The sequence below is a fragment of the Tachypleus tridentatus genome, chromosome 9, assembly GCF_004210375.1.
Source record: "Tachypleus tridentatus isolate NWPU-2018 chromosome 9, ASM421037v1, whole genome shotgun sequence".
Lineage (NCBI taxonomy): Eukaryota > Metazoa > Arthropoda > Merostomata > Xiphosura > Limulidae > Tachypleus > Tachypleus tridentatus.
The window spans coordinates 141,653,081-141,940,042 of NC_134833.1; the positions used below are offsets into that span (position 1 = coordinate 141,653,081).

A 286,962-nucleotide genomic window follows, 5' to 3' on the forward strand; every position below is an offset into this window, starting at 1 on the left:
TGTTTTATTTTCGTAACTTGAATTGCCCCTAAGTGATAAGTTTGAAGGCTTATAATGCTTAAGACTTTGGTACCATAGATGGTGCAGTTTAGGCCAGGCTTTCATATATATACATTTTTCAACTGTAAAAGTTTTAACAAAATATTCTATAAATATGATTTATACAGTTCTTGAAAATACAACTGCTGAAAACCTTGTGCCAACAACATAGCACTCAGACTACATTCTGTTCGATTTTTCCACCCTGATGAAGATGATTACTGTTTTCACATGTTCTACTTTACAAAATTGTATTATACCTTGAATAAACAAGCAGACAAATTGTAAGGTTTTCCTTTCTGCTGTTGTGTTGTTGTTGATAATATTTCAGTTGCTGACTTTGTCTACTGTCCATTCTAATAATACAAATAGGAAACCCATAACTGAAATGCATACCACCTTTGTATAATAGCAAAGACAGGTGTAGAAATTAAGTGAGCTATTTTACATTTCTTCAGTAAATTTAGCTATGGCAGATTATAAGTGGTAGCCTTTTTTATAATGTGACATTATACTAAGAAATGCAAAGCATATACAAGGAGTTGAATTAAAATGGTGATCTCCTTTACTCATTTTATCAACTTCTTTAAATGCATCTCACCATATCCTCAATTGTCTGTTCTTATACATAAATCTCCAATTTTTGCTCTCAGATTTAGCTTTGTAATTTATCAGTCATTTAAACCTAACCCCACTACTACTCTCACCATTTGAATGTTAGTTATACAGTTAAAGAAATACACACCTGTAGTGTAATACCTCTTTCAAGGACTTTTCTTCCAGGAAAATGATTTGACTTGTTACTTACACATTTCAAATCTGTCCTACTCTAATTATCTGCATATAATGGAAACTAAGTTTGGTGGGAAAAGCATTATGTATTCCACATATATATTTCCCTCTGAAATGAAGGAGAACACATATAGGAGTTCATGCAATTTCATGATAAGTGGTTTTTATTGAAGAATGCAATTTTCTCTTACCCTTTCAGTTATCAATAAAAACAAATGTCTTGGCTGTTGTGTATAATGATATAACTTGAGTATCTTCACGTACGCTTAAAGTATAGCACATGCTTATAAAAATAAAACAATTATAACAAGCTCCAAATAGACATACCAAAATATATCTCTCAATATAATCTGTGTTTAGATTGTGATCAAATCAAATTACATTCTTCCCAGATTGATTTTAAGACTCTAATCTTTCTATTTATTCAGGAATTTGTGATTGTCTTGAAAATAAACCATAAAGAAAAACACATTACGAGAATATGTTATTTTGGATATTTTTATATGTAAAACATTAATGTGACACTCGGCTAATAAATCTTCGAAACATAAATGTTTACTAATGAACAACGGTGATTTGAGTCGCACAGTTTTTGTGTTTGTGTCATTGTTCTGAAATGAAGTTTTTCTGCTGGAAACATAAAATAAACCATAAAGAAAAACACTTTACGAGAATCTGTTATTTTGGATATTTTTATATGTAAAACATTAATGTGACAATCAGCTAATAACTTTTCGAAACATTGTTTCGATTATTTACCATTGTTCTGAAATGGAAACATCCTATTTTAACACTTCATCACTTTTTATTTCCTTGGTTAGCTGGAAAAACATAACACAAACTCAACATGTTTGGAAAGCTCTGTCTATCATCTATCATTTAGAAATTATTATATGTTTGTGTAAGGTACATGCTCTGAGATCTTTGCCCCAGAACACTGGTAACACTAAATTGGACAATTAACTAGGCCTGGCCAATCTATAGCCCATTGTGTAGCTTCATACTTACTGCAAAACACACAATTTTAGTTTCTCAACTCTGCTATGAATTTTATTTTATAAAATTTAAATATATTTTATTCTAGTCACTTTATTTACCTTTCAATAACTTTTTATTTTCTTAGCTTTTGATTGAACTGGTTTATTCTATGTTGTCACAATTTTCAGATATTTTTCAATTTTGTACCTTTGAATGATATAATTTTCTATATTAAATATCCAGTAAAAATAAATCAGTATCAACATACATCACCATTACTTTAGCATTATATAAAATTTACAAAAGTCACTATAAAAACAAGCTTTTACAACACCAGTGCTACTGAACATCTGTATGGACAATCAGCTTAAATAAAATTACATCAAATCATACAACCATGCAGTAAAGTGTATTATATGAAAGTATAAACTTTTAAAAGCAGATTCTTTTACTCTGAAAAAGTTAAATTATCTGAATATACATCTTTAAGAAAGTACCACAATATTAGTATTAGTCACAGATATATCCATAAATTAAAATCATTATTATTTTAATACATGGAAAAAACCTCTAAAACCAGTTCATAATTGCTGAATAATAGATTATGAAATATTGTGTCTGGAAATCAAGTCCTATTTAATTATTTTGTTTGTTTTTTAGAAAGAAAGTAACACGTATTGAATCACTTTTATTTACTTCATATTACATAAATTAACTTGCATAAAAACACACTGAAATGTTTTACTGACCTCAGTATTTTAAAAGTATATTAACATACATGTAAAAATCCGTCATGATAATTAACTATTTAAAATTAAAGACATATTAAAGTATATAGCTATATTATTTAAACTTTGAAAGTTGTACATTTTTTTCATTAAAAGGGCTAGTAATATTTTTTAAATACCACAACACGACTCACTTTCTCCAAAGTACTTCCTGAAATAATTAATTCAAAAATACAATAAAACCAGCATTTAAGTATTTTTAACATACTGACCCATAGTATCTATTCATTATTAGCTAAAGTGTTACATTCCAAAACATAACTTACACAATTATTCAGTAGCACAGTTCAAAATGTTTCAATTATTAAAATCAAAACTTGCCTACTGTAAAAGTTGATGTTATTGTATTTTTATATTAATTATTTAGTCCAGTAGGTTCCTTAATTAACATTATTTTATTAAAGGTTATAACTTGAATGATATGTGTTATTAATTTAAAATTATGATTGTATTAGACATGAAATGTTATTTTTATTGGCTGAAATATTTCATTCATGTTTTGTTGGTTTTTAGAAAAAGCAACTAATAATGAGCTAACATTAAGCTCGTATGATGGATATTAAACTGAAGTTCAAAAATCAGAACAATAAACTTGGAATATAGTGATAAATTTCATATATTACTATGCGTGTGTGGAAAGCATTACGTTAACTACTATTGGACACTTTAATACACATGATAATAGTCAAATGAACTTTTACAGAAGGTTGTGATAAAAAATTATTTGTCAAGAAAAATTTATTCTTTTTAAACTTAACAATTATTGTTTCAATAAGTATTCACAAAGTACACTCAATGTGTATCTTGAATTGTACTGACCACAGCATTGTACAAAAAAAAATATTACAGGCTTAAGATAATTAAAATGTTATAGGAAAAAAAAATCACTTTTCTGAAACTTCTTCAATTGTTTAAAGAATATAACAGTGCTATTGCACATTACATGTGAACACCTTTACTAACGTAAATGGTATTCAGTACTTGATATCACAAAGAGTGTGGTATTTCACTATGTTCTGATTACAATAATCAGTTTCAAAAATATTTAGACACCTTTTACACTCTGTATTTGTTAGAATTAAATTAAACAACCATGTAGAACTTGTATATTTTCACCAAGGAATACACCATGTGTTGCTAATAAGTTTCAAAGTAGCACTTTTCTTCTTTCAAATATCTATCACTTAGTAGTTTTAGGAAATCCATGATGATACATAACTAACCTCAAGAACTGGATTTCTTTTTATGGTTTGAATAATAATAATACCCTAGATGTGCTTTTTTACTTATCACAAAAGGAGATAACCATAGAACAGAAAAAAATGTTATTTATGAATAAGGTCTATAAATTGTACTAATAACTAAATTTGTAATCTTGGTACCAACTGTCAATTAGCTTAATTTAAAACACTTCTATTGTCACTTTTTTTCATTAATATAATAATAAAAAAGCAGTTTTAGAGAGATAAAATGACTACAGCAGCTTCTGTAAATTAGAAGCTACATCTAACATTCTTTAAAAACTTATTTAGGATATTAACACCACTGGTTGGCAAAATGTGTAACAGGTGTCTTCTTCGAGAATTTATTTGTGTGTTGAAGTTCTCAAATAGTAATTATTAGTGTAATATATTTAAATCTGTATTAAACTGAAAGCAGTCACAACAAACAACAAGTGAATTTGATTACCATATACTATGTTTGCAGTGAGAAATATACTCCATAAGCAGATATAGCATTTCCAGTAAAAGAAATGTGTATCAACTATAAGTTACACAATAATCACAAGATAAAATATAGATTTATTCTACTTTAAAGTATTTTCATTTGGAGTTATTAAGGTAAAGAACTGAAACTGCAAACATATCATAGTAGATATGAAAAAGGTACAAAATAGAATAATTATCCCCAAACAAATATACAGCTTTCATCAACACTGCTGTGAAAATAATATGGAAAGATCAACATTATGTAGGTAAAAATGTTAAGTATCACATGAAGCGTGTTCAGAAAGAAATTCACAAAGTTATGTGACACATTAAAACATTTCATCATTGTGCAGTTAGTATTATGATGAGTCAAGACGTAAAAGGGAGACACACATTACAAACTGAATTTGTTCAACATATTAACAATAAATAACAGTTAATGTAAGCCAATAGCAATTTCTGAGAAATTCATTCTGAATTCTGACTAAAATATCAGGTTTGATTTACATTTAAAGATTACTTTCATTTCTATTAAACTAACATCAAGTTAAAGATTATTAAACTTTAAATGTAAATCAGGTAATAAAAAAACCAACAAATTATGTCTTTCTTTAGATAGTCTTAGTTAACTGGCAATAAAAAAAGCTGAAACAACATAAAATACTTAAGTTAATAAATTCCAAGTACAATCTTTAACCTTTTTTCTTCTGGTCTCAAAATAACATTAATTAATACATTGAAATAAAAACAGTGAAACAATATAAAACTACTGTGTACAAATACTATACTTAGAATAAAATATACATTTTTTTACAAGAAAAAATTTAGAAAATACTGCATATGATAATAATGCCACATAATTCTCATGAGAGACACAAGATTTGAAAAAAATCACATTAATAAATTTGCAATAGGAACTATTAACCAGTAACAGTCTACAGGTGCTTAGCTTGTACAACATTCCACTTCAAAGAATATTCCAAACCAACATATTTGTAACAAAATAAAAGGTCCTTACTGTGAAATGTTATTTTCACAACATTTTGAATGCCAGTTAAACTACTAAGCTGTTAACCAAAACATTAGTAACAATCTGGTAATCTTACTATAACTGTGTGTGATATTAAGTTTTATTACTTACAAAAATAAATCAAACACATGAAATTAAAAGTAATTATAGTTTTCTTCCAGCAACAAAAATAAGCAGTAACTACAAAACTTAACTTAGGTGGTGCAGTTTGTATTGGTGTTTAAAATCTTATGTACAGAGAAATATACACCACACTAGTTACAACCGGATGTGTTTTACTGAGGACAAGACTACAAGAACTACCATTAGAAATATGTATTACACTAGGTACAACTAGGCTGATTGTTTAAGATAAAGCTATAAAAACTAAGACTAGAACAGCAATATACACCACACTAAATAAAACTTGGTGAACTTTACTGAGGAAAAGACTGCTAGTACTGGCTAGAAATATGGATCACACTAGCTAAAACTGGATTTTACTGAGGACAAATCTACAAGAACTATGACTAGAATTTGTATTGGACTTGCTAAAAACCTGACAGATTTTATTGAGGAGAAAACTACAAGAACGATAACTAGAAATATGCAACATGCTAAGTTACATTTGAGGAAGAAACCACAAAATTTATTACTGGGATTCGTACCTCGCTATCTAAAACTAGATATATTTTATTGAGTAAATGTCCAAAAGAATTACAACTACAATTTGTATTACACTAGATAAAACTGGACGAATTTTATTAAATACAAGCACTATAAACAGAAATATGTATCACACTAGCTAAAAGGGGATGGATTTCATTGAGGACAACTCTACAAGAACGTTGGCTAGAATTCGTAACAAACTAGCTGAAACTCGACAGATTTTGTTGAGAAGAAAACTACAAGAACTACAATTAGAAACATGTATCATACTAAATAAAACTGGATGGAATTTTTCAAGGAAAGGATATCAAGAACTATGACTGGAATTTGTATCATACAAGCTAAAACTGGATGGATTTTATTCAGGAAAGACCACAAGAACTATAGCTAGAAATATGCACAATACTGACTAATACTAAGCCAAAAACACAAATATGCACTACAATAACTAAAACTGGATGAACTATACTAGGTAAAGTTCACAAGAATCGTGACTAGAAAAGGGATATGTACCAAACTAGCTACATATATGTAATTGGACGAAGTCTCTTAAAAGATAAAACAGCAAGAACTATGACAAGAACATAAATATGTATGATGTTAGCTAAAACTAGATGAATTTGTAGAAAATAAAACTACAAGAATTTTCACTAGAATTACAAAGTTTTGGTATCATCATTTGAAGAAATTAAAGTCACATGTTTTAACTACTTAATTCTGAATTTTGCAAACATTTATTTAAAGCATGTGGTTTTATATGAAGAAGAACTGATGTCCAACAAATGGCACTGTCCATAATGTCATCAATGACAACATATATAGTTAAGTATGACCAGCTTGTAATGCTTCCTCTGTAATATAAGAAAATAATGGTTTAATTCATTATTTCCAATATTACTTGGATAAGAATTTTCATAACAAATTATTAGAGATTCTTTGTCATGTAATTAATGATTATCCCATCAATTCACTTGAACCACTATAAAATAATGTATCCTTTGCAATCACAAAATACATATGAAATAAAAAGAAATGCAAATTTCAGGACAGTGACCTCGGAGATTACATTAAAACTGTAGAAGTTTATTCTAGAAATGCCCCAAATTTCTTGCATCTTTTAATAAAGTTCAACCCAAAATAGCATACAATATTGTGCAGTAATTATTTCTATAGAAATGTTGACAATTACTTCAACACTATATATTCGAATCTATAATTTCTATGTCTTGCCTGACAGCTTTGCCAGAACAACAGTTTAGGTCGTAAATTACTTCTTTTGGTATAACATATATTTTTTATTTACAATTATTATGAAGAGCATGAAACATTATTACTATAAAATAATAACAAATGAATTCCTTTGTTAACTCACCCCTCAAACATTTGTTTCTTTGCCTAAGCTAGAATATATTCTTTAATGAGCCATCAGAGATTTGAAGTATGCAAATGATTCATTTTGTGTTAATTCATAATAAATTAATGATAATATCATCAATTTCTCACACACATATATTGTTTTTAATTAATGTGTTTTAAAAAAGACACAAAGTTATTTTGTTATCAACAAACTCAGACCCTAAAGTATACATGCAGTCAACTTTCACTGTTGTTTTTTATTACTTTATCAACTAACAAACGCTAGTCATTTCTTTACAAACATGCTTATAGTTAACTTACCAGAACTGTGCCATCAAGCTGTAACTAAACAAAAAGTGGAACTTCAGGCATCTGGAAAAAAAGACCACACTCAAACCTTGCCTGAAGCTATACTTACAACCCACAATTAGGAACATGCTGTCTTACTTTCACATGTATGTATGATAAATTATTTATCAAAACTTTTTGTCCGATAACTAATGTTTTTTACTATACCAAGGACACGTGTACATTCTTATGAATTCATCTATATAATTGTACCAAAGATATAAGAGAAAAATAATAATTTTACCACTTATAATTAATACACCAACTTTAATATTTGGAAAACTTTTATTTTTGCAGATTATTCAAACCTTTTCTTTTAAAATGTTCATTTATAACTATGTTACCATACAGCCTCAGATATGCATAAAAACATTAAATGAACCCTTAATCATGCAAGTGAAGAATTTCCTAGATTCAATTAAACTAACATATATTTACATATTCCAAAATAAATAAAAATGTACCTGTTTATCATTACATGCATATTAAAAATATCAAAGAAATTCCAGTGTTCCTTTCTTAACAAGACAAAAGCTACCTTACAAAACTAAAAAATGTATAATTCTAATATCATGATCTTAACCTATAAGCATTAATAACTTCAGTATTTATTATTAATTTCACATAAATATTTAATCCAAATCAACTTAGTGTTTCACCTTCTAAAGCTTAAAAGGTACAGTATATGTATTTTTACAACTAATTAATTAAATAGGCTGAATAACATATTCTACTGACAGAATCTTAATGGGTTTATTGTTTTTAAATTTGGTGCAAAATTACATGAGGGCTATCTGTGCTAGCCATCCCTAATTTAACAGTGTAAGACTAGAAAGAAAGCAGCTAGTCATCACCACCCACTGTCAACTCTTGGGCTACTCTTTTACCAACAAATAGTGGGATTGACCATCACATTATAATGCTCCCATTGGTGAAATGTCAAGCATGTTTGGTGTGACAGGGATTCAACTCTTAATGACACTTACAAAAAAGACAATTTTGTACTGAATAGCAGATAAAGTAATTATCACCAAGCATCTTTTAATAATTTTCAAATATTTTGTACAATTTACAGCTACTGTAATGTTATTCTCAATGAATTATGACAGTTGTATGCACTTTAGAGAAAAGCAACTAATAAAAAAAATCATGAAATTCCAGTGAACTTCTCTTTAAAAGAAAACATACATACAATTAGGTCTACAGATGTTTGAAGTTTACACTCTCTTTTCTAACTTGCAATTGTTTTGACTCAATAACCAGAAACTTAAAAGTTTGCAATATACTATGATGTAATAAATAGTCATAAGTTAAAATGAAAAGCCCACAGCAAAAAAATATTCACTGAAGTTGATTTCTTCTGAAAAGGCTGAGAATTGGAGGCAAACTTTTATACTTTTCTCAAACCATTCAACATAGTTTATAAAACTAGATTAGTTTTATATTTGCTAAATTTCATGTTCTGTTGTTTTATGCATTACCAATAAATGTACTGAACCTAATATGTTTAGCTATATGCAAAGACAATTCAGGTTAAGGAGCATCTAATAGGATATCATAAGTTAATTGAATAATTAAAAATGTTGCAATGTATAATCAGTAAATATATGTAACTTGGATACATTCTTGCTAATGGCAACTAAATCCAGAATTTCAACTAAAAACAAATTCATATTTCCATATCTGTTACATTATAAAAAAGAAAATTGACTATATATATATTATTAGGGCTTGAATTGAGTAAAGTTATTGGGTGGAGCTCAGTTTTACAGTCCCTATGAGGTGGGGTGTCTGGGAAGTGCCAGACTATTTTATTTTGATTACTTGATGATGTTATGATACATGTTCACACAAAAAAGTAAAAGAATGATATGTCACAAAGTAGGTCTGCATGAAAGCTATAAACTGGGAAAATTGTGAAAACTTATCTTTAAAATTACGTGTGTTCTTGGTTATTCCACAACAGGAATATTTTCATAAAATTTCTAACTAACAGAAGCGTTTTCACAATAATTTCTTACAACAAAAAACAGTGTCCCAGTTTCCTCTCCCTCAACTCAAGCCCTGATGGTAATGGAAATTATAACTAAATAATTCACATATTCTAATAGAAAAAAATAACGTTTTGTCAACAATTCTTTTTTTTTAAATTCTGTATGAGTTAAGATAAAATGTTTTCTCTTCAGAAAGTGTGATGACATTATGAAATTTGAATCTAAAAACGAATTATTTGGAAAACTATAAACCTATGTTTCTCAAACTAGACCAACTTCTTCATAAATAAACCTGTGTAGAAAATTATGCATAGTGGTTGTTGAAAGAGAGAGATAAAAGAAAAATATTGTAGGTTAAACCACCAAGAAATTAACTACAGGGTATATAGTATATACAACAGTATATATATATATATATATAGTACATACGATAGTGTGTGTGTGTGTAGTTAACTTCTTGGTGGTTTGACCAATAACATTCTTCTTTTATATCTTCTACATAATTCCAGTTGGGCTAATCTTAAACCCAATTATAATGAAAACATTTACTCACCAATAACCTCAGCTTTCAGTCGGGCAGCCAAGGATTTACGAAATGCCAGTGTTTGAGGATCGACATTTATTTTTGCATTATCATGACTGACCACGCTACGTGCTGCTCGAGATGATTTGGGTCGTTTCTGAGTGGTTGTTTTTTCATAATTTAAGAGGCGCTTCTCCCGTTCTTGACGTTTTAATGCCAAAAGTTTATCACGCTGCTGACGCAGGTATTCCTGTCTTGCTTCAAAATCTTCAGATTTGACCTAGAATAAGTTAATAGTAGAATATTATTTGATAGAGACAGACAAAAATATTTAACAAACTCAACTGATTACTGAACATTATCACTTAGAGACAGACAAAAATATAAAATAAATCATTTTATTCATGCCTGATTACATTTATAGTTTTCAAGCCAAGATCTGTATCAAACATACACAACATATTTTTATTAAGAAAAACATTATTGTATCATTGAATAATTTTCATAAATTATTTTCATAAATTTATGAATAATTATTCATAAAATAAGCATTTAGCTTTTAAAAAAATATATATCTTTTTGATTAGAAGTTATCACAAAAAAACACTTTTCAGTTGAGGTATTTATTCAGTAATATGAAAAACTCAACTGGTGTTGAAGATGCAAAGTAAAATCAAATTAAATTTTCAAGTAGTTTATTACTAAAGTTTTCCTTCTCTTGTCCAATCAGTTTTATAAAAGATATTTCTATAAATAAGATAACAACATAATCTAGTCGCAATAAAATTATTTACAGCCCTCCTATATACAACAGAAGACTGTGCAATGTTCTTTGATATCTTGCAAAGTTGTGCACCTTGAAACTCTTGGCAATTGAATTGTTTGGAGTTTGCTTAAACATATTTAAACTAGTCAAACGAGTATGACTTTCAGAATTAATATACACACACAGAATTAACTTTTATTTTTCACTCAAATAATCTTGAAATTAGTGCACATGTTTAGATACTTTTAAACAGAACTTGGACTAAATTGAGTGTCATGCTTACAATGTATCTAAAACTTACAGTTCATGGAATATTTTATCACAAATATCTGAGTCAGGCTTACCAGTTCCAAGATTCATAGTTGTACCAGAGGCACATACATCATCCCTACTATATTATTTACATTGATTTTGAAAGATTGACATTAACTTTGCATACATTTACTTCATTTATTGAAAATTTTTCTTTACTTATTTGATATTTTAAAGCAGTGTTTAAATAGACATAGGAAGGTTGTATCTATAACAAGTTCTAATTACAACGAGGTTCCATCTGTAATATTTATTGTTTATCTGTTATTGGCTGGTAATTCCTGTTTCACCCTTATTTAATCTTTTTAAAGGAACATCAAGTTTCTGTAAGAAAGCGGACTTCAAGGGGTAACAATAACATTGCTTACACTAGAATTATAATTTGTTTAAATTACTACTAGGTATTAATAATACATATAAAAGCAGATACTTCATTTAAAACTATGTAACCTCAGTGAAAATGGCCAGTATCATTATTTTGATTTTTGAGTTATCATGTAATAAGAAAGAATAATAAGAAATTAAAACTTTCTGCTACGATATTCACAGACATTCACAGAACTTGAGACTCAGTCATTACATAAATATCATTGTAAAAGGAAACACTGTATTGTAAGATTTTGATAACCCATTGATGAGATATTTAAAATACCATTTCAACAAGCAATCTAAGCCATCCCAACATAGGCAGGCAACTGCTTGCCTGATACAGCCTATGAATGTATATATATCCATTGTTGTAAGCTTTATATTTTTGAATTTTGTAATTTGTTTGAGAGCTAGAGAAAGGTATTGTTTCTAGCTAGAGGAGATTGGGTTTTTTGATGATGTAATGATAAAATTAAGTTTAAAGAGAAAGAACTTCTAGGCCAAGAACTTCTAGAAAACTAAAGATGTTATAACATTTTCTAGCATATTCCAAAATAGAATATACAGTTACGACAGAAAGGGTTCGTACCCCTGTGTCCCGAGTGGCTTTTTGCTCATAACTTAAAAAGTATCATGATTAGGCTAATAGAAGTATAATATTTATAAATTATAAATACCTTAAAAGGTATCAAGATTAGGATAATGAAAGTGTGGTATATTATAAATATTACACTAACACACATCTACGTAAATTTTTATATAAATTGAATGACAAATAAACTGTTTATAAACAAATACCCAAACATAGGAGGGACAGAAAGTGTTTGTGCATCTACTTTAATGGTGTCAGTCATGTAGCTTTTCAGTTGAATTACTTGGCGCAATCTCTCCTCATAGCCTTCCATGATTGTTTGACAGTACTCGACTGGTATTTTCTTCCATTATTCTTCACAGAAGACCTCCAACTCTTGCAAGTTTTTTGGATGATGGCTGATGAATCCTGGTCTTCAACTCATGCCAAACGTTTTAAATTGGGTTGAGATCGGGTGACTGCGATGGCCACTTCAGAACGCTTATATGGTTCCTCTGCAACCAGGATTGCACATATTTTGATGTGTACTTAGGGTCATTGTCATGCTGGAAGATCTAACGACGCCAAAGCCGCAAGTTCTGAGCATCATTCTTGATATAAGTGCCTAATATATCAACGTACTCATCTTTTTTATGATTCCGTTGATGCAGTGAAGGCTGCCTACACCAGAAGAGCTGAAGGAATGAATCCCATAGCATGATCGAGCCACCTCCGTGTTTAACTGTAGGGACGGTGTTCTTTCGTTTCCTCTTCTTACGGAAAATATAGTAAACATCATTGTAGCCGAAAAGCTCGATTTTAGTCTCGCGTGACCAAAAATACTCTTCCAATAGGTAAAGGGTTTATCTACATGCTTTCTTGCATACTTCAATCGTGCTTCTAAATGAACAGGTTTTAAATATGGAGTTCTACAAGGACGGCATGCTTTGAACCCAGAAGAACGTAACACGTTCATAACTGTAGAAGTGCTCACTTCAACCCCAGTTTTCCTTACTAGTTTCTCTATGTCATTATGTGTTAAATATGGTTCCTACTAACTTCTCTGAGAATCTTCCTCTTGGTTCGTTCTGGAATTTTGGTGCTTCTAAATGAACACGCTTTAAATATGGAGTTCTACAAGGACGGCATGCTTTGAACCCAGAAGAGCATAACATGTTCATAACTGTAGAGGTGCTTACTTCAACCCCAGTTTCCATATGTCATTTAACACGTAATGAATGAGGGAGGTTAGCAGTTGATCTTGTAAGCTTAAACTTAGCAATTATGCTCTGAACAGTAGATTTTGGCACATTAAGTTGTGTAGCAATATTGGAAAGAGACACCTGAGACTTTTATTTTACAATAATTTGGTTTTTTAAATCACTGAACAGTTGTTTCCTGTTCACCATGACGACCAAGCAGATAATGACGGAGAAATGCTAAATTGCTGGAAGTACGTCTTTGCTGGCTAAATTCCAATAATTATAAACCCAGTGTCTAGTTCTGGAATAGTATAATGTAGTTTATTCACCAAACTAAACAAAATTCTTACGGGAATATCAGTTTTGAAATGTACGAACACTTTCTGGCCCTCCTATTTTCGGTTATTTGATTATAAACAGTTTATTTGTCATTTAATTTACATAAAAAAATATGTAGATGTGTGTTAGTGTAATATTTATAATATACCACACTTTCATTATCCTAATCTTGATACCTTTTAAGTTATGAGGAAAAAACTACTCATGTCACAGAGGTTCGAACACTTTCTGTTGTAACTGTGCATATATGATGATTAGGACAGTGAAGCAGTCAGAATGTTAGCTATCATGGTTACTTTGTACGAGTAAACTGACTTGTGTTACATTAAATAACAACACTTGTAATGTATGCTTACAACAATTTGTACGTATTCAAGATCTTAAAACATTAAAAGAAGAAATAAATTAACCTCTTTTTATGTCAGTGAACTACTGTGTTTCTCCGAAAATAAGACAGGGCTTATATTAATTTTCACTCCAAAATATGACACTAGTGCTTATTTTCGGGGGATGTCTTATTTTGATATATTAAAAAAATGAAGTTACAAAGTAAAACTATTAAATTAACCATTTAAAATAAACTATTAAACTAACTGATTAATACTTAAACAAACTAATTAACTAACTATTAAACTAATTAATAATTTTTTTATTATTATTTCTTTCCTCTTCCTGCCACTCTTAACTAGGGCTTATTTTAAGGGTGGGGCTTATATTAAAACTATCCCCAAAAATCACACTAGGTCTTATTTTATGGGTAGATCTTATTATCGGAGAAACACAGTAAATGTTGAGCTATTTTCACCTAAAATATCCCAAAAATAATAGAACAACATTAAAACAATATAATTATTAATATGATATTATGCAATGTTATGAATTAGGCATAGAAGTACTTTATTTTTATCAATTATATGACTTACCAATAACAAAATTATTATGTAAACTGCAATAAGATATTTTTTCAGCACTCAACTAATCTCAAACTCGTTTTTATATTGTATAGATAGTGGTGTATGTTTATAAAACACAGTGCCTGGAATTATCAACTATTAACTGTCACTGACTGAACAGTTCCAAAATGAACTGGCTGTATCGGTCAGAAATATGATGATACCTTATTTATCTGCACCCTAATGGCATAAGCATAAGTGTTCTTGCTTTAAAAAAACAACATAGAAAAGATATGTAAAAATAACTTCTGGGTTGAGCTTTCTCTTTAAATTTCAAGTGTTTAAGTATTTTATTTTTGTCACTTGGCAAATGGAACCAATAAAAGCCTAACCTTGTACTGACTACACTATTAGATACAAACATCTAATTGAAATTCATGCAAAAAATGACTTTAAAATTTAAAAAAATCCAAGTACTGCTAAACACTTTAAGGTAGGGAGTGAATAGAAACAACCCTAATGTTTGAGATGAGCTACAAACCTCATGTTACACACAAATAACAAAACCTATAAACCATACTTATAAAATAGTAGCACAGAGAACATTTAAATCTGTCATATTACACAAGTGTTTATTTAAACAACACATGTTTGGGAGAGAAAAAAATGTTATATTATTTAATGACATTTTGAGTAAATGTCCTTCTGTTATGTAACAACAATATTCCTACTTACAGGCGGAGTATTATCATCCTGAGTCTTACTTTCTGGAATTACTTGTTTACTTCCTTCATGAATTGACAACATCATAGCCTTCAAAAAATTATAGTAAACACTTATTATTACTGGTGGAAATTAACAATTTAAGCAACGGCTTGAAGAATGTAAGAAAAATGAAAAACATTAAGATAAGTCAACCAAAAATTATATTTAATAACTTTGTTCAGTAGGTTGTAAGAGATTTTATGTTACTTGCATAAAAATTACCTCTTCTTGTAAATAATCACATATTCCTAAATACTAAAGAAGGCTAATGTGGATATAATAGAGCAGAAATTAATTCCACCTTGAGTGTGAAGGGATATTTATATGAATACTAACAATTATAAAAAGGACCAAGTTTAAGACACAGTATTAGCCTTCAGTATATATTAATTAGTGAGATCAGATGATGAGGTTACAATACTTGTATGATTTTGAAATATAGTCTTCTACATTCATTAATCACTGAAATTCATGTCTTGGTGAGGAAAACAATTCAATGACAAAGATTATGGTACGTTAAAGAGTATGATTACACTGGGAAAACAAATCTAATAGCACATGTGCACCAAAACAAACAAGTATGTGTCACATCAAAATAACAGTAGCAGATCACATTACGTCAATGTAAAGAACTTGGAGTATTTTCTTTAATAATCCAATGAATGAAGGGTGAAAATATTTTTTAAGTATGTTAAAACTGGACTGACACAATAACTCAGTTCAGATAAAAGACAAGGAAACTAAAATAATAATAAAGCTTAATAAGTTATCCTTATATAAACCAGGATATATAAACCAGTAAACATTAATTTTAGGTATGCATTATTATCACAATGAGAAGCAGACAAGATATGAACAATCAGTATATGAATAGTGAATAACTGAAGAGATATTTTTTATCTTGTCCACAACAACATGATACAAGCCTTCAGTAGAAGAGTACAGAGTGATTAACTCCATCTTATCTCTCATGTCAGATGTTTATTTGAGTACAAATCACCAAGATCAGAAAAACAAAACAATATCCCATGCAGTAACCTTAAATATGCTTCAAATAAAAACACTATTTTTTAGTTTTATGAAAGAAACAATGTAAAGCTAATACAAAAACATTTTTCAATGTTGAAAATCTACACCTTCGTAGCAAAAGGAATATTCATTATCAAGTATACTATACTGGTTAAATTTTAGTATGATAGATCTTTGAAAAACTGACACTTATTGTCTGACTAAGTTTCAAGAGTAGAGTTAATGGTAACATGCTATCTGTATTTAAAGAAACATAAGTAATTATGTGTATTTTTTGTGTTCATAATTTAAACCAATCAAAACCTCTGATGCATGTAGCTTAGGTAAGGAACTATGATATTGCTCTCTAGTCACAAAATTGAGTTTCATATCAGAATTGAAAAGTTAACAATTTCATACATTAAAAATATATTTCTGATAACAGCTTTTCTCAACTTATACTGCCCTCTAAAAGCTCCACTCACAACTAGCTTGGATACCCAACCTACCTTCATGTGTATTCACATGACCACCTACTATTGTGCAAGTGATTATGCTGCAACTATCATTAGCGCAGTCCATAATTACTTTGTGATTGGGCAGTACATACAAAATCTGCATAAGAAGTGGAGAGGTCAGGTGGGAAATGTGATTGGAGGTATGCATATATCAGAAATAGATTTTAAGAGTAAGAAAATAGAAACTTCCAACACAATATCTTACCTCTTTTCACATATAGCTAGAATCCCACAACGAGTTATATGGAAGGTCTGGTGAGATGGTTTCCTTTTAGAAAATGCCTGAAGGAAGACCATGGGGTATGTCAATAAACTAAGCACAAAACATCCATGGGAGACCAAATCACTTCTGATCTAGGTAGGAGTTCACCCACATGAAAATGGGTCACAATAAGGGCAGAATCACAGAATGAATCTCCTCGCATCATCATGTGTGCACATCCAAAGTAACCATCACCATTTCTACTGAGAAACAACATCTATGGAATGGTAAGAAAGTGAACAGCAAATTGGGGGTGTTTCTCCAGTCCAACACTACATGGTTTTGGAAATGTATCATCCATTGCTTGGTAGGAGGAGTATATGTGGCCACACATGTGTGTGAGGTTAAGGAACACCAGATATAGAGCAGCTATCTTACATCTGACCATAAATGGAAGATAAATCCAAACTAACAGCAGTCAAACTATGATTGGGACATCTGGCTTATAGTAGAAAGAGAGTCCTCTACTTTTCACCTCAGATCTAGGAGCTAGTAGTGAAGATAAGCCTCTGTACCATGGATACCAATCATCATGTATGCACAATTAAAATAGTCATCACCATATACTCTAGGAAGTGATATCCAGAGGATGGTAGAAAGGTGGAGACAAAGCGAAGGTGCATCTCCAGTCCATCACCAGAAAGAACTGGGAATGTGTCTTGCAATATGCAGTAGAAAGAGAGTACCAGGCTGCACACTGAGGTTCCAATCAGGTATGAGGCAGGGTAAGAAGAATGGGTGAGGTGAAGTAAATGAAATAAAAGAAAAAGAAAGGAAGCCATGGGCATATCATGTAAAATGAAACATGGTTGAAAAGAAAATGACACAGGGAGGTCTAGATAATGGAATGGATATTGGGTAGCAGATGGATGTCAATCAATACCTTGCTGAGAGCATCTATCACTTCAACCAATACATATGGAACAGGAGACCAAAATCAAGAAAGGTTGGAATTAACATAAATGGCAAAGGCATCCACATATAGAACATTCCACAGGGGACAGAGCCACTGAATCACCAGTGAGTACAGTGGTCACTCTGTACAAATAATCCTATTGGGATGAAATAAGCAATCAGTAACTAGATTCAGGGTACTCCAAATATGACAAGCCAGTTAAAATAAAGAGTACTGCAGTAGGCCCAGTACAGGAGGTTTAATGTCTAAAACCAGAGGTTTCTTGACTGAGTGCCCCTTGCCAGGAGATGGAAGAGACATAAGTAAAACTGATGAAATGCACCATCACCAACTAACCCCAAAAGGCCAGAAAGAAGTGAACCAAAGCCCAATGAAGGGTAAAGTGTTCCAAGAGATTGATAAGGAGAGAGGAATTTTATATAATTCACCAGCCCAATACCCCCTAAGTGTCTAAGTAGACATCCCAACCAGAAAGAGGTTATGTTAGGGATAAGGAGGGGGAAGAGGAACAATTATGGTGGTGTTGTTCCACCAGGATAAGTTGGTCTGTCTATAAGAAAAGAGAAGAGGGAGATCCAAGAGATCCAAAATGAGGCTTTACTAGTCCATAAAAATCCACTGGAGGTTATACATGTGGGCACAACCAAGAGGGATGAAGGTTTCTGGAGAAGTCCAAGTCTTCAAAACAGAGAGAGAGGTTCTCATACAGTGGGATAGTGATAGGAGGCTAGTTTGAGGACTTCAAGCTTCAGATCCTGCAAATGAAGAGAAGAAGACTGGGTCCAACAGAGTAAAAACAATACCTCAAGATGAATGAGGTACTATGGGAGGGTGAGAAAATACTTTTCCACTTACACTAACCAAGCAGATTCTCATCATAGAAACTAAGTACAAAGGGCCCAGACAACCTATGACAAAGCTAAAAATAGTCTGTCGACAACTAATGATGGAAATGGAGACAATAAAAAAAGAGGGAAGAAAACCCCAAAGGAAAGGATTCCCTCTGTATGATGACCTTCCTGCAAAACAAGTACCAAACCACTTTTGAGAGCTGTAGACTGGAAACATAATCCAAAGGAGAAGGAAAGGAAACTGGATGCTGGAAGAACAGAGAAGGAAAATAGAAAAGTAGGATCAGACTCTCTGAGACAACCTTCAGAACCCAAGGGTTTGTGATGAAGGAGCTCCATATGTGAGGAAAAGCAGAGGAATCTGACCTCTCCCACAAGGCCTAAATCCCACAACACACTCACCAAGATCACATATTACTTCTAGGACATTACTCTAAGAACTTATGGCAAGCCTTAGAGGCCAGAACCAGTAAGAGAGAGGAAAGAGGAGATTGAGACACAGGAACAGGTTCAGCAGGGGTGGAATAAACAGGAGGCCAAGAAGGAAAGGGGTTATGTAACAGCACTGACTCAATTTCAGTTTCCAAAAAGTAAAGAATGCTTCAAAATACCTTCTGTTGCATAAAATAAACCATGAAAAAAAACGCAGTGAGGAGGGATGTAAACACACCCAATACAAAGGTCATCCCAACCCAAAAGGTCCCTGTAACAGAGAAGCCACGTTTGCAAGGAAAAAGACAGAAGAGGGGGGGGCATGCCAGAGTGAAAAATCAGAAATTCCAAGCTAAATTCGGTAACACTGGGACTGGGAAATGAAAAACCAAAATACTGGCATCCAGACTTCATAAAGGGACAAGTGACTGGCATCACTGCAATTTGAAGTAGGAAAACACAGAATGAAAAGATGGCAAAGCATGTTCATTCAGAGTATGTGGGAGTCACACTGCATACCAACTCCCAAACATAATTGGCCCTAAAAATCAATTCACATGAATCCTAATATCTGCTGAGGGAGGAAACACTAAATAATGTTTCTTCTAAGACAGACAGGTGAAGAATCAAAGAAAATGGGAAACAAAGAAAAATAATAATATATCTGATTGATAAAGTTGACAAAAAAAGAAGACCTTGACACCTTCCCCAAAATGAAACATGACTGTAATGCATAGGCAGGAGGAGGAAACAACTAGCCCAAATCCTCATCCTTATGTTTAGGCATATCAGCAAATGATATGAAAGGACAATCATCAGTAAGCACAAAACTCTGCATAAAGGTAGCCAACTCCCTTTGATACAGACCATTACATACTGAACTGACAAAGCTTGCCCTCACACTGTAGTTGCAATGTGAAATTACAAAATTATGACAAATATGTTTAACTAAAAAAAAGCTCCAAAAGCAATTCCAAAACAGTAAACACTCAAAAGAAATATGGTTTGAAAAACCCGGAAAAAAACAAAACAAAATCGTGAATAATATTCAAAACGTCAGCAAGAAAATTGATGGAACTATTCAATAAAAACAATAAGTAAAAAAACACTTCCTATCAGTATGGCTGCCAACTGAGAAGTAATTACATGCTGCATGGAAGAGAGGGTGCTAGTGACTGTACAAATTGTGTTGCACTCCTATTGGCAGAGGATTTTGGTTTGGTTTGGTTTGAATTTCATGCACCAGGGCTATCTGCACTAGCCGTCCCTAATTTAGCAATGTAAGAATAGAAGGAAGGTAGCTAGTCATCATCACCCACTGTCAACTCTTGGGCTACTCTTTTACCAATAAATAGTGGAGCTGACCATTACATTATAATGCCCCCACGGCTGAACGGGTGAGCATGTTTGGTGTGACAAAGATCCAAACCCTTGGTGGAAAGTTTCTGCAAGAATACACATGGAGGGTAGGTTGAAGTATCAAGATTAGTAGTGACCAAACATTTGCACATGTAAAGGGTAGTACAAGTCAAGAAAATAGAATTTAAAAACTATATGCTTCAAGAAGAAAGGTCAAGATATACGATTTACTTTTTCTAGCATTTCTTTTTCTCTTTGTCGCTCCTTCTCCAGCCGAGCTTTATCTATTAAAGTAGTCTGAAGAGCTGCTTTCAAGTCTTCATCTTCCTTTTCATCAGTTCCATATCAGCTTTATAATCTTCCAAAGATTTCCTAAGACAAGAAATACATTTCACAAACTCTTACTTGACATTGTATGTGAGCTGAAAATTATTTCTTCTCAATATTTTTCTACAGTGAGTAAACTTTCATTTTCACTGTTACCTTAAATGCTTTATAATATTGCAAAAATTTCCAAAACTAATAATGGGGAAATACCTAGCTGCACAAGTCTGAAAACAAAACAAAAAGAAACATGCAAAATTGATGAAGAGATATTTTACTGTTATTATATTAAACTAAAACACTAAATCTTCTGATACTTTTATATTTACAACAGTATATTACAACCAACACTGAAAAAAATATTCCAACACTTTTGAGATTTTTCATTTACAGACCTTTTATAATACTAAAACACACAAGTAGTTTAAAAAACTATACTTTAATAACAATTCTCAGTATAATGAAATTGTTCAACAGAAAGTAAACAATTTAAATGTATTTCAAAATAGACAAAGAAAACATCTCTCATATTAATTGTACAGTGAGAAAGATAATATTATATTTACTTCATAACAGCTGCCAAAATTTCTTCTTCTTCCTTGTTTTCAGTGAAATTGTTATCAGACACAAGACCATCAGGGGCAACACCATGGTACTGGCTAAAGACTTCCAAGGCTTGCAGTTGAAGTTCAATATTTTTTTGTGTCATCATTCTTTTGAAAATTTCATAATCATCTGCAGCCCAAACTTGCTCAAAAAGACTCTGAAATGTAAGACTGTTGTTAAAAATAGTGAAAAAGCTAACAGATCTATACAAAGCCAGCATTATGTTATATTACTTTCGTAATCATTGAACAAGAAAGACTTAAATTGTTTGGTTAACTGTTGGGTCCTACAGATTTTATAAGGTTTCCACTAGTCTAGAGGTAATGAAGCTGTCATTCTCAAGTCATGAACTACAAGGTTTTTAATAACTGATAAAGTATATTTGATAAACTTTGGGATTTGAACAAAGTTTTAAAGGAAAATTATGTGTGTAAATATTCAGTGTGTACTATGAAAAAAAATTCAAATCCCAGATTAGGCATTTTCACATTCACAGTAAAAATTCTTCATCTGATGCTACCACGTAAGTGTTTTGACATCACAAATAACATTAATTCCTATAAACTTAAAGTGTCAGCATTACTAATTCTAACCTTGTCTATATATCAAACATCTTCACTTGATTCAAAACTCAAATGTTAATTTTAACCACAAGAACATTGAAAATAACACTAATTTACATGCATCAGAAATATTGACATTATCAATTTTAACCATAACTACATAGCATGCATCCATAACCCACACAAACTTCAATGTTTAAACTATCATTGGAAGCTAATAATGGCAAACAACTATGGTTGTCACTCAAAGTGTGAACAGATTACACTTTGTGTAAAAGTTAAACAAAGTTCATAATATCCAAAATGGTTTTAGTAATAGCTAGGAATGATAATGATAGTAACCTAGGTTCATTGTAACTTAAGGTGCATACTAAATTATGTTGATCAATTTACCTAAGCATTAAAATATAGCATCTAGATCTCTGTAGCATGTTTGAAGCCAATAATCATGAATATTTTAAGTTTTTAACTCTTAAATTTGTTAATTTAATAAATCAAGGCTAAAGGTATTGCTCTTTTTCTTAAAACAAATTAAATCAAAGTTCATCAAAGCTTGAATATTGAAATAAATCAAAATATTTGATTTCTTTTTGTTTGTAAGATGTATTAAATATGTCATTTATGATATGTGAATATCTGATAATAATTGGTTAAAAAGGCGGAAACATGGTTGAGGGAAATATTATTTATTTAAAGTATTATAGGAAGTATCTTTAGAGTTTCCTTGCAGTTTTATGTGTGATATGTAGACATACCCTGCATTTCTACATTCTTATTTTAATGTGTAATTTTTCAAAATTTTGATTTATTCTGTATATGTACAGTTTTCACATAATACATGGTAAAGAAAGTCATTATGTTGTTTTCCCTCTGCCTGTCTTTTGTTCTCTGTCATTCCTTTGAGATAATGTCTGATCTATCCAAGGAAGGTATAACTGTAAAGTTGAAACCAGTGTATGGAAGTTAACAGCAGTTTGATCCAATGGTAGATCAGGCAATACATAAAAGTTATACTTTTCCTAAACTGAAAATATATTTTGATAGGTACTTCCCTCCACCCACGAGATTAGCTTTTCACATTTTGTGCAATCTTCTATATGCAAGTTTTTTAATAATGCATGCCACAAACATTCTGCATCTCCCACACTGGAATTAAATATTCCAACATGTCTCTCATGCAAATCAACATGCATCATCTCTCCACTAATAGGAAACCACCACCACCACATGATGCACAACTCCTTCTATTCATTACCAGCATTTCAAAGTTAGGCAGCAGATGTAAGCATCAGAAATTTGGAGAAAAAGGAGGGTGGGAAATGTGAGAAAGGGAAGTACCTTTTGGAAATATTTTCAATTTCAGAACATTATAGCTTTTAATATGGTACTTCTCTCTGCTCTCAACTAGAATCCCCCACTGAAATGAAGGAGAGACCAATGCAATGGAAGAACAGACATACCCCCAAAAAGCATCTAAAGGATATCTATTTATATGAGAAGAAACATTAATCTGAGGAGGGGTACTGCACCACTTCTGACCCATGTATCTTCTCACCATGAACCATTATGAACATGGCAAAAAAGGAAGAGAGCGCATCTGAGTGGAAGAGGATAAATAAGGGAAGTGATCCCAATCAGATAATGCAATCCCACAGAAGGAAAGCAGGTTAAGAAGAATGCATGCCATGGTGTAGAATGGCTGTGGTGTGACAGGCCATACTTGGTTAGTCAACTACATCCAGAAACTCCTTGCAGGGTACCAACATCTGTTCAAGACCAGGATGAGGATCACAGCATCTTTACCTCAATCTCTAAAATCGTGGATATGAGGAAGTGACCAACTACAGGGCAATGACACAGAAGAGGTACTATGGCAGGGATCCATGAAAGTGGCAGCTGGTATCTGAGGAAAATGCATCACAGGCAATCAACTACCATGACCATGAGCTTGATCTGAAATGTCCAAAGGTCAATAACATCACATCACAATAAAACCAAGGGAATACCCAGGAGAGAAATAACTCGCATATACCCATAATGACCCATGACATAGAGGAAAGAATAAAAAAAGGAATACAGACAACCCCAATCCTGTCTGAGGACTTATGTCGATTGGTTCATTTGATATCCAAAATCAGCCCAGGGGGATACAAACATCTGTACAAGGGTAGACTAAGGGCACCCAATTGAAAAGGTAAACTACATTGAAATGTCTCACACTGTTGTATGAGTCACTAACCCCAGATGATGGTATGCTTTCTTCAGCAGAACACCACCACCAACCTACTCTGAACTGAATGGTTATAGCCATCTATGTGGAACCCATTCAGCAGGGTGCCTCCATGGCCAACCATTCCAGTTGCTTAAAACTTGTGAGTGGTAAGGACTCCCAATATTCAAATGCATGAAAAGGGGAAAAGAAGAGCATCAGAGTGTCTGGAGAGACTACTACACCCAAGACAGTGCAATAGGTGATTACAAAACCCTATTTTGAAAAGCAGACCATACTGATTTATTCAATTAAGGCAAGGTAGGGATCGGCAGTTATCCCCTTTTGTTTTACCCATGCCAACCATAAGTGGTATGATCCTCCAATGATCTCATGAAACTTCTCATTTCAAATAAGAGCATATGTAGCCATAAAAAGAGCACAGAATGAACAGATGTAAATCTGGCTGCAGAGAAGGAAGTAGGATGCCCGCTAAAGTAGGAGCCTTGGTCAATCACCACTAGAAATCATCCATAAAGTAGGAAGAAAGGGTGATGGTAGAATCCAAAGGATTCTGAGCAAGGTTCCATTGGTTATGGAGAACCCACTGAAAGTACCATATATGAGTCCAAATGAGGGCTATAAGAGGAGTCATTGAAGGACACATCTCTAAAAGCAATAGAACCTCACAAACAGAGAGTGAAGAAGCATACAGGGTGTTCTGAACAATCTGTTCCATAGAACAAAGCCAGAAAGGAGAATGTTGGGCCCTACTGACATGATTTTTGATAAAAACATCCATATGAATAAGGTACTGAGTTAGATGAAAGTAGGACATTTCCAATTTGATCAACCAACTCACTTGAGTAGCTTCAAAAAGGAGCTGATGAGTATGACAGGTTGACTCCTGTTCAGAATGAGCAAGAAGAAGCCAGTCATTCATGTAGAAATGAAAGTGCAATCCCAGGGCATGTATATGTAGAGCGAAGATTTGCACCACCTGAATAAACATATACAGTAGAGTAGGAAACAAAATTGGTAAACAGCCTCATGATAGACAAACTGAAGATAAGGGCGAGAATGCTCCAAGATGAGCTCCCACTGGACCTGAATTCATCAGGTAATCACCAGAACCATTGTTGGCATACAATGCATCATCATGAAAAACAAATAGTGGCACCATGGGAACAAGGAATAGGCAATGTTTGGGATGGTGTGGGTCGGGAGATAGGAGTTGGTGTTACATTTAGCTTTCACTGGGATAAATGGGCCACCAGAGGAAGAAGGGTGGATTGTTGTTGGACCAAAGTGAACCTTGACTCCAAGGACTCCAAAATCATGTCAAACATGTAATGTTCCAAAAATGGGACCAAACAAAATGAGTAGCCAGGAGACAGGTTCATGACAATATCAGTAAGCCAACGAAAAAAAACAAGGCCAGCATGTTCAACACTTTTAGTAATACACCATTGAATTGTTATCATTCTTCACTGAAAACAAAACTACTTGATTAGTAAATGTAACAATAGAAAATAACACTGGATATAAGTGACTTTGTGCTATATATACACCACTGAAGAACAGCACTAAACAAGACAGCTTTAAACTGCACATGAAACACTAGTTTTGTAATACATCCATAAAAGTAAACATAAACAAGTAGATATGTAATATAAATAGACCAATAAAAAATAATTACACTAAAGAAGCGAGTTCTGTATTACAGAAATGAAAAGTAAAACTGAACGAATGAGTTGTGTATTGCATAAATAAAACTGGAGAAGTGAATTCTGTGTTACAGCAGTGAAAAATAAAACTGGAGAAGTGAGTTCTCTACTACAGCAGTGGAAAATAAAACTGGATTAGTGAGTTCTGCATTACATAAGTGAAAAGTAAAACTGGACAAGTGAATTCTGCATTACACAAGTGAAAAGTAAAATTAGACAAGTTATGTATCACAGCAGTAAAAAACAAACAAAAAACAAGTGAATTCTGTACTACAACAGTGAAAAGTAAAACTCTACAAGTTAGTTCTGTATTGCAGAAGTGAAAAGTAAAACTCTACAAGTGAGTTTTTGTAATATGACAGTAGCAGAGGGCACTGGACAAGTGAATTTTGTAATACAAAAATACAAAGCTAGTAACACTGAAATAAGTACAATTTATATACAATGAGATAAGCTTGTTTTGTATTACAGTACTGAAAAATAACAATGGGCAAGATACATCAGCAAAATGTAACATAAAACCTATAAGTTTTGAAACAATCTGAATATTATGAGAGATTTTACATGGTACTTCACTACAGCATTCTGTTATTGATCTGATAAAACCACATACCACTCTGTAATCAGATATTTATCACGGTTTTGTACCTGCTGAAACTGTGAGTGAATGTTGCCTTCAGCTTTCCCACAGGCTTGTTCAAACTTCTCTGGACTAATTCCTAAGTCTTCCATATGGCTACCCAACATAAAGTCCACCTATGAGAACATTTTATTAATTAAAAGTATACATGGATTTTCTAGAAGCTTAACTTCAAGTATACAAAATAATATATTTTTTTTCTTAACAGACATAACTGAATGTTAAAAGTTACGTATACAATTAAACAGTTAATTTAGTGTAAACACTTTAAACATTCCAAAACCCATTAATGTAACAGTCAGTTCTCTAACAAGGCTTAGTGTAGTCTATGGTTAGGGGACTTGACTGACAGGTTGCAGGTTTGAATTATATCACCAAACATGCTTGCCTTTCAGTCTTGGAGGCATTATAATATGTTGGTCAATTCCATTTTCTGTTGGCAAAATTAGTAGCCTTAAAGTGAGGAACGAATGACATCGACCAGCTGTCTTCTCTATAGTCTATCACTTCCAAATTAGAGGCCGCTAACACACACAGATCACTAGTAGGTTTAGACAATATCAAAAAAACATACAGTTTTCTTGAGTAACCTAAGCCATTTTTTTACCATTGGGAATTTTGATTCAGATTTCATTTAAACATAACCTTTAATGTATATAATTTATTGAATACTTGGTAAACCATGGGATACATGTAAGAAGTAACTGACACAACTGCATGTTTAAATTTAAGTAATTAATTTACTACATCACACATTTTGAATACCTATGAGAACATTTTATTAATTGAATAAAGATGTTCATGCTTATGGATTTTCTATAAATTTAACATTTTGTTTTAACCACTTTAGGTATACAAAATAATGTATTTTTTTAAGCAAACAGAACTGCATGTTAAAAAATAAGTAAACTGAGTGATATAGCTAGAAAAAGGAAGATATAATATACCATTCACTCGTAACATTTGTAAATGAATCTCCACATGAAGGGACATGAGCTTAAATTCAGAGTAGTTGGATGGCAAAATTTGTTTGTTTAAAGTTGAGCACAAAGCTATATAACATGCTATCCGTGCTCTTAATACCATGGTATCAAAACCCAGTTTCTAACATTGTAAGTTAGGGACGGGTGGAAGCAAAGCAACTGCCTGGTAAGACCTTCTTTTGGATGTGTGTCTAGGTCACACAGTGGTAAAGCTAAACAATGATGCTGTCAGATTTTGAAGAGAAGTCCCTATATTAAATCTGTTGCAACTTTGATGGTAGGATATTAATCTCCTCTGGTTATACTTGGTTTTTATATCAATACCAGTTCTTGAATATTTCACACCACAACATAATGTTTCTAATTCCTATAACAATATATTGTTTTAATGTTTACATGCTGACAGGGGCTATTGTAAGAATGTTAGAAATATTATTTTGTGCCAGAACTGACTTAAGTCAAACATGTTTATATCATTTACACTTAAATATATGTTTTTCTTTTAACTTACCAAGTTTTTATATTCTTCATGAATCTTTTTATATTCTTCTTCATTTTCAGTTCCTGGTTCAAAAACTGTAATAATAAAAACAAACCAAAAGATGGAAAAAAAAATTTTTTGCTAATAAAAATATTTATATATTAATTAAACTGAAGGTAACCAATTATTTATTTACTAATGGTTGTAATAAAATTAAACAATGGAATTTTAACAGTTCATTACTGGAGTATTCAAGCTTCCCATAAGTAGCAGTAAAATGCAACTATAAGTAGAAGCCATAAAACAAGTTCCTCTTTCGATCTATGAAAGCACCAACCCACAGACACCGCCATCAACAATGTAAAATTCAAATCAGTTGATCCCTAGGTGCATGGCAAAAACAAACCAACTACACAGTACGACAATCTCTTGGATGTATGTCCAAACAGGCAATATTAAAGCTAAACAGCGATACTGTCATACGAGTACTTTGAACAAAGTCCTTTTATCAAATCTGGTGCAACTCTGTAAACGAATTTTTCAACGAAAAAAAGTAAAACTGAAAATTGTGTTCAAAAGCAAAGAATACAGACACAAGAAATAACAAATCCTCTAATGAATAATGATGCAAATAACTTAGAATATAATTATAGTTGGTCTTTATATTAATATCAATTCTTAAATATTTCACACGGAACCTAAATTTGCCTGACTACCTTAATAAAATATCGCTTCAACCTTTAATGTTTACACGATGGTAGAAGCTACTGCTGAAAAAAAAAAGAAGTATATATATATATATTACTTACCTTTCCGTGTTTCAGGCGTCATTGTCATTGTGAAATATTAAAACTCTACGTCTTCTATTTAATTTGTCATTATAAGTTCCCTGTAACAGCAACTTCCTTAGAGAAAGTTCGTAGTACGGAGCACAAAATAATCTCTAATTGTCGACCCGGCATGACCAAGCGTGTTAAGGCGTGCGACTCGTAATCCGAGGGTCCCGGGTTCACATCCCAGTCGCGCCAAATATGCTCGCCCATTCAGCCGTGGGGGCGTTATAAGTTACGGTCAATCCCACTATTTCGTTGGTAAAAGAGCAGCCCAAGAGTTGGCGGTGAGTGGTGATGACTAGCTGCTTTCCCTCTAGTCTTACACTGCTAAATTAGGAACAGCTAGCACAGATAGCCCTCGAGTAGCTTTGTACGAAATTCCAAAACAAACAGATGAACACTCATATGTTCATATCCTGTGAAATATTTACATGGACATACAACAGAGAGTACTATTATATTTATATAGATAGTGCAAGTACATTAGATCTGCAAGAGACGTATTTATAACGTTATATTTGCGCCCTTAGAATGGAGAAAAATAAAGTTCTTCGCGATAGGAAACGGAGGCGAAACGGGAGAATCGTGACCCATATCGCAAATCTGTATGTATACAGGATAAAGATTTCGGGTTGTTAGGGTTGCAAATCGAGTAATAAAAAAGGTTTTTCCAGTATCATGTAAGCAAGTATGATAAATAAATTATTATGATTACAATAACGGGCATGTGATATAATAACCCGTTGAAAAAGCACGACCAAGTCAATAATAAAAAGAAACAAAATCCTGAATTATGCATTCAGAATAGTCAAAGCTAATTTTCTTTCGAATACGAGCCATGTAAAAGGTAATAAATTAGAAAAAAAAACTCACTTTGAATGTCATAATAAGAATCTGGCCACAATAATTATGAACTAGCATTGTGCATTCGTGTTTGGCCTAGCGCGTTAAGGCGTGCGCTTCGCAATCCGAGGGTCGCGGGTTCGCGCCCGAGTCGCGCCAAACATGCTCGCCCTCCCAGCCGTGGGGGCGTTATAATTTGACGGTCCATCCCACTATTCGTTGGTAAAAGAGTAGCCCAAGAGTTGGCGGTGGGTGGTGATGATTAGCTGCCTTCCCTCTAGTCTTACACTGCTAAATTAGGGACGGCTAGCACAGATAGCCCTCGAGTAGCTTTGTGCGAATTTCCAAAACAAAGCATTCATGTTTTTAAAAATATCCGTAGTCGTCTTCACTGATAGTTGACATATCAACATCCTGATTTTTTATCAATGACGTAACATAACAGAGAATTAAATCAATCAATAACGAATTACCCCCACAATTGTTTACATTGGTAGTACAACATCATGAAATATAAATAACCAAAAATCCATCATTTAAAAAACAAACTTTAAAAACTTAAAACAAAGAAACTCTTACAGAATGATGTACAATTGAGAGTATTACCAAATAAAGCAGTTGTAAAATGTGTAGAATTGTCGCAGTTTAATGCAACATGTCCACTGGTTCATTTCCTCGCAGTGGACACAATAGTTAGCCCATTGTAGTTTTACTTTAAAACAAATAAATAAATCCACATATAATTACTGACTTGTCTATTAAAATGCAATAAAGTGTAGATCATAGACCTAACTTTTAATATAAATGATACTTGAAACCATTAGTACTTGTTCAAACTCCATATTTATATATATACCTGATGATGTCTTTACAAACGAAACCATGGTTATAAATAAATGATGTATTCGTGAAATATACAATTGTCTTGTTTTCCTCATTTCCTAACAGTTTAGTTACAAACACTCAATAGAAAGCCAATCTCGTCAAGCAATGTTAAGCAGTGAATATTATATTGTCCTAGAGTACACAGTAACTGCATTAATTATTTACCTCAAACATAAGAGCTAAGAATTTAAAGCAGATTAATTTAAATTACACTGACAACTTAATTAGAAACAGCTTGTACCTGTTGATTTCTGTTCAAGGAAAGTCAAAATGGGAATATTCCATACAGGACCTTTTAAAAAGCCTACTAGTGAATCAAAAATCCAGTTTAACTCTTCGTCTGCCATTTGTACTGCTACTTGTAACTACAAACTCTTAAAGAATCTTTCAGAAACAAACGTTACTAGGAATGCGTTTTCGCGACGTCTGGTAAATATATGTATCAGCTAAATCGTAGAACTTATGGTTGCTATAGTGATACCACACAATAACAAGAGCATGCGCAGTAGGTGTAAAAACAAAAACTTGTTATTAAATTATGAATTTTATGTAAATGGTATATATTTATTCTCAGTTATATTAGAATTATGATATAGTGTAGGAGGTAATAAATGAAAAACAAAACATAAAAACATTAATGAAAACAATGTATTCAGACACTTCGGATAGTGGCATGTTTTCTCAGAAATATGGCCTGCATATTTCAATTACGGTTACGTAATCATGAAAAGAAAGAATGTTTTGGTTATAAACATATGTACACATTACATTTACAAATTTGAAAGAGATTTCATCTACTAGTTTATATACTGCAACTTCTTAAAAAATTCAGATAAGATTTCTATAATAAAAATTACATTTTATTTTTTATTGCAGTTGCGGTATTGACTATAGCTCGTACAGATGATTATTTGTTGTTTAGAGCAAGGTTACACAATAGACTATCAGTGCTTCGCCCATTAAATTTCACAACCAAATTTGTAATATTATTATAAGCCCCCAGAGTTGCCACTGGAGGTATAGAGAGCAACAAATGGCATTATATATATAGCACCACTGTATTTTATCAAAGAAAAGTGTTAGAAATCCAATGATCCAATTTATATTTTATAAAATGAATAAAAAGCACTAACAAGAAGAAACTTTTAATGTGTAGACGCTTATAATATTTGTATACAGGTATGCATTCTAGTTTATTTTATTAAATCTTTTCAACACTGTAAAAATACTAATAACATCACCAACTACATAAGTTTTGTATTATAGGTTAGACTAACTCGTATGTTGTGTTATAGTTTTTCTATAAATTATGACAAAAGTAATCAGGTTCATGTAACATCGTCAAAAAATACTAATAACATCACCAACTACATAAGTTTTGTATTATAGGTTAGACTAACTCGTATGTTGCGTTATAGTTTTTCTATAAATTATGACAAAAGTAATCAGGTTCATGTAACATCGTCAGAAATGACTGATTACAGGAAGTGTGCCTCGCTCTTCATGTAGCTATCTAACAGATTTTAAAGCTTTGAATCAGCACTTTTACATATTTAAGTTTTATAGCAGCTGTAAATTATATTAATTTTCTGAGAGCAGGACCGCACCCCCACCCGTATATTGAGATACCTTTTTTCCCATTCTTAAATCTACATGTCTAGCCAAGGACCACTACTTTGCAACTCCTTCCTACACTGCTGTTTAACAACACTAAATCTGTGCAACAGCCACAGAAGTTATTTTGATAAAACATGGCAAAAAATCATTGTAATAAGAACTATACAAGTAATTTGTTTCTAATTCATAATAGCATTGCAAAATGCTTTTCATTTTGTATTTAGTAAAGTTCGATCAGTAACAGGATTTTTCTAGTGTGCAGTTAATCACAAATTGTGCACCCGTAAAAATATTTGTACAGTTGAAAATTCACCTGTATAAGTAAGTTAAAGTGGATTAATATATATATAAAAAACATATTTAAGTTTATAAAAGTCCACTCCAGATTTGATAAATAAATTTATTTACTGGGATATTCTTCATTTTTTGAATCACTTGTTATTAAGCCTATATGTCTTCGGTGCAATAAGGTATCATGTATTTAAAAAAAATGATTAAGTTAAAATGTAATTGGGCAATTGAAAAATATTCTTAGGAAAAGCTCTGACAAACAACAGTCAAAAATATGCACTTACCTTTCATGAAACCTAATGAATGAAGAATAAGAATCTATTTAATTGACTGTAATATTTTATATCATCATAAAAAACTGATGCATTTCAGTGAGCGAGCCGTAGGGGGTGGAAGAATTCGAAGGGATTCGGCCGAACCACCTATTCTGGTGATGCACAAAAGTTATACTTATATAATTATAGCGCAACTGCTTATGGTATTTAACGGATTTTTTGTTTTCTTTAGATAGTTTACATTCTTCTAATGGCTTCCGTTAACACTTTATAATTGGAAGTCTGATGCTGTACTGATAATGTCAGGTTTATGAGGCCAGATTCCTTATAGTAGGTGTTAGTGACTTGTTAACAATAAACAAACAGAAACACAAATAAATATATTAAAACGAGCCAAACGTATATACAAGTGTTCGTCAGGTCGTTGGTTATCACAAATATATCTAGAGTTTTAAATAATTATCTCTTTTTTTTCGTCAAAGTCTACACAGGCTGGTTTAATTACTTTAGAACACAACTTACGAAACGAATTAATCTTCTTTGCTTTGTTATTACATTACAGTCTTTATAAATTTAGCTTAAAAATCTGCTATATTCTCTTTGTCACTAATCTAACAATCATGCAGGTTAGATTTAAGTATTGAATTTTCGTTGCGTATTTATACTTCAAAAGAAGTTTAGAACATTCCACGCAATACTAGACACTGATGTAATAACACTCAAGTAAAACAACGAGAAAATTCAGAATGTTCGAGTAACAAGATGCAAAAGTATAATAATCACTAAATTCATGAAGAACTTTATTGTAGAAGACAAGATGATTTTTTACAAACCTATCCAGGACAGTCTAGAAGTGTGCTTTGATATCCTAAATATGTTTATATTACTGAAACTCTTTGCTACATTACCAATAAGTTTATATTCACTGAACGTTTGGCATTTGTTATTTACTAGTTGAGTAATTTCCTGGAGTTTACAAAAACCAAAGAAAGACTGGATAAATTCCAAACTGGGATAACCGACCTTATTCGATATAACATTGAGGAAATTCCTAGTCAATAGGACGATGAATAATTAATATGATTTCTAATGTATCCGAAAGCTTAAATAACTATGTGATCCGTGTTTTTCGAGTGTTAAGTGAAATTTTGTAAGCATCACGGTATGTCAACTAAAAACCAAACCTGTAAGCGTTTGCCTGCATATGGGTGAAAAATGCAAGTAACATTTATACACAAGTATGCAAGACCCTACTTGACTTTTACGTATACAGTGAGGAAGTCGTGCTTTATACGAGATCTTATTTAACTTTGACATATACAGTGCGGGTGTTTCTCATGAATATACCTTATATCACTTCGAAGCATACAACATGGAGATGCGCTTTTAACTGGCACAGAATACGAATCGGGATGTGACGAACCTTTATGAAAGACTTCTTCCTTTACTCGTCTGTCTGAATTTATTTTTGTGATGCCAACTCTGACGGCCAGATTGGCCCACATACAGTTTGTTTGTTTGTTGTTAAGCACAAAGCTGCACGATGGGCTGTCTGCGCTGTACCTACCAGGGGTATAAAACCTGTTTTTAGTATTCTAAACCTGAAGACTTAGCGTTAAGCCATTTGAAAGAATATTTGTGATAGTATGGTTGGTAACTGATGTGTGGTTATTTGGGTAAAATGTCGTTACTGTTAAATATTGTATGTAGCACGTGTTAGTCTGAATATGTATTGATGTATGTTGTGGCGGATGGCGCGATTATAAATCTTGGCTGAAAAAACTTCCAATACAAATTATTAGACGAGCTGAATTTTGATAGAGATTACTTATTTTGTTATGATAAAAGAACAGCAGAATTTATTGGTTCACAGATGACAATATCATATCAAAAGTATGGCTGTCGAAGTATAATAACCGAAAGTAACTTATGTTACTATATTTAAGCTGTAAGAGCCCTTAGGCAGATTACTACAACTTTTATATAAAAATTTAATGTCGATATACACATGGATTGAATTAAGCAATATTGTGAGAATCCCAGGTGTCGTTCCAATAGGAAATAACCTCTAATACAGAGACCGTCTGCCTTATTTCAGGTGGATGAAAATTATTTTATACTACTCATCTTTTTGTTTTCACAGTTACATTATGTATTTACTTTGTTTCTAGCAGTCCCATTCTCTTTGAATGTTAACGAAGACATCCATGCTTGTCCATCTTACATCGCCAGTGTAGAGGAGGTCATAGTGGAGTTATGTTCGATTCGGTGAAGAGATTTATGGACTTGTCAGCTTCCATGTTTAGCTTTATTCTTCCATAGCCTGGCATTTACATCCAGATGATCACTTTATCATGCAGTTGATTTGCTTTCTGCCATCAATTTAGGTACCAACCACTTGAATTTAATTTATTATTGCCATATGGCTATCCGGGACAGCGAATTCATTTACCATTGTATTTAGTCTGTGCCAATTGATATAGATATATATGATGATACACGTGTACAGTTTTTCACAAATATATGGACATTACAAACATGAATCATTTAAAACAGAAAGAATACAACTGTCAAATAATAAGTAAACATAATAAAAATTTAATAGCGCAATATATAAAGTGCAGCTTTTGTTATTGGCATGTGAGAAATGATTGAGAATACGTTGTACCTGACATTTTCGTCGTTGTTGAAATATTCAACAGGTAGTTGAGTTTATCGGCCTGGCATGGCCAAGCGCGTAAGGCGTGCGACTCGTAATCCGAGGGTCGCGGGTTCGCGCTAAACATGCTCGCCCTCCCAGCCGTGGGGGTGTATAATGTGACGGTCAATCCCACTATTCGTTGGTAAAAGAGTAGCTCAAGAGTTGACGGTGGGTGGTGATGACTAGCTGCCTTCCCTCTAGTCTTACACTGCTAAATTAGGGACGGCTAGCACAGATAGCCCTCGAGTAGCTTTGTGCGAAATTCAAAAAAAAAAAAAAGGTAACAGCTGAGCACATCTGAAAGAAAAGCATGTTGATCTTACTGAATAATATTTTTCGTTGGTTCAAAGTGAATTAATCATTAGCAGATTGAATTATGTACAAGTAATGGAATCCATTAAAAGTAACTTGTGTATAAAAACGAACACTGCTTTGTTTGGATTTAATGTGATACATTCAACTGCGTAGAATGCAAATTTCATTAGTTTACCGTTTTTACTGTGTTTCCTGACGTTATTTTTTGATAGAAGTTACAGTTAAACCACATTACTGTGGACTGTGAGTGTACGACACGAGACAGAATGTAACATCAGTGAAAAATTACTTTGCAGTTATCTCAAGTTGTACATCACTCCGCTCAAGAGAGAATAACAGTTAGAAGCTACAAGACAGGCCTGTATGGTGCTGATACGCGTTTTTCAGTTGTTTGTACAGTAACCCGTGTTTATTGATTCGTTCGTTTTCTTCCTTCCACATAGGAACTGGGCTGTTTCTCCATAATAATCAGACGTTAATGAAGTTTCATATGCACGTGATAGTTGTTAGCTCCAGGCGTTTCATAATGATGTGTGCAACAATCTTTCGCATAAAAACATACTTTCTGTATGCTTTCTATACTCTATCTAGGGTACAAGGGTGACTGTTTCATGGTGCCTATTTCATCAGTCAGATTGCACAAAAACCCACAGATATGACAATTATCATCTTCACTGTTACATCTTTGGATTTTTAACAGTATGGATATTCATTTTACTCTCTAGCTGCTTGAAATATGCAATGGTTGAACAGATGTTTCCTGCAACACATTAACAGATTTAGCTACTGACTTTTGTGTTCACGATTTCTCACTTGTTACTAGACCCCGTACTTTTCTTTCCACAAGTGAAAAACATGTTGCAAGGCTCCTTATAGATCAACTTGGTTCTCCAAGTTAATTCATATTCCTTTATTCTCCAATACCATAAACAGAAGAGATATTACCTATTACATTTTGGAAATTCTAAATCCCTAATACGAACAAATCTTTACACTTTGAATGTATGAATATTTTGTGTTAGAAAAGGTTAATATATATCAATCTCAAATTTGATGTACTTTACATCTATAATACATCAATGTCAAAGTGTAGTTTTGATTCATTGTATTCCACCAAGCCTTTATACTAGCATATTCAAAATAATTTTAATACGATGTAATTAACTCTTTGTATAATTATATATTATACACATAAGTACAATTGTGAAAATAACTATTTTGTTTTGAAGGTGAAATTGAAAATATTTGTGGTTTTGCACTGTATACAAAATGTAACATTGGATTAGTCATTCTCAGATTCTCAAATCACTTGTTCAAAAAACAATACATTTTGTTGTTATATTGCACATGTATTATCCTGTTATGTTTGTTATATAGAGACACAGGAAGAGTTGAGTAATAATGAAAGAATTATTCCTTATTATATATATGCAACTATGGGAGAAAGTTTTTATGGATAGGTCCACAAGAAACCTTTCAGACACTTACCACACAACTGAATTTGTAATTGCATATAATCCTGAATAGAACTTGCTTCTTCTCAATTTTTATTGTATTTAAATTGCGAGTTCCACCAAGTGTCTCTATGAAGAACAGTAGCTAGCATTACACTTGTATGGCCTGATAACCACATGAAACATGATTAAGAGATTACAAGCCATATTCACATACAACTGTTGTGTGCAATTTGAAACCATTGTATCTAGACACCTGTATTAAAGTTCTGAAAACCAGCAGCTCCAGTTATTACTCTTTGATAACTCATCTGTTAAAATTCTACACGAGAATACTAAACACTTTCATTCTTTCAACAATGTCAAAATATAAATAAATATTTCCCACATCAAAGTAGCTATAACACTATCTTATTCCAGTTTTTATTTAAAATAATTTGTTTATGATGAACCTTTATTGCAAGATGACAATAGGTGTTGGCATTTTTAAAATATGTAATTATTACTGATAGATTTAATGATATTGAATTTACATTATATTATTTTCATAATTATGGGCATTAATAACAACCTGTAACAGTTTTATATTATCAGAGATTAAACTATGGAAGAATGGGATTCTGGTCTTTGAGAATGTATGCCATTAACATTCCTGGTTTTCTGATTTGAAGTAAAAAGTACTAAACCATAATCAACCATAAATACAACAAAGGAAATCATAAACTGAAGTTCCATTTCTTTCAAAATAATTAGCTATTGTATACAATTCTAGGCGAGGAGCTGGTTTGGTATTAATTTTGTCAAGTAGCTAAAATGAAACACTCTTAATTACTTTTTGAGCGTAGAACTAATTAAAAAAAACAGAAAGATGAACTATACATTTTAGCGACTATTTCTCTAACCTTATTATGTTCGTAGCACATTTCAAAAAAGTGCAAGATAACTTTTTCTTTTGTCATTTAACCTTTTATAAATTTACACTCAAGTATAGAATTAAACTAAACAAAAAGACCACAGTACTGCAAGTTATGGTATAATAATAATAATAAAAAAAATAAAAAGCAAAAATATTTTTCATGTAAATAAATTCCACATCTTCAATTAAAGACTGAATAATTTATTGTTCTCATTATGTGGTCACTACTAATCTAGTTTTAATCTTGAATGAGAGGTTAATATTATAAAAAACCTTCATACCATTTTTTTACTTTTTAAAAGGAAAAAACATCATTTGCAATTCATGCAAGGCTATAAAAGCACTATATGTTTCCAAGTTTAAACTGAGAGACCAGGGAGAAGGTAACTAGCCAGCAGCACCTCCCTCCAAATCTTGGGCTATTCTGTTTGTTTGTTGTTAAGCACAAAGCTATATAATAAACTATCTGTGCACTGCCCATTGCAAGTACTGAAACCAAATTTTTAGCAGTGGAAGTTCTCACATTCACTGTAGAGCCATAAACTGGTTCCACAAGTGAAAATAATTTTGACTGCACCCAGAAGTCCTAAAATGCAGTTTTTTTCAGAAAAAAAAAAAATCATGGATCTTCAGATTCAACTATGACATGATAAGCAGAAGCAACTAAAAATAATTAATTTGATATAATTATTGCTAAGTACATATGAAATGTTGAACCACAAAGTTTTGATTAAATCACTTACAGTACAAGAAAAATTAGTTTTTGGAGATCCACACAAATTTCAATCTTTGCAGAGAAATGCGTGTTTCATGAAACCACCCTAAAGTCTATAAAAGGAGGGTGAAGGGGGTGTTCTCATCAGAACCTTCACAAAATTTGTGAAGAGAGATTGGTTGGTTAATTGATTTAGCATTTTATGGCACAAAGCAGCTAGGCTATCTGCACCAAACATCCAGTTAAAAGTTAAAATTAGAGTAAATCTAGTGAAATTGATAAAAGAAAATTAAGGTAAAACAAAACAAAATTAAAAAAAAAACAAATAGCATTAAAACCAATGTTTACATCTAGTCTATAACATTAAGAGAAAAACTAAAGTAATACAAGGTGTAAAGGACTTTCTGTAGCAAAATCGTAATTATCATAACTCACCAGGAAGACTAGCAGGAAAGTACAAAAACCACTGCCAGTCATCTGAAGTTGGCCTTTTCAGTCCTGATTCAGAGTTATTTTACGTTATGGCCATTTTCAAAAATTAAAGTAATAAAAGTTTTAAAACACGTGTAGCAAAACCTTAATAATAACTCATCAGGATGACTAATGGGTAGCTCAAACAGCAGTGTTAGTCACCTGAAGTTACCCTTTCTAGTCCTGGCTTCAAGTTATTTAATGTTACGGCCATTTTATAATTTCAAATAGAACTAGATTGACTGATCTTAAAAGGCAACCACATTAACAAAGGTCTAATGTATAAATCAAAAAACTTAAATAGCATTAAAAAGATTAATGGCCTTTAAAAACTAAAAACATTTCCAAGGTGGACAGTATCACCATAACCAATAACACTAACATTATTGACAAACCTTGGGAGAGAACATGTTTAAAATGGTGCCGTCATTGAGAGTCGTAACAATGGCACGAAAGTAAAATGTAACTTATTGTCACACTTTTCTGAAATGTACCTTGGTATTTACATCATTATAAATACCATCTATACCTCATATTAATGGCATTTTGGGAAGCCCCTCCACAGTTTACCTCATTTCTGTACAAAGTAAACTGCCAAAAGGTGACTGTATTGGCAGGTTTGAGAAATGTTTCCTGTAAAAAAAGACATTAGGCTGGTAGGAAGCAATCAATGTTTGATGTCATCCAGATTAGAACGTAAACCTTGACAGTTCCATTGTATCAAGGTGGCCATTTTTATTTAGGTGTAGGTGAATTAGGTGGAGAACCCTTCTGTTTATGGCCTTGTCTTTTTTCTTTATTCAAGGGAGGTCTATCAACCTTCATGGATCTTTCCCTGTATTGATTGGGCAGGTCTTTGCTGTTGGAAGGGAATTCCAGTGACTGAAGACATGAACGAATGATTGTTTTGCATCTTTGGGTGGGAGAAGATGTGGATCTTGGAGTTTGTTGGAATGTATGTAAGGGACAGAGATGGGTGTCAAAATTGATTCAACTTTTTTTACCATGGAGGTCAAAAGACTTTTCATTTGTTTTGAGAACAATTATTTTAGAGGCACAGAGAGATTTGTCTGCACTCTACTGTAGTTGTGGAATGAAGTGCAGCAGAATACGTCCGAGATGAAGTGGTGGGCAGCAACTTTTGAGTCTCAGGATAAGTAATGTTACGAATCATTTTCAAATGCTGCACCTCCTTTTCTTACAACCATATAAGGCAAGAACAAAAGTAGGATGGGTGAGAGCCATTGCAATTGATGCAATGAGGGTCCATTTCACACTCACAGGCATCATGGTCCTTGCCACCACAACGAGCACACGTCATGAAACCACGACATGATGTCTTTGAGTGACCTAACCTTTGACACTGGAAACATTGAAGAGGGTTTGGAATGTACGGCCATACCCTGCAATTAAGATAACCTGCCTTGATGGTGGCAGGTGGACATGGTGATGTAAATGTCAGAACAAGGATATTTGTTTGCACTGTAATTCCACCTTTGCGAGTGGAGATGCCTCACTGCAGAAACTCTTCGAGTGAAGAAACTAGCAAAAATCTCCAACTCTGGGATGTTCTTCAAATCCCTCTCAACAATAACTCCTCATGATGAATTCAAAGCAGCATGAGGTAACCTCAATAGGTATATTCCCAATGGCTTTTGAATGGAAGAGGAGTTCACTGTGTTGAGATGTGGACGTTTCCACCAGTATGTCACCAGATCGAAACATTTTACCGACTATGGAGAGCCAGCAAGTCCTTTTGAATAAAATAAGGGAGACATTTGCCCTAAAGGTTTGTCTGAAAGGGAATGTAGGATAAAAAAATGAGGTACAACAGGTGGTACAGATGTTGAAGATTGCTGCTGAAAATCATCAAGACATCGTTTACCTATGGACTTTTTTGTTCACTATTTTAAGTTTTTATTTGTGGTATCCATAATTAAAAAAATGGAAATTTCAGTGCCCCCTGACCCCACCCACCAAGGAGCCCTATGAGGGGATGCACTACAATGTCAAACAAGAACACTGCAGCAACGCCAGGGTTTCGTGAGCACTACACCCAAACACCAGTATCAGACACAATGTCCACAACACCTGTTGAGAACATCCAACACTGGTACTTAGTTGACCCTAAACCAAGTGAACCAGCCAACTGACCCTACGGAGCCACCCCAAGGTCACCCATTTACAGGAATTCAAGGCCAAAGTGGTGTGTTAGGGTTGAACCCCTCAAACACCAGGATCCTCTCCTCCCCTTCACAGGTCGCCATGCACAGCAAAGTCTAATTGCTTCTGTCCTGTTTTTGAAATACAAAATAAAATTGGATATTTCATGTAAAGAATTATGTGAAGAGCAGATGAAGTTTAACTACAGATGAAATATCCAGTTATAAAAATGTGAAACATATGCCACCATGTTTCTTCTTTTAACTACATGAAGACATGCTCAGTGAACAATAACCTTAGATTTATTCACTTTAGAAGTGGTAGTGTATCAAACAGAGTAGAAGTGCATGAGGTTCTGCAGGGTGAATTCATATCAATATACTGTATTAGTACAGGGTGTTTGGAAAGTTACTGTGCACTTGTATATTTATTAACAGACATGTCCCAATATTGAATACAGGAGGTAAATATGAATGACAATTATAAACAATGTTGAAAGTGACCCCCATTGGCATCAATACAGGCCTGGATCCTTCTTATTTTGTTTCTAAACACTGCTATCAGTTGCTTACTTGAAATAGACTGAATAAAATATGATTACAAAACTGCACAGTAAATTTCCGAACATCCTGTATTATAGGTAATTGCATGCAAGACTTACTTGAACCCCTTGTTTTTATATTTCCAAGCTAAAATTCTGTCTGTTTTTGTGAGAAACAAGGGATATGCTCAAACTTTAGAACAAACATGGGCTACCAATTTTCATTCGGCACTAACACAACTGGGTGACCACATACAAGGCAGTGTGTAAATTCACTGTTGCCTGTACGATTATCATAACTGATGATTATTTAAACAACTTCATTAACTTGTCCATTGAACAAAACCATAGTTTGTAAAACACAATCAAGGATCTTGGCAATAAAATCATGTCAAATATCTCAAAATTAACTAGTTGCACAGCTTTTTGCAATAATCAGTACCAAGTGCAACCATGTTTGAGGTTCTAATGCTGAGCAGTAAAAGAGAATAACCTTTCTTTTACAAGCTTTAATCAGTAAGTTAATAACTATCATGCTATATGGTGGAGGAAGAGGCAGAAAAAATAACTTGGGAGGGGGGTTGGTTAGACAGCACAAATCTCCAAGAGGAAGGATTTTCTCCATCACTCCAGTGGACACGCTCCTGCTTGTGGGAAGAGGGTCCAAGTACAGACTTGGTCTGAAATTATTTTGGGAGGGGGCCCAAATAAAACACCTCTTCCCTAGCTCAAAGAATTCTATTGGCACCATTGCTTGTGCAACAAGTGGTATGTGGCCATGTTTGAGACCCTTAAGTTTCAGTTAAAGCCACATCTAATTTAAACCTGGTGATTAAAATGGCAGTGCCTACACAGCCAATCTTAATTACATAGCCAAACACTCTTACACAATTAAATTTGTGGATGCCTTCCATAGCATATTATGGCTTGAACCTTGGACCTTATTACAATCAATTCAGCATGTTAACTACTAGATGATTGTTGTTAATAGTTACCTTTACAACAGAAAACAATAACTAAAAAAAAAAAAATCCCTGAAACATGCAATAAAAACATTACAACAGTAAGTTACATTATGCTTCTTCTTTGCAAATTTCAGTTTCTCATATTTGCACAAAAGCTATACAAGGACTATCTGTAATACACAGCCATAATCTGGAATTATTTGTTTATTGAATATCATGCAAAGCCATTCATGAGTTATCTGCACAAACTGTCCCTAATTTTTAAGTGATACACTAGAGGGAAGGCAGCTAGTCAATATGATCCACCACTCTTTCACTAAGAAATAGGGTGATTGGCCATAACATTATAATGCTCCCACAACTGAAAAGGTGAACCTTGAACTAACAGATGAAAGACAATGCAGCTATCAATAGTACTTTCTTCCAACTCTTGGGCTACCCTAATCAAATAGTGACTCTACTGTCACTCTTATAATGCACAATGGACCAAAAATGTGGAATGAGATTTTATAGTAACACAATTCAAACCATGGACACTTGGATCTAGAGTTAAATATGCTAATCACTAGGTTATGTGTAGGTTCTCTTTCGACATAACCTCATATGGATAGTTGTAAGAAAAACTGAGTATATATGACATCTGTACAAAAATATCATTGAATTAAACATTGTTAATTAGAGATGCAAGACAATATGCTGCTCAAACTGCATTTAAAGTGATAACAGCTTGGCAATACATTTCAATAAAATCTGCCCAAGATGATTAACCATTTTATAATGGATCAAAGACCATGTCATTGTGTTTGTTAATTTGCATTCAAAATTTTAATGAATTACTATTTTATGTCAATAAGTCCAGAATCAAATTGTAGATTATAATTGAAACTTTAATATTAAATACAAGTTGTGGTATGTTGAATGCAGCACTGTTTAAAATTAGATGTTTTTTGATGTCAAATTACCAAGTCTGTAGTTTCGTACAAAATAGGAACTCATGTTAATAATATTGTCAAGCCAAAACATAAAATAACTTTTCTTTTTTGCTTGCTTGCTGAGATATGGCTTACATACTTAATAAAACAGTGGTCCCATTCACCTCTATTTTTGAAAACACTCACTTATATACAGATCAATATATGAGATGCAAATAACCAATCAACAGCTTAACACTCCTACGAAAAGTGGGGCCTGATAGGCCCCAGAGCAACTTGAAAGGTTATTAATATTAGGCTAATAAATTTGTATTTAAATGAAATTGCTATTTCATTTGATTTCATTTCATTAAAGTGAAATCACCAAAATGTGCATGACATTTGATTTCATTTCATTTAAATACAAAATTATTAGCCTAATATTAATAACCTTTCAAGTTGCTCTGGGGCCTATTAGGCCCCACTTTTTGTAGGAGTGTTAAAATGTACTGAGAGTGGTTTCCTCAGCCATTTTAATATGTAAAAAGATTACTGCATTCTTGGAAGATTTCAAGGATGTAGGTTGTGCCTTTAGTGTCCTCAATACATACATCATAGTTACTAAGTTTAATAAATTATAGCGAAATTCTATCGTATCACTACAGTCAATGATTTGTTGGTTAAACTGTATATATAAAACCTAAAACAAATTCTTTGATATCCTCTATATGCAAAATTTTAAAAGGCTTAGGAGCCCATATCTAGCACCAACCACATTCAAAGATCAAAGTTAGAAGATAATTATTTGCTTTACTTTTTGTTCTATATTTTAAGAAAAAAAATAAGTTTATAATTTATTTCTAAATAGTAATAATCTATATACACAATGTATAATAACTGAAATATGATTGTATATTACACAATAATTCAGTAAAATACAGTCAAGAATAAAGTTTCATTTTTTTTGTTACTGGGTTAATGACATGTGTATGCAATTTTAGCTAGGCATGACTGGAAAGGTTGAAATGTCTGGCTGTGTCTGTACGCATACAAATATATAGCATTTTAAGACTTTAGCTACTTAGACTAAACATTTGTATGTGTTATTTCTAGTGATTCTAATACAAAAAAGTATAATTTATATTTATTTCCTAATTTTTTAATTAACACTTAACCAGTTTCCTAATTGGTTAAGTGACAGACCCTACATAGTAGAGCAGAGAACATAACAAAATGTAAAGTCTTACTGAAAACAAACATTTGGAATGTACTTACAAATTTCAAATATTATTTATGTAATGTCTAAAACTTCCTAAGTTCTAAGCAATTTATATAAATAAATTTGCACTCAAACAGTACTTGATGAAGTACCTCCCCCTTTTTTTTTTTAAATAGGATTTTACTTCCATATTCCAAAGCTGGCAATTTGGTGGAAGCACCCTGTTAAAAGAAACATCTAATTCAAAATAGCAAGAAAAAGCAAATATCAACATTTCAGTTGAAACCAAAATGCTTCATGAAATTTTATTAATTACCTTTTAGAAATAAGCACTTATCTTCTTGCACATGTTACAAGTTCACAGATAAGATGAATAAATGAACACTTTTTGGGAAATATTTACAAGAAACTGCCTGAAAAATAATCTAACCGTAACAATCTGTCCCCAAAGTATTATTTATTCATACCTATTATCAACAACTTACTTGCACATTCTACCCAATACATGTTACAAGAAAATAACATTTCTGAATTACAACTGCATTTACTTTATTTGTAGAGCTGTTCTCATTAGTTAACTGAAAATGAAAAAAACAAACAAAAAACTTTGAGTTATGTAGGTAACACCAACCAAAAAAATATAAAACATGACATAAAGCCATGTATATAGATTTTATTTTAACACAGAGTGCAACCACACAATAAACAAAATACTTTATCCCACTCTGGGACTCTACCAATACATTACCATGCTTTTTATAAGAACTTCTGTCTGCATGGAAACAATTAATACTCTAAAACTATCATTTAATTTGTATCACCTTCAATAACATTTCTAATTTTGTAACATGAAAAGTTTTTTCTCTTGAGATGGTTTGTTCTAGCTAATTATTTCCTGCTTGATACAACTAAATCATATACAAAATTTGTTTTAGACCAAGAAAGTCACTTTACTGAACACTGTTTGAAGTATCCATGAAAAGCTCTTATAATTGCTGACACCTCTGCAATTAAAGAATCATTCCCCCTCTTCCTAAAACATGTTTTAAATCACTATATTCATACACTACCTTGAAATGAGGCTTCATCTACCTATATACATATAGTTCAATATAGGCTCTGCATAGAACCTAGGATTTAAAGAAATATAGAAAACTGCATCACTGTAAGAGATGTTTATTGCAATTTCTTTGCAAAACTTGTACATCAAGATAGCAATAAAAACAGTTTAATTTTGAAATTACAAACTAAACATCAAAATTCCTTTTTTTTTTGTTTTGTTAACAGAACCTGTCAAAAACAGCCTTCCTGTAAAAGATTCAATTTCAGTTTGTTTTTTCAGTATGGAAAGCATGTAATAACGTAATATCAGTGCTCATGAGCACTGCATATTTGCTAATGTACACAATTTCAATGAAAGCCCTTTATAAATTACTTACATTTAGTCTCAGATGCATGTATCATCCTCATGCCTGATACTGGCAATAAAGTAATAAAACCAAATGTGACCCATTTCTAAGAAAATGAAAATGTATGATTTAATGTCAGAAGTAACTGAATTATGGAAAAAAAAACAACCTGAAAAACGGAGCATTTACTTACAAATGAATAAGAGTTCAACTGAAAATATACACTGATTTGGAAATAATACATAAACTATAATACAATAATAAATTTTCTTGTTGCCAACTTGGTCACATTTGTTCCAGATACTTGATGACAATATATTAAAAACAAAATTTTGGTATTAAAACAATTTACTTGTTAAACTGTGGACTTGTCATTTTAAATGAACTAATAGCTGATTTGTTTGTTTTATGAACACTAAAATTTGTTACTGTGCAATACACTAAAATAATATGCCCAATGCTATCTAAGTTTGTGACAATTGCATGTAAAAATCCAATGGCTGAAACCTCAAATGACTATAAATTGTGAACTTTTCATAATGTATGTTGAAAATTACTTAAGACAAAAATGCTATTGTGAGCATCATATAATTACACTAATTAGAATAATCACTTTGTCAAAAGTACATTTGCTTAGTTTGGACCAATTAAATGGCACAAAGAACATCATCCTTTCAATCCACACATGACATCATCTGAAAAACAAGTGTGAACTCTCAGGATAACAAAAGTACACACTCATTCACACACACAGTTCTTTAATGTAAATGGAATTATTATTAAACTTCATGAAAAATAACACTCATCAAAACTAAAGGTGATTAGTTCAAATTGACCATGATGTTAATTTAAATTCATCCTTGTACATTTAAGTTTGACAGAACGTAGAATATGGTTTCCATAACACTACAACACAGGAAAAAATAGCCATAAAATGCAAAAGAAAAAACAAGTGACTAAATTTAATAAACTGTAAATTGAAGACTCTTTAAAGAACTGCATATCAGCTTTAAATAAAGCTAACTTATGAACAAAGTTTTGTATAAAACTTCAGATAATCATATAGTCTTAATTACATACATAGATATACATGCATGGTTTCATGGTTTACGGTAAATACAGAACAATCTAACATACCATAATAACAGGTACAGCTGAGAAATGTTGTGGAAAGTACTTTTAATGGAAACATTTTCCTAAGTCTTTGATATCACCATCAGGGTAATAAATTCTCCCTGAAATTCAAATTTCTAAATTGGTTACATGACTAATTTGCAAATTACTAAAGGTTGATTGGATGATCTATTTTGTATAACATACTCAATGAAATAGCATGAAAAATCTTGAATGCAGACGTTTGCGTGTGTATATGTATAATCTTTATCTAGATATAGTACATTACGAACTCAAGGGTCCAATTAGTAAATCTGTTAAATTCTTCAAGTAATAATAATGTTTATAAGTTTAAAGCACACAATGAAGAAGAGAAGACGAGACCAATTTCACAACAACCCTGCAAAACTAAGTCACTGATGTGAGGGTAAACTGAATGAATTTCACGATAAAGTGAATACCGATGCCACTACATCACGATGATGTCATTAACGTATGGTTACAAAACTGTTTTGACGAGCTCTCTTTGCTTCCTCTCCACTGATTTGTTGTTCAATGAGATAATGGGCAGTGCTGACAGTAGATGGAGGGCCAGTTATTGTTACAATACGATTACGTGTTCCAGGTGCAAATATACCTTTTTTGGATATTTGAATGTTAGCTCCACTTAGTCGCTGGATTTCCAAAAGGGACTTCCCACCAGGGCCTAAAATGGCACCAACAATATTTTCACAAACTTCAACTTCTATTTTGGCTGTTTCTCCCTGCTGATCATCTGTTGATGGGCTTTTGTGTATTGCAGAAGGACCAGAATTCAAACATGTTCCAAGACCAAAAGAGTTGTTGTTAATTGGCAGATTAGAAGTATTTGGAGATCCTAGCACAGGAGAGTTGCGTTGGAATGGGTCAAAAGCTGTGGAACCATCACCTTGAAAGTGAAATCTTTCATTGGATCTACTAACAGATGGTGAAGAAAAACCAGGAAACATACCAACACTTGACATACCTGTACTCATGTTTCCTCCCAATGGTCCAAATATGTTTGATCCTCCAGTTAAGGGACCTGAAGTGGTTACTGCACTACAAGCAATATCCATTTCTGGCAAGCCTGTACATGATGTAAACATATTTTGGTTAGGTATATTTCCAGGAGGAATGGGGCAGGTAGCAGGAGCAGAGGAACCTATCCCACCCATCACTGTAGCACCATTCATGCTATTAAACATCGCACCTAAGCCTAACCCTAGTACTCCATAATTTGCAAGAGTGTTCATTGCAGTCGTAATCTCAGCTGTCGCCTGTTCAGAGTATCCATTTCCTCGTAAGATAAGTTTGATATTATCTATACCCTGAGTAATATTACTATTAGGAACTCCACGTGATCCCATACCTGCTGAAAATGGCATAATACTAGCTGTACTTCCCGTTCCCTGGGAACTTCCAAAGTTATTGTTCATTGTTGGACTAATACTACTGAGACTTCCACTTGAACTGTAGCTTGTGTTATTGTTACTTAATCCACCATTTCCTTGACCACAACTTGAAGAAGCATATGGTGACCCTGTAGGATTAAAATTGGCTACTGGACCAGAAATATCTGCATAACTAACATTAAGACAACTGCCACTTTGAGGATCTTCAGCAATTTTGGCCAATATCAAATTAAAAGCTGTCTTATTGTTCTCCGTTTCTCCTATTACTGTTATACATCTCTCAGCCAGGGCATGATCATGTGATTTCTGTGATATCTGAACGTACGCACCACTTTCTTCCTTTATTTGTTTGATGTAGCTTCCGCCTTTCCCAATAATCATCCCCGCAGTACTATTAGGAACTAATATTTTGATCTGAGAGAAAAACAGGCAGAATTATGAACTAGAAACATTTAAAGCATTCTAATAGAAATTGCTGTTCTTTTTTGTTTTAACCCTTAAACTGCAACCATCATCAATTGATGTTGTTGCTTAAGGGTTAACAGATTAATGTTCAAATACTTTTGGTAGTTATATTACAGATATTTAAAACACTCAATTTCATTTACCAATATTTACCCAAATAATTTCTACCCATCACAACAAACTGGAAATGTTCTTAAGATGTATAATTAATATCTAAACAATGTTTGTTTTTCAATCACTATTACAAAAACTTATAATAAGAGTCAACCAATAAGACTTCTTAGATAATTATTTGTTGAACATTTCTTATATCTTACCTGTTTCTCTCGTTCAGCTGGCTGTTTGTGGTCAAAATCTATTGCCATTTTTGCATTAGGATCTGGTTTTTCTTTGATTTTCTCTGTGATAAATTCATGTATCATAGTGATGCCTTCTAAACTGCCCGTAATAAGACAGACTCGTTCTGTTGTACCTAGTTTTGTAGAATACCGAGTTACTTTCAGAAGCATAAAACAATGGATTACTACCTGGAATAGGTATTTATATTTTTAAGTAATGACTAAACAATAGATTTTTTATACACATAAGCACAGGAACATATTGGCTTAATTGGGCTGGGGTCCAACGAGAAGTTTTACTTTATTTAATTTAAGCAATATCTATATTTGAATTTTTTTTTTTTTTTTTTTTTTATTACTATCACCAAACATCCTGCTACACTATCTCTCTCACACACACACACACACACACACACACACACTTGTGACTGTAGCCCTACTAATATTTTCTCTTCCGATGCTGTGCTTATATATTTCTAATGTCTTCTGTTTTTATGAATAATATTAGTTCAGTATGATTTATTTTGTTTTCCAACACTTAAAATACACTGATTTGTAAAACAAAAGTCCACAGAAGAGTAATAGTTTGTGATAAATATTTAAAATGGTACACGGGATGTGTGCACACTGATATTGTAACAGTTATATTCAAATATTTTATGCATCGTTTAATTATACCCTCATATATTTTCTTCTCTAAGAAATATACATCAAGTTCACTACAATCTCTTGTAACAACATTAGAAGGTTGAAAAATTCTATGTACTCTCTCACTTTCAAAACATACATACAAAAAACATCATCAGCCTACAACAGACTTCATATTTTTGATGTAATATTGGCCTGTAAAAATGTTCTAAAAATATATAATTAATATTTAAAGACCACACACCAGCTAATACTCAAAAGCAGTTAATTCTAGCTTAAACCAACAGGCATATATTTTAAAAGGAGTTTAGTGTAATATTGTAGTACCAAAACTTACTCTATTTTAACAATGTCACATACTATTTATGCAATAAGACACATGTACCCAACATTTCTACATGAAAAAAAACACCAACAGCAGATAATACAAAAAAACAGTTTTACAAGTATTCAAGTTACAATAATTTATTAATGAGATATAAGCCAGGATTAAGGGTGGGTTTATTATGACCAAAGCCAAAAAACTTTTGATCTGGGTGATATCCCAGCTAAATAATTAAAAAAAAAAAAAAAATTGGGTAAGGCTAAAATCTCAACTGTAAATATACATTGGAATATGAAATAAAAGGAAATTTAGTAACATCCAACCCTCCTCTGTGAACTACAAGCTGGTAATTCAGAATTATTTTTAGTTAATTCACATTTCTTCAAATAAACAGTATTTAGAAGTTTCATCACTTACACAAGCTCAAAGAACTGACTGCTCCAACAACCTCTCAGATTCTATGGTTAACCAAAAAAAATATGCTGCTGATTTTTAATTTCTACACTTATACTTTTCTAAGAAAGTTCTGTAAAATTATACAAACCTGGATAAAAATCATTTGCTTTGGACATCTTAATTCGAGCACCTGATTCATTCTGAAGTTGAGCAATGGTTTCTCCACCTTTCCCAATGATAGCTCCAGCAGCCACTGAGGGTACAAGGATTTTGAAATGGTATGTTCCATTGGCTGTAAGACGAATATACAAGCCATCTTTATAAAACTCAGTTTTGAAAACTTATCATACTACAAAAGATGAGTTTCACTTTAGCATGCCAGTCCAAGATAAGCAAAATAATTTTGGACAGGAAAAAATTGGTATGTTACTTGTTCAACAAGGGAAGTAAGTTTACAAACATGTTTTCCCATAAAGAAATTTATCTCGGTTTCTCAAGTTATTTTTTCACAGATGCAGCTATTTCTATTTGTCACAATTCCACCAAAACATTTGATATTTATGTTCTTTTCATATTTCATGGCATCATTTATCGGACAATAATTTTTCAGTCATGTTAAGTAACCTACTGTTGTCTATTCCAAAAATAAAAAAATAGTAACATGTAAAGATAAGGTACAACTAGTATCAGAGAATAAACATCAACTTAGGACCAATACAGTAAACATAAACTTAGTACCAATACAGCCTAGAGAGATTAATTTTAATTTCCACTTCATTTTTGAGTAGTTTATTATTACTTGTTTCATTAACCTTTTATTGCAATTACATTCCTTAAATATTCATAAACCAAAAGACCATATGAATAAAACCATCTTATCAATCCCACTTTACACCTAGTGTACAAAGGTTTATTAATAATATATTTTAATAACCTGAACACCGTGCAAACAAGAATGCAATAACATTTTTTTTGCATTTGATCCTTTTATTTTCAGCCATCAATTTCATTTTATATTATTCTTTCCACTGCTCTTTCTTTCATTTCAGGATATTACTCATTTATGAAAAAGACATGGGACACTACTGATTGGCTGTGTATAATTGTGCAAACCCCATTTATTCTGCAAAAGTGGGTATTTTCATTAAAAAACCTACTTGCTTAAAAAGTGGGTGATAAGAAAAAAAAGATATGCTTACACCTATAATTTAGTTTTAATCGAGAAACAAATTGTAATTTTTGGGGAAAAAAGGGGATATTATTTTAACATATTTGTTGCTATTAATAGGGTAGGGAGAGCAGAAATAAAGCTCTATATGACAGAACCGATACAGAAACATATTAGCAATAATTGTGCCCACCCTTATATCCCAAATAAACTAATAGACTCTGGAAACTTAGATTTTTAACTAAGATTTTTTTATGCACCCTATGTTTCTTGACCCAGGGAAAACGTAACTGAAAATAAACCTTCTGCCAGATATTTTTTTTTTACTGGTACAAATTGGACATCCTCCCCAGATTCACAGTAATGCAATGCACTGCAAGCAACATCACCACTCACATTATATTAAGCAGTTTTCTTTCCAGTTTTCTCATAATATGATTTCCTAAAAAGCACACACAAGATTTACTTTTTCTGAGAATAATGTAAGTTAAGCAATTTTTGTTTCTTTTACATATATATGGAAATATATAAAGATTGTATGTTGTATATAGCTGTACAATCTATTGTTTCTTTTCACAGTACCAATGCAAACAAACCTTTTTAAGTTTGGCATTTCTAGCAGAGTTGTCCAAGAAACACGTTGACTTACATACAGACTACGAGTCAAGTTAAACTTGAGGTTTTGTTCCTTAATGAATATGTGTATTCTATATTCAAACACTCAATCAGTGCCAAGTTTTAGTGTTAATCACAACACTCACTATCATAAAAGCAAGATTCTGAAGTAAAATGCAAGTCTGCATGACATGACCCTACTGCAAGTCACTGGACTTCAAAATAATGTCTTTGCTATGAAACAGCCCTAAATGTGGAGAATAAAAAAACAAAACAAAGGAAGCCAAGTTACAAGTTTAGGGACATTATCATCCAAAGACTGAATGAAAATAGTAAAGAATTCTGAAGCATTTAATACTGCATACTTTACACTTAACCATAAGGTATCTTCCATTCATAGCTTAATAAAATTACAAGTAAAAATTGATACCCACTTGCAAAACTTTTAAGTTTTGCAAAATTAACAAGTATGCAAAACCTTTTGCAGATACCATATATAAGAATTCATTATAAATAAAATAAACAAGGCCCAAACCTCACAAGCAGTACAAGTTTGGAAAAAATTCAAACTCATGCAGATAATTTTTTTTTCAGACAGGTAAAAAAAATTGGCCCTTACTTCTATATGACAGGTGATTTACAAATTTAGTATCAAATCAAATTTTTTTCAGACAGGTAAAAAATTGGCCCTTACTTCTATATGACAGGTGATTTACAAATTTAGTATCAGATAATTTTTTTTTCAGACAGGTAAAAAATTGGCCCTTACTTCTATATGACAGGTGAATTACAAATTTAGTATCAAATTTGTAGTATGTAACTAAATTTGACTGAAAAACAAGTAACCTAGGAGAAAAAGTTCAAGAATAAATTAGGTTTTGATTCAGACAATCTATAAACCTATTACAGTAATATGCAGGATTGCTGTTTCTATATTGTAGTAACTTATGAATGCTTTCTTTTAAATGCATCCACACAGATTTACACACACACACTTTTTTTTTTGTTGTAAAGTGTACTTTTGTAATTACTTGTAAATACTCAAATTACATGAACAGCCTCCCATTAACAACATTACACAAAATGTGTCAGACTTTATGAAGTACCTAAACACTGTTCCTATCATTACAAAGTATGTAGAGTTTTTGTTGTTACAAAGTAATTTGTAAAACTAACCAGCCATTCCACATTGGAATACATGGTTTTAGCTATATATATGTAAATGATTGATGATAAACATCACCAAAGTATAAGTTAATACATCATTAACTTTCAAATTACTCAAACTTTTGAGATGATGCTTTTTATATATGATATTAACTAGTGAATGCATCTATTTAAGAAAGTCCCAAGTTATTAAACATTGCTTTATAACACAGATATGCTGAAGAAAATCTTATATTTTTAATATACATAAAATTACTAAAATAAAAACATTAGCAAGAATATCTGCTTCACCCATTTTATTTACAACAACAGCTGTAACAGAAAAAAGTTGGATACAGTTAATGATGGGTAAAATTACTTTGCTATAATGAACAATTTTTTTTTACTGAAGAAGTATTTCCGATAGATAGATACCTCTTTTCACAGAAAGCTTGATGTAAGTTGCCCTCTACTGTTGAAACGTTTTGCTCACCACTCACCTTGATACTCCTACTTACTTCTGCACATTAACATGCAAATGACTAGGCAGCAATTCTTCACCAACAGAAGTGCAACACTACCAATATTGTAAATGGTGACTTCTATAACCTTGCAGCTGTTAAACACTTCAAGACTGGTCAGATGACACCAAACAAAATCACAAGTGGAGAGGCCAGGTAGGAAAATACGAGAGAATACAAGTATTTATTGGAAACATTTTCAGTTTAAAAAAATATTAACTTACTATATGACATCTTACCTCTTGTTACAATAAACTAAAATCATACACTGAACAGGTAGAGAGCTGGTAAGAAGCTGACCCCCCCTCCCCTGGAAGAAGTGCCTGGAGGAAAATGATGGCGTTTGAGAAGGAACTAAAAACACACTCATGGAAAACTACACCACTATTGAGTCAGGTATACTCTTTAGTAATGTGTTACAAAAAAAAAGAAGAAGCCCAGACATCAGCCCCTGGTGTAGAGTGGCTAGGGCACAACAGACCATAAAGGGGATTTTGATCTCAACCAACAACTGGCAGCAATGAGAACTAATCCAGTCCACAGGAGGATTGTAACAATTCAAACATATTTGAGGACTTATTGCTGCACTGGACTCCAATCAACACTCAATCTCCAGGAACTGACATCTGGCATATGGTAGGAAGGAGGGGGCCCCAGCCAGTAGGCAAATTGCAATATATGGCAGAATGCCAACACCTGATGCTATTTGGAATTGATTCCAAGGTTCACAGTAGGAAGGGCATCTACATTGCTAGAATGCCATCACTGTACTCTTGACTGATTGGCATTGTGTACATTCAAGATGATAGGTCTTCATGGTCCACTCCAGTGACTAGAACAACGAAAAAGTGCATTGGAGAGTCCAGAGAATGACAGCAGTGGAGACAGTGCAATGAGTGATCACATCACCATATTTTAAGAAGAAGAGCAACCTTGTTAAAAGGGTCAATCAGTCAGCACTTCGAGGCATCTGAAATTGTATATCAGGTCCAGAGGAATGATCAGGAAAATGAAAAATATAAGAACTGAGAAAAAAAGTAGTGAACACATTAGAATGAAATTGTTCAAACTTCAAGAACAATGGGAATATGGATTTCAAGGAAAGACTATATAACAAAACAAAGACAGATTCAAATGGAAAACTGCATTCAGGTGCCAAAAAACCAAAAAAAAAAAGATGGTACATGAGGAACTCTAGGATAGGAAGGACAAACTCTTTAGACAGACAAACAGCAATATGTATACCACTTATGCCAGTAATCCACCATGGAGGAAGGATGAACCACAAAATAAATTACATGCTGAGAAAGTCCAACTAATCAAGTATGAAACTAGATAAAAGATACATATAAAGGAGGAGTCAGGTATGGATGAATGAGTGACACTGGAAAGCAAATGATGGAGGAGTGTTGGAGATAAAGTAAAAGAAAGGGGAGGCAACAATAAAAACTGGCCTTGTAGTGGAAATAATTGGAAGCTAGCCAACACAAAGTAACCATTAGAATGCTACAATGAGTTTCTTTAACATGTAGGCTCCCAAGCTGATTTTGCCAATACTTTCCAGGGTCCCACTACTCATTTTACAATTACCTTTTTTTTTTTTTTAGGAAGAGTGTATATGTAGATGTTGTGTCCCAGCCAATAAGTGGCCCTTTAAAAAGAAATAGAGCATGACTCACTGGTGGATCATGTGATAGCCAAACTAGCTATGGCAAAGATACGTGGGAGAAAAAAAGAAAAGAAAAGGATGTGCATATAGGTACCAATCCATCTAATACTAACCGAGAGCAGACTGTTCCAAGAGGATGAGGTACATGACACCAAAACTGGGGAAGTATTGTGCTGAGAAGAATGGTAAAACCATCTATATCTGGAACACCCTACAAAGCACAAAAGAGTAATTGAGGATCATTTTGCAGGGATTATTTTGTCAGGATGGGATAACCAAACCATGACGAGATTCAGGGCATCCAGATGATAACATGCCAAGAGATGAAGGTAGTAAGTCCAATATTTGAAAACAGAGGTCTGTCAATCGAGTGCCCTTTGCCCAGCAATGTATGATACTACTGTAGAATTGTTGGAACAGACCATCAACCAACCACTCCCGAAAATCCCACAGGAAAGGAGGGCCTACAGAACAGAAAGAAGTTCCAAGAAATCAACATGCAGAAAGCAACTGGAAATAGACCGTCACCCCTAAACCTCGCAAATAACAAGATACACCCTCAAATGAGAAGAATCTGTAAAAGGTGACATTCTAGATAAGGAGAAGGAACATCCACAGTAATACTGTTCTGATCTAACCACCAGTATAAGTCACTTTGTAAGGGGAGAAGAAAGGATAAGAGGGTCAATCTAAGGGATCTTGTACAAGGCTCCAAGAGGAATGTGGGCTTCAATAGAAAGCCATGCCTCCAAAACAGAGAGAACCTCTCATGCAGTAAGAGAAGGAAAGGATGAAATAATACATACGAGACACTTCACAGCTTGCAACTGAAATGTAGCAGTTAAGAGCCCAAGGGAATTGAAAAACATCTTGACATCAACCAAAACTTTTGTGAGTGTGAAGAAAATATTTCTATACATTGACAAGTCAACTTAACAAGACAGCATCTTGGAAAAGAAATTGAGGGAGTAGGACTGAGTAATCTTGTGAGGAAGCCAGAAGCAACCACATGTCCATATAATAATAAAAGAAACAAAGGCCCCTGGAGTGAATCAGCCAGAAAAAAAAAAAAAAAAAAAAAAGGATTTCAAGGAGAAGAAAAGGAAATGGGACTGAGACAGCAGAAGAGATGAATGGAAGTAGAGGAACAGACTTACAGAAGTGACCTTCAGAATCCATGGAATGATTGCCAAGTATTGTCAAACATTGGTAAATTAAAGCAGTCCAGTCCCCAGTCACAACCCAATAAGAGTGGTCAGAGTAAGATGAATAAGGCAAAAAAGTAATCAAATGATCATCCTCAGTATATAGGGGTCGAGGCACATTGGCCCTCAAATGCAAATATTCTCCAAAACGACTCTCATAAGCCCCAATATTCAGGAAAGGAGGGAACAAAATAATAATCCAATGGCTCATCCTTGAGAAAGGCAGGTGTGAAGCCAGAGGAAAAAATAAGAACAGAAGATAACATAGCTGAATAATCATTTCTATCAAAGGATAAAGGATGTTAACAAGTCCTTCAAAAATGATATGACTGACAGACATATTCATGAGGAGAAAAAAAGACTAGTCAAATCTAAAACTTCCCAATCACTGATTGATTGTTTGGAATTAAGCATAAAGCTACACAATGGGATATCTGTGCTCTATCCACCATGGGTTTCAAAACCTGGTTTCTAATGGTGTGAGCCTGCAGACATATCTGTGCCAATGAAACCTTTCCGATTGTTGCATGATATTAGTTAACTCCCAATAGACCAGAGTCATCACATTATGGGCTAAGAATCAAGGTCCTGACTCACTGGATGTGTTCAGTAATTATGTTGCAGTAATTCTAGTTGTGACCCATAGCAATGAGTGCATAACTCATGAAATTAAATGAAGAAAGAAAAAAAGTTTGTAACTCTCCACAAAAGAGAATGAAATAATAAAAACAATGTATCTAAAGTAGAAAAATTAAACATTTGTGGATAAGCAAATGAAAGTACTTATGATAATACATCTATTCTAGAAGACTTATCTAAGTAGTAGTTAACATGTGCAAGATTAAAGAGGGTACAAATTTACAATAAGGGATAGTATCTCACTCCTTTTGGTGAAGGTTGCTGCATAATCATTTGGATGTTAATATGCAGAGATAAATGAGAGTATCAAAGATAGTATTAAGCAAAAATTCTGCAAACAGAGAGCAGCATAAGTCAAGAAAGCTTTCAGTGAGAGAAGGTTAGATATTCAGGATGACAAGAAACACTCTTGGAGTGAAACTATATCCTCAAGACAGATGGTATGGGTATTAAAACTTCAATTTAAATAAATTACATAACAATGTTTTGACCTTCTTAGCTCATCTTCAGGTTAACCTTACATCTCAAGGTAAGATATTATATAAGGTATTTTCCAACGTAAGAGGTCAAAACTAATCAGAGAAAACAATTTAAAATGACCAGCGACAAAGATTATGATATACACACATTACTATGAAAGGTCACATGACTTTTTTTCAGGTCAATAAGTCAACCAACAGACAAACTGCCATCGACCATAACAAAGTAACTATAAAGAGATTTCTTCAACAGAAGTGCAAAGTTTACTTTCTTATAGTTTTTCTATCATGTGAAAGTACACCATCATACTCTCAATAAATAGTTCTGTCATACTCACAGTGGTTGCCTTGTGCACAAACAAGTAAAATTTTATCATCACTAAAGCATAAAAGAAATATGAGTTGATAGAACGGATATTTCAGTGTTGAGAAGTGCATAGCAATTCTTAGAAAATGAAGTTCTCATAACGTATTTTCATGAATTTATAGCACATGCAAGTTCCCTTAAGCCTGATGTACAAAATGCTCCAATATTTTACAAAGTATACCATCTAGTTGAAAAGTAAGAAAGAAATTGATCTCTTAAAAATTCAACAGTCAATGCATCTTTGAACAATATCCAGCAATTTTATCAATTACAGAATAACAGCATCAGGTTCACCAATAAGTTCCATTTCAGAAAGAAAAAAGTAATTAATCACTGAAAAAAAGAAAAAATAATAGCTGCCGAGTCTTTGTTCTGTCTTCAGGATACTGCATATTGTGTAGCATTTTGAAAATGTTTTTTGTATAAATTTACACAATAGATTATCTGTGTGTGCTCTGTCCACCTTCAAAAGCCAGTCCAGGGATTTTAGCACTGAAAGTTACTGGTGACACTCTGGAACATCCATGAAAAAGAAGAATACTTAAACTTTCCCTTATTATTTCATGAGGCTTTGCTTAATGCCAGGTTTTGAATGATACCTCTGGAAACAAACGTGTCAACAATGATTTATACTTTTTTTTAAGTAGACATCAACTAATGGTATCAAATGCAGGTTTAAGTAACTGAAAAGGGTATAATTTAAGACTGATAAGATGACAATTTGGTGATGTTTTCTGAAACATAGTTGGGAAAAATCAGGCTAAATTTTTAATTCAACATGGTCACCAACACTCGTATAATAATATCATTATAAAAAGTATTTTCAAATAAAGTGTTTGTTACTTATAAGCAATTTTGTTAAATACACCTACACATTCAAAAGATTTTAAAATTTTCTAATCTGATAAAAACAATTAGTTACTAGGTTGTGTAGATGTAGATGCTCATGGTGATTTACTAACCTTATGTTTGGTGGTTTACTGAAATTTATTGTAAATAATCAATCTTACTTGTATAATTTACTGATCAACTAAGATCCATCAATACCATGCCAATATCTAGAGATGACAGGAAAATATATGTTTTTAACAGTAAGAATTTTTACATGGATGGATAAAGGAGTACTTGCAATATTTTGGCAAATTTTTAATACCTTCCCAAAAATTAATTTTTCAATAATTTAAAAAGGTTAAATTTTATAATTTGTGTTAAATATAAGACAAGGTTAAGTTCCATGGCACTTTGTGTTAAATATAAGACAAGGGTATTAGTTCCAATGGCAACAGTATTTTTTGTTAAAATGGAAATTTGATTTAAATATAAAAAAATTATTAACCTAATACTAATAACCTTTCAAACTCTGTATTAATTTCAAGATTTTTTGTAACTCAACTCACTAAGATCCTGTAATCCAAATATTCACAGATCTTCAAGAAATTTGGTACACAGATAATAATAATAATAATAAAAGCCAATATTTTATACATATATTCATGGATCTCCTACCTACCTAATTCTTTTATAATTTTCAAATTATGACTTTGCATTTCAAAATGAAATACTAACATTACAATTAACATAAATATGTTCATACAATTAACTGAATCATATTCTGCAGTAATTAAATTGTTCAGTAAGCATACAGTTGCTTTTAAGGTTAAACAAACACTTAAAAAATAAACATTCAAGCCAATGTTCAATCTGCAAAATATGTAAACCATAAAATATTGCAAGCACCATTTCTATGATTAACAAAAACTCATGGTTAACCAATGTTAGGTTCTAGCTTGTAAGGTGTGACAGGGGCACGGAGTGGGTTCCATCTGAGAACTCAAAACTGACATGCACATTTAAGGAAGGTAGAAGTTGTAAGAATTTGTTAGTAGAGTTCATAGGTTGGAGAAGAAATTGAAGGCTACCCTAAATAGGGTAGAGGCAAATGATAGAGTGAACTGTGGGAAATGATAACTGGATTTAAAGTTTCTACATGTGAAAAAAACAGCAGCTAATGAAGACTTTCAGGAAGATAAAAAACAGCAGTAATACAGCTAGTAGTAGTGGATTTAATTAATTACCGGGATCTAATAAGCAACAGATTCAGCCTTTGGCTCATGCAGATAAACTAATGGAGGGAAGAATAACAAATAGGAGAGACAGAAGTGAGAATAAAAACATGAAGTTATAGTTTAAAATAATACTTTAGTATAGCATATGGATAGGATAACCTGTAAGGTAAAGAGAGAAAAAATAATTAGATTATGCTACCCAGGATCACAGGTAGAGTGGTTATTACTAACAAAGCAAGTACTGATACTGATGCAGTCTTTGTATTGCACTTAGGACTAATGATGTTTGAAAGGGTGGGTAAAAAACTACTTAAATACCAAGCATTAATAATAGCATTCAAAGAAAAGGAACATAACTAAATTCTCTCATGGATGCTGCAAAGACTTAACTGTGGGAATGAAATTACAAGCAAGTTACTATAGTTGAATGCTAGGCTTAGGTTAATGTGTTGGCTGATGGATTTGCAAGATCAATTCAAAGGTAAATGTAGCTTTTTTTTGGTTGGTGTCCTACATTTAAATGGGGTAGAGGCTGGTTTGTTTGTAAGGTCTATTAACTCAGCTATAAAAGGGTGGCTTTAAACTAGGTATAAGACAGTGGTGAAATTATATAAATTTAATAAAATAAATTAAATAAAAAAAAATTTAGAAACATTATGTATGAAAATGTACAAAAATAGTTTTAACAGCAAGCTCAACTATTATTATTATTATAATGTTTGAAGGATAACATTAGAATACTGGCTGGAACAGATAATTTTGACATAATGAGAACAAACGAATATTGATTAGTTGTTGACAATTTTGATGACAAATTTCATTGATATACAGGGTTATAAGTTAATTAATAAAGTTCTGAAGTTGTAAAATTTGAATAGACTCAACCTCATTGCCATTAGCTTTGTTATTCTCAGAACAATACTACTGTTAATAGTTACAGAAGGAGAAAATGTTTGTAGTTGGAATTTGTTATAGAGTGCATAATGACAGTGAATAAAAACTACCATGAGATAAATAATTCAACTGTTAATAAAAACATAGATTTTAACTTCATACATGGAGACTGGGAACATCTTGATGCAAGAGATCAGTGCTCAATTGAATTTAATATTTTGCTCAAGTGGAAATAAAGAATAAGATTGTGTCCAAATTAAAAAACAACAACCAGATTTTGAAGTTACAACAGAGTTTCTTGCTGTGAATTCAGCAACTGAATTATTTGTAGATAATCATCACACAAGTTTCTTTCAAAAATTAAACCTCAAATATTCCAAATAAGCATTTTCCTTATAGAAAAATTGGTTGTAAGTAGAAATCAAATGAGCTTCCAAAGGGTATAAAGGATAAAATTGAAGAAAAAGTATTAAATATATACTAAGTTTAAATTCATTGCAATAATGAGAGGTTTGGACAATTACAAAATCAAGAGTTGTTCAAGCAGTAAATAAAGTATGATAAAGGCTGGCTGAAAATTTAAAGATTGATAGTAAGGATTTCTTTAAACAGAATATGGGTAAACAATGTAAGGAACAGAGTACAACCTTTAAAAGGATGATAAAGGAATGCTAGTATCTAACAGATACAGGATTGGTGGATTAATAAATGACTTTTTCTTCAGTTTCTACTGTTGAAGATTTACGCAGTTTTAAGTTTAAAGATCGATAAAGCTCCAGTGTAGATACAATTTAAACAAGGTTAAGGGTTGGATATGAGAGTTACTCACTACTTATAAGTTTGTGAAACAGGAAGTTAGGGCACCAAAAAGGATGTACGAGAAAATGTTTTGAAAAAGTCTAATAAAAGATGCTTCACAATGCCACTTAAACTTTAGAATTTTATTGGATACTCAACATGGTTTCACTAACCTTACCTTACAAAAATCTTTTGACATTCTTTGAAGAAGTTACTGTTTATGTAAATAAGGATGCAGATTTGGTGTATCTGGACTTTTTGAAAGAATTTAACAAGGTGCCACATAAAATAATTACCTTTGTTAGCATGATAAAAGTTAGTACCATCATAAAAACTTAAGACTTTTTACAAGGCAGTCAATTTTTGAAACTGCATGATTACTTAGTATCAAACTTTATTACACATTATAGTTTCATTTCCAAGTTTTTGTAGAACGCTAAATATAGATACAATATAAATCAGTAATGATTTTTACGCACAACTAAACCTTGATAACACGGCATAGAAAATATTACAATTATGAAGTGTTTTTGGGGTTGTTTTTCAAATGCTAAGTTACAAGAAATGTGTGCAGAGAAGTAGGTTTGAGAAAATAACAACATAGTAATCACATTCAACATATCAAGGGCAGTAACCATACTTCAGTAGTGACATCAAACTGTTACTTAGATCCAGCAGATGTATGTATTCATGTTTTCCGATGACTATCTCCACCTGACCTTGAGGTAACAAGGATTCCTGACATTATATCAAGAAATGTGAGACTTGCATCTTATGACATGTGAATAGATTAATTAAAATGTCATTTCAATCCTGAATTTAACTTTTAAAATGCTTATCCGAGTACAAGTAAAAGCTAACCAATTACAGATTATATCAGGGGACAAAAATTGCAAAGTTGAAGATTTAGATTTCCTTTGAAACTAAACACAAAGGTTGACCTCATACAGATGATAGTGAATGATGATAAATAATTAGATGCTACCTGAATATATTCAAGTACTTTGGAAGAAGATAAAATTACTTGGCACTGCCAAGAATCTTGTTTAACTAGTTGCAAAAAATTGGCATCTCAAAAGTAAATTATAAAATCTTTTCTTTGGAAAATATTCCTTGTTTTACTTAGTGTGTGAGAAAGGCTACAGTATGAAGATTTCTAAGATCATAATGAAAATCTTACTCCTTAGAATTTGTTTCCTCATTTGTTCATAACTGAGTGAAACTTTATGATGAAACAATGTCTTAGAAACAACAATAAAAATTTTCAGACAAATGAAGATTGTATTACTGTATAAAACAAGGCTTAAGCACTTGATTGAAGAAAATCCTGAAATATATATGGTTCTACTAAAATGGGAACAATGACTAGGTGGTATATATCTAAATAACATATTGCCATAATTAATTTTAAGATCAAATGTAAAACATTTTGAATCACCGAGTACGAAGTGAAAGGATAAAGTGAACTTTTCAATATTCAGTTTTTCGTGTTACTGTTTCCTTCTCTGCAATATAGACCTCTCATGTGTACCATTTGTCTGTTTTCTCCCTCAGTAGCGGTAAAAACACTGTTCTGTCCAAGAGAGTTACAAAAACATTAAAATGGCCTAAAGGATCAGTTTTTTTTGGGAGCAGAAATTCCACTTAATACCATGACCATATATAAAATTGATGTGTATACTGATACACAACATTAGCATTAAATGAAATAAAAATAAGAAAAAAATAATTGAGGTCTTCCAAAGATTTTTTGTATCATCAGAAAACTTTTGAAATATTACAGTTCAAGAGGCTATATGAATTGTTGACACAAGTAGGAAGAATAATTACCCAACATCCCCCTTCTCCACAATCCTCTGACCAATCATCAGTCACATTTTCCTTACTAGAAAATGGTGTTTATTACAACACCATTTTCACCACCATCCAGTTTATAGTATCCAACTTAATAATTAATGTATTTTAAGAGCAATTTACCAAACAAGATATGCAATATTAAATATGGTATTCTCGTCCCATAAAAGTAGAAGTCCTATTGGGAAACAAGTTGCTGACAAGACAAACAAAACAGTTTAAAACCATGCCAAGAATTATTTAGCAAATTCTAACTATACAAATCTTTTCTAAGTAAGTTTGACAACATTCTTAATTTTTATATAGCAGGTATGTGTAGTTAATATTTCCCAACAATTTTGTTTTAAAGGACAACATAATTTTCTAAGAATATTCCTATAAGATTGAGCACTTTCATCAAACATGTAAAGCAGGCTAATAAGCAACTCCCAGTTTTCACAAACATATGGAACTTTAAGCATAATTACTCTTTACCCTATTGTCTATATATTCAAATGCCTACAATTACAATGTCACAGTTTCAACTAAAATGCTTAAAGTTTTGTTTATTAAGCACCTGTCTTTAATTTTTCAATTTTTAACATGCTACAACTGCATTTATTAATTTTTCATATTATCTGTCTATTATTAAAAAATGTATTTTTAAAAGCTCTTAAAGCATTCTAATTTTATGTACTAACTCTTAATACCAATGACACCTAACATGTTCAATACCACTAAATATTTTAACTCTGCCAACTTTATACAAAGTTTTTGGTAGTGGTAGAGATGCAACCTGGAAAACAAATTAAAAATTGTATACCAGAACATTTTATTCTTCAATGATTTAAGAAATAGCTCTTGATACCTTAGCTCATTAAGTTAAGTAGTGGTGAAAGCAGACTGAATTGTAAGCCTAAATGCTATACAAACAAGTTTCTCTAAATTCTTAAATGTGAAAATTTATTGTGGGATGTTGGTTAGTGTTTTTTTGTATGTGGGTTTGTATTATATCATACTTTTGCTGTTCTGTTATTACTTGTCAATAATTTTAAAATAAAAGCCCTAATTTACAAAAAGTGTAGGAAGATTTTTTTCTCTCTTCATTAAGCCTAATTTTTTTGGTCTTACATTGTAGCCTTGAGAATTTTCTACAGGCCAAGTACTAGACAAACATTGTGATAAATATGGTGAAATTCTTACAGATTATTCATTTTTATATTCGTATTGTGAATCCAGCATTCATGGTGAGAAGAAAAAAAAACAAATACAATGAAAATTTGTCCTCTAAACAAATGTTTTGTCTCTAAGAATGACATTTTGAGATTCAGAGGTGGTATCAGAGTATTTATATTCTTTACTCACAAATTTGTTTGCTGAGCTGCTCCAATTGCCTCACTGCATTGCTCTCCACTTTTGGCATATACTCATAACATTGTTATTTCAAATATTTAAAAAATGGTAACACTTTATATAAAGTTATATTTTAGCTAATATGCATCTTCTAACTATGCACAAATCTGGAAAAATACAACAAAATACATTTTCTTCATGGACAACATTTCTTCCTTAACTCTCATTAGTTAATAGTTTTTCAAATCAGAGACCAATTTCCATTTTAACTATTTCTCCTGTACTTATGGACATGCAGATTCAAAACCAGTTCGGAATATGAGGGTAAATTTAGATGGACTGCTTAATAACCTACATCAACATTACTTCTCCACAACTGGTTTAAAAATTGTGAACATTAAAATATTTTCTGTAAATGATGCAATACACATCAAGGGATCAATAGATGATCAAGGGTTTGTGTGTTTTATTTATGGATTATGAAGGTAATTGGAAAACTATACAAGTACCTAATTAAATGAGATATATCCTAACCTTGTCTTTTTTGGTTGTTTAGCTAATGCCTTATTTAAAGAAACAATCAAGTGTTTATTATAAGAAATGCATTTGCAAGTGTTCAAACACATTTGAGTAAGGAGGATCAAATAATAAAAAAAGATAGATGGCTCTTCTTCACATTGTGGATGCCTATTAAGGATTAGTTACTGAATTCCAAGAAAACACAGGACTAAGAAGTATTTGCAAGCAGCCACAATAAGTTGACCCACATCTACAGAAAACACATTTGATGGTGTCTTGTAGAAATGAGTGCTAGACTATTTGCAACCAATCTCAAGTGCTATCTATCACTAAGCTGTAACATTACTAATCAATGCAGACTGAGATAGTTCTCTTCAAGAAGTTAAGATAATCTTATGAAGATTCACCCTTGTCAGCTTCTGTAGAACAATGTTGAAGATGAAATTTTTCAGTCACCAAAACTTTTGTTTTTCTCCTATCAGTTAAAAGCTAGGAGTTGGAGTCCAGAGGTCAAAACTCAAAGAAATATGACAAACCAAGGTCACAAACATAATCACCAAGGTAGCTAGCCATATATCAAACAAGGTCCATAGGTTGTTTCTCTGTGTGTGCAGGCCAGCAATCACCTAAAGGTATTAGTCTGAAGCTTTTCATCCACAACAATGGTTGCTACTATTTGATTATTCAGTATTACAGATTGTATAACACTACCCAGACTGTACTCTAACAAACATGCTGCAACAGGACTGCACAACATCAGAGATGAAAGCCCAAGTTTGGGATCAAGCTAAACTTCTCTAGCATGTAAATAAGCAATGACATTATTCATCAATGGCAATATTGTTGTGTACCAACCTATTTCGTGATCCTTAAAAAATGCAAGCTTGAAGAAATTTTTCATGAAGTTTGTCTATCTGCTGAGCCCACTGCTAGGCATTAAATCCCAGATTTTAGTGTTGCAAGTCTGTATACTTACCACTGACAGACTAGACAAAGTAATTTTCTTAAAAATGAAAACCTCTAAGCTAATTTTCAACTTCCTTATCAGTATTACTAACTAGTCTACTCACCCCAATTTCCTTCATATTTTATGGTACAGCACCTCAAACTCAAGTAGTTTGTCATTATTTTCTATCTTAGTTTAAACAGTCCCTAATAAAATTCTCCAGATCTTCTCCAAACACTTACTTCCCATTCTGATTAGGCAGTTTAAAAGATGCAAGCATCTCTCCCTTACACACTTAAAGATATAACTATAATAATTGTTCAATTTTTTTACACCTTGCTTAAATATTTTTGAAAAAAATTTACATATGAAAAAAAACTCCTAATAGTGTTCACTATTTCTATTCTTAAAGCTCTTTGTACCTATTTATCAAATTCTCAGATCTCCCACAACCAACACCTTACATGTTCATGATTTAACTTCTTAAATTACTTATAATTACACTTTTCTCTCATTCATAAGTATGTTTGCTACAAAAGATTTTAAAAGCTTCTAATATAACATCTTCAATATTTTCATTAATACAAGACTGAGCTATATTGATAATACCAAATATAATTCCCTAAGTTTCAGATTTTATTAAATTTATCACACAGTTCTATAGCAAATATCAAAGGTAGGTAGGTTTATTTCAACTTTCTGACCAGTTTAAAGAACTAAAACTGATATGAACAATAACCCAAGGTCAAAGAGTTTCTCATCTTCATTTAAAAAGTTTCTAATAATTAAATAATATAAAAGTGTATTGATATGTTACAATAGTTGAAATTATGGACTGCTTCTACTCGTTTGGAAATGACGTTGAGCTCTAGGTTAAGTCCTACAATAAATGTGACACAATCTTAAGAGGTAATAAAAGTTTGGAGGAAACTAATTGTTCTAACTAGGGTTACCATCTGACCTGCATTTTATGGAACCATTATTTATTGAGTAGTAAACTGTTACATTTGATCCAAGTAAAAATAAAATACAAGTTTTTCCTTTGTTTGCCAAAGACGTATCAACATTTTTTAAACCTTAATTTCTTTCAGTGTTACAACTCAAAATTCTTAGAATTTTGAAACATTCTCAAAAGTGTTCCTTTTTTAGTGCATAATTATTTTAAACTTTGGTTTCCCTTCAATGTTATTTCACAAAAATTTAGAAAATTATGAAACAGCAAAAACCAAAAACATTGCTTACTTTTTTGCTGTACAAGTGGTAACTACAGTCCCAAATAATATTTGTAGAATATTAAACTTATCCTAATAACAGAAACAACCATTCCTTCACAACTTGTGTATCAGCAGCAATCAAAGAATTTCAAAAAATAACAGTTACACACACATAATGATCACATAGAAACCTCATCATGAAATCAGCTTCATTAATTAACGGTGTTTAAGGGTGATAAAGAGTTGGTATCACTATCAACAACATGCACATTGTCATAATTTATGCATAATAGCAACTAAAAATAAATATTCAAGTTAATGCACTGAAAACATTTAATAGAATAAAATACTTCACAAGCACTTCTCAAATGGCTCCCATACTGATGGGCCCAAACCTGTGTAGTCTTGTGTGGTATGAATCTGGTTGTACCATTTCCACATCACTTACATATCTATATAACATACAATTCATTTCATACTCTTTTTTTTTTTTTTATACAACTTAAAAGCAGTAATATTCACTTTTATAGCTACAAGATTCACATATATATGTCACCTCTACCCACACTTATGTATGTAAATAGTAAAAAAAAAAAAAAAGAATATATTACTACATAATAAAATCTTCAATACATTATTTTAACCAACACTGTACAAGTTATTTGACTAGTTTTAATAAGTAATAAAATGTAAATATATTTTCCATAGTTTCTACCTTACGCAGTCGTTAGGTTCATTGTTGTGAACCTGACGACAACCACAGAAGGTCAAAACATTGTATGCTCCTCTACATAGAATTTTCTCAATCCATACCAGTTGTTTTTACTTGCATGTTTTTCTCTACAAGTGGGTTTTCTCATCATCATGCATTATATTTTCCATATATTCTAGTGGTAGTATCTGGGACAAACTCCCACCTTTACTATTAGCAATCACAATACACATTGTGTTAAGTACATACTTACTCTATGCTCTTCCCAAATTCAACAATATTAAAGAAATGTGTAATATTAATAAGTTTCCACGACTTAGATTTTGTGCAATTGTAATCAAGAACTGTACTTAGTGTTATAAGACAAAAACATTTTCTTACTTTTTACGTTTTATCACTCTAGAACCAAACAATGGAATATAAAAAACTAATTTATTATCACAAATCACCATTGCAGAAGTATGAAAATTAAAAATAAAAAAACTTTAAAAATTGTTAGTGGTCTCCACAACGTTGTAAAATACAAATTCCGTTTTCCATAAAACTTTTTTCATGAAATTGACACATTAAATTTTTTATATATTTTTAAAAAATAAGTGTAGTATAAGCCTTTTTTTTTTTTTTTAAACTCGAGTACCCAGTCCCATCCACTTTTGTCAATCAGAGTGAAAAATTACACCACAATTTACAGGGGCTGCCATTTAATTCTTTCTAAACTTTAAAAACTAAAGATTATAACTTCAACGTATTTGTTGCATAAATATTATTAAATAATTTTATTATATTAATAACTAAACTACAACCCAACAGTCTTGTTTCAATCATACCAACAACTGCAGAAAAGTCACAATGAAACATTTTTTCCGCATAACAAAAAGCTGTGCTAAACCTTTCCCAAGATATTCAGTCAGACCCATACAGTTCCACCAAAACCAAAAAGTAACACCGGTCCAAGGCTTTATTACAGACGGCGCTTTCGTCCGTATACTTCCAGATATCGTGCAAAACATGTTTTTCACCCATTGCCCATACGTCATACAAAACAAAATGATTTCTTTATATAACTATTGCACTTTACGTTATAACAATTTGAATTTGCTAATCTGATACCTCCTGTTTGGTTGGATCTCTTTATAACGCATATGTCTAATTCACTATCCAAAGGCCTTTTCCTTGTATCACTTATATCTGAATCCCGACACCCATTCACTCCTATACTCGTCGCCATCTTCTGCTCGAAACGTCGATCTTCTGACGTCAAAGATGACGTCACCATTGTAGAAAGACCATTCTCATAAAATAATGTTTAATATAGTATGAATTAAAAAGAGTTTAATTGATGTTATAAGTGAATTTTGATTGCAAGATGCCCGCTTTTGAGCTAACAAGTTTACAGTTGTTGTAAGTTACCTGATTGCCAAGCGATCCTTCTCCCTGGGAGCATTGGAAGACCATATACTGACGAAACCTTCTCTTATTTAGTCATTTCCTGCTGAACGGCGACACGTGGGCTCCTGGGATCTTTAACTGATTGGCTAGAACCACGTGAAACAGAAACTAAAAAAATTGTACTAATCAGTTATTTTTGCTCCATTTAAGTTTATATTGAAATGTAAAATGATCTAAATGCTAATAAGTTTCATTTGAATTATACTATCATCGTGAAAACGCGACAGAAACAACATTTCAAATGATTTCCTAATATAACAACAACAGGAAAATGACACGTGCTCCAGATTACGACTCATGCTCGCTCAAATGCAAACGTCATACTGCTGATGTTCTCTATGGAATTTTGAAATTAGGCAGTTTATTTATATATTGAATTTAAGCTTATCTACAGAGTTTCAGTAAAATATAATCAGAAGTTTAAAAAACAAAAAAGGCTGTGAATAATCAGTATGTATAAAGTACTTGTATAACTAATGTTGCATACATATATACATTCTTTTTAAAATTTATAAACTAAAATATCGAATGAAATTATGTACATATTAGAATCTTATTCAAAACAATTACAGATGACAGCGTCTATTGAGCAACAAAAACATTAATTATTTTAATAAACCTAAAAATCTTATAAGATTTTCCATATCAATTACAGCTTAATATACACATATATATAACCGGTAAGTGTAAGAAAAAGTGTTGGTACAGATTATTAGTGAATAAATGCATGTTTTATTATATGTGTAGCTGTAGCATGAATGTATAAAAAGTTCCCTAATGATGGTGCAGTGTGTTAATTTAAAATGTGTTCAACAACCAGTTTGCAAGAAAATGCAACCATGTTTGTGTGATTTTAAGAAGTGTAATTAATTGCAATTTACCTTTTTTTTTCTCCCAAAATTACCAGTTACATGTTTCTTTTTTTTTTATATAGAAGATCCACATGGGGCTATCTGCTGTGTCCACCGAGGGGTATTCAACCGCTGAATTTAGCGTTGTAAATCCAAAGTCTTACCGCTGTTCCATGGGGCAAACCAGTTAAGAATAAGTATATAACAATATACATTTCTTGAGGGTAAATCAACTTTGAGATTAAAAATCAAATACGTGTTGCCAAGTTAAGGCACTATTAATCTTGTTTGCAGAAGCACAAAAAATAAAGAAATAAAGAAAAATAATTAATTACCGTGTTTTTGTTTTCTCTCTCTCTATTTTTCTCAAACGCGTATAATGAGTTTGAGGAAATAATACAGGGCATGTGAAAAACAAATGCGAGTAATACGGGAATTCCATAGCTATTAACGTTTAAATACATGATTGGTGTCATAACAACTAGAAAGATTGATTTGACTGACTAGCATATAAAAACCGAAATTTTGAACTTTTAAGATACAGTTGAGTGTGTACTTGGATGGGCTATAGGTATCCAAAACTTTATGACAAATATACTGGTCTTTATGAAGAGTAGATCAAGTGTTTTGTGATCGTGGTGTTGCTGATAAATCCAACCAACGTTCAGTTGAACGGACGCTTATGCGATTAGAAGCAAACCAAACCTCTTACATGAGTACGAACATCCACCAGTTTTTGAGATAAAAACCTATGTTACTCAACCGTTTGTAAACAGAAAAAATATCTTTAACTGGTAGTCAATTCTCAGAAGTGACATAGCACATAATAAGAATAGTGGTATGCATCCAAACTTGGGGGCTCGCATTGATAGAAACATATCGCAAAATGATGCTTATGCTGTTAATAACACAATTTATCAATAACACTGGTTAAACATTGAATATACAAGGATGTTCTATTTGAATGTTTCACAGAGCCGTCGGAAAACTGCCATTTCAGAGGATATTAATTTGGTTGAAAGCACATCAGTTTAATATTCAAAAACCGTCACCAGTAAATTAGAAAATTCAGTTAAGTGTCTCATTGCCTTGAAACAATTTAAGACGACTGGCAAATTCTATACTGTGGAAGTTTAACGCATATTCAGCTCATTTATTTTCTCTGAACAGTTTTTTATTATGGAACCCCAGTATCTAACAAAGGCTCCATAAATTTTAGTATCAAAGATATAGTATATTTTTTTGGTTACACTAACATACATATGCATATTTTGAATTCAAAACAACGTATATTGCCATGTTATATTCAAATATACGAAAACCTGCTTTTGTTTCCCTATTTAGTACTTTCTGGTCATGGATAAAGATCTGCGAAAGGAAAGGCCACCTTGGCAAAAGGTCCTATATCATATAAAGATCTGCAATCTATACAGGTATCATAGACTCAAATATAATAGTAAAATTAATCAATTTTCAATAGTCGATTAAAACATTTAAAAAAAGTTCTCCCTTTTCGTCAAAGGCCTGGCATGACCAGATGGTTAAGGCACTTGCCTCGTAATTCGAAATATGCTCGCCCTTTCAGCAGTGGGGGTGTTATAACGTGACGGTCAATCCCACTATTCGTTGGTAAAAGATTAGCCCAAGAGTTTGCGGTGAGTGGTGATAACAAGCTGCCTTCCCTCTAGTCTTACATTGCTAAATTAGGGACTGCTAGCGCAGATAGCCCTCGTGCAGCTATGTGCGAAAGTTCAAAACAAACAAACGAAGACAAAAAGGGTTTGGTTTGTCATCACCACCCACCGCCAACCCCTTTTTGTCAATTGGCTATTAAAATACAGATCTTTCTAAGTTTGATTCTGTTAGTTATTTACTTATTATTATTTGTGTAGATTAACATAGTTTAAGTGATGTAACAATGAAAGACGACAAGTGACTAAAACGTATTTATATAACATAGTGTAATATAAAACTAATATATGCCTCTCGGTGGTATAGCAGCATGTCTGCAGACTCACACCGCTAGAATACCGGGTTTTGATACACTTGGTGGTCAAAGCACAAATAACCTTTGTGTAGCTTCGTGGCTAATAACAAGCAAACAACAACAAAACTTATAAACCAATACATGTACAGTTGCAAACTGCTACCCAAGCAGTATACCTTACTTTATTTCGTTTAAAACCTTAATTATAAAATAATTAATTAGTAAGTACGCATCATATGGCTGGTAAATTTTACTTTTAAATCATCTTTGCGTTATTCACTAAACACTTCCAATATTTCAGATTAATAGTCCACATCAGTTGTTAATCACCAAGTGAGGGTCCCCGACCAGTCTTTCGGTTTGTTAACTTCTATTGTTTCTCACTTGTTCATCATATGAGATATATCATCTAAACCACTATAATTTTCACACATGGATATCTACAATATTACAAAAATTACATATACGAGTCAGTGAAATTCGAATGTCTACAAAAAATAAGTACTCGATGTACGGTTATGTTAGTACTTTATTGTATGCCTCATGCAAGTTGGTTATCTATTTTTTCATTTAATATAAAATATTATCAGTAAACACACAGAAATTCGAACTAACAACATTCAAAAACGAGAATTTTAAATTGCATATACACTTCTCTGTATTAAAATTTAGGATTTACAAAAGATCTGCTTTTATAGATACGTTTTCAGTGTGTATGTGTACATTTTCTAGCTCTGCTAATATTTGAGTTTCTATATGAGAATTAAAAAAAGAAAACGCTTTACTGAACAATCGATAAATTAGACTAATTTACAGACAAATTATTGGTTAAAAGAGGTTAATTCATGATGATTCTTAAAACCTTATAACAGAAAAATAAAAAAAACATGTTTTGTTTTGTTTGTTTTTTTTATTTTCGCACAAAGCTACTCGAGGGCTATCTGTGCTAGCCGTCCCTAATTTAGTAGTGTAAGACTGGAGGGAAGGCAGTTAGTCATCACCACCCACCGCCCACTCTTGGGCTACTCTTTTACCAACGAATAGTGGGATTGACGGTAACATTATAACGCCCCCACGGCTGAAAGGGCGAGCATGTTTGGCGCAACCGGGATGAAAAATAAATAAATAAAAAACAACAAATTTTTGTATTCTGAAATCTTCCACTATAAATTTATTCAATTTTGAAGTGTTGGTTTATAGAAGGGTGGAAGAAAATAACTTTTGTTTGTTGTTAATTACAAAACTACACGATGGGGTATCTGTGCTCTGTCTAGCAAGGATATTAAAACCTGATTTTTAGTGTTAGAAGCCCCCCAGATTTACTACTAAGTCACCCAAGGCATACAAAAACAAAACGAAACGGAAAACAACAAGACAAAAAACAATTGAAGTGAGTCTCACAAAAAAGGAACTTTTTTTTTTCTATATGTAACGGTAATGATTTATTTTAACTGGGGGGATGGAGTTGAAAAACCAGAAACTGCAAGTAACAAAATGATTGAGAACTACTAGTTTTTGTTTTAAATTTTAACAAAATTCATAATTTGCCAGGTTGGGTACTTAAAGATTAGGGGATCGAGCTCATAGGCGCAGAAAGTTTTGTTGTTTCGGTGTGGTATTGATGATGTATTTTTTAAATTCTGATTCTCCACAAGACTAATTCGGATTCGAGACACTCACTGTTAAATGAAATTTGTCCACGGCTCTCGTGTATCAATGCATTACAACACTCCTGTCAATTATGTCATTAAACTTGTTGCTTTCAAAATTTGTAGCGGTATGTCTCCGGATTTACAACGCTAAAATCAGGGGTTCGATTCCCCTCGGTGGGCTGAGCAGATAGCCATTTGTGGCTTTGCTACACGAAAAACACACACAAACACACTCAAAATTTGTAGCGCATACTGGAAGGATTTACATATTTTGATAAAAGTTAGGAGAAAACGACCTTTACGCTCCAGATGAATATAAAATAGTATATTTTTATTTAAACCAACGTTTCGACTTTGGGGCTTCTTCAGGGGTAATATACATAACTGTTTGATATTAGAATATTCGTCGACTTACAAAACTGCTTATTATGTTCTATTTCTCGAGTTTGCCGTAACGTGCGTCTAACAATGTATCAAATATTATTATTGTTTTTAATATTATAGTGCAGTTATAACACTAACTATGTAGCCATACAAATATATAAAATATATTACTTAAATAAAATGTATACAAATAATACATTTTACGATTAACTGAAAACACACAAACATAAAACAGGAGATGATAAGGAACGATAAGTAGAAAGGATGCAAAGCTTACTGGCAGAGTTAAAAACTAGTTGTAAAACTTTTTGTTTGTTTTTGAATTTCACGCAAAGCTACACGAGGGCTGTTTGCGCTCGCCGTCCCTAATTTTGCAATGTAAGACTAGAGGGAAGGCAGCGAGTCATCACAAACCACAGCCAACTCTTGGGCTACTCTTTTACCAACAAATAGTGGGATTGACCGTTACTTATAACGCCCTCACGGCTAAAAGGGTAAGCATGTTTGGTGTAAGACTGTGTGATACTCCTGTGTATGCAAGTTTTAAACTTAAAATAATAGTGTTAAGTGTATTAGTAAAAACTTTAAATGGGTTTGAGTTTTCTTGGTTTTAGGTTCCACGTTTGCATAGGAAGTGTTGCGCTGGAGCGGTTTTGTGCTGGTCATTCATATATAACTCACTTATGTGTTCTGAGAAGCAAGTGTGGCACATTTTGTCCTGCTCCGTTTTCTCAGGCGTAGCATTGTTTCTAAATACATTTTGTTTGTGAGAATAAAGAGTAAACTAATAGTTCTTTCAGTGTTTTACCTGGCTTTTACGTTATGTTGTTTGTCATTTGGACTTTACAAATCTTGTTTGTGATTGTGTTGTTTATGAAAAGAATGTTCAATATGGGCGTTTTCGCGCATTCTTTCTTGTTTTACGGTCTGTTGCTGTTGCAATGTTTTTTTTTTGTGATTTGAAAACATTATCGATGTTATATTCAGGTGTCCGTTTTGTAATAATAGTGTTTTAAAGCTACTTTGTGTTGTTTGTAGGGCATTTTGCATAGAATAGTTTCGATTTATTCTCTTGAGTTTTCCCATTATAGTTCGTTCTGGGTGATGTGATTTGTAATGAAGAAATATCTGTTGCGTTCTTTCTTTTACGTAGAGCTCTGTATTTGTTTATCTTGGATATTCAAGGCTACATCTAAGAACGCTAAGTATCCTTCCGCATTGGTTAGTTTTAGTGTGAATTTGACTGATGGTTGGAAGCTGTTTATGAAATAATAAAACTGCTGTAGTGTTTCTTTTCCGTGATTTCAAATACCAAATATGTCTTTGATGTATTCGCACCAAATTCTAGTATTAAGGCTGTTTTTTTTTTTTTATTATATGTGTTAAGGGCTTTGGTTTCTAGCGTACACATAAATATTACAACAATGTGACTGTTGCTCTGCTACCCATTGCTACTCCTTTCTTTTGTTTGTATAAAATAAATAGAATAAAATTATTTAAATAAAACTATATTATACTATATTTATTTGGAGTCTAAAGGTATTTTTTAAACTTTGAATCAAGTGTTTATTAGACTTGATTTGGTTGCTATTTGTACATAAGTTCCTTTATTCTGATTTATCATTTGGTTGGTTTAGTTGTTGTTAAGCCCAAAGCTGTACAGTGAAATACATGCGTTCTGCCCACCATGGATATTGAAACATGATTTTTAGCATTGTAAGCCTGCAGACTCATCTCTAAGTCACTATAGAGCTTATCGTTTCATGAAGACAGTACTTCTCAATCTAGAATAATAAAAAAAGACTCTACAGATAATAAAATATATAAGAGTTTGTTTGTTTGTTTTGGAATTTCGCACAAAGCTACTCGAGGGCTATCTGTGCTAGCCGTCTCTAATTTAGCAGTGTAAGACTAGAGGGAAGGCAGCTAGTCATCACCACCCACCGCCATCTCTTGGGCTACTCTTTTACTAACGAATAGTGGGATTGACCGTCACATTATAACAACACCACGGCTGGGAGGGCGAGCATGTTTGGCGCGACGCGGGCCCGAATCCGCGACCCTCGGATTGCGAGTCGCACGCCTTACGCGCTTGGCCATGCCGGGCCTATATATAAGAGAAAAAAATTGTCTTAGTCATTGTAGTTACTTAGTTATTTAAATCATCTCCATGTCTGTTATTTGCCCCTCCCCGAACAGACCACCGCTGGTACGATGGTGTATGGATTTACAACGCTAAAATCAGGGGTTCGATTCCTTTCATTGGACTCAGCATATAAAGAGAAAATAATTGTCTTAGTTATTGCAATCACTCAGAGTTATTTAAATAATCTTATAGTATATTATTTTTTCCCTCGCCCGAAAATACCCCTGCTGGTACAGCAGTAAGTGTACGGATGTACAACGCTAAATTCATGGGTTCGATTTTCCTCGGTGGACTCATCAGATAAAAAAAACACACATCTTCGCTCGAAAGAGTTAACAATACATTGTTTATCATATTTCTTTTTTAAAATGTTGGTGGATTTTGTTGTAGAAAATAAATTGTCGGGCAATATCCGATCGACTAATCTGGGATAAAAATCTTAGCTAGAAATTAATTTTTATAATAAATGTGACTTTTTTGTGTTCTTGAACAAGCTCAGATTTAAGAATAGAGTATGAACGGCAACTTCACGAAACGTTAGAATTCTGTTCTTTATGTATATCAAAGCTACAATTACATTTTAAAACTGATATATATCCGAAAAAAAATTAATGTGAAAAAAATTCTTACTGGGTATGGCATAGCCTGATGAATAAGGCACTCGACTCACAACCTGTGGGTTGCGGAATTGAATTTCTAACCAAATACACTCGCCTTTTCAGCCTTAGGAAAAAATAATTTTACAGTTTATCCCACTATTCGTAAGAAAAGAGTATCCCAAGAGCTAGTCCTGTTGACTGGCTGTCTTCCTTTTGGTCTATCAGTTTAAAATTGAAGATGCTATTGCAGATAGTCATCGAGCAGCTTTGCGGAAAATTTAACAAACAAACAAACAATACTTATTTTAAAAGATATTTCAAACCACAGATTGTATTCAGCTGCTGATTGTCAACCTTTCCTATGTTGAATCTGTGTACGATCATTTTACTTTTGTTTAAATTAATTTTCAACATATATGGTATTATTAGATTGGTTTGGTTTGAATTTCGTGCAAAAATACTCGAGGGCAATCTGCGCTAGCCGTCCCTAATTTAGCAATGTAAGACTAGAGGGAAAGCAGTTTGTCATCACCATCCATCGCCATCTCTTGGGCTACTCTTTTACCAACGAATAGTGGGATTGTCCGTAACTTTATAACACCCTCACGGCTGAAAGGGCAAGCGTGTTTGGTGTGACGAGTATACAGCAATAAAAATATACATAAAAAAGGTATGAATATTATTTATTATAAGATTGTATTTTATTTATAAATTACTGTTTAAAGGTTATGTTGGAATACAAATTTCTAAGAATGAATAACTTTTCATTATTTTTGCAGCCATATGCATTTATTTTACCAATAAGTATTATATGAACAACAGAGGACAGGACCGATGCTGTTATAAACGTCTTGTAAGCCTAATAATGTAATATATTTAACATATACGAGTGCTCCTTAGTATATGTGGTAAGTACATATTTTAAACTTTTTGTTTTTATTTTGATTCATAGCAACGTAAAGCATAAGATGAAATAAATATTGTGAGAAAAGGTAACTTGTTTGTGCTTATTTGTGAATAAAGTTATAACTTTACAATTTAAACTTGTATTTTGTTACAACTACAAGTTACTGGACTAAATGTTAAAACTATAAAAGTTAACTTGTCTGACACAGTGACAAGACTAACATGTTAAGTTTAAACTTGGTAACTTAAATTTTAAAGTTTAGTATAAAGTAAAGAAACTTGAAAAAGTATATTAAGTTCGTAAATTATTTTGTAATATATAAAAATGATAATACTAACATTGCTCAACTACTTGATCTAGGCCTAACCAATGAAATGTAACAAATCTCACAAGTACTTGTGTTTACCACTAGTACTAATAATTTTGACCATAATTAATAGTAAACGACCAGTACTTAAGAATTGAAAAGGAAACTAAAGCTATCAACACGCATACTTTATCAGAAACGTATTTACTTGAGATTATTCCTAATAATAATAGTAGTACCAAGAACATGAATAAGTTTCAAATAATATTAACCCCTAATCCTGTGGCACCAGGACATGTATGGGCTTTTCGGCTCTGAAGAGATTCATGGGCCACAGAAGCCATAGTGTATTGGAAACATATGTGTTTGTTGCCACAGTACTTAGATCCTTTCACATGTATCCTAATGCAATGTGTGAACTAATATAAAAAAGGCAAAAGTAATATTTTTAAACAATGTTTATATTTTTGTAGTTCTAATGTGTGTTTTAGTATCAAGAGTAACCAATTTGATTTTCATTTCATTTTCAACTTTTCAAGGGTTAACAAGGGGCCATTAGGTTATGATCCAGTTTCTTATTCTTTATTAACAGTGTACCACAAAATACACACAGAAACTTCAAATGCAATGGCATTGTTACAGTCCCTGCTTATATGTACAGACAAACTGTTCCATAGGTTGATAAATCTATTTGAAAGTCACTACTTTAAGTAGAGTGGTATAAGTATATTATAAAAATTAGATTTGGAACAAATACTTGTTTGTGCTATTACTACTTATACTAGTGGTCATATATATAAGTCATAACACTACCACTATATGACACTGGTACTATTTAGAGATTAATTTGAAATTGTTGTCCAACAAGGTAACAGTGAAAAAAAATTGTAAATTGTTTAATTAACAGAACCAACAGAATTTTGAACTGAAATAATGTTTACTCACTTTATGAAAAAAATATACAGACTGTTTCTCTCACCCATAAATTATCATTAATATTACAGTTTGATAATTTAGATAAAAATAAGAAAGGTATTATAATTTTGAATTTTTTTTAATACAAGTTTCATATAATTATATATATGTACATGAAAGCATACACATTGAAAATTATTTTTAAAAATGATGGAAAAGATGAAGAGATCTTTGATAATATTAAATATATTAAAATGTTTTGTCTGGTTTCAAGGAAGGTGTATAATGGAAGCACAAATATCACAATGTCTAAAAATAACAATAATATGACATTTAAATACAATTATCTTTGTTTTGTAAAATTTTCTAAGATGTGTAGTATTCTTATACACAGAAAAGAAGATATTTCTTTGTCGTTTCAGAAACGCACTAAAAATGGAAGAGAAAAATGGGAAAAGGAAATAAACTTTTAATACACTTTCATACAATAATTTAATTATTATTCTAATATATATAACTAACAAACAGCTAAAAATATGTTTTAAAAATCTTTTTGCATGTAATATTAATTATATGAATGTAAGAACAAACACGTCCAAAGAACAACAGAAATCTAGCATAAAGTCCAGTATGTTGTACATTTGCATTGGTAAACTACAAAGATAAAGAACTCAATGGTAAAGCACAATTTTGACAGAGGTTTTAGAAGTGTACAACATTTATGGTTACGGAGGAAAGAAAATCTTACACTTTTCCCCTTTAGTTTAATACAAACTAAAACTTCTAATTAAAAATCTTCAAATTGTGTTCTTCACATTGTAAAATACAGCTGTGCAGTTATCTCTATATAACAAATAACCTTTTAGAATAGGCTATCTTGATTAGTATAACAAAGTAATTTGTTAATAAAAGCTGAAATTAAATTATTTAATGTCATGAAAATAATCAATCATGCAATCAGTTTGTACAATTAGTGTAATTTGCCAAACTATAATGGTATTAGCTTTCAGTGCTTCTTCAAGAAAATTTGTTTTGAAAATGCAATTTAAATTAATTTTTCATCAAACACAGCTGATATAATTACAGCATTGTTTCATTAGGATAACTCATCAAATATACACTTTTATGTCTATTTTCATTGTTTATGTAAATGTGAGACACTGGATATGATTTATATGCTAAATGCAGTGTTTTACTTCCAAAATTATCTAATAAAATTGTTAAAGAAAAAAAGAATTAAAATTGTTAACACAATCCATATCATCAGTTAAACTAATTCTAAAAATAAATAATTTTAGAAAGGAAATAATTCTGCATATCAAAAACAACTCAGAATCATAGTTTTAAAAACTTATCCTAATTATATCTAATGTTGAAATCTTTCTTATTAGCCTCATAAGTTCAGAAATGAAGATATTCATTCAGGTAGTCCAACTCAACACTTGTAAACTTTGAACATCTGAATCAAATAATTTCCAGTTATTTTATATTCCAATGAAATCAAGTGTTCCAGGTTCACTTTCAGTCTCATGCCATTACCCAAATTATTTAAACCTGGTATTAATCCAGCAGTCATACCATTGCTGACATGAGATACAAATTGAAAACAATATTCCACAGCTTTATAAGCTTTTAAGCTAAGAAATTAGATCTGTCAAAGTCTGCATATACTGTATTCCATCTTTCATAACTGATTTTCAATGTATCAGTAACATTCTTCTTATTGAACAAGGATTTTTTTTTATAAGTTTCTTTATTTTAAGTGCTTGATATATTTTTTCATCATTGAAATATGTATGTTTCCTACTTTAATGACTACCTTATAGTTTTCTTATGAACATTCTCAGCAACTTACAATCACTAAACATAGGTTTTTGTGTGATATTTGGACATAGACCAATCTTACCCTCAAACAAACTTTATTTGTCAGACATGCTTTCTAATAGTTTCAACAAGTGATGTCTATTATAGCAATAGAAAATAAATACATGTGTTATATCTATTATTAGAGGATGTTTGTTTCAACTTATCTTTCTTTATAAAGATATTACATTCCATTTGTATTTTTTCTCCACTGGAATTATTAGAAGTTGTACTGTGAATTTTATACAGACATCTTGTATGTAATAGATTTAGCTACTTGAATAGAGATTTTCTTTAAACATTTAATGATAAAAACTATTAAGATAATGTTTGGTTCAATGAAGTAGTAGCAGTTAATTTATGTAAGGCTAATAATCCTTTCAAACAGCAGGTTGGTATGAACAGTTTTAAATAGTAACTGTTAGCATGTGTTTGTGTGTGTGCACATACTTTAAGGATCTATAGTGGAGAACAAAGTGAGAACAAGCAAGGTGACAAATAATCATTTCATTTATTAAGGTTTGTTTTGTCATTCTTTACATATAATCACAAAGTAGTTGAATGTGAAATTTATTTATGAGTTTCATATGCATGTGTTATGACTGAAATATAACTAACTTGTAAAATTGCCTCATTTTTTTAATTAAGCCCAAGCTTTACTGAAGTTGGTTATATGTGCTATATTTTGTGCTTTAATACACATTTGTGTCAAGGTATAAAGTACAAACTTGTAATAGTGACTGTCTTGTAAATTTGAAATTAAAGTAAGGTTTTCAAACTCATTAATCTACAAATTTGGAAATGATTAAGCACTAGTTACCTAAGTTGATGTTGAAAGCTACCATGAAAATCAGTTACTTAAGTACATGTTCTTGATATCAAAAGTTACATGATGTGTCTACTAATAATATTTATAAAATTCTAATAAATGATAAAAAAATATTAAGTATGTGTTACATAGTGTCTCCAGTAGCCATTTTAATTCTAGTATTTATTCTTTTTTCAGGTAATTTATTGTTTTATAATAATGGCAGTTGTGGTTCATCTATACGTATTTATCAAACAGTACCTGATAGAAATTTCTGATGAATCACTCTAGGTAAGCAAACTTGTGAATATTTTCTGTTCAGTTAGTTTTCTTGAAGTACCAGTTACATATGGAATTAATTTGTCTGTCTTAAATTCATGCATGGAAGTTGTGTTTATAAAAAAATAAATAAAATTGTTTTTTCATGGTGAAATGCTTTTCAGTTTGCTTTATGCAGTTTTATGTCCATGGTTTTCTCTTGATCAACTTGCTGTTGCTTATTATGCATATTTCCTACCTCTGCCAGATTTCTGGGTTTTGAATTGTAACTTATTGCTACTGGTATGATCCTCTTTCATACTCCCACATGGATGTCAGTTCCTGGTGGATTGGATTTTGGATTGTAATTTTGGTTTGAAGGTTTTCTGTCTCCTTGGTCTTAGATTTTCAGGTGGTCCTTTTCCACAACTTTTATTTTTTGAATCACACAGGTGTTTACCTCTCCTGCACATTATCTGTGGATGTGTTCCTTCCAGATTTGTCATCTTCTGCATTGAACTGCTTTTCCAGAAGGGGATATTGATATGGTCCTGTACTACTTCACATTGACTATGTTGAAACTACTCTGCCAGTTCTCCATGTTTCACATTCCCTTTTTTCTTACTTCTGGCACCTGTGGATGTTTGTGTTCTGTTTATTTGCCATTGTTGTTTAACATGCACTTCATTCTTTTCTATATCTTCTTTCTCTGGATCATCTGGCTACACACTGCAAGATGCTATGGTCTCCTTTCCTACCTCTGTATGATCCTCTTTCATACTCCCACATGGATGTCAGTTCCTGGTGGATTGGATTTTGGATTGTAATTTTCTTACTGATGGTATGGTTCTCATCCTACCTCCATGTGGATGTTGGATCCCAGCAGCATGGATTTTGTTTGGATTTGGTTAACTTGACATGTACAGTCTGTTACACCATAACCACTCTTTATCTAGGGACACATCCTTTTCATTTTACCCACTTTAATAATTTCTGGGATTGAGTTTTGTAAATATTGCATGGTTCATAAGTGGTGTGGTTTCTATATCAGATTTTAGAATCTGACTGTTTCATCTTAGGGACGTCCTTTAGATGCATCTTTCTTTTCCATGCACCCATTTCTCCACCTGTTCAATGTCAGATTTTGTTACTGATATGAAAGGAGGTTATGTACAGTATTGGAAGTTGTAATTTTTCTGCATTGAAAATGTATTTCTGATGGGTACTTACCTCTTCTCACATTTCCTTCTGAGAACTGGTGCAAAGTGAAAGTTCAGTAGATTTGAATAGAGGGAGTCACATGTGTCATGAGAGTATGTTACTTTATTGGTGGAGGGTTTTATGCATGATGATTGGCATGAGAGATGCAACAGAATCAGTCAATTTCAGTGGATGGGAGGTAGAAGGCTTGTGGTATGCATAAATTTTGTTTTGCACACAGATAGCAGCACTGAATGAGAATAGCTATTTCTGTGAGAGGAGGTAAATACCTATGGAAATATATTTTCAGTGTAGGAAAATTATAACTTCTGCTTTCTACTGTCCAACCAGCTATTGATCTGTTTTAACTTGTTTATCTCTTGTCCTAAGAGATGAAATGATCAAAATAAGTTTTAGCACCTTATTAACAACTTTCTTAAAATACCAAAATCATTGCATTACCCATGTCCAGAACAAACATACATTTTCAAAGTAAGTGAAGTCATAAGACATAACATACCCTTTCTAAATTAATGTTGTCTATGATAATGTGCAATAATTGTATATGCTTTTATGGTATTTTTTAAATCATAGACTGTTAGTGATTTTGAAACCATTCAAGTAAGACTAACTGTATGGTACTTACTTGGACATTGTATTTTTTTTTATTTATTTTTTTTACATTAAAAGTCAGTATAATGTTGGATAACCTCCAATATTTTCAGCACCTCACCACTTTTAAAACTTAAAATTAACATCCCATAAATATGCTCTTTTGTTTATTTTATTATCCTAGGATAAATATTATCTTCCTGTGGTTTTCAGTGTTGAATCGTACTAGTTCTGGCATAATTTTGTCATAATTTAAGACACAATCTTTCAGAGAAGATCAAAGTATAGAATCAATTCTATATCTTTCCATAGTAAGAATGGATGAGAAAACACAATCATCTTATGATTATCAACAAAAATCCATCCATCTTCGTTGTTTAGAGATCCAACTTGTGTTCTAATATTTTGTTTCTTTGATATACTCATAAAAGCATTTATTATTAATGTTCATGGGACAAAATATCTGGGTTTGCATTGCTGTTTGTAATTTAAAACAACCTCAGTTGTGAAATCACTTTCCTTGTTGCTTAGCACAATGTGCAAATCATTCTTTTCTCTTGTATGTAGTCTCCCAGACCTTCCATAACACAGTGAAAGTGCTGTAACATTTCAGTTTAATATACCAAAGTCAAAGCTGATTGTTCATTTCTTGGAAATTCTTGCCAAATGTTATGTATAATATTTTTGCACTTTGTCATTGCACATATTATATATATATGCATTTTGTAGTAGTCTGTTCTTGACATTTGTAATGTGCCTGTTTGGCACTTGCAACCTAGGAAACTAGACTAGACTTTATATGTACAGTATATTAACTACACATTTTGCTGGTTATGAACTCTCTCAATATGGGCTGAGGCTCAAGGACTGGCCATGTAGCCATCTTTATTTGTATATAATTTTAATATTATAATTTTTAATACAGTGCATGTGTGTGTGTATTTTCACAAAATTTGATAGACTTTTAGTTAACATTACATATCATTTGTAGATAAAAAAATCAGTTTTTTAATTAAAAAATTTATTAAAGATTTGCCTAGGAACATATTGAGTTTTTTGTCCACCAGTCCAAGTGCAAAATAATTTTTATGTTAAGATTAAAAATACTTTTCTTCACATGAAAAATATTGAATGCCATTTACGTAATCTTTAAATCTCCTGAATACATTTTTAACTGTAGTTTCAGCAAAACTGTATACTTTGTTATTTTCTCTGCTAACTCTTCACAAGGTTGGTCAGTTTGATTGACCTTTTAACCACCAAAAAAAATATAAATAAATGTGAATTATGTTCTCTTTTAATTTTTCAAGAATGACTTCAGCTTGCAACAACTGACATGGAACTATGTTAGTTTATTCTAAGTAGTTTTAAACTCACAACTGTATACATCTATTTATAATTAAGTTTTATTGTTTTAATCCATTTTAATTCATGGCTACCAACTAGTACTATTTTAACTATTATAATATAAGTTGTAAATCATTTGGAGTAGATGAGACTTGTATTACATTATGAAACTATGTTACCCACCAGCTACTTCGAGCTGTTTGCTTGCATGCATTGTGAACATTTTTTACTGAGTTATTCTTTATTTTGCCTAATTTGACCTTAAGTAATCTAAAGAGAGTTTTCTATTTTTACATTTTAGTTACTTTTATAATAATAAAGAATACACATGGAAAACAAGAAGTAAAGTACTTATCTGGACTTTTTTTTTCTGTTGACTCAATAACACTTAATCCTACTTTTTTAGTAGTAGTGCACAAGATAATTCTTATTTAATTCTATAATGCACCAAACAACATAGAATAATAACATGCAAAAAGCAGACAATTTCCTCCAACTGTCACAATTTTTTTCTGGCTCTCTAACTGTGACAAGAGCCATTACAAATTCATCCAAGCTCATTGATGCATTTCTTTGAGAATGAAACTTGTACTTAAAGAAAGAGTAACATTTTCCTGTATAGAAAACAGTTTGATATAATATGTCATTTGATAGCAGAAAACTTTGCTTTCTTTTGGTTATAAATAATGTTGAATTAAATGTAAGACAGAGGATATGACAGGTGGTCGTGGCAAGAAGGATCTGATTTTCTATTTGATAACTCTTTAACCAAACAAAAGTGAAGGCTATGAAAATTATTACTTATTTGAGTGATGATAATATTATCATATGTAATTTATGTTAAGTTTCATACATTTTGGAGGAGTGGTAAATAAATTAGAGAAGGGGATGCTTAGAGGAGAAATGTCACATTTCTAAGTAGGATAAATTGCCTTTTTTAATATTGTCTTATGAAATTAAGAACTTCAAATATGTGTGCACTAGTAAAATATAGGTTATTGGCTACAATGTTATGCAATACAAATTGGTATAACAAGAACAAACAAAAAGTAATTAAATTTTGAAAGTAATCCTCTAAAACCCTCATGCACAGTAAAGGATATCCATGGTGAGAGGGGTTATTACTGCTGAAAAATCACAAGACATTTTGTTCAAAAGCCAAAGAGACCATGTTATGAAGACAGTGATTAGGTTTCAAAAACAAAACAATTGTGTTTTGTGGCAACCTTGTTGAGTTGCAATATTTTCAAGTCACTTCTTTCTCTGGTTAGTAATTTTTTGTATTATTTTGAGGGTTTGGAGCTTAATAAAAGTGTTATAAGAATACAAACTTACAATTTACTTCTTTTTTGTCAGTGAATACATTTACAAAGAGTTGAGACTTTTCATGCTGGATTTAGTTGCCATAATGTATAAAAATGATAAATGTTATAAAGATGCTAAGTTTTGTTTCCCAGTGTTAATATTTTTTGCCAGTTATTTCTCTAGTATTTTTATAGATCTCTAAATGTTTCATTCTAACAGTCTGTTGAATTTTATACATTTTTAATACTTTTCATTAACTTTCTATTTGATTGCCATTGCAGTTTGGCATTTGTTTGTTTTTTGGTGTTTTTTTTTACATGTAGTAATTTGTCTCTAAGGTTTCCCTCATCTGAAAAGCATCCCAAATGTCTGTTCCAGTTTATCTGAGATATAGTTCCTTTGTTTCGGCATCAAACACAAGTGTTCTGAAGTTTTAGGACTGTGATATTGTTAATCTTATTCTTAACATATACTGGAAATCAAACCTAATTATACAGTGATCGTTGACTCTCAAGTGCTCTTCCCCAACTCAGCCACTTGAACAATATATTTGTTAGTGATTAATAACAGATTTAAAATAGAATCATCCCTAGTTCGTTCACTAACCAATCAGTGAAAAAAACTGTCCTGTAATAACTGTAAAGAAACTTCACTACTCCAGTTAATATTGCAATATTAAAGTCTACAATCAGAACCACTTCGTTATAAGCATTTCCATATAAGGCATCTTGTCTTTAGCGAACACCAATATATTTTTCTTATATTTTCAGATGCACACTCATCTAATTCTGCACATTTTACAGCCTATCAAATATTCTTTAGCTTAACATACAACATTTAATGTCGACAAAGACTTGTTGGTACATTGAAGTTTTCCCTTCCACTACATTAAACTTGTTTGACTGTACCTCTTCTTTTAAGTAAATAGGCACCTACAAAGTCAGAAATATTTTGAGATTTAGGAGAAATTGTCTACTTTTTACATATTAGTAATTTATTGAATTTTTTGTTAGATGTATAAATGGTTGCTTTTATTTTTGTGTATAAGCGAATTTGTGTTAGATGAACCCATGTATGAGGGTTTACAGTATTTGAATAATTTTAGTTAAGCCTATGCTCATATTACAAGGATTTTTTTAAAATGAATTCTTTAAACTGCCCTCTTTAAACCTTATCAGGTAATCTGTCCTGATCCTAGTTCCCTCTGTCAATCCTAATCTGTAATACATTCTGATCCTGAGTCTCTTTTTGCCACTCTTACCATGTAATCTATCTTGATCTTATGTTTTCACTTTCAATTTTACTGGGTAATCCACCCATACCCTTGATCTCCTTTTCAGTCCTTTCATGGATATTTGAGTAAAGGACCACACATTTGTGTAGTGATTAAAATGTAATCCTCTTGTAGAATCATGTAGTAAAGAATGTAAATCACTAAAGTTGCATTTTATTTCTCTTGTGCTTATACCAGCATGAAAACCATGATTCAGAAATGTTAATCACTTTTCTGTATGTTGAATAATTTTTACACAGGCCTGTGAATTTAAATTCAATAAAGTTGTTTTGGTTTTAATAATGGATTATCCTTAATTCAGCTATCCAGATTCAGAAAATACTATTCATTTTTTCTATCTAGTAAGGGTTTTTTACAAATTGGAAAGAAAAATATTCATACATAGATCAAATTATTAATTTTTTTACCACAATGAACATTTTCTGTTATTATGTTTAACAAAAATACAAACTGAAGAAGAAAGAACATTGATGTTAAACAAATATGCACCCTCATATATTTTTATTTTTTTGTAGATTCTACTTCTCTTAGTTTCAAAACTATGTGTAGTGATGCTTCTTTTATGTATTGCATCTGGAGCATCTCATTTCAATGACTAGCAATAATCAGCCATCATGATGATGTTCCATCTTCTCTTATACCTTTTCTACATTTCCCTGATATCTTGAAACCTTTTTCCTTGTTCTTCCCTAATGACACTGAGATTTCCAGGGAAATAGTCAATACATGAGTTTAAAAAATGGACTGTTAAGCTCATATTACATCTCAGATTTTTCAGTTTATTGAGTATATTATTTACTTTAGTTTCATAATTTGGGTCCTTGTTGCTTCCTAAGAATTTGTCAATAACATCTTTAAAGGCAATCAGTGCTTCTTTCTCAACTCTTCTCATTGTTCTTTTGAACTGTTTATCCAAAATCAATTTCTTCATCTGAGGCCCAGCAAAAAGCCCTTCTTTAAGTTTCATACATCTATGTCTGAAGTTTCTAGCTCTTTCAAAAGTGAAACTTAAAGAAGGAATTTTTGTTGGGCCTCAGATTAGGAAATTGATTTTAGATAAACAGTTCAAAAGACCTTTTCAAACTGTTTCATCAAGCCTAGTTTTATTCAAAATGGAGGAAATAGGGCTTTTTTTATCAACAAAACTTTCATGTTCAATGCTTTCAATCTTGGTATCAGGCTGTTCAGTGCTGATTTCATGCTCTGCTGTCCCATTCCAACATGCCCACCGATAGTACAGCGGTAAGTCTCCGGATTTACAATGCTAAAATCAGGGGTTTGATTCCTCTCAGTGGGCTCAGCAGATAGTCTGATTTGGCTTTGCTATAAGAAAACACACACCCATTCCAACAACAACAAAAAAAACATGGAAACTTTATATAACTGGATTGTTGACCCCATAACATACAAAGGACCTTTGAGTCATCGTAAAGTAGTCAACCATGTTCATTGTATTTGACATACAAAGGATATTTGGTGTCCATAAAGTATCCAACCATGTTCTTTGTATTTGATATTATTAAGAGGAAGTTTGAGATTTTTTATGTGTTTCCTTCAAGTGAACTGAATTAGCAATAGGAATAGATGCATATATGTTTCCATTGTGAAGGAGAACACCACCTTATGGACTTCTTTTGGAGGAATCAATGAATGATTGCTGCTTACATGGTTCATAGAATTCAACTCCTAGCTTTGGAATTAATTCAATATTATTGTTGAAATAAACCAGTGAACCTTTGTGGAAAAAGTAGGGTATAAACTCTTTCTCTTAATTTCTTTCCTTGCAGAAAGTGAGCTTTTAGCCAAAAGTCTGGACCCCAGAATCTCTTAAGAATCCTTTGGAAGGCTCATATTTCTCATTAAATAATCAAGTTCATCTTGTGTGATAAGTTTTGGTTCATCAGATATCTCAAATTGAAAACAATCCCTATCATCATTTCTATTGACATCAGATTTAGAATCAGATAAAACTGTATCAAGAGTCTCTGGTGGTGTAGATACAGGTAGATTGGGTCTATGGTGGTGTAGGTACAGGTACATCAGGACTATGAACAACTGGTCTTAAAGTAAATTGAAGATTCAGTTAAGAAATCCCCTTTTTATTTTGAGTGTTGTAGCCTTGTACATTACATGAGCAAAAATGGCAGTAATCTCTGTAGTTTTTGGGCTAATGCCAGACCATTGGAACTCCAAAAGGCAAAGACATTTTCTTACTTTAGTCCATTATCTCAACTCTTTGACACAAATGGTGCAGACTTTGTCTGCAGCCCATGATCTGTTTTGGTCTCTAAGTTTTATTCCAAAATATGCATGATATACTTTTTTGACAAATTCACTAATGCTTTGCCTTTGTTTCTTTACAGTAAATTAACTACAAGTATAAAGAATATGTGGATGACTTAAACAATGTCTTGTTGTCATAACAATGAATAAAATGAATATTGAAAAGTAAAAGATAATGTCAAAAGGCATTCAGAAACAAATACTATCCAGAAATAACACATCATGTGGACTGTTAACCATTTATATACTAGCAGTGTTTTTCTTGTACATTCTTGTCACAGTTGATCTAGAGAAATTTTACCCAGTGGTTCTCAACATTTTGAGCATAAGAAAATGTGGTCTGATTTCATTTGAAGTAATTCAGTTATATAAAAGTATGTATTTTGTGAAAAATGTATGGGTGATGGAGAAAAATTCATATTTTTGGATTCATTGTTCAGGAATTACTGCAGAATATGTACAGTCTTTCTAACTAAGATCATTATCATTGTTCAGTATGATCTGTTTGCTGTTATCCCACTTTCATGTCACTTATGTTTTTTTTTACTGTGGGATATCTTTCTATACTTACCTATCCCCTTGCATGTTTGTCAGTTTAGTTATACTCCCAAACTGACTAGTTTATCCTTCTGCAAGTGGTGGATTTTTCATGTCACCTTTCATCACATTTATCTTTTCTCTCTTTTTGTTTTTGTTTTTTACTGGTCTCACAACTACTGTATTCAATGTGGGTATGTTGTATGGAGATTACGGAACCCACCTAGTGGCAGATATTGTATTACCTGAAATACTTCTTTCCTGAAATCTTCATTGAGTAGGAGCATACAGAAAATGTTAAACTCATCTGACTCTGCTCTGTATCTGCTGTTGTGATGCATTTTTTTGTGTGTGTGAAACTGTTTCAGCAGGACTTGTATATTTTTTTTGTAGGCCATTCTGCACTTGAAAGGAAAATAAATGACAGCACCAGAAGTATATGTTTGCTACATGTACACCTGTTTAGTGCTTGCTGTCTTTAGTTGTGGTACCCCATTGCACAGCCTTTGAGTGTGAGTCTTTATGCAGGTGCAATGTTTTCTTTTTAGTCTCTAGCATTCTTCCCTAAGGGAATTCTTTCCTCCTGCTTTTGTTTTGTAGAGTGGAGGGAGAATCATGGCTTCTCTAGCTACAACTCAGTGGGAAGGCCAACATAGAGATTTCTAGCAGGACATTGAAATCCCATTAGTATGAAACAGATTGGATGCACTTCTCACTAGAAAGTAGGGTTGAAGTGTAGTACAGGTCATCTCACTAATTATGAACCAAGTCATTCCTGGTGGTTAATTTGGCTAGATGGGTCTTATGAGCTCCTCAGTATGCAAGTTCAGGAAGTCATGTAAGTCATCTCCAATATAACTTATTGCTGTAGTTACTCTACACACTAGTGCTCAGCCAACTACCTGTATGATAATGGCCTTTTAAGCATTCTTACATTCTCTGTTACTCAAGAACCAAATAAATGTTTCTGTTAATATTTTTTGCTCTTTCATCTTTATTGAGTGGAGAGTGGCCCTTGTTGAAGTGGATAAGACATCTTATTGAGTAATATGCTTCATACATAGTCTTTCCTTTCATGATGATATATTTTTAGGAAAGAATTTGTTCTTGTAATTTTTTTTCATCTATACCAGCCTTTCCATTATCTTCAGTATGGAATTTTAGCAACTTGGTGTGAAGAGGTGAGTAGCATTTCTGAAGTTAATTTTCTCTTTATCTGAAAATGTATTTCAAACAGATAAACATCCCTCTGCACAACCTCATATTCTTCCTTCCCACCTCTGATGTGTTTGTTTTTCATATGAAGAATGAGCTTTTGTTCAAATTCTTGTGTTTAAGAGAATTACTTCATCTGGAAAATATGTTACCTTCTGCTGATGGGCACTATAATCTAATGGTGATTACATCATAAACTGTTACAATGCACATTAATGTGTAAGGGTAGGAGCTTTGTTCAAACTTCTAGTGTATGAAAAAAATCTTCAAGGCAGCATGCAAGGTAATAGTTATTAATTGTGCAGAGAAGTAAGGATCTATCTGATATACATTTTTAAATAATGAAAAATGTGACTACTTCAAAACTGAAAAGTTAGCATAATTTTGCTTCAGTTCAAAAGTAGAGAGAAGTGTGTAACAAATACAGTGAACTTACCTTTATTAGGTGACACATGTAAACCAATTATCTTATTTATGACAAACATATTTCAAATGAAGTATTCAAACACTTGCATTAATTGCTTCTGTAAAATATTGTTAATGTCATTAACAAGATGTATTTTGGAACATTGGTTGCAAAGAGTAAGGTCAACCCCTTGGAATAACAATTTTGTGCCTAAATGTAATGAATTTTGCAAGAACAGTCATTTGAGAGCTGAATTTCAAATTCAGTAGTCCAAACTAATTCTATATCATTCTGAGTATAAATTAAAAACTGATTTTTAATCAAGTTTCTGATTTTCTTATCAGTTTAAGTTAGATCCAAGACCAAAACATTATTGTCAAAGTTAATTCTGAGTGTAATTTACTAGTTTAAAAGATTGAAATGTATAATTTACTAGTCAAGATTAGTTTGATTTAAAAATTTACAATATCAGACCTGAGCATTGTCTATACCTCTATATTCTGATATATGCCATTTTTATTTTATTAAATATAATTTAATGGATTATTAAATATTTATTTGATTCAAGTTGTCATTTGAAAGTAATACTACTATTTACTTTTGTATTTGTACATTAGGCTGTAATTTTTAATTTTTCCACTTTTGTAAATAATTTTCATCAGGCTATTTTTCTAAATTATACAATTTGATATTTTTAAATTTTATTTTTAACTTTAATATTACATTAGGCTTTTAAAGAATTGTTATGATTAATAATTTAAAGATTTTTTTATAAAATCTAGTGCAGTTTGAATAGTTTAAAAATAAATCATAACTTTATATTTAAGATCAGGTACTCATGTTTTCTGTTTACTCTTTAAGGGTTTTTAAACACTGTTAATGAGGATGGTATCTGTTGAAACAAAATCCATCCTGAAGATCTGGCAACAAAGAACAGCTTGTACTCGGTCTGTAACTTGTTGAGTATAATAACCATGACTGAAGAAGGAAAGGAAGATGATTTCCCTTCAGAACATCTGAGATATCTTCTTGCTCCTTTGGCTTCTTTAGAAGATTTGGCATCAGATGAACTTGAAAGTCCTTCAAGCATTAAGGAAAAAGTGGATGGTTCTGACTCAGATAATGATAATTTAAATGAATCGCTAGATAATATAGATGTTTGTGAAACTGTTTCAGCGGGTTCAGTCTTTACGGCTGTTCCACATACTGGATATTCATCTGGATTTGTCACTCCTGAGTTTGATAAACAATTTGAAAGTGATGTTGACTCTCAGGGTACATTAACTCCTTGTGAGGGAGTAAAAAGTCAAACCCCAAGTAGTATCAGGACAGGATCATTTTCTTCATTATTGAAAACTCAGAGATCTGAGCAAGTGGAAGACAGAAGGAAAAACTTGTCAGCTGATTCCATACTTTCAGCTTATGATGATCAAACCTCCTCAGAAAAATCTCACAAAAGGAAAAGTTCTTGGACTGATATTTTTCGAAGTCGTAGTCGAAGTCAGAGTAGGTCGCCTCAGGGTTCTCCAAAATCTTATCGGAACAACACTGCCTGTAGTACAGATGAAAAGAGCTCAAAAAAGAAAGAGAAAGGAGGGCTTTTCTCGTTATTTAGGTTTGGAGGTAGAAAATCACCAAGAAGCAAAACACCTTCACCAACTCTACCATATTCACCACCGCCTATGGTGAATAAAGAAACAATGGATACCCACATTTTTGTTCCCGAATCAGATTTTAAGAAAAGTGAACCAGAGAAAATTCTCATTATAGAAACCTTAAATGATGACAAAGAAATTAGAAAACTTAAAAATGAGAATATAAAATATAACCATGAAGAAATTGAAATCATAGAAAATTCTAAAGATGGGAGTGATGGTCTTGAATATCAAGTGAATGAGAAAGAAATTGAATCAAAAGAAGAAACGGAAAAATCTGAGAAAGAACTTTCTTTAGAATCTAAGTTTATTTATAGTCTGCAACATGAAATTTCTGAGAGACAGAGAAATGGTATTTCAGAACAGGAAAACCAAGACATACTGACACAAGTAGAATGTATTTCTGTAATTGAAGACCATGCCTCGTCTGAGTCAGAATTGGACTTTGAAGATATACGAAAGAATCATGTGAAAAGAAGAGAGAGTGAAGAAGATTATGAAGCTGAAACACTTCTTGCACAAGAGTCTTTGGATGATGATGATCTTCCTCCATCTAATTTTCAGATACCTGTATCATCTGTAAAAAGTAGTCTTCCAAAACTACCTACTCGACAGCAACGTCTTGAAGTGAGCACAATTCCAGTTGAAAGACCCAGAAGTACAACCCCAATAAGTATTGCTCCACTAGAAGCATTTATTAGATCAGCATCATCTTCACCTGATCCACATGTGGAAAAAATACATCTTTCTCTTCCTGGTGAAGAGTTTAGTTTTAAATTAAAAAGTCCTAAAAAAGTGAACCTTAAAAATTGGGTTGATTTTTGTGAAAAAGGTTTACAGAGCCCTAGAATTCCAAAAAAGTCACAGGTTGGTGAGGATTTAGATGATAAAGACAAAAATACACATAACCATTTTCCTGATCCTGCTTTACCAAAAAATGATAGTTGGAGCAATCAAAAACCTGAAAATGAACTGATGATGGAAACAGTACTGCAAGAAGCACAGAAAATTACAGCTGCTTTTGAAAGTGCTTGGATGACTTCTGAAACCCAAATAGGTAACATTTTGCAGAGGAAATTTAGTGATGCAGCATTTTCTGAAATCAAAATATTGAAAGCTTTGAGAGAGCATCATCAGACTCAAGTACAAACAGTACTGACAAACATTCTTCAATTCCACTTCATTTGGGTGGAAACAATATAGTCTCAGGTGTTAAGACAGATGTAGGAACAAAATCTAGCATTCTTTGTCCATGTGAATGCCACTCTTGTGGTTGTGGCTGCCATTACATCACTGTTGACCTGTCTGAACGTTTAAGACAGACTTCACCATGGACCTTAGAAAACCAAAGTGCTCCAATAACTGATGGATCTGATATTGATTTTTCAGTAGAAACATGCTCTTGTGAGTGTCATTTTGAAAGTGATGTGTCTACAACATTGTCAGAGAGAAGTTTGGGAAGAGATTCTGAGGAAAAAGAGCTTTCTGGTGATAGTGGCCATGTTCAAGAGCAGCACCTTGCTATCAAAGAAGGAAGTGAGTTTCAATTTTGAGACTCCTCAGACATTATTTGTTTAGGTGAGTTTTCACATTTTTATATGAGAGAATTCAGAAAACAAGTTGTTTGATGTTTATGAGAGTGTTGTTTTGCACTGGATGCACAAAACATTTATACAAAAAATATTAAATGTGAAATTTATGCACTACAAGCAGTTTAATAAGCTTACAAGATACTTTCATGAATCACACAGTTTTCAGATGTAAACTTAGCTTGAGAATGTGCACTTTTGTTCATGCTTATGTATGGAGAAATTTCAATGGTTGTTAGTAACAGTTTTCAACAATATGGTCTCAGATGTTCCAAGTAAACTATCAAAGGTTCTTAATTATCTAATTTCTTTGATTATCCATGGAGGATTTTTTCTGGCTCTTGACAAAAGTTTTCCTCGCGCATGGCACTAAAGATTATTGTTACAAAGTAATATATCAATTTTCAAAACATGTAAGAGCTTTTAGAAGGGTTTTTTTTTATGGGGTTAGTAGTGTATTTTTTCAATTGTGTATTACATTTTGTCATGTAGCTTGTGTCCAATAAATTTTTGGAAAAGAGAAACTTTAACAACTTCTGGCTGCTGAAATTTTCCTTATCTGGAAAGGTATTTCAGATATATATTTATCTTTCCACAGAAACTGATAGTTTTTTCCTCATACCACTGCTGAATATGTTTTGCACATGCATCAAGCATTAAGCAAATTTTCCAGTTTGACACACATTAATGTGTATTGTATTTGTCTATAATGCAATCAACATTAGATTTTATTACTTCAACAGTAGAAAAGTGGCACATTCTCTATGTATAGTAAATCACATGAACACTTGCAGCTTAATAGAAACCCATTATTTCCCTGGTACTACTTGGCTTCAGATATTGTTTTTTGAAAACTACTGAATTTTTGTTCTTGTATCAGCTTTTAGTTATCATTCATGGTTTAATGTTATTTACTTTTTTTCTCTTCCAAGAATGAAAGATACAAAATTTTAAACACTTTAGTTTGGAATTTCTGTTCAGATTTTTATTTTTTCTTGCATGCATTTCACTTTTTTTAAAAATCAAAATATGAAATTTTGGGACATTTTATAGAGTCTGTATTATGGTTTACTTGACAGTATTTGTGTATCAAAAATTAATCTATAATTTTGTCATTGTGAAAATAATCAAGGTCTATGTATGGATATCCCATACCAACTTAAACTTTTTAAATGGCTTTCTGGATTAGCTTAACTGTGAATTCATGTGTCCTCATTCCTGATGCCTCTTAAGGTTCTTAAACTACAAGATGAATCATCTGTTACTATTTTCAGTGGCAGCTGGAGGCACTCTAATAATAAGCATTATTATTGCCATTCTGCACTAGATGGTTGGTTCCATTCTGATAAGCCTGGCATGGTCAGGTGGTTAAGGCACTCAACTCGTAATCCGAGGGTCGCGGGTTTGAATCCCCATCACACCAAACATGCTTACCATTTCAACCATGGGAATGTTATAATGTGATGATAAATCTCACTATCTGTTGGTAAAGAGTAGCTCAAGAGTTGGCAGTGGGTGGTGATGACTAGCTGCCTTCCCTCTAGTCTTGCACTACTAAATTAGGGATGGCTAGCGCATATAGTCCTTGTGTAGCTTTGCACAAAATTCAAGAACAAACAGCCCATCCTGATTTCAGATCCAGGATTTTTGACTTTCTGCTTCCCTTGTTTTAGCTGAGCCTGTCTTATTATTTGATGGTTTTAACTTGATATTTCTATCACTTGGTTTTGCTTCTGGTTCTTTCCTTTCCAACAAGGAATACAATATTTCATATTCATCCTTTGTTGAGTTGTAACATTTTTTCTCTTTCAGCATTTGTATTTTGTTGATTTTTGTGATAAGTTCTGCACAATTTTTCTTCTTCTGTTTGTCTACTCTTTCTTTCCATCCCCATTATATTCTTATCCACTTTTAATCTACTATTTCAGCTTAGAGAAACTCAAGCTGAAGTAGAATGCTAGTAGTAATATTTGCTTACTTTTATTTTTCCACTTTGCTGGTCCAGGTTTTTTACATTTGGAAGCCTTGTAGAGATGCTCTTCTCTTTTGGAATCCTTGTAGAGATGCTCTTCCCTTTTGGAATCCTTGTAGAGATGCTCTTCTCTTTTGTAATCCTTGTAGAGGTGCTCTTCCCTTTTGGAAAACCTTGTAGAGAAGCTCTTCTCTTTTGGAAAACCTTGTAGAGAAGCTCTTCTCTTTTGGAAAACCTTGTAGAGAAGCTCTTCTCTTTTGGAAAACCTTTGTAGAGAAGCTCTTCTCTTTTGGAAAACCTTGTAGAGAAGCTCTTCTCTTTGGTAAAACCTTGTAGAGAAGCTCTTCTCTTTTGTAAAACCTTGTAGAGAAGCTCTTCTCTTTTGGAAAACCTTGTAGAGAAGCTCTTCTCTTTGGAAAACCTTGTAGAGAAGCTCTTTTTTGGAAAACCTTGTAGAGATGCTCTTCTTTTTCTCCTCATATTCTAGATACATTATAACATTCACCCTTGGATTATGGAGGTGACTGTTTCTAGAGCTATCACACAGCTTCAGTCTGGTTGGAGTTATGCTTGCTTTGCTCACCTGTGAACTCTCTTTGCAGAAAACTACTGAGTCACATGAGTAATTTCTTGTGGGCTTTCCATACTCAACATAATCCCCCCACGAGATACCTTGCATCTTTGGCACCTATAAGAGTTTGTACTGTTTCTTTGGGTTATGAATTTTGTGGACAAGGTCTTCAGCCTCAGTCTGAAGTTTTTGTTCAAACAAAGGTAGGTGATTGGTAGCATACCATTGTTCTGTTGTCCCCAAGTCAAATTCTTGAGATATTTCAGTTCAAGATGGACAGTTTTCTCACTCATAGGTAGTTATTTATTTTACCTATGGATGACCAGGTTTGATGTTTATAATGCATTTCTTTACGTTTTAATTTGTCCATGATTGTAGGATTTTTCAGTTTATGCTATTTCTTTTGGGTTTGCATTGATTCTGTGCATTTTCAATTGGGTCTTGAAAATAATTGTAGCCAGCTTATGGATTTGCAAAGCTAAAGTCTGGGGTTTGCTTTAATGCAGCAAACTGAACACAGATGATATATTGTGTAGCTTTATTACACCATAGGCTATTCTACTATTAAAGGAGTCTTTTCCATGTATCTGCAAGTTGGGCTTGACCTTCGCTGTCATTGAGACATGGAGCTTCTGGTTACCGAACACTCTGACCTTTTCCTGCACACAATTTTTTATAAGTGAATGAAAGGGCAAATGTTTTTAAAGTAATGTGGTGTAGATTTTTCTTTTTTTGTGTCCGTATAAAAGGATATATATATTTTAATTTTAAGAGTATTTTTTATTAATGTAATCGGAATGTAGGTAATACAATAGATACAAGTTGTTTTTTATTCACTTCATCTTTATTTATTTTATGTATTGATAGGTGGCGCTTCTCTTTCTGGTACTTCTGTATATATTATAAACCAACGTAAGATTGTTTACGTTAGTCGTGTATGACGTAGTGGTTACAAAACCAGTAAGCTGTATTTGCTTCATCTAGGTTATTTTTTTTATTGGATGAAAACTTCGTCTTATGGTTGAATTTTCTGTGAATGTAAATGAACTATAGCAACCAAAACAGGAAGATTACAGACGAAACCCCTATACCTTCCACTTATACGTAGAAAACCCGAAACATGAAAAGAAATATGCCACCATTCTATTCTGAAGCATGAAAATCGCGAGGTAAAATTATATTGAAAAACAAATAACAGACGTTCAGTTAGTGTAATACACACACACACACATTTATATATCTTTCTTTCATCAAACCGAAGCGCGAATCCAGGCGATTTCGCAGAAAAATTTGAAATTGTATGGGAGAAAGGAACTGAAGCTAATATCCGGGAGATATATTTCAAGACTGGGATCTCCGCTTACAGATATTTGTATTCGATAAATAAGGCGCAGATAGCCCAGTTTGATAGTTTATAAAACACCAAATCGATAAATAAAATGAAGATATTTAATCGCGTGTTTGAGTAATATGGACAAACATGCAGGTATTTAACAAACTATATATAAGTACAGTGTTTATGGTAAGACGGGTGTTTAAAGTTTGGAGAGAGCAAACAAAATATAGATACACATTTTTTCACCTCACCTTCATTGTGTATATTTTTCTCCCCATCGACTTCTCTATTTTCGTTTTTGGTAGTATGATATAACTTGATTCATTTGTTTATTTTTACAAGTATGTATAAAACACCTACATTGTACAGGTGGTACAAACAACTACAGGTTTGTATTGTGTTTGTTCTGCATTGATGTGTATCCGTTTTGATAAAGAACGCTAGATAGGGAAATCAGACGTCTTAATGTCAAACTGTCTGGCAAGAAGCAGTTAAACTCAGCTTGTTTGAAACGTTTAGTAAATTTGTTAAGACCGATATATTTGTGACGAGTATTGAAGTTCAAGTTTCGATTTCCCAAAGCATTAAAAGGTAGGACTTGTTCTTAACACGTTGAAGAAAATAGATTAATTACAGTATGGATTTGGCATTGTTTAGTATTTGTTGTTTTCACGGGAAAATACATTTTATAGTATTAATAATGATGCTTACCAATGACAAGTTTTATATTAGTGGTTTAAAACGTTTATAAATCTCTCGCGATTTAAATAGATTGTTTATAAATAGTAATTCCTTTTCTTAGTTTTTTGCAGAAAATGATTATGAATAAACTAATTAAATCTGTTGAAAATAAGAACTAGTGATTATAGTTGTACTTAATGTAATGTAAACGTCGTTGGACGAATCTGTGAACAGTTGTTTTGTGTTGGAGCTTCATAAAAATCTCCTTACACAAGAAAGTACCTTATGTTATTTAATGTAAAAATAGTTCCTGTTGAAAATTACTAATCGAAGTTTCTGGTTATTATCGTTCATAGATGACCTGCATTAGTTTCGAATTTTGTCCCGGCGTTGAACTTTCTTACAAAGTTTAATTGTTGACGTGGACTATTGATTGTATTGTATGCGCGAAGCCTTGCTTTATCTTCTGCCCTGTGACTGTTAACGAATGTCCAGTGGCCGTTCCGAATATTCGCGAGGAGTTGTGGGAAAAAGTCGCATCCCATGCGGGGGTGCATCAAAGTGTTGTAACGGTAGTTTTGTAGACGTGCCGGCGTCGGCCGCCAGACTTTACGTTAGAACTTTCGAAACACAGGTACGTAAAGTCACTTTTAGTATTGACATGAAAACTAAAAATAAATTGATTGGTAAAAACTTAACTGACAGAGTAGTTTCTCAAATGTGTATGTTAGTAAGAGTAAACTTTTAATTTTCCAATAGAACGTACTTATATTGGCTTAAGGATGCGTCCACGTTATGAAAAACATTTTGGGATTCTGTACATGTATTAGCAGTAAATCTGCTGATACAGAGGTTAGATATTTTTGTTTGACATGATATGAAGTAATTTAGTATATTTTGATAACACTATCGTTATTAAACCTTCCATTTTATTTCTATATGTTAGGGTCATTTTGTTTTTCACTATAAGAAAACAGTGTGATAGTTTAAATTGTAGTTTAGAGTGACAAAATACTTAAAGCTGAGCCCTTTGTATTTTTGAAGTGAAAAGGTTCAGAAAGATGGAACTTATAAAGTACATGTTTTTTAGCTGATGTACAAGTTTTATATTTTTCTCTTGAACTGAATGTTTGACTGATTATTTACCTGTCTGTAGACAATAAAAGTGAGATCAAGTTGGATGTACAATGTTTTCTTTAGTTGGGAATAGTTAGACTCCAAGCTAATTATATCAGTGTATGTTATTGTTTCATTGCTGTGTTTTTGTAAATTTAAATTTTTATGTGCTTGAAACCTTCAAATGAAATATGTTCTGTGTATTTGTTTATATGAAAAGGTAAAAGAGTTTATAACAGAAACAGAAGAGTAAAGAAAAAAAATGTGAATGCAACAGGTGGTAAGGAGACGTTTATCTCTGCAGTTGGTGTTTCAGTATGAAATTATTTCAAAGACTGTTGGAGTCTGTAGTTATCAGAAGTTGAAAATTGTTTGAACTCATGGATGTGAGTCAATAGAAGAACAGGGACAACTGGGATATTTAAAAAGTGTGAACATGACAGAACTAAAATAAGGTTTTATGTATTGATACTTAAGGTATATTTCTTCCAAAAAATAAGCTTTTGTCTTAGAACAACCACAGGTGGGTTCAATTGAAGTTTTGGCTGTTACTTTTTAAGTATGGGAAATTTCTGTACGGTTTATAGTTTTTTGCTAAACATGCTTTTTAGCAAAGTAGTTGTAATTTTAAAGAATTGAATTTTATTGAATTCATGTTTGTTTGATTTTTCATTGTGTGCACATGTATGATAGAGGCACATTAAAATATTAACTTTTGGGCTGTTTTAATTAAAAACCATCTCAAAGATGTGTTATTATTATTTCATTCTAGTGTGCAAAAATTATATAACTTGTGGAGAAGAGGTCCCACTAATATTTAAGTTTTTAGCTCATTATTTTTGTTATTAGAATTAAATTCTTTCTTTTGTCTCAATTTCTAGGGTTAGTGTAGATAATGGATTATTTAAAGAAAAAAATGAAAAGCCACAAGAAGGAAAGTGGTAGTGATGAAGAGTTGGACACTGGTGAGTATTTCAGTCAGCTTGAATCAAATGGCAGACAGACTCAGCAGCACAGGTTGGAGGACTGGCAGTTCTTCCAGCAGCTCACACATAAAGTTCAAGGTACACTTCAGAAAACACATGCTAACCTGAGTAAGCTGAAGGAAGAAAGTGCCATTTCTGTCCTTCATAAATCACAACCTTCTTCCAATGAAATAGAAACAAAACATTTTTCCAGTGAAAACAGGATTAACAGTGACAGCTCGTTTTTTGTACCAGACCAAAATGAACTTGACAGTTTATCTGTAATTTCCCAGACAAAAATTTCCAGGGGCTCGAAGCCTCCTCCTAGACCCCCACCACCCAAGAGAAATAAAGATAGAAAAAAATGGGGAGAAAAAGATTTGCATTTTCTCAACACAACTCCAGAAACTACAAAAGAAATACAAATACCTTTACTAATTTTCACTGCAGAAGACGGTGAAGAACAGATCGAACAAGATGAAAATAAAGAGATTGAAGAGAAACCTTTGACCGATTTTTCCCTGGAAGGCAGTTCTGAGGTAACCAAAGAAAATTCTGCAGTTTCCTACCAGTACCTTGATAAGCTGAACATGTTGGAGGATTATTCTTTGAATTTTGATGACCCCTTTGATACATCCTTTGTAGACCTGTCATGTCTGTACTTATCAGAAGTTGGTGTTGATGATGATAAAAGGAAAGCACCTGTAGTAATTTGTGAGAATAATGAAAGACCTGTTTCTTATTCACATGTAGAACCATTTTTTTATGATTCTCCAAACCTTTCACCTCCTGAGAATCTTGTTAGTGACTTATCATCAATGGTGTTTGAAGGATGTGGGGATACCTCTAAAACATCATTATTACATTGTCATCTTAAACCAGTTGTGAAAGATAGCAATGATTTGCTGACGAAAGGACCAGAAAATACTGTGAAGGTATCATGGTTTCCATCGAAGAACCCATTTATTTCAAAACAAGTGAAACCATTTAATCAGTTGTTTTGTACTACGAATGTAGATGTTTCTCATGTGTCAGTTGTATCAGACTCTAGCACTAATCCATTCAAATGTGAAGGTAATCTCATGTCTGAATCTCACAGTAGTAGTCAGTGTGTTGTAAATAATAGTGCTGTTTCTTTTTATTCTTATAACCAGTGTGAATTTCAAAAGTCAAAAGAACAACAACTGATAGACTTTGCTGAAGACAGTGCCATTACCAAACCTGATTTGGAAAAAGAAACATTACAAGATTTAATAGCACTTTTAAATTCTGATAAACATGTAAAAGGAAGAAGTTCAGGGAAGTATACAGAAGAAATCCCTAGAAAAGAGTGTTCAAATGAAAATAAAATGGCAATACAAACTGCTGATGTTTTCTCTGAAACAAAATTTGTAGAAAAGGAAAAACAAGAAAACTTTGACTCCTTTGGATTACACAAATGTTTTGTAACTAAGGGTAACAGTATGTTGGACAAGTGCAATGTCTCTGAAGTATCAAGTACTATAGAAAGTGAGAAGCGTGTTCAAAAACAGAACTGTCAATCTTCAGTTTTAATACCTTCAGAGAAGTTGAAGTTGGAAGGTAAAACTGTAACGTTTGAAGATTTTTCTTGGTTTACATTGCAAGAGGATAATTGTATTTATTGTAGTGATAATGATAATGTTGCCACAAATAAGAAAGATGATTTTAGTGTTGTTAAATCTGGTAATTCTAATACTTATCTTTTGGGAAAGTCTAAAGTTGCTAATTCTGATTTTCAACATACTTTTGGTGTTGAAAATCAAATTGTCTCTTTTAATATAGGTAATGAATTTGTTCAGGAAGGAACCAACATTCAGTATAGTAAGAAACAAATTCAAAGTGGAGCAGACCTTTTCTCAACTACAGCTGAAAATAAATCTACATGTAGCATGAAAAGTGTAAGAACATACAGGCAAAACGATTATGAAGTTGATGCTTTAACTCCAAACAAAATCTTGAGTTTGGATTCATCTGCAAAAGATCCTAATTGGTTTAGTGATTTTGAGGAGGTTTATTTGGAGAAGGAAAATAATAAAGATAACTTGGTAAACTTTGATTTAGATGAAAATAGTAATTTGTTGAATGAACAAGCACTTAAAAAAACTGGGGTTTTAACAACTATAGAATTTTTAGCTGGTAGAACATCTTCAATGGAGCTACAAGAATTTGATCTTCAAGCTACTGAAACAGGAAAACATTTCACCTCGTCAGGTTTTGATCCATTTGATACCAGTGTGGTACAGCTAACTTCTGGTTCTGACCTACAGGTATCCACTGACACTACTGCCTTTGAAGCTTTTGCAGCCAAGTTTGAAGAAGCTATTAAAAAACAAGAGAGAACTGTTGCTGACAGTGTTGATGAATTTGATTCATTTGTATCTCTGAAATTAGATAAGTTGCTGAGTAGTGATGAAGATGATTTTAATTTGGAAGAAAGAGCCGTTGAGCTTTTGTCCCCTAGAAATGAACCAGATGCAATTCCTTTAGAAAAGCTGCCCAAGAAACCATCTGAAGACTCGTTTAGTGATGAATATGAAGGAAATTCTGTTGACTTTTCCTTTCTTATTAAACCAAAGATAAGAAGCAGACCAATAAAAGACAAAAGTTCTTTGCAATCTATGTCCTTGCTTCCACCACCTCCAAGGAGTCCAGATTATTCTTCTACTTTCAGCACCATGGAATTTGATTATGGTCCAAGGTTGTCGGAAGGAAAGCAAACATTAGAAACAACACACAAGTTACCAGAGCAGGAAGTAGAGCCTCCTGAATCATTTGGAAAGCCAAGTGTGCCAATCAGTCACATGGATTCTTTTGAAACTGCTTCTCCATTGTTTGATGATGACATTTCTGAACCATTAGAGGATTTTATATCAAAACATAGTGAAGATGATTGGGAATTACTTTTGCGACAGCCAGTGAAGAAAAAAATAACAGGAAGTAGGTTTTGGAAAAAAGTTTACGTGAAGTTTTCAGAAAACAGTGTTGTGCAACTCTTCAGTCTAAAGGAAGACAGTAGTCCATTTCAAGAAGTTCCACTTCAGGTAAGCATAGTGTTTCTCATTATAATTCTAAAATTATTTTAGTTTGGTCTATTTTTTGCTTTTTTGGCATTTTTACAAGATATTACATATTGTATTTAAGTATGTAAAGATGTTTCAGAACTGTCATCTTGTATAAAATAGCCTTTCAAATTTTTTTGTAAAGATATTTTGTTGTCAAAGAAGATGAAGGCTGTTTGCAGAACAACTGTGGTTTGAAATATTCTTGCATACTGATGAATTTATAATTCATAATACAAAAATTAGAACTCTGGATTTCTTGAGTATTTTACATTTATGAATATTGTATTCTTGCATTCATTCGATTACCAAATAATAAATGTTGTATGTTGCATCTAGTCTTTATTCATCACTTGTTTTCAAAGCTGTAGAGATACCAATAGTTTACCTATAAATACATAGGTTTTTTTCATGGTCAAATGTTTTAATCTAAGGTATGAAAACAATAGAACATTAATTAAATGATTGAAAAATGAATTTGAGGGTTTTTGAAAGGTATCAGATCCTTTGTATCAAAAGTATTGTTTTTAATTCATGCTTTAAAGAATGGTTCTTGGTTCCTGGAAAGCCATTGACAAATTTACAGACTTACAATACAAAACATCTGGCATTTGATTCCCTTAGGTCGACACAGTGCAGATAATCTGTGGTTTAGATTTGCAATCAGAAAACAACGGTTTTGTGCCTTCGTTTAATATACTGGTATTTTCCTTAATTTCTAGTTTTTGGTTTGAAAAAACAGACACGTGAAAGAAAACTATAGAAGTAGTGAATCCTGTGATCAAACATGCTTTATGAGGATGTGTTTTAAAATTTTATTTTTAAGGTAAACCACAATAAAAAACACATATCAGTTTTATAGCATATGACTGTATGTCTGTTGAGAAGTTGAATACAATTCATTACTTTTATAGCATATGACTGTATGTCTGTTGAGAAGTTGAATACAATTCACTACCATTAAGAGTTCAGTTCTTTAGATTAGATGAGTCATGCTTTTGACATGCATATTGGTCAGTAGTGCAGGTTTCTGGTTTTAAAATCATTTAGTTGAAAACAGGAACCATTGAAAAATTTCCCTTTTTAATATCCTTTACAGATTTTTAGACTGAATGCTAAAATTTATTTCTTTGGTATTGTAATAATGTTTTTAATATATTCAGGAACTTAATATTGCAATTAGATTTTTAATTGTGTGTGGTAGGCTATGCTTTATTTTTAATATAGAAATTTGTACTAATTTTAGTTGAAGGTACTTTTATTTTGAGGTTGCATTGAGTATGTAGATGAATAGCTATAATTTTCTTTCAAGTTTAGGAAATTATTTCACTAGTACAAACATGCGAGTTCCAATAAATTGATCGAGTACTGTTTATTATTTATTCAGGCAGATAGTTGCTTAAGTGTTGTAGATTTGGCTTGTTGTTTCCAATGAAGTAATAATAGCTATAATTTTCAAGTTTAGGAAATTATGATATCGATTACCATAAGTAATACAAATATGATAATTACCATAAGTACAAAAGAAGTTATCAGGGTAGTTACTTTTTAATGTTATTTTTGATGTTAGACCTATTATTAATTATGTAGAACTTGTACAACTTTGCAAGTTATTGATCTTTTAGTGAAGGAAATAAAATGTTTTTGTTATTGTTGGGTGAGATGAATTAGTTTTTATCAAGTTTTTTAAAGGAAAGTGCCCAGCAGTAGAAACCATTAACATCAGTAATGTTATTTAAAATCATGTTTTAATTCATGCACTTTATGTTAAATGAAGTGACAGGATGTTCACACTGAAGTGGCGTACTTAAGAAATTATTTATTGGATAAAACAGGAAATGTAATTAGTGTTTTTGTTTTTAATGAATCATATGTAAATGCCCCAATTTAGTTGCGAAATTTATAAAAGTCAAACATTATGTTAAAATATACCTCTTGGAGGGTTAGTGAAAACTGTCATGATAGGATGTATGTATAACCTGAATGTTTATAAACTGTGAATATGCTAGGTTTTATCTTTAATTGCTGTGTTTATGAAAATGTTAGGATATGATTTAATTAATGGGAAAACCAGTATGGCAGCTTATCTTAGAAGGAGAGCAATTTTGGGGTGTTTAGTAGACAGCTACAAATTGAAAGCTGGAGTGTACATTAGGCCCGTGTTTGGCATAGTAGTTCAGCATCTATAGACTGGAACTTAACAAGACTAATATGCTACAGAGCTAATCTATGTGAGTTACACTTTCAACCTTTTCATATATTTTCAGAGTGAATGCAGACTGTTGTTTAAGTGTATACAATTTGATTGTTTAAAAAATTTGAAATAGAGTACAGTAACCAAACATGTAACTAAAGAGATGAGGGTTACTGAAGTTGGATCTATAGATTTGATCAGACTTAAAGGTTTGTGGAAAGTTACCAGACAAGCTTCTGATATAGACATTGTATTTATATGAATAATTGCAAAGTTATCGTGTTGGATGTTAAATTATATATGTTTAATATTTAAAAGTGAACATTTCTTGTGTGTTAACTATACAGAAAAGAAATGAGTTTTTATCCAGCATATGCTTTGTCAGAATTCTTTGTGCTGTTCACTAAGTAGTTTTCAAAAAAAGCACTTCTTATAATTGGTAGATAAGTATAATCAGTCATCAACCTGTAAACTACAGGTGGTTGGCCACAACTTACTGCCCCAGATTAGTTGATAAAATTTTAACATGACAATCTATTCTATGTCAGTAATTTGATGCACAACTATATAAATTTTAGGCATGAATTTCTCTCAACTATTTCTAAATGTAGCATATAGTCTTATTATGATTAATTGGCACCATTGACATTCATTGGAGTAACCTGTTGTAATGTACATAAAACATGTCATTAGTTTGAATGTGTGAATTTCAGTTCATTCTGTGACTATTTTAGGAATATTGTTTAGGACACTTGTATTTTAGTTGTGAATCCATTGTCATAATATCTTTGGCATTTTACTAATGTTTTCTAAAAAGCTTCTTAGGTTCGTTTTGGGTCACAACAGAAAAAATGAAAACTTATTTAAGATGAATGTACAGATTCTTTTCATACAACAAAGAGACTTAGATTATTTACAAAGATGTGACCTTTCAAGATAAATTTTATGAGTTTTTACATAACATTAATAATTGTATTTTAATCCTAATAACCTATATACTTTTATTTGTTTGTGGGTATTAGTTTATTAAGCATTTATTGCAAGTCTGTGTTGATCATATACTGATTTATTCTGTATTAAGTATATAATTATACTGGATCAAGTATTCAGAGCAGATGTAATAACAAAAGTAGAATTTCAGACATTTATAATTGCTGTTTTTAGTTTTGTGTTTTGCTTACTTTTTTGGTGTTTCATTTTCATGTACATAAAACATTATTTTAAGTTACCTATAATTATAAATAAGGTACATCTGTATGAATCTAATGAACTGAATAGTAATGATTTTGATATAGTGTGTAAAAGAAGTAAGAGCTACAGTTTAAAATGTCTATTGTTAGTTGTGATGCTGCATAACATGCAAACCAAGAAAACAGCACAGTGGTGTATGAGGTATTGGTATCTCTAAAACTAATAGAATAAAATCACTGTAAAAACACAACACTTAAACAAATTTACTTAATCCAGTGATATTTTGATCAAATGCATTTTGTTGGGCTTAACGTGTTCAGTGCCGTAGACGAGATAACTCGTCCAAGCCAGTCAGTAACACAATGCTACGGATGAGTTAAATTGTTCTCAGTAATACCTAACTTCAACGCTAGATGTCAGCACCATACACACATTTGACCTACTTACAAATTGTTTCATGTTCGATCTAAAATTCACAAAAAAGTTACAAAATGAAGAAGCATTAAAAGGAGCTGCTGTAGCAGCTGAAATACTTAGCAGTCAACAGGTTAATATGATAGCATAATTACTCTTTGGAATGGGTGACCCAGTCTTGTGTTTTTACAGTGACTTAATTATGTAGCGTTATTTCTAAACATTGTGTGGATTCCAATTGTTTTGAAATCTCTTTTCTGCTAAGATGCCAAACTTAAGTTTTTCATCATTTATAGAGCTGTACATTTAGTTTGAGCCTTGTTGAACATTTAAAAAGAAAAAAAATATCCTGTTTCTGTAGTTCAAACATTTATGATAAAACTCACATTAACTCCAGATATTATTCCAGACTACTTAGTATTGTTGTAAGTGTTCATAAGGATGTTTCTGACAATGTCAGGATCTCTATGTTGTGCTTGTAAACTATGGAGTTATTCAAAATCTTTAGAACCATCTGAGGGAGTATTATTTGTGTAATTTAAAAATCTTTTATACTAAACCAGAATTTCTCAAACTTCTCAGGCTCATATACCACATTTTGTTTAACCTTTTTTTTGGAAATACAAACTAAGACCTAATTAAAAACAAACAAACTAAAATAACTACAGTGTAACCCTTCTGAAGCAGCCACCTTGGGACTGAGACAAACTGGCCTGATTAGAGGGGTTTCACTGTACATAATTAGGAATTATGTAAACAAAAAAGGGACTGATTGAATGACCGCTTTCAAGGGGTGACTGAATCTGACTGAGGGGTGACCACTTAGAGGGGTTCCACTGTAATAGCAGAAATTAATATTTGTAGCACTTGCCCACTAATAAAAATGATGTAATTATTTTTCCTGATACAATAAAAGAATGTACTTGCAGTTTTTGTCAGTTTAAAGGGAAGAAAACACTAGTGAGTGTATGTACTTGGCATTAGAGTTCAAGAAAATGGAAATTAATACGTATATTTATGTGGGAATCTCAAATTGGGTTATTACAAATGTTATAATATTTTAGGGAGAAGAGGTAAAAAATTTACCTGTCCCACTCCCAAAGGTTGTGTCTGAAACACTGATGAAAACTTTGAATAGTAGTTCTTTATGTTATGTTTTTTTCAGGTACCACTCACATTAGTTCCATGTATTATTACGTTACATGTACTAAAGTTTGAGAATCCATGTACCAACATAGTTCCTCCTCTATTCAAGTGTCTCAACCCAACCTTCAGCCCCTTGGTCCATTGGTACCCAGTATAAATTCCTTTCATACCCACAGAGTTTCCCTACTCAGAATGCCATCAGTGGCAATGGTAACTAACATGTGCCTTTGGGTTCTGTGGGGGCTTGGCTTTGAGAACTTCTGGATGTGTGGAATAATTTTACCATGGATAATTTTTGTTTTCTGTTTTTTTAATTTTGCACAAAGCTACATAAGGATTGTCTGCACTAGCCATCTCTAAATTAGCAGTGTAATACTAGGGGGAAGGCAGCTAGTCGTCATCATTCACTGCCAACTCTTGGGCTACTCTTTTACCAACGAATAGTGGCAATGACTGTCATATTATAATGCCCCCAGAGCTGAAAGGGTGAGCATGTTTGGTGCGACTGGGATTTGAACCCATGACTCTTAGATGACGAGTCGAATCTCTTAACCCACATGGCCATGCTGGGCCATTACCATGGATAAAGGGGTACCACAAGTCTTTGCATCAGGATTAGTCATACAGTTTACATCTTCATCTCCATCATCTACCCATTCTGTAGTGTTTCCATCTTCCACAGATCCTTAGATTTGAGAACTTCATTCCAGGACTATTGGAGATTCATTGGTCAAAGGGGAAATGGAGAGGACCATCTTAGTTCTTCCATTGTTTTTATTCCTGTTTGTATGTTGTACCCAAGAAGACAGGATATTGGAATCTAGTCATCAATATTCCTCTTCCAAATCAATTGATAGATCCTCCAAGGTTCAAGATGGAGTCATTCCTCACTCTGCACTGGCATTTTTTTACCAGATATGTGAATTATCAAATTTGATTTCTCCTGTCTGCACATACTCATAGTGGAGCATTCCCACTACTCTTTGTATTTTGTGCACAAGGGGCAGATACTGCAGTTCAGGGCTTTGCCCTTCCAACTAGCATTGACATCATATGTATTCTGCCAGATTGTAAGAGCTTTTTCTTGTCTTACAAATTCCATGGACCTGTGTACATACCATTACATGGATGACTGGTTACTGCTGGTACCTTCTTATCAGTTAGCGAAATGTCATGCCCATATTCTACTTTCAGAAGTAACCAAGACAAGCTTTATTATCATAGTCAAGAAACCTATTCTCATTTTTACAAATATATTATCCATTTGGGTGTTTTTTTCTCAGTTGGGCCCAGCCAACTTCCATCTGGTTCCATGTTGTAGAACAAGCACTTTGGCTCTTACTTACCTCTCCTGTTCTCACTGCATGGATAGTGTCTCTTTTTTTTTTAGGGATGTGGACATCACTGAAATTTATTTTTAAAATAAGTCATTTTGTAATGAGTACTATCTTACAAAGTTGGAAAACCCATAGAAAAGGAATAAAAATAAAACAAGCAAAGCAAGGCTAAGACTACTCATTCCTCCTCTAAGTGTTTACCAACAAACAGTGGGATTGACTGCCATTTATTATAATGCTCTTATGGCTAAAAAAATATGTTTTAGTAATGGGTTTGGTCATATGGCTTTTGGATATGTGCATGTCAGGAATGTTTTGAAGCACAGTGCTTTTGTATTTTATGTTTTGTAAAGATTTTCTCTTATATAATGCAGAATGCTATGTAAATGTGACCTCTACAGTAATGTTATTTCCATAATTGATAAATGTAACACATTTGTTGCTAATGGCATGCTAATGCTTCAGTCATTTCTTTTAATCAGGTGTTACTGATGCATTAATGCATCTATTACCAAAGGGGTTACAACAACATGAGAGCATACAAATAAAAAGCTCCTTAGTGTCATACAATGACATTGTGTGTCCTGTTCTTTTGTGAATGACAGAAAACATTTTTAAACTAAAGTTTCCAGGCATTAGGTCTAAAGATTCTGCATTTCTTGTTGTTATTTTTATATCTACAAGATGAAGGGGTTGTACAAACATTTTAATCTGAGTGAAACTGTATTTCACAAAAATCTGATTCAGGGTAATTTGAAAAGGATTTTGTAGATAGGGATAGTAATTATGGGTTTAGTGATTCTGAGTCTGATGAAAGAGGCTTGGATTATACAGAGAAGGTAAACATTCTAGCTGATTTGTCTATAACTAACACTGCTGATCCAGTCACCAACACTGACATTGGAATACTAGCATTGTTTGATGTATGGCAGACTGGCCAGGATAAATATCTTAGTCTTGATTTTACTGCATAACTACATAAAAGCACAATGTAATAAAACAATTTATTAAGAACAGCAAAACGTGAATCAATAAATAATGGACAGTAGAATCTATGTAAAAGATAATTTTACTGACTGAAATTTATCAAAAACAACCTGCGAATAGGCCTAATCAGTTTATAAAGAATAACAAAAAATTCAATTAACAGATAATGCTATGCATAAAATCGAAACATTTAATTATTTTAAAATGGTACTTGAATAATAAAGGCCACACAATCAGTTCTGAAATTACCTTTGTATGTGTTTACTTGATTAACACACAGACAAATCTAAATTTCATAAGTGTCTTGAAAATCAATTAAAATGTGTATCGTCATGGTGGGCCTTAGCCAATAACTTGTAAATTTATGCAAAATCAATGATTATTTTAATGCAGAATAAGCCTAATTCAAATACTGAATAAAACACTAACAGCTATTTTGGGAACAGCAATTTTCCATTTGCTTTGTGTAGCTGCATGCATTGTACATACAAAAGCAGGCTCATAGAAGCAATGTTTGGATTTGCCTTTGAAGCAAAGTTGCTATTATAGAATAGTGATTATAAAATAATAGTAGTTGATAATAAAGGTTGTATATTTAGTGGTCAACAATGAAGATGTACTGTAGTAAGTTTGAGTACAGAACAAGATAAGTACATACTACTGGTGTGTTTGTGAATTCAAGTGGTGAGTGGCAGTGTACTACGTAATGAATTTATTGCCATTTACAAACTTGTCCACCTTTTTACTTTTTTATTGATATTTTTGATGGGTTTAGCAGAAAAGTAGAATGAATTTTGTTTACATTGTCTCATCTTGAGATGTTCTTTGAAGAAGGAAATCCAATTTGTCCATCAACATTCAATTCACCAAATGTTGATAACAAAACAGTTTTGCTGGCTAAACCAAGACATGCTTACAAGACACGTGAAATCAGAACTAAACTGTGATAATCTGTAATCAGTATGACGGCCCCTCATGCCATGCAGAATTTGTCAAATACGATTTAAGCCATGATCAGTTTTATTAAAGCTCTTTTCTGTTCTGAATTCGTTAGAATCTGTTTTGTAAATTAAACTTTAATATGTTGATTTAATTTTTCAGTTACAAATATTGGAACTGTATATAATATGACAGTATGTAAATATTGTAAAATTAAAGTACTAAAGTCATTGCAGTAACAGGGCCACACAAATTTATCAGTGAGCTTGTCCTGTGTAAGTAAACAGCAACTGATTGCATGAACAGTGAGAATCATGACAGATTTGATGGCAGTTCTAATAAGCCATCACAAAACCTGTTTTGTGGTACCTTATGAGCATCAGTGTAATGATGCATATCACATGTGAAAGCCTGATTTTTGTGAAATGTATTTGTCATCCCTTAAAGCCATATTACAGACAGCAGTGTTCTGTTACTAGATGTACTAGATGAGTGAATCAGTGTTTCATTTTTGATCAGACTATTTGTTTCAGTGTTCTCTGTACTAGAGATGTTTGGTGGGTAACTCGTGTTGTCGTTAGGTTTAATCTGCTTAGACTTCACAGTCATCGAGACACTTCAACAGCTATCATATTCTTTCAGAATCTCTCTATATTTAACCTTGTGTGTGTAGTCTTAGGCAGGCCATTAAACTGTTATTACTTTGAACACACAGCATTGCCTTTGCATTTTATAATTTTGGTGCAAATACAGAATATGATAACAAAACATTTTGTACACAAAGCATGAGTTTCCTCTGTAGTACATCATAAAAAAATGAATTTTGTATCTGCACACTAACAGTAAAATATAGACCTGCATCATAAGATGTTTATGTTGTCTTTAAAAATGTCACATTAGTAAGAACATTTTAAATATGTTTAAAAACTACACCATTCTTTGTAGTGCCCATGGACAGCATGGGTGTTGTGTGATTCAGCTTTGGTTGACCTAAAATCATTGTTTTGTGCTTTCTGGGAATAAATTAGTATTTTTCAAGTATAGTGTGCTTTATGTTCAGAGACTGTGTTAAGCATGTGACTTTCACCTACTTAAGCATTCAAATCTTGAATCATTTTTTGTATTTATTTTAGTACACAGTCTTTCGATATACATTTCTACCACTTTTCTGGTGTAACAGTAGGAAAGTGAATTTTTCTAACAGAAAATGAACTTTGTACCTTATTCTTTTTCATGTAGTTTATATTATTGAAGGATAATATCAAATGTGTAAATGATTTTTCCCACACAACCTTTAGAAAAGGACACATAACATTAGGTTACAGGAAAGACTTACCAACTGCATTTACTAAGACTTTTGGAATCAGATGAAACTTCTAAAAATATTTGTTTCCTGTAAAAAAAAAATTGTTTAAAATCTTAAGTTTTCTGTAACAAACAGTAAGATTTCCTACATTCCTTTTTCTAATGAAGGTTTTACTGTTTTTAGTTTGATAAAATATTGTTTCAGAAAACCTGTTTAATGACAGAATAGCAGTAGAAACGCAACAAGTGGTATGAAAAGTGGGAAAAATGTGTATGCATATGGTTTGTAAAATTTGTTGTGTTGTTTTGACACAAGAATCTTTTATGGTGATGCTGTTTATGGAACTTGTTTGCAACATAACCTGGTAGTAATTTTGACATGTACTATCAATTTCCAAGGCCTCTTTCTGTTTTATCGAAATTTCTGTCACTTGAAGTTACTTGGAATAATGAATAACTCATTTTTATAAGTTCAGTAACTTTATGTATATAATAAAATGCCACTTGCCTCAAATATGACTGTTTAATTTCTACAAAATCTGCCTTTGTTTAGAAAAAATTTCTCAGGCAATTAAAATGTGATTCTGTTTTTGTTATTTATGTTTTTGTGATTCTGGTGCATGTACAATGGAGGAAGGAGTACAGGTTGTGCTGTGTTTTTTGTTTCATTTTACTTAAGTTACAAGTCTAAAGATAGAAAGTAGTTTTAAAATATCCATGCCCTGACAGCAAATATGGTTATTATTCTGGAAAACGTTTAAATAGTTTAACATTAAATGTCTTTCTTTTCATTGTAGATGATGAATACTCATCTTTTTTAATTTTTTTGACAATATAAATAGAGAAACTACTAATATTTGTAAATGTTATTTTTAATGTGCTCTCAAGAGGTAATGTTTGGTTATGTATTCTGAGCGTGCTTATGATTATTTTTTCATCAATGTAAAGGTTACATGTATGATATTTTTGAACTTAAAATTTTATCATAAAAAGTAATAAGGTATACTGTGCATAAAAATAATTTTTGGCTCTTTTGTATTCATTTGTAGGCTTGTTACTCTATATCAGAAATCAGTTCTCAACAGTATGATGTGTATGGGAAAATATTTACAGTTAAATTACATTTTGTGTTCTATCGAGAACGAGTGGGTGTTCGACCAGGTCAGATATCCAAGGTGATGCAAGGACAAGTAACAAACATAAGTCAGATTGGAAAATTAGGCCTACCACTGCAGCATGTGCCACAAGCATCACCATTGCTGAAGCTAGGATCTCAGAGCTACAAAGATATCAAAACCTTTGCTCAGGTAAGGGTCTTTAGTAATGTGAATACTAATAAGTAATACAGTTATTAATAATTTCTAAAAATGAGTAAACTGATAATTTAAACTAAAATTTTGTACAATAAATCATGCATTAATTGAAATAAATCAGTCATTTAGTGTAATACAATTTTGTTAACTTTCAGACAAAGCATTATAAAAATTATACTGAGAACCCAAGTTGGTGTGGAAAGTAACTTAATGGTTATAATGAAGACTTAATCTGGGGATGAAAGTAGCTTAGGGGCTATAATGACAATCCACTTTTGGATTGAGACTACTCCAAGCGTTTTTATTGAAAGGCTAAGTATTTGTTGGGTAACTGAGAATCAGTTTATCTGATTCACCAATTTATTTCAATGGAAAAATGAGTTCTCACATGAATTTGAGAAAAAGGATTGAGATGAAATCTTCACATTATCAGTGGTTTCAGTTTCATTGTCATGTTTCTCAGCAATAGACACATTACCTTTCTTGATATCTGTAACCTGTCTCAAGTGCTGACCAGTAACATATGAAGACACGGTTGGATTGTAAAAAAGATGGCATTGTGTGATTCAGGAAGATTGTAATTAAATTCATTACAGATACAGTTTTTATGTTTTGTGCAGTTGTGATATCACTGAGGATAAATTTTTTTTTTACATGAGACCCTCTCATTACAGTATTTTTAATATCTGTATACATACTTTGTAAATAGTTTGGAAATGGATATTACGGAGTCTGTTTTTTTTAATTTGAGAAATATAATATCCAGTAATGGTTGGTGAAAAGTATGTGATAAGTTATTTTTAATGTTGTATACCATAACTTCAGTTGTACAAGATGCAACTTCTTGTGTCTCAGCTTTTAACATTGAGAAGGTATTGCAAACTCTTTCATAATCTGTTTTGAATGAAGAATTTGTAAACTTACTAACTATATTTTTTGTGAGATAATTTATAATTTCCAAATTTTCATAATAGAGAACTGAAGTATAATTTATGATAATTTGAAAAAATGATTAATTTAGAGGAAAGACTAGCTATAAATAAAGAAGTTATCAAGGTTTAGCTTTGTTTAATCAACAAAACCTTCTTTTCAGAGGACTACATTGTTATGACAATGGAATGTTTGTTCATATTATGAGCGTTATTGTCATTAATATCTTTGTACAAGAAGATGTTAACAGGGGTGGCCAAACCATGGCTCACGAGCCATGTGTGGCTCTTTGACGTAAAATGTGGAGCACACGGAAATATGTTGGCTAAGCTTCTTTTTGCATTACAATTAATATAAAAGGTAAATAAAAAATTTTCAAGCTTTATATTTATTTACCAGGTATAAACTGAGAGTCCATTGGATTAAAACATAAGTTTAATGTTCATGGTGAGTAAATATATTTAATAATTTTAATCCTAATTTAAATGTGAGATTTAAGTCATGGATTAAAGAAATTCACTAATTGTAGTGAAGAATTAGTAATCATACAAGCAAGGATTACAGAGGAATTGTGCTGGAGAATCAGTAATCATACAAGCAATGATTACAGAGGAATTGTGCTGGAGAATCAGTAATCATACAAGCAAGGATTACAGAGGAATTGTGCTGGAGAATCAGTAATCGTACAAGCAAGGATTACAGAGGAATCGTGCTGGAGAATCAGTAATCGTACAAGCAAGGATTACAGAGGAATCGAGCTGGAGAATCGGTAATCGTACAAGCAAGGATTACAGAGGAATCGTGCTGGAGAATCGGTAATCGTACAAGCAAGGATTACAGAGGAATCGTGCTGGAGAATCGGTAATCGTACAAGCAAGGATTACAGAGGAATCGTGCTGGAGAATCGGTAATCGTACAAGCAAGGATTACAGAGGAATCGTGCTGGAGAATCGGTAATCGTACAAGCAAGGATTACAGAGGAATCGTGCTGGAGAATCAGTAATCGTACAAGCAAGGATTACAGAGGAATCGTGCTGGAGAATCGGTCGTAATCGGATTACAGAGGAATCGTGCTGGAGAATCAGTAATCGCAAGCAAGGATTACAGAGGAATCGTGCTGGAGAATCAGTAATCGCACAAGCAAGGATTACAGAGGAATCGCGTGCTGGAGAATCAGTAATCGCAAGCAAGGATTACAGAGGAATCGTGCTGGAGAATCAGTAATCGTACAAGCAAGGATTACAGAGGAATCGTGCTGGAGAATCAGTAATCGTACAAGCAAGGATTACAGAGGAATCGTGCTGGAGAATCAGTAATCATACAAGCAAGGATTACAGAGGAATCGTGCTGGAGAATCAGTAATCATACAAGCAAGGATTACAGAGGAATTGTTCTGGAGAATCAGTAATCGTACAAGCAAGGATTACAGAGGAATTGTGTTGGACAATCAGTAATCATACAAGCTGGTGCTGACAATGTTAGTTTTAGTGGGTGTGGCTTGCAATTGTGTGATTGTGACATGTGTGGCTGTGTTGCAGGCAGCAAAATTAGCAGAGTGTCAGTGTGATACTGGGCCCTCTAGTATTTGGTTGATTTGCATCTTGAAGAAAAGATTCTATTCTGAACTAGGAAATGATTAATGGATGCAAGATCTAATGTTCCTTATTGATATAATGAATCATCTACATACTCTCAACTTGGCACTCCCGGGGAAGAATAAGATTGTTTCTGGTCTTACTTAGACAATTTTCAGCTTTCAGAATGAAACAAGACTTTTTCAAAGAGATGTATTGTCAAGAAGCATCAGTTACTTTTCCAGTCTCAAAAGGAGAGTAAATACATTCCCTGATATTGAAATAAAAGATCACAAACTGGAAGAATACAAAGATAAATTACAAGGACTACTTGATAATTTCCTAGACAGGTTTGAGTACTTGCAAAAGCTGAAGCCATGCTTTGCCTTTCTTGTAACTCTATTCATGGTTGATGAGGTCAATGATGGCTGTTTAGTTATCAAACCTCTGGTTACAGAATGACCTGCTGTGGAAATGGAACTAATAGAACTAAAGATGATCCATAAATCCCATTCTATATTTGAGTTTTGGAAGAAAGTTCCAGAAAAAAATATTCCAAACTGAAGAAAACCAGTGTGTGACTCATTTCAGTTTTCAGCATAACATGCTGCTGTGAATCACTGTACTCTGTAATGAAGTTTGTGAAGTTGAAGCACCATGCAATCCTTACAAATCAACACCTGAAGGAGCTAATTTATACAGCCTTGACAACATGTCAGCCAGAATTTCAACAACTCACAACCAAGATGAAAACTCACAAGACTTCTACTAGCAGTAAATAGCCTGATAATTGTATCAATGTCTGTGTCAGAAAAATATTATGATAAGACAAGAATTTTATAAGGTATTTGGTTGTTAGTCCATCATGTTCTTGGAAGCCTTCTGCACTCTTTCTGACAGAAATCAATTAAATTTAAATTGTGATAACTTTCTCTTAAACACTAAGTCTGCACAGGAGGGAGATTGGGTATTTTCTTCAATCAGTTTCTCATTTTTCCTTGTATGATCATTAATACCATGATCATCCCCTTTGCTCTCTATAGGAAAATAATTACTTCACTTGTACTGCCATCATTTGAAGTCTGTGTGCAGTGGGATTCATTTTTCTTCTCATTCTTTTATGAGAGGAATGACACTTCATGTTTCTTCATGCTTCCAGCATTCACCCACATGTAAATTTATCTACCTGTTTTTCTGTGTTGAATAAAGGATGGACCTTTGTTTACTTATTCCCAAGCTGTTGGAGATTTTGGTGTGAAGAATTCCCCTTCAAGTCAGTGTGGTCCCACTTATATGAGACTGAGTACATGTACCTCATGAAGTAAGGTTGGGGTACCACTTAGAGGTGTAGTACAGGCCACACTCTATACTATGAACCAAAGTTATTCCCACTTGTTAGTCCAGCAGTTGAATGTTGAGTTCACCTTGGGAGGCAGGACTGAAATGTGTTATCTTCATCTGCTTATTCTTGCAAGTATTTCACATAAATATTTCTTAAACACTGGACAAAGCCACCTTCCTGCCATAACCATACTTAACAATCTTGCTCAGTTGACTGTCTGAGATATACTGGCTGGTTGAGCAATCTTTAGCACCATGAGGAAGGTTCTTTGACACTGCCTTTTACTCTGACATCTTTATTGGGTGAAGAGTTTTTCTTTCATGAGAAATGATACAATTTTCAGTATAGTGGGACCCCACTAGGTTCCTTTACCCTTGTAATTGGTGACACACTATATAAGATTACCTTTTATGGTCCTATAATTTCACAAAGGAGCTTATCTTTGGTATCTCTTTTTATTTACACTTTCCATCTGTCATCAGTTTAGTGTTCCAGCTTTCAGTTTTGTGTAGAGATGAGTTTCTGAAGTTAACATTTTTGTGGTTCAAAATATATTTCTAGATATTCACTTCTTCATAGAGGTTATCACCCTTCCTCCTCACTTTTGATGTGTTTTTGGCTTGTCAGTAATGAACCTATATTAACCCAACTATCCACCAGTAGGAGGTACATCATCTAATTATGATTGTATCATAAACTGGCACAGTGTATTTTAGTACATGTAAGGATGGGAAATTCATTAAAGGCCTGGTGTATGGGAAAAATCTTTTTGGCAGTGGTGAAAGGTAATAACTATCAGTTGTATAGAGAGATTAATGTCTATGTGAAATATATTTTCAGGTAATGGACATTTTAACATTAATTCTTTCTACATGGGCTTGGTCAAATTGACCAACTGTGTGACCAGTTTGTACTCATTTAAAATCATTATATTTTTTATACTACTAACTTTTAATACAGTATTTTTATCTTCACAGTATTTACCAGATATTCAGTATACATTAAAAGTCTTTCACCTACAAATAAAATCAGAATTTTTAGTGAATTATTCTTAATAAACTAAAAAACAAAATTTTTATGAGAATATATAGATTTTTTTATGATAGTCTTGAACTCAAATATTTCATATTTCTTTGTCATCTATAAAACTTCATAAGTACATTTCAGATGTTTGTTTTGAGTGAAACTATGTTTTATCTGTTATTTTCTCTATTTTAACTTTATACAAGGTTGGTCAATTTGATCAATCTTATAACTGCCAAAAAAGAAATCTAAATTACCTTTATTTTTCTTCCTCAAATGACTTCAAATTGTAACATAAAACCACATTTGTTTGTTCTAAATAGCTTTAAACTTATACCAGTATACATCTATTTATACCTAAACTGTATTGTTTTATTTCCCTTTGAACTCTGTCTAATAACTGTTTGTGCTATTATAAGTTGTAAATCACGTGGAGAACATAGGGCTCATGTTACACTGTTGAATTACTTTACCAATGAGCTACTACAAGCTGCTTGCTTGCATGTCTTGTGAAATTAGTTATTATATTATTATTCATTTTACCTAATCTAACTTTAACTAATGTAAAGCTATTCCTACTTTTATTTTTTAGTCACTTTTATAGTAATAAATAAAAAGTACACATTAAGAACAACAAATAAAGACACTTACCTTGACTTGTTGTTTTTCATTGCTGTAAACTGTCAATAACATGTAACTCTATTTTCTTAATACTTATGGTAGTAGTGCACTAAATAATATTTATTTAATACAATAATGCATAAGGAAAGTATAGAAAAATAACATGTAATAAGCAGACAATTTCCTATAAGTATCACAATGTTTCTGGCTTTTTGTGTGACAAGAGCTGTTACAAATGCATCCAAGCTGGTTTATATGTTTCCCATGAAACAAAGCTCATACTAAAAGAGAACAGTTTTGTGTTCAGAAAATGATGTAATATGTCATTTGATAGATGAAAACCTTGGCTTTTTATTGGTTATAAATAATAATAAAAGTAAGTGAGAAGTATTAACAAATCCTGTATGAGGCAATATGACAGGTAGATGATGCAGGATGGGTCTGACTTTCTACTTAATGGCTCTGAAATCAAACAAGGTTGAAGACTATAAAATTATGGTTTGTGTTAGTGTTGATGCTGATGATTTTATACTGAGTAATTTGTTATATTTTGTACTTATTTGAGGGGTGATGAATAAATTAGAGAATAGGGGATGTCTGGAGACAAATTATCACATTTCTCACACTAGGGGAAATTCAGTATTTTCTTTAAGAGAATATTTTCTTATAGAATTAAGAACTTAAGACTAACATACTACTGCTATTAAACATAGATTATTAGCTACATTTTTATGCAATACTGATTGGTATGATACAAATGAAAAGTAATTAAATGTTTAATGTAAGTCACTGTGAAGGGTGCTTTTCCAGAGAGGGTTAATACTATTGTCATTTTAGAGATGATAATAGAATGTTCATATTTGATTTTATAGTGTGATTAATACCTTTGTAAAGGTGTGCTAATGAGATTGAAAATGTCATTCAGGGTAAGAGGCTACAGTGATTATGGGACAGTGAATTTGAAGAGTGGTATGATACATGTTAAATACCTATTTCATATTTATTGAAGTCTGTGTTGAAGGTAAGAACTGCAGCAATGTTGTGATATTTCATAGGGTTGAGAGATCTGCTGTTATCTATTGGTATTTTTGTTGCAGCAGAGATGTTTAAATGATTGTAAAATCCTTGTGCTCAGGGATAGATTAGTATTTGTAGCAGTACAAGAACCTAATTCCATATAAATAATAAATAACTGCTGTGATATTGAAATTTTTAAGATGATGGAGCTAGTGATACAGAATGTAAATGGATTGGAATATAATTTATTTCATTGATTCTTCTTAAGAAACGTGAAATATTAGTAATTAATAAGCCATATCATATCAGTTAGCAATTAGCAGAATAAACCACTTCATATTAATTATCAGATGAGAAATTATGTATGTCAAACTTCTCCATTTAGTCCATCTCTGTAGGATTTTTGTTTCTACATTGTGTGTTGTGGTTGCTAAATGAAATTTTATTTATTGTTTTTTTTTTAAACAATGGTTATAGTTTAGTCACCAGAAGTGAATATGTTTGGTAGTTTGTGGTTGGCATACATCCATACTGAATTTTATTTGTAAAGTTTTTTCCCATAGCATTTTTCTATTGAAAAAAGTTTTGAATGTATATAGAAAGTTACCGATATTTTAGAATAAACTGTAAATTTTTTAGGCAGTAGAAGATATTCTGTTTCATCTGCCTGCACATCGAGATCGAGTTATGAATCACAAGGTTGAAGAAGTTCAGGTCACTGTTTACGATGAAGTAATTGTCCACCAAGACAAAAATGGACAGGTTCTTAAACAGAAGGCTCGTGTCCGAATTTTCTTCCTTTCTTTCCTTTCTGGTAAGGCATATCTTATGTTGAAGATTTTATAGTAATTTTTAAAAGGAACTTAAATGTAAATGTATTCTCAAGACGGCTGGTATGGGTATTAGCACACTAATTAAAATAAGACCTGAAAGTGATCTAAGAAGGTTGAAATGTTGTTCTGTATATTGTTTTAATTAGAGTGCTAATACCATACCAGCCATCTTAAGAATACATTTTAACTTCGAGTGGGTTTCTAGTCATCTCACATAATTGAAATATAAGTTTGTTGTCACATGTACTAAATGAAATAAGTGAGATAACTTTGTATTATTACACTGTAAGTGTGGATTATTTTGTTTGAATTTTCTGTTTAATTTATTATGTTTCTATAATATATTCAAAAATTATTGCTGGTTAGTAATTATCTTTTTATGCTATATAAGATGATTATCTTTTACTATTTTTTCTTATAGTATACAACAGTGAGCAGTTTAATGCTTTCAAATAGTTCTCACTATCACAGGTGGTGATTAGGCAACATTACGAATTAAACTAACCTCAAAGCTGTTGCTTAAATAAGACACTAGTTTTGATTTTTTCCACTGTGTTGTCAGCTGTAATTGTGAGCTTCATACAAAACCTTTTTCAGACAGCTAAATTAAAACACACTGTAGTTTGTCTATTAACTTTATACAGTAAATTTGTATTTACAAAATTTAATATACAATAACACTTCATTATAGTAATTAAAGTTTGGAAAAGAACAGATTGGAAGATCAAAGTAAACTTGAATTCATAGAAATATTATGTAATTACTGTATATTTGTTTCCTTTAAATAGTTTTTTAAATATCATTGATCCTCTCCAGGAATGCCTTTTGTGGAGTTAGGACTGAATGACATTAACCGTCAGGGGGTGGAAATAGTTGGCCGTCACGACATTATTCCGGTTACTACAGAAGAATGGATTCGACTAGAAAACTGTGAATTTCATTCCTGCATTTCTTCAGAAGATTTTGCCAATAGTCGAATAATTAGGTTAGTTTGAGGATTTTTTTTTTTACTTTGAGAACCAAGAAGTATTCAGCAGTATAGCTTGAATATTTCTTTTAAAAATATATAATGTTATTGATAAAAGAAATTTTACTTTTTTGTTTATGCTGAAGTCATAATATTTGTAGACGTATTTTGTATGTTGAGTAGAAACTGAAATATTTTTGAGTATAGTTGTTTTTTAACCTGTAAAAAGATCTCGCATGTGGGTTTAATTCCTGTTGCCACCAAACATGCTCACTTTTTAGCCAAAGGGGAATTGTACTTTAACCCTTTTGGGATGGGTCATGGGTCAAAGGTCCTCATTGCATTTGTTGACTTGCATTTAAAATTTCATTGAACTACTATTTTATGAATTTATGTCAGTAAGTTTGGAATTGAATTGTAGATTATAATTAAAACATTAATGTTATATATATGAGTTAATTTTTAATTTAAAAGTAAATACTAAAAGAACACACCTAAATATAGGTTTTAGTGAGTCGTGGTATGTTCAATGCAGCACTGTTTAAAACTAGATGTTTCTGATGTCAAAATACTAAGTCTATAGTTTTGTAGAAATCAGAAACTCAAATTACTAAAATTTACAAACTAGAATAAAAGATGAGGATTTTGTAGCTTTTTCATTTGCTGAGATATGACATAACTGAATTCATTATAGTGCTCCTTTTCATCTCTTTGCATTTTATGAAATGGTCCCTTATATACTCTTACTACAATTTATGATATGAATAACCAATTAACAGTATAGAATGTCCCTTTAGTGATATTTTCAGCCATTTTTATCTATGAAAGGTTATGATGTTCTTTTGAACCAAGATTTCATGAAGGTAGGTGATGTCTTTAGTCTGCTCAAAGTTTCATATTTTTCAAAATCTCAATACATCTTGGCTACTAAGCTTAAAAAATCAGTGAAATTCTATGGTATCACTATAGGTATGATATTTTGGTTATTCAACTGTATATATAAAACCAAAAAATTTTGTTTGATATCCTCCACATGTGAAATTTTAAAAGGCTTAAGCAATATATGTCCAGCAGCAACTGAGTTTAAAGGTCGTGTCGAGAAGAGGTGATTGTTTGGTTTACTTCTAGATTTATTGTTCTTTATTTTAAGAGAAATAAGTTTAGTAATCTCTCTCTCTACATATATATATATATATATATATATATATAATTGAAATGTGTCCGTATATTACAAAATACTAATCCACTAAAATACAGCCAAGACAGGAGAAACTAAAGGTCAGTCAGTTTTATATTATTGGACATATAACACAAGTGTATGTGCACTGTGTCAGTGTAAGTTATGTTATGTCAGCCAGATGCAAGTAGAAGGTAGTTATAATAAAAACTAATGTGTATAATGAAATTAAATAACTACATTTAAATAGAGTTAAGTGAGTAATTAAAATCATGAGGAAGGATTATGTTAGAAACAGTAAATCCCAACCTCTGATTAATATTACTATAACCATAATGTTTTTAAAAAGCCAAAACATAACACACTAAAATTAAAGAAATTAAACAAAATATTCAACATTTTAATAAAGATCCTAGGGTATAAGCTACAATGTATGATTATAAAGTGTATCCTAGGTTTTAGAGATGACTGAAGAAGTTGGACCCACATTTCGGTGGGGATACACCATCTATCAGTCTTGACCTCCAGTTTTGCTAGTCTTACATAAGAAATAGACACAGTCAGACTAGAAATTAGGAGAGCAAGATGTGGATGCTTAAGCCCACAATGTCCCACATCTGTATCACCCTTCACTATCTGCAGACAGTAGTGGGAAGGTGACTGCTTAAGTTAAAATAAGAAAACAAAATATTAAGGTAAAAAGATAAAAATAAAAAATTAGGAAATAAAGTACTACCATTTGGGGGGTAAGTAAGATGAAAATTACCTCTTGATGCTAGCATTCCTTACCACAGTTTGATAGAGGCACTAATTAACATGAAATTGAACCATATCAAAACACTAAGTTTACTGTGACTGTCATGCTTTTGTATGCAGCTTAAGGTATACATGCAAGGTGTGCCAAGTTCTTAAGTGACCTTTTTTTAAACTAAAAATAATTTTGTAATTTTTAATAAAATCTATCTGATTTTTATTTATCTATATTTAGTACATTTTTGTATTTATTACAGAATAGTTTAATAATTTTATATAAACACTGTTTATTAAATTCATTAACTTAATTTTTATATCAATATTTCAATGTTACTAAAAGTATTATAATTTACTGTAAATTTTACAGTATCTGAATAACTGTGAAATTATAATGTTTATAACAAATGGGCATGGCACATTACTATTTAAGGAGGGTAAACCATAAGTTTGAAAGTCAAAATATTATCTTTTGTCAAAGATATTTATATTGATATCCTTATCAATTACTTTAATTTCTAAATCTAAATAATATGTATCTATATTAGATATTGAAATATTTTTAGTTTCTGATTCTTCTGGATAAATGGTGCTAATAACATTATTTATTTCAGAATTATTTATGCTAATTAAATCATCTAAATATCTGTAAGTTAAAGTGAAAATATATAGTTACAAAACTTAAGCTATTTCGACCAAACATTTGTATTTTCATGTTATAATATACATCGTCATTCTGAAATGAAAAATGCATAATTTATATTTGTTTCATATTTTTTTTATGATGGTTACGAGGTCGGTCAAGTGACAAACCAGACATGTTAGAGTGTACAAACCAACATATAATTTAAACTTTTACTGAAAATAAATAATTGAAATTTGTTTAGGAGGTTTTAGAAATTATGCAAATAATGTTTGAATTTTTGGGACAAAGAGTAGTCTTCTTAATTGTAATAAGAAATTGCTTTGCACTCACACTAGTAACAAAACAGACTGTACTTTAACAAACGAATTTTGAGTAAAAATAATTAAAAAAAAATCTGATCTTTGTGTACAAAGAATTTGTAATATTACTAAAGGTCTACCAGATTTTGTGAAGATACACAAACTGTATCAAAACTTGTAGTGAAAATACTTAATGTGTAGATATGTAGATGAACTTGTGTATGTTATACCAAGCCTGTAGTATAAAGGTTAATCAAGAGTTATGCTGTGCTTGCTACAAACTCTTCTCTTCATCAGTGAATGGGAATAACCATCATATTGTAATTCCTACAGGTCAGCATGGCCTGATAGTTAAGGTTGTTATTTCACAGATTCTACACACTTTGTCATTACGCATGTTAGGGCCATTATAAAATCAAGGTCAATATCATTTGAATCAAGAGGAAATCACCAGGCCATGGTGACTCAGAAATGAAAATGTTTTAGTTGATTAAAATAGAATAAAAACTCATTATATTACTTTTATTACTTGGAGCAACTGAAGAGAAATAATAGGAATAGAGCAGAGAAGTAAGTGAATTTTGCTTGTCATTTAATATCTTTGGGCTTATTTTACTTTTCTAATTGATTTTTATTATGAGATGGCTAAAAACAAATTACTTAAAACATTGCAAGTTGTTTTGATACCCATTTTGTGCAGAAAACATAAACTGTTGTTTAGGTGCTTTAACATAAAAACACAGTGGTAATATTTCTATTACTTGTAAGGCTGGAATAATCTAAAATAATAATAATTGGAAATCTTGATTTCAGTTATTTGTTTACTTTTCATTAAACTGAAGAAATGTGTATTCAAAAATAATATTGAAAAATATGAATGCAATATTTTGATTACTTGGATAATTAGTATAACCAAAAAATAATAATAATATCACTAATTTCACAAAAGACATTTGTACACTAATGGGTAAAAAATACTAGATATGATTATAACTTCGATAATCTAGCTTAAATAATATAATGTCGTAAGTATATTTGATACTTCTTATATTGCACTCTGGAATTGAAAGAGATTAAAATAGCCATCTTACAGCAGTGTGGACTTATATTTGAGTAAAGAATGAGGTATTTCATTAGAAGTCTTGACATTGTTATAAAGCTTACAAGAGCAAAAGTAGGTGGGTATGAAGATACACTTTTATTTTATCATTTGAGTTACAGTTTCAACAATGTTTCCTGTAATTATGATCATCATAATTCACTTGACATAACATCCAGTTTACTAGCTTTAGACAGTTAGATGACTGTTAATATTGAATCCTGTCTTACTTGACAGTATTTATTACCTTCATGTAATTATTTTTTCAGGAAACTTCTCTTGTATGTTGTATATTGTTGATATACAGTGGTACCTCGGTTTCAACTTAATCTGTTCCAGAAGGCTGTTTGAAAACCGAATCAATTTTTCCAATAAGAAATACTGTAAATTAAATTAATCCGTTACAGACCTCCAAAAATTATGTATTATGAAGCATTTTAAGTAAAAATATTGCTTATTTATACCTGTATAATAATACTTATGTGCATAAAGTCAATCACAAAAATTATAAACACAATAAAAAAAACAACAATAAATTAAAATTTAACTGCACTTTACCTGTACTGAGGAGAGCTGATGGCGTAAGTGAAAGGTGGTGAGGAACATGGAGAGTAGAAGGGTTATTATTGTTTGGAAGGGGAGTCACCTTCCATAAAAATGTCAGGTAACTCTCCTTCTGGGGTTCTTTCTCTTTTCTGTCTCTGCCCTGCTACAATCTGCTCAATCTAATGAGGTTTGTTTCTGTCTACATTTTAAAATGTTTCTGAAGTAAGACATGGCATTGTCATTTAAAAGGTTTATGCTGCAGTTTGCTACAGCTTTGTCAGGATGAAATTTTTCCATAAAACTTTGTAACTCTCTCAATTTTCCACACATTTCCTTAATTAGTGAACTAGGAACATCCTCCCTTCCCCCCTCCTCATCTGAAGACACTTCCTCAGTTGCCTTCTATTGCTGTTCCTTCTGAAGGTTTTGGAGTTTTTCTGTGGTGAGCTTAGTGTTGTGGTCTTCCACCAGCTCCTCCACATCATCACCACTCACATTCAAGCCCATACACTTGACTAGTGACACAATATCCTCGACAACAGGCTCAGCCTCAAAGCCTCTATCTGCTACTGAGTCTGGCCACAATTTCTTCCAGGCTGAGTTCATGGTCCTCAAAGACACTTCCCTCCAGGCTTTGTCTATGATCCTCAAGCAGTGGAGGATATTAAAGTGATTTTTCCAGAACTCTCTGAGGGTTAACTCTGTGTCAGAGGTCACTTCAAAGCACCTTTTAAACAGTGCTTTGGTGTAGAGTTTCTTAAAGTTCCATATGACCTGCTGGTCCATGGGCTGAATGAGAGGAGTCGTGTTAGGGGACAAGAGGTTCACCATAATGAAACTGTACTCCTCCATCAATCCGTACTTTAAGCCTGGTGGGTGAGCAGGTGCATTGTCCATCACAAGAAGAGCCTCGAGTGGCAACTATTTTTTCGTGAGGTAATTCTTTACACTTGGGCAAACACTTCATTGACCCACTCCATAAAATATTGCCTGGTTACCCATGCTTTATTATTAGCCCTTCACATGACATTTAGTTTACTTTTCAGGACATTATTTTTCTTAAAAACCCTCGGGTTCTCAGAATGGTACACAAGCAAAGGCTTAAGTTTTAAGTCCCCACTTGCATTACTACATAACAATAGAGTTAGCCTGTCCTTCATTGGCTTGTGTCCTAGCAGTGACTTCTCCTCCTTGGTGATGTAGGTCCTATTTGGCATTTTCTTCCAAAAGAGGCCTGTCTCATCACAGTTGAACACTTGTTGGGGAATAAAACCCTCAGCTTCTACATAGTCCTTAAATTCCCTAACAGATTTATCAGCAGCATCTTTGTTAGAAATGGCACCCTCCCTATGTCTCACCACACTATGTATGCCACTTCTCTTCCTAAATTTTTCAAACCACCCCCTGCTAGCCTTAAAGGCATCACTTGTATCAGCACTCGTTCCAGGGGTGTTTTTCAGAAGGTCAGCGTGCAACTGCTTTGGTTTCTCACAAATGATGGTCTCAGAAATGCTATCACAGGCTAACTGTTTTTCATTTACCCAAATCAACAACAGTTATTCTACCTCTTCCATTGTTTGTGATCTTTGTTTCGTAAGCACTGTCACACCTTTTGCAACATCAGCTCCTTTGATGACCTCTTTATTTTTCAGAAGGTTGCAGACTATAGACTTTGCCATACCAAACTGTGTCCTTTGATGACCTCTTTATTTTCAGTATGGTCAGACTGTAGACTTTGCCATACGTATAGCAAGGTCAGACACTACTCTGATACTTTGCTGTGAGATCTTTTTTCACCTCTATTGTGGCTCTAACAACTTTTCTTTCTGGTTTGCTGCTTTCATTATCCTTCTTTGACCCCATAGTGGCTTGTTTAATCAGAATATATAGAAAAATAACAACAACAACAAAAAAGAACATTTACAGCAGATTTTAGCAGGAGGGTGGACTGAGAGACAGGTGCAGGTAAAATGTTTTGGGCAAGCTTGGCGTAGGCTGAAAATGATCGAAGGGATGGTCGGGTCATCAGTCGGGTTATTTCGGGGGTTTGGGCAACGACATCTTGGTTCAGAAACAGAGTTTATGTTCAACAACCGCAACATTTTTTTCTCAAACAATATGTTTGAAAACTGAATTGTTTGAGAAGGGAGACGTTCGAGAACCGAGGTACCACTGTATACAATAGTTGTGATTCTACTTTTATTAATAAACATTATATTGAGGAATGGTGTAGATTAAATCTGGTGATTATTGATTTAACTTACAGCTAAAAATGCATTTTTTTTCCCTCTATATTTGCAGACATTAGTATCTAATGGCAAACCTTCTTAACAACCTTTGCAATATTAACCATGGACATTTGCAAATAAAGTGTATTATTTTCTCAATGTAATGCCACTTATATGGTAAAACTACCTAGATAATGATACTAAAGTTGAAAGAATACATCAGATTGTTATCCAAGCTTAAAATAGATAGGTTTCATGTGAAACTTCCAGTTGTCTTGCCTGTAAAGTGACAAATTGTGATAGAACTCTAACGATCAATATAGGTAAAGAAAACGTGTTGTTGGAAATTAGTTGTCATTTCTCCCTTATATTTCTTAATTGCATGTGAAAATAAAATGAATTATTGTTTAAATAAGTTACTATTAAAAACTATCTGTAAAATGTAATTGTTAGTGGTAATTTGGAACATTGAAAAGTAACTTTGTAACATTTTTTTATTAATCCTACTTAGATTTCAACCACCAGATGCATGTAGCTTTGAAATTGTCAGATTCCGGGTCCGACCTCCAAGAAATAGGGAACTTCCTCTTCAGGTAGAAATTTATTGGCTTCGGTTAATTTGTGTATTTCATTTTTTTAAATCATAATTTAAATCCACTTTTACTTTTCCATTTCCTTGTATACTGTATAGTGTTTTGTATACCATGGATTGAAATATCACATGCCTCTAGAATTTAACCTTTTTAGTTTAGTTTTCCTGAATTAGAATGTGTTGGTCCATCTACATTCCTTTAGTTATGACCAGTGAAAGTCAACATTGCATGGATTAAGTTAAAAAAACAAAAAACAACAACAAAACAAACAAACAAACCCAACAACAATTAATGAGGAAATGTATTACATGAGGGGAATCTAATCATTGTGATGACATTCCCTTAAGTAAATGTTGTTTTATTTCATTATTTTTATCGCTGGTATATTTAATATAGTCATTATTACTCGGTAGTGAGAATATGTATAAAGTAACTGACATGATAATGTTTTACTTTGGAGTATTGAAGTTTTGATGGGAAGATGTTTTAAAAGAAGTTTCAGAACTGTAAAATGTGAATAAGTCAATATTTTTTTTGTTTCAACATTACAAGTTTCACATGTGTTTGAAAAGTATTGTTTATAGGGTATGTACTTTGTGTATTTGTTATTTTAATTACCAATAGTGCAAAATAATCATTTGCTTATGTATCAGATCATGGGGTAAAAAATAACATAAATAGAAGTATGTATTTTAATTTTTTGAGTGCACCAGACCTTTTGAAATGTATTAATAAAACTATAGGACTTCATAATGATAGATTAGTCATAATTAGAAAATTCTGAATGGTAATTTACTCATTTGGATATGAGAAGGAATGAAATTGGTCATGTTGTGACATCGTTTGGTTTTGTGGAAAATTTCCTAGATATTATGGGATGTTGGTGATTGAAAATGATGAGGGAAAAAAAAACAACTTATGAAGACATTCTAGAAGTGGTTAATTTTTAAAATAGTCACTTCATTTTCTCATCAAAACCATTCAAAAATGGAAATAGATAAAGTAAAAAGGTGCAAGGAAGATGACTGTAATGTAAGTTTTGTCAGTGAATGGATAGAAGTTCCAATAAAAGTGGATTAACTGATCAGATTTAGCTTACATACCACATTTTACCATATTTTCAGTACATACACAAATGAAACAGATTGCAATGATTTTATTATTTGTGAAGTTCATACCTACTTCATTACATGAATGAGATGACCCCCATTTTTAAAAGTCAGTTGGGGGAGTTGGCCTACTTGAGAAAAGTCCTGGAAGCAAGACTATTGTAATATAAATCTTCATTTCAAAATTACAAATTAGGTTTATAAATGGTCCTTTAGGTATGTGAGCTGAGTTTACAGGGCACATGCTCAGTCATGTATTTAAAAATTCAAGATAGACTAGAAACAAAAGTGAGTATTTCCTTGATTACTAACTCTTCTAATACAGGTGGGTAAAAGTAACTCTAAATAAGTTATGTTTCTAAAATGTGTAGTATCTTCATGAAACTTTGCAGATTATGAGTGAACATTACAAGGCACAAAGTGTCAGATTTTTAAATTAAGATTTTTTTAATTAGTTACTTGCTCATGTATTTTTTATTTTCAAATATTGACTGTCCAACATGTAAAGGAATTTTGATTTTAAGATTAAAAATACTTTTATTCATCAGAAAATTGTCAAATTTCACATGTGAAACTTCCATAACCTCCTAATATCCTCGAGGTAAGTATGAAAAGCATTTTAAGAGAGAGAGAGAGAAAACAACTGTTATTTTCACTATTATATATTTGTATGGGTTTGGTTGATTCTACTGACTTTGTAACCACCACAAAAAATTAGGAAATAGATATAAATTAAGCTTTTTTCCCTTCTAGAATTGCTAGAAATGTTTAGTCTAAGTAGCTTAAATCTTATAACATTTATGTATATAAAAATTTATTATTTTTTTTACACTGAACCTTCACAGGGTCTGACTAATGCCACAGAAGTTGAATGATGTAGCACACGTATGTTACTGTATAGAATAATATGAAAGTAATCTGTCTTAACTTTGTTCCAGTGGATCAGTATTTTGTAAAATAAGTCGCACTGTATATTAATGCTTATTATTACTAAATACAAATAAGTTCTTTAATTTCAGCTATTTTTCTTAAAACAGTGAACAATAAATAAAGAAGTATAGAAAAAATTATCTTTTCTAGTTTTGAACTTTGTACTTGTCTTGTACTTGATGTAATTTGCTAAGCCTTATCAAATATTGCACCTAAAAAATGTAAAAACAATATATATTTTTTTTAGGTTTTGTGTATGCATTTTGAAATAACCAAAAGTAATAAATTACTATATAAATACCACAGAATCCCACTATAATTTATCAGGCTTAACAGCTAAGCTGTATTTGAGTCCTAAAAAATGAGATTTTTTTGTGCTCAGTAACATTTTACCTCACTACATGGAATCTACCATGAAATGAAGGAGTTTCCCAAATACCTTGCAAAGGCTTGGAAAACCATGTGGTTGACATTCTGAGCTTTCTGAGCTTCACACGTCATGGACAGACATATGTGTACTTAAGTTCTTCCAAAAATGGAAAGAGGTGGACGAAGCCACAGTGTTTGATTCACTAAATATAGCGATATTTCAGCAAATAGAAAAGATATGAAGTTCTCATTGTGTATTCTAGTTTGTCAGTATATGTAATTTGAGTTCCTAATTTAAAAGAAGCTATCTATGTTTGTTTTTAGACATTACAAACATTTAATCTTAACCATTGCTGCATTCAACATACCACATGACAAACAAAAATCAGTATTTAGGAATTATAAATATATCTTGGATTATAATCTATAGTTTGATACCAGACTTGTTGATATACATTCATAGAATAGTGGTTCAGTAAAATTTTGAATCTCAATCTACAAGTATGATGACATGGCTTTTGATTATAAGAGGACCAGACAAACCTTTCTCAATAGGTTGAGAAATCAGAATTATAAATATTTTGTGTGTAGCAGTTAATTTTATATAAACTTCCTTTTTTCTAATGTAACATTCACTTGCATGTACACTATGATATTCTGGTAAATTGAAGACAAATTTAACCAAATGAAACCAAAAACAGCAGAATAACCTGGTACTACTTCTAATTAGGTGGACGTGAGTAAAATTATTGGTTGCAGTTTACAGCCATGCTACAAAATATTGGAACATTAGTTAGAGTCCTCTGTTGGAACAGCAGTAAGTCTATGGACTTGCACTGCTAAAATCTGAGCTTTGATTCCCTATGGTGAATGTAGCAGCTAACTTAATGTGGCTTTACACTGACAATAAATTAGAAAAAGTTCATTTGGAAACTATGTCCTTTGGGGCCACTCAGAACATCAGTATTTACAGATTAAAAAAACAAACAAACTTTAATTCATTGTTTTAATATTTGCACCAGACAAAATGGAAAGTTGACAACACCAAGAACACATTCTGATGTAACATATTAAGAGGTACATTTTACCCATGCATTTTAATTAATTATATTTCATTAACACCATGTGTAAAGTCACCTGATGCTAATTTCTTTTCGTGAAGGTGAAAGCATCAATGACTGTCAGTTCCTCAAAAGCAGAGATCAGATGCGACCTTCTTGTACCAGGATGTCTAAATCACAAGCATGGACAGATCCCATGTGAAAACATCCAGATCAGAATTCCTGTTCCAGAGTGCTGGGTGTACCTGTTCAGAATGGAGAGACATCACAAGCATGGAACAGCTAAATCAACAACAAAAAAACCTGGAAAAATGAAGGTAATGTACAATTACTTTTATAAAATCTTAAGCCTGATTCATGCTCAAAGTTGACATAACAAATAGTAGAAATTGGACATATTGCTTGTATATATAATTAATGCTAATGGTGCCTGGCAGGGTGCACCAGTTACCAGAGGGCATAATTGCACTGTTGAAATAAAGAAGTTTTGCAAATTGGCTTGCATTCATTGTTCTACACAACATATTAAGAAATAACTTACAGTTGATATTTTTTCAATAAGTTTTATTTATTTAATATCACTGATAAAAAAACAAACATACTTCAAGTTTTGATTTTGGTTAATTTCGTTATGTTCAAACAAAAACTTTAGTGTTTATGGATTTTCTCATTTTTTATTTTTCTGGGCGTAAGACATCACTCATGGCGTTATGAGGAAAGTGGAAATGTAAGAAATATATTTTCACCAAAGGTAAATTGAAAATATAAGCTGTGATATAGAGGCTTGAAGCATCTGTTGATTCTTTGTATCCTCTGCTAGTAGTTGCATTTTCATCTGTTAAAGACTCATCAGCATACATGTGGTCATCAAACCAAAGTGAATACATTTAGGTGTCTTATATAGTGGGGATGTGTATATAGTAGTTACGGATCATTCCATGTCAAATCATCCAGGGGGCTGCAGGTGACCCCCACAGAATGCCTAGAAAAAATTCACGTGCTCACCTACCCATATAATGAAAAACTACCAAAGGTTTGATCAATATCTCTAATAGTTTCTGATTTACAGCCCTGTAAAATTTAATTACTTTTTTATTTTTGGCAAATTCATTTTCGGGCAACTTTGGCTGCTTAAAGCTGCAAGAGTAATGGTGGTAGAAGGCTGAAATTTGCTACACTGACTGAATTAATCTCACAGAATTCAAAAATGGTCTCAAACCAAGTTTATCTCTCTCAGGATTTTCATAGTGAGACTGTAAAATCACCTGAAACCCCAAATTCGTAAAAAACATTGGTTTATTTAATGAGCCATAGCTCTAAGACTTAATATGATACAAAGCTGAATGTTTTCTTCAAATTTCCTATAACATCAGTTGATAAATCAGCAATTGTTGTAATTGAAAGTCTGTTAGATCTCCTGTAAAGAAATTGAGTTGCAAGCAACTTTTTATGATTTAGCTAAAACCAGTGATTCAGCCTTTTGGGATTTTTACCATATATTTTTACATCTCTGAATATGATCTACAAAAACAATCAAAATGGTGTTCAACCTACCTTTTGAGTTATAATTTTTTAAATTATTCTCTGACCATATGTTGTTTATTTTAAAAAATTCAGTTCAGGTGTGTTACTGTGTGCAAGTATATCCATACAATTTTGAAAAATACCTGTCAGAATCTTATGAATCCCACTGAAATATTCTAACCAGTCTTTCACAATGTTAAATAATGAAGTTGTAAGAAATAAGAAAGAAGTAATTCATATCTGAACAAGTTTATTGGCATAACTAGTTAGATCACATGGCAATGCAAATATATTGTGTATGCATTACAGTTATGCAGATATGGCTGAATTTAAGATTCATAATATAATAAATACAAAGGTAAATCAGACACAAAGAACACAGTGCTACAACAGTGGATAACTGAGAAAGACTATAATCACACCAAACTGCAATAATTGCGACAATGAAATGTTTCAAACACTGCTTTGGCGATAAATTAACCTTAACAACATCAAATAAACATTGCTTTGTTCAGACAGCTTGAATAAATTTCTGAAATTTGAGTTTAATTATGTTGAGATCACTTTGACTTAGAACATAGTGGGGAGCACTACTGCCTTGCATGGTAGATGCACTTATCAGATAAAGAATATGTTGGAAAGGAATCCAGCTTTCATCTTCACGTGACCTTGCAGGCCATGAGAACAGTTCGTTTCCTGATTTCCTCATAAATGACACCAACACATCGGAATGTTCATCTTATCTATCTTTTATGTTTCCCACATACCATTCATGATCGTATTTACATGCCACATATTTCCCTGGCTGATAATTGTCATTGCTATCATCAGACCCTATTTGAGCTGCTGTAGCATCACTTTCACTGTTACTACCAACAGTTACAACTGTGTACACATCATCATCTGATAACCTTCTGATATACAATTTGTTGGTAGAATAAAGCTGTGATGTGACCTAATACCTGCCACAGTTTTGTGTTTTTAATACTGCTCAAGTAGATCAAACTTTACACAATTCTGCAGGACTGATTCCTGATTGACAAGAAAGAATTGAATGCTCTGAATGTGGTCCTTTGGTCAACAGTACATATCAGAGACACTTAAAATTTGATAAATTATAGGCAATTGAAGGCTTGCACAAGCCACCAGCTTCTTCACTGTACCCTTAACTCCATCACATGGACTTTTTCCATGACTGGTGACACAAAATGCCATTCAGCAGACAACTGATAATCTTCAAAATGGTAGCAAAGATTTACAAGATTTTTAAAAATCTCGTATTGCGAAGCTGCACCATCGCTGAAATAAATTATCCTTTCTGTGTTTGGATATTTCTGTTTAACATGGCTTATTACTGTGGTAATGAAAGCATGAACAGCTACTGTGTCATGTTTCAGACAATCTGACGGAACACTAGTGCTAACAATACTGATATCTTGAGATCATGTTCAGAGATGTAAGAATATATGATAAAGGTTGATTAGAATATTTCAATGGGATTCATAAATTTTTTCAAAATTGTATGGATATATTTGCACACAGTAACACACCTGAACTGAATTTTTTAAAATAAAAAAAACGTATGGCCAGAGGATAATTTAAGAAATTATAACTCAAAAAGTAGGTTGAACACCATCTTGATTGTTTTTGTAGATCATATTCAGAGATGTAAGAATATATGGTAAAAATCTGAAAAGGCTGAATCACTGGTGACAGGGTCACACTGTGACCTGAAGTAGGCCTATTTTTAGCAAAATCATAAAAAGTTGCATGCAACTAAACTTTTACAGGAGATCTAATAGACTTTCAATTACAATAATTGCTGATTTATCAACTGATATGTTATAGGAAATTTGAAGAAAACATTCAGCTTTGCATCATATTAAGTCTTGGAGCTATGGCTCATTAAATAAACCAATGTTTTTTTACAAATTTGGGGTTTCAGGTGATTTTACAGTCTCACTATGAAAATCCTGAGAGAGATAAACTTGGTTTGAGACCATTTTTGAATTCTGTGAGATTAATTCAGTCAGTGTAGCAAATTCCAGCCTTCTACCACCATTACTCTTGCAGCTTTAAGCAGCCAAAATTGCTCGAAAATGAATTCGTTAAAAATTAAAAAAATAATAAATTTTACAGTGCTGTAAATCAGAAACTACTAGAGATATTGATCTAATCTTTGGTAATTTTTCATTATATGGGTAGATGAGCACATGTGAAATTTTTCAAGGCATTCTGAGGAGGTCATCTGGAAAATTTTCCAAAATCTGGATGATTTGACATGGAATGACCCTTACTGGTTTTTGGGGTCATTCGTAACTTCTCGTATAGTAATGTATATTTTTATAGCTATATGAATAGTGTTATGGCATTTAACATTCAATATCATATAGTGAACCAACTGTCCAGTAATTGTGTTGTAGGTTTTTTCAATACAAATGTAACTTAATTTAGTCAGTCACTGGTTTTCAGCCTTGATTCATGTTGTGTTAACATAAATTGCCTGTACTGGTTTTTACAAGTTGTAGGCTTGTGTTCTAAACACATTATTGAAAAATATAACAGAACAGTATGATAAACTTAGCTTTTTGATGTATTAATAGAAGAAAAGATTTTTCTGAACAACTTCTGCAATGATTACAGCCATACTTTTTTTTTTATAAAGCTTAATGGTTTATTTATTGTGCACTTTACTTGAATCACGGCATTACAGAATGTAGTAAAAGTGGATTATGTTGAAAATTGTTAGATTTACTTGGATATAATTATTAAATTGAGTTTCACTGGTTGGTTGTTATACTGTCTTTACATCAGACATTATTGGTCTCACAATAAGATTGAAATGGCAAAAGTTTACAATATGTACAAAAATGATTATAAAACAAGCATAAAACTTATTAAATGAAATCTTCTGATTACTGGTTTAAAACAACAGGCTTGATTATAGTTTTGGTGTTATAAAAAAGCTAATTTTTATTGCACACTGTGTGCAGTGTTTCTCAAATCAAAACAAAACATAACTTAAAGTTTTATAGAATGACTTTGAAGAGGTTTACAAGAATGTAGGAAGACCAAATATTAAGTAATACAAAAATATACCAAAGGAAAGAATTCTTTCTTTCTGTGAGGCAACATTTCACAAAAAAAGTCTTTTCAACTATATGTATGAAAATAAATTGTTTAATTTTACAGAAACCATGTAATACTATGTAATCTGTAAAACATTTCAAACTATTTTCTCAAGTATTTTTTTTTGCAATGCAATAAAAATGAAAGTTTTTTTTTTTGCGATGTTCAATTCAATGTACTTGGATGTTCTTTGTAATAAGAAATGCCTTATTATATTAGACAAAAGAACTATTTGAAAAGAATAAGAATTCTAAGTTGGTCAAGAAAGAGATAAGAAATATTTTAATTGTTTGATTTTAGCTTCTTGTCTTATTTAGCTTTGAAGTTCTGTGTTTTTTTAAATATGGGAGTACACCATTTTTTTCTGAAAATCTGCTGTTTTGGTTTTGAAAATTGTCAGAGCTGAGAATCAGAAGATCCAGTGAGAAAATAAGTATGAATTAATTGATTCATGTTTTTTTTTGTAGATGTGGTTTAGTAGAGTTGAGATGGTATGAAACATTCCAAGACTAATATTTGACCAGTGTGTAAAATAAACTAATAAATCTGCTTGAGGATAACCAATATTAGTTTGACACATCAGTGTAATTTTCCAAGCAAGATCTAATCTAAGGCATGCATGATTTACAGGGATTTGTGGAGACTTTGTTGATAGTTAAGGATGTACCATCTTAAGCCTCTTACTTTGTCCTTGTGGCATTTCTGTGGTCAAAAGAGTTATTAGTTAGTAGAGTTGTCTTCTGCTATGCTTTGTGATGATATTGTAACACCATCGTCATCATCATCTTCTATTGCCATTGGTATTTCCAGTACATGTTTAAAGTTTTTTAAAGAAGAGTTCACTGTTTAATCTTTGCATTGGTGTTGTAAACAGAGAGCAACTAAATGGTATGATTTTAGTAAAGTTGATGGAGCTGTAGTAATTATTCACTTACTGATGCTGACTGTTATTTATTTGCAGGGTTTTGACAGGATCAAAGCCACGGTACAGGCAGCTGAACCTGGACTAATTCAAGTTTCTGTTGGACAAGCCAAGTATGAACATTCACTTAAAGCAGTAGTGTGGAGAATATCTCGACTCCCAAAAGAAGGACAAGGTAGGGTCTGTGTGTTTCTTGTTGAAATTTAAAATACTGACTTATTATACATTCTGTGTCATTTTATTAACTTTTTAAAAATTACTTTGTCATAAACTTGAGATTGCTTTCAAATAAACCTTGAGAAAAGCTGTAACCATGATGGTAATAGACCCTTTGTTGTATTTAGAAAAAAAAAACCTTCATCCAAATATATTTAACTTGAATGATATATTTGTTTAAAGTTTCAGTGCAATATGAAAACAGAATGAATTTAATTTTTTAACTTCTAGTTAATCTTAATGTGTTTTGCAATGTAATATATTAATAACTTTTTAGAATTCATTGGATTTTGAAGGTAATGGATCTTTGTATATTTCACATTTAGTTTTATTTTTTTGCAAGTCTGTAATCCAAACCAATTGATTTGAATTAGAAGGAAGTGCCTTATCAGTTGGGACTGCATTTTGAAGTTATACCACCTATTGTGCTTATAAGAGACTGAAATTAGACATTTATGCAGGTTAGATAGAAATGATAGGTGGTTTCATAACTACAAATTACATTGTACGTATAAAGCTGTTTATACTATTATCTGTTTTCACTTTATTACAGGTGCATATACAACACAGTTTTTTTTATCCCGTTTGAATCTAACTTCCTTCGACCAGATTCCAAATTCTGTTTGTCAAGAGGTCAGTATAGAATTTGACATGCCCGCCACTGTCGTTTCCCACACGACAGTCCGTTCAGTGTCCATTCCATTCTCTCCTCCTCCAGAGAAATTCGTCAGGTATTCTTCCAAGCATGAGTATCAAATAGAAATGGATTTCAAGTTTATCTCCTCAGACCACAATGAATTGGCTGGAAACTTAGAACCTTCATTACCTTTTATTCTATCATCATCATTGGGGGACACTCCAGGAACAGGGAGTGGTGATGAAAATGTTTTAAACTGAAGAGTGTCCACTGATGAGACTTAAAGCTAGTGTTTAAAATATTCATGAAATTTCTTATTCACTTAAATAACAGTTTGAACTTTTCTTTCTCAACCTAAAGTATTTGGTTTTCTGAAACGTGCTGATGTTTTTGTGGAAGAGTTGATCTAATTTATTATTAAGGGTTCTCTCTAAACATTTGGTGCTTGTGCAAAACATGAAGACTCAAAGTGGTGATAAAAGTGTATAGTGAAGTAATCTTTTTTTCTTCTGTAAGAATCTACAGCATGAAAATATTTATTATTGCATGCCTGGTTGAAGACAGTAGTTTAATTAAAAGTTAATTTAGCATGAAGAAACGGGTGTCAAGTTTTTTGGTTTATTTAATGCGAGTATGAAGAAGTTTTGTCAGATGGTTTTAATTTTTTAACACTTAAACTTTTGTATTTATAGTTTTATATGGAAATTTTATCCCAGATCTAATTTTTGCATTTATTATTAATACTTTTATTATATTGAAGCCTCATAAATCTGTGTTTGCTACACCCCTGAAGTGTTGTGACATATGCCTTATTGTTTATACTTGTGAAGATAAAGAACTTATTTTGAATGGCCAAATTTAACTGCAAGGATAAGTGTTTTTTAGCAATTATTATTGTTTTTATTTTATATTTTTGTACGTTGTTTTACTATGTTAGTATGAAGTCCGTGTATTTACAGTGGATAAACAGATACGTGATAAAGTTTTACTGTCATTACTACTTCATTTAAATTAACGTATCTGTGTTTTAGTGTAGTATCAGAGGTACAGTGTTTAAAGAGAATGTGTTAAATGTGGCACTAGATGCAGTAAATATTGTTCAAAGATACAAATTAAAGAAAACTTGGATGATGTATCAGAAGTAACATGTACAAATGTTGAAAGTATCACCTGAACTTCTTGATCTACACGGGACATTTTTAATATTTTAGTCAAAGTTAAAAGAATTAACACAATTTTAGAGTTTTTTTCTTAATATACTTTTAGTATCCCCCCATACATTTTTTTTGTGTTTTGGGGATCAGATAAAAAAATAATTAGAACTACCTGTGAAATGTTGTAATCAGAATTGGAACAGAGATATGTTGAATGTGGTATCAGAACTAGAAAATTTAAAGAATGTGAAATCTCTCAAAAATGGAACGTATAGAGATGACATAGTGTAATATTTAAGTAGTCACTTTGATAGCCATACAATCAATACATATAAATAAGACATTGTGAATGGTGTTTCAAAACTACAAATGCATAAAAAAAGAAGTGATTTTTTTTTTACAACTACAACAGATGAAGTTTTAAATGTTTCATTAACCCTTAAGAATATCAAATAAGTGTAATTATCATACTTTCTGATTGTTATTATAACATGGTGTTTGTAATGCATATGAGCATTGTTCTTTTAGTCATTAATAAGTGACTTTTGTCAACAGATGGCAGTATATTTGGGAATCAGATGTATCTAGTCAAGATTAGTTTGAGTTCTTCATGGGAGCTTGTAAGTAGAGACGTGATGTAGGAAAAAATGTATAGGTACAGAAGTGTACTTTTTAAGTAATCTTCTAAATCATATGGAAAGGAAATATTTTCTTAATAGTAAAAGATCGTATAAATAGGTTCTGTTTTTTGGACTTACCTGTAAGTGCAAAATAACAAAACACTAGAATTATTTTTAATCTTGTTACGATGATGATAATTTCATAAAGAGAATAAAACTTCCATACAAATACAATAGATTACGAAACATACTTTCATATATTTTCTCTTAATGCGAATATTTTTTCCATAAATACATTTCTTGTGTTTTGGGGAACATTACTGCTCACTTATTCTTCTGTTTTTTTTATTGTTGTTACTATATATATATTTTAAAGTTGTCTAGTGAAGCAGGTTGCTTTGTGTTCTTCACAATGTATCTTACTCTTATGGTTTTTTTTTGTTTTCATTGTATCTCTGAAAAAATGTAAGAATATGTTTTTTTTAATGTTAGTGTCAATTTAGCAAGAAATTTCTTCTATTTATTTTAATGTTAATACTTTCACTAAAACTTGTGTTTTTGTTTGGTTTTTAAGTTAATTTTATGATTCCATATCGAGATTTTATTTATTTGTTTTTGGCCTGGCATGGACTTGTGGTTAGGTCATCTGACTTGTAATCTGAGGTCACAGGTTTAAATTCCTACCACGGACCATATTTGTTTCTTTTGCTGTGTGAATGTTATATTGTGGTGATGAATCCCATTCTTCATTGGTAGAAAATTAGTGTAAGAGTTGTAGTGTGAGTTGTGGAAGAAAAGAGTAAGGAAGAATTTAGTACAAAATTTAAAACATACCAAAAAATTCATTTGTTAATTTTAGTTGTTGTTTCATTCAGAGCAAAGCCACATTGGGTTGTCTGCTATGTTTACTACAGGGAATTTAACCCTGAATTTTAGCACTGTGAATCAGTAAACCTCACTGTTGTCCAGTTGGGGGACTTTTTTATTTCTTTTTTTTGTGTGTGTGAGTTATTACTTAAAAGCATACTTCCATGTTGGTTTCTTTCAAACAAAGTCTTGTGAATAAAATGTAGAATATTATTAGTATTTTAGGAATACACAAAAGATATGCATTTGTTTTTAACCTAAAGATTCAGACATCTTGTATTTGAATAAGTGTCAAGGAGCTGGTGTCTTTGAGTTAATGCAAGTAACGTACATTTAGGAAAAATTTATCATTATTGGAGCTAACCTTAATTACATACTGAAGTTCAAAACTGGTATTGTAACATCAACTTGTGTTTGTGCCTCTCAGTGGGCTCCAGGTGAGTAAGAAAATAAAAGACAAACATGTGAAGTAATTATTTGGAATAAAACAAATGTTTTCTTCAAAACTGTGCAGTGTCATCTTGGTAGTTTGTGTAGCCTTTAAAATACAGGATAAAAGATATTAAATTCAGTATTACACTAGATGAAGATGTTTGGGTAACTAGGTGTGTTTGTCAATTTATATACAGTAAAACCTGTCTAAGCTGGAAACTATATGAAGCAGAAACCTGTACAAGCTGGAAATATCAAAATTAAGACTTCTATTATAAAACGCCCTCTATATGATGGAACATGTGTAACACAGACGTAGAAACTATCTTTCATCTACCTTATCTATCAAGAAATAGGATTAGAACCTGAGTAAGGCAGAAAAAGTGTTTTTGATTAAATATTAATCAAATTAAATATTAATATTCTTTAAATATTAATAATATTAATTCCTGGATATTTTGTTACAGTAAGTAGTAAAATATATTATGTTCTTTTTTCTGCTGTCATTATTTTTGCACTTAAATTAAACAAAAGAATGGAACAAGAAAATATGTATATTCTACTTTTCCTAGATAATGCAACTTGTCACTCAAAGTTCAACTATCAAATGTTTATTTAGTTTTTCTACCTCCATATACAACATCAGTTCTACAGCCACTAGATAATGGAATTATACAGTGTATAAAATTAAAATACAGAAAATTGATGCTTCAGCATATGATTGCAAACATGGACATCTGTAAGAGAGCATCTAAAATGACTATGAAAATTGACAGGTTAGATGCAATTGAATTTTTAAGTCATTCAATAATCAAATGCATAATAAAGTACTTTCAAAACTGTGGATTTATTCTGGATAATGGCAGAGATTGTGGAGAAGTTGTCTGTTATGACAATTCTAGTGAAATTCAAACTGATTAAGAAGATTGATGCAGATGATTCTGTGAATGCAGAAAGTTTTGTGAACATTCATAAGAATGTTTTAACAGAAACTGATGAACTTGATTTAAAATCTATAATACAGGATGTTCGGAAAGTCTTTGTGCACTTATATATTTATTAACAGACATGTTTCAGTGTAGAATACAGGAGGTAAATATGAATGACAATTATAAACAATGTTGAAAGTGTTCCCCATTGGCATCAATACAGGCCTGGATCCTTCTTATTTTATTTCTAAACACTGCTATCAGTTGCTGGCTTGAAATAGACTGAATAAAATATGATTAGAAAACTGCACAGTGTCTTTCCGAACACCCTGTAGAATTGCAAGATGGTAACAACATGAGAGATTCAGAAGATGAACAAAATGGAAAAGATAGTGAGGAAACAGAAATTCCTACTTCATCGCAAGTGTTAAGTTATATTAATTCTATCAAACTGTATGCTTTTTTAAAAATGAAGGGGCAAAATGAACTTCATGAAAAGGCCGTAGAATTGGTGTTCTCTTTTAACCGCAGGAGAAAACCCACTAAAAAAATGAAAAGTTGAAATTGGACACTTTCTTCAAATAAATTTGATTAAGATTTTGTGAACTTGTGTATATTTTGAAGGTCTATTTTTGTTCTTATTCTAATAAATATAGCATAAACAATATAACAACTTTATTCACAAATGTCTTACTTCCCTTGAGTAAAGCAAGTATAACGTTCCGCTCACAGAGTATATATAATTCAGGAAATGCATGTTCACTATGTCTAAGCTGGAAATTTTATTCGGTTCCATGCGATTCTGCCTTAGACATGTTTTACTGTAGTAAAAAGTTATTTTTTATTTGATGTGTGTGTAAAGAGACATACACTTTTTTGTTATTAAGTTATGTTTTAACTAAACTAATGAAATAATTAAAATATCTTGTATGCTAGTAATAGAAATTAGTATTATGCTAATTTTCTTTTTTTTAAAAGTAATACAGGTTCTGCAGTATTAAAATTATTTTTGCTCACCTTGTTTCTCGTGGACACTCACTAGGTCTTCTTTGGTTTTGAGATAATGAGCAGGTTTCCAAACTAGCTAAAAAACTGATATTATTGGTTTCCCAAACTAAATTTAACTTCTGTCCCAAGGCAGCTGATAAACTGTAAAGTACAGTTGTTCACTTTTAAGTAAAGTTGGTACATCTTGAAAACAATTGTGATGATTTATTTATAATGCATGTAGAAAAACAACTACAGAGGTATCATTTAGGCTTAGTTCCATATGTTTAATGAAAAGTGACTTTTTATCTGCAATGTTCATTCATTTTCTGCCAGGTGGTAAAGAATGCTGCAGTCTTTCTCTCAGAGTGTCAATTACACATATTGTTGATAAAGCCTGAAATAATCTCTTTATTTAGCTTGAGATTTTCTGTGATTGGAATTGCTTGGTGGAATATTGTGGGACCAAAATAAGTGTTTACAACAAGTGTCGTCAGTAGTTGTTGATTGGCATAGTATTGGAATTTAATCCCTCCCTTTGTAAAATCCTTTTATTTATGAGATGATCTTTAGCAGAATGATTTATATGATGATTTGAAAATGTTCAGTATATTTTTCTTTATTTTAAAATGTAAAGAGCCAATAAAGAGTAAGTATTTTGGAGTTAATTTGTATAAATCAGTCACAAGGGTTTACATAGGTACTTGTATAAATCATTCACAAGGATTTACATAGATATTTGTTTATAATTTTGCTAATTAAGTTTGTAGTTTGCAGAAAACAGTTTTTTAGATAATTCTCTGTTAAGTTCTATATGGAATAGTGATTTTGTGGTTGTTATTTCTAAGGCTCTGAACTGAATTAACATTAGTTCTAAACAGAGCTGGTACATCTTGGAAACAACTGTGAAGATTTAATTGTAGTCACTGTTGGGTTCCAAACAGAGTTGGTGTATCTTGGAAACAACTGATGATTTGTTTGTAGTCACTGTTGAGTTCTAAACAGAGCTGGTACATTTTGGAAACAACTGTGATGATTTGTTTGTAGTCACTGTTGAGTTCTAAACAGAGTTGGTATATCTTGGAAACAACTGTGATGATTTGTTTGTAGTCGCTGTTGGGTTCTAAACAGAATTGGTACATCTTGAAAACAACTGTGATGATTTAATTGTAGTCACTGTTGAGTTCTAAACAGAGCTGGTACATCTTGGAAACAACTGTGATGATTTGTTTGTAGTCGCTGTTGAGTTCTAAACAGAATTGGTATATCTTGGAAACAACTGTGATGATTTGTTTGTAGTCGCTGTTGAGTTCTAAACAGAATTGTGATGATTTGTTTGTAGTCACTGTTGAGTTCTAAACAGAGCTGGTACATCTTGGAAAAAAATTATTATTTTCTTGTTAAAATAGGGTTCCCACTCTAAAAATTAGACTCAAACTGTTGTCCACATTAAATGTAACCAAAGTTAAAGGTTTTGTATCTTGTTCATGGGATATTATGAGTTGTATATTTTCTACAACTTTCAAACATTTTAAAATCTTTTTCAACTAAGGAGATTAATTAAATATATATCCAATCAAACATTTTCATTCCATTTCTGAAATTCACTTAATTCAATAGTATATTAAAAAATGTTGAAAGTCAACAGATTTGATTAAAATGATGTTGTATTTGTGTTTAGCTAATTGTTATTTCTTCAACAGAGAGGTATCAGAATTTGTTTCATATTTCTGGGAATCTGAACCAAAAAGTGTTGTTGCATGAAGTAAATGAATCCTGTAAACTTCAAAGTAGAAAAAAGAAAACTTTCATGCACATTTTTGAAAAACATTTGTTTTTATAACCTGTAATCATGAAAATCTGTTTCACTGATATTTGCATGGTAATCATGAAAATCTGTTTCACTGATATCTGCATGGTAATCATGAAAACCTGTTTCACTGATATCTGCATGGTGATCATGAAAATCTGTTTCACTGATATCTGCATGGTAATCATGAAAATCTGTTTCACTGATATCTGCATGTGATGATTTTTTAATGTACTCTACTCAAATGTAATGAGATTTTCTGCAGTAGTTAAGGTCTGCAAACATTCTATTTATTCCATTAAAAACTGATAGAAGAGACTTAAACAATTTTATGTAAGTCTTTTAGTAAAAGTGGAAGAAGTGGCTAATAACTTTGATAAATAGTTCCTAAAATGTTATTTTTGAAACAGTAAACAAAAGATGAAGTTTCACCAGTGTTTCTTTTTACATTATAATGTGGTATGGTTTTGTTTTTGTGAACCATCCTTTTCAAAACTCGATTTTTTTCATTTCTCATGGCACAAACACGATTTTTTAAATCTTCCCAAGTTTGCAAAGTTCTTTCTATTGTTTGTTTGCTTTCAAACTATCAGTGTTTGTTTAACTTAATTTGTATTTTTTGAGACCTACCAACTTTTAGATGTATATCTCTCTTTGCTGGTAAATGACTAAAAACTAAAAAACAAACAAACAAAAACAGCTACTTTAATTCTAAATTCAAACTCTACCCACTTGCAGGACTGTCCATGCTTTAGTGCATTGTTTACAATGTGTAAACCATTAACAAGGTATAGAAGTTTAAATTCCTTTTATAATATCTTGTTGCAAACAGTTAAACAATTTCTAGTTGACTGCTGTAACAGCTGCTGATAGTTGCAACAGTCGGACGTATCCATCTTCTCTGTGGCTTGATAAAATTTATTCAGTATGATGTCAGGAGTTGCATGACATAAAAATTGGGTGAAAAAATATGTGAATGAGCTTCTTAGTGCAATGAACAATAAGATATCAATAAAGTATGGACAATTAAAGTAAGGCAGCAGTCCAAAGTAAACCAGAAATGTACTGTCTGTGGCTTGATGTGAAAATGATTGTTATATCACTGTAAGGACATGGCACTAAGCAACACATCAGTGTCTTTCCCAAGAGCTTTACAAATGGTGGTTATTTACACATTATGTCTAAGTTTACATCATTTTGTTCTATGATACATTTAGTGTGATGTTATTAAATTGTGGAGTTGATGGCTGCGCTGAAGAGAAAGTTAAAAAAAGATACCATATACTTCCAGCAACCTTTTCTATTGGAATAAGAGATGTTTCTGACTTAAATAAATAAAATAATCATTATAAGTGCTTAGTATAAAACAATTCATCTGTTGTCTTGAAAACATAATCTAAAATAACTTTCATGGTACAAGTGTGTGGAATTTTTTAATGAAATTTCTTGTCCATCAAACAAAATACTAGAAAAAACCTAACTATCCTTCAGTTTCTTAAAAACAATTCCTTATCCTTTCCCCACCACAAAAGTGAAATGTTTATATAAATGTTTGTATTTATAATTTTGTTTGTGTATTTCAGTTTTAGGTGTTAGTTTGTATTGAGTCCATTAGGCTTAAGATATATATAACTTTTAGATATACAGTATTTAATAATATGGATTTGTTATTTTATTTGCCAAAATATTAAATGTTGTTTGTTTATTTCAATATGCTCATATTATGAAATAGTATTTATTCCCATACAGTTTGTGCTACTAGGTATGAATACAAAGGGATTATTTAATGGCCTCAAGCAAAATGTTACAGTTTGGTTTACTGTTTCACAGACTCCAAACTGAAGGCTGTCATACCTCTCCTCACTACCAAATATTACATAGTAACAAATGTACTTGGTCAGTTTTTAATGTTGAATTACTTGTGTATATTTGCATATTGTTTAATAATATATATATGTTGTGAACTGTTTTGTCTGTCTCCAACTTTAAAAATTGTGCACGCAGGCAAACTTCAACATTCACTTTTGAAATTTATACTAAACTATTAGTAATGAATATCATTCACAGTCCAACATGTGATGTAACTTTAATAACAAAAAATGTGTATTTACTGTTTATTATTGCAGAGTAGTTCTTAATCTGACTGAACTGTTCAATAATTACTTTTCACAGTAGTTGGTATAAGTAGCTTGGAGTGAAACCAAAAGTACAACACAATTAACCTATTTAAAGTTTGTGAAATAATTTAAATTGATAGATTTACCTTGATTATTACCTTCACTGGGATGCATATTTGTGATTGTGTAATATAATTCAGTGGGGAATCTTCAGTTACAGTGTCACACAAGTTTTTATGTTTTTGTTAATGTATGTTCAAGAGATGAATAGTTTTGACCTAAAAATCAAAGTAAGTTGTTACATGCACATATTTTGTGTGTGTTGTTAGGGCAGACTCTGTTTCATTTATTTCTGTGTTAAATTCATTGCCACACAGTTTGCAAGTTATCTAATGTGGCAAGGTGCAATCCAAAATAAATAATTTCTGCATTTGCCTGAACTGTTTGCAAAGACATTTCTCTAGCATATTGCATTTAATTACTACAATGAGACACATGTCAAGGGGTCAATTCAACTACTAATTGTAAATGATATAAACTAATGAGTCATTAGTGACATTCTGAAATGATTACAAGGCGTACTTATTATAAAACTAATCAGACTTGTGTGTCTGACATTTTACTTCATTGGTTAAAACATGGCCCCAGTTGGTAACTGTGAAAAGGAAAACATTGTATATTCCTATTGCAAAACTATGGACTTTTTAAGGGTCCTAAGAACTGTAAGTTAAGGAGCTTTTACTGACTGTGGGAATTTTTGTAAACCAGCATAATTGTTTTAGAAATGGTTATAACTACTTTTGTAGCCACTATTGAATAATAAACAAGTTGAACTTGGTGGATGAAACAGAATTCTGAATTAAATTTCTGCTTCCTGGGAACAAGTATGGGAACATTGCCACTGTGGTTTGTCAAGCAGTGTTGATTTGTTGAAATGTATAAGAGTTTAATAATCAAACATCATTACTGGCTACAGTGTTCTTTTTCTCATTGTGAACTCTCGAGGGGGATCTGAAGAACGTAAGTTTCCACAAATGCATTCCTTTCTCTCTCTAACTTTTTGATACAGTTAAAGCATTATTTTTTGTCTAAACATGTGGCAAACAGTTCCTTAGCATTTTTGTTTAATTATAAACGAAGTACAGTAAAACATTACAGAAACGTTAACTTATTTTCCTTGTGTTAAGTATTATCAGCTATGTTCTATAAGACAATCCGTTGTCATTACTGAATAAGAAACTCTACAGGTATTTTTAATATGTTGAATTTTAAGATTTTCTGGGGTATATTAAACAACTGGGTTTTAGGTAAATGGTCTTACAGGTGTTTCTGTTTAGTAATACAGATTTTTTTTATCTAATGGTTAAAGGTGTTTTGGGTAGATGATTTTATTGGTGGCCTTCTGTGTGGGGATGTTACTGTGTGAAATTTTGAAAGTGTTCTTGTAAGTAACATTGTTTCTTATTTACTTCATTCTTCTATCTTGTAATTAGTGTAAGTAATACACTGTTTAAACCACAGTTATAGTTTATTGCAAAAAAACAAAACAAAGCTCTTTTACTACACATTTCTGCAACATTTCTTTGGGCCGTTATTGAGCCCGAACAAATGTGTCCAGAATGTTGCAAAATAGCTTTGTAATTACAATAGTAAGTTAATGTGGTTTAACCAAATATGCACAGGAATTCAATGCTTATGATGTGTATCTACATAAAATGGTACAAACTACTTGTATTCAAATGTACAAGCTGGATACATTACAAAAGTATTTGTACTTGAGATATGTCTATGAATTGATGTTAGTCTTAGTATTAAAATTGGTGGTTGTATTAAGAATAAAAATGCTTTTCGTTTTCTGTACAGTATGCAAATTCCATTTGCATAATCCTTCGGACCTCCAAAATGTGTGTCCATATTTTTTTTGCTTCAAAATCTTTGTATATTGTATTTGATGTTTACTATCCTGTATGTAATCAGTTTTGGGTAAAATCAATGGTTTAATTCCGATGTCAGTTACATAATATCAGTAGCATTGCATGAGAGGTCATAGCCGATGTTTCGGATGAAGACTTTGAAGGAGTTACTGTTGTTTCTAGTTTACGATCTTAATACAGCACACACTGTGCCTCTTTGCTCTTTCTCACAGCTTGCCTTTAATGCGGGTACGTGATTGTGTTCATGTGAGCAAGCACCAGTTGAAACTACTTGTAAGTATATGTGCTAAAACTAGGTATTTATTCAGAATAGATTGTCTTCAAAATTATTCATCCAACAATAAAATGCAAAGGTACTTATGTTGCATAATAGTAATTTTCTTTCCACGAGGTGGCAGGCTTGTAGTATCAATAATAATGTGACATTGAAGCAATAGAATGCATCATCCTTTGATGGAAAGTATGGTGTATGTTTCAGAAACAGGCTTGCAGAAATGTATCTGTGGCCAGTAATTAGTTACACAATTTTTGTGCCTTTGAATTCATTTATGGATGAGTAATTTTGGTTCATCCTATTAATATATATACAGATGTATCTGACATGTATCTATGGAGGGTGGAAATATCTCTGTTAATTTTGTTTGATATGTAACTTTTATATTCTCTATTATCACAATACATCTTGAGCTGTTGTGTAGACCTTTTACAAGTGTAGTGGCCATGCTTTTCGCCTTCATTGTATATATATACATAGTTGAATTCAGTCATCCAATAGAAAAAGCAAGCTTTCCTATATTATTTTACCTGCAACCAAAACATTTGGTAGTAGCTATGTATTTTAATATCTTATTTTTATTCCATACCTTACATGAAGGGCTTGTTTGAGAAAGTTCTTAGTAAAATGGCTAAAGCTCAATTTTGTGAATATTACTTAACCAACTATATTTGGAAATATTATACTTGAAAAATTTAAAACTAAGATTGTTTTAGTTGTAGCTATTTCCTTATTTTGCTCTTATCATAGTATAACATTCATGAACTGCCCTGCCTACAGTGATGCCATCTGTTGACATATCTTCAGGGTGATGTTTTATATAAAATTGTTAAATCTGTTTCATTAACCTCTGTTGTTTATTTTGATTAACAATTTAACATGTTGTATGTATATGTTAAGAGGTGTGACTTAACTGTGCAGTTTGTGTAGATATCTTACAATGAAGGATTCAGTTGTTCAGAAATGTCTTATTTTTATGGGATTTAAGCTTACCGTCATGCTTTGAAATACCTATCACTTTCAAGAGGCAGATAATCTCACTACTCCTAGATCTGAGAGAAGGTTGTGTGGCTTAATGTTCTATAGAAATTTATGTTATACTCTAGTCCTAGTTAATGTCAAGTTGGATTTGAAAGTTCTAAATAAAGTTATCACTTCTCAAAGGGAATGAAATACTTTATTTTCCATCTTTTTACCAATTAGATACAGTTCTGGAAATCATAATACAATATATTTTCCAATTTCTTCCTATTACAAATAACGAATATATATCTATTAATTAACTTCAATAAGAAAAAAATACTCAAGTTGCTGTTGGTCAAAAATATATTAATCCTTCCGGAATGTTCACAGATAAGGTTTATTGTTTCCACACAAAGTAACAAGATTGTTTTCTGTTAAATCCTTTTGTAGGGGGAGTTAAATACTACAGTTATTTAATTAAGGTAAAATTTTTCACCTTAGTACAAGACCTTGGAAAACAGCCTATATAATTTGCAAGTGAACTTTACAAAAATCTTTTTTTCTGTTGCCTTTAAACCTTGAAACAGTATACAACAAAATTATTTTAGATAGATTTATATACATTAAAAAAGAAAAAAATGATAGCTGGTTAACTGGCTTTACAGTAAAACCATTTGATGCAAGGCTAAGTCCTGAAGAATTAGATTAATTTAAATACTTGTTAATTTCACTATATTTTGTAGTTTCTACCAAACTAAAATGCTGGCCCCTTAAGACACTAAACAGATGAAGTCACTTTGTCATCAAGTGTACATTGTGTGTGTGTTCACTAGACCAACATAGGCACATTACCATGATGACCATTTCATTACAGAAGGAAAAGTTTTATAGTACATTGCCATTCATTTAAGAGTGTACTAAGCAGGATAGATATTCTTATATAAGGCCATCTTCATCTGTTCGCTGCAGTAAAGGACAAATTATTGGAGATTCCACCTATGAAATAAATATCAGTCGATAAAGCTGTAACATTCGTTTTTCACAGCATATAGATAATGTTGTACAGATAGATCAAAATACCTTCTTAACCCCAGAGCTACTTAGATTTTACAAATGAACAAATCAACTAATGCTATTGCCACAAGGTTTGAACAAGTTATTGCAAAGTTTTATTAAAACTACTTTCATATCCTACAAGTGTAGCTGATATCCACATTTCAATAGTATATAAAATAATTTTTATACATGTTCATAAAATTAACATTAGGCAGTCTTAAAAGAAGGATCCAGAATTTCACCCACTAAGAAAATTGTGACTTTTTCCAGGCCCTCTCTTCTCTAATTTATTTACCACATCTCCAAAATATACAAAATTTAATGCCAATTACTCTTTATAATGTCACCAGTGATTGGTAAAAGTTTCTCTAGCCTTCAGTCTTACTTAGTTACAGTCATAAACTGTAAAATGAGACCACACCTGTCACAAATTGCCAGTTGTCCTCCCTGATGTTTAATACTGTATAAGTTATGACCACTAGAAAATCAAAGTTTTAATTTATCACATCTTATTTCATATTCAAACTTTACTCCCACAACATACACATGGATCAACTTGACAGAATTTTTAATGGCTCCTGTCACAGTTATGGTCCATTGTTTACTTTTTTGCAGATTAATTTGTGTTGTTTGGTGTATTAAATAAACAATTAAGTGCAGTAATACCATTAGTATGAAAAAGTAGGGTGAAAGAAGACATGACTAAGTTCTGTACTTGTATTTCAGGTGTATTCTATTATTGTGAAATCAACTAAAATATGAAACTTTTTTAGGTTAATTAAATAATTGTGCTTCACAAGGTATGCTTGTGAGTAGCCTGTGCATTATATAATTTGATTGGGTAACACATCAGCCATAAAATCAAGTGATTTACAACTTATATGATGTATTTGCTAAACACAGTTCAACTGGCAACAGAACAATAACATTTAAGTAGAAACAGATTCATACTGTTAAGAGTTTGATGCTATTTAGAATAGACAAATGTAATTCCCTGTTAGAATTTGAAGTTATTCTATAAAGAAAAAAAGGGTAGTTAAATTTGTTTTTGTGGTTGTAACGTCAATCTGACTAACATTGAACAGAGTAGAGAAAATAAAATCTGAAGTTTATGTAAATGAAACTTGAGATTTTCAGATGAAAAGTATTTTTAATGTTAATATGAAAATTTTGTGCTCCAAAAATCAATGAATATGTGGAGAAAATTTCATAAGTTACACAAAACATATCAGAAGTTATAGTAGCAAAACTATAGACTAATGTGGGGTCATGAACTCAACTGAGACCAGAGATGGAGAGTTAAACAATTTTTATATGCACAATATTAAAATAGGCCATTTTTATAAGGGGTAATTAATATCAGACCATGAATCTATTATAAGAGACTTAAGAATGAGTACAACTTAAATAATTTCAATAGAGTTATCTTCATCCCCTGACTTTTAAATATGATATCCTGGAAGTGTCAAGAGTTTGTAATAAGTTTTTGGGCAGGTCAAGAATGTATTAATACACAAATGTAACACTATTTAAGTAAAATAAATGTTCCAAAGAGTAATGATGGATGTGGAAGAATACAACAACAAGTGTTCTATCCTACTGTCAAGTGTTTTGAGATGTTATTTATAGTAATATGCTAAGTTAAATGAACAACATACCCCAAGGATATATTCACAAGTTTTAGGTTCCAGTAGGTAGAGAGATACTGAATCTGGATGTCCCTTTATGTCTTTACATCTGAAAGAAAAGAACTAACATTTATAGAAGTACCAATTATACTTAAGTTCTTAAATGGTTTTAAATGATCATATTTGGTACGTAGTATTTCTATAATTTATAAAAATTCCTCATCAGGGAATATTTTGAACTTTTTATTATTAATTTAATAGAATATGCACAAATATACTCAGTGATCGAGGTCTGCAAGAAGATTTTAGTGATCCAATCCAAAGCTAAATTTTGAATACATTAATAGTCCTTCATTACCACAAGAAGGACAAAAGAGAACTTTAATGTTTACAACAACTTTCTAGCTCTGTTAACCCTATCTACCTGGGCATCATTTACTATGCACATCACAAGGTTTTAGTGGCTCAAATTCTAAATTTTATAAAACTACTTATGTTATACCAATTAGTATAACATAAAATTGTAGCTAATAATCCATATTTTAATAGTGTACAAGTTTTATGTTCTTAATTTTATAATGCAATATTAAAAAAAATCTAAATTTCTCATAGTTTGAGAAAGGTGATATGTTCTGTAGGTGTTCCATCTTTTGTATTTTATCCATCATCCATCCAATAAGTATGAAATGTAATGTAAATTACTTACAATAAAATTGTCATTGCTCAAACAAACCATAACTTTTATAGTTTTCAATATTATTTGGTTACAGAACCATCAAATAAAATCAGACCCCTCTTGCCACACCTACCTGTGAGATCCTCTCTTTCAGGATTTGTTAATACTTCTCTCTTACATTTAATTCCATATTATTTATAACAATTAGAAAGCCAAGGGTTTCATCTATTAAATGATGTATTATATTACAGTGTTATGAACATAGAATTGTCAATTTTCCTTTTATTACAAGCTTCATTCCCATAGTAAAGATAAGGACAAGTTTGGATGAATTTCTAATGGCTTTTGTTACATAGTTAAATAGCCAGAAAAATGTATAACTTATAAATGCATGGTATAAAAGGCAATCAAACAATAAAATTTAATTATAAATAGATGTATGCTGTTGGGAATTTAAACAAATAATTTCATGTTAAATTTGAAGTCATTCTACAAGGTCAGTGAAATTAACCAACTTGTATAGAGTTAGGATGGAGAATATGACAGATAACATTTTACTGAAAACAAACTTGAAATGTGTTTAAGAGTTTACAGATTCCACAAATTAAGCTTGAGATGGAGAAAAGTATTTTTAATCTTTACATGAAAATAACTTTCCACATAGGCTATTCAAAACAAATACTTGATATATTGATGGACAAATCATTTAGTTTATTCAATATACTTCATTAAAATAAGATTATTTTTATATGTGAAAGCCTGCCAAATTTTGTGAAGATATACATACTGTATCAAAACTATAAAGACTAAACAAGTACAAGGAAGCAGGGGCATAGACCCTGGGGGGGATGAAGGGTATAGACCCCCCTTCATTTTAGGTGTGGGGGGGTATGGTGCATACAATCATCCCCCCCTACAGTTTGGTCTGTTGAATTGTTTTATTGCATCACAGGCCTACAACTTATGTGTTTGTTCTTGTGATTCTCGTGTTCTTACCAGTCGAATTACATAATTAGGCCTAGATGTACACTTTTTCAGTAGTCGAAATGTACATCTTTAATATGGGCGTGTTTCTAAGCTTTTCGATCAAAGCGATAGTTTGTAAGTATCAGTCAGTAGGCCTAAGTATACATGCAAGTATCATGGCAACAAGATTATTCTGTGACTGCATGTTTACAGCTTTCAAATTCACGTAATCAGAGATTACCAATTTGCAAATTGAACAGTCCACATAAGTAGTTGCAAAAATCTCCCCCTATCGGGTGTAAAAAGTCTATGCCCCTGCAAGCAGGTCATGTGGTTGGTCAAATTGACCGAGTCTGTATTGAGAGAGTTAAATTAATACAAAGTATTCCAGGTCCATTAGAAATGAAAGAGATGATTTGAGTAGTTCTATCTATGGCTAAAGTTTCTAACTTCTTTAACCGAACGTAAAATACTGTAAAAAATCCAAAACTAATGTATTTAAACTAGCTTTCAAAATATAAAATTATTCCAATTTAAAACCTATTACCTATACAAGTGGTGGCTGTAATGACACTTAAATTGACAAAACTATACACTATTACACCCATGAGCTTGTAAACATGGGAGTATGAAGCATATGGAACATGCATGAAATCCGTCAGACTCAACAATTTGCACACAGTAAAAATCACTAACCACTCTGTCTGGATTATGAATTTTAAAGTTATCTCATCTGGGTCATCCAATCAAAGAGTTTATGTTATAAATAAATTCTCAACTTCAAATAATAAACAACTTCACTACAGCCTAGTCTGTTACAAATGCTTTTATAATGTTGTTATATTATCCTATCCTTTGTTTGTTTTTTGATTTATTGCATCCTTTTATTCTGCATTTTAATTACTTTTTATAAAGTGTTTAAACTTCAAGTATTTGTACCTAATAATCTACCCCATTTAATATAACTTGCTGAAGATGGAACATGTGTATTCTGAAACATTCAATAATTAAATGTTTGTTACTGTTTACACACGTCAAACGTGTTGTTCATCATTAATGAAAGAGAGGATTTCTAAACATATTAATTTTACTCAAATAAAATGAATACTCCAGATCCAGATGAAGGGAAAGAGGTAACTTCAGTGGTGCAATTCATGGGCTGGACAAGAAGAAATTTCACTGAAAAAAATCTCATTTCTAGTAGAATACTGTTTGATTTTGAATCTTAATAGCATGCTTGAACATAAAAATCTGAAATATTTTTCCAATAAGATGTGAACTGAAACTTGAAATGATTTGAAAACATAACTTTGCCTTCCTGGCAGATTCACATCATCTTCAATTTTGTAAGAATATAATATGATGTAAAATGACTAATAGCATTAATCTCACATGTCGTGTTACTAACATACTAAACCACTAGCTTTTTAGTTGTCTGTAATTTTTATAATAATCTGAAAATTAGTGTTAAACTATCTGTATGGAAATTTAATTCATCTTCATTTAAAAACTTTTCATTCCAGATCACTTTGTTTTTCACTCTTAAAATCCTGTTCCTGCACATGTTAGCTAGTGTTACTTCATACACTGAGTATTTGAAGAAAATTATCACAAATATAGGTATGTAACATGATGAAAATTCATGAAAAATTTAAGAGTTTAGCAACAAAAATGTTTATATTTTCTATAACAACCCAAACTACTAAAACATACACCATCTACATTAAAACTTTTCTCAAACAAATCCTAAAAGATCAATATCTATTCTTCAGCATTTAAACGTAGTCATGTAAAACCTAACAATGCTAGCCGTAGTCCTGTAAAACCTAACAATGCTAGCCGCAGTCCTGTAAAACCTAACAATGCTAGCTGTAGTCCTGTAAAACCTAACAATGCTAGCCGTAGTCCTGTAAAACCTAACAATGCTAGCCGTAGTCCTGTAAAACCTAACAATGCTAACTTTGCTAGCTAAACTTCGTCTTACTTAAGCTTTACTTCCACTTGACGAGGTTTTCCTGTTTCTTCACAAACGGCTCCTCCACTGTAGAGTTGTGACACATGTCTGTGACACAGAAAAAAAAAACGATTCCTCATAACTATTACAACTTCTACTGTAAGAGCTGCTAAAAATTTTCAATAAAAATTACAATTAATAATAATTTGCTTTAATCATGAGTAACAGGCAAACAACAAGAGGTTGGACCTGTTTTCTTACTTTATTTTAAAATCCATAAATATCTGTTCTAAATCAAACAAAGGAAGCCAAAACATTAAATACTGTATATTAAAACATACAAAACGTATTGAAACAAGAACGTCAAAGCTACAAAAACTGAGTTACTTAAAATTAAAAAAACCTTCTTCTTAACTTTGGCTCAGACCAACAAACTTAGTGATTTGCAATAAAGGTGTTTTAAGTAACTCGGTTTCTGGAGTTTTGACTCTTTGGTTTTAATAGTTTTTGGGGCATTAAAACTTTCTACAAAATTATATTCATTATACTTGGGTATTTGTTTGTTTCCTTTTTATTAACTATAATTATTTGTACCAGCAATACCAAGCATGAGGCACATGTGAACCTGATTCGATTATACTCATCATGACCTCTGCCAACCTACCTTCAAATATAATTATGAACCAAAAAAGTGCATTGTCCATTTTACATAGATACTAGTATCCTCCTTTGGTAGAAGAAAAAATTATTGGGACCTCAAACAGAAGAGTTCTTGAAAAAATTAGAGTGATAAGGTTCATCATATTTTCTAGATGCTTGTCTAGAAAAATTTACTTATTTACTTAGATGAAAACTCATTCAAATAGTGAAATTTTGATTCACTCCAAACATGTATGTGGCATTTTACAAGTACAATAAGCTTTAATTTTGCTAACGAATACTATGAAATAATCATTGTTGACATTCAGGCACTTTAAAGGTGGTTTTCAATGAGTTATTTTTATGACAATTTTCTTCCATCACAATTCCTACTATTAAGTATTACATACTTAATGATATTATGTATATACACACATTTAAAAGGCTTTTCTTTTTACTTAACGTGAATGCTCAGGATATTTGTTACAAAGTTATTTAAAAGTACCTAAGAACTTTTCCCCGTTTTGGACGCTTCTGAGGGTTTGCCCTGATCCATGCTAAGTGATTCTTAGAGTTCCACTGACCTAGAAGGATGGTAGTTCGACTGCCAGATTTTTCCTGTGGATTGTAAATAAGATATTGAGAAAAAAAAAAGAAGAAAGCACAAACATTCATACTAAGCTAATGAAACCCATCAAGGTTTGACAAAAAAGGTCAATGCACAGTCCTCACACTCTAAGCAGGATGAAATTCTGTAATTATTTAATCTATGCTTATAATGCATCATTGAACTATTACCTAAAATATATGATATTGTAAAACATTATTCACACAGTTTGGTCTGCTTAAATACCATCCAGTAAAGATTCAGTTGGACCAGTCAAGTTGTTCTTGGTTTATTGATACTTTATAGAACATACACAATCAAGGCAGTTTAGTTTGTCCATTTGCTTATTGTATTGTACACTGATCACACTATAATTTTAATATTACATTAAATACATACTATAGCATAAACAACACTATAGATTTTAACACCTATAATTATTATGCTTCCAATTAAATCCTGGAACTTGTAAACTGTTGTTAAATGGAATATTCTTTAACAAATACACTTCTCTTATGTAAAACATCTGTTAAAGCAATATTTTTTGATGTGTGCATGCATCAAAACAGGAATTTTTTTTATTAATTATACACTGCAGTTAAAACTCATACTTCCAGTATCTACAAAACCATTGCACTGATCTAGAACACATGAACATTTTTGCACATACCTTAAAACTTGAGATAACAAGTTCACTTGTGTTGCTTATGTGATTTTTAAGTCCAACAATAATCTACTTTTTTGTCAGTTTTGTCCTAAAAGCATCACTTAATTGAATGAAATTTGCTGATGTTTCTATGACCAATAATGCAAAATATAAAATTCACTGATTTTCCCCATTTTTTGTCTCTAGAAAGATATTCCTTGATGTGGAATTAGTAGCATACAAATCTGAAAAACAAGTTGTCAAAGTAGATGTTTCACCATGTAAGGCATCTACAGTAATATTGTATAGAGGGCTCATCTTGTCAAGTACTAAGTTGGTTATCCTGAATTTTGGAAGTACTCAAACATACAAATCACCAATGACATTGATATAACTTGTTAAATACATTTTTTGAACTTTATTTGCATATTATTAATGGTGGAATCAAGAGAAGTGGAAGTCCTTTCTGTGACTAACTTTCACATTGCAATCAGAACACCAGGAATGGATTCCACTCTGGACAGTGTTGTCCCAATTTAACCCTTATGTGTTACAAAGTTTTTATTTGACTTCTCACAACAACTAGACTATATATGAAGACTTCATAAAGTTGGATCATTTTTTATATGTAAATAAACACAGAATATCCAATCATATGTTTACATAAGTTTTGAAATAAAGTGGACTTACTTCATGATACTGTTCCACCTTTTTGCCATAACAAAATTCATATTTCCACCAGCCGCTACCCTGAAGACCAAGATATTAACAGTTTGGTTTATCATAATTGGTATTCCTACCATCTTAAATAACTGTTAAAATCAGAATAAAAACCCCAAGATAAGCTAGAAATAAAGATTAACATAATGTTAGTAGCCAGAATTAAATATTTAAAATATTAAGCAGCTTGCCATTCAAGTATAGATATGAGAGGAAAATCTTCCAACTGCTTCCCCAAACTATTCATAACACTTTTACCTTGTCTAAAGGAATGGGGAAAAAAAAGTTGGTATTACTGTAATAACATATTTACTACAACTACCAGAAATTGCAACAGTTGCTATTAACTTAATAATATTTTGATTTAAAGGATAAAACTATTATAACAATATATTTACTACTGTTACTAGAATGGAGAAAGTTGCTAAAACCACACAATTATTGCTATCAAATAATTTGATAAGCCTGTTTACCCCATATAAACAATAATCTCCATTCAGGAAATCTTGGATCAGCTTTGAATCATGCGGAGGAATGTCAGTAGTCTCTGGTTTAGTGATGGGGGAAGACAAATCAGGGGCACCACCTTCCCATGTTGGTTGCTGTAACATGTTCACAAAAGTTATTATTTTATGTGATGCTTAACAGCTACAAAATATTTAATCATTATTTGTACCAATTCGAAAGATGTTATGAAGATGTTTTAGAACACACACTCAAGCCATTTTATTTTCTAGATGTATATTTGTTATTACGAAATGCAATTAAAAAAGGCCTCACAACTTTCCAAAAAGAGTGGTAAATTTCAAGGAAGAATTACAAGAAATATGTTACATTCAGAGATAATCAACAATTATTAGTTTTAACCATCTTTTGGGACAATGGGGGACCTACTGGTTTATTTCAACTGTCCTGTCCTCTAAACTAAATAAAGATTATTAACAAATAAATCTTAAAGCTAGCTGTTACCATTCATATACCTATCAAACCTTCTCTTAGACTCATTAAAATTTACTATTTCTACAACACCCAAAGATAACCCATTCCATTGGCCAACCACTATTTCTAAAATAGGGTTTCTTACTTAAAGATGGATTCTACCTTGCCTAAATCAATGTGTTCTTTAGTTCTATAATTTTTGCCATTAAGTATGAAAAATAATTATGCATCAGCACTATCAGTTCCATTTATAATCTTAAACTCCTCAGTCAGGTCCTTTCTAGTTCCTGTTTTTTTCAAGATAAAACAATTTGAAAGATTTCAATATCTCCTCATATGACAACCCCTCCATCCCAGGCAACTTTCTAGTAGCCCCTCTCTGAACTGCTTTCCAACAATTCAATGTCTTTCCTAAAATAATGAGCCTAAGACTAAACACAGTATTCCAAATGTGACTTAATCAGTTACATGTACAGTGAAAGTATAAATTCTTTTCAGTGAAGTGTTCCAAACTAGATGTAAAAACCGAGTGTTAATAAGGATATCCTACATATCTTAATTTGCTTACAAGGACTTTCCATAGTTCTGCAAATTAGTTCTATATTTGAAAAAAGTGGAAAACAAATCATATAAAAAATCACAGGATGACAAACATGCCAATGGAAGAAGAAAAAGTAAAATACATTTGTTGATTTAAGTTTAATTGGTCAATTCAAATACCTAATTGTTATACTACTATAAATTAACTTGCTGTAATTTTGTAATAAACATTTTATTTGTGACGAGAGAAATAGATTTTCTTTCTGGGAGAATTATTAAAAATATGCATGAATTTAAAACTAATATTCCAGATGCTTTTAAGTTTTACAATATAGTAATAGGTGGGACCAGTGATACACTTGCACTTGTGTTCTCATAATCAACATTCTTAAATGTTAGAAATATTTAGGCTGTATAATAATCCAGTATACACTGACACTACTATAGTTTAGGAAATATATTTTCATAAATAAATAAATTTAATTCAGAATTAATAAATTTGTTTTTCTTTCTAAAATACAAAAATTATATATTTATAACCTCTGGTGGCTTCAATATGTACTGTCGAGCTTCATGTTCCAGGGCTTGAAGACGCCGAGGCTTTCTAGGAGACCCATCAAAGGCATGACAAAGAATATCTGTTTCAGCTCTGTATTTTACTCTGTAAATAAAAAAAAAATGTTTTTGACTTTGCCATTTAAATATTTTTCATCTCAAAAGTAAACCAGCCATCATACTCATCTATAATCAAAATGATAAACATATTGGTATACAACTGTATTTGACTTGCATGTAGTATGGATGAAATCAAAGACTGACTACCCATTTATATCATACTTACCACAGTCAGAATGATATTAAGCCTATCAATATAGGAAGGTCAAAGTTCACATTGTGACCTTCTTTTCAAAGTTTCATGAAAATTTAATTAAATAACATTTATCAATACATGTTGATAAATCTGGCAACAATACATAACTTACAATTCAAATGTTTATAATATACAAGTTTTAACTTCTTAATTTCAACAAAAGGAAATTTTAAATTGAAGATTCTAAATCTTCAATTCTCCATGTCACATAATGTATCATGAGCTTTCCCATTACATATATATTTCTTTTCATTCCCTTTAGGTTTCAATATATGTTGTTAATATCATACTGTTTGTCAGTTTCTCTAATTTTAATTACATTGAAGCTAGTGAAGCCAGAATGGTTCTTTCTGGATGGTACAAATACCATCAAGGTTGTGTCAATTAACAGGAAGGATATTACACAGATCCCAGGCCACAAAGTATATCATGCATACCCACACAGCTGATAATTAGAAAACTAATATTTTTAACTCGGACATCAATAACATGTAAACAGATCTGTCAGATGCATAAATACTTGATCTTCTTGATGTTCTGAATAGTAATTAAATTATTCTTCCTTCCTTTATTTTCATGAAATTTTTGTTTTTTTTTACATCATGTTTGTTGAATAAAAAGTCACAAATGGTTTTTACATAAGAACAATTTGTGCTGCCATCTAGCAGCCAGAAATGAAACTTATAAAATTAAACTCACTGCTGCATGGTATTTTTTTTTTTTTATTTCTCTGCAAAAAAATGTGGTAAAAGAATAGCATGATATTACTGTTATACAAGCTGTGCAACAATCGATAATGACAATTACGTGCTCAAATAAGGCTATAAGTCAACTTTAATGGTTATTTATAAGCATCATAGAGTAATAGACTGAATGTGGTAGCCATTGGCACATCACTGCATATAAAGTATTAACTTGCTTAGTGATAGCTTATTCTCAACTACTCTTAAAATGCTTTTCCAACATGCTAATGACATTGCAAAATCTTCACTTATTTCTTGGCTAGCATAGGAGAACAAAAACAAAAACAGAGGTGGAAACTTTGTCTCTTCAGCTAGTTACTATTTCTCCAATTTAGCAACACACTTAAATGATAGTTGGAGTTTCACAAGCTGTGAAATACTTAATAATGGCAATTAGGTGTTCAAATAAGGCTATAACTCAGCTTTATAAGATATTTGCAAATACCATAGAGTAATGGATTCAATGTGAAAGCCATTCTGTTCTCAACCCATACCTACCTACCAAGCACCACTGGGTTTAGTGATGAAAGCAGATAAAGTTAAAAGCTGAATATCTTGGGTTACATAATAATTGTCTGATACAATCTGCAGTCATTTTAGAAGGAAATGTATTTTTGCTTTTATTTCATATTTTTCATCTTGTCATTTTACTTTCTAAATACCTAAAATATTTTATTAATAGTAAGTAAAAGACTACATATGCCAAAATCAAATAAACTCTGATGATTTTACCATAGTTAAAGTAGAGAAAATAATAGAAAAATAATATATAGTTTTACCAAATTAAAAAAAAATTCATTTAGGAAGCTTGAGGTTATACAAATGAAATACCAAACTGCATGATGAAAAGAAGTGCTTTTATTCATATTGTGAAAACTCAATTTTCAACTTAAACTGATTCAATAAATCTTCATACATGTACAGAAAAACCTTTACTAAAAACAAAATAGAATGATTAACTACTGGTATTTGACTTAAATATAGTAAAGATGATGAAAAGAGATTTACAGCTACCACATCATACCTACCTGTAGTCAGGATGAGAACAAAGACTAGGTGACAAGACGACAACTTCATACTGACATGTGGATGTCTCCTTCAGGGATAAGATCTCGTGTTTTCCATCTTCATTACAAATGTAACGAATCCTAGACATCCGATGCTCACCATTTAAGTCACAAATAGTTCCCCCTGTCATATTGACCTCCACAAAAGGTAGTTTAAGATTTTCATGCTTGATTTCTAGAATTTTCTTAACACAAAATGATGACAGTGTTACACAAATCCATGACAATTCCACTGATACTTTTATTATTTTCACAAATACATTCACTCAAAATGTGACTATTAGTTTTATATTTTATGCAGAAGTTTTTATTAACTTGGATATGAAACACTGTTAACATGTTCTTAAATCAGAAATGTCTTTCCAGTAAACACTTTCTTAAATCAGAATGTATTTTCAGCAATACTTACCACCTTCAAGTTACTATTTAATTAAAATAATTCACTCTAACTCTTTGGAGGAAGAGCCTCTGTCCCTCATTCTAGAGACTAGAAACCAGGTGTGGTAAGCACTACCTAGCTCTACTAGGATAATATGTGGAAGTAATGTGTACTTTGGAATCCCAAGGAACAATGCTCTGAAACCAGAGCAATAGATGAACAAAGTTCCTAAATTTTCTTTTTATTTAAAAGCAAACCAACCCTAATTTATTCAATCCAATGACAGTCCCTGAATGGTGGTTCAGTACAGTACAGTAATACCACCAGTTCAGCCTCTAGGTTGTCTTATGGAACACCTCATTTCTACATAGCATGTTACAACCTGTATAAAGTTTGTTGAATTAGTGGTTGCTGGTTTGATGAAAGCACACCAGGGGTTCAGTAAAAATGAGGTGAGGGAATATGAAAGACAGCAACGAAATACTTACTGCTCTGTACAATCTAGGACAAACAGTTAAGGTTGCTACAAGGGTAGGCAAAAACTATTGTATGAAGATAGTGCTAGATCATGCAAATAAGGTGAAATAAAAGTGTTGGGGTAGGTCTGTATACCAGTCTGCACAATGTCATCTAGCAAGCAATTCAAACAGGCTAATAAAGACATAGAAATGTGACAAATATGATTAGATGTAATTCACAGAAGATTCCTCACATTCTAAGAGAGCCCAGACATTGTCTAGCATCTCTAAAGACATTACAGCCAGCAGAAAAAAACCTTGAAGACTATCTGACCTAACAATCAAAATCTGATCAAACATAAAAGTGAGAAATAGTGATCAGATGAATTGATAAGAAATTATCCTCTTCACTATCTTGGCAAGAATAAAATGAGAGTTGATAAGGCTGCTTTAAACAGCTAAATTGTGGAAGATGCAAAAACCCTGTGAAAAGCCAGATCAAAAGGAGTTATGGTTGGCACTTCTGATTGAGATGGGTTCAGTCTCCTCTCAATACTCCATTACTGATGTGCATGTTATTTATATTAATAAACAAGTCTATGAAATAAGCAAAAATGGAGACAGATGCATGACAACCTTATCAATTAAACCCCAAATTCAGTGTGTAAACTGTATAACCTCTATGCCTGAAGCTTGAGAATTTGGATAACCATGTGTACTATTTCGATAATAGTTCTCTCCAGAGATGATCTAAGAAGTGGAAGAGGTGGATATTCTGAAAGGTACCATAAAAACCAAGTTGTAGAAGTCAATCTGGTGCAATCAACAGCACCCAACAATGGGTTAAAACAAATCATAATTAATGCCCTGTGTAACATGTGAATTGGAGGGAAGGTCCAGAGTTGTAATCCTGTCCTGATTGAATGTATTCATTGCCAAAACCTGAAGGTGAGGTACAGGAGACCAAATTGCCAGTAATTGGTTGATCCAATGAGAGACCAACCCCCAGTCAGAGATGCAAAATGAGAGCCAATCTAATAAAATCTTGAGATATAGCATTTATTCTGTTAAGAGAATCCAAATCAAGTGTGTCCTCAATGACAAACACAAGACACAACTGCTAAACTGTCAGAGTGAAGCCTTACTATTTTCCCCTCAATAAGTTCACAACTTGTGGCATTGCTTTTAGAAGAGCAAGAATGACTAAAACACCATGTAGGAAAGTATCTTCATCTGCCTATAGACTCTGAAATTCCTGACAGTTGGTATATGCACCCCATCCCTGAAACAAGACATTCATGAAGAGATAAAGCTCTGAAGGAGGTGGTAATAGAGGAACCCCTATCTTAATAGTGTCTCATTGTAACAACCCCATGGGAATGAAAAATGATCCCAATTAAGGAAACTGAGGAATCCAGTGAATCAATGTTTATGATCCCTAGGTCACATAAAGACTATTAAAAGGATCTCTTGTGCTCTCTCCACACAGACATGAAAGATTTGAGTGATGCCCACAATTGAAGAGAAACAACCATCTGTGCAATGAAGAGGTGAGTAACAGTTGGGCTTCCTATTCCATAGCATTGCAACAGTTTGGAAGTCAGCTGAGTCCAACTGAAAGATGAATTGATAAAAAATACCCAGACTGATGATATACTGAACTGGTGAAACAACAGTTATCAGTCCTGAGAATAAAGCCTGCCTTAGTTGTTTCTGAAAGTAGAATCTGACAATTGATGAGATGCTTCCAGTAGTAACCAGCCATTTATGGAATAGCATGTGCATAGTGCAATAGAATGGAAGTGATTAGAAAAATTATTATGACACAGCAGAACCCCTGTGAAGTCAACACAAGTTTGAAGGTAAAAACACAGAACTGCAGCATCTGAACGTCATGTTTGTAAAACATTGTTGATAATAGTGTGGCATTGTACAGAAAGAAGCTGATTGCAATGAACTTAGATGCCTAAAATCCCAATAAAATGTATTAACTCAAACTGAGGATTAAGTAACGTATGAAAATTGGAGAATCTAGGCATTGAAAAAGACAAGAAAAATCAATGACTGGACATTAATCTCTTGTGTTCTACAACACAACAACCAATGGAAATAAACCTTCAGAAGAACTAGCACAACTCTCTTGCTATCCCCAGACAAATCAAACTCTGATAGCCCTAGAACTAAGTTCCAAGTTTTGAGGATCTGTGGAAGATGGAAACCCTACAGGTCAGGTGGATAATGGTGGTGAAGATGCAAAATGAATGACTAATCCTAACCCAAGAATCTGTAGTGTTACTGAATACATGGTTAAATTACCACATATCCAGAAATTTTCGGTGCTGATCCCCACACACCCTGAAGACACACAACAATTACAGACATCTCTGGTGGTGATCCAACCAAGCAGCAGAACCCTTAACATAGAGAGAATCTATTCTTGGTGCTAATGGGCTGATGTTGGGACCCACAAACAGGGGCAAGACTATGACCCTCTGAAGGAGCTGATGAAAATTGAGATGCCAATGGCAACAGGGATGAATGTAGAAGCCAACAATATATCTCATGTTTGATGACTGACACGAGATGCGAAAGTCGTTGACATAGAGCCTGTTTGCAATAGTGAGAGGGAGTTGTTCAGTGATGGCATTAATCTTTATACTGAAAAGTGTGACACTCAAAACACAGCCCTGAGGGACCCCAAGTTTCTGTAGAAAAGAACGGGAAAGTGTCGAACCCACACGAACTTGGAATCTCTTGTCCGTTAAAACTTTTAAAAAATTGGTAAATGGCCACGTAACCCATATATATGGTGGTCTCGCAAAATGCCATACCTCCATGTTGTGTCATAAGCCTTCTCAATGTCAAAGAATATTGATACAAGGTGTTGTCGTTTGTGAAAGGCTTCTCTGATTGACAATTCAAGTCTAATTAGCTGGTCCATGGTGGAGTGCTGTCTTCAGAATCCACACTGGGTGAGCAAGAGGAGGTTGTTTGATTCGAGGAACCAAACAAGGCGAGCTTTAACCATCCTCTCTAAGATCTTACAAAGACAGCTTGTCAAAGCAATTCGACAGTAGTTTGAAGGAATCTTGGGATCTTTCCCAGGCTTAGAGTAAGGTAAGATAATAGCCTGGCACCAAGCATTAAGAAAAACATTCTCCTACCAGATCTGGTTAAAAACAATTAGAAGAATATCAAGAGAAGCAGGAGATAGATGGCACAGCATGTCATAGTGTACATCATCTGGTCCAACAGATGTACCGCCAGAACGATGAAGGGTCAGTTTCAGTTCCACCAGTGTAAAGGGACAATTATAGTCAAAGAGATAGTCAGTTCGAAAGAAAAGAGGTGAACACTCTGCCCGAGTCTTGATGGCCATGAAAGTGGAGGAACAAGCAGAAGTGCTAGATACCTAACAAAAGCTTGCACTTAGAGTATCGGCGATGCTCCGGACATCAGCTACTTCTTGGCCATCAGAGAGTAAGATCGAGAAGGGGGCAGAATTGTAGTGCCCACTGACCTTTTGAACCCTGTCCCATATGACATTGGAATTGGTGGAAGAAAATATGCTAGTTGTGAACTTAATCCAAGATTCCTTTTGGCTTTGACATCTCACCCACCTAGCATGTGCACAGGCCGGCTGGAAAGCAATGCAGTTTGAAAGTGTGGGATATCTATGGAAAGTATCCCAGGCCAGTTTTTGAGCCTTCTGTGCCATGTGACAGGCAGGAGTCCACCACGGGCGATGATACAGTGGAAAATGTGTCAAGGTTTTAGGAATACACTGAACAGCTGTTTGTATAATACAGTCAGTTACTGTTGCTACACAGTCGTCTATTGATGGCTGACAGACGATGGGAGGATCAAGTTCTGCGAGAGCAGTGAAAGTGGACCAGTCTGCCTAATCCAGCTTCCACCAGGGCACGTGGGTAGGGTAGCATCAACCACAGCTAGTCTCTTTCAAAAGTATAGGAAAATGATCACTGTCTAGTGGATTATTGATAACCCTCCATGAAAAATGGGAGAATAATGAAGGGGAGCAAACTAAGAGACCAATAGCAGTAAAGGACTGACTAGGTGCATGAAAATAAGTATGGAAACTGTTCAATGAGAGCATCAAGATCTGATTGATCATATGTCTCTCCAGGGGACAGGTAGAGAGAATAAACAGTGATGGTATGACCCAAGGAAACATGGATGGCTACGGCCTCCAAGGGAGTGTTGAGTGACAAAGACAGGGTGGGCACATGCTGATCAACCAACATTGCTATCCCCCTCCATGTACTCGTCCATCACACAGCCTGTCATTTCTGTACAGATGTACAGAGAAAACTGCCGAAAGGATAACCAACGTTACGAGTCATTTTCAAACGCTGCACCTCTTTTTCCTCCAACCATTTAGGACAAGAACGAAAGTAGGAAGGGTGAGAACCATTGCAGTTGACACAATGTGGGTCCCTGTCACACTCATAGGCATCATGGTCCTTGCCACCACAACGAGCATGTCAGGGAACCACGACTTGACATCTTGGAGTGGCCGAACCTCTGACATTGGAAACATCGGAGAGGGTTTGGAATGTACGGCCATACCCTGCAATTTAGATAACCTGCCACCATGTGCAAGTGGTGATGCAAATGTCAAAACAAGGACATTTGTCGGCAGTGTAACTCCATCTTTGCGAGTGGAGATGTGCCTTGCTGCAAAAACTCCTTAAATGGAGAAACCAGCAAGAATCTCTGACTCGGGGGACGTTCTTCAAATCCCTCTCAATAATAACTCCTCATGATGAATTCAAGGTAGCATGAGGGGTAACCTCAATAGGTACATCCCCAATTGCCTTTGAATTCAAGGAGTTCACTGTGTTGGGATGTGAATGTTTCAACCAATATGTCTCCAGATCGAAGCTTCTTTACTGACTTTGGAGAGCCAGCAAGTCCCTCCAGTCCCTTCTGAATAAAAAAGGGGGACATTTGCCCTAAAGGTTTTTCTGAAAGAAAATGTAGGATGAGAAAATGAGGTACAACTGGTGATACAGACGTTGAAGATTGCTGATCAGTCTTCAAGATGTGGTCATTTACCTGTTGACTGTTTTTTCATTATTTTATTTAAATTTTTATTAGGAGGATCCATAGGAAAAAAAGAAAAATTTGGTGCCCATTGACCCCACCCACCATGGAGCCCTACAAGGGTATGCACTACAATGTCAAGCACGGACACTGCAGCAATGCCAGGGTTTCGTGAGCAGTATACCCAAACACCAGCATCAGACACCATGTCCACAACACTTGTTGAGAACTTCCAACACTGGCACTTGGTTGACTCTAGCCCAAGTGGACCAGCTTACTGACCCAAGGGGGGCCACCCAATGGCTGCCCATCTACAGGAATTCAAGGCCAAAGTGGTGTGTTAGGGTTGGACCCCTCAACCACGAGGATCCTCCCCTCCCCTTTATGGGTCGCCACGCACGGCAAACATGTGGGTGGATGTTTAGATCCCAGAGAAGGTAACCTGAGAGAACAGAACCTTCCCTGAGAGGTTCTCTCACCACATACAAGAATCCATACCGAGTCTCTTAAGAAAGTGAAATGAAAACAAAATGTTGAATTTTAGAGTTGTAAGTTTAAAGGCTGACTTTGTCTCATCAAGGGACAATAATTTATTCAGGTTAACTACAAACTCCACCTTTAAATCCTAAAATTTGAGGATAAAAAAAATCATTATTCGAGAGTCAGAAAATTATTCTACCTGGCAAAGATAAGCTAAATCATGAAGTTCCAACAACTTTACCATACAAGACATTACCATCCCTTGAGATTTTTTTAGAAGTAAACTTCCTTATATGAGCTACAATGTGCTTGAATGGAGAAAAGACTGATACTTTGCTTCTAGACCTTCCAGCCATCAAATAAAGTGCAAGCTCAAAAGCAACTGAAGAAAGACTCTAAACATCACACTCTTGAAACACCAACTAAAGAAAAATCAAGGGCAGCTTAACCACATGTGGTCTCCTTTTATATGACATTTAAAGACTGTGTAATTACTGCTGACTGGAACAACACTTGGTCAGATAAGTTTGTTTTGTTAGAGTAAAGCAGCTTTTGGAGACATGCTGTGTGTACTGTAGGAAATCAAACCCTGGATTCTAGCATTGTATGGCTGTATACTCACCACTGTCCCACAGAGGACTGAAAAGCCAACAGACTAAAAGAAGGTGCAGGAAAAAAAGAAAATATAAATTCCTTTCAAAATGTTGAGGATTGTCCTTAATTACAGCCTTAGAACTGAGCATATAACTCCATCTCACAATGTTGTGTACTGTCCTTAATTGAAGCCTCAGAACTGAGCATATGACTCCATCTCACAATGTTGTGTACTGTCCTTAATTGAAGCCTCAGAACTGAGCATATGACTCCATCTCACAATGTTGTGTACTGTCCGTAATTGAAGCCTCAGAACTGAGCATATGACTCCATCTCACCACAAACTAGTTTGCTGACATTCTTAAAAAACTGTTTCCCTTCAGCTTCACAAAGATGTGGCTCCATAAAAAGTACCCTTACATAACGTCCCTTCTTTAAACATTGTGCTAATCCAAGTAAACTAATAAAGATGGAATGCATAATACTAAATATTAGCATTTTAATTCCAATCAAAGAATGATTCAACTAATAGTTTTCAAACCTTTGTACAAATTTATGAACATTAAAAGCTGATACACATCTTTCCATAATTCCCCTCACAAAACAAGAGAATAAAATCTCAACATAATATGATGACTTCTCCTAGCTGATATTCATGTTTCTATGTTACAAACAGTTTTTGTTTAAAGCTAGTATTCAAGAAATGAGACATCATATGTTTTAACATTGATTCGTACTTACTTTTTTCTCACCTTCTTTCCACCTTTCTGACATTTTTTTGTATCTGAGTTCTGTAAAAGTAGAAATAACCCACTTTATACTGTATATTTACTATTCTCTAATACATCTACTCCAAAAACTATAAGTACATTCAGAAATACAATATTTAGAGACCACTGTTGAGTTTCTGTGTAAAAAAACTGACATGTAATAATAATGCCAATCTAAGATCTCTATTTATTCATACAACTTACAAATCATTTATCTGGTTTAGATGAATTCTAAAACATTTTCATATAAAAATGTTAAAAACAGATAATAGCCATGTTTATGAAACCTTTTAAATGTTGTACTATCATTGCTGTTTTATTAATTTCCCTCATCAAGTGACATTCCATGTATTTATTATCTATGATAAAGGTATAAAAACCAGTTTTCTTTGATTGTTTTTTTTAAATTAAGCACAAAGCTGCACAATGGGCTATCCGTGCTCTGCCTTCCACAGGTATTGACACCTGGTTTCTTGTGATGAGAGTCCACAGACATATTGCTGTGCACTGGGGGACTTCTTGATTATTATTTCCTTTCATAAAAGGTTGATAAAAACTTTTTAGCCTATGTCTAATATGATTACTCTATTTTCAAATACAATGACTCCCATTTATATAGTTTCTGATGCAACAAGATAGAGAATAATATCAATGAAAAGAAGGCTACATTTAACTGAAAGAATTGAAATATACAAAAAAAAACTTGTGCTATCAGCTACACACACAGGCCAGGAAGAACACCTCAACTTGCCAGATCATGTTAAAACATTAAGTTCCTTAGGCTTACTTCAATCAAGGAGCTTTAAAAACTACAAACACCAAAGTGGAAACTTCCACAATGCAACAAAAGAAGGGAGGGTTAAAAGGGTCCACAGTATCAACCCAGATGAAAAATTAAGCCTAAAATGTTTTCACAATGGAAACAAACCTCACACAGCAATTCTTGTTTTCCACACTCAATTCAAAAGTATGACACTACTCAACTTGAAAGAAAAGAAACTATCGTCATAAAGTGTTGTCTTTCTTTCCTAATAACTAGCTTTATTCAATACAAATTTTGAGCCTAATGCCTTATATACTTTTTTTTTTTTATGTTAGATTCTAAGTTCTGAACTTCACATGACATTACATTACAGACATGTAATACCAACTAAACTTTATCTTGATACTTTTTGGTTTAACAAAAGAATGCTTGTTTATTGAAAAAGAATATACTTTTTCTTTCTAAACAGAACTGCAGTATTCCATACTGATACGTCACACTATCCAATAAAAAGATAGTACAGTGAGATGTATATTTATATTGCTTCTTCATATAGAAGATTTTCTTTTAATATGGCACTTGAAGGAGGTTGGCATTAACTAGACCAGGCCTCCCAGCAGTGTCAGCTGCTAGACTTTACAATAAAGACTAAATTTGACAAATTACAGGTTAATTTTAGCTATGTCTCTCTTCATGGAAGCATTTTATTGTAACCAAGTACTACAGAACCAAATGTATACTTCAAACTTTGTTGTGTTCCACCTTCCAAATAACAATTGAATATAAGTGTTCTTTCCTTGTAAATGAGTATATTTATTTCAAATCTCACTATTTGAGCTTCCACACATGATATCTCTGAAGTAGCCACTCATAACTTCTATTGCATTTAATTGGAAAAATCATTTAACTTATAGGTCTCGTTCTCACACTATGTGTCATTGGCCAAAGTGTCTTCTTCAGAGCACACATATGGCAGCTACAACTAAGAACTAAATTTTAAATGAAGAGCAAAAATATTATATTTCTTTCAATATACAGTTTTTTTCTTTACAGACTAGTGCCTTACAATACATGCTCTTATGCACTTCAAATAGTTCTTTGAGCAACCATACAGGTTTAAGGGATTGCTTGTTGGATCTGTGTAGTGGTAATGGTTCTTTGGTGAATTCTTCAATAACTAAACATCAAAACCGTGTACCTGTAGTGGAAGCCATGTATAAATTATCAAAGTATTTTTTACGGAGTATTATCTCTATTTCTGTTAATATTTAAAAACAAAACAATGTTGTGATATACAATTAGCATAAAGTAAAAAAAATCTTATACCATCTTTTTCAAACTGCTTGATATCGTATTTTCCCAAGAAATATTCCTGAACATGTTTCTACAAGGGGGAAAAAAACAAAAGTATACATATATACAAGCATGTCCAGAGAAGTTTTCATTCTAAATAATTTGAAAAGTGTCAAGTGAAAGAAAACACCAGAAATCTGATATTTAAGTGTATTTTTAATAATCAGAAACCTTGCAACTTCTTCCAATGACACAGTTGGATGTACTACTTATTATGCTCTTTGATAACTAGTAAATAATGTCATTCAGATAGATTTTAATTTTTTTTGCCGATTTACTAGAAGTAGTTGGTATCTTTTTAAACAGGATGTGAATAGACCATAAATTTGTACTAATCATTTAACATAAACAAAGATGACAATGGTTTGTCAGTAAGAGGCTCATACTTGTTTTACCCCATTTCTGTGTCAGCCCTCCTTCCGAAAGTGAGATTATATTCACTTCAAATGATGGGTATAGGGACTCCTATAAACTGTGGGATTTATTCTCATTTGAAAAAATAATGGTAATGGCTACTGATGTAGGTAATATAGAATTGTTGTATGTTTTATATGGGCCTTTACCTGACTTGAAAGTGTGGTATTGTGATGGTTCTCGGTCCAGGAACTAGCGATCAAATAATCAAACACCTAAACTAGCCAGTTGGGTAAACATTGGTATTGTATGAATAAAAATGTTTGTATAATTTGCACATTTGTATTTCTTTTTCTCAGTCCATTTTCAAACTTATTTTCTTCTTAATATTTCATGAAACTATTGTTTATCACAACTACTTTTAGCTTTTCTGTTGAACATTAGTTTAACTTAAAAGGATCAACCCGTAACTATTTATAATTTACTACAGTTGGAGGTTACAGTATATAGAGTACTAAAATGTTAACATTTTCACAGGATTTTAGCTAAACTAAATTAAAAATAAGAAGAAAAAAATTAGTGGCATAACTTACCTTACTTAATGCATTTTCTTCATGATATTGCCTAAGGAAGCGTCCGTGGCAAAGTTCATAGGTCCAGTATTGTTCCAGCTACAAACAAAGTTGTCATAAAAGTTAATTCAGAACTATTTTACTGAAATAAAAATATGAGCCTTGGTGACACCAAATACAAAACAGTTATTTTTCAGGCTAATTTCTCTGTTAATCATTTACAAATCTGCTTCGTATGTCAAACAGCCATAAATTCCACAATTAAATAACTCTAGCAAAGACCTTTAAATTCATTTCTCTGTATAATAACAAGCTATCAAAATACTATTCTCACTGTATGAACATGTTTCTATAGAAAGTAATTAGTGTAAAAGGAGGTCACTATAATAAATCATCAATATATCTTCTGTACAAGCATGAAACTAAAATAAAAAATGTAATCTTATTGCAAGTTCAGGAAAAACAAACTTTATACTACACCTATACACTCAGTGGTCACTTTGTTAGGTACACCTACTCTTTAATGCACGTGGCCGAACACCAAATCATGCAGCCGCAACTCAATATACAAAGCACACAGACAGCTGTTGTTCGAACAAACATTAAAATGGGGAAAATGCATGATCTAAGCAACTTTGACTGTGGAATGATTATTGGTGGCAGACATGGTGGTTCCAGCATCCCAGAAATTGCCAACTTCCTGGGATAATCATGCACTAGTCTCTATGGTTTCCAGAAAATGGTACAAAAAAACATCCAGTAAGCAGCAGTTCTGTTGGCAAAAACACCTTGTTAATGAGAGAGGTCAGAGGAGAACTGCCAGACTCATTCAAGCTGACAGGAAGGCCACAAATACTCAAATAACCACTCTTTACAACAGTGGTATGCAGAAAGGCATCTCTGAATGCAAAACATGTCGAACCTTGAAGTGGATGGGCTACAGCAGCAGAAGACCACACTGGGTTCCAGTTCTGTCAAGTAAGAACAGGAGGATGGGGTTACAGTGGGCACAGGATTACCAAAACTACACAATTGAAGATTGGAAAAAAATCACCTGGTCTGACAAATATATTGATCTCTTTTGTGACATGCAGACATTAGGGTCTGAATTTGGCATAAACAGCATGAATCTATTGTGCCTTGTGTTATCAGTATAGGCTAATAGTGGTGATGTAATATCCTCTTGGCACACAAACACCTTAACATAATTGAACATCATTTGAATGCCACAGCATACATGAGCATTATTACTGATCATGTGTATCTATTTATGGCCACAGTCTAGTCATTTTCCAAAGGCTACTTCCAGCAGGATAATGCACCACGTAACAAAGCATGCATCATCTCAAGCTTGTTCAATGAACATGACAGTGACTTCAGTGTATGCCAGTGGCTTGCAGAGTCCCTGGATTTCAATCCAGTATAGCACTTTTTGGATGAGGTGGAATGGGAGGATCATAGCATAAATGTGTGGCCAATAAATATGCAGGAACTGTGTGATACTATTGAGCCAGCATGGACCAAAATACCTAACAAATATTTCCAGCAACCTGTTGAGCACATGCTACAAAGAATTCAGGCTGTACTGAAGGCAAAATGAGGTCCTACCTAGTAATATAGGTTTGTTTTGTTTTCAATTTCATGCAAAGCTACACGAGGGCTATCTGCACTAGCCATTCCTAACTTAGGAGTATAAGACTAGAGGGAAGGTAGCTAGTCATTACCACCCACTGCCAACTCTTGGGCTACTCTTTTACCAACAAATAGTTGGATTGACCATCACATTATGATGTCCCATGGCTGAAAGGGCAAGCATGTTACGTGTGACAGTGATTCAAACCCATGACCCTCAGATTACGAGTTGAGTGCCTTAACCACCTGGCCATGCCGAGCCAGTAATATAGGTATACTTAATAAATTGGCTACTGAGTGTGTCTGTATAGATATATATATATATTAATAAACAGTCTTTCTAGCTTTGTCATGGTTAATATACAAAAGTTGTGTACATTAACCCTTACGAAACTGCAAGAGCAAAATGTTGGTTAACTCTTTTGCAATGGGCTCAGTATAACATACGCAAATTCATCTACACATTTGCATATGTTAAGTACTTGTACTATAACTTTTGATACATCTGTATTTTCACAAAATTTGGTAGACGTTTAGTAAATATTACAATATTTTTGTATGCAACAAAAAATGAGATTTATTAATGAAATATTTTTGCTAAAGATTTATTCGTGAAAACATGCTGTTTCAGCCTGAGTGCAAGGTGACTTCATGTTATGATTAAAAAACTATTCTTCATTCCAAAAATCTAAAATATTTGTGTAAAATAAATCCTCCTAAACACAATTCAAACACTTATTTTCAGTAAGACTTTATATTTAATATTATTTACTATACCCTAAGTATATGGAGTCTAACTTGACCAATCTCGTAATCATCATAATAAAATTAGGAAATAAATATAAATTAAGCTTTCTTCATACTAAAATGACTACATATTATAATATGTAAATACAAATGTTTAGTCTAAGTAGTTTAAGTCTCATAAAGCTATATGTTTACTTTTTTTTTTTATTAGATTGGCCTGCCAGTCGTACTTGGCTAGCATTACAAAACTTGCATTGATGAGGTGCACATGCACTCCTGTTACATATCCAATAACATAAAACTGACCTTTAGTCTTCCCTGTCTTAGATATGTTTTAGTGGACTAGTATTTTGTAATATACAGTCACAATTCAATTATTATACATGTCTACATATTATTGCTATTTATTTACCTTAAATAACTGTAGTGATACTACAGAATTCTGCTATAATTTATTAAGCTTAGTAACTAAGATGTATTTAGGTTTAAAAGAATATGAAACTTTGAGTAGACTAAAGACACAGCCTACTTCACTGAAATCTTCGTTCAATTGAAATGGCCGAGAAAACTCCATTCTAAGCCATCGATTGGTTATTTACATGCCATATACTGAGAGTACACGTATATAAGAAACTATTTCCAAACATAGAAAGGGGTGAACGTGGCCACTGTGTCAGTACACAAGCCATATCTCAGCCAAATAAAAAAAAAGGAGGTTTTTATTTTATATTCTAGCTTGTTAATATTGGTAATTTGAGTTTCTAATTTGTACAAAACTATAGACTTTGTATTCTGACATCACAAACATCTAATTTTAAACAGTTACATTCAACATACCACGTGACTCACTAAAACCTATATTTACGCACATTCTTTTAATATTTACTTCGAAATTATGAAAGTAACTCATGTGCAATATTAAACTTTGAATTACAGTTTAAATTTTGATTCCAAACTTATTGACATAAATTCATAAAATAGTAGTTCAATAAAAGTTTGAATGCAAATCCACAAATGTAATAACATGGCCTTTGACCCCTGATCTGTTGCAGAAGGGTTAAAATAATAAAGTTATGAATATATCTGAAGTATGAAGGCCTTCTTTTAAACTTTTTAACAAAATGTGTAAATCCCTTAAGGATTTACTACAAATTCTGAAAGATAATGAAACATTACTCAGTATGAGCATATCACTATGGTGAGTCATTACTATTTACTGCATATGAGCATATCTCTATTTAAGTCAGTACTTTTTACTGTGTATGAGCATATCGCTATGGTAAGTCATTAATATTTACTGCATATGAGCATATCGCTCTGGTAAGTCATTAATATTTACCGCATATGAGAATATCGCTATGGTAAGTCATTAATATTTACTGCATATGAGCATATTGCCATGGTAAGTCATTAATATACTGTGTATGAGCATGTCAATACATTAAGTCATCAATACATACTTTGTATAAACATAATAGGATAATAATATAACTACCCTTAAGAATAGAGTTTCTGAAAATTCTACAATTATATTTACAATTACCAATAATCTTACTTATGATAAATAGATAGATTACTAAAGGCTTTCATGAATACTGTACCTGAGGTCATCAGTTTGATACACTTATTACAAGCAATGTTACTGGCTGCTCACTCAACAACCCTGACAAGGTTGGTTTTGCTTAGTGATATAACAAAATTCCACAGCGAAAGGAATGGACTTGGAGAAATCACATTGTCTATCACATGTAGCTAATGTGGTATTATTATTTAAATAATTAATGGTATATGTTGCAATCTAGTTAATATTATAAATAACTGAAACATAAGTTACAGAATCACATACTTACTTGGGTCTTAGTTTGTTTGAACTTCCAACTAGATGTCTACAGAATAGCCTGTTTGAATATAAGATTGTTAGGGTATTTGGTCCAGTTTTACCAATTTCAATCCACCATTTCATTTGAGGGTGACCTCACCAGTGAAAATCTATTGAACTGTGAAACTTATAAACAAACAAGCCAAAGTGACCATTTCTTAAAAGTGGAAACATGAAGTAACAAATGTTAGCATAGAATTTGAGGAAAGCGAAATAGAACAGATATAAATTGCTAAGTTGTGATAAACATTTGGACTTAGACTGGAATATGTGTGGTTACAATATAAAATGCTATTTATATATTACAATGACTGTATTAACTACTTCATCTATACAAAGTAAATGACTACATCATGATAACTGACTTATGGTAGATAGAGTGAAAGGTTACATGCTTAAGTGAGTGTTGGAGTATACATGTAAAGAATAAAGAACATTATTTAAATTCTGTACTGACCATGCTAATTATCCAGCACTTGCACTGACTCATTGACCACACATTGAAAAGCAATTATGTTATGGTCAAAGGTCAGATTCCTCTCATGCTTGATGATGAGAAAATCACTTGAAGTAAAAATGTATCTCTGAATGGCTGGTATGGTAGTAAAACTTTTACTTGTAAAGCAAAGAACATTTTGACCTTCCTAGGTCATTTTCAGCTTAACCTGTTAGAACATGTCAGTACAATACATCACCAATACTTACTCTATTAGAGCATGTCACTACAATAAGTCACCAATACTTACTCTGTTAGAGCATGTCATTACAATACTTCACCAATACTTACTCTGTATGAACATGTCACTTGGTTGAACAGTGGTTTCAGAAGTTGGTAAGGAGAGATATCAGCATGGTTGTATCTATCTTTCTAAACCAATTAAAAACACAGAAGTTATAAAGTCTGACGACAGTAGTGTGTGAAACTTCACACTTTACAAGTTTAGTTTTCTTTATAACAGCACATCACAAGCTTCTTTTGGAAACATATAGCCCCTGTTTAATAATCACTTTGGTAATTAAGTTTCACTAGAATAAAGATAATTATTAATTATTTGACACTTAGGCTTCCGTTTTATCAGTTAGCAGTTTATATGTAATTATTTACTTTCAAGAAATCTGAAATGTTCTGTTTGCCTTTTTTGGTTTAATAAACACTTCCTGTTTATCACCTAAATGTTATCTAAACTACCTGTATCAACAGTAACACTCTGAAAAAGTGACTTCATATGTCTACAGGCTTATCCTTTGTTTGATAAATTTTATCTTTTAGTAATGTCAAGGATACATTCAGTATCGTTTGAATTACTTATTGCACTAAATACATTTTCCAAGACCTGTATATTCCACTCATACACTATATAAAAGTACATAATTATTAACTGAATTATATATGAAAACACATTTTCTTGAGCCTGTTCATGCGATCTCACCTTATAGTAGAAATACTGTCAAAAGCATAAAATATTGGTAAAATCAATATCCATCATACACAACAAACCTGATTAGAATTTGTCAAGGATGGAACGATACACTTGTATTTTTCATTGTCTACTGTTGTCATCCACAAGGAGCTAGTTTCTTCTCTATCCTACAGAAAAATATAAAGACAACCTAAAAAACACACAACTTAAATAAGTTTTACTTAGCTTCCTTAGAACTTGAAAACAAGTTTCCTTGCATTAGCATTTTACATTTAATAGTCCAAGCATTGTCATTCAATGATTACATATTATACATTGAATTTGTACACACAATACATACTTTTAACAAAGAAAAACAGCTCTTAACAGTATTCATGTACATAACATATATAATACTTGTATTTTTCTCACCATTATGTGATATATGGCATTAAGAGAGTTTGGTAGATAAAAATAAGAGGGAACTCTCAGTAGCTGCAACACTTCAAGTTCTTTTAGGCAGGATTACAGTAAATTAACCTATAAGACCCTTTTCCATTCTTATTAGTTTTCTTGTTTGTGCTCCAGCAACACCAAGTGTGAGATGCATATACATATCCGATTTGATTTTTGTACACATCAGAACATCTATCAGCCTACTCTTAAATTTAATTTTTTAAAAAGGACTGGAGTAAACTATGAGATCTTGGGCACGATCAAATGTATCAGTCAAAAAAGTTTAACCTTGTGAGTCCAAAACTATAATTAAATTTCAAATCTGTTAAAAAATGACTGAGATACAAGCTTACCAGTGCTAGAAAAACTCAGAGCTATTCAATGAGCCACCCATGACTAAAACTGACAAAACCTTAGCACTTTTCAATATATGGGTCCTGTGCCCCTGTTTTCTTCAGTTGGTAATAGTGTTGGTTTTATCATTTTTGTTTCATGTTTTTTTCACAAGCACTAGATATTCACTGCACAAAGTTTATGTTAAACAACTTTTTTGTTGCTCCATACTGATCATACAATGTTTTTTTAATTTGGTTTTTTAATATGATTAAAGAATAACTTATTATTTTTAAATGTATTCTGAACTTTAACACTTCTGAGAGAATACTGTTATTCTATAGTTTTTCAAAACAAGAAGCACCAGTATAAGAAGTATTTGTTAAAAACAAATGGTACAAGCAACCAACATGTTAGAATTTTGTTTCAAAATTGAACTGTATGTTTTTGAATTTTGTGCAAAGATACATGAGGGCTATCTGCACTAGCCATCCCTAATTTAGCAGTGTAAGACCAGAGGGAAAGCAGCTAGTCACCACCACCCATCACCAACTCTTGGGCTACTCTTTTATCAACAAATAGTTGGATTGACCATCACATTATAACTACCCCACAGTTGAAAGGGTGAGCATGTTTGGTGTGATGGTGATTCAAACCCACAACCCTCAGATTACGAGTCAAGTGCCTTAACCACTTGGCTATGCCAGGACTCTGAATTGAATTACTTTAATCATTACAAATACTGATTTGTTGTTATATCAAATGGTGAAACAAGATTAATTAACAATTTAAACCTTAGAAAATGAATCTCCAAACAACTATCAAATAGGGTGACCAGATATCCCAGTTTCACCAGGACAGTCCCAATTGAATGGTTGTCTGTCTCAGTGTTTTAAGAGATCTTCTGAGGCACAAAAACAACTTGATTTTATGGTAAAGACATCAAACTGTCAGTCACATCAAATTAATGTAATAGGCCAATTTGGTTTGCTCACTGTTGTAACAAATGCTCTCTGTCATGATATAAAAGACTGTTTAACATAGATATTATTATTTAGTTGATTTTGTGAATGAATATTGTATGATTAAGTTTTTTATTATGAGACAGCTAAAAGCAGATGATTATTAGAAGTTGTGTTTGTAACTTGATGTTGAGATTATAGAAAGCAGATGATTTAGTAATAAACTTAAATATATGAGATGAGTGGGAAACAGCACAAAGACAACAGCAGAAGAGAATAAAGTCATGACCAAGGAAAAATTCAGTGTGAAGTTAATTTTGTAGAAGTGATAGGCCTAACATTTAATATTTTGGAGTAAAACTAACAGTTTGAAAGGAAATAAGAAAAATAATTTATTGTGTCACAGTAACTGAGTGCACTTTCACAAAAGAAACAGAGGATATTTTGAAGGAAAAAGACAAAACGATTACTGGAAGAGCACAATATAACTGGTAACTCATGCTACAACTAACTGTTAGTGAATCATACACAGAATAGCATGATCGAAATAAAGTAAGATAGTTTGGCTTGTTGACTGAAATTTTTAAGTACTTAAAAGGGCCTAAGTGATCTTTTGACAAAAAGAAAAGAGCCATGCAGTGTTGATATCCATATGACCACTATAGTATAAAGAATTTGTTGTACATATATTTAACTAGTTTGAATATATATAATTTTGAAAACAAGTGTAGAGTGTACTGTTCATCTAACTTTTAATTTATCACCAGCAAGTCACAGATACCTACTGTAAAAAATCTCAAGCCAGCAACAACACAGTATATATTTATACTATAAAGAAGTATATGCATTTTAACATCTGAAATTGGTGAACATAATCTATAATTTCTGACACTCTCCTGCTGCCATGCTCTCAAGAGTTCCGTCTGTGTATGGTAAGAAACCCAAGCCTGAATGTGAAAACAATTAAGGCAGTGGTCATTGTCAAAATACACCTTACATAGTCAGGTATTTTCAGTGAATGGATCATCAGCATGAGCTTTCCCACTCATTTTGCTACCATGGTCACCAGATACCATATCTTTGGTTTTCTGGTTATAGAAATCTCTGAAAATATTGCTGTACCATAACAGTTCAAGCAATTCTTCCCACTCAGAGTTGGTCAGTTCCATACACGTGTGCAAAATGTTACCATATTTCAAATTCTGGAAGGTGTTCCTAAGAGAACAATGGTATTATGATACTTATTGTTACGAGTTAAACCGATTTAGAAAAATGTTAAATGCTTTTTCTTCATATTTTATAATGTTACACTTACATCTAGATTTCAGATGAATTTTCAAATATGACATAGTAATTTCAGTATGATGTCCAGTGATTGCATGTACTCACAAAACCTGCTAGCATGTGCTACAGTTTTTCAAGTTATAAGCAACAGAATGAATACAACACAATTCATCCCATATAAAGCTCACTATTGGTGGGAATTAATAAGAAAATAACCACTGGGCTCATTATGGTTGGTTGGTTGATTTAGTGTTTTATGGCACAAAGTAGCTAGGCTATATGCACCAAAAGTCCAGTAAAAAGGTAAAAATAAATTAAATGTAGTACAATACATAAAAGGAAATGAAGGTAAAACAAAACAGCATTGAAAAACAGAAAAAGCATAAAACCAATGTTGACATCTAGTCTACAATGTGAAGAGAGAAACCAGAGTAAGAGAAGTTGTAAACAATTTTCTCTACCATAATGATCATAACATGCCAGGAAGACTAACAGGTAAGTACAAGAACCACAGTCAATCACCTGAAGTTGACTTTTCCAGTCCTGGTTCTGGGTTATGTGTCATAACAGCCATTATCAAAAGGTAAAGTAATAAAAGTTTTAAAAGACATGTAGCAAAATCCTTATAATAATTAGCCAAATGTCCAGTAAAAAGGTAAAAGTAAAATAAATGTAGTAAAAGTCATAAAAGGAAATGAAGGTAAAAACAAAACAGCAATTAAAAACATAAATTGCATAAAACCAATGTTGACATCCAGTCTACAAAGTTGTAAAGGACTTCCTGTAGCAGAATGGTAATGATCATAACCTGCCAGGATGACTAACAGGTTGTTCAAACAGCAGTGTTAGTCACCTGAAGTTGGCCTTTCCAGTCCTGGTGTTGAGTTATTTAATGTTATGGCCATTTTCCAATTTCAAATTGAACTAGAGAGAGATTGAGACCACAATTAAAAAGGTGTAATGAATGAATATCAAACACTTAAATGACATTAAAAAGATTAATGGCCATAAAAAACTAAAAACTTTATCAAGGTGGACAGTGTCACCATCACCAATAACACTGTTCAATGTTACAGACAAACCCTGGGACAGAACATGTTTAAAACAGTGCCGTCTTTGAGAGTCGTAACGATGGCAAAAAAGTAAAATGTGGCTTACAGTGATTTAAGTGTTACACAAACTACACACTAGTGCAACAGTTCCAGATAAAAGAAAATGATGAGTTAAAAAACTGTGACCAATGTGTAGTCTAGCTAGAACAAATTCCTCCTTCTGAACCTTATGGAAGCTAGACAGCCAAAGTCCAATATAGGGTTTTATTTGTAAAAGCTTGTTGTCACATTGCTCACTCCAAGTTGACTGCCAGCTGGCATGGAGCCAAGCCTTGAATACAGGACCATAGTCCATGTACGGAATAGGCACAGTGGTGATAGTGCCAGAGCAGATAGATTTAGCTGCCGTGTCTGCAAGCTCATTCCCGCGAATACCAACGTGGCCTGGTATCCAGAAAAACTGGATAGAAGTAGCTGTTAATGAGAAATGGGCCAGTCGGTTTTGAATATCAGCGAGAACAGGATGTGAGCCAACATGAAGCGATTCCAGGGCCAGTAAAGAACTAAGCGAGTCAGTATAAATAGTGCAGTTGGAGTACTGTTTAGCTTCAATATGAACCAGGGCAAGAGATATGACGTACAGTTCAGCAGTGAACACAGAAGCTGTAGAGGGGTTCTGCGCTCAACCACCAAACTGCAACAAACCATGGCAAAGCCCACAGAGTTACCTAATTTGGAACCATCCTTATAAATTGGAATGGAAAGATTGTTTGAAAGATGTTCAATAAATAAAAGATGGTACTTTCAATCGGGAGTATCTGCCTTTCTCAGATGATTTAAAGAAAGGTCACATTTGGGGACTGTAATAAGCCATGGTGGGATGGGCTGACCAGTGGATTCTGCAATGTTGTCCAAGGACAGACCCAATTCATGCAATTGTGCCTGGATGCGAAGGCCAAAAGGAGCAATGGCAGATTGTCTGTTCTGAAAAATTATGGCCCACTGAGGAAGGAAAACACATCCCTAGGTGGGATGCTTTGGTAAGGAACTAAGTTTTGAAGAATATAGTAAAGACAGTTGCAAACGGTGAAGGTGCAGAGAAGGTTCATGAGATACTATATATAAGCTCTGAACTGGGGAGGTACAGAAAGCCCCAGTGCAGAGTCGAAGTCCTTAATGATGAATGGGGTCCAGCATCTTTAAGGCCGAGGGTCTGGCAGAGCCATAGACCATTGATCCATAGTTGAGTTTTGATTGAATAAGAGCACGATATATCTTTAACATAGAACATCGATCCACTCCCAAACTGGTGGTAGAAAGGACACAGAGGATGTTCAGTGCTCTTGTGCATTTGACCTGTAGCTGCTTTAAGTGTGGTATGAAGGTTGGCTTACAGTCAAAGATAAGCCCCAAGAACTTGGTCTCAGGACTACTGGCAGCAAAACTTCACCGATACGGAGTTCAGGATCAGGGTGAATACCCCCGTTGGCAGCAAAAGTGCATGCAAATGGTTTTAGAGAGAGAGAAATTAAAGCCATTTGCCGTGGTCCACTTCAGTACAAGATTGAGGGCATGATCGAACGAATTACTGTTTTGCATCTTGGGGTGGGAAAAAAGAAGAAATGCCTGTATTTGAAACCAAAGGATGTGGATCTTGGGGTTTGTTGGAATGTATGGGAGGAACAGAGATGGGTGTAGAAGTTGATTCATCAACTTTTATAACCATGGAGGTCAAAAGGCTTTTCATTTGTTTTGAAAATGATTCTCTTGGAGGCACAGAGAGATTTGTCTGCACTTCCACTGCAATTGTGGAATAAAGTGCAGCAGCATATGTTTGAGATGAAGTGGCGGACAGCAATTTCCGAGACTCAGGATAACTAATGTTATGAGTCATTTTCGAACATTGCACCTCTTTTTCCTCCAACCATTTTGGGCAAGAACAAAAGTAGGAAGGGTGAGAAACATTGCAGTTGACACAATGTGGGTCCCTGTCACACTCTTAGGCATCATGGTTCTTGCCACCACAACGAGCACGTCAGGGAACCACGACATGACGTCTTTGAGTGGCCGGACCTCTGAGATTGGAAACATCGGAGAGGGTTTGGATTGTATGGCCATACCCTATAATTTAGATAACCTGCCTTGGTGGTGGCAGGTGCACGTGATGATGTAAATGTCAAAACGAGGGTATTTGTTGGCAGTGTAACTCCATCTTTGCGAGTGGAGATGCGCCTCACTGCAGAAACTACTTGAGTGGAGAAACCAGCGAGAATCTCTGACTGGGGGACGTTCTTCAAATCCCTCTCAACAATAACTCCTTGTGAGGAATTCAAGGTAGCATGAGGAGAAACTGCAATAGGTACATCCCCAATTGCCTTTGAATTCAAGAGGAGTTCACTGTATTGGGACGTGGATGTTTCAACCAATATGTTTCCTGATCGAAGCTTCTTTACTGACTTTGGAGAGCCAGCAAGTCCCTCTAGTTCCTTCTGAATAAAAAAAAGGGGACATTTGCTCTAAAGGTTTTTCTGAAAGAGAAGTTAGTATAATAAAATGAGGTATGTGTGTTACAGATGTTCAAGATTGCTGCTCAGAGTCTTCAAGACGTGATTGTTTACCTGTTGACTGTTTTTTCACTATTTTATTTAAATTTTTTGTTGGAGGATCCATAGGAAAAAAAGAAAAATTTGGTACCCACTGACCCCACCCACCATGGAGCCCTACGAGGGGATACACTACAATGTCATGCAAGGACATTGCAGCAATGCCAGGGTTTCGTGAGCACTATACCCAAACACCAGCATTAAGCACAATGTCCACAACACCCGTTGAGAACTTCCAACATTGGTACTTGGTTGACTCTAGCCCAAGAGGACCAGCCGATTGACCCAAGGGGCCCACCCATCTACAGGAATTCAAGGCCAAAGTGGTGTGTTAGGGTTGGACCCCTCAACCACCAGGATCCTCTCCTCCCCTTCACGGGTCCCCATGCACGGCAAACACGTGGGTGGATGTTTAGATCCCAGAGGTGGTAACCAGAAAGAACAGAACCTTCGCTGGGAGGTACCCTCACCATGTACAGGAATCCACACCGAGGGGCTGGGCTCATTAATCAATTACATTCACCCAAGAGATTATTCTTACTAGACTTAATAGTACAAAAAAAAAGGAAACATTAATTTTGAGTAATTCTTTACTTCATGTGATGTTAATCAACTTAACCATTATTTAAATTAATTATCAATTAGTGCCAAAACTGCACTTGTAAACAACTGATAATTTATATTATATAAAATTTATATATTTTAACAGATGCTTGTTATTGCTATTTCCTGAATTACATGAGAAATATAAAACCAATCTGAGAGCCCAAATGAACAAATCGCTGAAAAAGTGCTTTTCTGACAAATAAAAATGATAGTTTTTCAAACATTTTGTGGACTTTTTACCAATATTAATTATTAATATTTTTGATAAGTTTTCAGTAGTACTCATTTTCTAAAACTGAATTTATCAGTAAAAACAAGAATATGTGGCAAAAGAAATATATCTATACATGTTAAGAGATGCCATGAAACAAAATACATTTGCTCACTTTTTGTTCCTTCTCAGACTGTTTTGGTGTGGGTTCAAAGTCAGATGAGTATTTGGAGTCACGGAGTTCACCAGGCCAATTAATTCGGAACAAAATATTGTCATCAAGTTCTGTAACAAAACTGCCAGCTCCCAGAAGGCATGAAGTTAAAATTAAAATCCAGTGCCAGGCTATGAAAATATGGAATTGAAATTCTTGCATTTTTCAAACTTCTAGATGTTCACTTGGAAGAAAAATGAGATTATAAAAAAAACTGTTTTGACAAAGAAAATTACAGTTAAGGGTAGTTACGAATATCAATAGAGATTAAATACTCTTTGAGATTTCTCAAAGCAATAATTTTTGGTGATATATAAAATTCTATTAGGTTGAGGAATAATTCGTGAGCATTTTTAAATAATTTCATTCAAGCATTACATGCAAGACTATACACTACTTCAATGCATGAACACATTACACCCAAAACATTTATTATGATACTTTATTTCATGTAATACCTAGGTATATAGTATGCATTGGTTTAAACGAAATTGCAAGAAATTAAATGCGAAAAGCAGATGGTGTCAAAACACTTGATTTTGTCCACTTGACATTCCATTTAATGAGCTGAAAATGAAAGCAAAAATTAAAGACATATGAAAATCAAACACACCATCTATTAGAGCAAAAAATGATCTACCAAATGACATGAAATATTTTGTGAAAGTGTTTCATTTATGAATATATTTTTTTACTTGAAAAAACGCTCACGAATTATTCCTCAACCCAATATTACACAACACCTTAATCTGCTAATAATAGCACATTTTCATGAATTAATAAAAGGGAAAAACAAAATTTAAGGGCAATAAGGTTTCTATTGGTCCACTTGTACTATACACTAAACTATGGGTGGGACTTGAGGCCAAAATGTGGGAGTAGGGGATGTGAATTTTGTGTATATGCAGTATCCCTCAAAACATTTGGAGGCACTGTTCTTTCTTACCACCCACCACAATAATCCTGCCAATGCATGAAAAACCAACTCAAAGTTAGCTCTATAATTCAAATTGTCAACCTTCCCATAAACCCTTCATGTTAACTGAATCAACCAGATCTGAAGGTAACTCATTTCATAGGCCAACTACCCTGTTAGAAAAATGAAACTTTTTGATGAAGACGGTTTCTATCACATCAAACACTTGTATCTGTATCTCCTAGTCCTATCATTAAGTATGAAAAAAAAAAAAAAAATGCACAGACACTTTCAATCATTCTGAAAAATACTTTTCACTTAATATTTTAGCTCTAATAAAGCCTTAATAAGACAAGTACAAACAATTAAATGGTCAACCTATAAAACTGGACAAAAACAATTTTGGTTCTACTTTAAATGTACAAGTTTCATCTCAGAATAAAGCATTATTGAATATACTGGGGGGCAGATATAACCAATTATACAGGTCAGTTGAGTTTGTTCCTTAGCTCTTCTAGCAGGTAGTAACAGTTAACTAGTTTTATTTTACATCCTTAAGTAAATAATGATTATTTAACCTTTACTTACAATACTGAAGTATCACTCACTTAGTTTTTGCTACCAAACTTGTTACAGTTTTTCACACTGTATTCTGTTTCACTACCTTACATGTTTAATACTACTGTTATTTTGCAAATACACTGACCTAAGGCATATTGGTGGCAATAACCTTTTGTTTCATTGTAAAAGAAACTGTCAAATGCTAAATTTGTTAAGCTCTGATATGTCTATCTCATGAATCAAATTTTTAGACTAGGTGTATCAAACGCAAGTTTCACATGTTAAATTTATTAAATAAGTTGACTTTTACTGTTGCACAGAGACTAATGAAAGAAACAGTTTGATATTTTTTGTAGTATTATCATTTTATTTCTTTTAAAGCTGATAAAATATTTTAATGTTCCATACAAATTCTACATTGTTGGTTAAGAAAAACGTGCTGTACGTCAAATCTTTCTACAGAAACTAAAATATCTCAATGCTGTTAGTAAAGTTCAAATAAGAATCTATTGTCAAACATCAGTTAATTTGTGCTTTAAGGTGATAAGAATTCGTAGTAGTACTAGTATTGGTAATAATATATGTAGCAAGCAGTAATAAAACAATGTTAGAAGTTGTTAAATTGATGAAACAATGTATTTTAAACTTTATAAGTAGACAGGTTGAATTAGCTATACATATTACCACTACCAGCTGATTTTTTAGTGTTGCCCTAGTCTATTATGTGGTCTGTTTTGATAATAACTAAATAATAATATATATATTATTAGTACTAGTAGTGTTATTCTTGGAAACTTAACATTCCTGTCCTTAACAGTCTGTTATGACTGATTTAAAAATAGTGTAGTATTATTTTTTGAAGCTTCAACATAGTACAATTTAACATTATTTCAGAACAATCTTCCGAATAGTAGCTCTAATTTTTTTTTTTTTTATTAACAGTACCTAAAACATGAATACAAACATGAAGTTACTTACAAAGGTCACTCTGAATTGACAAGTACAGAACTGTCTATATGGCCCAAACGCAAGATACCGAAATTGTACAAGAACTTACAATAACACTATATATATTATAAGTAATAATATTAGACTAATTATTAGTGTTACTAGTACTACTTTCAACTTACTTAATGATTTTTCAACGTCAGTTTTAATCGAACGAGTCAAACTTTCAAAGTGGGAGGAAACTAATATTAATAACCATGTTTAAATTTCACAGTTAAATTGATTTTATTTATACTGAACAAAATCAGTATATAAAACACATTTCAACTAAACTAAGATTAGAACGTAAGCTCTACAACAGGAAAAGTCTTATCATTCTAGTCATTTTGGATTGGACCACTTTCTACTACTTCAGAAAAACACCACGTTTCTACCACATCAACAAGCTATAAAATGCTTCGTTGGTATACCAGCCATCTGTTGACGAAACTGGTATAAGAAAAACATTCCGATCAAAACTCACTATTCATTTGGCCATCAATATGGTTGATTATTTGTAATTAAATATACTATTTTAAGTTTATACTTATTTTCATTGCTGTTAATAGCCATAATTTTTAATGCATTTATGATTATTATTGATTTTATTATTTTGAAAGGTATTTTACATTATTAATTTAGTACATAGAAATAGGACTTGGATTTTCTAGACTTGTCAAGCTTCTTGAGATATTATTGGGTTCATGCCTCAAAATATCCTTAAAACTGGAGAATTTACAACATTTTAAGATATTTTCAAGTGCTTCAAGGAATAAGAAATATAATTTGATAAAAAGTACATGTAAGACCTGCATGCAATATGGAAAAAAAAGTTATGCACATTTAGTAAATGCACAAGTTATATAAAAAGGTTTGACCATGAAAGGAAATGTATATGTCAAGTATAAACTATAGTGCATTCCAGGCAGTATTGGAAACCCCATTGTTTACCTTATTTACAAAAAAAGATATAGCTGTGGTAAACAGAAAGTTACAAAAAAGTTTATGTTAATTTCATTAAAGGCAGAAGGTGAACTGTATAAAAATATTTGGAAAGGAAACCGAAGACTCTTGACGGAAAGAAAATAAGGAGAAATACATCTAGATAGGTGGCGAATTCACAACTTTTAGCATAACCAATGAATAATAAGTTTTGGTTTGATAAAACAGTGAATATCAGCCAATCATCCGAAAAATCTACTTACAAGAACAGCATGTAGAGCTTATTGAATGCTCGTAGAAATACTGAAAAATTAATATAAAAAGTTCAGTTTCTAGCCAAAAAATAGAATCTCTTGGTTCCTATAAAGAAATTAACAAACCTGTTGCTGATTGCAGGGGCTTAGATTTTTTACACCGATGGGGGATGATTTTTGCAACCACTTATGTAGACTGTTCAATTTTCAGATTGGTAATCTCTGATTACGTGAACTTGAAAGCTGTAAACATGCAGTCACAGAGTAATCTTGTTGCCACGATACTTCAAGGTTTCCATGTAGGTTTGTATAAGTGAGGTGTTGTGAACAGTTTTCAAAATGTTAATAGAACAAAGACAAATGTGTCACAAATTAACTGCCACATGAATTAGTCCTCTAGTCTACACGTTCCCAAACGTAGACCTCCTTTGTGATGATCTGTTTATTAATTCTTTCATAAGCTCATCCATATTTATCTTGTCGGCCTCATCTTTGTGAGTGTGACAAACTGCCACATGGTTGAGGCGGCACTGAGACATAGTTGACCTTAACCACGTCTTCAACTGTCTTAATGGAGAAAAGCTGCGTTCACATTCGCAGCTGGATACTGGACATACAAGCAAAATTTTCATGAGAAGAAACACTTCACTAAACATTTACTGGCTTGTTTCATGCATTTTACAGTAAGCATCCTTCGCATCTTTCAAATATACTGCTTTTGTTGTTCATTTGAACATGGACAGCTGAAACTCGAGCCGTTGTGCAGATATTTCTGGATAGAAGTTTATAACCGAGTTGTCAATCTTGCCAGATGTGATCATGTTCTCAAGTGCTAGATATTGCCCCGAGTCACTGTTGTCTGCATTGAATCTAGTGGTCAGGTGTTCTATGACTTTGTCCACAAATTCAAAATATTGGATTCTGTAGTAATCTCTAGCTGTTGCAGAATGGTGTGCTGAGCCATCACCTGTGATCCTTCTGAAGGGTCTACGAATGTGTGGTAGTTCAATAGGCACCAGATCTAGGGAAGTTACCTTTTTGTCAGCTTCATCAAATATCTTGTTGTAATTTTCCTCTGTTCGCAATACCCGCAATTGCACAACTATCATTGCAGATGCTTCAATCATGCCAGATACTGTCGCTGATTTTGCTTGAAATGCACGATTTAGTTCCTCTAATGCAGCTAATGGATGCTGAACCATCAACAATCCTAAAATTGTTTTTCCTTTGTCAAATCTGTCCAACAGACCTCGTGCTTTCACTGCTAGATCTGATTTTTCATTTGCTAATTCAGACAAAGAATCAACAATGTCACTGTAGTGATCATTAGCACATGTAATTGAAGATAAGCAGCACAACCAGCGTGTTAAATACAGATGTATTTAACTGGACCATTGTGGCTCTCAGACGATACAATATTTTCAAAGATTGTCTTGTATTTGCCTGACCTCTGAAGCAAGACACGAAGTTCATGTACCCACTGGATAGAATCTCGAACACATTCACAAGCTTCAAGTGCATGTTGCATTATTAAATTAGCCTTGTGTGACGGTTGCTTCTCTTTTATTTTTGCCTGGCATCCACTGTACGCACCATTCATGTTAGCGGCTCCATCATAAGTTTGTACTCTTAATTCTGACAGTGGTAAATTGAGTCTAGTCAGTACATCAACTATAGTCGAGGATATTGTTTTACCAGTTGTATTGGAAACACTGTACAAACCAAGAAATGTCTCATGGACGTCATGGATTATCTGTATCTGGCTTGTAGAACTGTCTAATATCGGACAGTTTCAGACGCTTGATTGTCATAATTGGAATCTGTTTCCCAGATGACTCAACAGGCTAAAATACAGTCTTTATTGAAAAAACTCTAACGTACAACGAAAGAAGATAGAACAGAATGGAAGTAGGACTTAACTGTACAATGTATTTAAGTCGAACGCGCGAACCTCATAGTAACTTACGAGCCGACTGACCACCTGGGTATCGCTGGGACAATAATGTATGCTAGTTACAACACAAGTAATTGCAAGTTTTTCTAAAAAAATACTTAAAGAATCACAAATATATTATATTCCTGTTAAAGCTCATCAAAAGGCAAACACGTTGTGATATAATGTCTATAAGCACGTCTATTAAATAAAAACATCTAAACAAAAACTAGCAATACAATTCAAGTAGAGGCTTCAGGCCGTTCAAATCGCTCCTTTTCTGTTCTAATTATACAAGAAAATACAATATTTTTACTATCTATGATAAGAGAATATATTGTTCTTTTACCATAAAGCACTAGCACTTTATTAGAGGGCGGTGATAATCTGAAATTTCATGGATTAATGAGGGCCACAAACATAGGTTTAATGAGCCCTGTTGTAAAATCGAGGCTCAGACTAAAGGGAGCGGAGGGGGGTGATGTAGGGCGCGTCTAGATCCGACCGGTCCGAACCTGTCGTTAACTGTACACTATGGTCAGCGAATTCGGCAGCTAAAGAGAGTAAGGCGTTCGACAATAAAACCGACTAGACATGCATAAGAACAAATGGCGGAGGAAAATCACAGAATATACACATAAGATTCAGTGATGCCGAGAAAACCCACTTGTAGAGAAAAATATATATGTGAAAACGACTCGTAGAGGAGCGAACTCTATGTAAAATATTTTCTCAACCCAAACGAGCCGTTTTTACATATATACACATAAGATTGATGCAGCTAGAAGTTACAAATGGTCTTCCAGATCTAGATCACAGGAGTTTACGCTTGGGAGTAATATTTTCGAATTCCATGCTATACTCAATCTGTCGTGATGAAGATTTTACTGAATCTTACACAACATACAAGACAAAGGTAGATTCTGTGATAGTGCTTGCAATCCTTGCATGTATACTTAGGTCTACTGACTGATACTTACGAACTATCGCTTAGATTGAAAAGCTTAGAAGCATGTCTATATTAAAGATGTACATTTCGGTTACTGAAAAAGCCTACATCTAGGCCTAATTATATAATTCGATTGGGAAGAACACGAGAATCACAAGAAGAAACACACAATTTGTAGGCCTGTGATGCAATAAAACAATTCAACAGCCAAACTGTAGGGGGGATGATTGTATGCACTGTACCCCACACCTAAAAATGAAGGGGGGATGTATCCCCATCCCCCCAGGATCTACGCCCCTGGCTGATTGTTCTTGGTATGACCTCTCCAGCTATTGCAACACTTATGATGGTGACCACTTTGAAGAACATAGAAAACTTTTACCGCCCAAGCTCCACGTAAGTAACTATTGCTATTTTTTTCGGTTGAATAGAGTAGGTAGTAATGGATGTAAATTGTTGATATTAATTTAATAAAAAACACCTTAAGTGGAAAACAAAGCACTGCCAAAAGAAGAATTAAGTGTGGAATTTAAAGGAATGAAATCAAAACGGACGGTTAAACTGACAGCTGCACTTATAACAAATATTTATTCATTACTTAGGCCGAATTTTTGTTTTTAGCTTTGAGCATGACCGCTGGTTAAATAAAATATACGACCTAGCTAACATATGAATAAAATTTTACTGTAAAATTATTATCAATGTTTTAAATGTAGCAACAAGTTTGGCTACCAGTTTTGGTTTTATTCCTTTAAGTAGCATATTTAATATTTTTTTGGCCACATCTTTTTTCACACCTAAGATGTTTTGATTAGATATCAGGATCTTTCGTCAATACACACCGAGAAACCACAGCAAGTATAAAAAAAGTGAAACTCAGTAGTAACAAAAACATTAGCTTTAGGATAGCAACCCTGTTATTTGGAATAAACCTATATTTTACAGAACAAGTCAGATTCTTTAAAATATATGGTGGTAGTTTTCCTACCTAAAGTAGTGATCATAATTTATTTTATAATAATGCCATGGAAACTAGATTAACAAGTTTTGTTATCATCCGCATGGACTCAGTTTCGCCTTAACAAGGAAATTTATTTTCACTAAGTACTTCAGCTAAACTCTCTTTAATTGGTGATTTCTTGAAACTTTCTAAAATTGTACTTAAAAGTTGACAACAAATAATAACTATTCGCTTATATGATTCTAAACATATTTCTTTACGAAAGATTTTTTAACAACCTATGCGGATTTCAGTACCGAAATTATCTAGTTCAATTCATTTTAGTAGTTAGAGCAGTGCTACCTACATACTGTTTGATCTAGCCATCCTTAAGTTTGAATATACAGACTTGAGGGAAGCTAGCCAGCAAACAAAACCCTACCACCGACTCTTTTGTTACTCTAATCAGTTAATGAAATTGGAACGACTATTCTAAAATACACACTGCCCCAAAGTGTGGAAATAACAGGTCATGAATCATGGATCCTCGAACTTACAGTTCGACAAACCAACCACTAAGCTACGCTCGGCCAAAAATACATCTACAAAGCTCTACTATATAAGGCTACTTGTTGTAAATCACAAAGAAGGATGTGAAAATTTTCATGTGCGAATAAGACATTAACAGAGTTCTTAAATTTATAGTATTTCAAAGAGTTACTTCAGGCAATGAACTGTATCACACATTTAGGGCTATCATTCCTTAGTAAGTAATCATATGGTTAACGAAGACAATGCAGAAGAAATTGTTATGATTGATCCTATCAGAAATTATTAAAATTGATCAATATTATATTACAGCTTTGGTATTGAAGAAAAACGAGGACTAAGGAAGTTATGGAATTGTATCTTTTAGAATAGTACTTTTTCAAACTCTTTTTCGCAACTTCCTGGAAAAAAGAAGCATTATCTCCTCGACCCAATAACAACATCTTCTCTTAAAATTTTCATCAAACTTTATAATTCATGGCAATACACGCTAGCTTTAATAATTTTACTCGAATTAAGAACTGTTATTAGGCATAAAGGAAAATATGCTTTTGTTTGTTTGTATTTGAATTTCGTGCACGTTTTTTTTTTTAATTTCGCATAAAGCTACTCGAGACCTATCTGTGCTAGCCGTCCCTAATTTAGCAGTGTAAGACTAGAGGGAAGGCAGCTAGTCATCACCACCCACCGCCGCCAACTCTTGGACTACTCTTTTACCAACAAATAGTGGGATTGATAAAATATATTAACTTTATAAACTAAAGCTTAACTATAGAAAATAATAAAATTTTACTTTTGCATTAAAGAATACTAAACACGTCAACACATCAAATATTTTTATATTTAAAAATAAATCGTATTTGGGATTCAGTTAGGGCCGGATTAAGGACAACAGATGCCCTAAGCATAGCCCAACTATGGTGCCCCCCTCGGCCCCTCCATTGCTTAACTGACAAGACATTAAGACTCAATAAGTGCTGAAAGTGAAATAAAAGTTTGAAAATTTATAACCCTTCTTCAGTTTTCTTCCATGTCAGACCCCACAACTATATTAAATAAAACTTTTATTTTATTTTATTTATTTAACAGGTTGAGCATGTATCAAAATCACTTCTTTGATAATTAATGATCATTAAAAAGAATTATCTTTACTGTATATTTGTTTTCACTCTGAGTTAACAAATTCACACTTTGATGTTAACAAATTCACACTTTAATGTTAACAAATTCACACTTTAATGTTAACAAATTATCACTTTGATGTTCAAAAATTCACGCTTTGAATTTAACAAAAATGAAAAATTTACTCAAAACCCTTTTATTCAAAAAAAATTTCACTTTGATGTTAACAATTTTTCACTTTGAACTTAAAACCCTGTAAGCAAATTATTTACTTATACCTTAATATTTATTTAAATTTTAAAAAGTTTTATTCTAGATTTTTTAAACTGAAAAGTCTTTGATCATGTCCTCAAAACTAACTTGGCGTAACAAATCTGCTTCTATACTTAGTAGAGACAAGGCATCCAGCCTGTCTTGTTACATAGTTGTTCTGTTGGGATTTTTAATATGCTTGAGTTGAGAAAATGAACGCTCAGCTGTGCAGTTTGTGACCGTTAATGTTAAAAATATACGCAATGTAATGTCTACGTTTGAAAACTCACACTCAGTTTTAACTTCTGAAATTATTTTATAAAGTTTAGCATGACTGAATCTGGTTTTTACAGTCTTTGTTGCACTGAACTTTTATGGCGCACATATGAGTGAAACTGCTAAAGCTCAGCAGAGAGATTAGTGTCCAAGTCCTCTGGGTAAACATCAATTAGTTTTGGAAACACTGAGAGTACCTTTCAGTTCCAGCAGATGAAGTGACATCATTTGTCACATCACTTAGGAAAGAAAATCTGTTTGTTATTTCTTTGTACACCTCTCCTCTTCTTCTTATCTGGGTTTCTAGTTTGTCAACAATTGTGTAGAAGGTGATGATATAAAATTTATCTCTGGCATTCAGATCTACTTTTTGTGCATCTCCGTCATTGAGTAACTTCTTTGTCACACGTTTGCGAGCTTGAACTGCATTGTAATGAACATCTGGTAGTATTTCCTTTGCAACTGCTTCAAATCTTTCAAAATCATCCCTTAATGTACGTAGTTGGTCAGCTAATGACCCGTACAGATCTATACGTGTTTTTAAGCTCACATTCTCATTTTGCAGAACTTGACTTGCTTTACGAAACTTTTGCAAAATCTCATCCCACATAATCAACATAAAAACAAATTTTTGCTCTTGCTACTTATTTGTAATATTGTCTGCTTCTTTTCTAGTGTCTCCCTTATGTGACTGGTCTTCAACTAGACATTCTAAAGTTTCCAAAATCTTAAAGAAAGATATCAAAATTGCTGTTGTTGCCATAACATGTACCTTCCATCTTGTATCAGAGAGGGATTTTAACAAATTTTCATTTACAAGACAAGCTTTAAAAATTTTCCACCGGCTGGTTGGGGCTGAAAAAACGTATAGAGCAAGTGCATTGTAGAGAAAAATTAACTGCCACTTGACAGCAGTAAACAGCACTTCGGCTTATCAGATTCAGTGAATGGGCTGCACAAGGCACATGTATGGCAAAATTATTTTCTTCTAAAATCTTTTGCTGCATCCCCTTATATCGCCCAGACATGTTAGCAGTATTGTTGTAAGACTGGCTCATACATTTTGAAAAATTAAGTTTGCAAACTTCACATAAGTACTGCAATACCTGGTTTGCCATTTCCTCACCAGTGTGGATGTTCGGTTCCAGAAAGGTTATAAAGCGTTCAATAGGCTGCCCATCTTTTAAGTATCGAAGTACAACACTTAACTTATCTGTATGTGACAGATCTGGCATCAAGTCAACTGAAAAGCTAAAATAACCAGAAGAATTTACTTCATCAATAATAAACGCATGGATCTTCTGAGCCATTGGTTCAATGAATTCTTCACAGGTGGTATGGGACAAGTAAGAAGAATTTCCTTTTCCAGAATTTCCATATTTCGAAATGTGCCCTGCTAAAAATGAATGAAACTGACTTATGAGCTCAAGCAGCCCTAAAAAATTCCCATTCTGCAGTGAACCAAATTTTTCATCTGTTCCTCGAAAAGCCAGGCCACGTGCAGCTAACGTATGAATAACGGCTATTACACGCTCCAAGACATGTTCCCATTAATTGCACTTTTCTTTAATTTGTTTTTCCAACTCTTGTCGCAAGCTTAAACATTGTATGCGAGTTAAGTATGCTAGCACAAAGTCTCGGTGAGTAGTGCTTCTTTCATGATGATCAATTACAATAGTATTTCGCCAGTCACTGAACCCATCTCTTTCAACAAAACGCGAGGAAAACTTAGTGATTAAAAGTTTACAAACAAAGCAGTAAATTGACCCTGTTGATAATGAATACAATAACCACTCTCTCTTGTATTGTTCACCATTGGCTTTTACCCCAAATAAAAGTTTTTGCGAACAGTATCTCGTTGGTTTGCCACTACTGAAAGTCCGGCAGGATTTGTCAAATGGCCCATTGTGATGTTGACAGTCAGTGGATCCATAATCAATCGAATAAGTCACATAATCAGCAGAGAAATCGAGCCACAACTCTGGATCTTTTGCATTAGTTTCTTCATCTTTTGTAGACTGAAGCATTTTACCATAGTACAGTAGATTTTCATTTTCAGCAATTATTTTGACTTCAGATTGTCTTGTAGAGCAACTTGCATAAATTTGAACACTAGAGATATCAGGAAAATTTACAGGCAAAGTGAGATCAGTTGTGAGACATGTGCCAGTTGAGCCAGCCTGTGACACCTCAATGTCATCATGATGTTCTGATCTTGAGGTGGACAAAGAGGTATTTGTAGGTATGAAACTTGGTTTAATTTCAATCTTGTCAGAGCCAGATGCAGTACAAGTGACTTTTGATGGCGAAGATGGGTTTTGATTTGGAAAATCATGTTGTGTTAGTTGAGTGAAAAAAAAAGAAAAGTTTTCCAGTCTTGGCCACTAAATCCAAAGTCTTTTGTGCACCACTTAATTAAACACGCTTCATCTTGCAGCCTGAAAGATATAGAAAAAAAACAACTACAAAGGAATATGGATCATATATAGCTATAATAATTAGAAAAACACTGAAATTTATAAAGAAAAACGTTGGTAAGACAGTCAAAGATACTAAACTCTAGGTCTACATTTAGACAAAAATTGTCAGAAAGTTACCCTAGTACCTTGGTCCATCAGCACATAAACATGAATTCATAAATACCGTCATTGATTTACTGCATTCTGATTGGTTAAAAACCATTCGAGACTGGCTTCAGTCCATATTAGGAGAATTAGTTTTCAGTCATCGCAAAAGTTTCATTATGGTTGTTGCTGTGGTAGCTGTATGCAAGAAGCAATGTCAATGGTAATACGCAAATCCTTTGTAAGCCATAAAGTATTCCAAAACAATTTGTGGTCAATAACACATACTATAGTAGCCTATATACACAGTGAAAATTTGTACTGGTATACATACATAATATATAATCATCTGTAAAATGAACTACTAAATACTGGGTTAGGCCTACGCTAGAGTACCTTAATCCTAATCAAATATCTGAAAAATGAGTTGTAACCTCAACTTTGAGCTCAGTTTTGACCTTTAGATGAGTCAACAAGCTATATATCAACAAAATAGGCATATATCTGAAACTTTATCTGCATACCTGGATGCGAAGGCAAATTCAAAACGACGGCCTTAAATTGGGAATAGTCCACTTCATTATTCCAAGCTACAGTAGCGTTTCCACTCTACTTACACCAAACTAGTTACAGTATTTAGGCCTAACGTTATTGTCGCTCAGTTCTCAGAAAACAACACTAACGTTAAGCCTAATACTCAGTACTAACCTTGCTCACATGCACTTGTTCAGACAATTCTAAAGTGATGATGATTAGTCGGTTCCTTACCGTTTCTTTGTATGACCATGGTGCCACAGTACTGTACTACTACTAGTAGTATAGTGTATACATAACAACGTTAAGAATCATGTTGTCGTACATGTCGGATTCTTACGCAATTTGCCCTAAAAGATCGAATTATCGCCTTTAGACTGCTCCGATATTACAAAACACATGAATAATGCAATACAATACTTACGCAAATAAAATTAAAACAAACGAGACAATAGCGTACGAAAACAGAAGCCGAAAAAAACATAAAACTCGCCACGTCTCTGTACACATCTGTCATCATTTCGTTTGATTAATGTTTCTGTGGTATTGTACTCTTATTTTTCAGTAGACATGACTGAATAGATCATTAAAAGGTAAAACAAAAGTTCCACTGCCTATAATTTCTTATAAATAGCCACAACAGAAGAAATGATTGAGAAAAGTTTTCATCTTCATAACATACGATCATCTTTTACCTGAAGTTTTATCAACATTTTGTGCAGCTCTAGTAATCTTTCGCAAATCAACTTTTTAATTCAGATACATAGTTTAGTAGTTTCTCGAAACTTTAGTCACTCACCGAAGTAAAGAAAACGTTTTTTAAATAATGCAGAGTAAAGTCTAACACAGCAGAGTTAAGGATAAGGACAATTACAAAAAAATCGACTAAAGTTGAGTGTGGCAGTGAAAGAGTTAAGGGCATGACAGCTATGGGGAAAAACTCTGTATTGTCCCCATTCCCTTGGTGCCCTAAGCTCGTGCATATTTTGCTTAATGGTTAATCCAGGGCTGGATTCAGTGAGTAACAAAGAACGTAATAAAACTAACTGAAGCTTTTAATATGCAAAACTCATTTTTATAACATTAATTTTATTACTGTGATAATTCTGCACTAAGTTATCTTCTGATATTTGTGGATATGTAAGTAGAGTAGCTGAATAACTTGTCAGAAAAAATTATAATGAATCATGATATTTGTTACAATTTTATTTAATATCTATGTACATAATAGACAATTGTTTGTCTTTCTGTCACGCTCTTTGTCTCTTGAACATCTAATCGTAGACAAAATATATCATTACACTACTTATTAAAAGGGAATATTCCAGTAAAATTATTCATTTTTTGCAATTCTTAAAATTTCGCATCGGTATCAATATATTTTCATCTTTCTTTTTATGTATTGAACAGCAAATCTGAAAAAAAATCAGACAAAAATATTTCATTTGTGAGAGAATTTCACGAGAAAAACTGAACTTCCTCCGTCGTCGATCGATTAAAAATGTTTCGAAGATAGGAGCGTGAAATTGGAAAAGACGCGTAAAGAGAAGGACGTGTTTGAGTGTATATTCATTTTTAGTTTATATATTCATATCGACATTATATACATGCATGATTCTATTCTAACTTTATTGTTGAATAAATTAATTTAACTTGAATATATCCACTTTTACAAATGCTAACTGTCAAAATGTATCTACTCTTTTTTTATTATTATTCAGTAAAATTACAAGGAATGGTGGCATCCAGCAGTTTTGTTTTTTTGTTTATTTCGCGCAAAGCTACTCGAGGGCTGTCTGCGCTAGCCGTCCCTAATTTAGCAGTGAAAGACTAGAGGGAAGACAGCTAGTCATCACAACCCACCGCCAACTCTTGGGCTACTCTTTTACCAGCGAATAGTGGGATTGACCGTCACATTATAACGCCCCATGGCTGAAAAGGCGAGCATGTTTGGTGCGACGTGGATGCGAACCCCCGACCCTCAGATTACGAGTCGCACGCCTTAACCCATCTGGCTATGCCGGGCCGAAAATAACACTTTTTAGGTAGGATGTTGTTGTTTTGAATTAAGCACAAAGCTACACAACAGGCTATCTGTGCTCTGCCCACCACGGGTATCGAAACCCGGTTTTTAGCGTTGTAAGTCCACAGACATACCGCTGAGCCACTGGGAGGCGCATCCGACGGAAAACAAAATCTCTGCGGCGACTTGTGAAACTGCTCGCTCTATTGTGCTGGATGCACTCATGACATCAAGACCGAAATATTTTTGCTAACAGTGCACTAAAGTTATTCCCTTTTTCTTAAAAAGAAACATAATATAGTTTTTCTTACTGAAAAAACACATGGAATGCCAAAAGATGATTTTAAACGTTCCTCTAGACGACAGTATAGCGTATATAGCCTGATCCAAGAAATTAAATTGACTGCACATGTGATATTTACTAATCACTATTTTTACAAAAAAAATATTGCTTAATTGTTTTAACGGGTATCAGCTAGTTATTCTATAATAGAAATAATTACAGAGTGAAACATATTAAAAATACGAAATTCATCCAAACATTGTAGTTTATTTTATGAGATAAGAAATCAAAAAAAGAAGCTTCCTCATTTATAGTTCTAATCCAAAACTAAGCTTCGTTCTATTACACACAAGAAGACATGACAGTGAACATAGTAAATAAGTGTCATAAAACCAGCGATTAATTAATTGAATAAACGGGGGAAAAGTCTTTGAAACGGTATGTCAGAATAAAAATAAAATAATTAAATAGGACCGATTCATTTATTCTGCTTTTATTAGGATCTATGAAGTGACACAGACCTGCATTAAAACCATGTTCGAAAGAAAATTGAACATGGAATAAAACAGGAGTCTGTTTGTTCTAGTATTTGCTGGTTATAGATTAAGATATTACTAAAATACATTTAACTATTGTGTAATAGGGAAAAAAGGTGGGTTTTCTTAAGACTAGTAAATTAATCGCCAGTGCCCTTATTGTTTCATACATTTCTATAAATTCGAATGCTTGGCCTAAATGGTGGTGTTTAGAAACATCTAGGCCCGGCATGGCCAGATGGGTTAAAGCGTGCGACTCGTAATCTGACGGTCGTGGGTTCACATCCTTGTAGCACCAAACAAGCTCGCCTTTTCAGTCGTGGGGGTGTTATAATGTGACGGTCAATCCCACTATTCGTTGGTAAAAGAGTAGCCCAAGAGTTGGCGGTGGGTTGTGATGACTAGCTGCCTTCCCTCTAGTCTTACACTGCTAAATTATGGACGGCTAGCGCAGATAACCCTCTAGGAGCTTTGCGCAAAATTCAAAAACAGACAACCAAACATAAACATCTTCGACTACAACGTACAACATAAGCTGTGCGCGTTATTTCTTCACCTAAGCGCCGCTATATAACAGCAAGAAAAATACAACAGCGCTAGTGTTGTAGTTATATATTTACAAATGTAGTGGCGCTATCGCTGACGCTGCTTTTGAAACGACTTTTTTTCATGATAGTTTTTGTTTTGTTAATTAATAATGCAAGAACGAAAACACATGTATTGGTAAATGGTAATACTTTATTGCTAGAATAACATAATACAGATTTTTCAGAACAATCTATCTATGTATCTGTTAATGATGAGGGGAGAACAGATAATCATCATACAGTTTTCTACACATTCAAGATAGTGCTTCAAAACACAATGCTACGAAATAAATGAATAACGAAATGTGAGCTTAAAGCGTAATTTCTTTGCAAAATGTGAGAGTTAACAGTTTTGAAAGAGGAATAAATGTTAAATTGAAGACCAAATATTTACACTAGTTATACTATTAGGCTTAATAGTAGGCTTAATTAATTTCCACCTACGTTGGTACGAAAGTATACGAGATTCTTGATCTCTGCAAAGAAATTACTGTTTCCTATTTTGCTCAAAGCTGAGGAAACAATTTGCCGTAATGACTCGGTGTGTTCGGAATTTTGGGGGGTTGAGGAGGGTTTTGCTTCCCTTGCCCGTACGCCTATATATCTAGTCACTGCTGTACGTATTGTAGATACGTCAGAATTAATTTCGATATATATTTTTTTTCTATCATAGTGTGATAATTTCATATCTCAGAATTTTTAATCATTTCTTTTTACAGTAATATGAATTTTAGAAAATTCTGTTAATTAATGTTTATTACGGCCGGTATTACTCGTATAAGCAGAAATTAATGCAGATGTCAGTGAACGTCTTCACATGTAGATTTTATGAAGTTGCCAAATTTCGCTTGAATGTAGCTAAATAGCATCCAATAATGCTATCTATATTTAATCATAGACATAGATACAAATAACACTAGACAAGTCAGTCATTACCCTTTATAATTGAGGGAAATGTGCGTATGTAGCTACCATTGTTATATGTTGAAGTTCGAACTGATAGACAATCTAAATGGCTGAGTGTGATAGCTGTCCGTTTAGGTTACAACCCGAAAGAACGAAGAGAACACGGTGCTATGACATTAATTCTTACTCAAACTGTAATGAACAATCGAAAGCGGAGGGTGTTACATTCCACAATCAATCAAAACCTTTTTATCCCTATAATTTATTAAGTGGGCGACATTGCCGTGGGCATGGGGGTGAGATCTAATTGATACGAATGATCACATCTAGTTTCTAGGTATATAGCGAGGAAGGCATTTCATCTGCACAGTCGGCATGACAGGTATATAGCTTGTGATTTGAAATGATGACAATATTAATGAAAAGTGGCACGTCTCACTTGTTTTTAATTATTTAGGTATATACCCATAAAGATGGCCTATTTAAAACTTACGACTTTATTTACACATGAAATTTATATAATATGTAATTTTATAACTTGTAAACATTAGTTCGGTATATTATAACAATACTTTTGTGTTTTAATCTTCACGTGTTTTGTACTACACCGGTAATATATCATTTGTGTGTAAAATACAATGTTTTGCATAACTAAGTAATCTGACTTTGTTATGTCGACATTCAAAGGTGAGCCCTAGCTATGGGAAATGATATTTGGTTTTACTGGCCAAGTGATCTTGAGGACCACTGTTTTAATGAGGAGGATGTCAGCATTTCATTGAAAATATTTTGTTCTGATAAAACAATATTAATATTAGTGAAGTGTTTTAAGCTGTGTTTCACCAAGACGATAAATTTACAGTATCATGAATAATTCTTTTTGCTTTACAATAAGAGATTGATTATGTACATGAGTTAAGATGCAATAAAATTTGGAGGGTTGTTGGTTTTTGAATTGAGCACAAAGCTACACAATGGGCTATCTGTGCTATGCCCACCACGGGTATCAAAACCCGATTTTTAGCATTGTAAGTCTGCAGACATACTGCTGAGCCACTGGGGGGGGGGGGTTGGAGGGTTGTAGCAAATATTTTTCCCTCTGCTTCAAGCCTTTAATTATAAGTTCTTACAGAGACCATTTAGAGGGAAGGAGCTCAAATACCAAAGATCTACAACATAATGTAACATTCTGGGACAACACGAGATTTACTGGTTCATCCTGGCTGTTCCTTTCTCTAAATTAAAAAAAAAAGAAGCAAACTTTAAAGTCAATCCTCATCATTCACATACTTATCAAGCTTTGTCTTAAATTCACTTAAATGTACTACCTCCACAACATTCGAAAGTAATCCATTCCAAAGGCCAACAACCCTGCTAGAAAAATAAAACTACCTCAGCTGAAGATGACTCTGCCAAACATTTTATTTGCATCCCCTAATCCTACTATTCTCACTGCTAAGTATGAAAAAAGATGATTAATTCACTTTACAGTCTTAACACCACTCTCAGGTCCCAAATAACTTTTCTTTTTTTCAAGAGAAAATAATTTGACAGATTTCAACCTTTCCTCAAATGACAAACCTTCCATCCAAGGCATCATTTTTTAACTCTTCTGTGAATCATTTCTTACAATTCAATAGCTTTCCTAAGGTAAGGAACTCAAGAATGAATATTGTATTCCAAATGTGGTGAAGTCAGTGATCTGTACAATGAAATTATAACATCTTTAGGTTTATATTTAATATTTCTGTAGATACAACCTAAAATACTATTTGTCCTACCATTAGCAACAGCACTCTGCTCGGATGGCTTTAGAAACTGATCAACTTTTTCATCAACATTCCTTTCCTCCATAACAGTTTTGGTTATTCCCATCCAAATAATATTTATAATTCAAATTATGATAATCCACATGCATTATCTTGTATTTATTATAATTAAAATCCATTTGCTATTTATTTGCCCAACTCATTAAACGATCTAATTTTATTTGTAAATCAGCAACATCCTGTTCACAGCTAACAAAACTCAAGAAATTAATATTATCTATAAATGTAAGTAATTTATTGACCATTCCTTCATTTATGTCTCTGGTGTAAACCAAAAAAGAACAGAAGTCCAAAGATTGAGTCCTGATGTACCCAACTTGTGACATTACTTCAGTTTGACTGAATTTCATTTGTAACAACCCTCTGGTTTCTTCCATCTTACCACTCTTCTATCTAATTTGTTAACTGATCCCCCAGAGCTTATCAAATGCTTCGTGAAAAATCCAAATACACTAAATTTACATTATATGTATATTACCTTCAACTACATATGCAGTAATCTTTTCAGTGAATGTCAAAATATTTGTAAAGCAAGATTTTCACTTAGTGAAACCATATAGACTATTCAATAGAATTCTAAACTTTGTTAAATGGCTTTGTAAGCCATCACTTGTTAAACTTTCCACAATTGATGTAAGACTAATAGGCTTATAATTATAGTACCAATTTTTACCACTATCCTTGAAGAGAAGTTACATTATCTAACTTACTATTCCCTTGCACCTGACCACTATTCAAGGACTTGCAAAAATAGTAGCTAGTGGCTCATACATTCAATAGTTAACCTCATTCAAAACATAAAAAAACTGTAGAAATATTATCTGGCCCAGGAGACTTATCATTCTTTAAACTTCCAAATTTTTTTCTTAATCATTTCAGAATTAATTTGATGCTCTTATTTGATCTTGTTTCCATTTATCAACTGTTCAAGGTTTGGAATACTGATGAAACCTTCGTTAGTAGAAGCAGAAGAAAAAGCAAAATTTAAGAAGACAATCATCATATAACCATCATATACTAGCCTTCTTTTATCATTCCTCAAGGATCCTACCCCATTATAATATTTAATTTATTCTTAAAGTATTTAAAGAAGACTTTACTGTTAATGTTTACATTGTCAGCCAATATTTTCTCATGCATTCTCTTTGATGTCCTAATTTTCTGTTTTACCAACTTTCTTCATCTTCTACATCTTCTGTCATACAAATTAATTTATATTTTTGATGCTTTTTTAGAATTTTATTTCTTAAACTTTAGTGAACCAGCCTGATTTTTTTTTACTTGTAGCTACCATTTTCTTTCTGTGAGGAATGATTACCTTGAATATTTAAAAAAATTATCTTGAAAAATTTCCATATCTGATCAATGTTTCCAAATAACTTAGCTGTCCAATTTACAACAGATAATTTTTGTAGTATCTCTTCAAAATTTTTAAATTTTTTTTACAAAAATATTATTCCTTATCTCTATATGCAACAAAACATTGAACCTAATAGAGCAATAATTCATTGCACCCACATGGTCTCCAGATTTCACCCTTTCAATCATTTTTATATTTAAAGTTAACAATACATCTAAAATAGCATTGATTTTGGTAACTTCCTTTACTAACTGGTGAAGAAAGCCATCTTGAAAAGTTTTCAAGAACCTTTCTCCATCATGGCTTGACTCTAGCATTTCCTAATCAATATGCCTGAAATCAAAATCACCAATAATTATGATTTTATTAGCAGCTGAAATCTTAATCTCATTGTAAAGTTTCTCATTAATTTCATCAGTATCATTTGGTGGTGTGTAATAAATTCACACTAAAAACGTTTTTCATTTTATATCGATTAATAGAAATCAAAATGAATTCAGTCTGCGTGATGTTATATTTAATATTCTCAGTATCAATAGGATGTAACACATTTTATATATAAAGCTGTTTCTCCCCATGTTTCAATACTCTACTGCTATTATATAGTCTGTAATTATGTATTTCAAAGAGACCTCTGTCATCAAAATCATCTATACTTAACCAAGTTTCAGTTATTTCCATTATGTTAAAACCCTCTATTCATACCAGTGCTCTAAATTCATCATTTATTTCTTATTTTTTAAGCATTACAACTGCAAAAATTGAGCCTATCCTTATAACAACTTCGTTACTCATTTCCTATGTCAAACTTTTCTCTGCCTTTTATTCTTTTTGCATTTAATTTTTCCTGGCTCTCTCCAGTGCTTAATTCTAGGTTAAAACTTCTTTTACAACAAAATTAGTAGCATGAGCAAACAAGCCAAATGTAAATCATCCATTCCAAAAAGTTCCCTTCTTCCCCTGAACTGCTCATCCTTTCATACTAACCTAAGCCTAGCTAGCCATAGTGATCTACTTATAAGTTTATTCTCATAGTTAATACTTGACAGTATCATTGACAAAATTAAATTGTGGTATTTTTCTTTAAACATCTTTATTAATCTCTTGTACTTATTAATTAACTCCTCTGACCTACAATTCTCCACTTTATTAGTTGCTACATGTACCACAATAACTGCATCTCTGTTAGCTCTCTTTTATTATATTTCCTGCTCTGTCAAGTATATCTTCACCTGTACCCCTGAGTAGTATAATCTTATTCTTTTCTCCATATTTTGCCATATGGACTGTTCTATCCATATACCTTGTCAAGGGATCACCAATAACCTTCTTATCATCCATGTCCTTCTCTAACCCTTCTGTTTTATTTCCCATTAATAGTTCCTCATCTGTAGCAGAAGCCAAGGGCTGAAATTTGTTACTCAACAGAATAGTCTCATTATATAACCAAAGAAACTATTTTTTACTCTCACAGTACTCTTTCTTACATCCTAAAAGTCATTGTTAGCAGATGTATTCTTTACTTGTAAAAGCTTAAGCTATTAAAATCCTGCTGCCACTTTCCACAGTCTTCTCTTTATCTGTTACTTCTACTTTAATTATAATAGCCTCATATTAATCCTTCAACTTACAAATTCTACATCAAAATTGTGCATCTTCATTACTGGCATGTACCTTCAAGGAAGCTGTGATGAATGGAGGAAAAGAGAATATGACCATTCGGTTATATCTCGGTAAAACGAGGAAAATGGGGTATTTTAAAGAGAAACAGTGCTAAATTTATTATCTTTATGCAGTAGTATATGTGATGTATTATAGATAAAATAGGTGTAATGATTTGTGTAAATTCTTTTAAACTTCGTGTTGTGTGCATTTTGAAGCATTTATACCAATTTTTGTCACAAACCCTAAGATAAATTCGAATGAGCTTATTATATTTATATGATAAATTTTCAATCTACTTCAATTAAGAATGTCGAAAGTGGAGGTGCAGATACATAAATAACATTATTGCCCCAACTAGAAAGGATACGACGCGCCATCTCTTGTTCACTAACAACAATATTTAAGATGTATACTTTTCAGTGACACATAATAAATACTGAATGAAAAGAACAGATGTTAATCGTAAGATTTCCCTCTGGGCTAAAATCCAATGCATTCTTCATATGATAGATCAGATGTGTGTGTTTTGTAAACAATTTTTTTCACTAATTTCTAAGTTAATATTACGTTTAGATCACCTTAGCTCCAGAAATGCATTCAAATCAAATATTAAAATTTTCAAAACGTCTACTTTAGATGAAAAAAATAGGTTATATATTGTGAGATGAGGTCGCCTTACTACTGTCAGTTTGACTGGCGGGCTTTGAAAGTTCAACACATGTTGAAAACCACGTGACTTGCAATCTTGTATTTCATTTATATTTATGGTTACAGACATAAGTATAAAAGTTATATTTACGGTATTGGAGGGTACGACAGCCGTAAAGTGCGATAGGCCTAAACTGACGTTTATTTCTCCTGTTGTTAACTTGTGGTCATGAATTAAGATTTAAAGAACGTGTAAACACATTTATCTCTGATTTAACTTAGCTACATTGTCAACAAAGCGAAAATAACTCATACTTATGTGATGAACATTATTACACCAAGCTATGCTCTCGGCCCGGCATGGCCTAGCGCGTAAGGCGTGCGACTCGTAATCCGAGGGTCGCGGGTTCGCGCCCGCGTCGCGCTAAACATGCTCGCCCTCCCAGCCGTGGGGGTATATAATGTGACGGTCAATCCCACTATTCGTCGGTAAAAGAGTAGCCCAAGAGTTGGCGGTGGGTGGTGATGACTAGCTGCCTTCCCTCTAGTCTTACACTGCTAAATTAGGGACGGCTAGCACAGATAGCCCTCGAGTAGCTTTGTGCGAAATTCCCAAACAAACAAAAAAGCTATGCTCTCAAATTCGATGACTTTCAAAATAGCAACTCATTTTATCGCAGTGTTATCAGGGTAGCTATTTAATCACGTTTCATCTCAGTGTCATCAGGGTAGCTGTTTAATCACGTTTCATCTCAGTGTTATCAGGGTAGCTATTTAATCACGTTTCATCTCAGTGTTATCAGGGTAGCTATTTAATCACGTTTCATCTCAGTGTTATCAGGGTAGCTATTTAATTACGTTTCATCTCAGTGTTATCAGGGTAGCTATTTAATTACGTTTCATCTCAGTGTTATCTGGGTAGCTGTTTAATTACGTTTCATCTCAGTGTTATCAGGGTAGCTATTTAATTACGTTTCATCTCAGTGTTATCTGGGTAGCTGTTTAATTACGTTTCATCTCAGTGTTATTAGGGTAGCTATTTAATCACGTTTCATCTCAGTGTTATCAGGGTAGCCATTTAATTACGTTTCATCTCAGTGTTATCAGGGTAGCCATTTAATTATGTTTCATCTCAGTGTTATAAGGGTAGCTGTTTAATTACGTTTCATCTCAGTGTTATCAGGGTAGCCATTTAATTATGTTTCATCTCAGTGTTATCAGGGTAGCTGTTTAACCACGTTTTATCTCAGTGTCATCAAGGTAGCTGTTTAATCACGTTTCATCCGTAGAAAAGTATATTTTACGCAAATAGTTCCTACTTTCGTTTTAATTGTTTTCATTTTTCTAGAAGTAAAACACACGATGTGCTCGCAGGAATCAAATCTTTAATTTTAGTGTTATAAGTTCTCAAGCTTACCAGTGAGTCTCAGGATCGTAAGTTAATAGCTTTAATATACTAATACAATGGTTGAGTCTTTCATGCCAATAATAATTTGATTTGCAATGATTGATTTGTTTGAAATTAAGCACAAAGCTAAACAATCAGGTAGCTGTGCTCTGCCGACGAGGGTATCTAAACCAGATTTATAGCGTTGAAAGTCCGTAGATATACCGCTGCGGTCATGGGCGTAGATCCTGGGGGGGATGGAATACATCGCCCCTTCATTTTAGGTGAGGGGTATGGTGCATACAATAATCTCCCCCTACAGTTTGGCTGTTGAATTGTTTTATTGCATCACAAGCCAACAAATTGTGTGTTTGTTCTTGTGATTCTCGTGTTCTTACCAGTCGAATTACATAATTAGGCCTAATTGTAGGCTTTTTCAGTAGCCGAAATGTACATCTTTAATATAGGCGTGCTTCTAAGCTTTTCGATCTAAGCGATAGTTCGTAAGTATCAGTCAGTAGGCCTAAGTATACACGCAAGGCTTGCAAGCACTATCACAGAATCTACCTACATCTTGTACGTAGTGTAAGATTAAGTAAAATTTTCATCACAACAGATCGAACAGAGCATGAAATTCGAAAATATTACTCCCAAGCGTAAACTCCTGTGATCTAGATCTGGCATGCCGTTTGTAGCTTGTAGCTGCATCAATCTTATATGTATATTGTGCGATTTTCCTCCGCCATTTGTTCTTATGCATGTCTAGCCGGTTTCATTGTCGAACTCTAATAAGTTGCCGAAGCCGCTGACCATAATGTAGGTTTAGCGTACAGTTAACGACAGGTTCGGGCCACTCGGATCCAGACGCGCCTTACATCAATCCCCTCCGCTCCCTTTAGTCTGAGCCTCGATTTTACAACAGGACTCATTAGACCTGTGTTTGTGGCCCTCATCAATCCATGAAATTTCAGATTTTCACCGTCCTCTAATATAGTGCTGGTGCTTTATGGTAAAAGAACAATATATTCTCTTATCATATATAGTAAAAATATTGTATTTTCTTGTATAATTAGAACACAAAAGGAGCGATTTCAACAGCCTGAAACCTCTACTTGAATTGTATTGCTAGTTTTTTAGTTGTTTTTATTTAATAGACGTGCTTATAGACATTATATCACAACGTGTTTGTCTTTTGATGAGCTGTAACAGGAATATAAAATACTTGTGATTGTTTAAGTATTTTTCGAGAAACTTGTAATTACTTGTGTTGTAACTAGCACACATTATTGTCCCAGGGATACCCAGGTGGTCTGTCGGCTCGGTAGTCACTGTGAGGTTCGACTTAAATACATTGTACAGTTCAGTCCTACTTCCATTCTATTCTATCTTCGTTTGTTGTACGTTAGAGTTTTTCAATAAAGGCTGTATTTTAGCCTGTTGAGTCATCTGGGAAACATATTCCAATTATGACAAGCAAGCGTCTGAAACTTTCCGATATTAGACAGTTCTACAAGCCAGTTACTAGTACTACAAGTGACAATGTAGATAATCCAACAACCTCAAGCAAAGGAATATAAACTTCCCATACAGAGGAAATACCATGTTTATCAGAGGACGAGTCTGAAAATGCTTGTGCAACTATTGCACATCATGAACCACCAGATAGTTGTGAAATAAGTTTGTGCAGTAATGAAAAATCTGACACTCCACAGATACAGTGTGGAAAGCCATATCATCCAAACGCACAACTAATATCACGACAGAAAGCAAAATCTCAAAATATCAACTTCCAGGGCAAGTGGTCTGATGAGTTCCCATGGCTGCACTTCGACAATCAGACTCAAAAAGTCATATGCTTTCATTGTGCCAAGACTGAAAATAGAGGCCTTTTAACAGGGAAATTGGAGAGGCTAGTGGAGTATACCTTCATATCCACCGGTTTTTGCAACTGGAAAAAGGCAAAACAGAAATTCAACGAACACCAATCCTCCTCTCAGCACAGATTCGCTATATCTCCAGAAGGTTCACTTGATGTAACTCCAGTGACTGTCCAGCAACATGATGGAAAAAAGAAGCAGCAGGAAGAATGCAAAAGAAGTCTAGCCAAAATATTTAGAAGTTTACGTTTCTTACTGCATCAAGGTTTAGCATTACGTGGACATACTGATACGGAGGGGAACTTCCTGCAGTTAATGAAGCTCCTGGAAGAGGAAGATCCTGAGTTGACGTCCTACTTGTCAAAGAAAACCACATTCACATCACCCCGGACAGGAAGCAATATCTGTACGATACGTAGATGAGAACCTTGATGTCCATGAGATATTTCTTGGTTTGTACAGTGTTTCCAATACAACTGGTGAAACAATATCCTCGATTATACTTGAAGTACTGACTAGATTCAACTTACCACTGTCAGGATTAAGAGCACAAACTTATGATGGAGCCGCTAACATGAATGGTGCGTACAGTGGATGCCAGGCAAAAATAAAAGAGAAGCAACTTTTCGTCACACAAGGCTAATTTAATAATGCAAAATGCAGTTCAAGCTTGTTAATGTGTTCGATATTCTATCCAGTGGGTACACGAACTTGGTGTCTTACTTCAGAGGTCAGGCAAATACAAGACAATCTTTAAAAATATTGTATGGTCAGACAGCCACAATGGTCCAGTTAAATACATCCGCTCACTGTGTCCAACACGCTGGTTATGCCGCCTATCTTCAGTTACATGTGCTAATGATAACTACAGTGACATTGTTGATTCTTTGTCTGAATTAGCAAATGAAAAATCAGATCTAGCAGTGAAAGCACGAGGTCTGTTGGACAGATTTGACAAAGGAAAAACAATTTTAGGATTGTTGATGGCTCAGCATCCATTAGCTGCATTAGAGGAACTAAATCGTGCATTTCAAGCAAAATCAGCGACAGTATCTGGCATGACTGAAGCATCTGCAATAATAGTTGTGCAATTGCGGGTATTGCGAACAGAGGAAAATCACAAGAAATTTGATGAAGCTGACAAAAAGGTAACTTCCTTAGATCTGGTGCCTATTGAACTACCACGCATTTGCAGACCCCCCAGAAGGATCATAGGTGATAGCTCAGCACACCATTCTGCAACAGCTAGAGATTACTACAGAAGCCAATATTTTGAATTTGTGGACACAGTCATAGAACACCTGACCACTAGATTCAATGCAGACAACAGTGACTCGAGGCAATATCTAGCACTTGAGAACATGATCACATCTGGCAAGATTGACAACTTGGTTATAAACTTCTATCCAGAAATATCTGCACAACGGCTCGAGTTTCAGTTGTCCATGTTTAAATGAACAACAAAAGCAGTATCTTTGAAAGATGCAAAGGATGCTTTGCATGAAAGAAGCCAGTAAATGTTTAGTGAAGTGTTTCTTCTCATGAAAATTTTGCTTGTATGTCCAGTATCCAGCTGCGAATGTGAACGCAGCTTTTCTACATTAAGACGATTGAAGATGTTGCCAGATGTGATCATGTTCTCAAGTGCTAGATATTGCCTCGAGTCATTGTTGTTAAGGTCAACTATGTCTCAGTGTCACCTCAACCATGTGGCAGTTTGTCACACTCACAAAAATGAGGTCGACAAGATAAATATAGAAGAGCTTATGAAAGAATTCATAAACAGATCATCACAAAGGAGGTCTATGTTTGGAAACGTGTAGACTAGAGAACTAATTCATGTGGCAGTTAATTTGTGACACATTTGTCTTTGTTCTGTTAACATTTTGAAAACTATTCAAAACACCTCACTTATACAAACCTACATGGAAACCTTGAATTATCGTGGCAACATGATTACTCTGTGACTGCATGTTTACAGCTTTCAGGTTCACGTAATCAGAGATTACCAATCTGAAAATTGAATAGTCCACATAAGTGGTTGCAAAAATCATCCCCCACCATTGCGTGTAAAAAATCTACGCCCCTGGTTGTGGTACTAGTGGGGGGTGCGATGGTTGAATACTCTAAATATTTTAAAGAGTAAAAATGCCGTAGTTTTTTTCCTCTCTGATATCTATAACGGCTTAAACGTATTTTTTAAAAAACGTTGAAATGACTCCAAGGTACGATTAACAAACGAGCACAAAGCTCGTTTTTAGTGGTAATGTAAGCAGGTGTTTCGAGAGACAGAGATAAACACTGTATAAGATAAAGTACTGTAACTGTATAAGAAAGAATGAACTAGATAGAAATATTATCTTATTTGTGTCATTCTGGTTCATGAAATATATTTTCTGAAGATAGATTCTTACGACGTCATTTGAAGAAGAAAAATATTGTTGTAGAAGAAGAAAATATTCTATTGTCTACCAAGTGCGAAAGGTGGGAAATTAATATTAAATCATTTATTTTATTCTCTTTCTTAATACGTGATAATATCCGACAATTAAAAAACAATTTTAGAAAAATGAAGTTTTTCCTTCGTAGAGTTTTTCCTTGTAAGTTCTTGAAATGTAACAATGAATCATATTAAATTTTTTTAAAGAGACTATAATTTCCAATCTATATATAGTCTATTCTGTTCAGTTCTGAGTACGTTCATAGAATAATAAAGAATTCAACAACTAGGTTTTTTTTTCTGTTAACATCAACAGTATTTTTTAAAGCTTAGGCTGGCAAAATCTGTGGTTACATGAATAATAACGTCTTCTAAATGTTTGTGTACAATATAATTTTTAACTGTTCAGTTACTGTTATAGACTTAGGTTTTAGTAGCTGAATCTTATTGTTTAATTTATTTTTCTACCATATCCACATATCCCTAGTATAGATCAATGAATGCGTTGTATCACAAACAAATAACTTTATCTAGAATATTTATACAGTATATTTGTGTCATATTTATCTTTGTCCTTCAAACAAAAAAATGGGTTATTTACCTACATTTCTGAAGCTTTTGACTAATTGTGAATTAGCAGTTCTTTTGTTTAACATATCAGTTATTATTTGAATTGCCCCCTTCCAGTGGAACAGAGTTATGCATGCGGACTTACAACGCAAGAAACAGGGTTTCGATGCCGTGGTGAGGAAAGCACAGATGACCTATTGTATAGCTTTGTGCTTGAGTATAAAAACAAATTATTTGAAGAACTTGTGTAAATGTCATCCCTCGTAGATAATGTTGTAAACAAGAATATGAACATATGTATTTTAAATAGTTGTTTTGAATTAAGCACAAAGCTATACAATGGTCTCTCTGTTCTCTGCCCACCACGGGTATCGAAACCCGGTTTTTAGCACTGTAAGTCCACAGACATACCGCTGAGCAACTGGGGGTCTATTTTAAAGTGACTTTAAATATTAATGTAATTTGTCTTAGTGCAACATCTTCCACCATGTCTGTCATCACCATGGCCTATGTACTTCCAATGTTGGGAAGGACTTTTGATATTTAACAAAATGCAGTTGGCAGAGATATCTACATACTCACACCCCAAAGTGTTCTGGTATGTTCAAAAATAAATTTTCATTCATAGATACTTTGCCTATTACACACAACGAGTTCAGTAATAAAAATGATATACACATATATTTCATTTCCATAGCTTAAATTTAATCCTTTAATTTCAGATGACCAGCTGGAATTTTAATATTAAGTGCCAGACGATCCTCTTCACTTGGAAAGATATTTTAAATTAAAAAATTACGTTATTAGTATTATTTTTTCATATTTATTTTCATAATTCTAATAACTAAGCCCAAGCTTCTCTGGGATAATTTTCAACATTGAACTTCATAATGAAACGAAACTAAAACCAAAAATATTTCACATTAATAGGATAAAATGTGTTTTAGTTTTCCTTCCAGTTTTTAAAATATGATATTTTTAAATGCAAACTACAAAAATGCCTAAGCAAATTTAAGACATTAAGCCAAAAAAAGTTTACATACCTCGTTTTAAATGTTCATTACAAGCGTTTGTAAATTTTCATGAAAATTGGTGCAGCTAATCCCAACTCTTCATTCCTCAAATTCCAATCCTCTTTATGGGAGTCACAATAAAAATGAGATACTTATTGAAGTGGAACAATGCACACCAATTTAATGTTAGTTCGTGTATCTGGACTTGAGAGTCATCCAAATTCTTTTGATATTCACACAGGGGCTATAATTTGAAAATTTCCAAATTGTGAACTTAGATTATTATTTGATAGGCTTTTTGTATGTTTATACCAATTTTCAAGTAATCTGGTTTAGACAATTTAAGAGCCCATTAAACTCACTGACCCCCTTTATTTTTGGGGCTCCCTGAGGATCTTCCGATAGGTTTTTTACATTCACTTTTTTTGCTGAGAGGGGGGGTAAAGAGCTAAAATGCAAAATTTAAAGTGATTTTTTGAAGAATTTGGAATAACTCAAAAATTAGGTAAATAAAGATATGTACAGCGAAGAACGTATATGTATTTATTACTTCTTATTATCTCTTGTAAACGATTTAAATTAATTTTATTATATATTTTATTCCACTAACTGAACTTTATTGGATTTCATTAATTTCATTTTCCATGTCTGCAATCAGCGGTGGTAACGTGTTCAGTTTTATTAAATGTGGCTGCTGTACCCAAATTAGTTACGAACATTTTGATTAGACTTAATGTATTGTATTCAGGTTTGACTAGAGTAGTTTACTGTTACTTTTGAAACTTAACCTACATTTGATATTTGTTATTCAGAAACGACGATCTTGTTGATAAGTTGAATATACATTTAAAACGTTCTTAATAAGTATGCATAATGGGAAATTCGAACAAAATATGGTACTGCAGGATGTTGCTGGAACTTTACTAGCTGATTTTAAGCTGGGGAATAAACGGCCAGAACACAATGAACACAATATTTATTAGAACTTGAAACAAAGATATAGTATGTGTACTTGCTTACGATGGACTATCACTTCTTTACAGAATCAAGATCGGGTTAGGCTTGGACGGGACTAGGAATCAGAATAGCTAAACGAAAAGCTTCTTCTTATAAAGAAACATCGTATTTACCAAGCGCGATTGACCGACCACGTGACTAGTTATTCTCATTATATATAGTTGAATATTGAAGGATATGCTATTAACATCTTGAGACAAAATCTCATGTAATAATGTTCTCCAAAGGTAGTAATAAGATAACCGAACGTAAGAATAACAAAGAAACAAAAATAAACTGAAATGAGATCGACTTCACAGCTTTTCTTGGCCACTTGTTATTTAAACATCTGTACATATTCAGAACAAATAATAATTTCAAAATAAATGTTGATACTGTAGGAAGACGAAACTTGTGATATATTTCTATATTACAATATAAGTAATTTTATTTCTTGGTGAGACAATAAAACATTCTTCATTTTCTATCTAATAAGTACAGTTACTTATATAAATAACGGTCGAAATTCAATCGATTTTACGACAATATGTGTAAATATAAATAATTTTATTTCTTCATAGGTTTTTTAATGTAAGCTTAAGAATACGTACTACTTAGTGAGATGTTCAAAAACTAATTATCAGTTTTTATTTTCATTGAAAGACATCCATCCAATGCTCCCCAAACCAAAACCGTATATCGTTATGTCGAATCTTTCAAAGATGGTCAAGATTTTTTGCATATTACTGGAGAATTGAGTCTAAATATCCTAGCAGATAAGGTGAATGTACAAGGAAGTGGTAAATACTTGAAACATTTCACGTATTCTTCGAAATATATTGAATATGTGGTGCACGTCAGTTTTGAAACGGTAAGAGACATTGAATTTCTGTACGTGAATCTTTTTGAAGATGAGAACAGTTGGCTTTCAATACATCTTACACAACCACACATTGGCGAAACGAAACAGGAAATATTAAAAATCACACAATTCTGAGTTACATATGATAAAACAATAACAATGAAAAACCTATTCTAAATATTTTCAACAAGGACAAAAATATTTTGTTTTATTGTTTATGACAAAGCTACTAAGGCTTAACTGCCACTGTCCCTAATTTTAATCTCCCGAAAAGACGACCAGGCTGTCAGTAACCAATGGCAACTCTTGGGATACATTTAAAAATAAACTGTGGGATTGGCCATAAGTTTATAATGCCTCCTCTACTGAAAAGGCAAGCTTGTTCAGCTATATGTTTCGACTCTGTGATCTACAGACTGCGAATTAAACAGCTTAATCACCAGGCCCTGCCAGGTCCCGAAAAGTTAATTAAATATAGTTTTTAATACATATTAACACATCGATTAAAAACATTTTTCTAGTCATCTCTAACATTACGACTGTCGCGAATGTAGAAGGTCTTTATGTTAAAGACTGTTCTGAATCTTGTTTTTAAGGAAAGCAGATTCTGACGAAGATTCAAAATTGTAAGTGTTTCCTTGTTTGCTTACAAAGGTATCTACTACACAATCACACCATTCGTGTTTTGAGAAATAAAACGCATAGAAATGAATTAGTTGAAGGCAAAAATATTTAAGAGATGCACTGTTTAACGCTTGTATTTTGATATGTATTATGGTTTTAAAAAACTAGACAAAAAAGATGAATGAATACACCTTTACACAGTGCCATCTATGTGGCTCAGCGATAAGTCTAAAGTCTCATAACCTCAAAAACAGATGGTGTGAGGTTTCGCTTCGGCATGGCCAAGTGGGTAAGACAATCGACTAGACACTACAATCAAACTTCTATATCTTCATTTTTTAGTTCTTATAGAAATAGACAAAAAATATCTTTTTCAATTACCTTTTCAATTTACTTTATTTTTATACTTTTTCTTTTTGTTTTTCGGGGGAACAGCGGTAAGTTTTTTTACTCTTAACGCTAACGTCCGTGGTTCGATTCCTCGCGGTAGACACCCAGGATAGCTTTGCTGTAAAACAAACAACATTCTTATCTTGATATGAAAATCCCCCTTATAGCTTTTTCTATATTTCCTAATTGTTGGCTTAAAAATGTAATCCTTGCATTCCGGTTCAATTTGCTTCTGTACTTTTATGACGATCCCCATTTTTAAATAAACAATTTTTCCCAGTCTTTTTCTACGACAAATCTTGATATTTTTAGAATAATGAACAAATTTTTTATGGAAAATGACAGGCCTACTTTGCTGATTGTTGATATTTATTGTTAAACATAATGCTACACAAAAAGCTATCCGTGCTCTATCTAACACGGGTATTAAAATTCAGTTTCTAGCGTTATAGTCCGTAGGTATCCCATGGTGCCAGCAGAGGGCCATTTTGTTGATGAAGCTTATTGTCTGTGCTCACATAAGGTGTGTCTTCATGCTTATTTCAGTAGCCAATCTGGCTGATCTTTTACCTAGTAGAGATTTATATTTCTATCAGTATCACTTTTTTTTACCTTGCAATTAGATGAAACAAGACAAGGGTTTTGTTTGCTTGTGTTTAAGTATAAAGCTACACAATGAACCATAAGGTATGTTTACCGCGAGTACCGAAATCTAATCTTCAGCTTTACGAGTCACCAGGCTACCGCTGAGCCACTATGGTGCAAAACATGACAAACAAACATGAACAAGAAAATCCGTCCATGATTGTAATCAAACTCTCAAAACAAAGTCACTAAATTTATGAATTGTTCTACACCAGACATTCAAATACTTGTTTGTTTGTTTTGGAATTTCGCACAAAGCTACTCGAGGGCTATCTGTGCTAGCCGTCCCTAATTTAGCAGTGTAAGACTAGAGGGAAGGTAGCTAGTCATCATCACCCACCGCCAACTCTTGGGCTACTCTTTTACCAACGAATAGTGGGATTGACCGTCACATTATAACGCCCCCACGGCTGAAAGGGCGAGCATGTTTGGCGCGACCGGGATGCGAACCCGCGACACTCAGATTACGAGTCGCACGCCTTAACACGCTTGGCCATGCCGGGCCTCATTCAAATACAACTGCTCTGGCAAATCGTGCGGAAGTATGCTTTCTCTTGTTAAAGTTATAATTTATAAACTATAAACATTTGAGATTCTATAAAAGTTATGTGGGGTGACAGCTTTTGTTTAGCTCTGGGCAGGTCCAAATTAAGAATTATTGCACCTATAGGCACAAAGTATCCTGCCTTCTTGAAACCTTTTTATAAGTATCCATATTTCCAACTGTTACATGAAAGATTTAATCTGTTCCCAAAACAGAGCTGTCTGCGGGTTCATATCCTGAAATTTAGCATCATAAGATCTCAAGCTTACCGTTGGGTCACTTATGGAGAAATATTAAGTATTTTTATGTTTTATGATGCACTACGGTTGGATAACGGTAACTTTACGCGCTTACAACGCTAAAATACGGGCTTTGATCCTGCGCCATAGAAACAGTAGATAGTATAGCGTGGTTTTGTTATAAAGCAAATTGTTTTAGGAAAGTACAGCGCCACCTTCTGCCTGCATGTGTTAAAGAAGATTCTTGCAGAAGAGAACTGTAAATTGTTAAAATAATATGCATTTAGATTTATTTTTCTTAATTATTATATTCAAATTTTTGTAGCTCTTGGACCTTAGACTTGTTGACTCCTGTATTAATTTAACCCTAGTTCTGAAACTATGATATTATTTTAGGTTACTGAACGCCTTTTGGAAACTACAAAACTACAAGAAAACTGGACTAGTTATTCTTACCTCGGAAGACATTTCGTTCGAGCAATTACTTACGGAGGGAAACTGGTGGCTTCACTTCGTTTCATTCTGAAAGATGATAAAAACAGAGATGAGGTTTCTGGACAGTTACGTTTATTGCTTGGAAAAAGCGGTGATGGCGCAGAGTTGGAAGGTAAACCATTTGAGGAGAGAAATTTGAAACAAGAACAAATGAATAAGTTAAAAAGTTTAAATATTCATTTTTTATTTAGGTTTAATTATCGGAAAACAAACTAAATAATGAAATCCACGATAAATGTAAAACAAGTGAAATAATATGTTATTTATACTTGATGGCCCGGCATCGCCAGATTATTAAGGTACTCAACTCGTAATCTGAGGGTCGCGAGCTCGAATCTGCGTCCAAGTATGCTCGCTCTTTCAGCCATGTGGCGTTATAATGTGACAGTCAATCCCACTAATAATTAGTGAACGAGTAGCCCAAGAGTTGGTGGTGGGTGGTGATGACTACTTGCCATCCCTCTAGCATTACAATACTAAATTAGAGACGACTAGCGCAGATAGCACTCGTGTAGCTTTGCGCGAAATTAAAAAACAAACAAACGAACAAACAAACACTCACTATATGAATACTAACCCGGATACTGATTCCTGATCTTGCCAGTCGTCCTTCGTAGGATCTGTTCATTTGTTCCATTGTGGATTAACAAAATTGAATGTTACAAAAATATAATTATCAGATGAAAATTTCGAAACCGGAATACTAAAATGTTATTAAAAATTTGACATGATATGACTATTAAAGCGTTACTAAGAATGCGACATGATTTGATTACTAAAATGCTATAAAGAATGTGACATGATCTGAATACTATAATGTGATACGATCTGAATACTATAATGTGATTAAAAATGTAACATGATCTGAATACTAAAATGGCACATTATCTGACTACTAAATTATTTTTAACATGTAACATGTTCTGACAACTAAAATGCTATTAAAATGTAACATGATCTGAATACTAAAATATTATTAAAATAAGACGATTTCAATACTAAAATGTTATTAAAATGTGACATGATCCGAATGCTAAAATTTTACTAAGATGCGACAATATCTGAATACTAAAATGTTGTTAAAATGTGACACGATCTGAATATTAAAATGCTATTAAATTATGACACGATGCAAATACTAAAATGCTATTAAAATGTAATACGATATGAATACTAAAATGTTATTAAAATATAACACTATCTGAATACTAAACTGTTATTAAAATGAAACACGATCTGAATACTATAACGTTATTAAAATGAAACACGATCTGAATACTAAAATGTTATTAAAATGAAACATGATCTGAATACTAAAATGTTATTAAAATGTAACATGATCTTAATACTAAAATGTTATTAAAATGAAACATGATCTGAATACTAAAATGTTATTAAAATGTAATACGGTCTTAATACTAAAATGTTATTAAAATGTAACATGATCTTAATACTAAAATGTTATTAAAATGTAATATACTTAATACTAAAATGTTATTAAAATGTAATATACTTAATACTAAAATGTTATTAAAATGTAACATACTTAATACTAAAATGTTATTAAAATGTAACATATTTAATACTAACCTTTAAATTTAAGTTGAAAATTTTCTTCTGTTTATTTCCTATTTTTTCCAACTTAAGAATTAGTTTTAAGTAAAACTTAAAGGAGAGACGTACAAATAATAAACTGACTAACGACTCGAACTCCAATATTTAACAGTTGCTTTCCGACCTTCTAGCTGATATCTTTATTGAGGTATAGCATTTTATTTGGATCGTTAAAGCAGACGATTACCGAAAAAGCCGTCAGCAGAAACGTTGATAACATTATGTAACACAGATTTTGTTCTTGGATAGTTTGCGTTATTTCTTAATTGCTTATGTCGTAAAAGTACAGAAAATGGCCATTATTCCCTTCAAACTTTGCTTTTGTGACCTGTATAATGAAATTTAGAAATTAACCTACTTTCTACATAAAAACGGGCAAATTTGCACATTTTCATTTACATAAGGTCTGAATAAAACAACATACGAATCAACATTTACATGTATTTATACTAAAGTAATACAAAAATGTATAGAACTGAGTAGTTTTTCGAGATTTGTGACTGCAATGTAAATCACTTTCATGTATCAGCCCCCAAATATAGTCTCCCATTAGGCTTTCGTTATACGCATGTTGGTAGTGGTGTTCAAAGTCCAGTATATTTTGGTGGAAGCGCTCGCCTTGCTCCTCTGAGTATACTCCCATGTTCCCCTTGAATTTATCAAGATGACCGTCAAAGATATGGACTTTCAGGGACATCCTGCAGCTCATTGTGCTGTAGTTCTTCACCAGAGCCTCATGCAGTTCCACATAATTTTCGGCCTTGTGATTGCCCAGGAAGCTCCGAACCACTGCGACAAAGCTGCCCCAAGCTTTTCTTCCCTTCTTATTGAGCTTCTTGGGGAATTGTGTGCACTCCAGGATCTTCTTTATTTGTGGTCCAACGAAGACATCAACTTTGATCTTTGCTTCAGACAGCTTAGGGAAGAAGTCTCGAAGGTACTTGAAGGCTGCAGACTCCTTATCAAGGGCTGTGACAAATTGTTACATAAGACCCAATTTTATGTGCAATGGTGGGAACAACACGTTCTGAAGGTCCATTAGTGGCTGACACTTGACATTGTGCCTACCCACAAAGAACTCGGTCCGTTGTGGCCAGTGCTTCCTGTTGTAGTGCGCTGTGATGTCCCTACTGTCAAAAAGGCAAAGATGACAGGGAAACTTGGTAAAGCCTCTTTGGAGACACATCAGGAATGCCACCATTTTGAAGTTTCCAATAACCTCCCAGCCATTTTCATCATACTTCAAGGCTTCTAGCAAGGTCTTGACGCTGTTATACTCCTCTTAGGCATGCATCGAATGAACCAGGGGAAGAGACGGTTATGGGGCAGCACAGCTTTAAAGCTTCTGGATGAGCTATCAATGAAGAGTTTAACTACTTTATCTCCATGTATGATTACATTGTTTAAAAGTATAATTACATGATTTATAAACTTACGTTTACTAATGCGTCAGAAAGCGAGTTTAAAACGTATAAAACCAAATTACTTGACATCAGCTCTAATGGGAATGATTTCGCACCATTAAAATAAATAATAATTATCTAAGAACTGATTTTCACTAATTTATTTCATGACTCCTCCATGAAATACTCGTATAGAATATACTTTAAATATAAAATAATCATATGAAAGTGAAAATTTAAAATGTTAATAATAAAAGATAATATCGTAAAAAGTTTTAAGGCTAACGTTCATACATGAACTTTCAGTTCTAGTAAGTTACTTCAGATGTACCTACTTGTGGTCTAACAATAAACCAGTTAACTTTGATACTGAAATACTTAGGGAGGATAAAACTAGCACTTCTATCAAGAATACTTTGAACACTTGGCGACAAAACGGAGCAAATTTTAAATTTTAAGCAGGCGATAATCTAGGCGATATACGATTTATACAACTTGTAACGATAGGTATTTCATAAAAATACTTGATGAATAATTAACGGATATTAGAGAATTTAACTAAGACAAATTTGTCTATACCAATAAAAAAGCACCAACTCTTCACTCATTAGTCTCAAAGTAATTCTTTAATCATCACTTCTTAAATAAAAAATTCCCTATAGTCTTTCACTGCTAAATTTTATGGACGGCTAGCGCAGATAGCCCTCGTGTAACTTTGCGCGAAATATACACCAAACAGAAACTGAAACATGCTGACTGATTCAACTAAGCATAAAAAAAATCGTCCAAACTGTAATTGAACGGAATACGTCCACAGACCGCTCACTACTTCGGCAAAATTCCTTCGTTTTACGAAGGATAACGTGGATACGATACGATAAGAAGCTAACGTGGATTACACATATAAATAATATACTTACCAGAATTTGGAAACACAAATTATGCAAGAAGTCTAACCGGTAAAAACCAAGCAACTTACCAGACAATATAATTAAAATCTAGAAAACATATACATAAGACCAATCACAGAATATGTATCCCTAGCATGATTAAATATAGCACATGAACAGAATATAGACAATACAGAGCTCAGTTATTACTACAGCATACGAAGCCATTCGCAAAACATAAACAGAATGAAGAAAACACAAAACTCAAGTATTACTACAGCATACAAAGCCCTTCATACCCGAATATACAAATCATAACCAATACTCTTGCATAATTCTTTAAATTACTTTTAGAAAAAATTACAAAAAATTATTTATTATGTGAGCTTTATATACATGACGAAAATAGATCTAAGTACCTCTCTCACGTTAATCTATCTTGGGAATATGAATGTCATAAGGCCACCTACTGCTAGGTTGTAAAACCTACACTAGTTTAACGTTGATATTTTAACACTAAAGAAAGTTTATTTTTATTTTTATGACAATTATTATTGAATAAAGAACCGGTACATATATGGACATTTGGCCTGAAAGAGGTAGGAGTAAGTATTATTTACCCTGATCCACATACAGCTTCACGATTGACATCCTACAGCAAATAAATTAATAGGACAGACAGGAGAAAAAGGCCCAAACAAACCTGACCTTCCCTGCTCTATAAGACCAGAAACCCGACATCTTTGGGAGACAGCGAAGCTGACTGATTCATTCTAACTGCTAGAAACAACTCTCTCTTTTTAATTGTGTTTCCAATTATCCCTTAACTACCTTTTCGATGCTTTGCTGACCCAAAGAATATGTCCTCCAATGTATTAGTAAGCCTAACACCAAATCTACAGAAATTTATAGCTTTGATTTAACGTGATCATTACGATCTGCGTCTCCCTCTACCACACGTATATCTTCAAATATTAAACAAAGCTTACAACCGTATCGAGATGTATTTTAAAAATATTATATTTCAACCAAACGATTGTAGAATCAGGCTAATTCGCTTTGGATGAGAATTAAGCGATATATTTCTGAGGTACTATGGAAAACAACACGCCGTAAAAATGTATTTAGTTATTACATAATCGTTTTATATTCATAATGTCTTTAAATAAAGGTAATTATGACAAAAATCGCACGCATAACTTTCTATTTCATCGAAAAGAGAAGACTCATGGATATTATTTTTTATACATTGGTTCGAACCAGGGATCTGAAGCAGAAACCCATGGAGATAGCGGAAAAATTTGTCGAACTGAAAAACAGCTTAGTCGAATGGTGAAAGGATCTTCCTCTAGGGTTAGAGAAACAATCTGAGGAAGAAGTGGCTTGTTTTTTTTTGTAAATGTAGAAATATTTTATAAGGTGTATAAGCCGTAAATTGTTTGTAATTAAAGCTATTAACTTCAATGTTTTAAGTTTTGTAAAGCAAGTTTATTACTCTAGTACACGTTTAGTACATTTGTATCGCCATAGATATAAATGTTTGGAAATTTATTTGTAATTTTTATTCAGGATAATTTTAAATATCGTTTATTAATTTACTGTTGAAATATATTGACACAAACGAACATATTAAATATGTATATTTTACATCTGTTATCGTTTATTATTAAACTTATTAATAATTTCAAGGTTTGCGTTTGTTAAATATTGTACAGTTATAGCTTTTCTTGTCACTAGGTGATAAAATAATGATTTGAGATAGTACTTAAAATAAATTAGTTTAATTAGTACAAATACATTATCTATTATTAGGATAGATGTATTTTATTACCGTGTTCCCTAGTGGGTCACCGGCAAATTTACTGACTTTCAATTCTAACATCCGGTGTTCATTTCCCTCATAACAGCGCCTATTGTGTAGAGTTGGGCTAAAATAAACAAAATCTAATATCCTATAAAAAAAACACAAAAAACTAGTCACTTTAAAAGACTTTATTAGTGCTTTTAAGAATGTACTGAATATATTTTATCAGGACAGATACACCTTATCGTCAGTGAATTGTATTATTGTTTTGTGAGAAAAACAAATGAATTTAACGAGGACAAACATATTCAATCACAAATTTATTTTTTTTATATGTAATATTTTGTAAACAATAATTTTTATTTTATTAACACAAATATGCCCCAAATATTTGTTCTTCGTATTTCCGTTTTATGAATACAAATAACTTGTTTTATTTCCAGAAATAAAAAAATATTAAAGTACTGCTGTAGTGTGTCTTAGGAAATACTTTCATCTGTGTCACTAAGTGTAAGAGAAAGGGAAGATGTTACTTGAAACTGCTTTCTTTATGTAAATAACCATCATAAGTTAAAATTAGCGACCTCTACATGTATGATCTGGAAAGATTTTAAAGAATTAATTCACCTATATCAAAATTGAAAATCCATTTAAGATACGTTGACGATAGTTTTAATGTGTGATAATGTGGGAGAGATAATTTACTTAATTAACAAAAAATCTTATGTAACAGTTATTTAGTTATTCAAAGGAGAGTTTGCTCCATGCTTTCTATTTCCATCCACTTACGCTAAATTAAGATATCTAAGATTTGATCGTGGTGGCGTTAGATTCAATAATAGAATGCATTTCTTTTTTTTTTACACTGCAAGACTCTGGGTATAATTTTCCTTGTATACGCTGTTGGTGTTACATGATGCTGCACTGATAGAAGTAGCTGAATTATTTCCTGTGACCAGTCTTAAACATTTGTTTTGTACGTTTTCAGTCTTATCAAGTTATACAGCAATCAAATTGGTTAACGGTACTGTATAATTCAGGATAGAATAGAAAATATAATAAGTAGGTTCTGTTCTTCAGCTCGATTTACAGCTGCACCTTTCACAGCACTGCTTTTGGTAGCTGTAGTTGTCAGTGTATTTATGTGGCTGGTGAAGTTGGGATGTCTGTCTCTAGGTCCTTCTTCGTTTCTTCCTGTGCCTGTTGATACTGGTGATTTTCCACCCTCATCAGCTCATCTATTTTTGAGTATGTAGAACACGGCCGTGGATTTGGAGAGATTATTAACCATTCCTGTATGGCTCCACTATTGTTTCACACTGTTGAGGGATGGTTGCGCCGAAATGTCTATGATAAAGGTTAGCACTAAGCAATTGGTTGGACTGTCAAGGCGAGCTAGATCCTTAATGTAGTTGTTGAAAAGAACTAGTGATCCAGTCTAATTATCAGATTCCATATTTCATGATGTAACTAGCAGTCAGTGCGGTTATGAACCATCTCACATATTACACTGATTCCTGTTCTAAGCATTCTGTAAGCACGAATGGAAAGTTGGACTTTACTGTATCTTTTAGACCTAAAGGTTTTCTGACCAGTATCAGTGCCCTGCTATATATGAGCTGCATATTTAACAGCACTGATCCAGAGTTTCTATTCTATTGCAATAACAATCTAATGATGAAAGTAGCAGTGTTTCAATCTGATAGACAAGCCTTCTTGTTATAACTTTCTTAGAGATCACACAAGTGATGCTTTGTAAGAAAAAGATTCTATGGTCTTTAAAGCCAAGAGCAATCTTTTATGGGTTTGTGTAAGGATTCGATAAAGACATCAGTCCACATTTCAGGAATGCTACTTGTTGCCCACCTATAAGATACCCAACATTAATTTCTTTCAGATTTAGAACTTTATTTGTAGATGTATATACGACTTTGTGTATCTTATCCAAGCTACAGATGACTTAAATATCTATAAATAGTTGTAGCTCAGCTCTTGTCAAGATACTCGATATTACTGTAAACTGGACCTAGGTTTATCAATAATCAAAATAACGTTTTCCTTCATCCAAGTGTACGGCTAAAACCTGCTGAAGATGGTTTACAAAGTAGGACAATTATTTTTCTTGGCCCTTGAAATGCAGTTGACTTACCTGTTTTTGCTCATTACTTCCTATCTATGGTAGGAAAATTATATGCCCTTAGTTTATCTTGTTCATAGTTGTTGTACTAATAACAATGGCAGAGTATGTTTTGCCCTATCTAATGTGTACGCTTAAAAGCCTTTTCTCTTAAATTCAACTAACCATATGTCAATGTAGCAAGCTAGCTTATTTGCAACTCAACGTAGTCATGGTCACTAATATGGTTTCTAATCATAGTAATGTTCCTCTTCATCCTCGAAATCGATGAACAGACCATGTTTTCTCTATTTCGTATGATATAGTTAGCAATACCTCCTTGCGAACAGTTTAGCTCAAACTAGAGGTGGTCATTTACACTGTTTTTACATCTTTCCATTACATAGTTTGGTGCAAAGGTGTGATAGATGCTCAGAGCTTTGACAAACATACCTCTTCTCTTCATGAGGTATTTGCATATTCAAGTGTTTTGACACCTAACATGCAAAGTTCTCACTCATACATCAGTCTAGTTCATACTGATGACTGTCAAGAATGGTTCAGGTAGAGTCAGAGTATTTAATCAAGTGACCAAATAATCACCATTGTAATGTTGTCTGCGTGCAAAAGAGCGTACAGTATCTATAAAGGGACAATTGTGACGAACCCTTGTAACATTTCCACCTTAGTCTAACTCTGATTCACATATGTTCAACAGTATGCCACTGGTACTTGTATGTGAAAAAGACAGGATTTCCAGCAGTTGTAAAGAAACTGCTAAAAACAGAAATAAAATAAACAATCCTTATTAAAATACAACACAGAATGAGCAATTGTTTAACATGGAATGCACATGCTTTTACAGATCTAAACTGTCTATCCCTCTCGAAATTCTACTGAATGAAGCATCTACCACATTGTTTAATTTTAAATAATATTCTAAACTATGTTACAACATTGCATTAAAACAGTACTGTCATAGTCCCCCAGAGTGATTTCTGCCATTAACTTGACTGGTTCCCATCACACCTAATATACTCGCCCTTTCAGCCGTAGGGGCGTTATAATGTTACGGTCAATCCCACTATTCATTGGTAAAAGAGTGGCTCATGAGTTGGCGGTGGGTAATAATGACTAGCTGTCTTTCCTCTAGCCTTACACTGCTAAATTAGGGACGACTAGCGTTGATAGCCCTCATGTAGCTCTGCGTGAAAATTAAAATCAAACAAACAACGTGTTATATAAATACTGCACACTATCCTGAACAACTAGTTCTACATTACAATTAGAAGATAAAAGAAATGCATGACATGCTTCCACATTACACAGACGTCAGGTGACCAAAATAAAGCAAAAGAGAGAGATTTAAAATATACAATATGCCAAATTGACTGCAGTGATTTAAAAAACCACCAGATATGTAAAACATTTCACAGTAACAAAAAATTACATTTATTTTGGATTTTACACAGATGAGTTTAAGAAATGCAGTAGAAAATAAATAAAAATCCAAAATGTTTGATATTTTAAAAATGGAAATGATGAGAATGGCAGCTAAGTACAGTAAATTGAAATGTATTAAAACGACTAAAATATTTAATATACTTAATTCAATTTCAAATATCACACTGGAACCTAGCATAAAAAATACTGGTTTGGATGATATCTTGGGTACCTAATTAAAAACTGGAAATGAATATACCTTCCAATATTAACATCTTTCATGAGTTTATCTTTATAAGTATTCTTACGTGATCACCAAAACCAACAATGGAACGTCACAAGACACAAAGTGGCGCAATTAGCAACCGACAAATCAAGGATTGTATCTATGAAAAACTAACGACTGAGCAGCTGATTCACGTTACAAGCTCCGTAAAGATACTGAATTTTAAAACACAACAAAAAAGTAAATCCTAATTTCCTAATTTTAATAGAGTTTCTTCACATAATTGAAAAAACAAAAATATACTTTATGTTTAGGTACATCAACATTAAGATATGTTGTTTTCGGTTATAAGTAATCACGGTTTAGCTCACTTGAGCTTCAGCAGTGTAAGTTAGCTTTCATAAACTAATGTTAATGTTTGAAACATCAACGGTTCTAGATAAGGTAGTTACTTAAACAGTACTTTATTTGTGAACAGATTTCCTTCAAATTTATTTTTTCATATTTGAAATTTGTAATTGTTGTTTGAAGCTAATTTTAAGTTATTAAAAAACTGTAGCATTAGAACTGATAACAAGTAAAGGTATTCAGTGATGACGAGAAAACCCACTTGTAGAAAAAATATATATGTAAAAACGGCTGGTTTGGGTTGTTCGCTCCTCTAGATAAAAAAGCTTCTCAACCCAAATCAGCCGTTTTTACATATAGGTAAAGGTTTTGTCCCAGGGTTTAGTCTAACTCCTAACTCAAGTTCTAAAATTTAACAAAAGATGCTAAACAAGTAATTTAAAAAACATAACTTAGTGTCCTCTTCTGGGAACGTAAATTTGATGAATCTAGATTACGGTTAGACCTACCTCAGGCTTAAGGAATCCTGTTTAAGCTTATTTAAATAATTATGTGCAATAATTTTACTGTTATATTATTGCTGTATTAAAATACCTTGACAGAAGATTTAAGGTTTCGATCTGTTAAAGAAATATAAACCTACCATTAAAACATTACAAAAATTTTCTTAGGCACTACTTTAACCTAACACTAACGAATGCAACCGAATTTTAGTTAGCCAAAAGACACATTTTCTGACTAAAAGAATAACGCTTATTATCTTCACAGGTGTTGTGATTTTTTAAAAAAATTCACAAAAAATATGTTAATATGTAAAAAAGACAAGATTGTAAACTTTAGGTTATTAATATATAAAATTAATGTTATTTACTAATCTCTACTTTAATGATAAAGAAGATTATTTTGGTAACCATGAAATTAATGTCGATTCTATGAAAATTTAAAGTTTAACATGAGCCTATACCTTTTGTGGCCATATTGCTCATTGGCGCATAGAAGTTATATTTGAATATACACATTTAGAAATAAAGAATTGTAAAAATTTCATATTATTACTATTAAGTAATATAGTAACACCAGTTAACATAGGAAAATGACTGACGAACACAACAAAATGCATGTTTAGAAAGGGACAACACAAAACGGTTTTCTCACCGTTGAATTATTCAATTCCCCAACTACCTTAAAAAGGATTTTTGCACCAAAAACTTAAACAGTTCTTCAATACCTTTCACCGGTGTGACAGCGATAAATATTCGGATTTACATCCATAAATTCAGGGGTACGATTCCCCTCGGTGGACACAAGAGATAATCCCCATGCGGCTTTGCTTTAAAACACACACAAACACAGTTATAAAGTTAAGAACAATTAAATATATATTTTTCGGATATTTAATGTTTTGTTTCTATTATAACATGTTGTTAGAAGTTGTTTTTCTTTCACAATTTAACCTTAAAGTCAAGAAATACTGAAATTGTCGATATTTCACTGCACTTCCGTTCAGCTCGAAAGCTAATTACGTGACCTGATGATATTTAAGGAGTCCTACAGGGGGTTTGGTTTGTTTTTAATTTCGCGCAAAGCAACAAAAGAGCTACCTGCGCTAGCCGTTTTTAACTTAGCAGTGAAAACTAGAGAGAAGGTAGCTAGTCATCACCAGTCACCGCCAACTCTTGGGCTGTTATTTACTAACGAATAGCAGAACTGACCGTACATTATTACGTCCCCACAGTTAAATAAGTAAGCATGTTTGGTTTGTTTGTTTTTTGAATTTCGCGCAAAACTACAAGTTCTTCCTTTCGTCTTTACGTGTCCTAAGAAACTCCAATCTTATTAAAGTATTGCACTGACGTTAAAAAATCATGTGGTCTTAAGATTACTCTGCCATTTTTTAATGTGAGCATGGAGTTTGGTTTTTACAGTACATCAGACCATAGGTTTTCATAGGAATAAACATATATACAAGCCATGAACAAAGAGAAATTCAAATGTGTTTAGTCAGAAAAAATATTGTGTGTATGATATAGCGTTAAAACTAATCTGGAGCTAACACATAATTTGTGGGTTATAAAAAGTATTTACCAATCACCTATTGCTCTGTACCTTTTTCTAACCTTTTGATCTTTTAATACACCTGTTTTTTATCCTTCCACAATTTGTGAGCATCTTCCTGGTTTCAATGCACACACATATCAAATTTTAAACTTTAAGTAAAAAATAATTATAAATCTGTAAAAACAGTTTTACTCAGATATACTTTATAATTTTGTAACATTTAGTGAGTGTAAGTCACAAAGAAGTATGAAACCAATCCAGACTTTCATGTTTAACATGTAAACGTGACGAGTTTCTCCAGTAGACAATTTGCCTATTGTTTTTTAACCCCTGATCCCAAAACCTATGGATGTGTTTGTTACAATGGACAATTTACTTGTTATTTTTAACTCCAAATCCCAAAGCATATGGTTGTATTTGTTAACAGCTTTTTATTACTTAACATACAAATTACTCATGTCTTGTTTTATCGTACAGCTTTCTTAGTGGTTCACTTACTACAGACTTTTTACCTTACCATTTTATGATACTGCAGAATTCGATCTGAACAAAAACAATGAAGACCGACTTCGAAAGTAGCTGTAGACAATATTTGAATGTGACTGGACAGAGAACATTATGTACTACTTGTTTAACATTGTGAACCGTAGTGTCTGTCTATCCGTTCATCTGTCTCGTGTTTATGACGGTCGCTTCTCGTGTTGATGTGAAAATCTACGGACGAAGTCAAAGTTCAACATTAACTTTTTAAATAATGAAGAACAGGTATGAATAATGTTGACAACAAACAGGATATTCTACACTAACTTGCTAAGAATTAATAATACTGTCATTCATATGTGAAACTGTGACACGTTATTGTTGAGTGGTTCTTAGCAGAACACTTCCTATAGAAATATGAAACATAGAAAACCAAAACCCATCTAATACACTTACTATAGACTCTAGGGCAGGGGCGATCAATCCGTGTCTCGCGAGTAACATGTGGTTCTTTGACATATTATAAAAAGTTAATCACGGTAAGTACTCGCATGTTACTTTTTTATCGACACATTTTTAATATTTAGTGCTTGAATTAATTAATTACAGACAAGGAAAGTTATTCAACCATTGCTGAAATAAAACATGCTTATTTTACTGTCAAAACAAGGGCAAACTGCTCTCTCCAGTGCCGTATATGGAAGCGTCATAAACAACGAGAAGGTCTTACCCCCAATTTTACCTAAGATATACCTAGGAGAAGGGCCGAATTTGCACTCTGAACTGCCCTCGCGTCGAACCGTAATTTTCAATTGGGACACTCAACCATGCGACGAGGTATACTGGCACGTCTGTACTACATACATGCCTGTTTGACTACTCTGCTAGTGAATTTGTACAAATTACATGCCTGGTCTACTAGTTTACTGGTACATCTGTACAATATACATGCCTGGTCTTCTAGTTTACTGGTACATCTGTACAATATACATGCCTGGTTCACTACTTTAATGATACTTCTGAACAACATACATGCGTGGTTCAACAATTTACCCATACATCTGAACAACATACATGTATAGATAAATACATTTGACAACATACATGCCTGGTTGACTACTTTACTGGTACAAATCTGTACAACACGTACATGACAACTCTACTGATACCACTCAACAACATACATGCCTGGTTGATTAATTTACCTATACGTCTGAACAACACATATACATGGTTGACTGCTTTACTAATACATCTGTAGAACGTACACGTCTGGTTGACTGCTTTAATGAAATATCTGTACAACATGCATACCCGTTTGACATATTTACTGGTACATCTGTACAACATGCATTCCTGGTTGACTCCTTTACTGTTAGATCTGTAGAACGTGCATGTCTAGTTGTCTACTTTACTAACACATCTGAACAACATACCTGCCTGGTTGACTACTTTACTGGTACATCTGAACAACATACATGCCTGGTTCAATAATTTAACTTTACATCTAGACAACATAGATGCCTGGTATACTTCTTTACTAATACCTCTGAACACCATACATGCCTGGTTGACTACTATACTAGTACATCTGAACAACATATATGCCTAGTTGACCACTTTACTGGTACTGTTGTTCAGCATACATGCCTCGTTGACAAATTTACTGATACCTCTGAACACCATACATGCCTGGTTTACTTCTTTACTAATACCTCTAAACATCATAAATGCATGGTAGACTACTCAGTGATATATCTGTACAACATACATACCCGGTTGACTAACTTACTGTTACATCTGTAGAACGTACATGCCTAGTTTACTACTTTACTGATACTTCTGTTCAACATACATACCTGATTGACCACTTTGCTCATGCATCTGTACAACATACATGCCTGGTAGATTACTCAGTGATATATCAGCACGACATGCATACTCTAGGTACAATTTGTTAAATAAGTTTAAAGAAGAAATTGTCTTTTTTATAACTCAACTTTGAACATCTGTTTTCCCCCACTGCTATCCCTCACTTATCTGTTTTATATTTCTGTCTTTATTTTCTTTCTCTTTCGCTTACGTCATATATTAATAACAATTGATTGACAAGTATTGCTACGATTTTAACCAATACAAACTATTAAAGACAACAATAAAATGGAACCATAATGTTATTGAATATTTGCGTATAGTAACTAACGAGACAAGATGTTAAAGTAGGAACCGAACTGTGCGAAGGAAAAGCAAAATTTTGTAGTCGAAAGTTTCTCACCTTACATTTCATGGGTACTTCGGCAAGTACAATTTGCAGATATAGTTTTGTATAAATATTAAAAAATGTATTAATATAAATGTACTTTGTATAAATGTTTTAAATGTTTGATTTGTTGAAACTTTGTAATCACATGTGGAATGTTATTACCTATTGTTCGTCGATGTTCATAACGACAAACATTCAGACACATTTTCATATGTTTTAAGAACCAAATATGGTCAACGCCATTCAGGAACTGGTATTATTGTTTAAAAAAACCAATATTGTTTTATTATTGACTGAGTTAAAGGTATTGCGTTGAGCAGGTTACAAAATCGTAATTTAGAATGCACTTGATTACTGATAAATTTAACGCCATCCTTTTGTTTCGCTTTAAAACATCCTGTACTTATAAATCTGATTTAGAAACATTGTTGTATAGCAGCACTTGGTTGAGTGAGGCCTGTTTCTTGGAAAAATAACGGTATTTAAACAAACCTGTTTCTTTTGTTAACAATACAAAACATGGAAACGTACCAACTTGTCGGGTTTAATATAAAACAGTACACTGAATATTTGGTTTGCGAGTTATTTTTATACTCTTGGTAAACATGATAATGTTTTGTTTATATTAAGAAGCCTTGACTATACCATTTCTTTCCAACTTGAGAATAAAAGATTGTTTAGTCTCAGTTGTTAAGTTGGTTAGGAATAATGATATGGATGTTAGATAGATATAAAATTATGAAAAATAGATATATGAAGTTCAGATAGTAAGACGATGAAGAATATAGATCTGGGTGAGAAGTGGTCGGTAATACAATGACGAATAGGAATTTGGGTGTGAAATAGTTTTCAAGACGATTAAAAATAGAGATGTGGATGTCAAGCAGACGGTAAGATAATGCAAAATGGAGATGTGAGGGATTAGTAGTTATAAAATAGGTGAAGAATAAATATTTGGATGTCAAATAGTTAGCAAGACGATAAAGAATAGAGATGTGGATGTTAAACAGTTAGAACGTAGGTGAAGAAAAATGATGTGGGAGCCAGATAGTTATAAAAATATGAATAATATATATATATGAATTTCAAATAGTAACACGATGAAGAATGTAGATCCGGGTGGAAAGTGGTAGGTAATAGAATAAAGAATATAGATTTGGGAGTAAAATAGATAGAAGGACAAGAATAGAGATTTGAGTGTCAAATATTTAGCAAGACGATGAAAAATAGAGACCTGGATGTCAAGCGGTCGGTAAGATATTGCTAAATGGAGGTGTGAGGGATAAATATTTAGAAAAAAAAGGTAAAGAATGGAGATTCGGATGTCAAATAATTAGCAAGACGATAAACAAGAGAGATGTGGGCGTCAAACAGTTAAAAGGTAGTTGAACAATAAAAATATGGAAGCGAGATAGTTATAAAAATATGAAGAGTAGATTGATGAATTTCAAATAGCTAGACGAAGAAGAGTAGAGATCTGGGTGAGAAGTGGTGGATGATACAACTAATAATAGAGTTTTGGGTGTTAATTTCATAGAAGAACAAGAATGGAGATTCGGGTGTCAAATAGTTAGCAATGCGACGAAGAACAGAGACCTGGATGTGAAACGATCGGTAAGATAATGTAAAATGGAGAACTGAGAAATAAATACTAAGAAAAAAGGTATGAATAGGGATTCGGATGTCATATACTTACTAAGGCAATGAAGAATAAAGATATGAATGTCAAACAGTTAAAAAGTTAATGAACAATAAAGATGTGGAAGCCAGATGGTTATAAAAATAAGAAAAATAGGAATATGAATTTTAAATAGGAAGATGTAGAAGAATAGAGATGTGGGTGGACGTTGTGGGTAATACATTGAAGAACAGAGATTTGGGTGATAGATATATAGAATGGGAAGAATAGAGATTTGAGTATCAAGTAGTTAGGAGGAGGATGAAAAATAAAGACTTGGATGTCAAGTGGTGGGTAGAAAATGGAAAGTGGAGATCAGATGAATAATTACTCAGAGAAAGGTATGAATAAAGATTTCGATCTCACACATTTAGGAAGGCGATGAAGAATATAGATATAAATGCCAAACAGTCAAAATAAAGGTGAAAAATAAAGATCTTTATTCCAGATTTTTATAAAGTTATGAAGAATAGATATATGATTTTCAAATAGCAAGACGAAGAAGAATAGAGATGTGGGTAGGAATTGGTGGGAAATACAACAAAGAATAGATATTTGGGTGTTAGATACACTGAACGGTAAAAATCGAGATTTGAGTTTGAAATTGTTAGGAAGAGGACGAAAAATAGAGACCTGGATATCATGTGGTTGGCAAGATAATGCAAAATGGAAATTGAGGAATAAATGCTCAGAAAAATGTATGAATAAAGATTTGGATCTCAAACAATTAGCAAGGCAATGAAGAATAGAGATATGGATGACAAACAGTTAAAACATGTGGGTAGGAATTGGTGGGAAATACAACAAAGAATAGATATTTGGGTGTTAGATACACTGAACGGTAAAAATCGAGATTTGAGTTTGAAATTGTTAGGAAGAGGATGTAAAATAGAGACTTGGATGCCAAGTGGTGGAAATATAATGCAAAATAGAGATCTGAGGAATAAATATACTCTTCAAAAAAAGAAACGTGAAAGGGATATTTTTGTTATTTTAAAGAGAAATATATGTAATAACGTTACAAGCTCAGAGTATGAGATGTTACACGTGTTAAGGCACTGATTGTCAGACCAAAATGACAATAAAAGTTGTGCACTTTGAAAAGAGAGGAAAACAACGGATTTTTCGCCAAAACCCATTCGTGTCCAATAAATCCCTATAAAAGTGACGGGTTCTCGGTTTCCATAGCTCAGTGTTGAGCCACCGACACGCAATACAGTTATGCCAAGATTGACTGAACGGCATTGGTCGCTTGGAAGCAGGCGAATCTCGATGAGATGTTGCCTGAGCTGTGAATGTCCATTTAAGCACCATCACAAGGCTATGGAATCGTTACTAACAACATGGATGAACTTATGACCGTCCACGATCTGGCAGACCTCGTGTGACCACGCCCGCACAAGATCGCTGCATCCGGTTACGTCACCTTCGGGATAGGACCACCACTGCGACGTCAACTGCCTCAACCATATCAGGGCTGTGTAGGATTTCCGATCAGACCGTACGCAACCGTCGACGAAATTCTTAGGCCCCATGTGCAACCCATCATGGTGAACGTCAACGACGTTTCTCAACATGACAACGCCCGTCCTTACACAGCCCGACTCACCACGGTCTTCTTGAGACATTATAACATCAACGTTCTTCTCTGGCTCTCCAGATCACCAGATATAAATCCCATCGAACATCTTTGGGACGAGTTGGACCGACGTCTGCAACGGCGACAATCTCAACCGCAGACTCCACCTCAGCTTGCAACAGCTTTGCAGGCTGAGTGGACAGCCATTCCACAGGATGTGATTCGTCATCTCATCGCTTCCATGGGCAGGAGATGCCAAGCAGTTATTGATGCTCACGGAGGGCATACTCGTTATTGACGTTGAGTGACGTTAAACTTCACCTAGTGAGCGTGGACTTCGCCTTTGCAGACTTTGGATGTTCAGCAGTGAATGTGCAAAGTTTCACGCATGTCATACAGAACTACACGGAATAAACTTGTTAACAATATGTCTCAAATTTTGCCTTTTGCGTTTCTTATTTTGAAGAGTATATTTAGAAAAAAAGGTAAGAATAGGGATTTCTACATCCAATACTAAGGAAGACGATGAAGAAGAGATATGGATGGGAAACAATTAAAAGTTACGTAAAAAATAAAGATCTGTATGCCAGATTTTTATAAAAATGTGAAGGAGAGGTCTATGAATTTCAAATAGTAAAACGAAGAAGAATAGAAGTATGGGTGGGAAGTGGTGAGTAATACAACGAAGAATAGAGATTTGAGTGTTAGATATATAGAATGGCAAGAATAGATATTTGAATGTGAATTAGTTAAAACGAGTTCAAGAATAGAGACCTGGATGTCAAGCATTGAGTAAGATAATGCAAAATGGAAATATGATAAAGAGCATATGAATTTGAAATAGCAAGACGAAGAAAGAATAGACATTAGGTTGTGAATTAGATAATACAAAAATGGATATCTGAGGAATAAAATGCTTAATAAACCGCTGTAATAATTGTATTAAAGTGTGTGAAGGAAAGTTTTGGTTTGAAAGCGAAGTTTGTAATAAGTTTTTTGGAAAAAGAATAGAAATACAGACCGATACACATTTGGTTATGTATGTACATTACGGGTATCAACACTGAATTACAGTAGCTGTAGATGCATCTTTCCTTTATTACAAAGGAAGCTTTTACGTGGTGCTGTTGAATGAAGTTTCATAAACCAAGGAAAACTTCCGAAACACCAGTTCTTAAATAACGATAAAGAATTGTACAATTTTAATTTATACAGATAACACAATTGTTACAAATGAGCGAATGACACCACAATATTTTATTAAAAAAAAAAAAGAGTTCATAGTTCTAGTTAATGACCTTCCGTTGGAGAAACCGTGGTAGCGCCTTCGCCAGCCTCCCGACGCCGACGTTCTACACCTTCCGTTGGAGAGACCGTGGTAGCGCCTTCCCCAGCCTCCCGACGCCGACGTTCTACACCTTCCGTTGGAGAGACCGTGGTAGCGCCTTCCCCAGCCTCCCGACGCCGACGTTCTACACCTTCCGTTGGAGAGACCGTGGTAGCGCCTTCCCCAGCCTCCCGACGCCGACGTTCTACACCTTCCGTTGGAGAGACCGTGGTAGCGCCTTCCCCAGCCTCCCGACGCCGACGTTCTACACCTTCCGTTGGAGAGACCGTGGTAGCGCCTTCCCCAGCCTCCCGACGCCGACGTTCTACACCTTCCGTTGGAGAGACCGTGGTAGCGCCTTCCCCAGCCTCCCGACGCCGACGTTCTACACCTTCCGTTGGAGAGACCGTGGTAGCGCCTTCCCCAGCCTCCCGACGCCGACGTTCTACACCTTCCGTTGGAGAGACCGTGGTAGCGCCTTCCCCAGCCTCCCGACGCCGACGTTCTACACCTTCCGTTGGAGAGACCGTGGTAGCGCCTTCGCCAGCCTCCCGACGCCGACGTTCTACACCTTCCGTTGGAGAGACCGTGGTAGCGCCTTCGCCAGCCTCGCGACGCTGACGTTCTAAATCACCAGTCATTTGATTATCGTCCGTAACGAACACCGTGGATGTAGATGGGTCTGTAGGATAAAAATGCAACGATGTGAAGTTAAAATATAAAAACAAAATTGCTAATACAATCTTACACTCCATCGTTTCGACACTCTAAAATACGTATAGAATAACTAAAACTATAAACATCTCCTTCTTCTCATCTGCTGGTATTTATACAACTCGTCTTTGATGAATTCTGACAGCTCTGAAATTGGGCATGCTCATAAATATGCCTTAGAGAGAACAGACCGTATGCATTGTATGATAAAGGGAGGTAATGTTGATTGCTGGCCTCTTTCCCAAAACATAGGTTCCTTACTATGTGCATATTGGGAATATTCTCTTAACAGTATTATAATTATCGTTGATTGCGCTATGTACGGATGGCACGGACACTAGTTTTAAAGTAATACAAAACTCATCTAGATTTTCTGATCCACATGTCATGAAAAGGTACATATAGTGTCTTACCTACCGTAATCGCTCTTTTATAAGAAAGATACACTTTCTATTAACTTATAGAGCAAAATCGTATACATGAGCTTTGACCATTATGTTTATTATAATACTATGTTAACATAGGGACCCAGATTTTGTATTCATAAAATATTGTAAATTATTCATAAAAGAAATATTTTAAGGTTGCCTGATTAAAAATTATAATGATTCTAATGAAATTCCGAGATAGCTATACACAAAGTAAGTGAGTTCCTAATATCAGTCATGCCTTAAATAATGTCTGATTTGAGATTCAGTAAAGGAGAAAGGATTTCAAACGCTTTGAATGTTATTTAATTAATAATGTATGTTCCATTATTATTAATTACTCCCTGCCAACGATTCACAAGCTTTTAAACGCAATTTCCATAAAATTGTTGGTGTTTGGAAGAAAAGAATGTAGAGAGGGTAGTTTTGAGATGTTTATGTGTTCCAAGCTCTTTTCCATCAAGATTATTCTGCAAACTTCAGAAGAGATGATAATCAGATGGAGCAAATTCTGAAGAATAAGGAGAATGATGGAAGTTTTAATCAGTTTAGCTCTTCAATCTTTGCAGATGTAATCCTTGTTGTATGGGGCCGTGCATTATCCTGGTGTAACACAACACCTTTACGATTGACCAAAGCAGGCTTCTTATCTTTCGGGGGCAACATTCAAGCCAACTGACTGTTTTGACAATAGAAGTCTGAAGTAATCCTTACATTAAGTGGCACCAACTCAAAGTAGATCACACCAACGATATCTCACCAAATGCTTAACAAGACTTTCCTAGGGTCTAAGTCCATTTTGGGCTGTGCTTTAACCAGTTTACCAGCACTGATCCATTATCTGTGGCACTTAAAAACTGTTATGAAATATCCATTTTTTCATCTCCAGTCACAACCATGTCCAAAAACGGTGAGTTACGTTCAAGAGAAGACAGATAAGTGCAAATGTCCACTCTTGTTCTAAGGTTGGCTTCTGTCAAATCATGGGGAACCTACGTTTCAAGAGTTGACACTTTTCCAAGCTGTTGCAGATGACGGTGAACTGTTGAATTGGTCGAATTATTCTTCTGTGCTAATTTTCCAACTGTAACAGCACAATCTTCATCAAGTGCACCAGCAGAAAGTCAGGAAATAAACTCAACAGGACGACCTGAACGTGGCGCATCACTTTAGCTGTAGACACATCTATCTTCATAAGAGTTTATTTTATTGATGATCTGAAAAAGTGGAGCTGGTTTAGTCTCTTTCATTTGTCTGGACAGGTGTATACACGTCTTAGTATATATTGTAGTCATTACAACCTTCTAAAAAGAAAGAAATGGTGATTCCCTTCTGTATTAAATTTTGGGACATTACTAATGGGTTAACCTGATATAAATGAATTATTTTCCTTCTGAAGTGTTCAGTATTCGGTGAGGTGGCATGTCCTTTTATATCTCTGGTTTGGTTCCATTTTACATGTTTATTAACTAGTTCTATTTAGCTTTTGTGTTTCGTGATTTTTCGTATTTGTTTAGGTTAGATACTAAGTACATTATTTTGTATGTTAGGTATTTTAAACATAATTTACAGGACATAAAATGCAAGCTCACATTATTTTGAGCTGTATTTTTTGTTTTAGAAAAATATAATACCGGACATGAGTGTTGTAAGTCCAAAAATTTACTTACCTAACCGAGGGACAATTACACATTCAACAAATTCGTGTAATATATAAAATTGAATGGCACAAATTGTGTTATTCTTGTTTAGAACAAAACTAAGACGCTACTAACATATTTGAAACTATTAATATAGTCATAATGAAAATATCTTCAATTCATTAAGCAGTGGCGAAACCCAGGGGTTCGGTGAGTCAGTGTCAGGTGTTCGGCAAAGGTCAAAACACACATACTGTGTGTGTGTCCATTTCGTTCATGCCCACTTGGCCATCATTGGTTGCGGCTGAACACGGCACATCATTTGGCCTTAATATCTGTGCTGCAGGGAACTTCGTGCGCTTAGTAGTTGACTTGTGACTGTAGTAATCGTGCGTCATTTTATTACTTTTCTCCTAATCTTTCAATCCCTTCATACTAACTATGTCGAGCAAACACAGAAAGTGGTCGGACGAATACGTACAATATGGATTCACGTGTATAACGTAACATGATGGGAGTCAGCGTCCTCAATGCATGATTTGCAATGCCAAGTTGAGCAATTCTAGTCTAGCACCGGCTAAAGTAAAAGAACACTCCCTAAAGCTGCATGGAGATGGAAAATACAAGAGTACAACGTTTGCTGAATTCAAGGTAAAGAGAGCCAGGCTCGATGAAAAGGCTACTTTGCCTGTTCTCGGCTTTGTATCCATCGACAAACCGATCCTCACAGCATCGTACGAAGTTGCGTACTTGATCGCAAAGCAGGACAAACCACACACCATTAATAAAGCACTCGTAAAACCAACTGCGTTGAAGATGACGAATATCATACCGGGAAAAGGTGCTGAAAATACGTTATTCCAAATTTCTCTTTCAGATGACACCATCAGCAGCAGAATAGATGACATGAGCGATGACATCTTGGCTCAAGTAGTTGCAAATCTAATTTCAAGCCCAGCAAAATTCAGCCTTCAACTCGACCAGTCCACTGACGTTTCCAATCTAAGCCAGCTCGTTGTATTCGTGCGCTGTGTGAAGAACGACGAGAAAAGATTTTTTTTGTAAGTATCCTCTTACAACAACAACTAAGGCAGACGACGTGAAGAAACTTGTGGATGACTTCTTCAGAGACAACGATCTTTCGTAGGATATGGTTTCTGCAGTTTGTTTGGACGGAGCTCCAGTCATGCTGGGAAGAAAGTCTGGTTTTGGTGCACTGGTGAAAGGCTTTTCAAAAAAGCTACCGTTATAGAAACGACGAACATAGAATGATAACTTTGCAAACTTTCCCCTGCTGGACGACTGTGTGAGTAAGATCAAAGATGTGTCTGAAATCGGAGACATTTCTGTGCTTGGGGAACTGAAGCAAGCAATTGTCATGCACTTAGATGAGCTCGCAAAGTTTCTCGACGAATACTTCCTCAGCAGAGAGTCATATCCAGCAAGGGTGAGACAGCCGTTCACGTTTAGTGTTGCGACAGCAGATGCCAATGATGAATACCTCGACGAAATCATTGAACTTCAGCAGAGCTAAGAGGTTCAACAGAAACTTTTTTAGAACAACAACGCTTTCAACGTTCTGGTGTCACCAGCTCGTAGCGTACCCTCTTATTGCTAAGAAAGCCCTTGAGATAATCATACCGTTTGTTACAACATATCTTTGCGAGCAATTCTTTTCGAGCTTGATAGACATAAAATCGAAGAAAAGGAACATTTTTTGTTCCGATAATGATATAAGAGTGGCACTTGCCAAAGTGAAGCCGCGCATTTCTGAACTTGTCTCTGAAAGGCAACACCAAAAGTCACGTTGATTTGCAGTAAATATTCATTGAGTTATGTTTTTGTTTTTTGTGTGAAATTCATGTTTTGTTGGTTTTGTTCTTTGAACACAGTGATATTATGTGCAACTGATGCATGGCTCATTTTGTGCTCTAGTAAAATATCTTTTTATGTTTTGAATTTGAAAAAATCATATTTTATTTTTCCAATTACGAAGGGTTCAGTGAAACTTCCGGGGTTCAGTACCTCTAACAAGGTTAAGAACCACTGCAGTAAAGTAAGTAGACATTTATCTCTGAGGTTTAGGAAACGTTCGAATCACGAAATATTATAAACCCTCAATTGTAACCTCCTAGTACTTAACCATTGACCGTCAACAATACTGAATTTACGTGTCTCAGAAGTAGTTTAGAAGATGTAATTATATTTGGAACAATGAAATGGTTTATTGTTTTAACAGTTTGTGTGTGGATATGGAAAATGTTAAATTCATAGTTTGTGAAGAAAATCTCATGTCAAATAATAAGCATATTTCATGTAAGGGTTTGTGTAAAGGCTACTATATCAATGTCATCTTAAAACGTGAAGGAAGAAACAACTGAATAGAGATACAAACCAAATCAACTAGAAAAGTTGTGGAAGAAATCATGAGAGTATGGATACTGACAGCATTTAATAATCATTTTATGGAATTCGTTATGTAAAATTTATAAAAATATAAATAAACTCACGTCTTACATATCGTAAATGTAAATTTATCATACCAATACTTCATTATTACAGCTACTTTAGAGGCTATCGATACCCAATTAGATATGCATTAACGTTCCTAAAAAAAAAAGAGAGGGAGTAACTTATGTATTTGTTTATTTTAAATTAAATGTTTTTGGATCCAAAACTAATATCCTAGTTTTAAACATCAATTAGTTTGTAAGCATTCTTCAACATACAGTGTAGCTTCAGTTGTTTCCTGGTACTTTAGTTTTGTTGAACCGCAGAATAAAAAATGAAAACTTTCACATTTACAGCGTGTAACTATATTAAAAAAAAATTTACGAACCTTAAGAGGGTATGCAGCCCAGCATTAGAAAAACTTTTTTATTTTATGAATCTGTCGATTTATTCCTTTCCAGGATGTTAAAATTGATTATTACGTTTATCTGCAATTACAAAGGAAGCTTCATGTACATCACAAATATTTACTCCTTTTAATGTCAGTTCATGAGTGTGTGTTTGGTTAAATTTTTTTATCATTATTTTGTATTGGTTAAACGACGCAGTTTGGTTAGATTCAGTAATGTTTAGAACAGTGATGGGATTCAAATATTTTAACGACCAATTATGTGTCGCGTTACACACCACAATTTTGTGTGATTGAAAATAACAACAAGAATATCTTACTCAAATAATTTATTCAGCATGCTTTAAATATTTTCAAATTACAACTTGATTATCATTAAATTCTTTATTCCGTCCACGCTTGAACCCGTTGTCATCAGCTGTGTGTATTTTCATAGCCAAATTTGAACTGGAAAATTGGGATTCTGTGAAACCAGTGGCAGGCGAATCAAATCAATTGTCATCAGGTTTGCCACATTTTCAACTGTGAGGCGGCTTCTTTCATCGGAATATATAATATTTATTATTGAAAACCCTTTTTCTGCTTCTGCGGAACTATGAATACCACTATTGATAATATTTTTAGCCTTTTGTACAGTTCTTGAAATCTCATCATTATGGTGATTTCGAAGGACATTTTTCACATAGTCACAAAAATCATTAATGATGATTTCGTGATGAGAGAACTTACTGAATTCATACAATTTGTCATCAGCGTATTTCCAAGGCAACAACTTTATCAGTACTCCAAAATCTGGTTCAAGTATGTTTACCAGTTCATGAATTTTATTGTCATTTTCTTGTGCATTATTAGTTAATTTTAAGCGATCACAATTCATAATATTTCTCATCGCCATTTGAGTTTGATGATATAATAGATGATATTGCCAGAGATACTGAGTGTATTTTCAACGTGTGTGTGTGTTGTTGCATGGACAGCCACACTAGGTTTTCGTGTGTACAAACCCATGATTATAGGTTTCTAGTGCCTTATACTTATTTTTTGTTCCAATGTGAATCATGTAGATTCAGATAATAAATATTCATGTTGCTGGGGTTACAATTTCAATGGTGATCTGCAAGCTACCCAACTCTTTAAGGAAATGTAATAGTGGCAGATGTACATGTTGATGTATAGGAGACAGTAAACTACATTTCAATGATTAACAGTATGATGACAGATTCGACACCAACCAGCATTCATCACAGTCAGATGAATTTAAAAGCTGTAAACTTAAACGACATGCTAAGAACTTGACTATTTGTACTATTAAAAACAGATGACTACTCAAAAAGAGAGTTATTTGTGAGTGGAGACAAAGAGAAGAAATTCTTCCAGGTTTCATAAAACCTCCAGTGGTTTATTAAAGGCGTAAATTTAATAAAGACTCGATAGAGCTATTTTATAAAAAAATTTTGCACCAAATATTTATAATTTTATGAAACAGGTTTCGTGTAGTTTTTATAAAAAAATTCATTGGAGTTACAACCATTTGTATAAAATGTAATAGTGTTATATTCTACAATATTGTCCTACTTCATTTATAAAATTATTTCTAGAATTTTCGAGATTTGTTTCAAAACTCTATAATACATATTGGTAATGAAAGTATCAAGGAGTTTTGAACAAAATTTATCTTGACTTTATCACTTTTGCGCGAAATTATTTTTCAAACTTTTTAAATCGAAACGTGTAAATTCTTTAGATCTTGAGTTTTGAAGAGTGAAACTCATTGTTTGGTATTATTTCTGTGTAATTTCTCAACCCTGATTTTTATTTTAAATTGTATTTTAAAACGTGGGTAATAACTAAAATTTATAAGTTCAACCTGGTAAAACTGATGCCGCAGAACCATTATGTAGCAATTTATTTTATTGGACATTTGGTGAAATTATTATTACCCTGTTTTCTATTTGGGAGGAGCCGGCATAGCCAGGAAGATAAGGCACTCGACTCGCCCTTTCAGCCCTGGGGCGTTATAATGTGAAGATGAATCCCACTGTTCGTTGTTAAAAGAGTAGCCCAAGAGTTGGTGGTGGGTGGTGATGACTACTTGCTTACCCTCTACTCTTACACTGCCAAATTAGAGATGGCTAACGCAGAAAACCCTCGAGTAGCTTTGCGCGAAATTCCAAACAAACCAAAATCTTCTGGGGTGATTGGGGAGAGGGCATTTGTGAAAGTAACATTTTTAGTTATAGTATGATTGCATCTTATTAAATAATCAAATGTTGAACTTTTTGTTACATGTTTGCATCCTTGATTGATCACATTTGGACTGTATTAAGTGTTTTGTTACCTTCATATATCTTTTTCAATCAAAGTTACTATTTTGTAACGTTTTACTTTATATTTGCTGTCAAAATTCTGCATTTCGTTACACACTTCTACTCTATACCTAAAACGTTAACCTTCTGTTTCGTAATTTGGAGTTTTTTCAATGAAAAGTTTATTTTTTAAACTTTCTTATATATTTTGAGAATCAATAATTGACTATTTCCCTTACTTGAATAGTTTGGAAAAAAATTTTCTATAATTGTATGTATCGTTCTGGAACAAACAGTCACACCTTTCGAAAGAAAAAAACAACAAAAAACACTGTCTTTTTCTGTTGAGATTTTTAAAATTCACAGTTGAAGTCTATTCAGCTGCTGAGATTTTTTGGACCCCAACACTTAATCTTCAGTTACCTGTTTGCAAATGTCGTTGGACAAAGGAATGGCGAATATTCTATTATCAACAAACTCAAGCGTTATCTAATGAAAAGGAATTTTGTAAATTCATGTTTCCACTTTCTCCTGGTTTATTAAAAGCTGTGTGAAAGTCCATCGTTTTAAAATGTTTAGATCTGTCTTTGACCTCAGATTTGAGAAATATAACAATCTTTTACTGCCAAGTAATATACGAGCGACTGGTAAGGTTGATGGGTTTATAAAGAAAGTGACTGACATAATCGTATTTACTATAATGTAAAAGATGTCAAGTAATGGTGTGCTGAGCCATTACCTGTGATTCTGGGGGGGTGGGGGGCTGCAAATGCGTGGTAGTTCAATAGGCACCAGATCTAGAGAAGTTAACTTTTTTCTCAGCTTCATCAAATATCTTGTTGAAATTCTCCTCTGTTCGCAATACCCGCAATTGCTCAACTGTCATTGCAAATGCTTCAATCATGCCAGATACTGTCGCTGATTTTGCTTGGAATGCACGATTTAGTTCCTCTAATGCAGCTAATGGATGCTGAGCCATCAACACTTCTAAAACTGTCTTTTCTTTGTGAAATCTGTCCAGCAGACCTCGTGCTTTAACTGCTAGATCTGATTTTTCATTTGCTAATTCAGACAAAGAATCAACAAAGAGTCACTGTAGTGATCATTAGCACATGCAATTGCAGATAGACGGCACAACCAGCGTGTTGGACACAGTGAGCGGATGAATTTAACTGGACCATTGTGGCTGTCTGACCATACAATATTTTCAAAGATTGTCTTGTATTTCCCTGACCTCTGAAGCAAGTTCATGTACCCACTGGATAGAATCTCGAACACATTCACAAGCTTCAACTGCATGCTGCATTGTTAAACTAGCCTTGTGTGCTCCGCAGTGAAAAAAACAAAGCTGAAGGCTGCTTCTCTTTTATTTTTTCCTGGCATCCACTGTACGCACCACTCATGTTAGCGGCTCTATCATAAGTTTGTGCTCTTAATCCTGACAGTGGTAAATTGAGTCTACTCTGTACATCAAGTAGAGTCGAGGATATTGTTTCACCAGTTGTATTGGAAACACTGTACAAACCTAGAAATATCTCATGGACGTCAAGGTTTTCATCTATGTATCGTACACATATTGCTTCCTGTTCGGCACCTGTGACATCTTGAGTGCCATCAACCATTAATGCAAAGATTTTACTTTGCTGCACTTTGTGTGCTATGTTCCTCAGTATTTGATGGCTGAACATCTCCATTATTTCTTTCTGAGCCTGGGGTGATATGAATGTGGTTTTCTTTGACAAGTAGGCCGTCAGCTCAGGATTTCCTCTTCCAGGAGCTTCATTAACTGCAGGAAGTTCCCCTCCGTATCAGTATGTCCACGTGATGCTAAACCTTGACGCAGAAAGAAACGTAAACTTCTGAATATTTTGGCTAGACTTTTTTTGCATTCTTCCTACTGCTTTTTTTTCCATCATGTAGCTGGACAGTCACTGGAATTACATCAAGTGAACCTTCTGGAGATATAGCGAATCTGTGCTGAGATGAGAAGTGGTGTTCGTTTTGCCTTTTTCCAGTTCCAAAAACCGGTGAATATGAAGGTATACTCGACTGGCCTCTCCAATTTCCTTGTAAAAAGGCCTCTATTTTCCGCCTTAGCACAATGAAAGCATATGACTTTTTGAGACTGATTGTCGAAGGGCAGCCATGGGAACTCATCAAACCACTTGCCCTGGAAGTTGATATTTTGAAATTTTGCTTTCTGTCGTGGTGTTAGTTGTGCGTCTGGATGATATGGCTTTCCACACTGTATCTGTGGAGTGTCAGATTTTTCATTACTGCACAAACTTGTTTCACAACTATCTGGTGGTTCATGATGTGCAATAGTTGCACATGCATTTTCAGACTCGTCCTCTGATGAACATGGTATTTCCTCTGTATGGCAAGTTTCTATTCCTTTGCTTGAGGTTGTTGAATTATATGCATCTGCACTGTCGCTTGTAGTACCAGTAACTGACCTGAACTGTCTAATATCGGAACCTTTCAGACGCTTGCTTGTCATAATTGGAATCTGTTTCCCAGATGACTCAACAGGCTAAAATACAGCCTTTATTTAAAAACTCTAACGTACAACAAACGAAGATAAAATAGAATGGAAGTAGGACTGAAGTGTACAATGTATTTAAGTCAAACGCTCGAACGTCACAGTGACTACCGAGCCGACAGACCACCTGGGTATCGCTGGGACAATAATGTATGCTGGTTACAACACAAGTAATTGCAAGTTTCTCGAAAAATTCTTAATTAATCACAAATATATGTTTCTGTTAAAGCTCATCAAAAGACAAACACGTTGTGATATAATGTCTATAAGCACGTCTATTAAATAAAAACACTTAAACAAGAATTGAAATCGTTCCTTTTGTGTTCTAATTATACAAGAAAATACAATATTTTTACTATCTATGATAAAAGAATATATTGTTCTTTTACCATAAAGCACCAGCACTATATTAGAGGGCGGTGATAATCTGAAATTTCATGGATTATTGAGGGCTACAAACACAGGTCTAATGAGCCCTGTTGTAAAATCGAGGCTCAGACTAAAGGGAGCGGAGGGTGTTGATGTAAGGCGCGTCTGGATCCGAGCGGCCGGAACCTGTCGTTAACTGTACACTAAACATACTATATGGTCAGCGCCTTCAGCAGCTAAGGAGAGTAAAGCGTTCGACAATAAAACCGGCTAGACATGCATAAGAACAAATGGCGTAGGAAAACCGCTACAAGCTACACATGGCCTGCCAGATCTAGATCACAGGAGAATACGCTTGAGAGTAATATTTTCGAATTTCATGCTCTGTTCAATCTGTTGTGATAAAAATTTACTTTATCTTACACTACGTACAAGATGTAGGTAGATTCTGTGATAGTACTTGCAAGCCTTGCATGTATACTTAGACTTAGTGACTGACACTAGCGAACTATCACCTGGATCGAAAAGTTTAGAAGTACGCCTATATTAAAGATGTACATTTCGACTACTGAAAAAGCCTACATCCAGGACTAATTGTGTAATTCGATTGGTAAGAACACGAGAATCACAAGAACAAACACACAATTTGTAGGCCTATGATGCAATAAAACAATTAAACAGAGAAAACTATAGGGGGTTCATTATATGCACCATATAATGAAGGGGAGGATGTATATCCCATCCCCCCAGGATCTACGCCCCTGTCCATGGGACTTGTGTATCTCTATGAAATTTCGCAAACTCTCACCATACATTATAAGTATTTCCACTGACAGTTAATGATTCAATAAAGGAACATGAGCATTGAATCGAACATGTTGTCATCATTTATGCGATAAAAATGTGACATACAAAGCTAGTTTTATTTGCATGTAATACTATTCAGTAGCAAAACAAATTAATAATCACAAAATAAACAAACAAGTATTACGACTATAGGTTTGGAAGCGTGTGTTTAGGACACCAGTGAACATCGGTCAAGTTCCTTTCAGCTATCATCTGTCCAGCAGAGTCTAGAAAGAACAAGCAAAATATTCCCGATTCCTGGTCACACAGTTAAATGTCCCAAGTGAAAATTAAGGTCTGCCTCAAGGGCAGTTCAGGGTGTAAGGTCTTTCTTTCTCCTTTATATAGGTTAGCTAAAACTGGGGGAAAACGTTCTCGTGGTTAATGACGCTTCCATACATGGCACTGCTAGTAGCAGTTTTCACTTATTTGTACAGTAAAATAGCCATGTTTTTTTAAGGAATCGTTCAATAACATTCTAATGTATTTCTGTATTTAATCATCTCTTCCACAAAATATTAAGAGTGTCAGTAAAGCATTAACAAAAGCATACTTACTCTGAAGATCGCGAGAGCACTGAATCCATAGGACTTGTGTATGGAAGACAGTTCGCAACTTTTCAGGATACATTACAAGTATATCTGCTGACAGTTCTTAAAGTTATATTTATAAATTATATTAATAAAGATATAATAAAACCTTCAGTATTAAAAATCGTGAAAGTTGGGTACTTGTTGCAAGGACAGAACTTAAAATTCTACTGTATGATAAACAAAGGTTTGTTGTATGCATTACAGTTATTTTGATAATTGTCTGGATTTAGGATACCAAAGTGGGAATTTTTTATTGATTTTTGTTTAAAATTAGAACAAATTGATGACAAAGACCATTATAAAGTAATATATATTGACTCTTTCAAAGTTAGAACGAATTGATGACAAAGAGCGTTATAAAGACCATCTTTATTGTCTCTGAAGTTAAAACAATTTGACGAGAGTTGAGGGTTGTAACATCTCCATTATCTCTGTAAATCTTAATTGTAGTTAACGACACATCTTTAATCAGTAAACTTTAGCTTCTAATCTTTACTTTGTTCCACAGATTTGTTTGATAATACTACTACCCTTACCCTTATTCTTCTGCGGTGATAAGCGAACGCGGACTTAAAAGAACCAGTTGGTGGTTTTTGATCTAATGCACTACACGTGAATAAGGGTGTGTTATTTTAAGTAAATATGACACCTAACAGAACATTTAAGTGTTACTTAATGGTTAATAATATTTGCTAATGTATCTAATTATATTGCTTTTTAAAATACTTATTTATTAGTAAATTTTAGTTATAGATTTTGCTTCGCATTATTAACTTAATATAAGTATTTGGGACTAACCTAAATCTCCTAAGCTGGTCTAGCCTCGTGAGATGTTATTGTGATTAAGGCCGAAAATGATACTTTTATAAAAAAAAGAACGTTAGACAAAGACATAAAATTTATGTCTTATTTGTGCTTATTTATGCTTTATTTGTTTTTTTTTTAGATTCACTCTAAGTAGGTAGCTTGCTTTGATCTTAAGTTAATATTAATGTAATTTGTATATTGTATGTATCATTAATAACTGTTAGCTTCGGCTGTTATAATCGCAATAATTAATATTTTCACTTTTTGGGCGAAATTTTCTGAAAAGACACATTTATCTAAGCCTTCAAAGTCTTATTTTAGAATACCTAAAGACACACTAAGAACAACACAGTTCTGAAGGATGCGTTTTCATTTCCATTGTCTTACTAAAATATTTTCATCTTTATTGAAAGTATGTCTAATTCGTTAGCATTTTGAGTCTCGAGTTATTTTATTTACAGGACTGGTTATGTAAAACTATATTATTCCTCAAAATGTACGAGTATAAATTGGATGTATAAAATGTCTCCTACTACATTCCAGTATCACAGTTTCTGTTTTCAGTAAGGATTCCCTGTTCAGACTTTACTACTTGACAGGTTGTGGTAAGTATTTGAGAATAATACGAATCTTATTTTATTTATTTGTTGTACCTTGCTATGATGGGATTAGTTTTAAGCCTTAGCTACTTGACATCTTTAATAAACTGGTACTATATTAACTACTTAATTTAATTCTTCTTACATGGAGCTTAAACATCATAGAACTATTGTTTAAGGAGTTTCAACATCATTATTATTACCGTTTTGTTTTCATCCATGTGTGTGTGTGTTTATCACCAATATTTCTCGAAAACAGTTGGGTAGATTTAAACGAAAGTTAGTATACACTTGGACTATAACCCAACTTAGAAGTGATTAATATTTGGAGGGCCGATATCAAAGGTAACAGCGAGTTCACGAAAAAAAATCATATTTGTTACCATGGAGACCGATTTTGTACACTATTTCTGTTTTATATCTTATACAAAAACGAACGGATTTGTTGAAACCATGTAATTATATGTGGAATGTTATTACCTATTGTCCGTTGATGTTCATAACGACAAACATTCAGACACGTTTTCAGACACGTTAAGGACCAAATATGGTCAACGCCATTCAGGTACTGGTATTATTGTTTTAAAAAATCAATATTGTTTTATTATTGACTGAGTTAAAGGTTTTGCGTTGAGCAGGTTACAAAATCGTAATTTAGAATGCACTTGATTACTGATAAATTTAACGCCATCCTTTTGTTTCGCTTTAAAACATCCTGTACTTATCAATCTGATATAGAAACATTGTTGTATAGCAGCACTAGGTTGAGTGAGGCCTGTTTATTGGAAAAATAACGTTATTTAAACCAAGCTGTTTCTTTTATAAACAATACAAAACATGGAAACGTACCAACTTGTCGGGATTAATATAAAACAGTACACTGAATATTTGGTTTGCGAGTTATTTTTATACTCTTGGTAAACATGATAATGTTTTGTTTATAATAAGAAGCCTTGACTATACCATTTCTTTCCAACTTGAGAATGAAAGATTGTTTAGTCTCAGTTGTTAAGTTGGTTAAAAATAACGATATGGATGTTAGATAGATATAAAATAATGAAAAAATAGATATATGAAGTTCAGATTGCAAGACGATGAAGAATATAGATCTGGGTGAGAAGTGGTCGGTAATACAATGACGAATAGGAATTTGGGTGTGAAATAGTTAGCAAGACGATTAAAAATAGAGATGTGGATGTCAAGCAGTCGGTAAGATAATGCAACATGGAGATGTGAGGGATAAGTAGTTAGAAAATAGGTGAAGAATAAATATTTGGATGTCAAATAGTTAGCAAGACGATAAAGAATAGAGATGTGGATGTTAAACAGTTAGAACGTAGGTGAAGAAAAATTATGTGGGAGCCAGATAGTTATCAAAATATGAATAATATATATATGAATTTCAAATAGTAACACGACGAAGAATGGAGATCCGTGTAGTAAGTGGTGGGTAATAGAATAAAGAAAATAGATTTGGGAGTCTAATAGATAGAAAGACAAGAATAAAGACCTGGATGTCAAGCGGTCGGTAAGATATTGCTAAATGAAGGTGCGAGGGTTAAATATTTAGAAAAAAAGGTAAATAATGGAGAATCGGATGTCAACTAATTTGCAAGACGATAAACAAGAGAGATATGGGCGTGATACAGTTAAAAGGTATGTGAACAATAAAAATATGGAAGCGAGATAGTTATAAAAATATGAAGAGTCGATTGATGAATTTCAAGCAGCTAGACGAAGAAGAGAAGAGATCTGGGTGGGAAGTGGTGGATAATACAACTAACAGTAGAGTTTTGGGTGTTAATTTCATAGAAGGACAAGAGTGGATATTCGGGTGTCAAATAGTAAGAAATGCGACGAAGAAGAGAGATTTACATGTCAAATAGTTGAAACGTATGTGAAGAATAACGATATAAAAGTCAGATAGCTACAAGAATATGAAGAATAGATATATGAAGTTCAAATAGCAAGACGATGAAAAATACAGTACTGGGTAGCAAGTGGTCTTTAATACAAGGAATAGAAATTTGGGTGTTAAATAGAAAGAAGGACAAAAATAGAAATTTGTGTGTCAAATAGTTAGCAAGACGATGAAGAACAGAGACCTGGATGTGAAAAGGTCGGTAAGATAATGCAAAATGGAGAACTGAGAAATAAATACTTAGAAAAAGGTATGAATAGAGTTTCGGATGTCATATAAATAGCAAGGCAATGAAGAATAAAGATATGGATGTCAAAGAGTTAAAAAGTAGATGAACAATAAAGATGTGGAAGCCAGATGGTTATAAAAATATGAAAAATAGATATATGAATTTCAAATAGCAAGATGAAGAAGAATAGAGATGTGGGTGGAGGTTGTGGGTAATACATTGAAGAATAGAGATTTGAGTATCAAATAGTTAGGAAGAGGATGTAAAATTGAGAGTTGGATGCCAAGGGGTGGAAACATAATGCAAAATGGAGATTTAAGGAATAAATATTTAGAAATAAGGTAAGAATAGATATTTCTACATCCATTACTAAGGAAGACGACGAAGAATAGAGACACGGATGTGAAACAATTAAAAGTTATGTGAAAAATAAAGATGTGGACGCCAGATTTTTTAAAAAAATGTGAAGGAGAGGTCTATGAATTTCAAATAGTAAAACGAAGAAGAATAGAAGTATGGATGGGAAGTGATGAGTAATACAACGAAGAATAGAGATTTGGGTGTTAGATATATAGAATGGCAAGAATAGATATTTGAATGTTAAATAGTTAGGAAAACATTCAAGAATCGAGACGTGGATGTCAAGCATTGAGTAAGATAATGCAAAATGGAAATCGGAGGAATGAATACTTAGTAAAGAGTGTCAATAAAGATTTTGATCTCAAATAATCAGCAAGGCAAAAACAAATATAGATGTCAAACAGTTAAAATAAATGGAAAATAAAGATTTGGATGCCATGCCTTTTAAAAATATGAAGATCATATGAATTTGAAATAGAAAGACGAAAAAAAGAATAGAGATGTGGAGTACACAGTTAAAAAATCGTTGAAGAGTAAAGATCTGAATGCCAGATTTTTATAAAATCATGAAGAATAGATGTATGATTATAAAATAGCAAGACGAAGAAGAATGGAGATGTGGGTGTTAGATATACAGAAGGAGAAAAATATAGATTTGGTTGTGAAATAGATAGCAAGACGATGAAGAATAGGGACATTAATAAATAAATAAAGACAATAAATTCTTAGAAAAAAGTTTGAATAGAGATTTGGAACTCAAATACTTATGAAAGTGTTGAAAAAGAGAGATATGGATGTCAAACAGTTAAAATAAAGGTGAAAAATAAGATTTGCATGACAGATTTTTACAAAATATGAACAGATATATGAATTTCAAATAGCAAGACGAAGAATAGAGATGTATGTGGTTGGTAATACAACGAAGAATAGAAATTTGAGTGTTTAAATATATATGGGAGAAGAATGGAGAGTTAGTTGTTGAATAGTTTGAAGAGCATGAAGAATAGAGACTTGGATGTCAAGCGATGTGTAAGATAATAAAAAATGTGAATTTGAGGAAAAAATGCTTAGAAAAACGCTGTAATAATTGTATCAAAGTGTGTGAAGGAAAGTTTTTCGGTTTTAAAGCGAAGTTTGTAATAGGTTTTTTGAGAAGGAATAGAAATACAGACCGATACACATTTGGTTATGTATGTACATTACGGGTATCGACACTGAATTACAGTAACTGTAGATGAATCTTTCCTTTATTACAAAGGAAGCTGTTACGTGGTGCTGTTGAATGAAGTTTCATTAACCAAGGAAAACTTCCGAAACACCAGTTCTTAAATAACGATAAAGAATTGTACAATTTTAATTTATACAGATAACACAATTGTTACAAATGAGCGAATGACACCACAATATTTTATTAAAAAGAGTTCATAGTTCTAGTTAATGACCTTCCGTTGGAGAAACCGTGGTATCGCCTTCGCCAGCCTCCCGACGCCGACGTTCTACACCTTCCGTTGGAGAAACCGTGGTAGCGCCTTCGCGTGCCTCCCGACGCCGACGTTCTGCACCTTCCGTTGGAGAAACCGTGGAAGCGCCTTCGCGTGCCTCCCGACGCCGACGTTCTGCACCTTCCGTTGGAGAAACCGTAGTAGGGCCTTCGCCAGCCTCCCGACGCCGCCGTTCTACACCTTCTCTTGGAGAGATCGTGATAGCGCCTTCGCCAGTCTCTCGACGCCGCCGTTCTACACCTTCCGTTGAAGAGACCGTGGTACCGCCTTCGCCAGCCTCCCGACGCCGACGTTCTACACCTTCCGTTGGAGAGACCGTGGTAGCGCCTTCGCCAGCCTCGCGACGCTGACGTTCTAAATCACCAGTCATTTGGTTATCGTCCGTAACGAATACCGTGGATGTAGATGGGTCTGTAGGATAAAAATGCAACGACGTGAAGTTAAAATATAAAAACAAAATTGCTAATACAATCTTACATTCCATCGTTTCGACACTCTAAAATACGTATAGAATAACTAAAACTATAAACATCTCCTTCTTCTCATCTGCTGGTATTTATACAACTCGTCTTTGATGAATTTTGTCATCTCTGAAATAGCGCATGCTCATAAATATGCCGTAGAGAGAACAGTCCGTATGCATTGTATGATAAAGGGAGGTAATGTTGATTGCTGGCCTCTTTCCCTATACATAGGTTCCTCACTATGTGCATATTGGGAATATACTCTAAACAGTATTATAATTATCGTTGATTGCGTTATGTACGGATGGCACGGACACTAGTTTTAAAGTAATAGAAAACTCATCTAGATTTTCTGATCCACATGTCATGAAAAGTTACATATAGTGTCTTACCTACCGTAATCGCTCTTTTATAAGAAAGATACACTTTCTATTAACTTATAGAGCGAAATCCTATACATGAGCTTTGACCATTATGTTTATTATAATACTATGTTAAAGTCTCGAATCTATAAAATACATTTTACAAACAACTAACCCTCGTATATTATCTTACAAAAATAGTAAACAAACATATACAAGGAAAACCAAATCATAGCTCAGTCGATAAGTAGAGCTGGCTACTGAACTTAAAAATAAAAACAAAAAGGATTGAAACTGACAAAACATAGGGACCCAGATTTTGTATTCATAAAATATTGTAAATTATTCATAAAAGAAATATTTTAAGGTTGTTTGATTAAAAACTATAATGATTCTAATGAAATTCCGAGATAGCTATACACAAAGTAGGTGGGTTCCTGATATCAGTCATCCCTTAAATAATGTCTGATTTGAGATTCAGTAAAGGAGAAAGGATTTCAAACGCTTTTAATGTTATTTAATTAATAATGTATATTCCATTATTATTAATTACTCCCTGCCAACGATTCACTAGCTTCTGAACGCAACTTCCAGGAAAATAATAAAATATATTCCAGGAAAACTATTACAATTTACTATAACTATAACTCTGAAGAGTTTCTTCAGAAAACAATCTACCTATTGCGTTTAAACACCTAATCCCAAATCCTATGATTGTGTTTGTTAACTAATTTTCATTTCTTCATGTACTAATTACTCATGTTTGGTTTTTTGTACAATTTTCTTAGTGGTTTACTAACGACAATCTTTTTATTTTACTCTTGTATGATACTACAGAATGGATCTGCACAACAACCAATGAAGGCCGGCTTTGAAAGTAGCTGCAGACAATATTTGAATGTGATTGGACAGAGAACATTATGTACTACTTATTTTATATATATCATGAACAGTGGTGTCTGTCCATCAATATATCTCTATCTTCTGTTTATGGTGGCCTTTCCTCGCGCTGAGTTTGAAAAAAGCGGATGAAATCAAGGTTCAACATTAACTATTTAAATAACAGTATTAGAGGTATGAATAATGTTGACAACAAACAGGATATTCTACACTAACTTGTTATGAATTAATAACACTTTCATTCACATATCAACATGTGACATCATGGTATATTTCTGTTGAGTGGTTCTTAGCAGAACACTTCCTATACAAAAATGGAACATCAAACATAGTAAACTAAAACCCTTTTGACACATCTACTCTAGAGTAGCACACAATCTCACATTTGTTTTTATCACTGGGAGTAAATTGTGTATCCTTTCAACTTTAAATGTTTGTTTCTTTGTAGCGTCTATTTGTGTACTTTAATCTAATCAGAAAACATTTTGTGGTTCATTCTATTTTTATATTTCATTAAATATATATATATATGTGTATAATAGGTTAAACTCTTATGTACAAAATAGATCCACAGACGACAAACAAAACTTGTCAGATCTAAAACTTGTTGTTCTGAGATATACACCAGTGAACCGTTATACACGTGATCGCGAGAAACAATCCTTTATTTATAATCTAGGTACAATTTGTTAACTAGCTTTAAAGGAGAAACTGTCTGTTTTATAGCCCAGCTTTGAACATCTGTCTTTTCCCAATGCTATCCTTCACTCATCTGTTTTATATTTCTGTCTTTATTTTCCTTTTCTTTCGGTTCCCCGCTGATACATCGGTAAATTTACGGATTTACAACGCTAAAATCAGGCGTTCGACTCTCCTCTGTGGACCCAGCAGATAGTTTGGTGCAGCTTTGCTATAAGAAAACACACGTTCTCTTTCGGTTACGTCACATATTTACAACAATTGATTGACGAGTAGTGTTACGCTTTTAACCAATACAAGCTATTAAAGACAACAATAAAATGGAACCATTATGTTATTGAATATTTGCGTATAGTAACTAAGGAGACAAGATGTTAAAGTAGGAACCGAACTGTGCGAAGAAAAAGCAAGATTTTGTAGTCGAAAGTTTCTCACCTTACATTTCATGGGTACTTCGGCCAGTACAATTTGCAGGTGTAAAGTTTTGTATAAATATTTTAAATGTATATTCACATAAGATCGTTATATAAATCTGAATTAAATTCTTGAAATGAGAAACAAAAGTCAGACAACAAGTAGGTAACATTCACGTTACTCAACTTCGTGTGAGAGGCTTAATAATTAGGGTTAGCAAACATGGGGCTGTTTTAGATAGTATGGTACCGAACGATTTAGAAAAAGTGAACATTTTCTAAGAAAAAAGATTCTTTTTACGGCAGTAGAAAAGTGTTCGGATTGTGCAAATACAAACAACCATTTGTTATATATTAAATGTGCTGCCGTTTAATGAATAAACAACAGTTTTTAAAACTCCATTTCTTATAGCTATATTTATAAATTTCATCAACAAAGATATAATAAAACCTTCAGAATTAGCAATCGTGAAAGTTGGGTGCTTGTTATAAGGGCAGAACTTAAAATTCTACTGTATGATAAACAAAGGTTTGTTGTATGTATTATAGTTATTTTGATAATTGTCTAGAATTAGGATATTAAAGTGGAATTTTATATTGGTTTTGTTTAAAATTAGAACAAATTGATGACAAAGACCATTATAAAGTAATCTATATTGACTCGTTTAAAGTTAGAACGAATTGATGACAAAGAGCGTTATAAAGACCATCTCTATTGTCTCTGAAGTTAAAACAAATTGACGAGAGTTGAGGGTTGTAACATTATCTCCATTATCTCTCTAAATCTTAATTGTAGTTAACGACACATCTTTTATCAGTAAACTTATGCTTCTAATCTTTACTTTGTTCCACAGATTTGTTTGATAATACTACTACTCTTACCCTTATTCTTCTGCGGTGATAAGCGAACGCGGACTAAAAAGAACCAGCTGGTGGTTTTTGATCTAATGCACTACACGTGAATATGTGTGTGTTATTTTAAGTAAATATGACACCTAACAGAACATTTAAGTGTTACTTAATGGTCATGTGGGCCATGTAAATTCAAATATTACAAAACGGCAATGATGGCCATAAACATACAAATATTACGTAACGGTAATTCTGGTCATATAAGTTATGTACTGTATTTGAAGTTTTAGAACTGCACGTTCCTGGAGTTTAGGATTATATGAGGTTTTATTAATATATTTTAAACGTGTAGTAAAGTTTGGTGAAACGAAGAGCGCCTGGAGACAACAGCTAGTACGTTTCGTGTTCCATAAATAACGTGTCCACTTTTATCTTTGTACTGGTAGTCTCGTTAATAATATTAGCTAATGTATCTAATTATATTGCTTTTTAAATATTTATTTCTTAGCCAATTTTAGTTATAGATTTTGTTTCGCATTATCAGCTTAATATAAGTATTTGGGACTAACCTAAATCTCCTAAGCCTCGTCTAGCCTCGTGAGATGTTATTGGGATTAAGGCCGAAAATGATACTTTTTATAAAAAAGAACGTCAGAAAAAGACATAAAATAATCTATACTTATTAAAAGGTTTATTTGTTTTTTTAGATTCACTCTAAGTAGGCAGCTTGCTTTGATCTCAAGTTAATATTAATGTAATTTGTATATTGTATGTATCATTAATAACAATTAGCTTCGGCTGTTATAATCGCAATAATTAATATTTTCACTTTTGGACGACATTTATCTTAGTGTTATTTTAAAATACCTTAAGATACACAAAGAATAACACAGTTCTGAAGAATGCGTTTTGAGTTCCAGTGTCTCACTAAAATATTTTCATCTTTATTGAAAGTATGTCTAATTGGTAATCATTTTGAGTCTCGAGTTATTTTATTTACAGGACTGGTTTTGTAAAACTATATTATTCCTCAAAATGTACGAGTATAAATTGGATGTTCATAAAATGTCTCCAACTACATTCCAGGATCACAGTCTCTGTTTTCAGTAAGGATTCCCCGTTCAGACTTTACTACTTGATAGGTTGTAGTAAGTATTTGAGAATAATACGAATCTTATTTTATTTATTTGTTGTACCTTGCTATGATGGGTTTAGTTTTAAGCCTTAGCTATTTGACATCTTTAATTAAGTGGTACTATATTAACTACTTAATATAACTCTTGTTACATGGAGCTTAAACATGATACAACTATTGTTTAAGCAGTTTCAACATCAATATTATTACCGTTTTGTTTTCATCCATGTGTGAGTGTTTATCACCAATATTTCTCGAAAACAGTTGGGTAGATTTGTACGAAAGATAGTATATACACGGGACTATAACCCAACTTAGGAGTGATTAATATTTAGAGGGCCGATGTCAAAAGTAACAGTGAGTTCACGAAAAAAAAATCATATTTGTTACCATGGAGACCGATTTTGTACACTATTTCTGTTTCATATCTTATACAAAAACGAACGGATTTGTTGAAACTTTGTAATCATATGTGAAATGTTATTACCTATTGTTCGTTGATGTTCATAACGACAAACATTCATACACATTTTCATATGTTTTAAGAACCAAATATGGTCAACGCCATTCAGGTACTGGCATTATTGTTTAAAAAATCAATATTGTTTTATTATTGACTGAGTTAAAGGTATTGCGTTGAGCAGGTTACAAAATCGTAATTTTGAATGCATTTGATTACTTATAAATTTAACGCCATCCTTTTGTTTCGCTTTAAAACATCCTGTACTTATCAATCTGATATAGAAACATTGTTGTATAGCAGCACTTGGTTGAGTGAGGCCTGTTTCTTGGAAAAATAACGTTATTTAAACAAACCTGTTTCTTTTATAAACAATACAAAACATGGAAACGTACCAACTTGTCGGAATTGATATAAAACAGTACACTGAATATTTGGTTTTCGAGTTATTTTTATACTCTTGGTAAACATGATAATGTTTTGTTTATAATAAGAAGCCTTGACTATACCATTTCTTTCCAACTTGAGAATAAACTATTGTTTAGTCTCAGTTGTTAAGTTGGTTAAGAATAACGATAATGTTAGATAGATATAAAATAATGAAAAAATAGATATATGAAGTTCAGATAGTAAGACGATGAAGAATATAGGTCTGGGTGAGAAGTGGTCGGTAATACAATGAAGAATAGGAATTTGGGTGTGAAATAGTTAGCAAGACGATTAAAAATAGAGATGTGGATGTCAAGCAGTCGGTAAGATAATGCAAAATGGAGATGTGAGGGATAAGTAGTCAGAAAATAGGTGAAGAATAAATATTTGGATGTCAAATAGTGAGGAAGACGATAAAGAATAGAGATATGGATGTTAAACAGTTAGAACGTAGGTGAAGAAAAAAATGATGTGAGCCAGATAGTTATAAAAATATGAATAATATATATATGAATTTCAAATAGTAACACGATGAAGAATGGAGATCCGGGTAGAAAGTGGTGGGTAATAGAATAAAGAAAATAGATTCGGGAGTCTATTTGGGAAAGAAGGACAAGAATAGAGATTTGAGTATCAAATAGTTAGCAAGACGATGAAAAATAGAGATCTGGATGTCAAGTGGTCGGTAAGATATTGCTAAATGGAAGTGTGAGGGATAAATACAGGTAAACATTGATACAAAACGCATCGATAAAGCGCGATAATCAGTTGGGCGCGATGGGGTCTTAGGCCCCAAATTTTTTTGGGTTTCTACAGAGGCCGCCGCTTAATATTACCACTGCTTAATGTAATCAGCCGGTTAATGTGATCAAAAATCAAAAAACAAATCCACTTCAATATTTTTGTATGGTTTTCACGCCGCATATTGTGATCAAACCCCTCATTGGCAAGTTTCGACAACCAAGATGTTTCCATCACCTCAACATGAAGACACTACCACTTGACTACAACAGCAGCAAAAACCCATGGATGACAGCAACAATCTTTGAAGAATGGTTTCATCAGGAATTCGTCCCAGCGGTCAGGAAGCACCTCAGAACACAGAAGAAAGAAGAGAAGGACGTACTACTATTGGATATTTGCCCAGCACACCCGCCGGCAGAGAACCTTACCAGCAGAGATGGAAAGATTACCGTACTCTACTTACCCAAAAACACCACCAGCAAGATTCAACCACTTGACCAAGGGATCATCGCCAGCTTCAAGAGAGAATACAAAGCTCAACTGGTCAAGGCCATAGTCGATGATATCAGCAACGTACCAGAGTTCTTGAAGAGGAACACAACAGACACTTTTGGAGGCTTTTGAAAGAAAGAAGACTACTGAGTAACTATAAATTTGTGCATTTCAACTTGTTTTATGTGCTTACTATATTTTATTGTTATTAAATTTTTTGAAAAATCCGTTTTTGTTTCAGTACTGAATTCGTATTTTAAACTTTGCCATGACATTTTTTTATTTGGTAATTATTTGACTTCAGTTTGTACTTAGATTTTAATAATTAGTAAATAAATTATCAAAATTAATTACTATATGTATTAACTTTTAAAATTGAACTAATTTTAATCAGCGTCTAATCGTAAAAACGATCACATGATTGCTCTGACGGAACTACTTTTAGAATATCAGCCCCCATCAAAGTAATGAATTCGATAAATTTCTTTAGAATTCTGTTTTTTACATTTAAGTTCAGTCTTAAAATTGAGTTGAATAAATAAAAAAAATGCTATATCATTGGTGTAAGTAGTTTTGTTTGTTTTTCTTTATTTCACTACAAAACGCGTAAATTTTGCATTATCGCTCACCCCGAGAGTCAAAAAAATATATAATCAAATCGGTATAAGGCGCAATCAGATACAACGCGGTCGAATTTTTTGGACCCCAACTAGCGCCTTATATCGATGTTTGACTGTATTTAGAAAAAAAAGGTAAAGAATGGAGATTCGGATGTCAAATAATTAGCAAGACGATAAACAAGAGAGATGTGGGCGTCAAACAGTTAAAAGGTAGGTGAACAATAAAAATATGGAAGCGAGATAGTTATAAAAAATATGAAGAGTAAATTAATGAATTTCAAATAGCTAGACGAAGGAGAGTAGAGATCTGGGTGGGAAGTGGTGGATAATACAACTAATAATAGAGTTTTGGGTGTTAATTTCATAGAAGAACAAGAATGGAGATTCGGGTGTCAAATAGTTAGCAATGCGACGAAGAACAGAGACCTGGATGTGAAACGGTCGGTAAGATAATGTAAAATGGAGAACTGAGAAATAAATACTAAGAAAAAAGGTATGAATAGAGATTCGGATGTCATATACTTTCTAAGGCAATGAAGAATAAAGATATGAATGTCAAACAGTTGAAAAGTTAATGAACAATAAAGGTGTGGAAGCCAGATGGTTATAAAAATAAGAAAAATAGGTATATGAATTTTAAATAGCAAGAGGAAGAAGAATAGAGATGTGGGTGGACGTTGTGGGTTATACATTGAAAACAGAGATTTGGGTGATAGATATATAGAATGGGAAGAATAGAATTTGAGTATCAAATAGTTAGGAAGAGGATTAAAATAAAGACTTGGATGTAAAGTGGTGAGTAGATAATGGAAAGTGGAGATCAGATGAATAATTACTCAGAAAAGGTATGAATAAAGATTTCGATCTCAAACATTTAATAAGGCGATGAAAAATATAGATATAAATGTCAAACAGTCAAAATAAAGGTGAAAAATAAAGATCTCGATGCAGATTTTGTAAAATTATGAAAAATAGATATATGATTTTCAAATAGCAAAGCGAAGAAGAATAGAGATGTGAGGGGAAGTGATGGGTGATATGTTGAAGAATAGAGATTTGGGTGATAGATATAGAGAATGACAAAAATAGAGATTTGAGTATCAAATAGTTAGAAAGAGGATGTAAAATAGAGCATTGGATGCAAAGTGGTGGAAATATAATGCAAAATGGAGATCTGAGGAATAAATATACTCTTGAAAAAAAGAAACGCGAAAGGGATATTTTTGTTATTTTAAAGAGAAATATATGTAATAACGTTACAAGCTCAGAGTATGAAATGTTACACGTGTTAAGGCACTGATGTCAGACCAAAATGACAATAAAAGTTGTGCACTTTGAAAAGAGAGGAAAACAACGGATTTTTCGCCAAAACCCATTCGTGTCCAATAAATCCCTATAAAAGTGACGGGTTCTCGGTTTCCATAGCTCAGTGTTGAGCCACCGACACGCAATACAGTTATGCCAAGATTGACTGAACGCCATTGGTCGCTTGGAAGCAGGCGAATCTCGATGAAATGTTGCCTGAGCTGTGAATGTCCATTTAAGCACCATCACAAGGCTATGGAATCGTCACTAACAACATGGATGAACTTATGACCGTCCACGATCTGGCAGACCTCGTGTGACCACGCCCGCACAAGATTGCTACATCCGGTTTTGTCACCTTCGGGATAGGACCACCACTGCGACGTCTACTGCCTCAACCATACCAGGGCTGTGTAGGATTTCCGATCAGACCGTACGCACCGTCGACGAAATTCTTAGGCCTCATGTGCAGCCCATCATGGTGAACGTCAACGACGTTTCTCAACATGACAACGTCCGTCCTTACACAGCTCGACTCACCACTGTCTTCTTGACACATTAAAACATCAACGTTCTTCTCTGGCCCTCAGATCACCAGGTATAAATCCCATCGAACATCTTTGGGACGAGTTGGACCGACGTCTGCAACGGCGACAATCTCAACCGCAGACTCTACCTCAGCTTGCAGCAGCTTTTTCGGCTGAGTGGACAGCCATTCCACAGGATGTGATTCGTCATCTCATCGCTTCCATGGGCAGGAGATGCCAAGCAGTTATTGATGCTCACGGGGGGCATACTCGTTATTGACGTTGAGTGACGTTAAACTTCAACTAGTGAGCGTGGACTTCGTGTTTGCAAACTTTGGATGTTCAGCAGTGAATGTGCAAAGTTTCACACATGTCATACAGAACTACCGGAATAAACTTGTTAACAATATGTCTCAAAATTTACCTTTGCGTTTCTTATTTTGAAAAGTATATATTGAAAAAAGGTAAGAATAGGGATTTCTACATCCAAAACTAAGGAAGACGATGAAGAATAGAGATATGAATATCAAACAATTAAAAGTTAGGTGAAAAATAAAGATCTGATAGAGGTGTGAGGGATAAGTAGTTAGAAAGTAGGTGAAGAAAAATGATGTTGGAGCCAGATAGTTATAAAAATATGAATAATATATATATGAATTTCAAATAGTAACAAGATGAAAATGGAGATCCGATTGGAAAGTGGTGGGTAGATAGAAAAAAAATATAGATTTGGGAGTCTAATAGATAGAAGGACAAGAATAGAGATTTGAGTGTCAAATCGTCAGCAAAATAGAGACCTGGATGTCAAGCGGTCGGTAAGATATTGCTAAATGGAGGTGTGAGGATAAATATTTAGAAAAAAAAGGTAAAGAATGGAGATTCGGATGTCAAATAATTAGCAAGGCGATAAACAAGAGAGATGATGGGCGTAGAAACAGTTAAAAGGTAGGTGAACAATAAAAAAATATGGAAGCGAGATAGTTATAAAAAATATGAAGAGTCGATTGATGAATTTCAAGTAGATAGACGAAGAAGAGAAGAGATCTGGGTGGGAAGTGGTGGATAATAGAACTAATAGTAGAGTTTTGGGTGTTAATTTAATAGAAGGACAAGAGTGGATATTTGGGTGTCAAATAGTAAGAAATGCGACGAAGAATAGAGATTTACATGTCAAATAGTTGAAACGTAGGTGAAGAATAACGATATAAAGTCAGATAGTTACAAAAAATATGAAGAATAGATATATGAAGCTCAAATAGCAAGACGATGAAAAGTACAGTACTGGGTAGCAAGTGGTCTTTAATACAAGGAATAGAAATTTGGTGTTCAATAGAAAGAAGGACAAAAATAGAGATTTGGGTGTCAAATAGTTAGCAAGACGATGAAGAACAGAGACCTGGATGTGAAAAGTTCGGCAAGATAATGCAAAATGGAGAACTGAGAAATATATACTTACAAAAAAAAGGTATGAATAGATATTCGGATGTCATATAATTAGCAAGGCAATGAAGAATAAAGATATGAATGTCAAAGAGTTAAAAGTAGATGAACAATAAAGATGTGGAAGCCAGATGGTTATAAAAATATGAAAAAATAGATATATGAATTTCAAATAGCAAGATGAAGAAGAATAGAGATGTGGGTGGAGGTTGAGGTAATACATTGAAGAATAGAGATTTGGGTGATAGATATATATAATGGGAAGAATAGAGATTTGAGTATGAAATAGTTAGGAAGAGGATGTAAAATAGATACTTGGATGCCAAGACGTGGAAACATAATGCAAAATGGAGATCTGAGGAATAAATATTTAAAAAAAGGTAAGAATAAATATTTCTACATCCCATACTAAAAAAGACGACGAGGAATAAAGATACGGATGTGAAACAATTAAAAGTTATGTGAAAAATAAAGATCTGGATGCCAGATTTTTATAAAAATGTGAATGAGAGGTCTATGAATTTCAAATAGTAAAACGAAGAAGAATAAAAGTATGGATGGGAAGTGGTGAATAATACAACGAAGAATAGAGATTTGAGTGTTATATATATAGAATGGTAAGAATAGATATTTGAATGTCAAATAGTTAGAAAGAGTTCAAGAATGGAGACTTGGATGTCAACGTTCAATAAGATAATGCAAAATGGAGATCTGAGGAATAAATACAAAGAAAAATGTATGAACACAACGAAGAATAAATATTTGGGTGTGAGATATATAAAATGGCAAAAATAGATATTTGAATGTTAAATAGTTAAAATGTTAAAAACATTCAAGAATAGAGACCTGGATGTCAAGCATTGAGTAAGATAATGCAAAATGGAAATCTGAGGAATGAATACTTAGTAAAGAGTATCAATAAAGATTTGGATCTCAAACAATTAGCAAGGCAATGACGAATATAGATATGGATGTCAAACAGTTAAAATAAATGGAAAATAAAGATTTGGATGCCATGCCTTTGTAAAAATATGATGAAGAGCATATGAATTTGTAATAGCAATGCGAAGAAAGAATAGAGATGTGGGTGGGAAGTGGTTGGTAATAGAAAGAAGAATAGAGATTTGGGTGTGAAATAGTTAGGTAGAGGATAAGAAAAAGAGACCTGGATATCGTGCGGTCAATAAGATAATGCAAAATGAAGATATGAGGAATCAATGATTAGAGAAAAGGAAAGAATAGAGATTAAGATGTTAAATACATAGCAAGTCGATGAAGAATAGAGATATAGAGGTCACACAGTTAAAAGGTAGTTGAAGAGTAAAGATCTGAATGCTAGATTTTTATAAAATTATGAAGAATAGATATATGATTATAAAATAGCAAGACGAAGAAGAATGGAGAGATGTTGGAATTGGAACTTGTTGGTTATACAACGAAGAATAGAATTTGGGTGTTAGATATATAGAAAAAGAAAAATATAGATTTGGTTGTGAAATAGATAGCAAGACGATGAATAATAGGACATGAAGGTCAAGCAATGGGTAATTTAATGCAAAATGGAGATCTAAGAAATAAATTCTTAGAAAAAGGTTTGAATAGAGATGTGGAATACAAATACTTATGAAAGTGTTGAAAAGAGATATGGATGTCAAACAGTTAAAATAAAGGTGAAAATAAGATTTGCATACCAGATTTTATAAAATATGAAGAATAGATATACGAATTTCAAATAGCAAGACGAAGAATAGAGATGTGGGTAATACAACAAAGAATAGATATTTGGGTGTTAGATACACTGAATGGTAAAATTAAGATTTCAGTGTGAAATAGTTAGGAAGAGGATGAAAAATAGAGACCTGGATATCATGTGGTTGGCAAGATAATGCAAAATGGAGATCGGAGGAATAAGTGCTTTGAAAAAATGTAAGAATAGAGATTCTTACATGATGTTAAGATGCATAGGAAGACGATGAAGAATAGAGATGTGGTCACACAGTTAAAGGTAGTTGAATAATAAAGATCTGAATGCCAGATTTTTATAAAATTATTTAGAATAGATATAGGATTACAATATTGAAAAGAAGAAGAATAGAGAATGTGGATGGAAAGTAGAACGAACAATAGATATTTGTTTGTTAGATATATAGAATGGCAAGAATTGAGATTTCAGTGTCAATTAGGAAGAGGATGAAAAATAGAGACCTTAATATCATGCAGTCAGTAAGATAATGCAAACCGGACATCTGAGAATAAATATTTAGAAAAAAGGAAAGAACAGATTTCTACATACAATACTTATGAAGACGAGGAAGAATAGTGTTATGGATATGATACAAATAGAATTTACGTGAAAAATAAAGATCTGGGTGCCAGATTATAACAAAATGTAAAGGACAGGTCAATGAATTTCAAATAGTAAAACGAAGAAGAATAGATGCGAAGTGGTGAGTAATACAACGAAGAAGACAGTTTCAGGTGTTGGATATACAGAATGGCAAGAATAGATATTTGAATGTTCAAGAATGAAGACATTGATATCAACGTTCGGTTAGATAATGCAAAACGGAATAAGCAATAAATGCTCAGAGAAAACGCTGTAATAATTGTATCAGAGTGAAGGAAAGTTTTCGGTTTTAAAGTGAAGTTTGTAATAGGTTTTTTGAGAAGGAATAGAAATACAGACCGATATAAATTTGGTTATGTATGTACATTACGGGTATCAACACTGAATTACAGTAACTGTAGATGCATCTTTCCTTTATTACAAAGGAAGCTTTTCGTGGTGCTGTTGAATGAAGTTTCATAAACCAAGGAAAACTTCGAAACACCAGTTCTTAAAGAACGATAAAGAATTGTACAATTTAATTTATACAGATAACACAATTGTTACAAATAAGCGAATGACACCACAATATTTTATTAAAAGAGTCCATAGTTCTAGTTAATGACCTTCCGTTGGAGAGACCGTGGTAGCGCCTTCGCCAGCCTCCCGACGCCGACGTTCTACACCTTCCGTTGGAGAGACCGTGGTAGCGCCTTCGCCAGCCTCCCGACGCCGACGTTCTACACCTTCCGTTGGAGACCGTGGTAGCGCCTTCGCCAGCCTCCCGACGCCGACGTTCTACACCTTCCGTTGAGAGACCGTGGTAGCGCCTTCGCCAGCCTCCCGACGCCGACGTTCTACACCTTCCGTTGGAGAGACCGTGGTAGCGCCTTCGCCAGCCTCCCGACGCCGACGTTCTACACCTTCCGTTGGAGACCGTGGTAGCGCCTTCGCCAGCCTCCCGACGCCGACGTTCTACACCTTCCGTTGGAGAGACCGTGGTAGCGCCTTCGCCAGCCTCCCGACGCCGACGTTCTACACCTTCCGTTGGAGAGACCGTGGTAGCGCCTTCGCCAGCCTCCCGACGCCGACGTTCTACACCTTCCGTTGGAGAGACCGTGGTAGCGCCTTCGCCAGCCTCCCGACGCCGACGTTCTACACCTTCCGTTGGAGAGACCGTGGTAGCGCCTTCGCCAGCCTCCCGACGCCGACGTTCTACACCTTCCGTTGGAGAGACCGTGGTAGCGCCTTCGCCAGCCTCCCGACGCCGACGTTCTACACCTTCCGTTGGAGACCGTGGTAGCGCCTTCGCCAGCCTCCCGACGCCGACGTTCTACACCTTCCGTTGGAGAGACCGTGGTAGCGCCTTCGCCAGCCTCCCGACGCCGACGTTCTACACCTTCCGTTGGAGAGACCGTGGTAGCGCCTTCGCCAGCCTCCCGACGCCGACGTTCTACACCTTCCGTTGGAGAGACCGTGGTAGCGCCTTCTTCCAGCCTCCCGACGCCGACGTTCTACACCTTCCGTTGGAGAGACCGTGGTAGCGCCTTCGCCAGCCTCCCGACGCCGACGTTCTACACCTTCCGTTGGAGACCGTGGTAGCGCCTTCGCCAGCCTCCCGACGCCGACGTTCTACACCTTCCGTTGGAGAGACCGTGGTAGCGCCTTCGCCAGCCTCCCGACGCCGACGTTCTACACCTTCCGTTGGAGAGACCGTGGTAGCGCCTTCGCCAGCCTCCCGACGCCGACGTTCTACACCTTCCGTTGGAGAGACCGTGGTAGCGCCTTCGCCAGCCTCCCGACGCCGACGTTCTACACCTTCCGTTGGAGACCGTGGTAGCGCCTTCGCCAGCCTCCCGACGCCGACGTTCTACACCTTCCGTTGGAGAGACCGTGGTAGCGCCTTCGCCAGCCTCCCGACGCCGACGTTCTACACCTTCCGTTGGAGAGACCGTGGTAGCGCCTTCGCCAGCCTCCCGACGCCGACGTTCTACACCTTCCGTTGGAGAGACCGTGGTAGCGCCTTCGCCAGCCTCCCGACGCCGACGTTCTACACCTTCCGTTGGAGACCGTGGTAGCGCCTTCGCCAGCCTCCCGACGCCGACGTTCTACACCTTCCGTTGGAGAGACCGTGGTAGCGCCTTCGCCAGCCTCCCGACGCCGACGTTCTACACCTTCCGTTGGAGAGACCGTGGTAGCGCCTTCGCCAGCCTCCCGACGCCGACGTTCTACACCTTCCGTTGGAGAGACCGTGGTAGCGCCTTCGCCAGCCTCCCGACGCCGACGTTCTACACCTTCCGTTGGAGACCGTGGTAGCGCCTTCGCCAGCCTCCCGACGCCGACGTTCTACACCTTCCGTTGGAGAGACCGTGGTAGCGCCTTCGCCAGCCTCCCGACGCCGACGTTCTACACCTTCCGTTGGAGAGACCGTGGTAGCGCCTTCGCCAGCCTCCCGACGCCGACGTTCTACACCTTCCGTTGGAGAGACCGTGGTAGCGCCTTCGCCAGCCTCCTCCGACGCCGACGTTCTACACCTTCCGTTGGAGAGACCGTGGTAGCGCCTTCGCCAGCCTCCCGACGCCGACGTTCTACACCTTCCGTTGGAGACCGTGGTAGCGCCTTCGCCAGCCTCCCGACGCCGACGTTCTACACCTTCCGTTGGAGACCGTGGTAGCGCCTTCGCCAGCCTCCCGACGCCGACGTTCTACACCTTCCGTTGGAGAGACCGTGGTAGCGCCTTCGCCAGCCTCCCGACGCCGACGTTCTACACCTTCCGTTGGAGAGACCGTGGTAGCGCCTTCGCCAGCCTCCCGACGCCGACGTTCTACACCTTCCGTTGGAGAGACCGTGGTAGCGCCTTCGCCAGCCTCCCGACGCCGACGTTCTACACCTTCCGTTGAGAGACCGTGGTAGCGCCTTCTCTTCGCCAGCCTCCCGACGCCGACGTTCTACACCTTCCGTTGGAGAGACCGTGGTAGCGCCTTCGCCAGCCTCCCGACGCCGACGTTCTACACCTTCCGTTGGAGAGACCGTGGTAGCGCCTTCGCCAGCCTCCCGACGCCGACGTTCTACACCTTCCGTTGGAGACCGTGGTAGCGCCTTCGCCAGCCTCCCCGACGCCGACGTTCTACACCTTCCGTTGGAGACCGTGGTAGCGCCTTCGCCAGCCTCCCGACGCCGACGTTCTACACCTTCCGTTGGAGAGACCGTGGTAGCGCCTTCGCCAGCCTCCCGACGCCGACGTTCTACACCTTCCGTTGGAGAGACCGTGGTAGCGCCTTCGCCAGCCTCCCGACGCCGACGTTCTACACCTTCCGTTGAGAGACCGTGGTAGCGCCTTCGCCAGCCTCCCGACGCCGACGTTCTACACCTTCCGTTGGAGACCGTGGTAGCGCCTTCGCCAGCCTCCCGACGCCGACGTTCTACACCTTCCGTTGGAGAGACCGTGGTAGCGCCTTCGCCAGCCTCCCGACGCCGACGTTCTACACCTTCCGTTGGAGAGACCGTGGTAGCGCCAGCCTTCGCCAGCCTCCCGACGCCGACGTTCTACACCTTCCGTTGGAGAGACCGTGGTAGCGCCTTCGCCAGCCTCCCGACGCACGTTCTACCTCCCGACGCCGACGTTCGTTCTACACCTTCCGTTGGAGAGACCGTGGTAGCGCCTTCGCCAGCCTCCCGACGCCGACGTTCTACACCTTCCGTTGGAGACCGTGGTAGCGCCTTCGCCAGCCTCCCGACGCCGACGTTCTACACCTTCCGTTGGAGAGACCGTGGTAGCGCCTTCGCCAGCCTCCCGACGCCGACGTTCTACACCTTCCGTTGGAGAGACCGTGGTAGCGCCTTCGCCAGCCTCCCGACGCCGACGTTCTACACCTTCCGTTGGAGAGACCGTGGTAGCGCCTTCGCCAGCCTCCCGACGCCGACGTTCTACACCTTCCGTTGGAGACCGTGGTAGCGCCTTCGCCAGCCTCCCGACGCCGACGTTCTACACCTTCCGTTGGAGAGACCGTGGTAGCGCCTTCGCCAGCCTCCCGACGCCGACGTTCTACACCTTCCGTTGGAGAGACCGTGGTAGCGCCTTCGCCAGCCTCCCGACGCCGACGTTCTACACCTTCCGTTGGAGAGACCGTGGTAGCGCCTTCGCCAGCCTCCCGACGCCGACGTTCTACACCTTCCGTTGGAGACCGTGGTAGCGCCTTCGCCAGCCTCCCGACGCCGACGTTCTACACCTTCCGTTGGAGACCGTGGTAGCGCCTTCGCCAGCCTCCCGACGCCGACGTTCTACACCTTCCGTTGGAGAGACCGTGGTAGCGCCTTCGCCAGCCTCCCGACGCCGACGTTCTACACCTTCCGTTGAGAGACCGTGGTAGCGCCTTCGCCAGCCTCCCGACGCCGACGTTCTACACCTTCCGTTGGAGAGACCGTGGTAGCGCCTTCGCCAGCCTCCCGACGCCGACGTTCTACACCTTCCGTTGGAGAGACCGTGGTAGCGCCTTCGCCAGCCTCCCGACGCCGACGTTCTACACCTTCCGTTGGAGAGACCGTGGTAGCGCCTTCGCCAGCCTCCCGACGCCGACGTTCTACACCTTCCGTTGGAGACCGTGGTAGCGCCTTCGCCAGCCTCCCGACGCCGACGTTCTACACCTTCCGTTGGAGACCGTGGTAGCGCCTTCGCCAGCCTCCCGACGCCGACGTTCTACACCTTCCGTTGGAGAGCGCCTTCCGTTCCGTTGGAGAGACCGTGGTAGCGCCTTCGCCAGCCTCCCGACGCCGACGTTCTACACCTTCCGTTGGAGAGAGACCGTGGTAGCGCCTTCGCCAGCCTCCCGACGCCGACGTTCTACACCTTCCGTTGGAGAGACCGTGGTAGCGCCTTCGCCAGCCTCCCGACGCCGACGTTCTACACCTTCCGTTGGAGACCGTGGTAGCGCCTTCGCCAGCCTCCCGACGCCGACGTTCTACACCTTCCGTTGGAGAGACCGTGGTAGCGCCTTCGCCAGCCTCCCGACGCCGACGTTCTACACCTTCCGTTGGAGACCGTGGTAGCGCCTTCGCCAGCCTCCCGACGCCGACGTTCTACACCTTCCGTTGGAGACCGTGGTAGCGCCTTCGCCAGCCTCCCGACGCCGACGTTCTACACCTTCCGTTGGAGAGACCGTGGTAGCCGCCTTCGCCTTCGCCAGCCTCCGACGCCGACGTTCTACACCTTCCGTTGGAGAGACCGTGGTAGCGCCTTCGCCAGCCTCCCGACGCCGACGTTCTACACCTTCCGTTGGAGAGTGGTAGCGCCTTCGCCAGCCTCCCGTGGAGACCGTGGTAGCGCCTTCGCCAGCCTCCCGACGCCGACGTTCTACACCTTCCGTTGGAGAGACCGTGGTAGCGCCTTCGCCAGCCTCCCGACGCCGACGTTCTACACCTTCCGTTGGAGAGACCGTGGTAGCGCCTTCGCCAGCCTCCCGACGCCGACGTTCTACACCTTCCGTTGGAGAGACCGTGGTAGCGCCTTCGCCAGCCTCCCGACGCCGACGTTCTACACCTTCCGTTGGAGAGACCGTGGTAGCGCCTTCGCCAGCCTCCCGACGCCGACGTTCTACACCTTCCGTTGGAGAGACCGTGGTAGCGCCTTCGCCAGCCTCCCGACGCCGACGTTCTACACCTTCCGTTGGAGAGACCGTGGTAGCGCCTTCGCCAGCCTCCCGACGCCGACGTTCTACACCTTCCGTTGGAGAGACCGTGGTAGCGCCTTCGCCAGCCTCCCGACGCCGACGTTCTACACCTTCCGTTGGAGAGACCGTGGTAGCGCCTTCGCCAGCCTCCCGACGCCGACGTTCTACACCTTCCGTTGGAGAGACCGTGGTAGCGCCTTCGCCAGCCTCCCGACGCCGACGTTCTACACCTTCCGTTGGAGCCTCCCGACCGTGGTAGCGCCTTCGCCAGCCTCCCGACGCCGACGTTCTACACCTTCCGTTGGAGACCGTGGTAGCGCCTTCGCCAGCCTCCCGACGCCGACGTTCTACACCTTCCGTTGGAGACCGTGGTAGCCGGACGCCGACGTTCTACACCTTCCGTTGAGAGACCGTGGTAGCGCCTTCGCCAGCCTCCCGACGCCGACGTTCTACGCCTTCCGTTGAGAGACCGTGGTAGGCCGCCAGCCTCCCGACGCCGACGTTCTACACCTTCCGTTCAGAGATGGTAGCGCCTTCGCCAGCCTCCCGACGCCGACGTTCTACACCTTCCGTTGGAGACCGTGGTAGCGCCTTCGCCAGCCTCTCCGACGCCGACGTTCTACACCTTCCTGGAGGAGACCGTGGTAGCGCCTTCGCCAGCCTCCGACGCCGACGTTCTCTACACCTTCCGTTGGAGAGACCGTGGTAGCGCCTTCGCCAGCCTCCCGACGCCGACGTTCTACACCTTCCGTTGGAGAGACTGTGGTAGCGCCTTCGCCAGCCTCCGACGCCGACGTTCTACACCTTCCGTTGGAGAGACCGTGGTAGCGCCTTCGCCAGCCTCCCGACGCCGACGTTCTACACCTTCCGTTGGAGAGACCGTGGGCGCCTTCTGCCAGCCTCCCAGCGCCGACGTTCTACGACCGTTCACACTCCGTTGGAGAGACCGTGGTAGCGCCTTCGCCAGCCTCCCGACGCCGACGTTCTACACCTTCCGTTGGAGAGACCGTGGTAGCGCCTTCGCCAGCCTCCCGACGCCGACGTTCTACACCTTCCGTTGGAGAGACCGTGGTAGCGCCTTCGCCAGCCTCCGACGCCGACGTTCTACACCTTCCGTTGGAGAGACCGTGGTAGCGCCTTCGCCAGCCTCCCGACGCCGACGTTCTACACCTTCCGTTGGAGAGACCGTGGTAGGCGCCTTCGCCAGCCTCCCGACGCCGACGTTCTACACCTTCCGCCCGTTGGAGAGACCGTGGTAGCGCCTTCGCCAGCCTCCCGACGCCGACGTTCTACACCTTCCGTTGGAGAGACCGTGGTAGCGCCTTCGCCAGCCTCCCGACGCCGACGTTCTACACCTTCCGTTGAGAGACTGGTAGCGCCTTCGCCAGCCTCCCGACGCCGACGTTCTACACCTTCCGTTGGAGAGACCGTGGGCGCCTTCGCCAGCCTCCCGACGCCGACGTTCTACACCTTCCGTTGAGAGACCGAGGTAGCGCTCTCTGCCAGCCTCCCGACGCCGACGTTCTACACCTTCCGTTGAGAGACCGTGGTAGCGCTTCGCCAGCCTCCCGACGCCGACGTTCTACACCTTCCGTTGGAGAGACCGTGGTAGCGCCTTCGCCAGCCTCCCGACGCCGACGTTCTACACCTTCCGTTGAGACCGTGGTAGCGCCTTCGCCAGCCTCCCGACGCCGACGTTCTACACCTTCCGTTGAGAGACCGTGGTAGCGCCTTCGCCAGCCTCCCGACGCCGACGTTCTACACCTTCCGTTGAGAGACCGTGGTAGCGCCTTCGCCAGCCTCCCGACGCCGACGTTCTACACCTTCCGTTGGAGAGACCGTGGTAGCGCCTTCGCCAGCCTCCCGACGCCGACGTTCTACACCTTCCGTTGAGAGACCGTGGTGCGCCTCCGCCAGCCTCCCGACGCCGACGTTCTACACACCTTCCGTTGGGAGACCGTGGTAGCGCCTCGCCAGCCTCCCGACGCCGACGTTCTACACCTTCCGTTGGAGAGAGACCGTGGCGCCTTCGCCAGCCTCCCGACGCCGACGTTCTACACCTTCCGTTGAGAGACCGTGGTAGCGCCTTCGCCAGCCTCCCGACGCCGACGTTCTACACCTTCCGTTGGAGAGACCGTGGTAGCGCCTTCGCCAGCCTCCCGACGCCGACGTTCTACACCTTCCGTTGGAGAGACCGTGGTAGCGCCTTCGCCAGCCTCCCGACGCCGACGTTCTACACCTTCCGTTGGAGAGACCGTGCGTAGCGCCTCGCCAGCCTCCCGACGCCGACGTTCTACACACCTTCCGTTGGAGAGACCGTGGTAGCGCCTCTCGCCAGCCTCCCGACGCCGACGTTCTACACCTTCCGTTGGAGAGATCGTAGCGCCTTCGCCAGCCTCCCGACGCCGACGTTCACCCACCTTCGGTGGAGACCGTGGTAGCGCCTTCGCCAGCCTCCCGACGCCGACGTTCTACACCTTCCGTTGAGAGGACCGTGGTAGCGCCTTCCAGTTAGCCTCCTGACGCCGACGTTCTACACCTCCGCCGGAGAGACCGTGGTAGCGCCTTCGCAAGCCTCCCGACGCAGACGTTCTACACCTTCCGTTGGAGAGACCGTGGTAGCGCCTCGCCAGCCTCCCGACGCCGACGTTCTACACCTTCCGTTGGAGACCGTGGTATTCGCCTCGCCAGCCTCCCGACGCCGACGTTCTACACCTTCCGTTGGAGAGACGGTGGTAGCGCCTTCGCCAGCCTCCCGACGCCGACGTTCTACACCTTCCGTTGGAGAGACCGTGGTAGCGCCTTCGCCAGCCTCGCGACGCCGACGTTCTAAATCACCAGTCATTTGATTATCGTCCGTAACGAATACCGTGGATTAGAGAAGTCTGTAGGATAAAATGCAACGATGAAGTTAAAATATAAAAACAAAATTGCTAATAGAATCTTACACCCATCGTTTGGACACTGTAAAATACGTATAGAACAACTAAAACTATAAACATCTCCTACTTCATCTGCTGGTATTTATACAACTCGTCTTTGATGAATTCTGACAGCTCTGAAATTGCGCATGCTCATAAATATGCCTTTGAGAGAACAGACCGTATGCATTGTATGATAAAGGGAGGTAGTTGATTGCTGGCCTCTTTCCCTATACATAGGTTTCTTACTATGTGCATATTGGGAATATTCTCTAAACTGTATTATAATTATCGTTGATTGCGCTATGTACGGATGGCACGGACACTAGTTTTAAAGTAATACGAAACTCATCTAGATTTTCTGATCCACATGTCATGAAAAGGTACATATAGAGTCTTACCTACCGTAATCGCTCTTTTATAAGAAAGATACACTTTCTACGTGAGCTTTGACCATTATGTTTATTATTATACTACGTTAAAGTCTGGAATCTATAAAATACATGTTACAACGAACTAACCCTCGTATACCATCTTACAAAAAATAGTAAACAAACATATACAAGAAAACCAAATCACAGCGCTGTCGACAAGTAGAGCTGGCCACTGAACTTAAAAAAGAAAAACAAAAAGGATTGAAACTGACAAAACAAAAGGACCTAGATTTTGTATTCATAAAATATTGTATTATTCATAAAAGAAATATTTTAAGGTTGCCTGATTAAAAACTATAATGATTCCAATGAAATTCCGAGATAGCTATACACAAAGTAGGTGAATTTAATATCAGTCATCCCTTAAATAATGTCTGATTTGAGATTCAGTAAAAGGAGAAAGGATTTCAAACGCTTTTAATAAGTTATTTAATTAATGATGTATGTTCCATTATTAATTACTCCCCCGCCAACGAT

At 34.0% G+C, this 286,962-nt stretch overlaps 5 protein-coding genes and 1 long non-coding RNA gene across 17 annotated transcripts; 2 read left to right on the forward strand and 4 right to left on the reverse strand.

Annotated features, from left to right (window-relative positions):
- Positions 1–1,616: 1,616 nt before the first annotated feature.
- LOC143226540 (cilia- and flagella-associated protein 36-like) lies at positions 1,617–31,225 on the reverse strand. The gene is given in 9 exon segments (XM_076457630.1): positions 1,617–6,835; positions 10,236–10,485; positions 15,393–15,470; positions 21,000–21,106; positions 21,109–21,140; positions 21,659–21,855; positions 26,846–26,953; positions 28,332–28,396; positions 31,104–31,225. Coding segments are annotated over 9 exon segments (972 nt in total). The 5' UTR covers positions 31,210–31,225; the 3' UTR covers positions 1,617–6,806.
- Positions 31,226–46,576: 15,351 nt separating this feature from the next.
- LOC143226541 (RNA-binding protein Pasilla-like) lies at positions 46,577–71,439 on the reverse strand. Of its 4 annotated transcripts, none has more exons than XM_076457632.1 (4): positions 71,098–71,439; positions 51,692–51,835; positions 50,154–50,308; positions 46,577–49,785 (listed from the first exon to the last, which is right to left on the reverse strand). In XM_076457632.1, exons 1-4 carry the CDS (start codon positions 71,129–71,131, stop codon positions 48,427–48,429), a joined length of 1,692 nt encoding a protein of 563 aa, XP_076313747.1. In that variant the 5' UTR covers positions 71,132–71,439; the 3' UTR covers positions 46,577–48,426. The 4 variants fall into 4 exon arrangements, with proteins under 4 accessions (XP_076313747.1, XP_076313746.1, XP_076313748.1 ...); XM_076457631.1 differs by lacking the exon at positions 71,098–71,439 and adding an exon at positions 70,798–71,074; XM_076457633.1 differs by lacking the exon at positions 71,098–71,439 and adding an exon at positions 70,515–70,775.
- An 8,175-nt stretch (positions 71,440–79,614) lies between these two features.
- Positions 79,615–149,656, forward strand: LOC143226543 (uncharacterized). 6 transcript variants are annotated; one of them, XM_076457640.1, is made up of 10 exons: positions 79,615–79,663; positions 83,754–83,846; positions 103,814–106,959; positions 117,540–117,797; positions 124,950–125,124; positions 125,960–126,128; positions 133,367–133,448; positions 137,019–137,234; positions 142,532–142,667; positions 143,262–149,656. In XM_076457640.1, exons 3-10 carry the CDS (start codon positions 103,828–103,830, stop codon positions 143,603–143,605), a joined length of 4,512 nt encoding a protein of 1,503 aa, XP_076313755.1. In that variant the 5' UTR covers positions 79,615–79,663; positions 83,754–83,846; positions 103,814–103,827; the 3' UTR covers positions 143,606–149,656. The 6 variants fall into 6 exon arrangements, with proteins under 6 accessions (XP_076313755.1, XP_076313751.1, XP_076313757.1 ...); XM_076457636.1 differs by lacking the exons at positions 79,615–79,663; positions 83,754–83,846 and adding exons at positions 96,872–97,245; positions 102,173–102,450; XM_076457642.1 differs by lacking the exons at positions 79,615–79,663; positions 83,754–83,846 and adding an exon at positions 96,872–97,245 and having other exon boundaries at positions 103,814–105,478; positions 105,701–106,959.
- Positions 149,657–155,627: 5,971 nt separating this feature from the next.
- Positions 155,628–195,565, reverse strand: LOC143226544 (endoplasmic reticulum lectin 1). 3 transcript variants are annotated; one of them, XM_076457643.1, is made up of 15 exons: positions 195,261–195,565; positions 192,615–192,837; positions 185,031–185,120; positions 184,320–184,400; positions 179,296–179,373; positions 178,322–178,379; positions 176,204–176,253; positions 168,446–168,669; positions 166,344–166,464; positions 164,798–164,926; positions 164,295–164,354; positions 162,857–162,969; positions 161,743–161,820; positions 158,147–158,225; positions 155,628–156,428 (listed from the first exon to the last, which is right to left on the reverse strand). In XM_076457643.1, the coding sequence occupies exons 2-15, from the start codon at positions 192,813–192,815 to the stop codon at positions 156,369–156,371; spliced, it is 1,422 nt and encodes a 473-aa protein (XP_076313758.1). In that variant the 5' UTR covers positions 192,816–192,837; positions 195,261–195,565; the 3' UTR covers positions 155,628–156,368. The 3 variants fall into 3 exon arrangements, with proteins under 3 accessions (XP_076313758.1, XP_076313759.1, XP_076313760.1); XM_076457644.1 differs by having other exon boundaries at positions 195,109–195,554; XM_076457645.1 differs by lacking the exon at positions 164,295–164,354.
- Positions 195,566–220,817: 25,252 nt separating this feature from the next.
- On the forward strand, positions 220,818–233,496 carry LOC143226542 (uncharacterized). 2 transcript variants are annotated; one of them, XR_013014665.1, is made up of 5 exons: positions 220,818–221,017; positions 222,015–222,141; positions 224,216–224,423; positions 227,253–227,463; positions 232,522–233,496. It is a non-coding gene; the product is annotated as an uncharacterized LOC143226542 (long non-coding RNA). The 2 variants fall into 2 exon arrangements; XR_013014664.1 differs by having other exon boundaries at positions 224,216–227,463.
- A 30,620-nt stretch (positions 233,497–264,116) lies between these two features.
- On the reverse strand, positions 264,117–264,829 carry LOC143227264 (uncharacterized). Its single transcript, XM_076458729.1, has 2 exons — positions 264,597–264,829; positions 264,117–264,536 (listed from the first exon to the last, which is right to left on the reverse strand). The coding sequence occupies exons 1-2, from the start codon at positions 264,778–264,780 to the stop codon at positions 264,229–264,231; spliced, it is 492 nt and encodes a 163-aa protein (XP_076314844.1). The 5' UTR covers positions 264,781–264,829; the 3' UTR covers positions 264,117–264,228.
- Between the last annotated feature and the right edge of the window lie 22,133 nt (positions 264,830–286,962).

Bases quoted from the DNA above. Each gene is read 5' to 3' on its own strand.
- LOC143226541 (XM_076457631.1), bottom strand. From the start codon at position 70,963: ATGGTGACGTCATCTTTGACGTCAGAAGATCGACGTTTCGAGCAGAAG. The intron at 50,309-51,691 runs GTTTGTATAATT...CTACAAAACTAG, and splicing joins AGCAAATGATTTTTATCCAG to GTACAACAGAACGAGTCTGT. The intron at 49,786-50,153 runs GTAAGATATAAG...TTTTTCTCTCAG, and splicing joins CAGCTGAACGAGAGAAACAG to ATCAAAATATTAGTTCCTAA.
- LOC143226543 (XM_076457640.1), top strand. From the start codon at position 103,828: ATGGATTATTTAAAGAAAAAAATGAAAAGCCACAAGAAGGAAAGTGGT. The intron at 106,960-117,539 runs GTAAGCATAGTG...ATTCATTTGTAG, and splicing joins TTCAAGAAGTTCCACTTCAG to GCTTGTTACTCTATATCAGA. The intron at 126,129-133,366 runs GTTAGTTTGAGG...AATCCTACTTAG, and splicing joins GCCAATAGTCGAATAATTAG to ATTTCAACCACCAGATGCAT.
- LOC143226544 (XM_076457643.1), bottom strand. From the start codon at position 192,815: ATGCAAGAATTTCAATTCCATATTTTCATAGCCTGGCACTGGATTTTA. The intron at 179,374-184,319 runs GTAAGTATTGGT...CTTTGTTTGTAG, and splicing joins AAGTGACATGTTCATACAGA to CTGGAACAATACTGGACCTA. The intron at 164,927-166,343 runs GTTATAAATATA...AACATGTTACAG, and splicing joins ACATATTGAAGCCACCAGAG to CAACCAACATGGGAAGGTGG.
- LOC143227264 (XM_076458729.1), bottom strand. From the start codon at position 264,780: ATGGAATGTAAGATTGTATTAGCAATTTTGTTTTTATATTTTAACTTC. The intron at 264,537-264,596 runs GTGTAGAACGTC...CTTCAACGGAAG, and splicing joins CACGGTCTCTCCAACGGAAG to GTGTAGAACGGCGGCGTCGA.